This window comes from Lonchura striata, chromosome W (genome assembly GCF_050655825.1).
Source record: "Lonchura striata isolate lonStrDom1 chromosome W, ASM5065582v1, whole genome shotgun sequence".
Lineage (NCBI taxonomy): Eukaryota > Metazoa > Chordata > Aves > Passeriformes > Estrildidae > Lonchura > Lonchura striata.
The window spans coordinates 8,834,259-9,100,578 of record NC_140743.1 but is presented as its reverse complement, the minus strand read 5'-3'; the positions used below and the strand labels follow the sequence as shown (position 1 = coordinate 9,100,578).

Here is a 266,320-nt window from a genome sequence, read left to right as displayed (position 1 = left end):
TGGGGTGCAGTCCTCCAAGGACAGGCTGCTCCAGCCTGGAAGCAGGGGCTCCCTCTCTCCACCAGGTCTCCCACTGGATCACAGCCTCCTCCAAGCATCCACCCATTTTGGTGTGAGCACCACCCCCACAGGCTGTGGGTGGATATCTGCATCCCCTGTGGACCCATGGGCTGCAGGGGGACAACCTGTTTCACCATGGTCTTCACTATGGCCTGCAGAGGAATCCTGGCTCCAGCACCTGGAGCACCTCCTCCCACTCCTTCACCACTGACCTTGGTGTCACCATGTGATTTTCCCTCACATTTTCACCTCCTCCTCTAACTAGAAGAAAATAACTGTGTGACTTTGTTTTTATTTTCTTCTTAAATATGTAATCACAGAGGCATTACCAGCCTCTCTCACTGGTCCAGTTTTGGCCAGCAGCATGTCCATCTTCAGAACCATCAAGGATTGGCTTGGCTGGACATGGTGGAAGCTTCCAGCAGCTTCTCACAGAAGCCACCTCTGTGTCCCCCCTGATACCAAAAACCCGGCCATGCCAAACTAATACACCCTTCCCTGACCGGCTGGCAATGCTGTGCCTGATGTACCCCAGGACACCTCTCTTAGCTGTGGGGGCACACTGCTGACACATAATCAACTTTCCATTGACCAGGACTCCCTGGCAGTGCTTTCCAGCATCTCAGTCTCTATAGTCTGTCTGTACATCCAAGTTTGCCCTGTCCCAGGTGCATAGTCCAGCACTTCTCCTTGTTGAACTTCATATGGTTGGTGATTACCCAACTCTCTAAATTGTTGACGTCTCTCTGCAGAGCCTCCCAGACTTTGAGAGAGTTGACAGATCCTCATAGTTTTCTATAATCGGTGAACTTGCTTAGTATCCTTTCCAGTCCTGTGTCCAGGTCATTAATGAAGATGATGAAGAGCTCAGGGCCAAGGATAGAGCCCTGTGGAACCCCACTAGTGACAGGCCGCCAGTCTGATGTCACCCCATTCACTATAACCCCTTGTGCCCCACCAGTGAGCCAGTTGCTCACCCAACCGCATGATGTGTTTATCCAGCTGGGGGCTGGACATTTTGTCCAGAAGGATCCTGGGAGAGACAGTATCAAAAGCTTTACTGAAATCCAAAAAGATGACATCAACTCACTTTCCTTGATCAACTAGGTGGATTGCATTGTCATAAAAGGAAATCAGATTTGATAAGCAGGACTTTCCTCTCATGAAGCCATGCTGGCTGTGACCAATGACTGCGTTGTCCTTCAGGTGTTTTTCAATACCTCCCAGAATAATCTTCTCCATAACTTAAATAGGCACTGAAGTGAGACTAACAGGCCTGTAGTTTCCAGGGTGCTCTGTCTTGCCCTTCTTGAAAATCAGGACAACGTTCACCAACTTCCACTCAGCTGGGACCTCTCTGGATTCCCAAGAGTGCTCAAAAATCATTGAGAGAGGTTTTCTGATGACAGCAGACAGTTCCTTCAGGATTCTTAGATTAATCTTATCAGTCCTCATAGATTTGTAGGGATCCATCTGGAGCAGCAGATCCCACACAATTTCCAGGTGGACTGAAAGTTGAACATTCTCACAGTCATGGTCCTCCAGCTCAGGGCACTGAGACCCCCTTGGTCTGTCATCCATATTGAAGACAGAGGCAAAGAATGCATTAAACACCTCTGCCTTGTCTCTGTCCCTTTATCTGAGGTGACCATCCTCATCCTGTAATGGGCCCATGTTATTTTTACACTGTGTATTGCCATTAACATATTTTAAAAAACACTTTTTATTATCCCCCACAGTTCAGGCCACCTCCAACTCCAGTTGAACAATGGCCAAATGAATTTTGTCCCCACCACGGCAAGCAATATTTCTATTCTTCCCATGTCTCCTGACCTTGTTTCCACTGGGCACACACCTCCCTTTTTTGCCTTATTTCTAAGAGAAGATTCCTGTTCAGCCAAGCGGACTTTTTATGCTGCCTGTTTGACTTCTGATATTTAGGAATTGCCTGCTATTGTGCCCTTAGAAAGTGAGGTTTAAAAAGTGACCAGCACTGATGGACCTCAGCACCTGCAAAAACATTTCCCATTGGGACCTAACTCACTAGTTCCCTGAGAAGCCTGAAGTCTGCTCTCCTCATGTCCAGAGTTAAGGTTTTGCTGGCACTTTTCCTCCTGCAAACAGAGATTTTAAACTCAGTTGCTTCATGTTCACTGTGGCCAAGACAGCCACCAATCTCCACTTTCCTCACGAGATCCAGTCTGCTGACAAGCAGTAGATCAAGGAGGGCATCTTTCTGGGTTGGGTCCCTTAGGACCTGTTCCATAAAGTTGTCAGCCAGGTTTTTTAGGAATCTTCTGGTCTGGGTTGTAGCAATTTTGTGATGCTCCCAGTTAATTTCTAGCAAGTTGGAAGCCCCTCATAAGGACAAAGGGAGATGACTTGGAAGCATCCCTTAGTTCCTCAAAGAATAATTCGTTGTCATTCTCATCATCCTGGCTAGGCGGTCAATAGCAGATTTCTATGATAACATCTGCATTATTTCTTTGCCTCTTGATTCTTATCCAGAGGGTCTCAACTGCACCACTGACAACTGTGAGTTCCATATATTCTAACCCTTCTATTACATTCAGTGCCACCCGTCTGCCTCTTCTGCCCTGCCAATCCCTCCTGAAGAGCCTGTAACCCTCCAACAGGGCTCTTCAGTTGCAAGACTCATCCTGTTATGAACAAAACAGCCTGGCTGGGACACTTGGCTCGAACTAAGTACTGACACTGAAATGTTAATTAGCTAATCACTCCTGGGAATCACCTACACCCCCACCCAAACTAGGACTAGGATGCAAAATAAGCCAGTGGAATCATGGGAGGGGGTTTTGGGGATGAAAAACACCCCAAAATGAAAAAGAGGGGCACAGTGGAGGGGGCTAGATGGGTGTGCAGGTTGGGGAAAAGGGAACCCCATCCCTAGTCTGTGTTTGACCTGTCACCATAACCTGCAGAGGACCAGACTGGACTGGGCTGTGGGAAGCAGGCCCAAGGAAAACAGACACTCCTCCTGGTGTTACCAGGAGGGAAGGAGAGGGATAGCTGCTGCTGGATCTCGGCAACAGACTCTGCACATCCCCTCCCACCCTGCAGCTACCAGTGTGCCAGGAGGAAAGGAGAGAAGACGGTCTGCTGATCGGGACTTCAGATACAGACTGGACACCTCTTCACCTCCGGCTACCAGTGTGCCATGGAGACTCCAGGGACAGACTCTGCACGCCTTCTCACCCTTCAGCTACCAGAAGAAGCTACAACACCCCCCCTGCCGAGCTGACTTTTTAATAAGAGCTGAACACTAATAAAGACATAAAACCTGTTCATTTCAATCCCACCAGGTTTCACTTACGGCAATGATGTCAAATCTCTTTGACTGGGTGTAGTGGTTTTGGTTCGCCAGTTTGAGATTTCCTGGCCAACACACCAAAGAGTGTGGCGGGTTCAGTGCTGGCCAATCACCAATGCACTCACTTCCTGCTGTGAGATAGGATTAGGAGAAAGGCAAAGCAGGCTCAAAACTTTAAAAAGGTATAAAGAAAAATTTATTAACAGTAACTAAAAGAAAGAGTGATAAGAATCAGAACAAAACCTTCAGAACACTACTCCTCCACAATCTTTTCTTTCCCACTGACAATGTAAAGAAACAAAACCTAAAATTTCAGTCAGTTTACCACCTCTAGAATAGTCTTTCTTCAGTTCACTTAGGAGAGAAGTCCCTCTTGTTAATGTTATGGAGACTTCTCCATGAGGAAAAAAATAGTTTTCTTGTGGCTCTCAATTTGTCACTAATAGCAACTGCCCAGGGAAATCTGCAATCATGAAGTCCCTCCCATTTTCAACATGCTTTTCCCACAGCTGTGTTTATGGGCCATGTCAACTTATGGTGTATTGTTTTAAAGATGAGCTGTTCAAAGCCAGAAGTTCTCATTATCTATCTCTAAAGTCATCTTAATCTCTGGGAACAGAGGCCTTCTTTTCCTGGGGGCACAGGACCACTTTTGTCTCCTCTGTTCAAACTTCTCATAGGATCACAGCTACTTTAACATCTGCTTACTTTGGCATGGAGGCCTTTGCTCGATATTGTTATAGGTAAAAATTAATCAAGCCAAATTTAATATTTAATAAAAATAAATTTTTATGTATGCAGACGTAAGATGGTCTGAATTAGCCACAATCCAATCAAAAAGGACAGAGCCGAGCCCGGAATCGGCGCTGGGTGAGACACGAGTCTGACCACTACAGCATAGGGTCCCCTATGTTCACACCGACCGTCCTGTATGAACAATTTTTGTACAGTTTATTTAGCCCGGGGCCAAGTCCCTTTTCTTCCTTTCAGAGTTTCACATATTCATGTAGACTCCTTTCTTTGAGATGAACTGAACAAAACCATGTCTGGGGATTGATGTTCATCTATGATCGAGTTCCGGCATTGAGATGTATCTCTCAATCTCTCCGGTGGCTCTGTCTATCTCAGTCTTAGATATTTATCATGTATTCACCGTCCAGGTGTTCCCCAGATCACCTTGAGGAACGACCCATCTCCTGGGGCCACGTTCATTCATTTGCAAATGAGAGTCTCCTCCCTTTTTTGCAGGTGGTTTCGACACTGTGATGCAGTCCCCAACATTAGCTTGTGCACTTAAAAATACTTTATAAGAATGTTTTTCACCAGCAAAATATATATAAGACATTGTCCTGGTTTGTAAGATAAGCTTGTATTCTATTTACCATCTGTTGGAGGTTGGGCAGGTTTGTTATCTTTTCCAACAACAATGGTTTGCTCTGAAGAGGTAATGGTTTGTTAATGGGCCATTGACTGATTCAATGCAGGGCTGGTAACGTAACACCATCCCATTGTGAGATGCTCCACCCAGAGGGGGAAGCCAAGCACACTTTTATTGTATAAAGTGGTACCTATTGCGAGACAGACCAGCTGGCTCTTTTTGCGGGATTCCCAGAGAAGCAGCTCCTTCGGCAGGACTCCTGAGAGAAGCAGCCGGAGCGCGGTGAGGCGGCGGGGGAGCTCAGAGGCGGCCCCGGCGCAGAGGAAGACCGGCCCAACTGCCACCAGATCTTCAGAGAAAACTATACCCTTCTAAAGATCACCACTTCAGCTGCAATTCATCAGCCACTGCAAGAGGAGCAGCTATCATTTCAACCGGACTGCTACCAACACCCCGAATCCTCAGGTTGTGGACTTTATCACTACTTTTGTTTGTACCAATTGCATTTGCCTTTTTAAATTGTTATCTAGTTTTCTCCTAGTAAAGAATTGTTACTCCCATTCCCATATCTTTGCCTGAGAGCCTTTTAATTTAAAAATCCTGGTAATTCGGAGGGAGGGGGTTTACCTTCTCCATTGCACAGGAGGCTTTTGCCCTCCTTCACAGACTCCTGTCTTGTCAAACCAAAACACAGTCCAAAAGTGTGTCATGGTTTGACACTGGCACAATGCCAGTGCCCCCATGAAAATGTAACCTATCAATTGAATGCTGTGAAATGCGATTGAGAACAGAGCAAAGCAGGCGAAACTTGATAACGAGGGGAAAACTTTATTACACTACTACTACTACTGCTAGTACTACTACTACTATAAGGGGGGGGGGAACACACAAAATTCGAAATGAAAACCTTTCAAAACATTCCTCCTCCCCCCACCCAACTCCAATAAATCAGAGCGAGACACATTTGGACCTTTAATCCAGTCTTCACCCTTCCACATAATCAGTACTGAGACCATCAGGGGAGAGAGGTGTGGTGGTGTGTTTTTCTTTCATTTGATATTTGTTTAATATCTGTTTCCCCCCCCCATCTCCAAGTGGTCAATCCTCCCTTTCCCTGCCCCTTTCCCTAGAACCTTCCCTGTCATTCATTCTAGCCCCCTCCTCAGCTTCCAGATGTTAGTTCTGCCCTAAACTCCTCCCCTGCTATTCCCTCATTGGTTGCTGTTCCTACACCCCTCCTCCTGAGTTCTTGTATAAAACCTTTGCCCCCCCGCCCGCTGGGGTCTTGGGGCTCATGGAATAAAACCATCCCGTTCACCCCCAAGTCCTGTGTCGCCTTCGTCTGTCCCCGCGCGCCACGAACTGAACTGCATTGCTTGCAGGGGGAAGCAGCCGCCCGTTTCTCTTCCCTTACCGCCCAGCCCAGCACGGCTCGGAGTGCCGCGGCGAGGAGCGCGTGCCGCGCCACAACATATGGTAGCAGAGGATGGTTCCCTCCTTCGTCTTGTAAAAAAAACGGGCAAATTCGTGGGGGCGCCCGCCTCACAGAAGAAGAAGGAGGGAAGAGGAACATCTACGGCCGTAAAAGCTCTGCCTGATGCTAAGAGGAGCTGAGCGCCGAGCGAAAAACTGACGGTCCGGGACCCTCTTTGTTCTCGCCATCTTCCCGCCCGGGAGCAGCCGCGCTGCACGGGCAGCCGGGCTGCAGAGCTTTTTGGCGGGCAGACTTACCCGAGGACACAGAGAGAGCGGTTTTGGCAGCGGCTCAGGAGAGCCTGAAGAAAGGCTACCGAGAAGAGGTTCCTCGGTCAGCAGCTGCAGTGAGACCAACGGAGGCTGATAGTGGCTGAAACCAAGGCTTCGGGGACGAGTCTTGGTTTAACGGGAACACCCAGGCTTCCGGAAGGGCCAAAACCGGGAAGGAACATCCCCAGTTTTCAGCGCGACTTTTCCATCGAGTCGAGGAGAAGATTCAAGCCATCTCCGTCCGAGCCTGCAAGGTAAGGTAGGCTACACGGGGTGGGGATCGCCCCGACGGGTGGCTGGGTCTGCCACCTTTTTGTTTCTCGCGTTTTAACCCCCGTCTGCGCCCAGACTGGGGCTGTAGCCGTGCATGTCCCTGGCAAGCGGGTGGGTTTTCTTTTTCTGGGGGAAGCTAGCACTGAGTGCTATTCTTCGCCTAGTCTTCTGTGGGGACCTAGATTGGATCGCTTTTTCTTCTCCTCGAAAAAGTTGTCTTCTCTATCCTCCCCTCCCCATTCTGGGCTGGACAGAGGGGGTAGAAAAGACACCAGTAGGGAACAGCTAAGAGGGCGACACGTTAGCTATAGGAGAGTTGTTAAAACGGGGCCCTTTACACCCACGCATTGCGCCGACATCCAGCTGCGTCGGGCGCCCCCCCCCCCCCCCCCGCCTCCTATAAATTTCCCCTTTTTGCTTCTGTGAAGCTCCCTATGCTCCCATCCCCTCGGACTTTCCTAAAACCCTTTCCTATCCTCCCTTGGGGATTGCTGTGGCCGAGCTGCCCCAAGTGCCCTGCTGGACACTGCTCAGGCCAAGTGCAGTGTATCTGGCACCCCCTCCCAAGATGGCGCTGGCCACGCCGCTCGGGACCCGCTTTCCCGCCTTGACCCTTCTTTTCCGCCCCTGGTTTCCCGCCAGTCCCATTTCTCTCCCAATAGCCCTGCACCGTCCCTGCACGAGGCTAGTCCCTGTTGGGGGAGGCGGGGTTGGATATTCCCCCATCCTTCTTCGGGCTCGTCCTCCGGGGGGAAGTTCGGGAGGGATCTTCTCCCGAAGAAATAGAGCCGAAACCCGGGACTGAGGATCCGTCATTTTGTCTTCCCCCTGAAATGGCGGCGCCCCGGTCCACCCCTTACCGATACCCCCTGTTAATCATGGCAATCACTAATTAAGTGATTGTCTGATTCCCCTATCCTATTCCTTAATGTACCCTACCCAATATTCCTTTTTATTTAACTACGAATTCCTCTTTTTGCTTTTATTTTTTGAATAATCTATTTGTTGAGTTATATTTTATAGAAAGAAATATCATCCCAATTAATTAATACTCAAGATATTAAGCCCACCTCTCAAACAGACATTCAAATTGAACAAACCACATCGCTATCCGCTGACTCTGCTTTAAGACAAGCGCCGTTATCCGCTGACTCTGCTTTAAGAATTTAAGAAGCTGAACATTGCAAGCGCTGCGACGAAGCAAATTCTAAATCAGATGAAGTCACAAATCCTGCTGTGCTTTGTACCCTTAATTTGAACATTCATTTAGGACAATTTTATATATTCCAGATGAAGTTTTTATATGTTTCATATGTTATAATCACAATTAGTTTATCATTTTTTAATGTCTTTCAATTTATGTTTTTTTAATAATATATAATGTTACAATTTGATTTTATATTAAGTTGTTTTGTTGTAATTATAATTAATACAGTCTTTTCTGATATTTTTTGACTTAAAGGCTGTGTTTAACCATTACTGCTACAAGAATCACTCAGCTACTATATCGCTTCAGGCTTGCTGCATTGCTGCGAAATTTAAAAATTTATTAGTTATATTTAGTTGATCTTTTATTATATTTAATTCCAATAATTCCATTTAATTATTTTATTTAAATTAGATAGTTGTAATTTTAATCATTCTAATTAAATTTTTTAGTTTAATTTCTGTCAATTATTTCATTCTATTTCAATAGTTTCAATTATTTGCATTATTCTAGATTGTTACTCAGAGCAGCAAAACAGCAAGTTTTATACAGTCTTATGTCTAATTTAGGATATTACTACTCTTCCTGCCCTATAAATGCAATAATGTGTCTTTCATGTCCTTTAAATAATTTACAATGTTATCATATGATTTTATATTATTTGCATGTTTTATTAATTTGCTTAAACCACAAAATTCTCCTTCTTTTTGTAAAGGAAAAGAGGGAGATGCAGTGGTGTGTTTTTCTTTCATTTGATATTTGTTTAATATCTGTTTCCCCCCCCCCATCTCCAAGTGGTCAATCCTCCCTTTCCCTGCCCCTTTCCCTAGAACCTTCCCTGTCATTCATTCTAGCCCCCTCCTCAGCTTCCAGATGTTAGTTCTGCCCTAAACTCCTCCCCTGCTATTCCCTCATTGGTTGCTGTTCCTACACCCCTCCTCCTGAGTTCTTGTATAAAACCTTTGCCCCCCCGCCCGCCGGGGTCTTGGGGCTCATGGAATAAAACCATCCCGTTCACCCCCAAGTCCCGTGTCGCCTTCGTCTGTCCCCACGCGCCACGAACTGAACTGCAGAGCTTGCAGGGGGAAAGCGGCCGCCCATTTCTCTTCCCTTACCGCCCAGCCCAGCACGGCTCGGAGTGCCGCGGCGAGGAGCGCGTGCCGCGCCACAACAGAGAGGAGTCTCCCTTGCACCATAGACCTCCAGGAAATACAGCTGCCACCTCTTGTGTTTCCATGTCACCCGTGGCACCGCCCGGAGAGAATCTGCCAGTGTGACACTCTCCTCTCCATGTCACAGTGCTCTCACCACCATGCATGGACAGAGACTGCTTATAGGGCCCCTTCAAGGATGCTTTGCCAAGGACCAACAGGAACAACAGTCCAGTGTCTCATTTTGGGACTACAGTCCCCCCTATTTTCCCCTGGGGCCGAGGGTCCAAGAACAGAGATCTTCTTCCCTCCTTCTCTGAAGACAGAGGGCATCCTCACACCCTCCTCCGCTGACCTGTGTTCATTCCTGAACTGGTAGTTGCTGGAGGAGTTTCTTGGCTCACCATTGCATCCCCCTAAAATGCAGTCTCTCTTGGAGGAGAAATTGGTTCACTCTATGGCTAACCAGAAGAGTCCAGCCAACAGCCACTCCATCATCTCCCCCCAACCTTCTTTCCCTAACAACTGAGGTCCCCAGCTGTCTCTCTTTCCTTCAAATTGAGGAGGAGCAGTATTTCACAAAGCCTTCATTTCACAGGAAAGGGTTAAAATTCCCAGACTCCCCGGATGGCTGAAATCCCTCGGCCCAGGACGCTGTGCTGTCTCCCACGCTGGGCATCTTCCCCCCCTCCTCCTTCTCTTCTGCCGGCAAACTCCCAGGTGTCTGCAGGCTCTCTATCTCTTTTCCCTCTAGGTTGGGGGGCGGGGGGGCGGTAAACAAAGACATTTCAGACATTCTCCACCCTTCCATCCACAGGAACTGGCCCAGCTCGGTTCCCGATCCTTCACCCCCTGGCCTACCTCTGCAGGCCACATGGCTTTTCCCGTCCCCCACCCAGCTCATGGCTGGGCAGGGGAGGTCTGCACTCTCCGATGACCGGAACCAAACAGAGTGAGTTCTCCTGGGAATTCTGCTTTTAACCCCCTGTGTTCTCTGAGGTGTGTCCACCTTCAATTGGTCACCTCAAGTGTCAGTATCCAAACCTGACCCCTGACTGGACTGACCTCTTCCTTCCAAGAAAATTCTTTTCCCGTGTCAAACCACAACAAGTGGGAATCTATAATGAATAAAGGATGGTGGGAAGACTTTTTTGGAATATCCTGGTGGAAAAAAGTGGGGTTTATAATGCAATGTAGAATAACAATTTTTTTTCTTCCATGTTTAATTCCATGTCTTATTCGATGAATTGCTTATGTAGTTCAAAATATGCAGCTAATAACAATGTCCACCAATCACAAATCAGTGATTTACTAAAATATGAATATCGATCTAGTATCAATATCCAACTGAGATGGACAAAAACTCTCTAACAGTTTAAAGTTAGAAAGTGTATGTTTATTGCGACAGCCAGGCAGTACGTGGGATAATTCCCTAGTGAGCACTGCAAAAATCACAGGTATTACAAAGCCTTTTTATTTACAGAAGTCTTGAATACATGAAATATGAATGTATATTTGTTGCAGCATTTCTGAGAGACAGAGGTCATGATTTATGTTTGGAATGAGATTTGAGCTACTCCAGTCTAGGCCTCAGATTTGGGCCTTGCGAGGCCTTCCAGCCTCTGACGCAGTTAGAAATTATGAGCTTGTGGTGCAGTTAGAAATTGTATTAAGGTGTGATGGGGAGCACTGGGCTGTCTGGGTGTGAAGTAGCATAGGTTTACAGTTAAGGTTTGGGCCACCTTAAGACAAAGATAAGCAATGTTAGCTTGCCAATCAGATTGCCTTTGTACACTGTAAACTATGAAGAAGTGTATATAAACTGCCATCTTCTCTTGAATAAACGGAGAACGTTGCATTAATCATATTGGTTGGATGTGCATTCTGGCCTGTCCAGTTTTCCCCTTTTATGAGGTCCCTGGCTTTTTGTGGCGCCCGAACCAGAAACTCAGGATGCTCCGAAAAGTTCCCAAATTACTTTTAGGGTAATGAGGAGCTGAGTTTGAGTCGCACGACGAAAATCAGGTCCATATCACTTTATAGCAACGGGGCTGGGATCCTAAATTCGCTTTTGCGAACGAGAATCAGGTGAATGGAGAAAAAAATCCAGGATCTACAAGTCGTGCTGTTCACGACGGGAGAAAAAGGCTTTTCACATCGCTGTTTGGTTGTGGGAGCCCGCTGGAGCAGAGAAAATACCCTGGCGTTCACAAGAGGCCCAAACGGCGGGTGTGGACGGAGCCGGGGCCAGGGAGCTGGAGCAGGAGTGCTGCCGCGCCGAGTAAAGCGAACTGAGCGCCTTGGGGAGGTTGGAGGTAAGCCGCGAAGAGAGAGGGTGAAAGTTCACCATGGATGGTGATCTGCAGGCTTACGTGCGGCTTCTCTTTCATATTCGCTCAAAGAGAGCTGAAAAAGTTAAAGAAGCCGATTTAGAACAGTTGGTTCTGTGGGCAAGGAACAAAGGCAAGTTGCAAAAGCCTTCGCTGATTTTTAGCAAAGCTGAATGGCAAGAACTGGGGCAGTTGCTTTGGGACACAGTGATAGAGGGCAGAAAAGACAAGAAAATGGAATTGGAGTTCAGAGATGTTATGTGTAGTAAATATAATTCGCCCCATTCCTTGTATGAAATACATAATATTGGATACTTGTTAGATTATGCCCGTTTGTATTAGTTCCTCTCCCACCTTTGCAGGCGAGACTGGGTGTATATTGGAAACTGATTTACAAGTAAAAGGATGTGGCTCAGCCACGAGATGGGGCATGTCGAGACTCCATGGGACTCCAGGTGTTGATCATCAGGTGCTGATCATCACATAAACGGCCCAAGATGGATATCATGGAAATCCTCAAACAGATCCATGTGAATGCAGCGTTCCCGTAAATCTCATCAGGGATTCACCTACTCCAGACACTGAATTATTCCTCCTCATCACCAAAAAAAGAAAATCTTATTAACCTATGGACTCTGAATAGAAGAAAAGACTGATTGCTAAAATCTTGGCCTCAGGCGGAATTTTCCCTATAAAAACCACTCGGGCCAGGATGGAGGTGTGTGGGCATAGGGAAAAACCTCTGCTGAGGCTGACTCCTTGTGGAACACCCAGGGCCGACCCCGGGCTCGGCTCTGTTCTTTCCTTGTGGCTGGCTAGATAGAATTTGACCGCTAATAAAATTATTTTTATTTTTAATCTGGCTGAATAAATTCTCATTTATAACAATCTTGGTGACCCCTTACGTGATCTGGTTTGGGGGTATCCAGGGAGTTCCCTATCCTCAATCCGGGCGGCGCCCTGCTGATTTCAGCATCCGAACAGGACTGAGGAACTCCACGGAACCAACCAGATTTCGAAAACAGCCAAAAAGCCACGTTAAGGAAAGGATACAAACAGGCCCACAGCTCTTGGAACTCGGAGCTAAATCTCCGAGGCTGCAGCAGCAAACTTTCACTTGTAAAATCAACGTGCACGAAGAATCCACGCGGGAAAACGAGACCTAAGTATCGCATAGTTGAGTGGGGCATGAGTGGGTGTGTGTGTGAGATGTCACATAGTCACGGCGCGAGAGCAGACCCCAACGAACTGCAGATCCACTAGCCCGAGAGGGAGGTGGTCGGTCACGGGGGAAGCGAAAGGATTCCGGTATACTCACAACACACATACGACCTGAAACTCAGGGAGTTACAGGAATCCACTCACGGATGGGTAGGGGGAGGGAAGGTACGTTCTCGTGGACTCGAGAAAATGGTAAACCTCACTGGCTCCGGGCTCGGGGAGCCCGACAAAAAGGTAAAAGAGAGCTCACTGTTCTTCCAACTGAAAACTCACAGACCAGCTCGCCGTGAGGTAACTAGGTTGGCAAGGTTCGGTCGGGAACAGACCATTTTAAACACTTGGTAAGACTCGGTCCGGGACAGGACTGAAATACACATTTTAGCACGCGGGTTGCTGACTTCTTGGAACGGCTTACATGTTATAATTTGTGACACGACAATTTGAAGTGTCTTAATTCAATAAAGCAATTTTATTTAAAATAGCAAGCGAGTAAGGCAGGCAAAGCACAGCGCTGGGCGGCCGGGGAGTCTCCTGCTCCACCAACGGCGCGCAAAAATGTTCTGTCCCAACCTTCCTTTTATCCCCCCCCCTTCTCCTTGCAGGCGTGACTCTCCAGATGTAGTCTGAGTCTGGTCGTTGTGATAGCTTCTAGTCTCTTCTTTTGAGATACAGCAAGCAGACCAGATACACACACCCAGGACTTTAATCTCAACCTCCCTATCACCTTGTAAGCAAATAAGCATTTCAAAGACACACCAGTACATTCTTATGCAAACCAAGGTAAGCAAGCATACCACAGTGAACAAATGATCTTCTACTTATCTCAATTCCCCCATTTTCTTGTTCATCTTTATTTTGTTCACTGAATCTTTGTAACTCTTGGTGACTTAGTATTAGGGTCTCATCTACATCGTGTATGGGTTCATATTTTGCCCTAATGAGCATTAAATGTGCTGCCTCTAAGCGTCCCTTCACTATTTCTATTGCCTTATTGAAGATGCATGGCCCAAAGGTCAGTCCCAATATTATCAGTATCAGAGGTCCTGCAAGGGTGGATAACAAGGTAGTTAACCAAGGAGATTGATTGAACCATGATTCATACCAACTTTGCTGTGCCTCTCTTTCCCTCTTTCTCTGCTCTAATCTTCTCCTTAATTCTGCCATGGTGTCTGTAACAACTCCAGTATGATCAGCGTATGCACAGCATTCCTCCTTCAGGGCTACACACAATCCCACTTGTTGTAATAATAGCAAGTCTAAACCCCTTCTGTTCTGCAACACCACCTCAGACAGGGACCTTAATGATTTTACCAATCCATCGATGGCCTGCTCAATTTTACTCAGATCTTCATCTACTGAAATTCTTAATGCTTTAAATTCCTTTTGTTGATTTACTAGGGATGCCACCCCAGTTCCAGCTCCTTATAACTCGTGAATCCTCCCATCTTCCTAAGGTCCACTTGAAAGGTTCATGAGTTGTTACTTCTGCAGTATTACAAGATATACAAAGGAAAATCACAAGCAGTAAGCAAATGGCATGTGGGGTCTGGTTTCTCACACTGCAACAATTATACCCTTGTGACTTCTTTCCCTCTATTAGCTGGTTATCACCAAAATACCCTTGAGCCCAAAAACTATTTCTGCCTTTGTTACTCCCAGTCCCGGGGTAGTTCCGCAAATATTGCTTGCGTATTCCATCCTGAGGGCTCCTTCCTCCACAGCTGTTTACTCCTCTGCCTCGCCCGTCGACTCGGGTGCTTCGAGCCACAGGGTGTACCATCTTCTCGGCAGCAAGAGTATTCTTCAGGAGGGGATTTATGCTCTCTAGTGCCTTGCCACATGCAATAAGAATGCCAATTCTGATCTTTTACCTCCGGTGCGGTACAACTGAGCCCTTTTAGGTCTTTCCTACAAAGGCCTTCTATGATCTCTGCCACAAATGGGCTCGGCTCGTTTGTATGGTAGCAGTAATAGTCTGAGTGAATGCCCTTTGAGAAAATTTCCCACCACTCTTTAGATTCCAATCGGATTTCCCCTCTAGTCACTTTACAGGTCAGTACCCAAGCTGTAATCTCTCTTTGTACGTTCCAACAGGAATTGCAAGTTCCTCGTGGAGGATACCCTCTGTTGCAATGTGACCACCACCGTTCCCCACACACCTTACAGATATAGCATACAAAAGGATAGCAATTACAATTTTGATTTTTACACTTTACTCTAACACTTGAATTACTAATTAGTCCACTATCTAAGTAATATAAGTCTGATGTGTATTCAATCTGATAAGAGTCCATTAGTTTCTCTGTAACTTCAATTTCAGGTTCCCGGGAGGACTGGTTACTTGCCACACAGTGTTGTTAACTGGTCCTTTTACTCGACTGGCATGTGTCCATCCTCTTTCTGCAGTCCGAATTGCAGTTTCTGTAGTGAGTAACACAAGGACCTTCCCATTGTGGGGTTAGTGTAGATTCTTTCCAGGATTTTATTAACACATAGTCTCCTGGGTGTATTTTATGTATTTTTAAATCTAAAGGGGGTCTTTGCGTAATGATTCCTTTTTCCCAAAGTTCATTGCGGCGTTTCATTAAGGCAATAATATATGAGGTTATTTTATAGTCCTTCAACCGGAGGTGGTCTCGGGGTTCCTCCAAATCATATGGCATCCCGTATAGCATTTCAAAAAAGGAAATCCCAACATCTGCTCTGGGTCTTGTTCTTATGTACAATAGGGCTAAAGGGAGACACTTGACCCATGTCAATTTTGTTTCTATTATTAATTTGGTTAATTACTTTTTTTTAGTTCCCCATTCATTCTTTCCACTCTTCCCGAACTTTGGGGATGCCATGGGGTATGGTATTCCCACTTAATTCCCAGAGCATGTGAGATATCCTCAGTTATTTTGGACACAAAGTGGGGTCCCCTATCAGAATCTATTGTTTCTACTATCCCATATCTAGGGATTATTTCTTCTAATAATATTCTGACCACTGTCTGAGCAGTAGTCCGAGTAGTGGGGTAAGCTTCTACAAAATGGGCGAGATGATCTACTATTACTAACAAATATTTATATCTACCCACTTTAGGCAATTCAGTGAAGTCTACTTGTATTTTGGCAAAAGGCCTGTGAGCTAATTCCCTTCCTCCCATTCAAATGCAAAATAATCCCTACTTTTCTCATCCAGGGGGCATGCCCAAAAGGCATCCTTTAGATCAATAACACTATACCATCGATTTTAAGGTCCCAGACGGCTCAACAAAGTATATGGATTTGCAACTACTGGAAACCGGGCCAAAGTCCTCTTATTTATTTCTCTTAAATCGTGCACCAATCTGTAGGACCCATCTGACTTTTTTACAGGCAGGATGGGAGTATTGAAGGGAGACATACAGGGCTCTAAAAGCCCTTTTTCCAATAACCTATCTATTTCAGGTTTTAGTCCTAATTTTCCCTCCCTAGGGATAGGGTATTGTTTTATTCTTACGGGTTTGCCAGGATCACTTATTTCCACTGAGAAAGGCTTAATCTGCAATTTCCCCACCGTTTCTGGGGTATACCACACCTCAGGATTAATTTTCTTTTCATCCTCCACCCTTAAAGGGCAGAGCTTTATCTGTAATTCTTTATTTATAACTTCTAAATTAATACCCAATTCTATTATCAGATCTTTCCCTAATAAATTGTAATCTGCTTCAGGTACCAGTAGTAAAGAACCTATACGAAATTTGGAATCAGTTTCTACCATCACATCCTTGATAACAGATACCTCAAAGGGCTCTCCTTTTGCCCCAATTACATGTACAGTGTCAGATGACTTTTTACATCCAAGCGGCAAGGCTTGCACCGTGGATCTTTCAGCCCCGGTATCCACTAAAAATTCCATCTCTTGTTGTTGGGGTCCCACTTTAAGCTTTACCAAGGGCTCCTTATGATGTTTCTTCCCCAACAAATAGAGCCCTTGACACCCCTAATCTTCCTTAAAGGCTTTCTCATCCGCTATCCCTTGTCTGCATCCCCTCTTCATATGTCCCTTCTTTCCACAGTAGAAGCAGACAATTTCACGACTTCTTCCTTTTCCTTCCCTAGAAATATAACTCTGCTCCCGATTCTCCCTTTGTTCTACATTCCTTGCACGGGAATTAGGGTTAGGCCCTTCCCGCACAACTGCAGCCATAATCCTCCTCCCTTCTCACAAAAACCTTCTGCGCTTCCCTCAAGAGCTCCTATAATCCTCTAGTCTGCCATCCGTCCAACTTTTTTAGTTTCCTCCTAATATTTACCCATGCATTTGCCACAAACTGCATTTTCAACACCGCCTCTCCCTCCTGGGTATCAGAGTCTATCCCAGAATACAAGCGGAAGGCTTTCCTTAAGCGCTCTAACCATTCCGTGGGATCCTCATCTTTTTTTTTTTGTTGTAATCCAAAAGCCTTCTTCACATTCTGCCCCCGCGGAACTGATTGTTTTATTCCCTGAATGATGATGTTTCGCAAATCACCCATGTGAGTGCGATGCAAGGGATCCTGGTTATTCCACTGGGGATTTTGTAGGGGCCACTTTATATCTGCTAAGGGTCCTTGGTGGTGTTCATCATCCCATATCCTCATACCCGTTTCCCTTATCATCCTCCTTTCCTCTGCCGTGAACAAAATCCTTAGTATTGACTGTAACTCCTCCCATGTGGACACATTGGGCCCCAAAAATTGGTCCAACCGTTCTGCCACTCCTAGAGGATCGTCCAACAAATGTCCCATTTCCTTCTTAAAGTCCCTGACTTGCCCAGAGTCTAAAGGCACAGTTACATAGGCAACCCCTGCTATTTGGGGTGGCTGACCTTCCTGTCCCGCTTGGGGATTCGGGATCATACCAATGCTTTGTTCTCTTAGGGGAAACATCCCCAATTCCTGTTCCTTTTTCCTAGTCTGACTTCTAGTTACCCTACGATTGTTTTCCCTTCTTCCTCCACTCTCTGCCTCATCATCAGAGTCTGAAGGAGCCGTGGGGACCCCGGGGCCAACCGGGTCCACAGGCAGCTGGGGATATATATTTTGACTAGCAGGGGGTGGGAGTGGAGGAATATATGGAGGAGGAACGTAGGGGGGTATATTATCTTCCTCCTTGTTTTTCTTGTTCTTTTCCCTGGCTGATAAGGCAAATAGTTTTGTCCTTGTCTCCCCAACTGTCCACAGGGAAGCATATTCGCTCTCTTCTGAATCAAAGGCTTCCTTTGAGTTAACATATATATTTAGAGCCTGACAAATCCAATCCTCAAAGGACCCGAATACCGGCCAATACAAATGGTCTCCCCTAATTTGTTTCCCCCCCGCACACTTCCATACAATAATGTATCATTTTAACTTTGTCTTTCCCTTTTCTAGATGGGAAAGCATCCCAATTAATTATCATCAAACCCAAGCGGCTATCCCTGGGAATCTGGGGAAGCTTAGCATGGGTCCCCTCTCCCATGGGACCAGAGGGCTTGCTTTTCCTCTGTCCCATCTTCCGGAGTGCACTCAATTTCTCACACACATGCTCCCCTGGTTCGTGGCCCAGCCCCTCGCGGGGAATGGAAAACGCACTAATACAGAGTCCGCACTCACTTGGTCTCCACGAGACCTCTCACACACAGCACTCCGGGAAAACCACCCCAAACCGAGCGGGAAACCGGCCTATACTCACGCGTCCTGCGTCTTCGCTCGGTTCTTCGTGCACAAAGTTTACAGGGGTAACCGGCTCTCCTTTGCCCGTTACTCAATTTAGGTTTGTCGGTGGAGAGTGATCAGAAAGCCTGGGGCAGCCGGGCCGCCATAAGGGCGGGGCGCCTCCCGATCGTCCCGTAGCGACTGATCTACTTCTCCATCCGAGTCACGGCACCAAATTGTTATAAATTGTGACACGACAATTTGAAGTGTCTTAATTCAATAAAGCAATTTTATTTAAAATAGCAAGCGAGTAAGGCAGGCAAAGCACAGCGCTGGGCGGCCGGGGAGTCTCCTGCTCCACCAACGGCGCGCAAAAATGTTCTGTCCCAACCTTCCTTTTATCCCCCCCCCTTCTCCTTGCAGGTGTGACTCTCCAGATGTAGTCTGAGTCTGGTCGTTGTGATAGCTTCTAGTCTCTTCTTTTGAGATACAGCAAGCAGACCAGATACACACACCCAGGACTTTAATCTCAACCTCCTTATCACCTTGTAAGCAAATAAGCATTTCAAAGACACACCAGTACATTCTTATGCAAACCAAGGTAAGCAAGCATACCACAGTGAACAAATGATCTTCTACTTATCTCATTACAGACACTGACTTGGAATACGGTAAGGAAAACTTTTAAATATGGGACAGGGGAGCAGTAAAATGCCCCTTAAGTTAATGTTTTAAAAAGGGTGCTCAGCCCCGTGCAGCCGCAGGCAGCGTGGCTCTGCAGTTTTTAGAACCTGCGCGGCAGCGGCAGATGCGGCGGTGCCGGATCGGAGGGAGCGGGGGGGCTCTGCCTTCCCCTGCCCTTTGCAGCGGTGCGGAGAAGCTTTGGTTTCCCTGCGGCGGGAGGGGGAGAGGGCTCCAACCTACCCCGATAGCGACGGGAGGCGGCGGCAGCTCCCGGAGGTGGCGGGGAGCGCGGGCGGCGGGGGGAGCCCGGATCGGGCTTCCCTGACACTCGCGGGCGGCAGGGGAGCACGGCTCGGCCACGTGGCATGAGAAGTCCCCGTTCCTGCAGGCAGCAGTTTTAAAAGCAGCACAAGCTCCTGCTGCTGCTCTGCAGGGTTGAAATCTAAGTGCTTTTCCCTTCTCAACCACAGTTTTTAGAAATCGGTAGTGAATTTGTTTTGTTGCTAGTCAGTATAAAATTGTGCTGTGCATTTTACGCCTAAAATGGGAATGATACAATGAGGAGCTGGATTATGCCAAGGTATGGGAATATGCCAGTACACGGCTGTTCCCTATTAAGACCTCTGGCAACAGGGTAAGCTCGGAAAAAAATTGGGAACCCCTAGAAAACCTGCCCCCCCCCCCATACCAGCTTCTCCCAGCTCAAGCACGGGTCCCGGCAGCCCCCACATCAGCACCCCCGGCTCAGCCTGCACCGCCACCTAATGTAGAAGTCCCTGATGCAGGCGCCCCGGGACCTTCTCAGCCCCCAACCCCCCCTTCCACACAGCACGGGGAGGCACACACACGCACACCACACTGGGGAAAGCACATCTCCTGCCAGTAGAACCCGGCAGAAAATGAGGAGAAAAAACACGGGAGATAGCGATGATGAAAAGGACAGACCTAATCTATATCCTTTAAGGGAAGACCCCACAGCTCCCAGAATCAACGGGCTTGTAAATGTTCCCATCAACACCGGGGATGTAAAGGCTTTCAAAAAAGAAAATGGGGAAATTAATGGATGACCCTTTGGGTGTGGCAGAGAGGTTGGATGAATTTCTGGGAAATAGTATATATTCATATGATGATATCTCAGCTATATTAAGATCTTTGTTTAATGCTGAAGAACAAGATATAATAAGGCAGGCTGCCATAAAGGATTGGGAATTCAGGAACCCCCAGGGCTGGAGCGGGGTGGAAAAGTGGCCAGAACAAAGACCATCATAGAACGCGGAGGCGGACCGAGCAAAAATAATCGGGTTGAGGAACATGGTAATACAAGGTATTCGGGGAGCGGTCCCCAAGGGACAAAACATTAGTAAAGCATTGGGAGAATGCCAGGGGAAGAATGAAACTCCCACCAAGTAGTTAGAGAGACTCAGAAAAAGCCTTCAAATGTATTCTGGTATGGACCCTGAATCCCCCGTGGGGGCGGTCCTTTTAAAACCACAATTCGTAGCTAAATCATGGGAAGACATTAAAAAAAAATCAGAGAAAATAGATAATTGGCAAGAAAAAAGTTTACAGGAACTATTGAGTGAAGCACAAAAGGTATATATGAGGAGGGATGAAGAAAAACAAAAGACACAAGCCAGGGTGTTAGTGGCAGCAGTAAGGGAAGCACAAGCACAAACGGCTGGGACATCAGCTCCAGCCAGGGGGCCCCAGGGAAAGCCGGCGCACACACAAAAGACAAACAAACGGGTAAGCGCCCCTGAAAGTTTTTACTGTAAAAAGAAAAGACACCTCAAGAGGGATTGTAAGAAACTAATAAAGGATGAAATAGTCTTTCAAGAGGAACAGAGGTGTCAAGGGCTTTACAATTTAGGGTCAAAGACATCTAGAGAGCCCTTGATAAAATTAAAGGTAAGACCCCAAAAACAAGAGTTTAGTTGATTCTAGAGCAGAAAAAACCACAGTCAAACAACTACCTCTTGGGTGTATCAAAGGTAAAGATTTTATGACTGTAATTGGGGCAAAAGGAGAACCCTTTCAGATCCCTGTCCTAAAAAATGTAGAAATAAAATCTAATAATAAAATCTCTGTTGGAGATATTTTAATAGTAGGAGAAACAGAATACAATTTACTGGGGAGGGATTTAATAGTAATATTAAGTATAATTGCAAAGAACTCACAACTCATGGTAAATTTATACAACCTAACTACTGAGAATAAAAATAAAATTGATCCCAGGGTCTGGCACACTCCAGGGGAAGCTGGAAAATTAAACATAAAACCAATTCACATTGAAATTAAAAGACCAAAAGACCCCATAAAGGTGAAGCAATATCCCATCCCTCTAGAGGGAAGAAAAGGATTAAAACCAATAATCGAAGATTTCATAAAAAGGGGCACCTTAGAGCCTTGCATGTCAAGACATAATACACCTATCTTGGCAGTTCAAAAATCAGATGGTAATTATCGGCTAGTACAAGACTTAAGAGCAGTAAATCAAAGAACAAAAACCCTATTTTCCCACAGTCTCTAATCCATATACTTTGCTGAACAATGTGTCCCCAGATAATAAATGGTATAGTGTAATCGACCTAAAAGATGCCTTCTGGACTTGTCCTCTAGCTGAGGAAAGCCGTAATTATTTTGCCTTCCAATGAGAGGATCCAGACACCCACAATAAACAACAACTAAGATAGACTTCCCTCCCTCAACGGTTTGTAGACTCACCAAATCTTTTTGGTCAGGCAGTTGAAAGGGTGCTCAGCGAATTTGTGCCAGTCCCTGGGACCAAACTATTACAATATGTAGATGACTTATTGGTAGCTGGCTCTAAAGAGGAAGAAGTCAGAGCTGGAACCATAGCTTTATTAAACTTCCTGGGAGGACAAGGGTTGAAAGTTTCAAAGTCTAAATTACAATTCACCGAACCTGAAGTAAAATATTTGGGGCACTAGTTGACAAAAGAGAAAAAGAAACTAGATCCAGACCGGGTGACAAGAATAATTGCATTGCCCTCTCCTAAGACAAAAAAGAAAAATCAGACAATTGCTGAGACTTTTGGGCTTTTGCAGACAATAGATCGAAGGAAACAGTGAAAAAGTAAGGTTTTTATATAACAAACTTACCAGAGACAGACTTAAGTGGACTGAAAAAGATGAAAAGAGTTACTGAGGACACACGCACCAAGGATAAAGAAAGTCAAACTCCAAGATCAGGCACCAGAGTAGAAAATCACCTCCCACCCCGGAAATATGAAGATAACCCTGCATCAGCAAAGTAAATGACTGAAAACATCTCAATCAAACTTTCTATGCCTGAGTGTAACTATTATCCTTTGTATGTTTCCCCTACGAATACTCTTGTAAAGTTTAGACTGCTCAAACTAAGTAGGTTTTGTAAGAGTGCTTTGAGCAGGAGTTAGACCTGACTAACCATTTTCTGGTAATAGCCACAAGGCTGAGATTGTTTCAATTAGATTCAATAATCTGGTGTTTTCCCATATTAGAACGGATTAAGGGAGAAATTACTTGCAAAACTAAAATTATTATTGTTGAGTGTCATAAGTTGAACAACGCGCAGACTCTGCTGAACTACACCAGGGAGGCATTTTTAAACAGGTATGCAGCTCAGCCTGAGCATGAAACCACAGACGAAGATTCCTGCTGCCAAGAAGATGGTTTGCCCTGCCGCTGGAGGCACCCCAGTGGGCGCTGGGAACGGCAGAGAGATCCTAGCAGTGAGAGTAATCCTAGTAAGCCTAAGCCTAGCCACATGCCTCAAGGGGGAACTTGGGGGCAGATACACAGAGAAGTTACCCTTCACCTCATAAAACTGCAGCAGGGGTAAGCCTAATAAACCGTGTCTTGAGCTGTCCTGGGTTGTAAGATAAGCTTGTATTCCATTTGCCATCTGTCGAAGGCGAACCGGTTGGACAGGTTTTTGTTATCTCTCTCAGAGACAATGGTTTGTCCTGTAGAGGCAATGGTTTGTTTATACACCATTGACTGATTCAATGAAGAGCTGAAAAAATGTAACACCGTGAGGGGTCCCACCCAGAGGGGGGAAGCAGCTCTCTCTCTTCTTCGCGGGACTCCGAGAGAAGCAGCTCTCTCTCTCTCTTCGCGGGATTCCCAGAAAAGCAGCTCTCGCTCTCTCTCTCTTGGGCGGCACTCGCAGCGAAGCAGCCGGCGCGCGCTGAGCCGACGGCGGGGGAGCTCGGAGGCAACCTCGGCGCAGAGGAAGACCGGCCCCCACTGCCACCAGATCTTCAGAGGAAAATTATACCCTTCTAAAGATCACCACTTCAGCTGCAACTCATCAACTATTGCAAGGGAAAGCAATTGTCCCAGCAAAACTGATACTGGCATTCCTCAGGTTCTAGACTTTTTTCTTTCACTGGTTTTGTTTGTACCGATTGCATTTGCCTTTTTAAATTGTTGTCTAGTTTTCTCCTAGTAAAGAATTGTTACTCCCACTCCCATATCTTTGCCTGAGAGCCTTTTAATTTAAAGATCCTGGTAATTCAGAGGGAGGGGGGTTTGCCGTTCTCCATTGCACAGGAGGCTTTGCCCTCTTTCACAGACTCCTGTCTTGTCGAACCAAGACATGAGCCAAACACTCAACAGGGGGTATACAAATTAAAGGAGAAATCAAAAACATACCGTGAAAACAGACAGTCAGTTCATCAACTGCATCGAAAGAACACAGGGGAAATCTCAATTCCAGTTTATAACGAATGTAACCATACTATATAGGTTGGAGGAAGGCAGGAGTCTATCTTTGTTGCTTATTTCCAAGCTAACCCAGTGTGTTACAATCCGAATAAAATTAGTATGTGTGTAATAGAGAAAAAAACCTACTGGGTGGGGAATAATCTGAAATATGAAAATAAGATACCTCTAAAAGCTAAGCCAATCATTCTAGATCTCTTAGAGGATCAAGATGACAGTCTATCTGCAGTATAATAAAATGTTTTGTTTCACCAAGAATAAAGAAGGAATAGATCCAGAAAATAAGATGAAACAAGTAATACAAAAAATAAAGCTAAGATGAGAAAAATATAATAGATCATGAAAGGCTAAAATCCCTAAGCGAACAGAAGCTGCCCTTAGAAAAACAAATCAGGTACCAAAAATAACACTGAGAGAAAAAAAATTCTCACAGCAGGGCAGCTGAGGCTCTAGCAAAATTTCAAAGACAAATAAAAGAAAAAAAAAAAAAACAAACAAAAAACCCCAAAAAAACTCAAAAACTACAAAATTTACCAAGAAATTCCAAATGTAGACTAGAAGCCAGTCTCAAGGCAGTCAATACACTACCTTGAGAGTCAGTAGAGGTAGAAATTAGGGCGCGAATTAATGGGTTAATATAAAAGGTGGGGGATTGTTATGTGTAGTAAATATAATTCGCCCCATTCCTTGTATGAAATATGTAATATTGGATACTTGTTAGATTATGCCCGATTGTATTAGTTCCTCCCCCCCCCCACCCCCCTTTGCAAGCGAGACTGGGTGTATATTGGAAACTGATTTACAAGTAAAAGGATGTGGCTCAGCCACGAGATGGGCCATGTCGAGACTCCATGGGACTCCAAGTGTTGATCATCAGGTGCTGATCATCACATAAACGGCCCAAGATGGATATCATGGAAATCCTCAGACAGATCCATGTGAATGCAGCGTTCCCGTAAATCTCATCAGGGATTCACCTACTCCAGACACTGAATTATTCCTCCTCATCACCAAAAAAGAAAATCTTATTAACCTATGGACTCTGAATAGAAGAAAAGACTGATTGCTAAAATCTTGGCCTCAGGCGGAATTTTCCCTATAAAAACCACTCGGGCCAGGATGGAGGTGTGTGGGCATAGGGGAAGACCTCTGCTGAGGCTGACTCCTTGTTACACACCCAGGGCCGATCCCGGGCTCGGCTCTGTTCTTTCCTTGTGGCTGGTGAAATAAGAGATTTTCCAGAGATCACTTGAGCTAACAAAATGAATGTATCAAAAATGAATGTATCAAAAATGAATGTATCATGTTTGTAGAATCATTTGTTGAATTTTAAGAAACCTCTGCCATGGCGCAAAAGACATAGAGAAAAAAAAAAAATTATTTAAAGCTTCTTGCAAAAAGACAAATACCAGAGAAGACCAGGAATGCAAAGAACTCAGATAAGGAGGCCCCTCTGTCAAGGATGATAGACTTACCCAGATAACAGAGCAGAAAGCCAAAAGCGCATGCGCAGAGGAGAAGAGTTCAAAAGTTCAATGCAGAAGAAGGCTATGGTTTCAGCCTCAGAAGAACACCAGCGACCCCTGTAAAGACCACCACAAAAAACCACGCATGCCCAGAAGAGCGTGGACCTATTTAGCATGAGAGGCGAAGACAGGCGGGGCCAGGGGTTGAATATGCATAGAAAAGTTGTGTAATGTATTGCATATGGAACACCTTTGTGAATAAAATTGTGGGACAAACTCCAGCTCGGGGCACAAGACTTTGGAGAGCTATCTCACTTGTGCCGGGCGCTGGCATACATACCCACTTCATAACTACATTGAGTTGTGGAGTCTATTTATTTATTCCGCGTACCGCTTCACTGGCTAGATAGAATTTGACCGCTAATAAAATTATTTTTATTTTTAATCTGGCTGAATAAATTCTCATTTATAACAGAGGCATTTGGAAAAATGTTTTACATACCCTGTAAAGCATGGCCGCCGAGAAAAAAGCCGCAGAAACCGCGATTCAGGTGTTTGAGCGAGCCACATCAGAACAGACAGGAGTCCAGAAGCCATCTCGGGTTGAAAAATTCTTTAGTGTTTGTAACATGCGGCCAGTGCGAGGGCAGCAGGCTCCAGTCAGTCCCTCTGTAAAGGATTTTGTCGCTCATATAGAGGCGAGCGCGGGGCCGACCGGCACGGGGACGGCCGGCGCGAGACCGAGGGAAGCGCTGGCGCGGCAGGGCCGGAAGTGTGCCCGCAGACAGCGGATGTTAACAGCTTGCCGGTTCCGCGGAGTGAGGCGAACCCGGAAGTGTCCCTGCCGGGTCCCTCGGGAGGCGGGGTGACACCTGAGGAGACAGGCGGAGTTGGTGACGAAACGGGGCTGAGTCAAGGCTGTCAGTTCCCTGGCTTGTCCTGTCATAGTGTCTAATGAGAATGCCGTGTGGGAGCCCCATGAGTGGAAGATTCTACAATCAGCTAAGCAGACAGTCACTACTTATGGGATCAGGTCAGAGGCAGCCAGAAACATCATTCAATATATATTTACAGCAGATGTGCTTTGTCCCGCTGATTCATCTAATATTGCCTCTCTGCTGCTGGCACCCTCGCAGTTCCTCATGTTTGAAAGGGAATGGAGACGTTTAGCAGTTGATGAGGCCAACAGACATACAGTTGTTGGAGATCCTTTCCATGGAGTCCAGGCAGATATGCTGACTGGGCATGGACAATATGCAACTAACAAAGTGCAACCTACCTATCCCACTGAAATACATAAATTGTCACAGCAGCTGGCCCTTCAAGCTTTGCTTTGGGTACCAGATAATAAAAAATCAGCATCCTATGCGACCATAAAGCAAGAAGCCACCGAACCATATGGGCAATTTATTGATAGGCTGGCAGCTGCTTTGAAAGATAATCCTGATGTGCCACCAGACATTCAGGAACATTTATTCCGCTCACTTGCTTCTGAGAATGCTAACTCACACACAAAAACCGTCTTAGCTACCCTTCCTCAAGGCTGTCCAGTTGACAAAATGCTTGTCAGAGCCACACATGCTGAACAGAACGGCCAAACTGCAGTGTTCCCAGTCACAAACCAAGATGCAATGCAACAGTAAGGACACATCATTGCAGCTGCTTCATTAAGTAACGACACAAGGAGACAGAAAACGTAACGGAAGGTACAGCAGTACCCAGTGTTCTCCAAGATACAAAGAAGGATGAACATTATGTGAATCAATGTTATTTCAAACATGATATAAATGAAAATCACTGTATAAAGATAGAAGTATTAGTAATGATTTAATTACCAAAAATGTCTTTGAAAACAAAGATTTGAGAAATATCAATCAGATGGAATGTTGGTATTGAGTTTATGAATTTTTTTTTATTTTTTATAGATAATAATACAAATAATGATGATTTTTAAGTTTTATAGATAATAAGATAGTGATTATTGTTAAGTTTTTGTAGGTAATGATAAGTAGTGATTGTTACTAATGTTATATGAATGCTTTAAAAGGATTGTCTTAAACTATTTTAAACATTTCTTGTTGATAAGCTGATCATATAATGTGAGTTGTCTGATTTTTGTGATAATAATTATTATTAAGGTATTAAGGTATTGAGGTATTGTTATGGTATTTGCAGTCAGTTTTCATATGTTTTATTGTCTCCTTAGGTGATTGATTACAAGATGTTTTTTCAGGATCCTGTGTTTTTGATTTTTTAACTTCTCATGTGTTTTCTTTATCCAATCTTTTATGCAGCTGCAGTTCATCTTCTTTTACAAATTCATTGTCCAGATTTTGGTCCAAGATTTCAGACTTCAAATTTTCAGATTTCTGAAGAAAGGGTTTGTTGTATTTAGAGAATTTTTGTTTTGAAGGCAATTTTAGACAGGTTCAATTATTTGATGGTTTGATAAATTTTTAATCATAGGGTTTTTACTCATAACTGTTATTTTTAAGACTTTTGTTTTATAATGTGTTAAAACATACCCTCCAATTAGAGTTCGAGCTCTGGCCAAGCTCTGGCTCTACTTGGATGGTGTGATTGACCCAGGTGTTTTCTGCATCAAAAAGTATTCAAGTCCTTTTGGCTTGACAATTAGACCGTATAGGACAGCTGAGCCTCAAAGGGAGTTTTGGAAGGACATGATCCGGACATGTTTTATCCAAATCTCTGTTGTTTTAAGGATTGTCAGCTGCTGCAGACTCTGGGATGACAATTTGATAGTGTAGCACTTGATAACTGTGATTTTATATGTAATATTAATTGTGTATTATCTGATTGATTTTTATTTGTTGTTAGTTTCTTTACTATATACATTGTTCTGTTCTTGATGTTTTTCATGTTTGTAACAAAGATGTTTGTATCTCCATTTGTTAATTCAATGTTAGATAACAGAATTGAGAAAGAACTCTCCAGTCCCTGTGGGGGGTGTTTGGTTTGTGTTTGAACACGTGCAGAATCTGGATGGATTTCAATGAAGAATGTGGAACTTATCAACTGCAAGAGAGCACTGATCTCTCCACAAGTGGAAGCAGAAGATGCACAGAAGATGTGAATTGTGCAAAGACTTGTGTTTCACCCACAAAAGATCTTGGATTTTGGGTTTCTTCATAGATGTGGGAATTAGGGATGTTATAGAATTTAGTTACTAAGTTTTAATTGGTTTTAGTAGGGCTTGTAATTCTTCTCTTCAATTTGCCATTGTTTTTCAATGGCAAAAGAAAAAGAGGGAAAATAAGTTAGATAATCATAAACATAACATTAAGTTTATCATAAGTTATAGTTTATGTTTAGAATTAAGTTTGTTTCTTTCATGTTAAACAGGGCATTCAAGAACCTGAGAAATATGTGGTGGGTCTCAATGTTTCTATTAAGTAATGTTTTAGTTATTGAAGTATCTGGAATCCTTGACATTGACAAGAGAGAAAATATGTGGATCACTTGGCCCAAACAAACTAGGCAAGATTCATTCTGCCTGTCGTTAGCCACACCATCTAACCCTTTTTGTACTTGTTTAATTGGAGTCTTGTTGGGTCCCATGGCAGAGTTCAAAACTTGGACCTGATCTCAAATAAATCCAAATAGCACCCTGGGAGCGCAAGCTGTTGCATTTGTGCAAAACTTTAAATTTATTGATGCCAATCTTAAAAAATTTGATCTTTTGGGTTCTGTCCCAGGAAATTACTGTTTGATATTTGGACCTTATGCTACCAAACCAACTCAAGAAAAAAGACAGTTAACAGATGACAACACTTGGTTGTCTCCCAGATCACCATTGTATTATAATTATTCAGAATATTGTAACAATTAGACTCAATCTGTGACACCGTCAAGAGGTGGTGCAGGAAAACTGCCCCCAGGAACCTTCCTTATCTGTGGGGACTAAGCCTGGTCGGCAGTCCCTCAGAATGCTAGGAGGAGGCCCATGTTATATCGGTAGGTTAACGCTTTTTTGCTCCCACCATACATCAAGTTCTCGAATTGCCATAGAAGACTCAACGAGTCAAACGCAGTGTTCTCCAAATGGACCCCAATTGTAAAGATCTAGTGTCATTATGGGAGCATGCTTCTGTAGTACTAGCTTCACTTTTCGCCCCAGGAGTCGCCTCATTGAAAGCTCTCCCACAATTGAGAGCTCTAGCCTGCTGGACAGGAAAACAAATTAATATTACATCTAAAATGTTAAGTGAGCTTGCCACTGATATAGGTAGTACCTGTCATGCAGTTCTTCAAAACAGAGCTGCCATCGATTTCCTTCTTTTAGCACAAGGACATGGGTGCGAAGAATTTGAAGGCATGTGCTGCATGAATTTGTCTGACCATTCTCAATCAATTTATAAACAATTAACATTATTGAAAGACAACATGAAAAAAATTACAGTAATAGACACTCCATCTGATAACTGGCTCAATTCTTTAGGTTTTGCTGGCTGGATCAAAGACTTAATTAGTTTTGGTATTGTACTTCTTCTTATCTTTATAATTATTTTGATTTTTATACCGTGTTTATTACAGTGTATGCAAAAAATAGTTCATCGCGCCTTCATGTCAGCCTGGGTAGCTCAAAAAGAAAAAGAGGGAATTGTTGCAGCATTTCTGAGAGACAGAGGTCATGATTTATGTTTGGAATGAGATTTGAGCTACTCCAGTCTAGGCCTCAGATTTGGGCCTTGCGAGGCCTTCCAGCCTCTGACACAGTTAGAAATTAAGACCTTGTGGCACAGTTAGAAATTGTATTAAGGTGTGATGGGGAGCACTGGGCTCTCTGGTGTGAAGTAGTATAGGTTTATAGTGTAAGGTTTGAGCCACCTTAAGACAAAGATAAACAATGTTAGCTTGCCAATCAGAGTGCCTTTGTAAACTGTAAACTATGTAGAAGTGTATATAAACTGCCATCTTCTCTCGAATAAACGGAGAACGTTGCATTAATCATATTGGTTGGATGTGCGTTCTGGCCTGTCCAGTTTTCCCGTTTTATGAGGTCCCTGGCTTTTTATATTCATATCCCTGTCATTTCCTCTGCTCAGCTTTGTATGCTAATTGGCAAAAAGGCTATTAAGCATGCGTAGTTCTGTTCCCTGAAATGAGTCAGGGGTCCATTTTAGGGAGGGGTCTCCAAAATGAAGAAGTAAAATAAGTCTTCCTCGTTCTGACCTTTCTACCTTTTCCATGCATACGTGACAAATGAATCCTGTAGTTTTCTGCTATACAATAGATTCTTCAAGTATGGGAAGTCTGCAACTGTTTTGTGTCCCTGAAATCTGTTTATCACATTCTGTTTCTCATTATAAGCACAGATACCCAAACATAAAGTTGACAAGCAATGAGTTAATGGATCCGGCTACTGTTAACTATGAACAAAGCCTATTTATCTACTTCCGCTAACTCAGCAACATGTAATTTAACTTTCATCTTAACTTTCCTAAAATTCTTAATTCTTCAAAATTAATGTCTTATCAGGAACCTCATAAGAAATGCAGAAAATTATGGTGTTAAAGAAATCAAAAGATGACAAGAACCTAAAGAAGGCACTTAAGATCTATGAAAGGTATCAGTGTGCTGAGAGCACAAAGGTTCAAAAACTGTAGCTCAAGTCAAATGAAGTAAGAAAAGAAGAGGGGGAAAATTGTGAAAAATGACAGTTTAATATTGGCTTTCACATTAATATACTAACTTTTGCATGTTGTTAATAGTCACAAGTATTTTTGATATGGTACAATTTATACTTACTTTTTAACAGCTTTTGGGTATAGTATAATCTGTTTATGTATGCACCATATAGTTTATATAAATAATAGTGTGATAAAAATACTATATTCTAGACTTTAGCAAAATATTAAAATAAAGACTATGTAATGTTAAAAATGCTTTTATGTAACTAACTCAGAGAATGGTGTAAAACAATTATGCTGTTTCTCACATCTGCAGACTGGCCTCTCCAAGAGATAAAATAACAGTGAGAGCCCTAGAGAGGACTTATTAACTACTTGTTATCAGAGAGTGTGAAACAACAGGAAGGAACTTCGGGAAGAAATAAAATATATAGACATAATTTACAGAATGTTATGCAGACAAGTCAGAGGTTGAAAACAAACAAAAGAGTTCTTGGAACATCAAAAACTCGAAGTAATGTTTGAATAACGTATAAGCTAATTTATATGCATGTAACCCCAGCAATGGAAATGCATATAGAGAACATGATTTTAAGCTACCAGTGTGCTCTTTGACCGTTCACGAAAAGAACCCCAGTGCTGGATTAATTATTTGTCCTTCTTTTATCCTTTATTAAACTTTAAAAAATTCTAAAGAGTGAACTCTGTTTTTCAGAGAAACCTGGAATGGCGGGGTGACACCCCTCTCTTCCTGAAGATGGTGTCTGCCACGGGAAATCTTGTGTAGGGAGACAAAGGGAAAATGGCATCATACACCTTTCCCGTTTATCTCTCCGGCAGCAGCTCCGTCGAGAAGGGTGACTGGTATTCTCCGGCTCAAGTCTTATGGAGTGTCTCTCCCTTCCTCATGGCACAAGGTGGCAGGGTAGTCGGCTGGAGCGTTTTGGACTCCATGCTTTCATGCTCCGTCCGGACACTGGTAGCAGGCTGGAGCGCCTTGGACTATAGTGGGGCTGCTCTGTTACTTAGTGCCTTCTGAAATGAACAAGGTCTATGCCTTTATTAGTGTTCAGCTCTTTATTAAAAAGTCAGCTCAGCGGGGGGGGGGTGTAGCTTCTTCCAGTAGCTGAAGGGTGAGAAGGCGTGCAGAGTCTGTCCCTGGAGTCTCCGTGGCACGCTGGTAGCCGGAGGTGAAGAGGTGTCCAGTCTGTATCTGAAGTCCCAGCAGACCGTCCTCTCTCCTTTCCTCCTGGCACACTGGTAGCCGAAGGGTGGGGGGGGATGTGCAGAGCCTGCTGCTGAGATCCGGCAGCAGCTATCCCTCTCCTGCCCTCCTGGTAACACCAGGTAAAGTGTCTGTTCTCCTTGTGCCTGCTTCCCACAGCCCAATCCAATCTGGTCCTCTGCAGGTTATGGTGACAGGTCAAACACAGACTAGGGATGGGGTTCCCTTTTCCCCAACCTGCACACCCATCTAGCCCCCTCCACTGTGCCCCTCTTTTTCATTTTGGGGTGTTTTTCATCCCCAAAACCCCCTCCCATGATTCCACTGGCTTATTTTGCATCCTAGTCCTAGTTTGGGTGGGGGTGTAGGTGATTCCCAGGAGTGATTAGCTAATTAACATTTCAGTGTCCGTACTTATCTTAAGCCAAAGTGTCTCAGCCAGGCTGTTTTGTTCATAACAAATCCCTCCTCTATTTCTTTGATTGGGCTTAATCCCACATCAATTTACAGTCTCCGGATCAACTTACAGTCTCCGGCTTTTTTTTTTGGGTTAGCTTCTTTGGGTAATCCTCCTAATTCCTAGGAACAAAGTTGGACTTAATAATAGTCTAATTAAAAATTCCTTTAGTGGATTTCCTTGGCTAAAGGATACTTATTAAACAATTACAAAATACTTAAACTTTTACTATGGTACTTTAACTCAAATGGTTATTACCACCTTACTGTGTATTAGCTTCTAGCAAGTCTTCTTTAAAGTTAATTTTAAGTCTTCTGGTCCCTTAATTACTGTCCATGCACAAGAGGAGGTGGGTGACTCTGTTGGGTCTGGTCTGGCCTCTGTGGGTGGCACTGGTCCTTTTACTCTGGTGATATGGGTCCAGCCTTTTTCTTGGGTTCGCACCGCAGTGTGTGTGGTGAGTAACACCTGAAAAGGTCCTTCAAATTTGAGGGTTAGTGGAGTGGTGTTCCAGGATTTTATTAACACCCAGTCCCTGGGACTGATGTTGTGGGCATTGGTATCCAGAGGGGAGGTCTGGGAAAGATACCCCTTCTTTCTGAGGCCTTCTAGGGATTTTCCTATGATTTTTAAATATTTTTGAGTTGTTGCCTCCCCTTCTAAATAATCTGCAGTACTGAAAGGGGTGATTAGAAAAGGGAGTCTAAAGATCATTTCATAAGGAGAAACCCCTATGTCGGACCAAGGTCTTGTTCTGATGCGTAAGAGAGCGAGAGGTAAACACTTGAGCCAATTCATTTTTGTCTCTTCAATTAATTTGGTTATTCTATTTTTAAGAGTTTTATTCATCCTTTCTACTCTTCCTGAGCTTTGAGGATGCCATGGGGTGTGCAATCTCCACCTTATCCCCAGGGCTTCTGTTACTTGATGCAAAGTTTGAGCAACAAAATGTGGACCCCGGTCCGAGTCGATGTTATTGACTAGCCCGTATCGAGGTATGATATTTTCGAAGATTATTCTTGCAACTTCTTGAGCGGTTTCCTTTTTGGTTGGGAAAGCCTCCACCCAGTGAGTGAGATGATCTACGATCATTAGTAAATGCTTGTACTTCTGCACAGAAGGCATTTCAGTGAAATCTACTTGTATGTTCTGGAAAGGTCTTAAAGCAAGTTTTCCTTCCCCATGTGCTGTTTTTCTCATTACTTTTTGGTCAGTTTTCAAACAAATTGCACACCCTCTTGTGACTGCTTTTGCCAGATCATATACTCTAATACATAAATTTTCCCGTAAAAAGTGGTCACACAAACCTTGGATTCCCCAGTGTGTCAGTTCATGTAACTCTACTAGCACTCTTCGAGCTAGGGCTTTATTCAGGAATTTACACCCATCTGGAGTTAACCATACTCCCTGTTCCCCTTGATGTAATCTTAATTCTTTTATTAATTTTAGTTCTTTCTCACTGAACCTTGGCTCTTCTCCATCTCTACTTAGTCCTACTTCCATTCTAAAAGCTTTTACTGGGCTTGTTGTGTCTGAGGCTGCTTCTTTAGCTATCTGATCTGCTAATCTGTTTCCCTCCTCTTCATGGGTATGTCCTTTCTGATGTCCCTTTATGTGCACCACAGCTATCTCTGTGGGCTTTTGTAAGGATTCTAATACTAGTTTTATCAGCCTCTCATGCACCAAATTCTTCCCTTTCGAGTTTAGGTAGCCCCGTTCTTCCCAAATTTTTCTGAAGGTATGTATGATCCCAAACACATATTGCGAGTCTGTGTAAATAGTTCCTTGGTCTCCCTCTAATAGGTCTAGTCCTCTTTTCAAGGCATAGACTTTGCAACACTGGGCTGACCAATTTGAGTGTAGTTTCCCTTTTATTTCGACTTTCATGCTTTCCCCATCTATGACAGCATACCCTGAGGCTCTTTTCCCTCCTACTATTCTTGAGGACCCATCTATAAAAAGAGATCTCCCATATGGTAGGGGTACATCTTCTAAATCTTCTCTCACTTTGGTCTGTAGATTTATGAGTTCAATACAGTCATGTTCTAGATCAGCCAGGGGTTCTCCAGCAAGAAACTGTACAGGGTTTAGACATTTGGAGGTGACTAACTCTAGGTCACCTGTGTTCATTAAGATGATTTCATACCTCAATATTCTAGAATCAGTCAACCACTGCTGAGCTTTTTGGCCTAGTACCGTTTTTAGGTCATGGGGTGTATGGACTTTAATTTTTCCTTGCAGGGTTAACTTTTGAGCTTCTTCTATTAGGATGGCTGCTGCTGTAATTGCTTGCAGACAAGTTGGCCATCCTCTGGCTACTGGGTCTAGTAGCTTTGAGAGGGAGGCTATTGGCTTTTTATGCCTTCCCCACTCCTGAGTTAATACCCCATATGCAATTCCTCCTTCTGTGCTCACAAAGAGGTTAAACTCTTTCTTAAGGTCAGGCAGGCTTAGAACAGGTGCTGAGGATAGTTTAGTTTTCAAATTTTGTAGTTTTTCTTCATCTTTTTTTGTCCATTTCATAGGCTCAGAGTCTACTAATTTATCATAAAGGAACCTCACACTTTTAGTGTATTGATCTAACCACAGCTTACAATAACCAAACAATCCTAGTAGCTTCCTTACATCTATCTTCGTCTTGGGAGCTGGGATAGACAGGATACCTGAGATTCTTTCAGGACTTAATTTCTTATATCCTTCTCCAATTATATGACCTAGGTAGATCACCTGAGATTCTACAAATTGTAGTTTTTCTTGGGATACTTTTAGGCCATTTTCTCCTAGGAAATTTAGGAGTCGAACACTAGTGGCTTTGACCCAGCCTCGCTCTTCTCCAGATACTAATAAGTCGTCTACATACTGTAAGATCTGAACATTTTCCTCAGGGGTGAACTGCCCCAATAATTCCTCTAGTGCTTGCCCAAAGAGGTTTGGGGATTCTGTAAACCCCTGTGGGAGATGTGTCCATCTTAGCTGCTGCTTCCTCCTTCTGTCAGGATCTTCCCACTCAAATGCAAACCAGTCACGACATTCCTCTGCTAGCGGGTATGCCCAGAAGGCATCTTTCAAATCTACAACTGTGAACCAGGCATGCTCTCTTGGAATTTGGCTTAACAGGGTATAGGGGTTGGATACCACGGGGTGTCTGGTAATAGTTTTCTTGTTTACTTCCCTTAAGTCCTGAACTAGCCTGTATTTCCCTTCTGCTTTTCTTACAGCTAGTATAGGGGTGTTATGGGGGGACATACATGATTCTAGAATATCTTGCTCTAGTAGTCGTTCGATCACTGGGGCTAATCCTCTCCTGCCCTCAGGGGATATTTGGTATTGCTTGACTCGGATAGGGGGTGTATCTCTTTGCATTTTTATTTTTATTGGTGTGATGTTTAAATATCCACGCTTATTTTCTTCCGCCAATACTTTGGGGTCTATTTCTTCTATGTCTCTCTGGGTCAGTCTCATGACCTGGACTACCATACTTGCATCTCGTGGGATGATCCCTACCCCCAATTGGACTTGCAAGTCCCTTCCCAAGAGATTACTTCCTAAATTTGGCAGATAGATAAAGTCTGCCAAACATTGTCTAGAATTCCCCTTGATTTCTATATTTTCAGCTATAGATGCTTTAAATGGCCTTTCTTCTGCCCCTAAAACCTCACAGACCTTCTTTCCAATGGTGACTCCTACTGGTAACTTGTTTATACTGGACTTATCTGCCCCTGTGTCAACTAAGAACTCAAAATCTTCATAATGGGGACCTACTTCAAAGTTTACCAAGGGCTCTTCTTGATGGTTCATTGGATCTCCTAACTTATAGAGCCCCTGACACCCCTAGTTGTCTCCTCTTGAAATCTCTTCTAAGACTTCTTGTTCTTTCTGAATTGCTTCATCAAGGTGAAATTTCTTACAATTCTTCTTAAGGTGTCCTATCTCACCACAGTAATAGCACCTCCTGTTGCTTTGTGAGGCCTCAGGTTTCCTGAACTTGTTAAAACTCTCATTTGTTTCATATGATGGTGCTGGTTGGTCTCTACCCCTTTTTGATAATGGCCCTGGTCTATTCCAACCTGGCTTAGACATCAGTGCTGGTGATTTCTCTACTCTTACACTTTCTCGAGCAACTGCAACCATAATTCTGGCTTTGGTTTTGGCCTTTTCTTCCTCCCTCCTTAAATATATTCTTAGGGCTTCTTTGAGCAACTCATTCATGTTCTTTTCTTGCCAGTCATCCATTTTTTTGAGCTTCCGTCTGATATCCTGCCAGGATTTAGTGACAAACTGGACCTTTAAGAGGACTTGACCCTCTGGACTATCTGGGTCTATATTTGAATATAACTGGAAATTTCGTTTTAGTCGGTTAAGCCAAATTGCTGGAGTCTCATCTTTCTCCTGAGTACTATCAATGGCCAATTTTGTGTTGCTTCCCCTAGGGATAGACTCTTTGATTCCACTCATCATGAGGGATCTATAGTCTCTCATGTTTTGCCTTCCTTCTTCCTGGTTAGGATTCCAACTGGGGTCTACTAAGAGTATCTTTTGGTCCCCTGGGGGTCCCAGTCTATTTTCTCTTTCTCATATCTTCACCCCTGCTGTTTGGATCATCCAGACCTCTTCTGGAGAGAACAGGATACTTAGAATAGAGTTCAGCTCTCCCCAGGTATAGATATTTGGCCCTAAGAATTGGTCTAACTGATTAGATATTCCAACAGGGTCTTCTACCAAATTTCCTAGCTCTTTCTTAAATCCCCAAACTTCAGAAGCGGTCAAAGGTGCATCTACAAACCCAACTCCTCCAGCTGCCCCACCCATAGGAACTTCTCTAAGGGGAAAGAGCTTTTCTACCCTTGGTATTTTGGATCGGGTGTTACAATATGGCCTTCTCCCAAGGCACCAGGTGGGGAAATAGTAGTGGAGATAGATGCTTGTTGGAGGCTATGGGGCATGCTAGGTGGTGAACAATTACTAGGGAAGGGTGGCCTCAGCTCCCAAGTGGGAGGAGGCAAGGAAACTCTCATTGGAGAAGGGGAGGAGGGAGTTGGGGAGATGGTTGGGGAAATTTGGGGAAGGGATGATGGGATAGGAGGGGCCGAAGGATTAGCTGGGGAAATGGTTGGGGAGGGAGCAGGAGTAGAGTGGGGTAGGTATTCAAGGGGGTCCCATTTTTTTCTTTTTTCTAGTCTCTTTTTCTCCATCCTCTTCTTTTTTTATTTGTAACTTGCATATTCTCACAGTCCCATCATTTCTAGAGTTCTCCAGCCAGCAAGCTGCATAAGATAGTTGTTCTACATCGAGGTCTTCTTGGGCTTCTAGGTGTTGGTTTAACTGATTACACATCCACTGATCTCGGGTTCCATACCATGGCCACTCTCCCTGTAATTTTAACTTTGGCTATACTTCTGTACTGTAATTTATCATTTTACGCTTGTCCAGACACTTTGTGGTTTCTCAAGAATCCCATTGGTCTAACAATTGCCCCAAGGGGCTGTTAGGAGGAATTCTGTTTGCTTTCTCTTCTGAAGGATCCACTCCTTTGCTATAACCTCTTCCCATTTTCAGGCCTCAAAAAAAAAAAAAAATATATATATATAAACCGTAAATTATGTCTCTCTCAAAAAAGGAATATATATATATGCAACTATAATTCATTTGGCTCCTTCCCACAACCTAGGATTTTAAATCTCCTGACTGATCTTAATCTCTTCGAGCTAACCTCCCACTCTTGGCATTTATCTCTGTCCCTTGACCAGGATAACCACTAATCACACTCACATATATTGTCTTCTGCTTTCCTGTTCTTTTTTTTTTGACTTCTTGATGGACTTTCTAAGCTTGGACCCTGGGGAGGTCTCGCCCCAATTCTTACTTGGCATTTTGCCCAACGTCCTTACTAGGCTTAGGAAGCTTGGTCTCCCTGCCGAGGTAAGGTCGAATGTCCTGCCGAGCCTTACACTCGAACTCCGGCCAAGTCCCCTCGCCTGACTCTCCTACTAGGCTTAACCTGCTTGCCTTTTTACTTGCTTCTTTACTTGCTTGCTTACTCTGCCTGCTAGGACATGCCTCCTGCCTGCCATAACACCTACCCGGCCTGCCACGACCTTCTCCCTGCCAGCCAGGTCATGCCCCTGCATGCCAGGGCCTGCCTGCCGGCCAGGACATGCACTCTTTCTCCCAGGACATGCCCCTGCCTGCCAGGTCATGCCCCTTTCCTGTTAGGACATGCCCCCCTGCCTTTAGGACACTGCCCCCTGCCTGCCAGGACATGCCCCTTGCCTGTTAGGACATGCACCCTGCCTGTCGGGACATGCCCCTGCCTGCCAGGACATGCCCCCTTCTTTCCAGGACCTATGCCCTCTCTGCTAGGACATGCCCCCTGCCTGCCAGAACATGCCCCCTGGCTGCCAGGACATGACTCCTGCCTGCCAGGACCTGCTCTCTGCCTGACAGGACATGCCCCTGCCTGTTAGGACATGCCCTGCCTGCCAGGACATGCCCCCTGTCTGCTAGGATATGACCCCTGTCTGCGAGGACATGACTTCTGCCTGCCTGCCAGGACATGCACCCTTCCTCCCAGGACATGCCCCTGCCTGCCAGGGACATGACTCCTGCCTGCCTGCCAGGACATGCCTTCTTCCTCCCAGGACATGCCCCTGCCTGCCAGGTCATGCCCCTTGCCTGTTAGGACATGCCCCTTGTCTACCAGAACATGTCCCCTTCCTGCCAGGACCTGCCTCCTGCCTGCCAGGACCTGCCACCTGCCTGCCAGGACATGCCCCCTGTCTGCCAGGATATGACTCCTGCCTCCCAGGACATCCTTCCCCACCTGCCAGGCACATCCCACTTGCCCGGCTGTGGACAACCCCCTCGCCCTGATTGCCAGGGACTTTATCACTAGAGAATCTCCACATGCCCAGAGGAGGGCCTTTACCTCTAAGGAGACACCACAGTCACTCCTCTATTCCACTCACTTCCCCCCATTCCCGGCCAGCCCCTTTGCAGGAGTCCGGAAACGCGGTACTAGCGGGTCCCTCTCACTTCGGGGGTCCGAGCTGCTGGCCCCCGTCTCACTCACTCACTCGCTCGTCTCCCGGTTTTTCTCACCAATCCGTCGTCCCTTCGTGTTGCTCTTCCACGTGGCTCGTCCGCGTTGTTCCTGTGCGTGGCTCGTCTCATGCTGATCCTAAGGTCCAGTAGCCAGCAAATCCCGAGGGTCCCTCGACGCCGGTGGTCGAGCTGTCCAGCTGTCGAGGGTTCCTCTTTGGGTGTGGCTATCCCGGATGAGCCCCCAAATTGAAATGAACAAGTTCTATGCCTTTATTAATGTTCAGCTCTTTATTAAAAAGTCAGCTCAGCAGGGGGGTGGTATAGCTTCTTCCAGTAGCTGAAGGGTGAGAAGGCGTGCAGAGTCTGTCCCTGGAGTCTCCGTGGCACGCTGGTAGCCGGAGGTGAAGAGGTGTCCAGTCTGTATCTGAAGTCCCAGCAGACCGTCCTCTCTCCTTTCCTCCTGGCACACTGGTAGCCGCAGAGTGGGGGGGGGGATGTGCAGAGCCTGCTGCCGAGATCCGGCAGCAGCTATCCCTCTCCTGCCCTCCTGGTAACACCAGGTAAAGTGTCTGTTCTCCTTGTGCCTGCTTCCCACAGCCCAATCCAATCTGGTCCTCTGCAGGTTATGGTGACAGGTCAAACACAGACTAGGGATGGGGTTCCCTTTTCCCCAACCAGCACACCCATCCAGCCCCCTCCACTGTGCCCCTCTTTTTCATTTTGGGGTGTTTTTCATCCCCAAAACCCCCTCCCATGATTCCACTGGCTTATTTTGCATCCTAGTCCTAGTTTGGGTGGGGGTGTAGGTGATTCCCAGGAGTGATTAGCTAATTAACATTTCAGTGTCCGTACTTATCTTAAGCCAAAGTGTCTCAGCCAGGCTGTTTTGTTCATAACACCTTCTCTCCTCAGCCGGGTGCTGCTGGCAATCTGAGGGCGACCCAAACCAGAGCAGGGCTGCTTTGTTCCTTTCTAGTGCGGTGCCGCGACTGCAGGCAGGCACTTGCGGAATTCACCTTGAGGCAGACTAAGATGTAAAAGAGGAACAAAAGTGTGAAAAACAAGTTTCAATATTTGTGAAAAACGCATATTTTATGATTGGCTCTTTGCAAATATTAAATTGAATACTATATGTATTATGTTATATTGATTAGAAGTGCTGTATTAACATTTTAATAGTATGGTAAATGTAGTTTTGTAGTTAAAATAGGAACTATGTATGTGGGTTTTTTTTTAAAAAGAATTAGTTAATCGCTTCAAGATAACAGTGACAGAACACCTAAATATTCCAGAGAAGAGGAATTTATGGGTTTCTTATCAGAAGAAGCTAATTTCTTCAGGCCTTGCTCAGACTTGAAGATGCCGTGGGGATTAAAAGGAGTTGACATATTCCAGACAGAGTTTCTTGTTTAAATAGAATGTATGCATAACTGTGAAAAATGCATATTTTATGATTGGCTTTTTGTAAATGTTACAATGAATATTATATATGTAATGTTAGAAAGTTATGCTGTATTAATTCTCTTAAGTAGTGTGTTAAATATGGTTTTAGGTTACAACATAATGTTGAAATAGAAACTCTGCAATGTAGAATTTTTTTACTAGCTCAAGCAAGAGATGAGATAATCAAGAAACTCTTCACACAGAGATGGCAGTGACTTGGGGCCCATAAAGAGTTACTGCCACCTTATCAGAAAAGACAAACATTCTTCCACCTTCTCTTCATCTTTTTGGAACCACCAGGATTAAGGGGAAGAAGTTGACAAAAACCAGAAAAGTTCTTAATTTGCAAGGAATTTATGCATCATGTATGAGATATATGAATATGCAACAGGCTATTGCTTTTAAGGTTATTCCTTTGTTCAGAAGGTATGCTTTTCATGACTTAGTGTCCGAGAGCATCTGGACGTCCGTAATTCTTTGCTTTTTGTTGTCTTTTAATTGTCCTAACTCTAAATTTTATTGCTCTAATTGTATTACTATTTTTATAACCATTTTATTATTATTAAACTTTTAAAATTTTAAAAACCAAGTGATTGGCATTTTTCACAATAACCATGAAGTATGTATGAATATGCAACAGTGTATGGTTTTTAAGGGTTATTCCTTTGTTCACAAAATAGAGCTAAAATAAAGCAGAAACACCCTAATTTGAAAGGAATGTTTCAATCATGTATGAGATATATGAATATGCAATAGGCTATTCCTTTTAAGACGTAATCCTCTGCTAGCAAGGTGTGCTTTTAGGCAGAGTGCCAGGCAACCAGAAGTCTGTAATTCTTTGCTTTTTATTGTCTCTTATTGTCCTAATTTTTATTGTACTTTCATTACTATTAAACTTCTACAATTTTAACAAAATTGAATGGCATTTTTCACAGTTTTTATCTACAAAATTGCATGAAGACAAGTCAAAGGTTAAAACCAACCAAAAGAACATCTAAACTCAAAGGAATGTTTGAATATGTATAAACCCTTAGGAATGTGCATATACCCCCTTTAATGCAACAGTATATAAAGAACACGGTCTTAAGTTAACAGTGTGCTTTTGGCAAATAGCCAAGCACCCCAGCACTGGATTTTATCCCTTTTATCCCTTAACAAACTTTTATTAAAATTTCAAATAGTGAGCCATGTTTCTCACACAGCTTAAAACAATTTGCTTATATACTTTTCATTACAGTGGTTAAATGCATATTAATGAGGTTTATGCATATTCAAACATTTTTGTGGGTTTACATGTCTTGGGAACTTTTTTGCTTGGTTTTAACCTTTGACTTGTCTGCATGCCATCCTGTAGATTAAATTAATATATTTTACTTCTTCTTGAGTCTCCATTTTGTTGTTTTGACACTTCTTAATTACTAGAGTCATTAGCAAATTTTTCTCTTGATGTTCTGGTTTTGTCACTGTTATCATTCAAATAAGATAGTACACAAATGTGAGAAGAAACATGGCTATTTCACACCATTTTTTGAGTTAGTTACACAAATAAAAGCATTTTAACTTCATATAGTTTCTATTTTAATATTGTGCTAAGGCTTAAAATATATATTTATCACACTACTTATATAAGATATACTGTGCATGTATAAACTGGCAGATTATACTATACCAAAAAGCAGTTAAAGGGAATTACAAATTGTACTATATCAGAATCTTTGTGATCAGTAATAACTTGTGAAAGCCAGTAACTATAATTGTTATTTTTAACAAAAGAGAAGGGAAAAAAAACCAAACAAAGCACAGTCTCTGTCTTGGGCAAAGACCAGGAGACAAGAGCAGTTTCAAGGTCCAGTGCTCTGACCTTTAAAAGCGACTGAAGTAACTTCTGACTGCCCTGAGATTCCGGTTCTCGCGATGCCACTGGGCCTCAAAGAGACAGTAACAACTTTTGGGTACAGATAAATATGAAAACAACAACATTTTGGGTTACCCACGACAGTGATGAATCAGCTCATGGATAGGAGACAGGGACTTTCAGTTTGTGTAATATTCTTGCTGGTGCATTGTCATTATAGCATTTGGCACCTGCTGTTCCTTAACCCGCAACAACCCCATGACAGAAGGATCCTCTGAAAGATCAGGCAAACTAGACAGATGTTTAATCTTTTCTGTACTCAAGGCAACTATACTGAAAGCCCATTGGTACCCTTTTGGGTCTTTCAAGTACCCTCTCCAGAGGTAGCCTATGCCAAGAGTACATGGAGCCTTGTCTCAGTGAGGTGTTTTTGCCACTCACTCCCAGTTAGGCTTAACCTTCCCCCCAGCACAGACAGCTGTTGGGATCCCATCACTCCAGAAATGCAGATGGATTCTATCTCTTTGTAGTCCAATGGTATTAGAGTACACTCTGCACCAGTGTCTAGCAGAGCTTTATGCTCCTATGGGGCTGATGTTCTTAATTGTCTTGGTTTCAGCTTATACAGACTTTGTTTTCTTCTTAGTAGTTTGTGCAGCGCTGTGTTTTGGATTCAGTATGATGATAATGTTGAAAACACATTGATGTTTTAGTTGTTCCTTAGTAGTGCTTATTCTAAAACAAGGAATTTTTAGTTTCCCATGCTCTACCAGTGAGCAGGTTCACAAGAAGCTGGGTGGGAGCATAGCAGGACAGCCTATTTGAACTAACCAAAGGGATATTCCATACCACAGAATGTCATACTCAGTGTTTAAACTGGGAGGAGTTGCTGATTGCTACTTGGGGAGTGGCTGGGCATTGGTCAGCGGGTGGTGAGCAATTGTACTGTGCATTACTTAATTTCTCTTGGGTTTTATCTCTTTCTCCCTCTCCTTTTTATTACTATTATTACTGGTATTATTATCATTTGTATTATTAGCATGTACTGGATTTGTATGGCCTAGTTTTTTGGTAGCTGGGGCGGGTCACCTCTGTGGCCCCCATGAGAAGCTGCTGTAAGCTTCCACCATGTCCAGCAGAGCCAATCTCTCATGGCTCTGAAGATGGACATGCCACTGGCCAAAACTGGGCCACTGAGAGAGGTTGGTAACGCCTCTGTTATGACATATTGAAGAAGAAATTCCAAAAAAAGTCACACAGTTTTTCTCCTAGCTAGAGAAGAGGAGGAGGTGAGAATATGTGAGGGAAAACAACATGGTGCCACCAAGGTCACTGAAGAAGGTGCTCCAGGCGCCAGAGCTGAGATTCCTCTGCAGGTTGTGGTGAAGACCATGGTGAAACAGCTTGTTCCCCTGCAGCCCATGGGTCCACGGGGGATGCAGAGATCCACCCGTAGGCCATGGGGGAGGTGTCCACACTGGAGTGGGTGGATGCCTGGAGGAGGCTGTGATCCAGTGGAAGACCTGGTTGTGAAAAATGACCACTCACCTTTAAAATTTTAAAGGTTTATTAAACCTTAACAAAAATTACAACAAAGGACTCAATAAGGAAAATCACAGTGCTGTGAGCTCCCTCCATGGCTACTAGCCACGTGCCTCCTTCACAAAATAGTTGCTGCCCTTTTTATCCCTTTTGGTGTTGCATCAGGTAACCCAAGCCCCCCCCCCCCCCCCCCAAAGTCTGTCAGTTAACTCTTTGTCACCATCCATTGGTGGAGACTGCTTTTTTGCAACTTGATTGAAGGTCAGGTTGGTGCCATACCGTGCCTCTTAGTAACAAGTCTGGTCTCCCCCCAAATGCCCTGACTACTAAGGCTATTACAAGGGGAGGGGAAAGAGGACTATGGGGGACATATTACAATAACTTCACTACACATCTTAACATACACATAATATCTATTTCTTAATTGTGAGAGCCAACTTTTACATTACTTATCTATAACAAACCCTCCTTTTCTGTTGCAGAATTTCTGAGAGAGACAGGGCATGATTTATATTTAGAGTAAGAATTGAACTAACCCTCAGACTAGGCCCCTGATAAGCAGCCTTGGTGGGGCCTGGAAGCCTTTGACGCAGTAAGAAATTAAGAGCTTGTGGCGCAGTTAGAAATTATGTTAAGGTAACCACAAAGTAATGAGCTATCTGAGTGTGAATTAGGGTAGAGCTGCAGTGTGAAAAGCCTGACCACCTTAAGACAAAGGTAAACAATGTTAGCTTGCCAATGAGAGTGCCTTTGTAAACTGTAAACTATATGGAAGTGTATATAAACTGCCATCTTCTCACTAATAAACAGAGAACGTAGCTTTAACCATATTGGCTTGACCTACGTTTGTCCTGTCCAGCACCCCCTCATATTATAAGAAGTCCCTGCTTTTCTTTTCCTTTTCTACAAGTTGTTTGGCTTGAACAAATAACTCTCATTTTGGATTCTGATAATCTACTCGTACTTTTCAAAAAAGAGAAAAAAGAAATTTACTAGCATCTGTTGGTGTGGGTGAGGACAGTGGGAACAGGAAAAAAAACTTAGGTTTCTTAGTGGTGAGTACAGAGGCTAACTTGGTCTTGCCATTTAGTGTCTGTTGTATTAAGAGACAACTGAGGAATGACAGAGGTCTGGTAATGCTTTTTCTCTTTTCAAGCCTGGTCTTATAAGCTCTCAGTGATAAGCATTATACCCTTGATAGCTCAGCTACCTCAGGTGGCATAAAAGAAGCAGGATGGCTCCTGTGAAAGTGTTGGAAACAAAAAGTTTTAATAAATGGCAAAAATTAAAAAGTTCTTTACAGAGAAAAGCTGAGCCAGGGCAAAAGGTTCTTGCTCCTGCTAAACCACTTCACAAAAGCAGTTAACTTCTTTTGTTCTCTTCTTTTCTAGGGAATTGCTTAGGCAGGACTTTTTGGCTCCTGTCCAATTAGCTATCCTTAAGTTTGAGGTGAAGTGCCCAAGGTCCTATGAGGTGTCTTTTAATCAAATTGAGGAGAGAAACTTCTGGGCTTTTTTCCTTTTTAAGGGAACGAAGGGTAACTTGCTTACTTCGTCAACAGGGGGCACATTCCCACAGTCTGGTATGGCTTTCTTGCCCCCACCTTACTATGCCTACGGGGTTGCTGCCCACAGCAGGGTTACAGTCTTCTCGGTGGCAGGCACAGGAGCCAATCTTGCTCTCTAGTTTCATTCTTACTAGTCAATTCTTAAGTGAACTATCCCAGTACCTGTCACTGTTCCCTGTGTATTTCCCTCAACAGATACTTCTAATTTAATTCAATTTAAATTGTCTGCTCATAATATTACTTAAACAGTCATCTACAGTATGTGGACTAGCCCTGTGATGCCTTCACCTGTCTTTCACAAAGCACAGCAACAGGAGGACAATGTTAGTCCAACAATCTAAAAGAATGAGTTCACATATTTGCAAGTTCTAACAAGTCTACAGCATAATTAAGGCACAAGGTAAGAATATAAATAACAGCAGTTTGAGTGGGTTGGTTTGCAGGCATTTCAGTCTTCTCAGAATGGCTTAGTGGAAGCAATCTATCTTCTTTATGATGTGTCAATGTACCCAGTCTTTGGGGTTTTGCAGAACATCTAGGATTTCTGCTTCTTTCAAGCTCTCTGGTGGGTTGTGCATGTACTCTCACTTTGCAGTTAGTGGTAGAGACATAAGAATGCTTTTGATCTTGGTGTCAGGAGGCCACACTTTGTACTTCTGTCATAAACTAAGTTGAACTCTACATATTGTAACAGAGTGTACACAGGGAGCTAGGGGATACTCTGGTCAGCAGAGCTGAGTAATGATACATACACAGACACATGTACACACACGTCTGTTTTCTCAGGTGGGACAGCAACTGAATGCACAGAGCTGTGCATCCAGAGCTGTGGCTCTGGCTGTACCCAGCCCATGTGTGCACCCAGGGGTATGTGCAGAGCTAGTACACACACAGGTACTTGTTTAATGGCACAGAGCCCTGGTGTACAGCGGTACCTGTCAGCAGCACACACCTGCACACACACATGGAGCTGCACACGTTCAACTTGCATACACTAGCACATGTGTGCCGCAGAGATACTCACTTATGTACAGTCTCTACTAATGCACACATGCTCACAAACACAAGACTTGCTCAACACACATATCTTACACAGGGCCATGCTCACACTTGCAGAGCCTGTGTATACTCACAAACAGAGCTGTGCACAGTCACACCTGAGAGGGGGCAATTTAACACACGTGCACACAGTAGTGCACTCAAAACAAGTACACCTTGGCACCTGTGTGTGCACCCAGAGCTGTGCACACTGGCCCACACATGTATTGCATATGCACACTCACACACCTTGGCACACATGTGCACATAGACACACACTGGCACATACATGTAAAGCACTCCCCAGAGCTCTTCTGGAAAGACAGTAGTAGTATGTGGCATTCACATTCTCTGGCCAGAGAGACATAATTCTGTCTCTCAGGAGAAGCACAGAGAGAAGAGAAAACAATCTTTATCTCTGCTCCTTTGTTTTCCCCATGTGGAATTTGGTATGGAGATTGCTTACCTGAAGTGATTGCTTGATTGGATTCTGGTGAAGGTTGTTTGGGTTCAATGACCAATCGGATCCAGATGTGTCTCGGACTCTCAGCAGGCAGTCACCAGTCATGAGTCTGATGGTTGTTGATAGGTAAGTAAGAAATATGTATGTAGAATACGATAGTCTCTCTTTAAATAGTATGTTAATGTCATATAGTATAGTTTTAATAAAGCAGATCATTCAGCCTTCTGATCTGGAGCCAGACATCATCATGTCTTCCCAGTTGGGGTTGCCCTTTTTTATTATAGTAGCACATCTACTGCTTGCTACTTCTCCCCCCCCCCACCCCACCCCACCCCCTCACTGAAAGACTGTGCTGGATTCTTGTCTCTTGTTTCTTACCCTACAATGGCAGGAGGGCACTGTTCTGGTTTGAAAGCAAAACCAGTGAAAGACTCCAAGTCAAAAATACAATTTATTAGGAAAAGGGAAAAAGAAAACAAAATACATGCAATAATACAAAAGAAAAACCACTGACAGAGTCAGAATACAACCTGACACCCTTTTGGTCAGGGTGTTGGTAGCAGTCCAAATTGGAATGGCTACAGTCCTCCTGGAGTGGCAGATGTGGTTCTGTCAGAGCAGTGATCCTGTAGAAGGGTGTAGCCTTCCTTTGAAGAACCAGTGGAAAAACCTAGCTGTTCCTCTTGGGAATCCAGCAGAAAAGTCTGAGTCTGGTATCCAAAAACTCAGATTATATCCAGTTAGGAATGCTTGGCTCCTCCCTCTGGGCGGAGCGTCTCACAATGGGATGCTGTAACTTTTATCAGTCATTTGGTGACATTCAATAGGCCATTAACAGCAGATGTCTCTCCTGGAGGAGGACTGGATTGTGGAAGAGATAAAGAAAATCTGCTTAATTAACAGAAGATAACTGCCACACCTCTAACAGATGGCAAATAGAATACATCTTGCCTTGCAATCTAGGACAGGAACAAAACTGAGCACTTTTTGCTGTTCTGTCTGTCCTTGGGGCTTGATCACCTCTTACCCTTTAACTAAAGGGGGAGTACTTGTGGTCCCTATCTGTCCTAGGTTGACTGTATGATGCCTTTATCCCCAATCGTCTGCCCTGTTTATGTTAAATAATAAGTTCTACACCTTTAAGACTTGTTCCAGGAGTGAAGGGGGGGGGGGGAAAGAAGTGCGGAGTTTGTTTTCAAGAACTGCACTCCCTCCTCCACATTCCTGCTCCTGGACTGAGTTGTCTGCGGACAGATGGACAATGAGACAGAGCTCTCCTTTGTTTTTTTCCTAGTCTAGTTAGTTTTAGCTAGCTGAGGCAAAGAAGTTCCCTGGAATGTGGTTTTTTTCCCCTTTCTCTGGACCTGCTCTGGACTGAACACCAGAAGAGCAGCAGCAGCTCGCACCTGTGGCCCAGTGGGCCGGGCCTGGGCCGTGGCATTTCCAGCACCGGAGGGACTGATCAGAGACTGAGTGAGCCCAGCTGCAACCCAGGGGATTTTTCTGAGTTTGTCTCTCTCTTGGAGTGGCAAGAAGTTTTATTGCTTAATACTGTTTAAGTTTGCTTGTTTAATAAACAGGTTTTTTCCACTTTTTCTCCAAGAGGTATCTTTCCCAAACTGGTTGGGGGGAGGGGCCAATTGAATTTGCTTTCCTGAAGGAACCCTTTTGGGGCTCTTTCCCCAAATTTGCCCTGAACCAGGACACTGTCATTGTGGAGGGCATCTCAGAGTTCCCCGGGGATAAGATACACATGGTAAGGAAAGCTCCAGGCTTCTTGGCAGGGGTGGGAAAATTTCTCTTTGTTTTTAATGACTGCAGATTTTCATTTTTTTAAGCTCAAATCTTTTTGACACACAACGTAAAATATAGAAACACTTTAGTTCAAAACCTGAAATGTTTGTCTTTTGGGAATTATATTTCTACATAAAGTGTGTCTGGATTAACACTACTGAAGCAAAGAAATACTCTTACAAACTGAAGAAATTACTGAAAATTCTCTCCTACTGGCAGTAAGAGTAAACATGTCTAAAGGTGTCTTTGTAAGGAGAGCAGCTACAACGTATGGTTTTGAAGTGACTGACAGAACCTGGGCTAGCTGTCAGAACTCCAGTGCCATGCCACGAGTGGGGAACTGCCTCCATATGGGGATTTACCAGAGGCAGAACATTTAGAGCCACTTTCTCTACAGTGCCAGACACAAGCCATGACAGGGACCAGGCAGAGGAGAAAGGAGGAGGGTCTCCATCTTGAGGTTCCACAAGGAAGGGTTTATTCCCGGTGAAGGGAACAGGATGAAAAGCCCCTTGCTCTATTGTGCAAGAAGTCTTATACAGATACAAGTCAGGGGGTGGATACAAGCAGCTAACCAATAGGGAATCCTCAGGGAAGGAATGAGGGGAATACATCAACTGTCTGGGGCCAATTGGGATAGGAGGGTGGAGAGGATGGGTCACATGGGCCAATGGGGCTTTGAGGAGTAGGGGAATTCCGAAGGGGTATTGCAGACAGGGATTGGCCCAAGGTTTAAGTGGCAGAGAAGGTTTGGGAATAAAGGGCTGTGTTGCCTTGACAGGCAGGGAAAGAGCTGGAACAAGAGGCAGGGAATGGCATGAGACCCAGCTTTGAGGGAGGGTAAAACCCAGGGGTAAACCAACTCAGGGAGTGTTGTATTGTATTTTTATATTTCTGTAACAGTTCTGTAATGGTTTGCCCCTCCAACCCCCATTTTCTCCCAATGGTTCCACCCCGAGTTTTCCTGCCGTTCCCTTAATGTCAATCTCTCTGAAAATGCTTAGTCACTTCCCCCTCCCCTCCCTGGTACCCATTCGGCTCCCCATCTCATTCTTCCTGAATCTTCTACCCTGGGCGTCGAGGGATTGGATGAAGGCCTGGGGTCCCTCCCTTAAGTTTCCCCCATTGGTTTTTGTATCTGTCTATCCTTTCACCTTCCACTCCCCCAAATTCCCCCATTGGTCAGTGGGCGTTCCCTTCCCCTTGCTACTGCCCCGGTATTTAAGATGTTGCAAAAGCCTTGAGGCCACTTTTGGCTGCTGGATTCTCTGTAGCTCTGAGCTCCCCAGAGCCTGGATTAAAACTGAAACTGTTTTCCCAGCCTTGAGTCGACTCTCTTATTACCTCCTCGGACGCTGCCTCTCCTCCAAACAAGGCAGACAGGGTAACTTTCTGCCTTAGATGCTCCCTGACTCTCCTTGAGATCCAGGGGAGTGACCCCTGCAGCTGACTGTGCTTCTGCCGGGCAGCAGAAGCCAGGGGGTTTCAGATTAGCACAGAGGCAGGGGAGAAAATGGGGGTACAACAGAATGAACGACTTAACAAGAAATCAGTAAAATAAATTCAAACCACAACATGGTTTTAACTGGAAAACAACAATTTGAGGTTAAGTGTTTAAGGTTTACCAAGGGCTCTTCTTGATGGTTGATTGGATCTCTTCGCTTATAGAACCCCTAACACCTCTAGTCATCCCCCCTTGAAATCTTTTCTAAGACTTCTTGTTCTTTATGCATTGCTTTATCAAACTGAAATATAAGACACATCCCACTACAGTAATAGCACCTCCTGTTGCTTTGTGAAGCTTCAGGTTTCTTAAACTCATTGAAGTTCTTATTTGTCTCATATAATGTTGTTGGCTTGTCTCTACTCTTACACTTTCTCAAGCAACTGCAACCATAATTCTGGCTTTGGTTTTGGCCTTTTCTTCCTCCCTCTGTAAATATATTCTTAGGGTTTCTAGGTGTTGGTTTAGCTGATTATACATCTACTGATATTGGGTTCCATACCATGGCCACTCTCCCTGTAATTTTAACTCTGGACATACTTCTGTACTCTTGTCTAAACCATTTGTGATCTCTCAAGAATCCCATTGGTCAAACTATTGCCCTAATGGCCTGTTAAGGGGAAATTCTCTTTGCTTTCTCTTTTGAAGGATCAGCTCCTTTTGCTATAACCTGTTCCCATTTCCAGGCCTCAAAAAGAAAAGAAAAAAATACCTCAAATGGTGCCCCCCTCTAAAATGGAATATACAGATATGCAACTATTATTCATTTTGCTCTTTCCCACACTTTAGTATTTTAAATCTCTTGACTGAACTTAATCTCTTCGAGCTAACCTCCCACTCTTGGCATTTATATCTGTCCCTTGCCCAGGATAACCACTAATCACACTCACATATATTGTCTTCTGCTTTCCTGTTCTTTTTTTTTTGACTTCTTGATGGACTTTCTAAGCTTGGACCCTGGGGAGGTCTCGCCCCAATTCTTACTTGGCATTTTGCCCAACATCCTTACTAGGCTTAGGAAGCTTAGTCTCCCTGCCGAGGTAAGGTCGAACGTCCTGCCGAGCCTTACACTCAAACTCCGGCCAAGTCCCTTCGCCTAAGTCTCTTAATAGGCTTAGCCTGCTTGCCTTTTTACTTGCTTCTTTACTTGCTAGCTTACTCTGCCTGCTAGGACATGCCTTCTGCCTGCCATAACACCTATCCGGCCTGCCACGACCTGCTCCCTGCCTGCCAGGACATGCCCCCTTCTTTCCAGGACCTATTCCCTCTCTGCTAGGACATGCCTCTGTCTGCCAGGACACTCCCCCTTTCTTGCCATGACCTGTCCCTTGCCTGTTAGTACATGCCCTACCTGCCAGGACATGACTCCTGCCTGCCTGTCAGGACATGCCCCCTGCCTGCCAGGTCATGCCCCTTGCCTGCCAGGTCATGCCCCTTGTCTACAAGAACATGTCCCCTTCCTGCCAGGACCTGCCTCCTGCCTGCCAGGACTGCCTCCTGCCAGGACCTGCCTCCTGCCTGACAGGACCTGCCTCCTGCCTGCCAGGACCTGTCTCCTGACAGGACATGCCCCTGCCTGTTAGGACATGCCCCTGCCTGCCTGCCAAGAAATGCCCCTGCCTGCCAGGACATCCTTCCCCACCTGCCAGGGACATCCCACCTGCCCGGCTGTGGACAGCCCCCTTGTCCTGATTGCCAGAGACTTTATCACTACAGAATCTCCACATGCCCAGAGGAGGGCCTTTACCTCTAAGGAGACACCACAGTCACTCCTCTATTCCACTCACTTCCCCCCATTCCCGGCCGGCCCCTTCGCAGGAGTCCGGAAACGTGGTACTAGCGGGTCCCTCTCACTTCGGGGGTCCGAGCTGCTGGCCCCCGTCTCACTCACTCACTCGCTCGTCTCCCGGTTTTTCTCACCAATTCGTCATCCCTTCGCATTGCTCCTCTGCGTGGCTCGTCCGCATTGCTCCTCTGTGTGGCTCTTCTCACGCTGATCCTACGGTCCAGTAGCCAGGAAATCACGAGGGTCCCTCGAAGACGGTGGTTGAGCTGCCCAGCAGTCCAGGGTTCCTCTTCGGTGTGGCTATCCCGGATGAGCCCCCAAATCGAAATCAACAGGTTTTATGCCTTTATTAGTGTTCAGCTCTTTATTAAAAAGTCAGCTCGGCAGGGGGGGTGGTGTAGCTTCTTCCGGTAGCCGAAGGGTGAGAAGGCTGCAGAGTCTCTCCCTGGAGTCTCCGTGGCACGCAGGTAGCTGGAGGTGAAGAGGTGTCCAGTCTGTATCTGAAGTCCCGATCAGCAGACCGTCCTCTCTCCTTTCCTCCTGGCACACTGGTAGCCGCAGAGTGGGGGGATGTGCAGAGCCTGCTGCCGAGGTCCAGCAGCAGCTATCCCTCTCCTGCCCTCCTGGTAACACCAGGTCGAGTGTCTGATTCCTTGTGCCTGCTTCCCACAGCCCAATCCAATCTGGTCCTCTGCAGGTTATGGTGACAGGTCAAACACGGACTAGGGATGGGGTTCCCTTTTCCCCAACCAGCACACCCATCCAGCCCCCTCCACTGTGCCCCTCTTTTTCATTTTGGGGTGTTTTTCATCCCCAAAACCCCCTCCCATGATTCCACTGGCTTATTTTGCATCCTAGTCCTAGTTTGGGTGGGGCTGTAGGTGATTCCCAGGAGCAATTAGGTAATTAACATTTCAATGTCTGTACTTAGTTCCAGCCAAGTGTCCCAGCCAGGCTGTTTTGTTCATAACAAGATAAGTTTAGGGTTATCTTTTCTAGTACTTATTTGGAATTGGAGAATGCGATAGTGAGTGGATAGTGAGTGGTAGTGTTAACCTCCTTGTCAAATGTACATGGTAAAGCATTGAGGGATACATATTATCATAGAGATTTGCATTAAGTAAAATAAGTTACTCATTTTCTAGAAAAGGGGGGGAATGAGACATGGGGTTAGAAATTAACTTGGGGTAGAAATAAATTTCACATAGATGAAGTATATTGTTTTAACTTGTTTATTCTGTTAACTTGCTGTGCTTGCAAAAGTCGGTAGACAAGAGAATGCAAAACTGCCCCAAAAAAAAGGTGAAAGGAATGTGTGCTTCCAAGTTGGAGTGAGATAAGAGGGGCTCCTTGGACCTTGAAACGAGAAGCAAACAAAAACTGAGGCTGCCAAGATATCGGGAAAACAGATGGACGAAAACATTCTTCTCAGTGGAAACTATGCCCTCAGTACTCTTGCAGTTTCCCAAGAACCTCTCTACCACATCTTCTCTTGCTGACCCCTTGCTATAATGTGTTTCCACACTCGCTGAAACAAATCGTGCCCCCTTTGACCTAACAGAAGGGAAATCAGAGCTAGTTTTTGGATTCAACATAGAGTACGCAGCACGACCCTTTGCCCTCTTTTTCCTAGCTGAATATGCCAGCATTATACTTATAAACACACTAACCACTATTCTATTCTTTAACCCAAGCCTCTTTAATCTCTCTCAAGAACTATTCCTCGTAGTACTAACCACAAAAGTCTTACTTCTATAATCAGGATTCTTATGAATCTGTGCCTCCTACCCACAATTCTGATACGACAAATTAATGCATCTACTATGAAAAATCTTCCTCCCACTTACACTAGCCCTATGTCTGTGACACGCAAGCATACCAGTTGGCTACGCGGGCCTACCCTCCTATCTAAAACCCCAAGGAAATGTGCCTGAACACTAAGGGTCACTATGATAAAGTGAACATGAAGGTATACCAGCCCTCTCATTTCCTAACACTAAGAAAAGAAGGAATTTAAATTAAACTAGAGGGATCAAAACCCTCCATACTTCTGTTATAAATGAAAATTTGTCCAGCCAAATTAATATGAAAAAATAAAATATTTATTTTGCAATCAAATTCTATCTAGCCAGCCACAAGGAAAGAACAGAGCCGAGCCCGGGGTCGGCCCTGGGTGTGCTACAAGGAGTCTGACTCGGCAGAGGTTTTCCCCCATGCCCACACACCTCCATCCTGTCACATGCAGTTTTCATAGGGAAAATTCCGCCTGAGGCCAAGATTTCAGCAATCAGTCTTTTCTTCTATTCAGAGTCAATATGTTAATATGATTCTTTTTTTTTGGTGATGAGGGAGAATAATTCAGTGTCTGGAGTTTGTTGAATCCCTTGATGAAATTTACAGGAAGGCTGCATTCACATGTATCTGTCTGAGGATTTCCATTATATCCATCTCGGGTCGTTTATGCGATGATCAGCACCTGGGGTTTCTGTATCTCCCCAGACATGGCCCATCTCCTGGGGAGCTGTACCTTCTTACTTGTAAATTAGTTCTAATATACACCCAGTCTCGCCTGCGAGGGTGGGGGGGGGGGGGGGGAAATCCTAATACAAACGTGTATACTTTAACAAATATTCAATATCACATATATAATATTAGAAATGGTGCGAATTATATCTACCACACATAACACTTCCCTTATATTATTTTCTAGTAGGGTCAGCTAAACAAGCTATCAAGCCCATACCCTGAAAATGATGGTTCAACTCCTTCCCCTGCTAGTGAACCCCCAGGCAAAACTAGTCTTTACTACCAGTCTCCTCTTAGGAATCACCATTACAACAGACAGATGACCAGAGACCTCTCTGGGCAAAGACTAATGGTAATGCAAAGCGGGGCTGGTAAATGAATATGCATAGACCTATTTCGAAACTTAATGCATATGCAACATGTTAGGGGACAAAGGGAGGTCTGGACTCTTGGAGGGGGGGAGTGGGGGTGGGTGCACATGTTCTTTGAGGAGCGATCCTGCATGCCTCCAGTGCTGAATAAATATACATACCTACTTAACAATTTTTACAAGTTGTGGAGTTTTTTTTCTGCAAATCAGAATGAAACTGAACAAAATTGGGAAACAATCAAAAACCACCTCCAAGGAGCCTTTGATAAAACCCTAAGACTCACTTCACACTCAATTAAAAGATCAGCTCAGAGATTTGCAAACTCTGGAGAAACAAAAGATGCTGACAGACTTTAAAATTATCTTGGTTGAATCAAAATAACAATTTTTCAGGAAAAAAAAATATTAGTTTGGGTTTTTACTGGATTAGGCTGTTTGGTAGTGATATATTTTTTTAATTTTCTGTCTTGTCCTTTTCAACATGATCAGAGCCGTTAAAGGCATACAAAAACATCTGTGGTTGCACTTGCTTTGTCCATGACCCCAAAAAATAGAAAGAGGGGAAGTGTTTGGGTAACAGGTGGTGGTGTAAGGAAAGAGTTAAACAAAGACCAGTGTCGGCAGCAGCAGGAGCACCTCCCTCTGGGCAGTTCTGAGACAGAACTGGACTAACCAACAAGTTTCTAGTTCAACATAGAACGGTACACTCTTCATGCTCTATTGGCTATGGCTTTGGAGAGAACAACAAAAGATGTCAAGAGGACAGATGTATTGTAGAACTGTGATTAAGCCTGTAAGCTGTAACAAAAAAAAAAAAAAAAAAAAAAAAGCTCTTTAGGTTTAGAGATCTATATACATAGCACTTCTAAATAAATTTCAGATTCACTCCCATTTCTGCTGGTGTCTCACATTCCTTCATATATCACATTCAGGTGCATCAGCATCCATCCCTGCTGCATTCCCTGTCACCACAGAATTCAATCAGATGCAGCCAGTGACTTTCTACAGCTCACAGTAGGTCAAGTCCCTTAAAAATAGGGAGACACTAGAAGCAGCCTTGCTGTATTGCAGCTTGTTATGGCAGTGACACTGTTATGAACAAAACAGCCTGGCTGGGACACTTGGCTGGAACTAAGTACAGACATTGAAATGTTAATTACCTAATTGCTCCTGGGAATCACCTACACCCCCACCCAAACTAGGACTAGGATGCAAAATAAGCCAGTGGAATCATGGGAGGGGGTTTTGGGGATGAAAAACACCCCAAAATGAAAAAGAGGGGCACAGTGGAGGGGGCTGGATGGGTGTGCTGGTTGGGGAAAAGGGAACCCCATCCCTAGTCTGTGTTTAACCTGTCACTATAACCTGCAGAGGACCAGATTGGATTGGGCTGTGGGAAGCAGGCACAAGGAATCAGACACTTTACCTGGTGTTACCAGGAGGGCAGGAGAGGGATAGCTGCTGCTGGACCTCGGCAGCAGGCTCTGCACATCCCCCCACCCTGCGGCTACCAGTGTGCCAGGAGGAAAGGAGAGAGGACGGTCTGCTGATCGGGACTTCAGATACAGACTGGACACCTCTTCACCTCCGGCTACCAGTGTGCCACGGAGACTCCAGGGACAGACTCTGCACGCCTTCTCACCCTTCGGCTACTGGAAGAAGCTACACCACCCCCCTGCTGAGCTGACTTTTTAATAAAGAGCTGAACACTAATAAAGGCATAGACCTTGTACATTTCAACAGTGTTGTCACATTGTGCTTTACCACAGGGTCTGATAAGTGTTTCCATTGTTAACATGCATCTGTCTAGTCTTATAGCTATAAAACTCATGTCACAAACTCACTTTAAAAAGAAAGGAGGAGGTCATTTGTTATCACAATGTTTGTCTTTTGGAGCAACCAATACACTTTCTGAAGCTCTACTTCCTGGGATGTGGCTGGACATTGCCTGCTGATAAGAAGTAGAGAATAAATCTTTTGTTTTCCATTGTTTCCCTGCACAGCCTTTGCTTTTCTTTATTAAACTGCCTTTATCTCAACCCAGGCTTCATCTGAGGAAAACACAAACAGGGAAACAGAGGATGATACCCTGGGGGTTTCATGCTGGCCTAGACTTGTCATGTCTGAGGGAGGTGGAGGTAGGGACCACAGCAGTAGGTGATGGTCAGAAACTGTTCACTGACTGAGGGGCACAGGTAATGCTTATAGAGCAGAAGCACTGCATGTCCAGAGACACCTGCTAGGAAGCCAAGGTTTGCTGTTTGTTGTGGTTTGACCCTGGCTGGATGCCAGGTGCCCACCAAAGCAAATCTATCACTCCCGTACTCACTTGGACAGGGAGACAAAATATAATAAAAAGGCCCATGAGTTAAGGGTAGGGAGAGGTCACTCAGTGATTACCATCACAGCTAAAACAGACTGGAGTCCTTCACAGGCTGCAGGTGGATCTCTGCTCCCTCGTGGACCTCCATGGACTGCAGGACCACAACCTGCTTCACCATGGTCTTCACCACAGGTTGCAAGGGAATCTTTGCTCCTGCACCTGGAGCATCTCCTCCCCTTCCATCTTCACTGATGCTGGTATCTGCATAGTTGTTTCTCTCCTGTATTCTCACTCTTCTCTGTGTTAGCATTCTGTAACGCACATAATCACGGGATATGATTATATGCAGGTGCTTTTATTAAGAGCTCTGGGAATCAGGGGAACCAACCCAAATCTGACTCCAACATGGCTTTCGAGCTGAATGTATTTTATATTCCATTGTTATATAACTTACATGTTAATTATTAAACTTATATTGTTCTATTTTATACATTGACATGAGTTTCTCGTGATCTTTCTTAGGTCCCTGACCACAGTTTCTCATGATTATTCTTATCATTAAACAGTAGTTATATTTAATTACTAAACAATCATCACATCTAACAATTATATCATTTATCATGTACTAGCTACACAGGTGCAGTTAGAGTAAGGTACAAAGTCTTCCTGTACTCAGGGTATTTATTTTCTTTTCAGGGCCTACTAAGCTTAATTTTCCTTTTAACCCTAAATCCCCATGATTTTAAACCCTTTTACTATCATCTGCCTGCAATTACTTCTGCCCAATAACTGTTTCTTCTTCTTATGTGTCCTGGAGTGACTTTATGATGCTGAATTATATCCCTATTTGTCTATTTAGCCCAGAAATAAGTTTTGCACCTTTAAGACTGGTTCTGAGAGCGAAAGGGCGGGGAGAGAAGGAGGGCGAAGTTTGTTTTCAGAAACTGCACTCACTCCTCCACATTCCTGCTCCTGGACTCTGTTGTCTGCAGTGGACAGTGGGAGAGAGCTCTCCTTTGCTTTTTAGTTAGTTTTTAGCTAGCTGAGACAGAGAAGTTCCCTGGACTGTGGTTTTTCTTTTTCATGGAACTGTTTAAATCCGCTCTGGACTGAAAATCCAGAAGACCACCACGAGCTCACACCGAGGCCTGGCCTGGAATGTGGCATTTTCCAGCACCGGAGAGACTGATAACAGACTGAATGAGCCGAGCTACAGCCCACAAAAGGAAATTTCTGAGTTTGTCATCTCTTCAGGGCATTGAGAGGTTTTATTGTTTAATACTGTAAATTTTTTGTGCTGGTGAATGCTTTACCTGTTAAATAAACTGTTTTTTTTCCACTTTTCTCCAAGGAAATCTTTTCCTGAACCAGTTGGGGGAGGGGCCACTAGAATTTACTTTCTAGAGGAACCCCAATTTGGAAGTTTCCTCCAAAATTTGTCTTAAACCAGGACAGTATGTTATCACAGAGGTGTTACTACCATCACTGATTGGCCCAGCCTTGGCCAGCAGCACATCTGTCTTGGAGCTAGCTGGCATTGGCTCTGTTAGACATGGGAGAAGCTTCTAGCAGCTTCTCGCAGAAGTCACCCCTGTAGCCACCTGATGCAAATTAATTTTTGCCTATTTTTTCTTTTATATATTCTCTGTATTATTTACACATATATTTGGAGCTCTGTAGCTTATTATTGCATTTGTAGCTAGTTTTCCCAGTAATGTTCCATGCCCTTTCCCTAGGCAGAAAGACAAAACATATTCCAAAGCTCCTATCCCATCTTGGTTCTTGCTGGCTACCAAGGTTGAAAACAGCTTTCGACACACATTTTTATAAACAAAGTACATCTAGTACCAAGGGCAGGGCTCCAGAAAAGGGTTGAACCCGAAGGGGGAATTGCCTCAATACCTGTGCTTCTAATTGGGAAATCTTGTCAAACATGCTAATTTGTTAAACTTATAAAAACTGCATTCACCCTGTGTGGGTGGACTTTTGTGGACATTTTTCCATAATTGCCCCTGGAGGCTTCCAATAACGATCCACCTTTATATTACCTCCTATACTAATATCTTGAAAGTGTGTGTTGTTTCATTTCTAGGTTGAAAAAGGTATCATTCCTTGTTACCAAAACCTTGACATGCAAACACAATACAGCTGTAACTCTATGAACAAGATGGATCTATGAGGTATCACTATGGCTATTATTCAATAAATCTGTGGACACCTCTTTCAATCCCATCCTAGGAACCAGGAAAAGATCCAATTTCCTCCCAAACTGTCCTAGGTTGTAAGATAAGCTTGTATTCTATTTGCCATCTGTCGAAAGGTTGGGCAGGTTTTGATATCTCTCCCAAAGACAATGGTTTGCCCCGTAGAGGCAATGGTTTGTTTATACACTATTGACTGACTCACTGCCGGGCTGGTAAATGTAACACCGTGAGGGGTCCCACCCAGAGGGGGAAGCCAAGCACTCTATTATTGTTTAAAGGGGTAGCTTTTTGGGGAGACGAGGCAGCTCTCTGGGCGGGACTCCGAGAGAAGCAGCTCGCTCGCTGTCTTCGAGGGATTCCCAGAGAAGCAGCTCTCTCTCTCTTCTTCGCGGGATCTCGCAGCGAAACAGCCGGGGAGGCGGCGGCAGCGGAGCTCGGAGGCAGCCCCGGCGCAGAGGAAGACCGGCCCAACTGCCACCAGATCTTCAGAGGAAAACTATACCCTTCTAAAGATCACCACTGCAGCTGCAGTTCATCAACCACTGCAAGGGGAGCAATCGTCCCAGCAGGACTGCTACTGGCACCCCGAATCCTCAGGTTCTGGACTTTTTCACTGGTTTTGTTTGTACCGATTGCATTTGCCTTTTTAAATTGTTGTCTAGTTTTCTCCTAGTAAAGAATTGTTACTCCCATTCCCATATCTTTGCCTTAGAGCCTTTTGATTTAAAACTCCTAGTAATTCGGAGGGAGGGGGTTTACCTTCTCCATTGCACAGGAGGCTTTAGCCCTCCTTCACAGATTCCTGTCTTGTCGAACCTAGACAGATTTTGGCGCCCAATGTGCGGCTCGAGGGCATTGAGAGGGAAAAAGGATTAACAGTTCTTAAGTAATTTGGTTTTTTGTTGCATGTAGAAACATCTCCAGCATCACCATGTGGTCTAGTTTACCTTGGTTTGGGTGGCATGTGATCGTAGCTATACTTTTCCCATTTGCAGACCCTTATCTAAAAATGGGTCCTATAACTAAGGCTACGGTGTCTGTTATCAAGTTTGGCTTCTGGGTTAATTGGGTGAGGAATTCATGGATCTTTAATTTCCTCTGGAAGGCAGGTTCATGGATTCATAGCTATCACACATTAACTGTATGTTTTTGGGGTTACTTTAATAACGGTACCTACTGCGAGGAAATAGCGCCTGGGCAAACTTTCTCCCAACCTTTTAACCATCTTTTTGGGTCTGCTCCACCAGTTCTCAAAGGGTTAAGATCCTTTCTAAGTGCTAATGATACCATACAATGGGTGGTGTTGCTGATAGTCCTGTTATATTTAGCATTCAGAGATAAGGGAAGATTAACCTGGATAACTACCCTCACACCTACACCACAGACTCGAGATGCTGCTGCTCCAGAGCCTGACCCTGCCCCACAGCCCACCTCAGAAATGAACCGCCCAGATTGGGTGAGGGTTCTGGTTAAGGAGATACGAGAGATGCTGAAGGAGTGCATTTCCCCAGCTGGTGAGAAACCGGCCCTTTGCCTTGAGGAGGGACAGTCTAATAGTACAGCTGTGGAACCCACAGATGTTACAACTGTCCAGGTTCCAGCTGAACCACAAAGGCAGTCACGGTCAGCAGCAGTTGCCCCGGTAGAAACAAGGAAGTCTAAGGTGAAAGCAGAGCACCCTGCAGATAGGGACAGGAATGGAGGAACCTCACAACCCACAGGGGAGCCAGAGATTGCTATCATCACTGAGTCCCTGATGTACGAAAGTCTTCGTAATCTGCATAAAGACATTGTGCAACGAGGGCGTGAGGCTTATGCTACCTGGCTACTCCGGGTTTGGGATCTTATGGGTACAGGCGTGCAGCTGGACGGTGGTGAGGCAAGGAACTTGGGACCCTTGACCCAGGACTCGGGTATAAATCAGGTTTTTGTAAGGGAACCAGGGTCCCTTTCTCTCTGGGAGCGGCTCTTAATGAGTGTCAGGGAGAGGTTTGTCCACAGAGAGAGAATGCAAGAGCACCATCATAGAATGTGCTGGAAGACCCTCGAGGAAGGGATCCAACAGCTGAGGGAAGTGGCAGTATTGGAGGTACTCTTTGGGAGGGATGGACGACACAATAATGACCCCGACAAGGTCAGGTGTACGGGACAAATGCTGCGGAGTCTAGCAAATCTGGGGCCATCTCAATACACCACCTTCATTGCAACAATCAATGCTGACGCCCACCGGGAGACAGTGGGTTCTGTTGCCAACAAACTTAGGAATTATGAGAGTATGATTAATGGCCCAATGCAGGCTCATATCTCAGCCGTGATTAAGGAGTTTAAAGAGGAGATGAGGGAGGAGATAAGGAAGGTTAATACAGCACCCGTGAGAGTCACAGGCCCCAGAATCAGCGCCCAACAATCCCCAGCTAGAGAGAGAGGGTACACCCCAAGGGCTAATCTGTGGTTCTTCCTGCGTGACCATGGGGAAGACATGGGGAGGTGGGATGGGAAACCCACTTCTGTCCTGGCAGCAGGGGTCCGTCAACTTAAGGAGGGAAACTCTAACCGGGGGAGTTCCACCAAAGTGAAGGTAGCCTCAACCTCCCGTGACCAAGCTTGTGGGTACGATCTGTCAGACCCCCTTGAAGGGACCTCTAGTATGTATGCCCAGGAAAGGAATAATAACCAGTGTTAGAGGGGCCCTGTCTCTAGCCAGGGAGAGGCACGGGAAAACCGGATCTTCTGGACAGTGTGGATCCGATGGCCTGGCACATCAGAGCCACAAAAATATGATGCTTTAGTTGATACTGGTGCACAGTGTACTCTGATACCATCGGGACATGTGGGGGCAGAGCCTGTTTCCATTGCTGGTGTGACAGGGGGATCACAACAATTGACTCTGGTGGAAGCCGAAGTGAGCCTGACTGGGAAGGAGTGGAAGAAACATCCTATAGTGACTGGCCCAGATGCTCCGTGTATCCTAGGCATAGACTTCCTCCGGAACGGCTATTACAAAGACCCAAAGGGACTCAGGTGGGCTTTTGGAATAGCCGCTGTAGAGGCAGAAGACATTAAGCAATTGAACGCCTTGCCTGGACTGTCAGAAAACCCCTCTGCAGTAGGACTCCTAAGGGTGGAAGAGCAACGAGTGCCAATTGCGACCTCGACAGTGCACCGCCGGCAGTATCGGACGGATCGAGATGCCGTGATCCCCATCCACAAAATGATTCGGGAGCTGGAGAGCCAAGGGGTGGTCAGCAAAACCCACTCACCCTTCAACAGCCCCATCTGGCCTGTGTGCAAATCTGACAAAGAATGGAGATTGACTGTGGACTATCGTGGCTTAAATGAAGTGACTCCACCGCTGAGCTCTGCTGTACCGGATATGCTGGAACTCCAGTACGAGCTGGAGTCCAAGGCAGCAAAGTGGTATGCCACCATTGATATTGCTAATGCGTTTTTCTCCATTCCTCTGGCAGCAGAATGCAGGCCTCAGTTCGCTTTCACCTGGAGGGGCGTGCAGTACACCTGGAACCGACTGCCCCAGGGGTGGAAACACAGCCCCACCATCTGCCATGGACTGATCCAGGCTGCACTAGAAAAGGGTGAGGCTCCAGAACACCTGCAATGCATTGATGACATCATTGTGTGGGGGAGCACAGCGGCAGAAGTGTTTGAGAAAGGTGAGAGGATCATCCAGATACTACTAGAAGCTGGCTTCGCCATCAAGAAGAGCAAAGTCAAGGGACCTGCCTGAGAAATCCAGTTCCTGGGAGTGAAATGGCAAGATGGACGGCGCCAGATTCCCACTGAGGTCATCAACAAGATCACAGCTATGTCCCCACCAACCAGCAAAAAGGAAACACAAGCTTTCCTGGGTGCCATAGGTTTCTGGAGAATGCACATTCCTGAGTATAGCCAGATTGTGAGCCCTCTTTATCTGGTTACCCGAAAGAAGAATGATTTCCACTGGGGCCCTGAGCAGCAACAAGCCTTCACCCAGATCAAGCAGGAGATCGCTCATGCTGTAGCCCTTGGCCCAGTCAGAACGGGACCAGAGGTCAAGAATGTGCTCTACTCTGCAGCCGGGAACCATGGGTTGTCCTGGAGCCTTTGGCAGAAAGTGCCTGGGGAGACTCGAGGCCGACCACTGGGATTCTGGAGCCGAAGTTACAGAGGGTCTGAAGCCAACTACACTCCCACAGAGAAGGAAATCTTGGCTGCTTTTGAAGGAGTTCAAGCCGCCTCGGAGGTAATTGGCACAGAAACACAACTCCTCCTGGCACCCCGACTACCGGTGCTGGGGTGGATGTTTAAAGGAAAGGTTCCCTCTACCCACCATGCCACTGACGCCACATGGAGCAAATGGATTGCCCTCATCACTCAACGCGCCCGTATTGGAAACCTGAATCGCCCTGGGATTTTGGAGATAATTACAAACTGGCCAGAAGGTGAAAACTTTGGTCTCACTGATGATGAGGAGCAGGTACAAGTGGCAAGGGCTGAAGAAGCTCCACCATACAACCAACTACCAGCAGAGGAGACCTGCTACGCTCTTTTCACTGACGGTTCCTGTCACATTGTAGGGATGAACCGGAAGTGGAAAGCAGCCGTATGGAGCCCCACACGCCAAGTTGCACAAGCTACTGAAGGAGAAGGTGGATCAAGCCAACTCTCTGAGCTCAAGGCCGTTCAGCTGGCTCTGGACATTGCTGAAAGGGAGAAGTGGCCAAAGCTCTACTTTTATACTGATTCATGGATGGTAGCCAATGCTCTGTGGGGCTGGCTGGGAAGGTGGAGGAAGGCCAACTGGCAACGTAGAGGAAAGCCAATCTGGGCTGCTGATATATGGAAAGACATTGCCTCTCGGGTGGAAAAGCTGACGGTGAAAGTCCGTCATGTAGATGCCCATGTCCCCAAAAGTCGGGCTAATGAGGAGCACCGAAACAACGAGCAGGTAGATCAGGCAGCAAAAATAGAGGTGTCAAAGATAGACTTAGATTGGCACCATAAGGGGGAGTTGTTCCTGGCTCAATGGGCTCATGATGCCTCAGGTCATCAGGGCAGAGATGCCACCTACAAGTGGGCACGAGACAGAGGGGTGGATCTAACCATGGACAGTGTTTCCCAGGTTATCCATGACTGTGAGACGTGTGCTGCCATCAAACAGGCCAAGAGAGTGAAGCCCCTCTGGTATGGTGGGCGGTGGTCCAAGTACAAGTATGGGGAGGCCTGGCAGATTGACTACATCACACTGCCCCAGACACGCCAAGGCAAGCGCTACGTGTTGACCATGGTAGAAGCCACCACTGGATGGCTGGAAACTTTCCCTGTACCCCATGTCACTGCCCGGAACACCATCTTAGGCTTGGAAAAGCAAGTCCTGTGGAGACACGGCACCCCTGAGAGAATTGAGTCTGACAACGGCACCCATTTCAAGAACAGCCTTATCAACACCTGGGCCAGAGAACATGGTATCGAATGGATATATCATATTCCCTATCATGCTCCAGCTGCCGGCAAAGTTGAACGGTGCAACGGACTCCTTAAGACTGCCCTGAAGGCACTTGGTGGGGGAACATTTAGAAACTGGGAAATTAACCTGGCAAAAGCAACCTGGATGGTCAACACCCGAGGGTCTGTCAATCGAGCTGGCCCTGCCCAGTCAGAACCCTTACACACAGTAGATGGAGATAAGGTCCCTGTAGTACATATGAAAGGTATTTTAGGGAAAACTGTTTGGATTAATCCCACCTCAGGCAAAGACCAACCCATTCGTGGGATTGTCTTTGCTCAAGGACCTGGTTACACTTGGTGGGTAATGCAGAAAGATGGGGAGACCCGCTGTGTACCACAGGGAAACTTGGTCTTAAGAGAGAACTGGGTGTAAGATTTCATGGTGTGCAGATGGAAATAGAATAAGGGGTGGATAATGTCCTAGGTTGTAAGATAAGCTTGTATTCTATTTGCCATCTGTCGAAAGGTTGGGCAGGTTTTGATATCTCTCCCAGAGACAATGGTTTGCCCCGTAGAGGCAATGGTTTGTTTATACACTATTGACTGACTCACTGCCGGGCTGGTAAATGTAACACCGTGAGGGGTCCCACCCAGAGGGGGAAGCCAAGCACTCTATTATTGTTTAAAGGGGTAGCTTTTTGGGGAGACGAGGCAGCTCTCTGGGCGGGACTCCGAGAGAAGCAGCTCGCTCGCTGTCTTCGCGGGATTCCCAGAGAAGCAGCTCTCTCTCTCTTCTTCGCGGGATCTCGCAGCGAAACAGCCGGGGAGGCGGCGGCAGCGGAGCTCGGAGGCAACCCCGGCGCAGAGGAAGACCGGCCCAACTGCCACCAGATCTTCAGAGGAAAACTATACCCTTCTAAAGATCACCACTGCAGCTGCAGTTCATCAACTACTGCAAGGGGAGCAATCGTCCCAGCAGGACTGCTACTGGCACCCCGACTCCTCAGGTTCTGGACTTTTTCACTGGTTTTGTTTGTACCGATTGCATTTGCCTTTTTAAATTGTTGTCTAGTTTTCTCCTAGTAAAGAATTGTTACTCCCATTCCCATATCTTTGCCTGAGAGCCTTTTGATTTAAAACTCCTAGTAATTCGGAGGGAGGGGGTTTACCTTCTCCATTGCACAGGAGGCTTTAGCCCTCCTTCGCAGATTCCTGTCTTGTCGAACCTAGACACAAACATAAAATATTAGAAAACAATATTAAACAGCCTTTAGGTGTGGGATGCCACAAATTCAATCCCTAATTTTAGGTAGATCCAAGAGGGTAATTTTCCCATGCAATCTGAAATACTACACAAACAAATTGAATTTATTAACAACACTAGTGAAAATAAAATTTCTCCTCTTCAGCAGCTGTGTTGAGGAAAGAATCTTTTATTTGGCCTCTGGAAGCAGCAAGACAAGTCATAGAATCATTAAGGTTGAAAAAGAAAGACCTCTAAGATCATCAAGTCCTGCCATTAACCCAGCACTGCCAAGTCCAGCACTAAACCATGTCTTTAAGCACCACATCTATATGCTTTTTGAACATTTCCAGGGACTGTGGCTTCACCATTTCCCTGGGAAGCTTGCTCCAATGTTTTAAAACTCTTTCTGTGAAGCAATCTTTCCTAATATCCAATTTAAACCTCCCCTGGTGCAACTTGAGACCATTTCCTCTTGTCCTATAACTCACTACAGTCTCCTTTCAGGTAGTTTTAAAGAGCAAGAAGGTGTCCCCTTAGCCTCCTTTTCTCCAGGAAAAACAACCTGCCTTTCCTAAATCCATGTTGACTGGGCCTAATCCCCTGGCTGTCCTGTACATGCTGTGTGACGGCACTCAAGATGATCTGTTTCATAACCTTCGCCCCTGACATCAAGGTCACACTGACAGGCCTGTAGTTCTCTCGATCTTCCTTCTGGCAGTTGGAGATGGGTGTCACATTTCCTCATCTCCAGTCAACTATGACCTCCCTGGTTATCCAGGACTGCTGATAAATGAAAGTGGCTTGATAAGTGCTTCCTCCAGTGCCTTCAGTACCCTTGAGTGAACTCCATCTGGTTTCCATAGACTTGTGTGCATTCAAATGGTACAGCAGATCACTTACCATTTCCCCTTGGGTTATGGAGGTTTCATTCTACTCCCCATCTCTGTCTTCCAGCTCAGGGGGCTGGGTACCCTGTGAACAAGTGACCTTATTATTAAAGACTGAGGTAACAAACACATTAAGTACTTCAGCCTTTTCCTCATTGTTGAAGACATTTTTGACACTAAGCTCTCATCTCTATTAGATAGGTTTATTGGCACAGATCAATCCTGAAATCTGGCAGCTCAAGATGGGGCCTCAAAAGAGGGACCCAGAACAAAGAAACCCCTAAGCATTTATACCCATACAGTCTACGCACCTGTTCTTTACACACTCTTTATGCACCTAGCACACACCTCTTAGTCCAGTGGTGATTTTTGGTCTGGGGTCTTCTAACACCTTATTGAATCATTTCTCTGTTTCCTCTGTGTCCGTGCAAGCAGGCCATTTACAGTTCTTATATTGTCACATTACGTCTTCTGGTGATGACTGTAGCCTCTATCTTCTGGTTTGTACTTCTTGTGTATTAGCTCAGTTGGCAGAGCATGGGAAACTAAGAAGTCTTTGATTTTGAGTAAGCACTATTTAGAAACAATTAAAACATCAGTGTGTTATCAACATTATTCTCATTCTAAATCCAAACCACAGCACAGTGTAGAGTTGTGTTTGCACTGTATATCCCCTCATAATGGTTTGTCCCTCCATATCCCCTCTTTGTACCTGTTTGGTCCATCACAGCTTTCCCCTCCTCTGGTCACTCTGAGGCCTTGCCCCCAGAGAGCCACTCCCATGTCTTTCCTCCATTGGCTGTTCGGTTCCCCCCCCCCCCTATATCTGGCTGCTCTGGGCGGGGCCCTCTCTCTTTTTCTCTGGAGGTCCTTCGAAGCCAGATGTGGCCTGGGACCTCTCCAGGCCCTCATTAAACTTTGGAACTAATCCTGAGGGAGAGCGCCTCTTTCCTTTGCTTGTGGGACCAGCTCGTCTTTGGACTCACGAGGGAGCTTCTCCAAGCCCCCTGGGATCCAAGGAGAAGTTCCTTCCCTCTGCCCACCTCGCCCCACTGCCCAGCTGGCCGGGCTCCACTGGGGTTCTATCCCTGTGGATTCGAGGGAGAGATGCAGCAGCACAGCACAACTACTAGGAAAATTACTTAGAAAATTAACTCTATTCCAGCTGAAAGCCTATCTAGGTGAAAGTTCACAACTTGGGGCCCAAGGCTTCAGCAAATCTAGCTACTCATGCCAAGCAAGTAAAGTTAAGCAAACAACATACTAAATCACACAGTATTATAACTTAATGTGACTTATTTTAAATTTACCTATTAAACCAAACAACTAATATCTCTTAACATTCATCCTTTGTCACTATGTTTCCTCACACATACAATAAATAATGGAGATTCTCCTTACCCCTCAATTTGTTGTGAATGTAGTTACAAAAACTTTTAAAATTGTCTTTTACAGCAGTAGATAATTAAGTTCTAGCTGGGCTTTGACCCTTCTAATTTTTTTCTTGCATAACCTCACGACATCTTTGTAAGTCCTCCTGAGTTGCCTTCCCCTTCTTCCAAGGGTCATAACTTCTCTTTTTCTTGTGTTCCAACCAAAGCTCTCTGTTCAGCCAGGCTGGTCTTCTTCACCATAAGCTCATATTTCAGCACTTGGGGACACCTGCTCATGCACCTTTAAGATTTCCTGCTTGACGACTGTCCGGCATCCCTGGACTCCTTTGTCCTTCAGGACAGCCTCCCAAGTGACTCTGTCAACCAGGACCCTAAACAAGCCAAAGTCTGCCCTTCAGAAGTCCAAAGTAGCAGTTCTACTAACCATCCTCTAATTCTTTGAGAATTGAAAACTCTTAAAATTTCATGATTGCTGTGCCCAACACAGCCTCTGACAACCATATCACACACAAGTCCTTCTGTGTTCACAAACAGCAGGTCCAGGGAGGCACCTTCCCTAGCTGTCTCACTCCCCAGCTTTGTCAGGAATCTCCTAGTCAGTTTTCTTTCTGCTGCATTGTGTTTCCAGCAGTCACCTGGTAAGTTGAAGTCCCCCAGGAGAACAGGGGCCAGTGATCACAAGACTACCCCAAGCTGCTTATAGAATATTTCCTCTGCCTCTTCATCCTGCTTGGGTGGATGCAGTGATTGAAAGAAATAGAGCATGCAGTGCAAGCAAAGCAAAGCCATTTTATTACACTGATTACCAGTATTTATAGTTCTCTAACTTCTGCACAAAATTTTCCACTCAGACCCCTTTGCCCCTGTTCCCTTAGTAATACAATCTTTTTGGTTATCAAGCCCCTGTTACATCTTCTTGAATCAGTGATGTCCTTGTCAACATCGTCTCTAATCAGAGAGGTCAGACATGATGTCTTCACTTCTTGTTCTTGCCTTGAGTTTATCTCTCCCATGGCTTCCACTGTACTAGGGCCAGGAGGTCTGCGGTGCTACCTAGCTCAGCTTCTGTAGCTGTCTGATCTTCCACGTGTCCCCCTTTTTGCTTTTTTAGCCTTCCCCCTGGTTCTTACTGTCCGAGATTGAGAAGCAAGATGTTTTCTATTGCCATCTGTGTAGCAGTTGTCCTCTGGGCAGTTTTCCTTATCTCCTGTTAATGGGCCCATCAATGTCTCACAACATGACTCAGAGATAACTCTCTCCAGGAGCCAGTTCTGTTTAACAGGTGATCAAGGACCCACTGTATGACTCAGAATGACATCAGCCCATTGTGAGATGCTCCGCCCAGGGGGGAGGAGCTAAGCATTCCCACCTAGATATATTCTGGGGTTTTTAGACAGAGAGGCAGCCTTCCCACAGGTTTCCAAGAGGACACAACTGGGGTTTTCCACTAGACCAACTACACCTTTTCTACAGGGCCACTGCTCCAACCGAAACCACATCTGCCACTCCAAGAGGGCTGCAGCCACTCCAATTTGGACTGCTACCAACACGCTGGCCAAAGGGGTGTCAGATTGTATTCTGATTTTGTTGGTGGTCTTCCTTTTGTATTATTGCATGTATTTTGTTTCTTTTCCCTTTTCCCAATAAATTGTATTTCTGACTTGGAGTGTCTCACTGGTTTTGCTTTCAAACCAGAACACTTACCCATAGATACTTGACATCACCATCAGTAAACTCTAGACAATCAAAACACTCCCTAACATATAGGGCTACCTCACAGCCTCTCCTTCCTTGCTTGTCCCTTCTGAAGAGTTTATAGCTATCTATTGCTACATTCCAGTTGTGTGAGTCATCCCAACATGTCTCCATGATTGTAACTTCATCATAGATTTCCAGCAGCACAACAGCTTCCAGCTTTTCCTGTTTGTTGCCCATTGCTGCATGCACTGGTGCATTGCCATATGGATCTCCATCCCCTACTTCCACTGAATTGGCAGACTAAAGGACCTCACTGGCACACTGTCCCTGAAACATTGGTATGCTGTCCCCAGTCTTATCTTTAGAATGTCTCGTTTTATCCCTTTCCCTCTTCAAATGTAGTTTAAAGCTTTTTCAATGACCCCTACTAACTCCTGTGAAAATATACTTTTCTCCTTTTGAGACAGGTGTGTCCAGCAGACTCAGTATTGTGAAGACTGGCCATGATGAAAAAACCCAAAATTCTGGCAGTGACACCAGGCTCGGAGCCAGCTATTGATCTGCTGGTCCTTCCTGTTTCTTACATCATCATTCCTTGCACCTGAAAGGATAGAGGAGAACACTTCTTGTGCTCCTGATGCCTTAAACAGTAGTCCCAAGGCCTGAGGTGTCTCTTGGTTGCCCTTAGACTTCTTGTTGCAACTTCATTGCTGCCTACCTGAAAAGTCAATAATGGAAAATAATATAAAGGCTGTACCAGGGTAGGAAGATTTCTCTTCACATAGAATCATAGGATGATTTGGGTTGGAATAAACCCTAAAGATCACCTAGTGCCAATCCCCCAGAACTGGGACACCTTCCACTAGAGCAGGTTGCTCAAAGCCCCATCCAGTCTACCCTTGAACACTTCCAAGGATGTGCTGATGTTTAGAGAGGACATAGCCTTCTGCCAGCTGGATACCATTGCTCCCTGATCAATCCAGCAGAACTAGAGCATCCTTTCTGACAGCCATGCTCCCTAGGGGCTTCTTTCATATAGGGGTCACGGTGGGGGAGTGGGGCTATGGTTGCTCCTGGCTGTGCCCAGGTCCCATCAGCTGCTATCTCAGCCTCCTGGTGGCTCTCTCAGCTCCCCCAAGTTTCCCTGATTAAGGAATTTCCCCTGTGGACTGCTTAGAGCAGTCTGTTGTGGATCATGCCAGCATGGGAGCTGCTTGCCTCAGCAATGTGGTTTTATATGGTGTCATGTCTGATACAGACCCTTGAATGTGCACTGTGTGAATCTGCACATACAGGTAACCAAGGCAACCACCAAACCACAGCTGAAATGCAAAGAGTAGATTTATTTCATTACCTTGCTAACAATGACTGGCAGCAGACATGGGGACACAGGCTCAGTTCATCCTGGCGAAGGGCAGGCAGGGGGAGGGGGGCCTGCTGCTTGCCCCAGTATATCAAAGGGATTTCCCCATCCACAGATTATTACAAGGCTGAGCTTTTATGATCTCTCTGTCTCTTCCAGCAGGAGGCTCAAAGCATGCATGTGAGAGTGTGTTGACTCTCCACAGGAATTCTACTTCTCAAAACAGGCAAAGGATGAAGAACACTGGGCATAATAAATTGAGTTTTCCCACACCAACATTCTTAGCATTTCCAGCTGCAAGGTCATTTTGAGTGAAAATATCCCCTCCTCTTCCAGTTTTAACTCTTTCTCTCAAACATGTACTTACTGAAAATTAGGTGTTTTTTCATGCTGCTGAAGGAATACAGAAATGAGAACAAAAAGAAGTCACATCATAGTACATCATAGTAATGTTTTTTATCACAAGGGATAAAATTAATTTTTAGATTTTATTTTTCAGTTTCTAAATAAAGAATAGTTCTTATCTAGCATTTAAATAGTCATTGAACTTTTGAGGAAAAGCCCATATAGTAGGTAATCATGACTGAAGGAAAGGGAAAACTTACAAGTACTTACACACACAAAGACAAGAAATGTCAGTAGTGCTATACTACTTTTGTATTTTTATTGTGGAACTGCGTTTTTTTCCTTTACATCAAATATGTTCAGTGGAAGAGGGGACACTGCACACAAATATGATAAAAACATTGCATATTACTTTCACTGGAAACTAATTTGCTACATTAGATATGACTGGATAGAAGTGATGCAGAATTATAATACATAATACCATACACAGCTGCAGACTGACACAAACACCATTCAGAACAAGAGAGGAGGTGTGTGAGGTGCTTCTCAGCCAGCAACAAGACTATTTCTTTCCATGGTTTGGAAGATGATGGCTGCATGCAAATGTGTGAAAGCATATTTCAGATTTCCTCTTTTACAGTTGTGATTTCAGCCCAGTCCTGCAGACTTAGCTCTGCCATCTGGATGCCATAGCTAGTCTAGAGCAGAGAAGCTGTGTTTTTTCTCCTTTTTTTTGTTTCGGAATTTTTATGCCATTGTTTTATCTATTTACTTTTTTTTTAGATTTTTTTTGTAAAGTCACAACAGACTATTTTTTTAAATTGAAACAAACTGACTATTTCTCTCAAAACATCATAGCAAGAACCTCTTTCAACAGATGAACAAAGAGAAGCATATGACAGAAATATCCTATATGCACAGTAAGTGTTCTTTGGAGATTACTTTCTTGTTGTAGGATGAAAATTCAAATTAAAAAATTGATTCAATCTTAGTAAGTGAGTACCAAAACTCCCCTAAAATGCATAAGATATTGTAGACAATTAAAAAAACCCATTCATATATGCAGTTAGCTACACTCACCAGATTATGCAAGATAATTAAAAAATAAAAAATTAATTTTATGAAAGATGGAATGAAAAGTAGAGGTCAATGAAATCAGACCCACCACAGGACATTGAAAAGGCATGAAAGAGAGGCCCTGTCTAAGTTCAGGAGTGGTGTGTGACCTCTAAAATAGTTCTAAATTGAATTTTATGAAGCAGTATAGTAATCGCATGAAGATCATGACTGGGGATGCTGTTATGGGTAATACCATCATTTAAATGGTGTGTCCTATTGAATCTTTATAATTAATCAATAAGAAACCATGCTTCTAGAAATCTATGCTGATCAACAGTACTCATCGTTAATGTACATGCAGCATTTGTTCTGACTGTTTCTAAACTGATTATGTAGTGATTAGTACAGTTAGATTAGTTCCACAGGCAGGAAAGGCATAAAGGCAAGAGGAGCTAATGGAGGCATTCATTGCTGTGCTACACCCAAGCATTATTAACATTTAAAAGGGAATGGATGGAACAGGCATTACAATACCTCAGAATAGTAAGACTGGGTTTTTAATATTATTGTAAAAGCAAAAGATAAATAAACATTTTAAGAACAGCTGTAACTGCCTAATTATTATTTTTAAAGTAAAATAAATGCTTCACCCATCACAAACTTACTTGGAGAGATTTAAGTCTTGATTCTTATTTCATTTACAGTAGGACTTAATGACTGTAACTTCCCTGATTGTAGTGAAATTGCTCTTGATTAACAAGAATAAGTGGCATAAGTGAGATTAGATTTAGGACCATTGCTGTACTTATATTTTCTACCAAAGCAGAGGTACAAACCATTTCAGATATTATCAGAAAATCAGTTTCTACCCACTTAAAAAGTTTGAAATCTGACCTATATAAGAATGTAGACAAAGCAGAATTGTAGAAATTGTACATTTATGTGGATGTGACAGTTTAGAGAGAGAAACAGCTTTTCCAGACATTGTCCTGGGGAAAGCTGTGAGAATGCTCAGAGAAAAAAATTAAAACAATTCTTATCTTAGTCTCCGCATCTGGTGTTTGTGAACATGTTGAATGCTTGTACGTGATGTTTATGGAAAGAAGGTGTTCCTAATTAACCAATGGTGTGAGGGGTGTTGTTAAGAACCGATCAGGTTCTGGGTGAACGATCCTGCCTATAAAATATGTGAAGTTCCTAATAAAGCTCACTTTATGCCTCTTGAGTATGGAGTCAATGTTGCTTTCCTTCAGCTGCTCCTAACTCAACAGTGACACAATTATTCTTCCAAACATTTTGCCTATAACTTGGAAGACTATGTATTACAAAAGCCATTTTAAGTGAATGAGCCCAGCAAACATGTTTTTTTTCACAATACATTTTCATCTGCTTTTTCTGCCATAGTCATTCTGAGTGAAGTTCTTCACAACTTAAAAGGTATATCAATAAATAAAACAGCATTGTTAGAGATACCTAAAATGAAGAAGACATTAAAAATTAATCAAAAACCTCTACAATGGACAAACAGTAATTCACAGCATTAAATAGGCCTCAGGAGCCCACATATACAGGGCCCTAAAGCAATACCAAAAAACCCCTCATAAAAATTAGGAGTGTAAACATATACCTATTAAACAAAAATATCCTAACAATGTAAAATTGAAACAAATTATAAGTAAAGAAAATAAAATTAGGTCATAGTTCACTACACTGCAAAGCTTCATACCAGCCATAATGGTGAATCATACAGACCAGCACATATTTTCATTTTGGATGCCTTTACAACTTCTATAAATTCAGATTTGCAAACATTCTACAGTGTAGCAAGACTTCTTAATTGAGATAAAACTTCTGAGACGAAAAAGTTCAAACTGTCTTAAATGACGTAACTGTTCTACATGCTGTTCTGCTGCAAGCAGTCTAAAGAAGGAAGGGAAGGGAGAAAGGAAGAGAGAAGGAGGAAAGGGACTTATTTTAGCTTATCATTTATTCTATCTTTTTTCAAATATTGGGGGGATTGAACACAATGGATTGCACTCTTGTAAATATTAGGCAATCAGCATTTCAAATCCCATTTTCTGTCATAATCAATAGGTTAATTTTTCCACCAGGGACCCCCTTCCCCCTTGAAACCAAAAAGGCAGTTGACTATTTTCAACAAATCTTACTTCAATATCCATTCTCACTAGAACTTTAAATAACATTAATTTATCTTACAAGACTACTAAAAATTGTCTTGGCCTGAAAAAAATTTACTTGAATTTTCCTTTAAATTAAAATTTTTATTAAAATCCTATTAAAAGTTCACACAGCACTTTAAAAAAGTTTTCTGTATGTTTGTACCCATATATGCTCTTAAATTAAACAAATAAGGTAAGACAGAGGAAGGTTGAATACTGTACAGACTTGGAGATAATCTTCTTCATAATCCTGAATATTTTACCAAGTTTTTAATTCTGATAGTGGAGACCACTTCAATCTTGCTTCCACAGTACAAAAGAACCTTTAAAAAAAAAAAATGCTCATCTTGCCTTGTTGAGCTGTCCTGGTGCATCAATGAATTGTTCACAGAACTAACATATGTACTTCATAGCACCAGGCTGTTTGACCAGTCAGATAGGTTTCTAGTATACACTTCATGCACACTCGCACTTCTTTACTAGCGCAACTATGATCCTACACAGATGTTTTATAAATTTGCTGTCTCAACATTAAAAAATAAGTGCATCAAGTTTCTTTGTACATTCAAGTCACTTCCTAAGGCAAATTGTCTACTTTATGTACTCCCAACTGCTTTGGTATTTTGTTTTAGTTAATTGACAGTGGACATGGGTGTTTAAGCATGTGTACTAGTCTGTTCTGACTGGAGTGAGTGGATTTTTACTGGGAGCATGCCTTAGATCAACAATTTTGCATGTTGAAATAAAGGGTTTAGAATGTTTTTTAGAAGTAAATGGTTTTAGAATTAGGTTCAGACTACATGTATATTTGGCCTGTGATTGCTATGGGATGTCAGTACGCAAGGTTCAAATTGAAGTGGAAAACTGCTAATGAGCATTAAGGTTATACTTCACTTCCTAGACACATTCTGCTTATTTTGCAGCTAATTTAATTCTGTAAAGTAAGGACCTCCTTTGCAGTAGCTCAGATTGATACACATTTCAAACTTCCTTTTCATGTGAGTTCATAAACTTCAGTAAGCAGTACAGCTGTTGCCATGAGATTACTGGAGATCAAATTATTTATTACTTTCTCCTCCTACCCCTTTCTCTCTTTTTGTCTCTGTAATTCTTTAGAGGGCAAATGCCTCTACCTGGCATAAGTCACTTGGAGTTGCTAGTACGTGGTTTTGAAACATTCAGTGAAGATGAAATTGGATCTGTATTTTCACAGTAATTTTGACCCTATTATGGGAATGATGTTATTTCCCTTAGCAATCAGCAAAGACTAAAAAATATTTGTGACTTACATCACTGTGATAGGGTATAGTATTTTGTGGGTGTACAGTTCAGCAGCTGAAATAGATGCGTTAAATTTTTAGAAAAGGCATTTTCAAACTGATGAATTTCTGGACAAAAAAAAATAAATCTTGCAGTGCACGGTCTGGTTCTTACAGTTCAATCTTGCATGCGGGAAAAGATTCATCTTGCATAACAACAGTGCTGGTGCTTGCCAAAACCGTAATGTTGAGGTCCTGCTGTTTCTCATGAGTGTCTTGGTACCATTCTCTCATCACTTCTGAGTCATGGGTTGGGATTAAGGTCACCTGCAACACAAAAGAGAATTCCTGAGGAAAGGACAACAGAAGAAACTGATAAGAAAAATGTCTTTTTAAGGAGTCCTAGCCAACAATTATGATTCCCTTTTGGAAAGAGTGGATAGGATAAAAGAAAAGAAATAAATATATAGATAACATAAAATGACTGAGAAGAAGCAGTTTATCAAAACAAAACCTTGGTTCTCTAAGGTACTGAGGTGCAACTTTCCAGAAAAGCAGCAGTCTGTAGACTGCACTGATAGCTCTTCAGATTATGGCCAAATGTTTTGTTTACTTATTTATCATGTTGGAAAGACACATGGAGTTTCCCTATGTACACGTTAATGGTATAAACCATGAAACATTCACTTTTCTTTACTACTTAAAACCTGCAAGGTTTCCAAACTTGGATCATATATGGTATAGCAACAAGATCAAATAGACAAATGGCCCTGTAAACCAGTTCCCAACTGTTTTATTCTCCAGAGACAGGTCAGAAGGGTCAGAAATAGAGAAGCATTGGAGCATGGTGCAGCTTTGTCCCTGACTTGGGTGTCCTTTTACATCACTTGTGAAACAAGGTGTCCAAGCTGAGAACTCCTGTCTCCAGCAGCTGCTGCCCACACCAGAGGCACTCTGGCTTCTTGTAGTTGCTTTCCAGAGTGTCGTGGTTTGACATGGGAAAAAAAATCTTCTTGGCAGGAAGAGGTCAATCCAGTCAGGGGTCAGGTTTGAATATTGACACTTGGAGTCACCAATTGGGGGTGGACATGCCTCTGAGAACACAGAGGGGTTAAAAGCAGAATTCCCAGGAGAACTCTCTCTCTTTGGTTCTGGTCAGGGTGCAGTGCAGGACTCTCCCCTGCCTGGCCCATGGCTGGGTGGGGGACGGGACCCATGCGGCCCAGCTTGAGGTAGGCCGAAGAGTGGAGGGACTGGAATCGGACTGGCCCCCTGCAGATGGAAGGGTGGAGAAATTTGGGATGTGTCCGTTCCCCCCCCCCCCCCCCCCCAGAGTCTCTCTCTCTCTCTCAAGATACAGCAGCAGTTTTGTCAGCAGTTCACCGCAGGGAAGAAGAGCGGGTGGGCCGCAAGGTGCCCAGCCGCCGTGGAAGCCAGAGCCTGGGCATCAAGCCATCCTTGGGAGTCGGGACTTTTAACCCTTCCTTGAGAAATGAAAGCTTTGTGAAATTTTTCTCCTCCTTGGCTTGAAAGCGAGGAAGAGAGACAGCCTGGAACCTGGGATGTTAGAAGGAGAAATTCTAGGTGGGAGGAGATGATGGAGTGGCTTTTGGCTGGACTTTTTCTTGTTGACCATAGACTGAACTGATTTTCTCCTCCAAGAGAGACTGTATTTTAGGAGGATGCCAGTGAGCCAAGAGACCTGCTTCAGCAGATGGGTAAAGACAGAAGTAGAGTGAACAGAGAAAAGTTAGGGAGGTTTGTGGTGGTGCCCCCTGTCTTCAGAGAAGAAGAAGAGAAGAAGATCTCTGTTCTTGGACCCTCGGCCCCGGAGGGAAATGGGGGAGACTGTGGTCCCAAAAAGTGAAAAAACTGAACTCTTGTTTTTTTTCCCCTCTTGGAAGAGCATCCTTGAAAGGAAAAATCCTAAAAGCAGTCTGTCCATCCATGCATTGGTGGTGAGAGCACTGTGCATGGAAAGAAGAGTGTTACACTGGCAGATTTTCACCAGGCGGTGCCATGTGTGACATGGAAACACAGGATGTGGCAGCTGTGTTTGTTGGGGGGGTCTGTGGCACGGGAGGGACTCCTCTCTCCCTTGCTGGACCGAGTATTGATTATCTGGAGGGTGGGAACCTGATCGGGATCCAGGTTGTGTCTCACTGTGGTTCGTTGGAGTTAGGTGGTGGGAGGAGGAATGTTTTGAAAGGTTTTAATTTTGAATTTTGTGTGTGTTTTTACTTTCTTTTTTTTTTTCTTTTATAGTAGTATAGTAGTAGTAGTAGCTTAATAAAGTTTTTTCCCTTGTTATTAAGCTTGGGCCTGCTTTGCTCTGTTTCCTAATCACATTTCACAGCATTCAGTTGAGGGGCTGCATTTTCATAGGGACACTGGCATTGTGCCACTCTCAAACCATGACACAGAGAAGATTACATTTCCAGGTAGAAATACTAGTGGAAGAGCCTACCTGTGTATTACTGTCCCACTGGGCCTTGCCCTCCAGCAGGGAGTCCAGAACAGCCCTGCTTGGCTCCTCAGCTGCAGAATCATTCCCGCTCACCACATAGTAGGATGATCGCACCCTCTTGAAAAACTCAACATCAACATTCTTTCTATTGCTATGGTTGGGAATGTACACCAGATCCAAATACATTGGAGGTCCTGGAGGCACCGCTGTAGATTTTGATGACTTATTATTCCCAGCTCCTTTGGAAATCAAACAACAAAATAACATATCACAGGCTAGTTAAAACATGCATTTGTTAATTACCACTATAACTGCCGAGATTATATTCTTAAAATTTCTTGTCTTAGTTAAACATTACATAGCTACGATTGTACTTCTGTGTCCCCTGAAACACTTATGGCATTACCCTCCTACATCTAACATGTTCCAACTTTGTTGTATGCAAATTGCAATTGCAATTGGACTGGGAGGAAAAAAATTGAATAAACATAACTAACTATATAATACAATAAAAACTCACTACCACATAATCAACATTTGACCAAACCTTTCCCAGTAATATACTATTATCCAACAATTACTATGCAGGGCTGTGATTACTGAATTACCATTCAATAAATGGCAGTATTATTTTCCGATTTAAGAAGTACAACATTTTGAAAGTTTCAGGTACATGGAGCAATGCAGAAGTGGTCCTGAGATTTAGGGTATCAGCACATACCAAGACATAGTAGCTGTTGATATGTTCAAACTGTCTTACAGGTGCATCAGGAAGATACTACATGTGAGCAGAAAGAGGGGCAAAGTGGAATGTGGGAGAAAAGAGAAACTTCTTAAATCAATTACTGCAGGAAACTGAGAACAAGTATTTACTTGCTGGTTCCTTATTTGCATGCACAAGCTAGCCACTTATGACAAAAAGTAGAGGGAAGCATGTTTTTCTGCTATATATAGCATAGTATCTGTTCTAAGAAGTCAAAAATAGCTGCTTTTGCTGAACACTGGATCATGGTGTGAACTGACAATCAGGATTGAACCAGTAATGATGATCACCATTTATGTTTGATTGTTCTCCTCATGATGTTACAGAGGATGAAGTTTGGTGTGCTGGTTTTGCATTAATTGATTTGTGGTGAAGAGGGAAAAAGTCAGTCACAGAAATGATTTTTTGTGAAGAGCTTCCTCCATGCCTGGCAAAACCAATCACTGGCTAGCTCTGAAAATTAGCACACTGCTAAGCCAATTAGAAAAAAGCTGATAATGCCTCTATGATAACATATTTAAGAACGAAAAACCACTGGAAGCTGTCTTGCTCCCTGCTTTCCAAAGAGGGGTGGGGGGGCAGTCTGGGGCCCCTTCCCAGAGGGGTCGCTGAACATCACCCCGGCATGGCTGCTGGGCCATGTTGCTGGGGGCCATCCCAGTGCCGCGAGCAACCATGCAGCTGGGGCGGCGCCACACAGCTGCGGTTGTCTTAGCATGGCTTGCAATTGACTTTATTTACTTAGCCACTTTTAACCAGCCATGCTGCGGACAGAAAGACAAAAGCGGTGGCAGCAGTTTTTCTTTTCTTGAAGTCTCTCATGAAGAAAAGACATGGAGTAGAGCCAGCAGCCAGCACGGCAGAGGCCACTTGACCAATAGAGACAGAAGCATGGCAAGCAATTCCCCAATTGCAGAGCCTGGACAAGATTAACCTTTCAGCGCTGCAGAACTCTATCAAAACAGTTTCAATTGATAGAACTTGAGAACAAATGAACCTACAAACACTGATTCTCTCCCAAGTCAGGGAAAAGGAAAAAATGAAGACACGTGAGAACAATATGGCGACACTAAGGTCGGTACAAAAGAGGGGGGAGGATGAAGTGCTCTGAGCATCGGAGCTGAGATTCTTCTGTAAGCTGTCGTGAGGATCATAATACAACAAACTGTTTGTCTGTAATTCATGAAGTGCATGGGGAGGATGCATCATTCACCCACAGCCCATGAAAAAAAGGCACTGGTGCTGGAACATGTAGATACTGAAAAGCTGTGATCAGGTGAGAGGTGTCTTGTTTTGAAAATACAGGAGTCTGTGAAGGAAGGCAAAAGCCTCCTGTGAAATGGAAAAGGTAAACTCCCTCTCTCTGAATTATTACAATTTTTAAAAAGGCTCTCAGGCAAAGATATGGGAATAGGAATAACAGTTCTTTACTAGGAAAAAAAAATAAATTTAAAAAAAATAATAATAAAAATGTAATTAGTACAAATGAAACTAGTTATGAAATCAGAAACCTGACACCCTGAGGAGTCAGGGTGTTGGTAGTAGTCCAGTTAAAATGATGGCTGCTCCTCCTGGAGTGGCAGATGAAATGCTGCTGAAGTGGTGATCTGTAGAAGGGTGTAGTTTTTTCTGAAGGTCTGGTAGTAGTTGGGCCTGGTCTTCCTCTGGGAATTTAGCAGTGAAGAAGCTGCTCTTCTGGGAATACAGCAAAGTGGCTGCCAGTGTCTCAAAAAGTGCTGATTTTATGCAGGTAAGAATGCTTGGCTCCTCCCTTCTGGGTGGAGCATCTCACAATGGGATGATGTAAATTTACCGGTCATGCAGTGAGTCATTCAATAGTCTATTAACAGAAGATATCTCCCTGGAGGGAGACATTGTTCTTGAAAGAGATAAAAAAACTGCCCAACCTCCAACAGATGGTAATAGAATACATGCTTATCTTACAAGCCAGGACAGAGGCTTGAACAGAGAGAAAGAAAACCCTTGCTTTCAGAAATAGAAGACCCTTGCTTTTATACTAGAACAACTCATCCTTAAAAACTACACCCCATAAGCTAAATGGCCCATGAAAAGCAATTGTGGGAAGACTGCAAGCAGTGGGAGGGACTTCACATTGCAAGCAGGTTCTGGACGAACTGTTAGCTGTGAAAATTAAAATCATGTTGGAAAAGTTCACAGAGAATTGTTTCCTGTAGGAAAGACCCTATGGCATAACAAAAGAGACTCCTCTCCCTAAGTAAACTGATGAAAAATTTTTAGAAGTGACAAACTAACTAAAAACCCCATGTCTTGTCTCCCTGCACTGTCGGTGAGAAAGAAAGGTCTGAGGGAAGGAAAATGGTATTCTAAGAGTTTATTTTTAGTTCTCATTATCCTCTTTTAATTCTGTTAATAATTTTTTCTTAATACCTTTTAAAGTTTTAAGTCTGTTTTGCCCTTAAAGTGTTTTTCTCCTAATCCTTATCTCATCCCATGAATTTTCTTTTCCCCACCTCTGCTTAAATATAGCAGAAGAAAATGAATAAATATTTTTCTTAGGTGCACTGATGTTTAGCCAGTGTTAATCCATTGCATTTAGTAAACTAAATTATCTGAACAATGTACTCTATTTAGGATTACATATTGAAAATACAGGAAAGTCCAATACAATTGTCTAGCGGGACTTGCCATTCATCACAGGGTAATATGTCAAATAAGCATCATGACATGATAAGATTTCCTGAAATAGAGAGTTTTTAACTATGGGGTATATTAAAAAAACTTTTATCATCTTTTATCATAAATCTGTGATACATCTTTCTGAATTGTATATGCTAACATTGCATAATTTATTAGACATTACACTTAAATGTCATTATCAAATAGACCCTTGTATTCAGTCCTAGAATATACCTTAGAAGCATGCCTCAAGGAAGAAGAATCTAATATAAAACTGAAGTGCTGGAGAAATGTACAGCATGAGGAACTGCACTGCTGCTTTGAAAAACGTCTGCTAGGAGCAACATGCAAATAATTATGTAAGAAAGGAATAGTGGACCACTTAAAATTATGAAGCTACAGAGACCGGAATGCTGGTTTGCTTGTACTGAATCCTACACTTGCTCCTTGCAAAAAGTTTTCAATAAAACATCAGTCCTGAAAACAGCAAAATCCAAGTATCCCCAAAACATTCTAACAAGATGTGCCAGAAACAAAATACTAGCACAATGTCTCCTTTGGTAATCTAATTTATATTTTATTACTACTTGGAATACACAACAGTAGTTCAAAATGACAGTTTTCTGTATATTTAGTCATCATGATGGCATAAAACTTTAACTGTGTATTGGTTCTGGTTGAGCTGGAGTTTGTTTTTTCATAGCAGACCTCACAGTGCTGTGCTTTGCATTTGTAGCTAGAAAGGTGTTGACAACATACCAGTGTTTTGGCTACTGCTGAGCAGCACTGGCACAATGTCAGTGCTAACATTCCCTCCCCCACATCAAGGAGCTGGAAGTGGGCAAGATCCTGGGAGGGGACAGCTGACCCAAACTGACCAAAGGGATATTCCATACCATCTGACAACAGCTCAGATAAAAAAAGCTAAGGGACAGAGGAGGAATGGGGGGGGGGGGGGGGGGGGGCATTGGTTATTCTACAATGTTTGCCTTCCAGAGCAACTGCTGCATGAGCTGAAGCCCTGCTTCCTGGAAAATGACTGAACATCGTTTGCTGATGGGAAATAGAAAATAAACTTTTTTTTTCTCTTTGCTTGTACGTGCGCAAATTTTCGCTTTTACTTTAGCAAACTGCATTATCTAAATGTACGAGTTGTTTTCCATCTGATTTTCTCTCCCCTGTCCAGCTGGGAACGGGAGTTGTAGAGCAGCTTGGTGAGCACCTGGTGTCCAGCCAAGGTCAATCGACCACAACTGGATTATGTGATGTACATGCTCAGCTCATTAAAAGTGCTCTTACTGCTGTTTATAACTTTTTTTAAATACTATTTTTAAAATTATTCAAGCAAAGTAATAAAAGCATCCAATGTCTGCACCTATGCCTCTCACAATACTGCATTGCATTACTTTATGTTAAGAACATTATGCCTATCTGATTCTTACTATGAATAAAGTAATTTAGTTCACTGCTGATTTAATTTCACCTACAGAAGTGGTACTTTTAATTCTAATAGTTGGTTAACAATTCAGACAGTATTAAGTTTTTAATATTTGATGTACCGTCTCTAATTCTTTGCATCTTAGCAAACTGACACACAAATTTATCAGATTGCAAAACTTAATTTAGTGAATTTCATTCTTCACTGCAACAACAAAGAAAATCTTAACATTAGGGAACTCCTGTCTTTACCTGTGGTTGCAGTCTTTGCTGACTTGTATGTTGTTGTATTTGCTGCATTCTTGGTGTCCTTATCTTTCTCTTCCACTCGAGACTTTACTTCTGGATTAGAGATATTTTTGGTTGCTTTTTCCACAGACTCCTTTTTTTGAGAAATTGTTTTGGAATTTTTGTCCAAAGATTCCTTTACAGCTGGTTTTGGTGAAGCCACTTGTTTTGATTTACCGTTGTTTCTTTTAAAAGGAGAAGACAACTTGGTCTTAGTACCCTGCTTTTTTGTCTTTGTCTTTTCTTTGAGGTCCTTCTTCAAAAGTTTACCCAAATTCTGATCAGTGGGCAAAATCTCTGGATCAACCATGGAGACGTCAGGGTGCCTAGGGGAAGGACTGTGATCCTGCATTGGGGCAGGTGGTGGGTCAATTTGTTTGTATGTAATTGTCTTGTCTGTCGGAATGGTTTCTAACTCATCTTCAGAATCAATGTTAGCATCTGCAGTGGTGGAAGGGCATTCCTCAGTCTCAGGGGGAACATCTGAATCAGTCTGAGATGGGGCAGACTCGCTCATGGATGTGGGAGGGGTTTCATCACACTGCCACCCTTGCTGCTTTCCCCCAGAAGGTGGCTGAGCTCTCACAGATTGAGTTAATGGTTTCTTTTGATATTGAGACTGTTCTTCACTTGCAAACCACTCAAGGGGATTTGGGTTGATAAATGACGGCGAAAGTTCAGTTTTAGGATGTTTATATTCACAGGACACAAGGCATAAGTCAACATCTTGATGGGATTCTACTAAAGATTTTTCTGGAGTAAAATGTACTCTTGCTTCATAGGAATAGCTAGTAGCTTTGGATGACCTGGTGGTTTTCCCAGTTGTCTCAAATGAGAAATCTGTGGCTTCAGGTGAGTTGGTGGCTTTCCCTGTTGTCTCATAGGAGTAATCCATAGCATCAGGTGATCTGGTAATGTTCCCAATTATCTCATAGGAATAATCTGTGACTCCTGGTGACCCCATGGTTTTCTCTATAATCTCATAGGAATAATCTGTGAACTGAGGTGATCTAGATGTTGAAACTGCCTCATAGGAGTAGCTAATATCCTCTGGTGACCTAAAAGTTTTCTCTGAGACCTTGTAAGAATAACTAGGTTCTTCTGGTGACCTGCTGCTTTTCTCTAAATCTTTTTTTTCTGGGTTGATTAAAGGTTGTGGACTGTGTTTTGTTAGGGGTTCTTGGTAACTAAATGCTTTGACCGAGGATGCTTGCAAAGATAATGAAGATGTGTGAGTAGATGGCACAGCTGTGATTGCAGGAGGTGAATCTGGAAAACTAGAAGAGTACAGAGAAGATTCCCTTGGAGTTAATGGAGACAGGTCAGACTTTGGTGAAAGCTTTTCTCCTAGGCTCTGCATCTTTTCTGAAGTGAAAGAAGAATGTAGTGACATATGTCTGGGTGGAACAGCACCAGAAAAGGTTTCTTCTGGCAGTGGTGAAGTTGACTGGGAATGTGTATGAGCTGATGAAGTCGAGGATGAAGCTTCAATTTGAGAAACTGAAATAATTTCTGAAATATCCTTCTCTTGAGAGTAAGATGACTGCGCCACAGGGGAAGTCTTCCATGCAAAAATAGGCTCCTGTATATCTAAAGGGCTATAATCTACTTCTGTCAGTCCATTTTCAGATATATGGTGTATACTAGTGCCTACAGTAGGATAGTCTGGAGATTGCCTACTAAAGTCCATTGTTAAAGACTGCTCAAGGGACTCATGGCCAAATTCTACTGACATAGTTGACTGCTCAGGAGATCTGTGATTGTGCACTGGGATTCTTGATTTTGTAGTTTTAGGTGAGAAATCTGGTGGAGAAATTGACATGGGTCTTGGGCATTCTTCTTTAGATGGAGACATGTCTGTTTCCTGAAACATTGTTGGTGTTTGTACAACTGACACTGAAAGGGAATCGTCAGCTTCAGTAGAGTGGGGGGATCCAACCTCGGCATGCAAAGGAGATACATCATCAGCAGTTGGTTCTGGAAATGAACTAGTAGCAACAGATGCTGTAGAGACAGAAGCTACTCCTCCTATATGGGAATAGGTATCTTCTGCCACAACTTCATCAACTGGAGTTGCAGATGTGTCAGAAACACTGCCTTCTGAATTTGACATTTTGGTGTCTTCTTTTAAGGAACCAAACTGAACAATATCTATTTGAGTTGGTGAGAGATCACCTGCTAACTTCCACTGATCCAAGACCAGTGAAGACTGAAAGCTGCTGGGTATTGTATCATACATTTTCCTTTCTAGGCTGAAACCTTCCTTAATTACCATAAACTCCATACTTTTTTCACCTTGTTTTTCTTGGAGAAGGCTCACAGAGCTGACTTCAGAAGCTGGGTTCATCTGAACAGGTGATTTTTTTTTTTGGGGTTTCCCCTCAGAAGGATGTCTATAATCTTTGGTAGGACACTTTACATAAGCACTCAAAAATGTATCATAAGTGGCCTCTGAACCTATCAGTGGTGGACTCCGTAGAGGCGAGAGAACCTTTTCAATAGGACATTCTGAATCTGGCACAGGCTCATCCATAGGGCTAATTCTGGGTTTGACAGACTCATCTTTGTCTTTACTGAGTTCAAAGATAACAGGAACTTCTGTTGACTTTTCACTGGTTTCAGAGGGAAGTTGACTGGATTTTTCATCAGTGGAAGATTGATAATAAGGCGTGTGGCCAGCACTACCAGCAGCAGACGGTGAGGGAGATGCTACTTCTAATGTTTTATCTTCAGGGCTTGCACAGTGCTCTTTGGCAACTTCTTGATGTACATCAGATGATGTAGCAATGGGGACAGGCTCAGCCAAGACTTTTATCTCATTGGGAGTAAGTGAAAAGTTCACACTGTGTTCACTCAGTGGTGTTTTGGCAACAGGTGATGGAGGGGACAAACTCTTAGCTGGGCTCTTGGCTGGACTGTGCTTTCCGCCATCTTCTGGATAGGGTTCTTTGATTTCTAATTTGTCAGTGCCTTGGATTTCACTTCCTTTTTGACAATATACATCTTGGAATGCAGATTTACAGAATTTGTCTTCCTGTAATGAAGGTGGTGAGATGGTAGAAGCTGAGGCATTATAATCTTTACCTTCTGTGGCCTCTGTTTTGGATCCCTTTGATAATCCATTAAAAGCATCTGGAAGTGGAGAAAGTTTAGGTCTAGCAAATTCTTGAGAGTACAGTGATGTCTCATACTTGGTAATGTACATATACTCTTGAGAAGGCGACTCACTTTCCTCATTGTTAGTTTTATAACTCATGACATCTCGGGGCATAGGCATTTCATCCATTGGAGTTGGTTTACTGGCTATTTCGATGGTAGACTGTGTATAACCTGAAGTAGCTGAGAATTCCTCAGGTGGATTTTCTTTATCTTCTTCATCAGAAACAGTGGCTTCACTTTCTGAGCCACTAGGTAATGTTTCATCATGGACAGAAGAAGCCAGTTCAACTGCTGGAGACTGAGGCTCTGAGTGTTTTGTTGGTGTAAGTATAAGTAGGCCATATTTATTTTCAACTTCACCATCTTCTGTGGCTTTGTCTACTACAGCCATCACACAGTCTTCTTCAGCTTCTATTTTTCCAGTCTCCTCTTCATCTCTAATGTCTTTTGCTTTGTCTTCCTTGTCTTCTTCAGTGTCTTCAGTTTCTGCCTTTTCTACTGCTTCTTCCCTGTCTTCCTCATCCTGTTCATCTGGTGCCTCATTATCTGCCTTTTCAATATGTTTTTCAGCTTTAATATCAGCCATTATTTCTTCTGAACTCTCTTGTATTTGTCTTGCTTTCTTCATATATGGTTTTGTAGTGACCAGTTGTGCCTTTACCTCCTCATCTTCACCTCGCTCTTCAGCTTTCTCTGTCTCTGCTTTTTCCTCATAATTTCCTCCTTCATATGATACTTCCAAGACAGTTCTCTCATCTTCAAACTTTGCATAGTCATCAACCCTGTGCTTTTCCACTGGTTCCAATTCCTCAGGTGTTTGTTCACACTCTGCCTCTGTGGTAGTTATGCCTTCATCAGAGGACTCATCAGGTCCTACATGATCTAATTTTTCTTTTTGGACTTCAAAGGTCTCTTTTTGTTCTATGCCAGTGAGTCTTAGTTCATCCTCTATGAGTGCAACTTGAAGTTTCCTTTCTTTTATTGTTTCATCTTCTTCAGCTTTTAATTCCTCAAAATATTTTGTTAAATCCTCTGGTGAAGACATAAGGGATCTCTCAACTTTAAGTTCTTTTCCACTAGCTGCAATTTCTGCAGCTGCTACAGTTGTGGTAGTGGCTCCAACTGTTTCAAGGACAGCTTGAGCTCCACTGACTTTAATCTCCTTCTTGACAGTCTTAATTTTTACTTTTTCCTTTGGCTTTTCAGCAGATATAGCTTCTTTTTTAGTAGGTTCCTCCTTTTGTGATTTAGGCTTTGCTGCTGGCTTTTTGACTTCAGTTGAAGCACCAGATATCATTGTTTCTTTAGGAACCTTATTGATGTCTTTTTTGATTCCTTTTTCTTCCTTCTTAATTTTCTTCTCTTCTTTTTTGCCTTCTTTTTTAACTTCCTTTGGTGGAGCTTCTTTCTTTACTTCCTTAGTTTCCTTCTTTTCCTTTTTCACCTCTTTTTTAACTTCTTGCTTGATCTCTTCTTTTTTGTGTTTTTCTTCTTTTTTGAGGAGTGTTTTCTCCTTTTTAGAAAACTCTTTCTTTGGTTTTTCTTTTTCTTTTTTCTTTTCTTCAGGTTTTGCTTTGACTTCCTTTTTCATTGGCTTGTCCTTTGCCACTTTTGCTTTTACATCTGTAGCTTGTTTTTCAGGAGTTTCAGATTTTTTCTCTTCTTTACTTTTAACATCTTTTTCTGCCACTTTAGGTTTGGTCTCCCCTTTTGCTGGTTTCTCTTTTTTAACTGAAACTTTTTCTTTGCTTTCCAATTTCTGGAGCTTTTCTGGTGCTGTACTAGGTTTTGCAGGCTCCAGTGTTTCTTCTTTAGATTCCTTTCTGACAGGCTTGCTTGGTGTCTTCGCAGCAGGCTTCAGACTCTCCTTGCTGTCTGTTCGCTGTTTCAACTTTGCTTGTTTCACAGCTGAACTAGCAATGTTTCCAGTTAGGTCTTTTTGTGTAACCATTGGTTGCTTAAGAAAGTCTAAGTGTTTGAGTTTTTCTAGTCCTTCTAGAATATTATATTGCGTGCTGTTTCCAGGAAACAGAACTCGGATTATTTTTTCTACAGGATTAGCTGGATGCCACACAATGAGGGATGAGACAGAGGTGAAACAGGATAATGGAATATCTAGTTCTTGGCCATTTGGTAGCAGGAATTCAGCTTTATCTTTGCTAGTACCACTCCATTGCTGCATAAAATATTGCATCTCTTTGCTGTTTTTGATAGGATTAAGCACATACATCTCAAGTTTGCCAACTCCCATTTTCTGAAATAAAATGATAGGGTCAGTGGCATTTCCTATGTTTCTGAAAAGAGGTTCTGGTTTCATAGACAATTTATTTAAATATTGGAGAGTAAACCAAGCTTCTTCTATACTCCTATTTACCCTAAAGTTAGGATTCAGGTTCTTCAGGTTCTCAGGTATATTAAGGAATACAACACCTAAATCAGGTGAGATCAAATTTTTCATCCAATCACTGTTGGTAGTAGACCCTTGGGACTGTTCCTCTTCTAATTCCGCTATCTTTCGCTGAAGCATGCTATTGATTCCTGGCAGGTTATCATCACCAATGTGAGTGAGTAGAATGGAATCTACCCTGTCCAAGTGCCGGATAAGTTTCCAAAAGCAAGATTTTCTTTCCGATCCTCCATTGATAAGCATGTTGAATCCATTCACTGCAAACAATGCAGAATCCCCTCTTCCACCTGGGAAAATATAACAGCAGGGTTTGGAGAGTTTCAAGAAGCCTCCTGAAGTTGGAGGTTCCAAAATGTCAAAGGGTGATGGCACTTCTACTGATTCTGACAGATACTCAGTGAATTCTGAGAGTCCTTCCATTTTGGGCAATATGGAAACTGAATTAAGCTTAATGTTAATAAAGTCTTGAAGATTGTGTCTATCAAGGTTGGAAATTTTCCATTCTCCTTCCTCAGGGCAGAAAATAGTTAAGCTGGCTTTGTTGGCAGGGTGTGTGGTGCTCAACAATTCACCAATCTAAGGTTGTAAAACAAAACCATAAGATGCATGTAAATTAATTTTTTAATCACAATTAATATCAGAACATAATAGTTCCTGATCAGTAAAACCTTTTTCACTCGCTTCTGCATTGTTGAGTACCCATCCTAGAAGCTAAAGTAATCAGTTATCACAAATAGTTTTCTACTGTATTTTTTAAAATACAAGGGATCAGCTTATGAGGAAAGGTCCCTTCCTCGCTATCTAAAGGGGTAAAGTATCCCAATGTTCTCTCCTCCTCTATTCTTTATAGGAGAACAGTACAAGTTTTAATTTAGAGGGGATGAGGACTATGAAGCTAATGTTGCCAGAGCTGCCACTATCTCTGCCATTGGCTGACGAGTCTACCTGCTGTCCTTGTCCATTCAGAAGAGCCAGACAAATATCTAAGGGAAACAGCACATCCTATTAACAGGCAGAAAGAATAACTGCAGCCCAAAGGAGGCTAGCATCATCCTGGAGCAGCTGCCTTCTGCACCTCTTCCTTACACAGCATGTATTTCACAACACTACAATTCTTTCTGCAGACTGGCTCCTGACTCCCAGACTGCAGGACAGTTTTCCAGAACACTAAGAAATTATTTATTCCATCAAAAATGCAAAAAGTTGCAAGTTTTGTATTTGTGAGATTGTGAGGCAAATATATTTATATATGTTCTATTGTTCTGGTTTTGGCTGGGATAGAGTTATTTTTTTCCATATTAGCTATTATAGGGCTGCATTTTGGATTTGTGCTTTAAAAAAGTGTTGATAACACAGGGATGTTTTAGCTGTTGCTTATCAGGACTTATATAGAATCAAGGCCTTTTCTTCTTCTCATATCACACTATCAATAAATAGTCTGTGGGTGCACAAGAAGTTGGGAGGAGACACAGCTGGGCCAGCTGACTCCAACTGACCAAAGGGGCATTCCATACCATATGTCATGCTCAGCATATAAAGCTAGGGAAGGAAAGAAGAATGGAAGGATGTTTGGAGCGATGGTGTGTGTCTTTCCAAATGACCATGATTCATGATAGATCCCTGCTTTCTTGGAAATGGCTGAACACCTGCCTGCCCATGGGAAGCAGTGAACTAATTCTTTATTTTGCTTTGCTTGCATGTGTGGTATTTGCTTTTCTTATTAAATTGTCTTTATCTTAACCCATGAGTTCTCGCATTTTTCCCCCTCTGACTGTCTCACCAATCCTACTGTGAGGGAAATAAGCAAGCTGCTATGTGCGGCTTAGTTGCCAGCTGGGGTTTAGCTATGACAAATATATATAAAAATGCATATATATTATGCAATAGATATTTATAATGCTTTATATATATAGTCTTAAAAATAAATATAAATTCAGTGATAAAGAAAGAGACAGAAAAAAGGTGTTATGGTTAAAAACAATCTTGTCATTATTTTTATTTTCAACTCATGGATCACAAAAGTGAAAATCTATAATAACTCCATTGATTTTGACAGTGTTTGAAAATATGTGTCCTAGTTTAGGCCAGAACAGGGCTAATTTTTTACAGTAGTCAGGACAGGGGCATGACCAGACCCTAGTGTTATTCAATACCACCTCATCTCATTGCTAGGGATGGAGGAAAGGGACTCTCTCTGGCGTCAGAGGAGAAGGGTGACATTTTTTCGGTCAGGAGAAAAATGTGGTCAGGAAGAGCCAGTCAGTATTTGTCAAAGTTTTCCATGTAAATAGTTTCTTCGTCTTATAGCTTTTATTATTAATATTCTTGCTGTTACTGTTAGTTTTCTTATCTCATTGCTGTTTCCAGTAAATTGTTCTTTTCTCAACACATGATCTTTGCGTTTTGTACTTTCAATGGGGGTGGAGGGGGAGAGAGTGGCACCTGTTTTGGGAGAGTCTTGGTGAGGGCACTAAATTGGGGAGCACCATTCCTAAATCACAACATGCTAGTATTAACATGATTTACTGAAATAAAGGCACAGAAAACAAAACGTTCTATGCCATAGAATGAAGAGCTATTGCTCTATTCCAGTCTGAACTAAAAAACAATATTTGGTGTTTCCACATCAGTACACAAACATGAAAAGGTATGATATATTTTTCATGTTCTTCCAATTCCACAGACACATTTGACTTTTGTTTTTAACAGGAAAATAGGTCAAATGTAGCCCATTTCTGTTTTATTTGCACTTAACAAAGAAACCACCAAATTATATAAACTTTATAGAATTAATTCAGACATAAATTTCAATGCAAAATATACCCACATGGTATCATGCAAAATACCACAAACTTCTTTGCAGACACTCAATTGCTAGTTCAAGCTATAGGAGTAACTTTCATGAAAATAACATAGATGAGACTGCAGCTGAATGATTTGAAAGTCTTGGACTACAAACTGAATCAACAGAAGAAATGGATTTATAAAAAAAAGATGCTTGATGGCAGCAGATCTCTGTGGTTATCTGTGTGTCTTGCTTCCTTTCTTTGTGTTACATAATTTATTTTCAACACTTAGCAATAATAAAATGCAACAAAGACAATGGCTATAATTGAAAGAAAAATTATCATACCAATAACTAAATAAAGCAGAAAATACATATTTTCTATCTTTGTTGTATTGAAACCATTTGATATGAGTATAAATCTCACTCCTATGTCAGACATGGCTTTTCTGTAAAAAAAAACAAAGCAAAAAAAATGAAGTGAAACTTATCTCAAACAGCATGCCCAAATCCCTTTCTGCAGGGCTGCTCTCCAGCCACTCATCTTACAATCTATACTCATGTCTGGCATTACTCCATCCCAGGTGCAGAATCCAACATTTGGACTTGTTAAATTTCATTGCCCAATTCTCTGATCTATGTAGATCCCTCTGCAAGGGCTCTTGTTCTTCAAGAGAGTCAACAGCACCTCCCAGTTTGGTAGCATCAGCAAATTCGCTAATGGTGCATTTTAACTCCTGCATTGAGATAATTGATAAATATATTGAACAGAATTGGCCCTAGAGTTGAGCCCTAAGGAACACCATTAGTGACCAGTCACCAGCCAGATATAGCCCCATTCACTACAACCCTTTGAGCCATGCTCTTCAGCCAGTTCTTCACCCAACTCACCATAAGCCCACTCATCCCATAGCTGGGCAACTTTTCCAGAAGGATGCTGTGAGGGACAGTATCAAAAGTCTTACTAAAATCCAGAAAAACTACATCTATCACCTTCCCATCATCCACTAGGTGGGTGACCTTATTGTAGGTCTACAACCTCTCTGGGAAACCTGTTTCAATGTTTCACCACTCTCATTGTAAAAAAAAATTATTTCTTATATCTAATCTAAATCAACCCTCTTTTAGTTTAAAAACATTATGTCTTGTCCTATTTCAACAGGTCCTGCTAGAAAGTCTGTCCCCAAATGGATACAACAAGGTCACACTGGAACTCATGCAAACTTTTCTTTGTCAGTGCTGAACTTTCAAAATTCACTCCACTGAAATGCTCCTATTTAATTTTGGGAAGTAAATACCTAGGGACAAATCCATACAGATTATTTAAATATATACTTTACACAGCAGCCAAATTAAGTGTGACAGCTTGTTTACTACAGGTTCCTGCCCTACAGGGCCTTTCAGACAATGCATTAAGCAAAACAGCAAAATAACAAGTCATGAAAGAAACAGCATTAAATATTGGTATGTTTCATTATTATATTTTTCTTCTGTAAATCCCACAAGATTTATATTTTACTATCAAAATGTTAAACACTACAGTAAAGAAGTCAAACAGGTAGGTGGTGCAAAAAACTACAGCCATTCCAACAGATAGTCTGTCTTATTTCATGTTACTTATTACTAACTGCCATCAGGCAAGAACCTGCTGTCAAATTCAACTGCTTTGTATGTGCACCTTAGATAAGCAAGCTGTATATTTTAAACACACTCTCCTTCCATTGTCAAAATGTTCCTTGGTTTTCTCTTTCTTGAAACTACAATTTAACTCCCCAAATTAAAATGTAATTCCTTTGTAAAGCAATTTACGACAAAACTGAAGTAAATTAAATGTCTTTAAAGAAAACCTATAATAAAGAGTGAAAAGCATCAGCATTAGTTAGCTAATGCTAATTCTAACAAGAGGGCAAATTTTAGTCTCTTAAAAACCTGTGCCACCACATGACAACATATGGAAAACGCTTTTCTGAACACACCTCTTGATCTGTGAAGATCTCAATGAAATTATTGAAGGAGAAGGTCCCTGGCTGAAGAATGAGTTCTCCTGTGTTTTCAAAGCACTGTCCAGTTAGTACAAGGAGCTTGTGTCTTGCAGCATCTGTGATCATTAAGCGCACCTAAAGAGGAGAGAAACACATCCATAATGGGAGTTATCATGTGTTTGTACATTCCTCTGAGAACATAAGGTTTACCTCATCTAATTTAAAGCATAGTTTGCACCAAAGCCTTCATAGGACTGTCAAAATATTTTCAAGTTATGGAGTATTTTTATTGTCTGGAGCTTGATGATGGCACAAATAGAGTTCAGTGTTTATGGGTAAGAACCAGGAGAAAGGCAAACAAGGCAGATATCCTGATGGTAGTCTGTTATAGATCACCCAACTGGGATGAAGAGGTAGATGAAATATTCTATATGCAACTGGGAGAAGTCTCACAACTGCTAGCCTTCATTCTCCTGGGGGACTTCAATTTACTAGATATCTGTTGGAAATACAATACAGAAGAAACAAAACAGCCTAGGAGATTCTTGGAGTGTGTGGAAGAAAACTTGCTGACACAGCTGGTGAGGGAGCCAGCTAGGGAAGGCACGTCCCTGGACTTGCTGTTTGTGAACAGAGAAGGACTGGTGGGTGATGTGATGGTTGGAGGCTGTCTTGGGTATAATGACCATGAAATGACTGAGTTTCCAATTCTTAGAGAAATAAGGAGGGGTGTCAGCAGAAGTGCCACCTGGGACTTCTGGAGGGCAGACTTTGGCCTGTTAAGGAGACTGGTTGAGAGAGTTCTTTGGGAAGCAGTCCTGGAGAGCAAAAGAGGCCAAGAAGGCTGGAAGTCTCTCTCACCTTTTTGCTACCATTATTCTTATTATATTATATTTTATTTGTTTCAATTATTAAATTGTTTTTATCTGAACCCATGACTATTTTTCTTTTTCTGATTTTCCTCCCCATCCCACCAGGGTGGGGGGGAAATGTACAAGCATCTGCATGGTACTTAGTGGTCAGTTGGGGTAAAACCATGGCAAACGAAAAAGAGAAAGGAAATAAAAGTAATGACAAAGTACTGCAAGCAGAGTGTGTTGGTTTTGCCTGGTCTGGTTCTTGGTAGTGGGGGGCAGCCACAGAGGTGGCTTCTGTGAGAAGCTACTAGAAGCTTCCACCATGTCTGGCAGAGCCAATCCCTGATGGCTCTGAGGATGGACATGCCACTGGCCAAGTCTGGGCCAATTAGAGATGGTGGTAACGCCTCTGTGATAACATATTTAAGAAGAAAGAAACACGAAAAATTGTTGTGCAGTTTTAATTCTAGCCAGAGAAGAGCAGCGTGAAAACACGTGAGAAGAACAACTATGCAGACACCAAGGTCAGTGAAAATGGAAGGGGAGGAGGTGCTCCAGGCACTGGAACCAGGATTCCTCTGCAGCCTATGGTGAAGACCATGGTGAAGCAGACAGTCTTCTTGTAGCCCATGGAGGAGGTGCCCATGCTGGAGCAGCTGGATGCCTGGAGAAGACTGTAATCCTGTGGGAGACCCATGGAGAGAGGGGCCCTGCACTCAGGCTGGAATAGCCTGTCCTTGAAGGACTGCACCCCGTGGAAGAGTGACCCATGCTACAGCAGTTTTGTGAGGACTGTTGCTCGTTAGACGGAGCCATGTTGGAGAAGTTCACAGAGAACTGTCTCCCATGGTAGGAACCCCACGGTGCAGCAGTGGAATGACTTGTCTCCCTGAGCAGCGAGAGGAACTACAGGTGATAAATTACCAAAATCCCCACTCCCTGTGTCCCTGCACTGTCAGTGGGAAGGAGGGAGAGGCTGGGGGGGGGGGGGGGGGCGGGGCGGGTAAAGGTGTTTTTAAGGGTTTATTTTACTTCTCATCATCCTGCTCTGATTTTGTTAGTAATAAATTCACTTTATATCTCTCAGTTGAGCTTGTTTTGCCCTTGAAGTGTTTTCTCCCCATTCTTATCACAACTCATGAAGCCTTCATTAAATTTTATCTCCTCTGTCCAGCTGTAGCAGAGGAGGGTGAGTGAGTGGATTTTGTGGGTGCCTGATATCTGGCAACTCTCAAATCACCACACAGAATAATTTCATTTCCCAAAAGAAATTTCACTATGTCAGTGCTTCTCAGCACTGGCTAGCAATGTAATTATCACTAATTTTTACAACCTTCAATATCAGTAGCTAAATTTGTCAGTTTTTTTCTTTGAACTACATCCTCAGTTATTTGGCTCTACTCTAGCAAGTTCATGAGGAATTGATAGAACTCTTCTGGTGCACTCTTCAGAGTCCATTGATCATGCCATACAATTTTTGAAGGACAGAGCACATAGATCAATCTAGCATCACCACCACGTAGATGGTCATTCTTCTTGAGGACCTAAATTTATCTCAAGGAACTGGATTTCTTTTCAGGCACTTTTTCATATACATAAAAGGCAGCCAGAGCTACCAAACAATGGAGGAACAGAAGAAAAACAGCTGTAGCTTCACCACAGCTGTCTTCATCAAGAAAAGAATTTGGTGTGTTATGAGGAAATGAGTGCTGGCTAAGTGGTATGTTTCTGTCCTATGTCTGAAGCTTTATCTGAAATCCAGGAAAACAAGAAAAAATCAAGGGGCTTTTTTAATGTTTTTTATTATATTTGCTCCTAACTTGTCCTCTTGTCTGCAGTTAGGAGCTTCCCTCAACCTGTCCACTTAATGGAGCTTTTATGAGACATCCAGTGAAATATTTCTGACTTACCTCAGTGCTAACTGCTTCATCTGAAGGATTGATTAGGACTACAGTTTCTAAGACATCACTCCTGTGGTGAAGAATCTTCTGACCTGGAAGCACAGATGGAAAAAAGAAGACATTAAATTCCACCAGCATGGTTTAAAAAAGTGCTTTCTCAGAGCTACTTACATGTTCCACTGTGGGACAGCCCTAAGGTTACCCAGGAGAGTGCACACTGACCACAGCAACTACTGTGCTGGCTCATGTCTTCAGGAATACCCATGGCATGGGGTCTTATGGGCCGGAAACACCACTCTAGAAAATTCATAGAATTGTAGAATGGTTTAAGTTAGGAGAAACCTTAAAGATGACCTCATTCCAGCCCCCTGACATTTACAGGGGCACCTTACACTAGACCAGTTGACTGAGGGCTCCATCCAACCTGGCTTTGAACAATTCCAGGAATGGGGCATCCACAGCTTCTCTGGACAACCTGTTGCAGTGCCTCACCACCCTCACACTAACGAAAGTCTTCCTAATATCTAATCTAATCCTACTCTCAGTTTGAAACCATTCCCACCTCATCCTATCACTACCGATGCCATGATGATTTTTTGCCTTTTCTTTTAATATACCTTTTATGTATTCTCAGTATTCTTAGCATACATACTTGTAATTTGTGAGGTGAGGGTCTGTAGTGACGTAGAGTCCCCAGGCAGGTGCAAAGGAGAGCTGCTTTATCCCAAAAACCCGGCCTTTTTAAGCAATTAGCTGGTTATCAGCTACAGTTTTAAATCATAACAAACATAATTCTACCAACCACCATACACCACAATGTGAACACGCAATGGTTACATAACTTGCTTTTCTACCTCTAATTCATCTGAGTCACTTTCCCACAGTCTTTTCTGCTTACCTGAAGTAGCAGGCCTGATCCATGATTTTACAAGGTCTTCTGTCATGGTTTGACACTGGCACAATGCCAATGCCCCCATGAAAATGAAACCTCTCAATTGAATGCTGTGAAATGCGATCGAGAACAGAGCAAAGCAGGCCCAAGCTTATTAACAAAGGAAAAAAAAAAAACTTTATAAGCTACTACTACTATACTACTATAAAAAAAAAAAAGAAAAAACCCCAAAAAATCCAAAATGAAAACCTTTCAAGCATTCCTCCTCCCACCACCCAACTCCAACGAACCACAGTGAGACATGACTTGGCCCCTTATCAAGTATTCACCCTTCAGTGTAATCAACACTAAGTCCAGCAGGGGAGAGAGGAGTCTCCCTTGCACCATAGACCCCCAGGAAACACAGCTGCCACTTCTTGTGTTTCCATGTCACACATGGCACCGCCCAGAGAGAATCTGTCAGTATGACACTCTCTTTTCCATGTCACAGTGCTCTCACCACCGTGCATGGACCAAGACTGCTCATAGGGCTCCTTTAAGGATGCTTTGCCAAGGACCAACAGGAACAACAGTCCAGTGTCTCATTTTGGGACCACAGTCCCCCCCATTTCCCCCTGGGGCCGAGGGTCCAAGAACAGAGATCTCTGAGGACAGAGGGCATCATCACACCCTCCTCAGCTTTTCTCTGTTCACTCTGTTCTTGTACTGGTAGTTGCTGAAGCAGGTCTTTTGGCTCACCATGCATCCCCCTAAAATGCAGTCTCTGTTGCAGGAGAAATTGGTTCAGTCTCCCCCCAACCTTCTTTCCCTAACATCTCAGGTCCCAGGTTGTCTCTCTTTCCTTCAAATTGAGGACGAGTAATATTTCACAAAGCCTTCATTTCCCAGAAAAGGGTTAAAAGTCCCAGACTCCTCGGACAAATCTCAGCCCAGGACTCCAACTCCCACACTGGGCACTCTTCCCCCCACCTTCTCCTCTGCCAGCAAACTTCCAAGTGCCTTCAGGCTCTTTATCTCTTCCCCTCTAGGTTTGGGGGGGGGGGGACGACGACAAAGACATCTCAGACATCCTCCATCCTTCTGTCCACAGGAGCTGGCTCGGTTCCAGATACTTCACCCCCTGGCCTACCTCCTCAGTCCGCATGGCTTCCCCTCCCCCACCCAGCCTGTGGGTATCTGATGACTGGGACCAAAGAGCGTGAGTTCTCCTGGGAATTCTGCTTTTAACCCCTCTGTGTTCTCAGAGGCGTGTCCACCCTCAATTGGTCACTCCAAGTGTCAATATCCAAACCAGACCCCTGACTGGATTGACCTCTTCCTTCCAAGAAGATTTTTTTCCCCGTGTGAAATCACGACACCTTCCCTTTCTAAGGTTTTACCTATATGCAACAGTAATTCTTTAGCCTGATATCTCAGCTTAGTCCTGGTATTCTACTAGGCAAAAGACCAAACATCCGAAAGGCGTCACAGTTGGAGCCTGGAAAGGCTTACACTATCTCGAGAATCCAAGACTCTCTCTAGAATATATTTTGTAAACTAGGTTCAAGCCCCATCTGGGGGAAATACTTTAGAATAGGGAGATGTCATGCCATTCATTTAAACTTTTCATTTGGAAATCTTTGTCAGATATGCTAATTTGAAAGGTCTATAAAACTGTATATGTGTGTCTTGGTTTAAAAAGACAGGTGTCTGCTAAAGAAGGCAGAAGCCTGCCCTGAAATGGAAAATGCCAACCACCTCCCGCCAAATTATTATAATTTTGAAATTAAAAGGCGCTCAGGCAAAGATATGGGAATAGGAATAAAAATTCTTTACTAGGAAAACTAAAAAATACAAAGGTAATAGTACAAATATCAAAAAAAAAAAAAAAAACCACTGACAGAGTCAGAACACAACCTGACATCCTGTGAGTTGGGGTGTTGGTAGGAGTCCGATTAGGTGCTGGCTGCAGTCCTCCTGCAGTGACAGGTGTGGTTCTGTTGGAGCAGTGAGCCTGTAGAAGGGTGGAGTTGGCCTCTGAAGGTCCGGTAGTAGTGTAGATGGGCCTGGTCTTCCTCTGGGAATCCAGTGGGACAAAGGCTGCTCTGGTGTCCCAAAATCTCAGATTATATCCAGGATGGAATGCTTGGCTCCTCCCCCTGGGTGGGGCATCTCACAATGGGATGATGTAATTTTACCAGTCATGCAGTGACACTCAATGACTCATTAACAGAAGATCTCTCCCCAGAGGGAGAATGGGATGTGGAAGAGATAAAAAAACCTGCCCAATTAACAGAAGACAACTGCCTCACCTCTAACAGATGGCAAATAGAATACACACATTATCTTGCAACCTAGGACAATATGGTATACCGGGGTGTGCATTTCGGCGTATTCCACCTCGATGAATTGTTGCACCATAGGGATCCTTATTAAATACCAAGGTAAAAACCCTTTTATCCCTTAACCATATCTGGCTCATAATTCTAGGATCAGAGAAAAAGGCATCACTACATGCCCTTGTAAAAAGTCCTTCTCCACTCCTCTTGTAGGCTCCCTTCAGGTACTAAAAGGCCACATGAAGGTCACTCCAGAGCCTTCTCTTCTCCAGACTGAATAGTACCAGTCTTTCATCAAAGGAGAGGTGCTCCATCCTTCTAATCATCTTTGTGGCCCTCCAGTCGACTTGCTCCAACAGATCAATGTCCTTACTGTGCTGGAGACCCTAGAGCTGGATGCAGTACTCCAGGTGGGGTGTCTCAAGAGCAGAGTATAAGGGCAAAATCACCTTCCTTAACATGCTGATCACACTTCTTTTGATACAGCCCAGAATATAATTGGCTTTCTGGGCTGGAAGCGCATATTGATGGGCCATGTCAAGCTTCTCATCCACCAACACCCCCAAAAGTCCTTCTCCTCAGAGCTGCTCTCAATCCATTCTCTGCCCAGGCTGTATCTGTGCTTGGAATCGCCCTGACCCAGGTGCAGGACCTTGCTCTTGGTCTTGCTGAATTTCATAAGGCTTGCAGAGGTCCATATCTCAAGCCTGTCAAGGTCCCTGTGGATGGCACCCCTTCCCTCCAGTGTGTTCACTGCACCACAGAAATTGGTGCCATCGGCAAACTTGCTGAGGGTGCATTCACTTCCACTGTCTATATTACTGACAAAGATGTTAAAGACCACCATTTCCCATACCAACCCCTGAGGAATGCCACTTGTCACTGACCTGCGCTTGGACATTGAACCGCTGACTACAACTCTTTGAGACTGACCATCCTATCAATTCCTTATCCACCACAAGAGTGTTCCATCTGTCAAATCCATGTCTCTCCAGTTTAGAGACAAGGATGTAATGAGTGACACTGTCAAATGCTTTGCACAAATTCAGAGGCAAGTGTAGCGGTCTTGACCATGTAAATGTGCCTATTTAGAGCTTCATATGTGACTTCCTCCTTCTTCCACTCTTTGGCATATTTAACTGATTAACTTACAGGGTGGGATGCTGGTAGTTGATTTTTTATCAAGCAGAAATGAAGTATAGTGTGGGAGTAGAAAGCAGCAACACCCTTTTACAAACTGGCAAGAGACCGAGACATTAAACTACAGATGAAGTGGGAGAATCTGAGAAATGCGCAGAAGATCTGGGGTTGCTTTAAAGTAACTCTACCAAGTTGTCGTGGTTTGACACGAAAAAAGAATTTTCTCGGAAGGCAGAGGTCAATTTGGATATTGACCAATTGAAGGTGGACATGCCTCTGAGAACACAGAGGGGTTAAAAGCAGAATTCCCAGGAGAACTCGCTCTCTTTGGTTCCGGTCAGCATGCAGTGCAGCCTCTCCTCTGCCCGGCCATGGCTGGGTGGGGGAGGGGAAGGCCCATGGCCTGACTGAAGTAGGTTGAAGGGTGGAGGGACTGGAACCAGGCTGGCCCCCTGCAGATGGAAGGGTGGAGAAATCTGGGATGTCTCCATTCCCCGCCCCCAGAGTCTCTCTCTCTCAAGAGAAAGAGAAAGAGGCAGCAGCGGCTTGTCAGCAGTTCACCGTGGGGAAGGAGAAGAGCGAGGGGGGACCTCAAGGTTCCCAGCTGCCTGTGGGAGTCAGAGAATCTGGTCATCGAGCCATCCCTGGGAGTCGGGATTTTTAACCCTTCCTGAGAAATGAAAGCTTTGTGAAATTTTTCTCCTCCTCGGTTTGAAAGAGAGGAAGAGAGACAGCCTGGACCCTGGGATGCTAGAAGGAGGAATTCTAGATGGGAGGGGATGAAGTAGTGGCTTTTGGCTGGACTTTCTCCTTGGTAGCCACAGACTGAATTAATCTTCTCCTCCAAGAGAGACTGTATTTTAGGAGGATGCCAGTGAGCCAAGAGACCTGCTTCAGCTGGGAAAAGACAGAAGTGGAGCGAACAGAGAAAAGTTAGGGGGTTTGTGGTGGTGCCCCCTGTCCTCAAAGAAGGAGAAGATCTCTGTTCTTGGACCCTTGGCCCCAGGGGGAAATGGGGGGGGGGACTGTGGTCCTAAAAAAAAGAAAAAACTGAACTGTTGTTTTTCTTCCCCTCTTGGCAGGGCATCCTTGAAAGGAAAAATCCTAAAAGCAGTCTGTCCATCCATGCATTGGTGGTGAGAGCACTGTGCATGGAAAGGAGAAGGGTCACCATGGCAAACTTTTTCTCCGGGCGAAGCACAGGATGTGGCAGCTGTGTTTCTTGGGGGGTCTGTGGCACAGGAGAGACTCCTCTCTCCCTTGATGGACTGAGTATCGATTGTCTGGAGGGTGGAAACCTGATCGGGGTCCAGATTGTGTCTCACTGTGGTTCGTTGGAGTTGGGTGGTGGGAGGAGGAATGCTTTGCAAGGTTTTCATTTTGATCTTTGTGTGGGTTTTTTTTTCTCCTTTCTTTTTTTCTTTTATAGTAGTAGCTTAATAAAGTTTTTTCCTGTTATTAAGCTTGGGCCTTCTTTGCTCTGTTCTCGATTGCATTTCACAGCATTCAATTGAGAGATTGCATTTTCATGGGGGCACTGGCATTGTGCCAGTGTCAAACCATGACACAAGTTTTTGCAGCTTATCTCTCCACATTGGACAAAATAATTTTGTGACACATCAAAGGAAGAAAGGAAGACATTTCCAGGTTGCACAGAAGTGATTGACTAGCTATATTGTATCTACCTCTAGTTTCTGTAAAGTATGTTAAAATCCTATCTAAAGACTTCTGGAAAAAATATTTATCTGTTTGTAAGTATTTCCTCATCTTTGATTTTATTAAGTAAAGCTTCAAATTAAAACCAGATAGGAATAAGGAGACTTGGCTGCTGCTTGATTCAGAATCAGTCCAATACAAAGAATTAAATATCATGTGACAGTTTCTTAAAGGATGATTTCCATGTGCATCATCCTAGTTCCCACAGCCATGAAATCCTATTGCTCACCTACGCAGCCAAATATTGATGACATTTATGGTAGAATTATTGAGATTGGGATGGTGTCTGTTACATTTTCTGGAGAAGTGACTGAAAAGTTTCCTAACTTTTGATCTTTTCAGGCTGATCAAGCATCATGATCATGGGGTCCACTTTTTATGGTGATTGTGTTGCAGCCAATTTTGTGCAAAACCAAAATGTAAATGAATAGCAAGGGAAAGAAAGCAAGTCCTACTTCAAGTCTTGTTTAACCAAGGATCACTACTGACAAATTTCTTACTGGCTATGCTGTTGCAACAGTAGCCCATGGGGACATATGCTGTAGGCAACAATCTGCTCAACAGAGGGCTTCCCACCAGTCCTTACTGCCATCCCGGAAGGACACCAGTGCTAACTTGCTCCCCATCAATGCCATTCCCACACAAATTAAATTCAGAATAACCTATATACAGCAGCAAATGATGTGGTGTGATGTGATGATTCTGGCAGAAAGGGCAAAGGGGCCAATATGTTCTCTCTGAAGACTGGAAGGGAAATTAAAGCAACCTGCACCATTTTTTAATAGAAGACTAGCATTTACCCATAAAAACACAGCTGAGGTCTGATGATAAATTTTCCACGTAAACACGCAGTTTACACATTTCAGAAATCCTATCTGCTTCTGAGATCTCAATCCTTATTTGCCAATGGGCCAGTCTAGGTGACTTGTCTAGGTCTCTCTCTACCAGACTGCCCTTCTTCTAGGCTGCATCTCAGGATGTGAGAGGAAAAAATACATGTCCCTTTAAGGCAGATTAGATCATAATTGTCTATTGTGAAGTGCTTTTTTGGTGGTGTTTGTTTTAGATCAGACCATTGTCTGAGATAACCTGTTGAGGCAAATGAGAACTCAGATAAACAGCAGAGGGCTCCATACATTTTTGAGTTCAATTCTTGTGTTGCAACATGATGCCATATTGAAGCCATAAAAATAAATCACAGAATCACAGATGTCTACAAATCACTGGTTGCCTACAATCCCACTCAGTCCACAAAAGGATAGCATGCATGACTTCAGTTCAATATTTATTACGCTGTAAACTTTTGACTGTTCTGATATGTGTTGTCATTGATGTGTCAATACTGGGCTCTGACAGTGTCTGACCTCATTGAGATCAACAAAGTGAAAGCAGTAGTCCTGTGGAAGTTCTGATCCTCCTCTGGATCCATCCAGCGGTGGTGGTGGTGTGTTGCAAGTCCCCAGACTTCAAGATTATATATGCTCAGATTCAGGCAGGCATGCTCAGTACCTCCCCCAGGGCAGGGAGTTTCACAATGGAATTATCTAATCCTGTCATAGGATATTTTTTGAGTCTTTGGTGGTCATTGCAGCTGCCTATTATATGCTGGTGCTGCTGAACCATTATGGCCCATTAGCAGAGATGACCCCCTCAGGATGGGTCTAACTGTGTGGGTGTATGGAGACCCTGAGGGGCATTTCCCTGGTTTAGGGAGACACAAGAAGCTTCCCTCAAAAAGCTGTTAGACCCCATTTGCTCCTTTCCCTGTTCCTATGTCCCTGAGCCACTCTCTCCCTATTTCCTGATTGGCCCTCATCTTTGTACTGCCTGGTTCACCCTCCAACTCCTCCAGACGGTGTAGTCAGAGCTGGTACATGTGTGTGCTGGGGGAACTCTGAACATCTCACCACGTAGTTGAATTAAACATCTGTGGATACCATGCAAAGACCCTTTCCACTTCTTTACCCTGGACTTTATTAGACACAGTTCAGGCTGCTACATTGGTGCTTCCCCAGATGGAGTGTCCTGGGTTGACTGCATGATGCTTTTATCCCCAATCATCTGTTCTGTTTATGCTGAATAATAAGTTCTGCACATTTAAGACTTGTTCCAGGAGTGAAGGAGAAGAAGTATGCAGTTTCTTTTCAGAAACTGCACTCACTCCACGTTCCTGCTCCTGGACTGTGTTATCTGCAGACGGACAGACAGCGAGACAGAGCTCTCCTTTGCTTTTAGTTAGTTTTAGCTAGCTGAGGCAAAGAAGTTCCCTGGACTGTGGCTTTTCCTTTTCTTTGGACCTGCTCAAACCTCTTCTGGACTGAACACCCAGAAGAGCACTGGCAGCTTGTACCTGTGGCCCACTGGGCCCAACATGGGCTGCGGCATTTCCAGCGCCAGAGGGATTGATGAGACTGAGTGAGCTGAGCTGCAGCCCAAGGGGGGGGGGGGGGGGGGGGCGGATTTTTCTGAGTTTGTCTCTCTTTTGGAGTGGCAAGAAGTTTTATTGTTTAATATTGTTTAGGTTTTCTTATTTAATAAATGTTTTTTTCCACTTTTCTCCAAAGAGGTATTTTTCCTGAACTGGTTGGGGGGAGGGGTCGATTGAATATGCTTCCTAGAGGAACCCCTTTGGGTGTTCTCTCCCAAATTTGACCTGAACCAGGACAGGGAGTTATCATATATATCATATATCTGAGTCATTTGTGAACACAGAGACACTACCCTGACTTGCAGAGTTTGCCTCTTCTCATTTAACACTCAGCTTGTAGCCTGAGGGGTCAGGTGGGCACTGGGCAGCTACTATGAAATGACCCATCATTAACAGTTTATCACAAATGATGTAGAGGGGAGTAGAATACAGTTTGGTTACACCCATATTGGCACTCTTCTCTTGTAACCATGACACATGCTTACCATGCAGAAATCCCTGACACTTCCCAACTGCTCCCTTCCACATGCTGCAAGACCCAGGAGGGATCCCTTCATCCATACCTGGAAAATGACATGAAATGGTATAGAATAACCCAAGTCCCAGCCATGCCCCTTCTGGCAACTGCAAAAATGAACCCTCTTCTGCCCTGAAGCAGGACAACCTTTCAGCAAGTTTCTTGATTTGATGTTGTCCTGGTTTGTAAGATAAGCTTGTATTCTATTTGCCATCTGTTGGAGGTTGGGCAGGTTTGTTATCTTTTCCAAGAACAATGGTTTGCTCCGAAGAGGTAATGGTTTGTTAACGGGCCATTGACTGACTCACTGCAGGCCTGGTAACATAACACCATCCCATTGTGAGATGCTCCACCCAGAGGGGGAAGCCAAGCACTCTTTTATTGTATAAAGGGGTACCTTTTGGGAGATAGAGCAGCTCTCTCTCTTTGTGGGATTCCCAGAGAAGCAGCTCTCTCTCTTTTTTGCGGGATTCCCAGAGAAGCAGCTCCTTCGGCGGGATTCCCAGAGAAACAGCCGGAGCGCAGTGAGGCGGCGGAAGCGGAGCTCGGAGTCGGCCCCGGCGCAGAGGAAGACCAGCCCAACTGCCACCAGATCTTCAGAGAAAACTATACCCTTCTAAAGATCACCACTTCAGCTGCAATTCATCAGCCACTGCAAGAGGAGCAGCTGTCATTTCAACCGGACTGCTACTAACACCCCGAATCCTCAGGGTGTCAGGTTGTGGACTTTATCACTAGTTTTGTTTGTACCAATTGCATTTGCCTTTTTAAATTGTTATCTAGTTTTCTCCTAGTAAAGAATTGTTACTCCCATTCCCATCTTTGCCTGAGAGCCTTTTAATTTAAAAATCCTGGTAATTCGGAGGGAGGGGGTTTACCTTCTCCATTGCACAGGAGGCTTTTGCCCTCCTTCACAGACTCCTGTCTTGTCAAACCAAGACAGATTTGAATTCAAGAGATTTGGCCATGTGACACAGATTTCCAATTCATTAGACCTGTTAATAGGCTCACACCAGGGAGTAAAAATTTCTAGAGAGCACATCCAGATGATTTCTTTTCCACCAAGTCACTCTGTGCATTTTCTCTTGTTTGTGCAGCCATCAGCAAGGTGGGAAGAGAAAAGTAAATGGACAGTTTGTTCTAGATGATATTTAATACCATGTAGCTGTCACATTCACTGTGTCCTCCTGCAGGCCATGAAAGAAAGATACAAAGCAAGCAAGTGTTGGGATACTCAAGGTCCTGGAGGCACTGCCTGGGGTTGGTGGGGGTACCTTTTTATGGACAGACTTCCCCACTCTGACACAGGTTTGTCACTTTGTCTGAAAATTAGTTCTCATGAGCAATCTGTTCTTTCAGACCTTTCTGGAAGTGGGTCCAAGGCTTTGAGGGTCTTGGGTGATCTCTATCCACTTACCAAATCAACCTTAGGTCAACAGTTCCTGCCCACTCCTGTGCTGGTTCTGTCTTTTGTTTTTGTGTCTCCAGGGAATGGAAGAAGGATGTTTGTGCCAGAAAAGTGCTGCCTTCCCCCTGCATGGACCCTTGTCCAGTAACATCTTGTTCTTGCCTTTTAACCAACAGTCCTTGGTGGGCTCCAGAGCCATCTAACTCTTGGTGTTTGAGATTTTCCCAGCAGCCCATTCTCTTCTGGGCTCCTCCACATGCCAACCAGAAGTTGCTCCTAAGTGATCTTGGTGTCAGTTAATAAACAGATCTTTGAAAATATTACTAATTTAGAAAGTAAACCCTGACACCTTTGTCTTCAGCAAAGATCTGAGGGAAGGGATGGTGCTGGTGAAAAGCAGTTTAGGGCTTAACATTGGATAACTTCACAAGTTCCTCTGCATCATCCCTGCCACCCTGGGATCCTTTGAAAAGTATTTCTCACTAAAAATGTAGCACAACATTAGTCTATATGACATCCTGCCCCCAAATGCATAACGGTAGATATTAATAATAAAAATACCCCCCTCCAACATTAAATAAAAGCTTATACCTATTTACTAAAAGCTTACATGGATCATGTCACCCAATTTTCTATCTGACAAGGGTTTGGGGGGGAGGGCTTCTGCTTGCTTTGTAAAGGGAACCCCTGGGGACTTGTTCCAGACCTGATTGATGGGGCTGCACTTTGTGTGTGTCAAGGCTTTGGTTGCATGGGGCCACAGTGAGTCATTGAGCTGGGGTGAGGATGATGGGTGGGGCTGGCTGTGATGAAGGAAAGGAAAGGAAAGGAAAGGAAAGGAAAGGAAAGGAAAGGAAAGGAAAGGAAAGGAAAGGAAAGGAAAGGAAAGGAAAGGAAAGGAAAGGAAAGGAAGGAAGGAAGGAAGGAAGGAAGGAAGGAAGGAAGGAAGGAAGGAAAGAAGGAAGGGGAACTATAGAAATACATCTAGAAAGCTGAGGTCGGAGCACTGTTCAACTCATGACAGAAGTAGATATGTTAGCATTAGTAGGCCACAAGCCTTGGCAATAGAAAGCAGAACCCTGAAGAAGGAATGCAGAAGTTAACAATGTGCTTTTTACAATGTGCTTGCAGGAATTATGTAAGAACATGCATACCTGCGCTAGTTTGTACAAGGCTTTGAATTAAGCAATGTTACCTAGTTACATAAATGTTATATTTGTGCTATTTTTAGCTATGGATGAAAAGGTGTATAAGCTCAGCTGTGTGTATCAATAAATGGCTTCATGTGTGCAAACCATGAAGAAACTATCTCAATATCAATCGCCATGTCTTGGTTTCAAAAGACAGGTGTCAGCTAAGGAAGGAAGGAACCTTCCTTGAAATGGAAAATATAAACTCCCTCCTTTCAAATTATTATAATTTTGAAATAAAGAGGCTCTCAGGGAAAGATATGGGAATAGGAAAATCAGTTCTTTACTAGGAAAATTAAAAATACAAATGCAATAGTACAAACAACAACAACAACAAAAACCCACTGACAGAGTCAGAATATGACCTGACACCCTGTAGATGAGGGTATAGTAGCAGTCCAATTGAATGGTGGCTGCAGTCCTCCTGGAGTGACAGGTGTGGTTGTGTTGAAGCAGTGATCCTGTAGAAGGGTGTAGTCTTCCTCTTGGAATCCAGTGGGGAAAGGCTGCTCTGGTGTTCCAAACCTCAGATTATAGCCAGGTAGGAATGCTTAGCTCCTCCCTCCTGGAAGGGACTGGGATCGCAGTTTTGCCCTGACAGCTTAGAAGAGCGGGTGGGGACTAATTCCCCAGCGCAGCGGACAGTCCATGCTTTTTCTGGGAGTTGGGTGCTGGTGTTTCCGCAATGGGAAGTCACGCTTCTAAAGAAGAAGGCGCGATTGTTACTGTGTGGAGGGACATGATTTCCTTCATGGGAGTCTCTGTGTTGAATGATTTGCTCTGCACTCTATTAATGCGGGCCAAATCTCATGACTTTCCGGTGGATGTGGACACTGCTTTTAGTCCACACTTGTGGGAGGCATTGGGCCACCGGCTCTTGGAAGAGTTTTCTAAAGGGGATTTTGCCTTGCCTCGACTTATGTTTGTATGGGGATGCCTGTTCGGTGCCTTCCCAGCCCTGGACAGTGGGTTGGAAATGGGGATTTTGGCAGGTGGAGATGGCCCTGACACCCCAGGAGGAAGATCGCCAGACTGGGCGGCTGCTGTCTTTTCTCCAGCTCCACGTAGGCTGATGAGAGGCATGGGAACTCCCTGCAGAACCTATCTCTCATCTGGAGATTATGTTCCACCAACAAGTCCTTGTCCCTACACCTCTGTGAGGTTGCCGTATCCTCCTCTCACAACATCAATGCCTCTGAGAGCGATGGATGCATCTTGGCCATGCTTGGGAGATGGCGCTTCCCCGCTTGCACCATTTTTGGCCCCTCTGTCACTGCTGGCAGTGCTGGAACTATTGCCACGGTGGCTGATGGGTCAGTTGTCCCCTTTCCTGTGAAGAACGGCTGGTGAGCCACTGCGGCAGCTGGCCCTGCCTTCGCCCCCCCTGCACGCTGGGGACCGACTCATTCACGACTGGCAGGAGCTGCAGTTCCCGGCTCAAGATCCCACATCGCAGGTGAGGGGGAGTCAGCCACGCTGTTGGCCGTTGCCATGACCACACTGGTCGCTCTGTCATCTTCCTTATCATCAGCCACGAAGCCTGCCACCCATGGCTATTGTCAATGTCTTCTGGCAAGTGTTTGTTCTAGCCAATGTCATGGCCCTGGCTGGCTTCCCCCTCCTTTTCCATGGTGCCTGCATGGACAACAGTGACCATGACCACTGCATCAGTGCTGTGTCTCCAAATGGTAAATCACACAGCAGGGGCTGTGTCTCCTTTCACTCCCCCATCTTTGGCTGTGGAACAACTGCCTTCTCCTCCTCCCAGTACAACGGCTGACTTGGTTGACTTAATGTCTTTTACATGCCGACAGGCATGATGTGATTGCCTGGTGAGTGATCCAAGTTTTGCAAGAAAAGGTTACAAAATATGGCCTTGGCTCCGTGCAAGTTATGCAGGCTCTCAGAGTGTTAAACTGAGACCTGCTTGCTCCATTTGATATTAGACATATTGCTCAGGCACAGTTTCAGCCTGTGCAATATGGGGTTTTTTTGGACAACTGGAGGCAGGCTGCTGAAAGGGTTGCAGCAAGCAACAGGCTTCTGCCTCAGGAAGACCCTAGGTATTGCGTGGGGTGGATGCTCTCTTCGGAGAGCAGGCCTTTTCCAATCCTGATTTTCAGGCTACCTGGGACTCTGCCGTTCTTGAGCAGGGTCAAAGGGTAGGATTTAATGCATTGTTGAAAACTATTGAGACGGCCTCCCCCAGGCCACAGTATACAACAATAACTCAAGGAGCAGGTGAACCTTTTTTGCCATTTGCAGAGAAGCTTGCAGCTTCCCTAGAGAAGCAGGTTGAGGATGATACCTTAAGGCAGATTTTATGCAAGCAGTTAGCTCGGGACAACTCAAACAGGGAGTGCCAGAAGATCATAAATGCTCTTCCAGGAGACCCAATGCTAAGAGACATGTTCAATGTATGTGCCAAGACACAATCTGTAGTCCACAAGATGTCTGCTCTGGTGATTGCTTAACAGCCAGGCCAGATACCCTTAGGGGGTGGACAACAGAAGAGCAAAAATAAGGGCAAGAAAAACCAAGGAACACGCAAACAGGGCTGGGTGACATCTTCCTGTGCTCTAAATGCCTAAGGGCAGGTCATTATTCAAAACAATGCAAATCTAAATTTCATGCCGATGGCCAGCCTTTGGCAGGCCCGGGAAACGGGAAGATGAGCACATGGGGGAATTGCGCTGTGACACAAGTGATTCCTCAGAGCATGGCACCTGCTCAGGTCTGCCCAGCCATCTCTGAGGCAACACCCACGGCTCCACTGGCATGGATGTATGTACCACCGCTGCAGTCATCTTAGAATCATGTAGTGAACATAAGATTTCTTTGGATGTGTTTGGACCTTTGGGACAAGGACTGGGCGTGCTGCTCATGGGGAAATCTAGTGTTACCCACCAGGGAATATTTGTTCATCCAGAAGTCATTGACTCTGACTTTTCAGGTCAGATTTGTCGTATGGTTTCCACGCCCACCCCCTCTGTCACTCTTCCGGCAGGGACTTGAATTGCTCAATTTGTGCTTTTTCAGTCATGTGTCCCCAGGACTGACCAGAATACTTGTGGGAGTGGTGGCTTTGGATCCACGGAACTGCCATAAGCCCTCTGGTCTGCGGACATTTCTGCTCAGTGACCCCAGATTGCGTGTACCCTGACCCTACCGGGTGCCCGCCCGCCGAAGATCGGACTTCAAGGTTTGATTGACACAGGGGCGGATGCGACAGTCATCTCACTCTCTGAGTGGCCTCCTATATGGCCTTTGGCTCCTGTGGGGTCACCTGTCGTAGGGGTGGGGGGTGCAGCACGTACCTTGGTGAGCCAACAGTTTGTGCTGATCAGTAATGTAAACGGGCAGACAGCTGCAGTTTGGCCCTATATCATTCCAGCTCTGATTAATCTCTGGGGTCGGGATGTATTGGCTGCCTGGGGAGTGTGAATTGGGACGTATTTTTAATTGGGACCACTGCGTTGAAGGGCGAAAGATATCCTACGCTGCCTTTATGGTGGCTGGTGGACAAACCCGTTTGGGTTCATCAGTGTCCCCTGACAGAAGAAAAATTGGTCACCCTTTGTGAATTGGTTCAGGAACAGCTTCAGCGGGGGACACTGAGCCTTCTACTAGTCCCTGGAATACTCCCATCTTTGTGATAAAGAAAAAATCAGGGAAATGGACGCTGTTACAGGACCTCCAGAAAATTAATGCGGTGATGGAAAGCATGGAGGCACTGCAGCCTGGTATGCCCTCACCCACTATGATCCCTGCGGGATGGGAGATCTTGATCATTGATTTGAAAGATTGTTTTTTCACAATTCTTTTGCATCCTGATGGCAAACCAAAGTTTGCCTTCACAGTGCCTTCAGTCAACAATGCCGAACCTGTGCAGAGATATCAATGGAAAGTTTTGCCACACGGCTGTGACAATATCCCGACTATCTGTCAGTGGTATGTGGCTCAGGCCTTGTCTGGAGTTCGCGATCAGTTTCCTGATGCGTGTTGTTATCATTATATGGATGACATCCTGGTGTCAGCACCCACGCAGGATGAGTTGCTGAGGATACAGCCTCAGCTGTTCGCTGCTCTGCATGCTTATGGGCTGCATGTACCCCTGGAGAAGTTTCAACAGAACCCTCCTTGGAAATATCTGTGGGTCAAAATTCTTGACCAAACTATTCAGCATCAGGAGGTGCAGTTCTCAGATTCTATTCAGACCTTGAATGACGCCCAGAAACTGATGGGTATCATCAGCTGGTTATGTCCCTACTTGGGACTAACCAGAAAGCAATTGCCCCCGTTGTAGGATACTCTAAAGGGGGACCCTGACCTGAGATCACCTCTGGAATTGACTCCTGTGGCACAACAAGCACTGGAGGAGGTCCAAAAAGCTGTTTCTGCTTGTCAGGTTCATCGAGTAGCTCTTTCCATTGATATCACTGTCTTCATTACCAATCCAGATTTTCATCCTACAGGTATCATTGCGCAATGGAGTGACAAGTGGTCTGATCCCTTGCACATTTTGGAATGGGTCTTCTTGCCCCATCAGCCAAAAAAGACAGTACCCTCATTGTTTGAGCTGATCGCTCAGTTCATAATCAAATGTCTCCAACAATGTTTGCAATTGATGGCAGCTGATCATGCAACAGTCATTCTTCCAGTAGAATGGGAAGACTTTGAATAGAGCTTTTCTAACAGTACTCCTTTGCAAAGTGTGCTGCAGAACTTTTCAGGGCAGATTGCCTATCATATGCCCAGTCACAAGTTACTGCAGTTGGCAAAAACAACCAATTTTTCCTTGTGGCCAAAAAGCAGCCGGGTGCCAGTGCAAGGACCCACTGTCTTCACTGACAGTTCTGGAAAAACGGGGAAGGCCATTGTTATTTGGAAGGATGAATCTGGATGGCAAATGCTGGAGGGCCATGAGTCAGGCTTGGCCCAACTGGTTGAGTTAAAGGCCGTTGCCATGGCATTCCAAAAATTTTCTCAGGTGCCTCTGAACTTGGTCACTGATTCTGCCTATGTTGCAGACATAACCAAGCATTTGGATTGTTCACTTCTGAAGGAAGTCAATAATGCAGTTTTGTTTCAGTTATTGAAAGCCTTGGGGAGTGCGATTCAAGCCTGAGTCCATCCGTATTACTTCTTGCACATTTGGAGTCACACCAATTTACCAGGTTTCATAGCAGAAGGTAATGCCAGGGCTGACAGGTTGGCTAACCCTGCATGGGTAGCGCCTCAGCCTGACAAGACTGAGCAAGCCAAAGTGTCACATGATTTTTTCCATCAAAGTGCACATAGTCTGCAAAAACAATTTCATTTGATGCCAACGGAAGCTCGTGACATTGTCAGTTCTTGTGCTGTCATGGACTTGCTGCACCTTTACCAGTGGAGGTGAACTCCAGAGGCCTAAAGGCCTTGCAGCTTTGACAAACAGATGTCACTCACATCACTGAATTTGGCCAATTTAAGTATGTGATCATGTCTATTGACACATTCTCCTCCCCTATGTGGGCATCTGCTCACACTGGAGAAGAGGGCTGTATCGTGATTGCTCATTGGAAGATGGCTTTTGCAGTCTTGGGAATACCTTCTTCTGTGAAAACTGACAATGGCCCTACCTATGTCTCACAGAAGATGCAGCAGTTTGTGCGCTTATGGGGAGTGTCACACAAACATGGTATTCCGCACTCTTCAATGGGCCAGGCCATTGTTGAATGCCCTCATGGTACCTTGAAGTGTGTTCTGGACAAACAAAAAAGGGGAATGCCTGGAGACACACCATACAGTCAATTGGGAAAAGCTCTATATACAATCAACCATCTTACAGTGCCACAGAATTCAGAGAATCCTGTAATTCTAAATAGTTTTCTCTCATTGCATTCTTCAGGTGAGACGCACCTGCCTTGAGCAAAAGTCCGGATATGGGACCTAACCACTAATAAGTGCGAGGGCCTGTATGACCTTATCACTTGGGGCCACGGGTATGCATGTGTTTCCACAGATAGTGTATTACAGGGGGTACCTGCGAGGTGTGTCCGCCCTGATTTGCGACACCAAAACCAGAACGTGGCCAACGGGCAACCTCCAAATGATGATTAAGATGACGACCATCAATCAGATGGCCCCTCCATGAGTGGGGAGTGAACATTCCATCCTTTCTTTGCTTCTGAAAAAGGATTGTTGAGAGGCTAAGACTGTCAGTTCTTTGAACAAATTAATGATAAGTTGCTACAATGTTAGACTTAGTATTGAGATTATATTAGAATAAGAAACTGATTTTCGGACTGATGGTGCATTTCTTGTAGAGAGAATCACAAGATCTGATCTCTCCGACTTTATCTCCATCCACTGTGTGCAAGGGTTCAGACTGGGCAGGACCAGCTCGATTGATGGACCCTCGGGTGTTGAACATCCAGGTGTCTTTTGCTAAGTTCATTTCCCAATTTCTAAAAGTTCCCCCTCAAAGTGCCTTCAGGGTAGTCTTAAGTAGCCCGTTGCACCCTTCAACTTTCCCGGCAGCTGGTGCATGATAAGGGATATGATATATCCATTCAATACCATGTTCTCTGGCCCAGGTGTTAATAAGGCCGTTCTTGAAATGGGTCCCATTGTCCAACTCAATTGTCTCAGGGGTGCCATGTTGGAAGAGACAGTCCGAAGTTTCCCCCATTTGCCTCACAACTGTCGCAAGGAGAGAGACTAAGACCCTGAAAACCCCGACAGGAGTTCTGGCCTGGTTGAGGTGGATGCTTGCCAAGTGATTGTTTGCAGGTGTGCTTGCTGTGCCACCACAGTACACTGCTTTGAGCAGGGCCTGTCAAGTAGCAGCTTGCTCTGTACGTTTACACCTGCTTGACGGAGCAACAGGTCTCATCACAATACCCTATAATTTTCCTCACCTCTTGGCCAGATGCCATTTGCTTTAGAGAAAGACTATTAAAAAGGTAACTTTTTGAGGTAACTTTGGTGATCCCCCATGGAATGAAGATGAATCTATTGGCTGGACCACGAGGATTAATCTCTCTATTGGTAGCTATACCCCCCCCCCCTCCCCCTTTGCTTTGTTTTATTTATATATCTTTCTCTCCTCTGTTGTGAGAACCCCAGCCTTGCTCTGGGGTCTCATGTGGTGGTGAAATTCCTCCTCCAACCTGTGCTTCCAAAGAAAAACTCCGCAGGCTTTAGCTGTTCGGTCTCAAGGCAGTTTATTGCTAGTTATCTAATAGATTATGTTCTTGGACTGCGGCTATTTGATCAGCGGCCTGGGTAGAGGCGCACACACACACACTGACATCCTCTCTATCTGCTGTCTTCTTCGTCTCTCCCCCCGCCCAGGGCTGCTGCTATCTTTTATAAGATATATTACGTATAACATGTTTACAATTATTCCCCAATACCTACTACCTACGTTGCCAAGTGTTTTTCTACTCTAAACCAATCTGTGAGTGCCAACATCACCAAGAACATGGAGGTAAGGAAAAAGAAGGAGGAAGAACAGGATCAGCCCACTTTCCTCCATCTTAGAACTTCTGACCCCCATGTACAAAGTGAAAACCCCCCTGTACATGTGTTAAAACCCCCCTGTACAATACTAAAAAAATATTTCTCCTCTACTTTGTAATTACTTTTACTATACTATCTAACCTTTTGTGACTGCTTGTTCCACCTCCAAAGTTGGCAATTCATTCCATGGCTCAAACTCAAAATCACAGCTGTTTTTCAGTTGTCTGCCAGGGTCTAGAATGCCTCTGACCAAGGCCTGGAACCTCTAAAAATGTCTGAGAGACATTTTGAGTTCCCACACTCTGTCGCATAATTGTTGTTGTTGGCACTCAATAAAAGTAAACTGCTATTATTAAACTGAAAGTCCCCCTTGCTGTGTGTCTTTTGCACTCTGAGATAGGTAAAACAAACCATCAAGACTCCTGCTTGTACTAGTGGATTATGACACGTCTCCACAGGACTTGCCTTTCCAGGTCCAAGATGGTGTTCTGGGCAATAGTATGGGACACAGGGTAGGTCTCCAACCATACAGTGGTGGCTTCCACCATGATCAGCACATAGGGCTTGCCTTGGCGTGTCTGGGGCAGTTCAATGTAGTCAATCTGACAGGCCTCCCCATACTTCTATTTGGATCATCGCCCACCATACCATAGGAGCTTCACTCTCTTGGCCTGCTTCATCGCAGTACACATCTCACAGTCATGGATAACCTGCAAAATACTGTCCATAGTTAAATCCACCCCTCAGTCTTGTGCCCACTTATAGGGAGCATCCCTGCCCTGATTACCTGAGGCATCATGGGCCTTTGAGCTAGGAACAAGTGCCCCTTATGTTGCCAATCTAAGTCTATCTTTGACACCTCTATTCTTGCTTCCTGATTTACCTGCTCGATGTTTTGGTGCTCCTCATTAGCCCGACTTTTGGGGACATGGGCATCTACATGACGGACTTTCACAGATAGCTTCTCTACCCAAGTGGCAATGTCTTTCCATTCATCAGCAGCCCAGATTGGCTTTCCTCCATGCTGCCAGTTGGCCTTTTTCCACCTTTCCAGCCAGCTCCACTGAGCACTGGCTTGTGGAGTTGCGGTTTTATATGTTTTATTACATCTTTATTCTGTCATGGTTTGTTCCAGTGTACCCCCATACTGTATTGGTTTCTTCCTGAGTTTTCCCGCCTTTCCCCAAGTGTCAGTTTCCCTAGAAAATGCCAAGCCAGTCCCCTGCCCCCTCCCAAGTGCCTTGTCTGTCACTCGGTGCTCCTTCCCCTACCTCTAGAAACTTCCATCCAAGGCACAGAGTGATTGGATGAGGTCCTGGGACCCCTACCCTGTTTCCTCCTCACTGGATCCCCCACATGTCAATCCCCACAAGAGTCACTCCTGTCTGTTCCCCCACTGGCTGATCGGCCCCCCTCCCTCTCCCTATGTAACATGTTGCCAGCACCCCCAAGTTGCTCTTGTTGGCTGGCCCCCTCCGGTGCTGTTGGATCCACAGGACCTCAATAAACATCGGATTTTTGCCCCCAACAAGTGCCTCTCCTAATTTCCTCGCCGTTGGAATCAGCAGCGACCTCAGGACCAACAAAGCACTCTCCAAAGCCCAGCCGGGTACAGCAGAGGGTGCTTCCACTTGCCCTACTTGCCCCGCAGGAGAGCTAGCCGGGGCTGAGGACAGTGATCTGGGGCAAGGACGCGGCAGTTTATTTAATGTTTGTTCTAGAAGTTCTTTGTTGCTTATTAAGAGTTAGGCACTATGATGTTAGTATTTGGACTCAGTTTCAAAAGTTCAGTGCAGAATTATTAACTGTCCTTGTCTTGTAGAAAAATATTGGTGCATTTTAAGTTTTATCTCTCAGAATGAATGGTATTTATGTCTGCTGTGTTTCACTTGGGATTAGTGACACTTTATGCTTCCTAAAATTGCTTCAGTCCCTGGGTGCTTAAGTGATTTCCCAATTTCAGTAGTATCACTTACTATTCATATTTTGCATGAAAACAGAGCCTCCCCTGTGGAAGGGAAATTCAAATTGTAACTGCTTGGCAGTGGTAGTTTGTGACCAAGAAATGATCTGGCAGGAAGAGAGAGCAAGAAGGCCCAACTGCGGAAGGGGTTAAACTGGCTGGAAACAGGGATGCCAGAGACAGGAGGACTCCCTGAAATGGAATGGAGTTATCCTTGGTGATGAGATAAGGAGGAGCCAAAGCATTGCTTGTAGTCATCCTGGAATGGGAGCACTCAGGGGCCCAAGCTCAGGTGCTATTGAGAAGGATGAAAGTTTGACAAGAAAGTTTAACAGACATGTATGCTTGGCAGAAAGATCTTTGAATATAGAATCTGAGAATCAAATAGAGATGGAAGCAAGTTTTGATATAGAAGAATAATAGATGTGTAAATTGTTGTTTGCTGACCCAGTCTTGCTGGACAACTAAGAAAGCAAAGGTTATGTCTAGTTGGAAAGAGGTTTTATGACTTAAAGCAAAGGATAAGCTGATCACAAACAAAAGGATGCTTTTTACCAAGCAGAAAGATACCACAGGCAAACAAGACATGTCAATGTGGCAAGTAGAATAAAGGTCTAAGAATTTTCCACTGCAAGAAAACTGAAAAACAACTTTAAGCTTAAACTGTAACATACTAACTCATGTGATTGGATAGTATTAACCATAATATGGTAATAGTAGTTATGATAGGCTGTAGGTAAAAGCTTCTGTCACCCATGATCCTGGACTGCTGTAATGTATTGGATACAATAAACTGCATTTTGAAGACCTGCCTGAAGTCCCACATCTCTCGTTACGGCTCTTACAAGGTGCCACCTTTGGGCAGCAGAGTTGGGACACAGGGTGCACCCACTGGTTAGACTGAAGTGCCTGTGCAACTGCTCAAAGGATTGGTTGCGGGAGTTTGTAATTTTCCCTTCTTCCCCCCATTTCCCCTCCCCCCTTCCCGCACATTCCCCCTCCCTCCCACGGTACCTTGTCTCATTCCTGCGTTCCCCTGTCCTTCCCCCTCACCACGCGGTCTGTCCCTGCCCCCCCACCTTTCCCATCACTGTCCCTGGGGTTTCCCTGCCCCTGTCCCCTGACTCCCGTCCCATTGGCTGCAGCTCAGGTTCCCCCCGCCCCGGCACGGGGTATAACCGACCCCCGGGTCGGTGTCCCGGGGTCTCGGGGACACGCTCCCACAATAAACACGTGTACCCGAGTCCCGTGTCGCCATTTTGTCTGTTCCCGCTCTAGAACTGAGCCTCACAGAGTCAAAGGGGAAAAAGCGGCGCCGCCTCTCTCCCCCTCCCACTGTGTCCCGCCGGCGCCCGCCCGGAGTCGGTAGCGAACAGCAACAAATAGTAGCAGAGGATGGTTCTTCCCATCGATTTGTGAAAGGGGGGAGAGAGAAAGGAACTCTGCCACCACAATAGCTCTGAAGACGCTAAGAGGAGTGGATTCGCCAGGCAGAAAACAAACCCGAAGCTCCAGGACCCTCTTCGTCCTCGCCGGTGTGCTCTCTAACCCACCCGGGAGCGGCCGCGCTGTGGGGGCAGCCAGACTGCAGGGCCCGGGAGCTGGGTAGACTTACCGGAGGACAAAGAGGAGAGTTTGGCAGAGGCTCGATGGACTGAGCTCAACGAGTGGCCTGTCAGGGGATGGCATTGGAATGGAGACCAGAGGCTGACAGTGGCCGAACCCAGAGATTCAGGGGATGAACTCTGGGTTAACGGGAACACCCAGGTCTCTGGGAGAGCCAAACTACGAAAGAATACGTCCTCAGTTTAGCGCGATTTTCCACCACCGAGGAGAGGGAGAGAGATTTCACCGCGTGAGCCCGGAGGGTAAGTTGGGTCAGAGCAGGGTGTGGGACCCTGGCGGGCGGCTGAGCTACCTTTTTTTCTTTTGAGTTTTAACCACCGTCCGCGTCCAGACGGGGGCTGTAGGCTTGCATGTCCCTGGCGGCCGGGAGGCTTTTTTCTTTTCCGAGGAGGACGCAACCTCATTCGGTCTTTTCTAGGGTAACTCATACTGGAAAGCTCTTTTTCTTTCTCGGAAAGCTTCCTTTTCTACCCTCTCCTCCCTATTCTGGGCTATGGGGGCAGGGGGGTTTGAAAGGACACCAATGGGACAGAATTGTAAACGGCGACACGTCAGCTATGGGAGAATTGTTAACATCCTAAGAGAGGCCCTTCACATCCACGCATTTCGTTGGCTTCCAGCCGCATCGGGCCCCTCTCCTGTAGTTTTCCCCCTCAGCTTCCGTGAAGCTCCCCCTTCCCTTTTCCCCGCGGACTTCCCCAAACCTCGTCCCCTGGGGATGGCAGCGGCCGAACTGCCCCAAGTGCCTTGCCAGACACTGTTATCCTCCCTTAGGGGTGGCATTGGCCATGCCTCCCCGGACGAGATGCAGTGCACCCGGCACCCCCTCCCAAGATGGTGCTTGCCACGCTACTTGGAACCCATTTTCCCGCCTTGACCATTCTTTTCCGCCCACGTTTTCCTGCCGACCCCACCCCTCCCCCAATGGCCCTGCACCATCCCTGCACGAGGCTAGTCCCTATTGTGGGGAGATGGGGTTGGATACTCTCCAATCCTTCTTCTGGCTCTTCCTCCGGGGGGAAGGATCGGGAGGGACCTTCTTCCGAGGAAATGGAGTCAAAACCCGGGACCGGGAATCTGTCATTTTGTTTTCCCCCTAAGATGGTGGTATCCTGGTCCACTCCTTACCGATTCCCCTTATTATTCATGACAATCACTAATTAAGTGATTGTCTGATGTTCCTATCCTATTCCTTAATGTACCCTACCCAATGTTCCCTTTTATTTTGCTACAAATTCTTCTTATTGCTTTTGATTATTTTTGGAATAATCTGTTTGTTGAGTTATATTTTATAGAAAGAAAGATCATCCTATTTAATTAATACCCAAGATATTATGCCTCCTTTGCAACCCAATAATCAAATTGGAGAAACCACATCGCTGTTCGCTGCCTGCTTCTGCTCTGCTAGAATTTGAAAAACACAAGCATCGCATCAGGAATCCTGCTTTCATCCTCAATACAGAATGTATTTATGATAATTTTGTACCCTTTATCTTCAGTTGTAATGTAAAAAAGATTTTTGCCCCGTTCATTGTAACTATGATTGGTGTATCACTTTCTGATGTCTTTTTGCAACCTTGCTAATTTATTTTTACCTCAGAACTCCCTTTCGTTTATGTTAATACAAAAGAGTGAGCTGCGGGGGTTTGTAATTTTCCCTTCTTCCCCCCATTCCCCCTCCCCCCTTCCCGCATGTTCCCCCTCCCTCCTGTGGTACCTTGTCTCATTCCTGCGTTCCCCTGTCCTTTCCGCTCGCCACGCGGTCCGGTTCCTGCCCCCCCCCCCCCCCCCCCCCCGCCTTCCCCCTTGCCACACTGTTCGGTCCCTGCCCCCCCCCCCCTGCCTCTCCCATCGCTGTCCCCGGGGTTTCCCTGCCCCTGTCCCCTGCCTCCCGTCCCATTGGCCGCAGCTCAGGTTCCCCCCGCCCCGGCACGGGGTATAACCGACCCCCGGTCGCTGCCCCGGTGTCTCGGGAACACGCTCCCACAATAAACACGTATTTGCACCCATGTCCCATGTCACCATTTCGTCTGTTCCCGCGCTAGAACTGAGCCTCGCAGAGTTGAAGGGGAAAAAGCGGCGCCGCCTCTTTCCCCCTCCCACTGTGTCCCGCCGGCGCCTGCCCGGAGTCGGTACCGAACAGCAACAATTGGTGCTGGAATAAGGTGATATAAGTGGTGCATTTGACACTGTCCTGCATGACATTCTTGTCTCTAAACTGGAGAGACATGGACTTGAGAGATGGATCACTTGGCAGATAAGGAATTGGCTGAATGCTCACACTCAAAGAATTGCAGTCAATGGCTCAACATCCAAGTGGAGACCAGTGACAAGTGGTGTCCTTTTGGGGTCAGTATTGGGACTGATGCTGCTTAACACATTTTCTGGCAACAATGTGATCAAATGCACCCTCAGCACGTTTGCAGATGACACCAAGCTGTATGGTGCAGTCAACATGCTGAGGGGAAGGGATGCCATCCACAAGGACCTCAACATGCTTGAGAAGTGGGCCTGTGCAAACCTCATGAGGTTCAATAAGGCCAAGTGCAAGGTCCCATACCTGAGTCAGGGCAATCCCAAGCACAAATACAGCCTGGGTGGAGAATAGATTGAGGAGAAGGACTTGGGGGTATTGATGGACATGAAGCCAAACGTGAGTTGGCAGTGTATGCTCAGAATCCAGAAAGCCAGCTGTATCCTGGACTTCATCAAAAGAAAGGGAGAATAGACAAAAGAAGGAGCAGAACATAAAGAAACAGAGGGTAGGAAGGCAACTGAGTTATTGCTGTCTTTAAAAATCAAGCAGCTGCAAAAACAATTACAGGAAGAAAAGTAAAAAACAAAAAAAAAATCATGAGAACAGGTCAAAATTATGCTTTTACAGATTACTCATTCCCCTAAGATCCTACAGATTAGGAAACTAGTGGTGTCCTCTAAAAATTGGGATGGAGATATCTGGGGTGATTCTGATGACAACAAACCAGAACTGGCACTCAGCCTGGGATTCTACACATCCTGAATTGAACTTTGCTTAAAACTGAGTGGGGGTAACCTCCTCAAACAACTACCAGAGACCCCCAAAGAGGCCTACACAGGTACAGTGATATGTATTACGTAAGATTGTGCACACTAAACGATTATGCACCAGTAGATGGTGACTATTTATTAGATAGGCAGGTTTATGTAGATTTCAATGTATTAATACTCTCACTACTTGCTGAAATTCTGGAAAACTTCTACTTTGCACCCTGTGCAGAATAAACAATATCTCCTTTCTAAACCTGACTCTGACCGTGTTAAGAGAGTTCCAAAAATTCAGTAACAATGGAAAACCTTGAATTGAGAAGTAAAGAGATCCCTAGTTTGGAGAAGCAAAGATTGACAATCATTGCTATATAAAGCCAGGAAAACACCTTTCAAGATGGGATGGGGAAAAGCTCATGAAAAGGATAATCAACCAGCTACAAAGTAGAATAAAAAGGCAAATGAGCTAACTAAAATTAGAAAAATCATCTTAAATCCTGAGTGATATTGATTGGGAGAATGGTTACATCAAAACCTAGGCCACACATGTAAAGAAGCACTTTATTTTTTTCCACAAACTACAGAAATAGAAACAAAATATAGAAATATAAAAGGAAACATAAACAGAAAGACCTTGTGAAACTATTCTTACAGAATGTTGAAACACGGATGAAAAATCAAAACCCCACAATCCCAATAAAGATTTGTAGGGAACAGTATGTTTATTACAGTCCTGGACACATGTGGGGACTCATTGCTCTTTAATAGACATGTGCAGCCCTGAGAACTCCCGATCCTTTTTATTACCCTTAACTAATTTTCATATGTATAGAATTTTACAATAGGTTCATGCATATTCATTATGCTGATTTTGTGTTACACTTAGAGTTAGTTACAATTGTACTCAGTTTTTGTCAGAAAGTACAGAAAGAACTCCTGGGTCACTCTGCACTGTCTGTTTCAAGGTCTGAAAAGTCTTTCTTATCTCTTATCTTTTTAGCTTGGAAATTTGCATTCTTTCTCCTTAGCTGGGGCAACTTTGATAGTGTTGTAGTTACTAGACTAAACAGCATATTTTACTTATGTTAGCAAGCTCTAAGTGGCACATTTCACCTAAATCCAAATGGATTTCTACCCTGTTAAATTTTGACTATGTCTCAATGTCCCCAGCATAGACTGAAATTAAGAGTAGATCACCCTGCTAAAGCACCACCTCTACATATCAACAAAGGGGAAATGTTATGATCTACATGACAAATTGATTATTAAATCCTCTGTGGGATATCAATACATCCTCATAGGAGTGGAAGTAGTCTCTGGCTTGCTTATGGTGACTAAGTGTCAGAAAGAAAATCAGTGAAATATAGTGCAAGGGTGTGGCAGCAGCTCTCTGGCCACAGAGAGCAGGCACAGACTTTTCCAGACATTTTCCTGGGGGAGGCTGTGAGAAGATCAGAGAAAAGAATGAGAAACAATCCTTATCTCCACTTGCTGCGCCAGTTGTTGTGCACATGTGGAATGTGTTATGGAGATTTGTTTACCAAAGGGTGATTTCTTAATTGGATACTGGATGGTGTTTGGATTGATTGACCACTTAGGTCAAGGCTGTATCGGACTGGCTGTAAAGGTTACTGCATTTCTTAAGAAGTATAGTATAATATAGTATAAGATGATATAATAAAGCAATTGATCAGCCTTCTGCAATCATGCTAATTATTACCCAGCTGGGGGCCTGAGGCAACACAAGGGCTATAATTTTTGTTCGCAAATTAATTACTCCTGATGTTATCCAAAGTGATAATGGCTCACATTTTTTGTGTAAGGAAGTGCAAGACTGGGGAAAACAAGAGGAAATTAAATGGGTATTCTATACCCCATACTACCCTCAATCAAATTGGATGGTAGAAAGCGCTAATGGCTTATTGAAAAGGAATCTCAAACCACACAAAGGTCAATGAGATATGAGACTTCCCAGAGTTCTCCATCAACTAAATAATCAATACAGGCCTATTGGAAGCCCTGTAAGCAGAGTATTCTCTGTAAAAAATGAGCTTAGCACTCTACTTACTGGGAAAAGATAATATACAACAACATTACAGACAGGAAAGCCTGTGATGTTCAATCTACTATGCATCAGTACTGTACCTATGAGTTTAACTAAACCTTGTGGACCACTTGCTAGTGAAGCTACCGATAGCACTGATGCAAAACAAAATTAGTGCTTGGTAGATTTTTCCTTTTTTTAATGGGCTAATTTGTTTGGACTCTCCCTACTGAAACAAGTTTATTCTGCTCTCACAAGACACTACCTGGAGTACTGCACCCAGCTCTGGGGTCCTCAGTGCAGGAAAGTTGTTCCTTGAGCTGAAGTTGTTACCGAACAAGTCATATTTCTTTAAGAAGAAGTCTATTCAGCAGTAGAAGATGTTGGAAAATTCTTTTAACTTTAGACAAGTATATGGTCCCTGTATTCATGGTTAATGCTTAGTTTTGTACCATCCAGTGCTTAGTACAAATGCCAGAGATTATTACAGCCTTATGTTAACTCCCTATATCTATGACTTAAAAGTCTTGTGCCAGCTAATGCTTCCTTGTTTATTTCAATTAGTGATCAATATGTACTAGTTGATATCTTAACTTTGAGAATGGGATTGTGTGTCAGAGCAAAGAATGATAAGAGAAGTACATTATGACCTGACCACATATTTGAGATAGTCTCAAGGAGAAAAATTCATCAGATTTGAAATCATATCAAAATAAGTCCACACAAATAATTAGCATACATGTATGTACTTAGGAAATGTGATGAATATGTATCAGCTTCAGAAATATAACCTGATCTGTTAGGTTACTCGGCATGTATGCTTTGAGGACAAATCCCCATGCATCCAGCACTGCTAATTAATGTTGGCTTTCTAACCTAGCAGATTGGTTGGAGAGTTTATTTCGTGGTTTTCAGTAAGAGTGAGTCCAGAGGAGGGCCATAAACATGATTAGAGGGATGGAACACCTCTCCTACTATGAGGAAAGGTGGAAAGAATTAGGTTTGTTTAGCCTCTGGAAGAGAAGGCTCTGAGGAGATCTTATTGCAGCCTTTCAGTATCTGAAGGGGGCTGTTGGGGGTCAGGATTTTTCCTTTTGTTTCTTTACCTCATGGAACTTTGTCCCATATGTTACTAGGAAACAATAACTACCAATAAATAACAAAAAAAATATGTAGCTGAGTGTCACAACATTCCATTCCCTTGGCTGGGGGAAGGTTGCAAATGCTAACACAGGAAAAAAGGTGAGTGGGCTACCCTGGAAGTTTTGGGGCTGGGTTTTTGGTCAGTCCAGTTTCTGGGTTCTGAAAACAAAGGAGCTGTTTGCCTTCTTCCCTGTTGCCTGGCTGCTCGGAGGTCAGAACCGGTGCATGTGGTGCTGAAACATTTGGATTGGCTCCTGCCAGACCCTCTGCCCGCAGCATGTTGCCATGGCCACTTCTGTGTGTTGGACTCTGAGATCCCAGTCTGCTGCGGTTTTCCTGCACTGCAAATCTGCTTAAGTTTTTTGTTTCCCAGATGTTTGAGGCGGGATCTGGAGCAGATGTGGGGGGTGTCCTGATACAAGCCACCTTTGCACAGTAGCTCGGCAACCGTGACCAGCTGCCACCTGTGACTTCCCATCTCAGCCAAGCCGCCATTAACCGCATGGTTTCTGAGCTCACACTGGAGCACCTCCTGCAGCTGCAGGGGAATCGTTGCACCTGCCCTTCCCACCAGAAGCCCGGCAGCACCCATGACGGCTGTGACCATAACAACACCAAAGGAAAAATTACTTAAAGAACAAGAAAGACTCTTTCTTGGGTTTTTTGTTTGTTTGTCATTGTTGCCATTGTAGTTTGTTTGCCTTGTTATACGCATACATACTACTAAAGAACTGTTATTCCTTTTCCCATATCTTTCACTGAAAACCACTGTCTTAGGTTGCAATGTAAGATGTAACCAAAAGTATGTATTCTATTGCCATCTGTCAAAACCAGGTGGAGCATGTTCTTTATCTCTTCCATGACCCATTCTCCCTCCAGGGGGATATCTTCTGTTAATGGGCCATTGAATCTCACTGCATGACTGATAAAATTACATCATCCCATTGTGAGATAGTCTACCCAGAGGGAGGAACCAAGCATTCCTACCTGGATATAATCTGAGAATTGGGACACCACAGTCAACCTTTTCCCCCTGGATTCCCAGAGGAAGACCAGACCGTTCTACACCACCACTGGACCTTCAAAGGAAAAATACACCCTTCTACAGGATCACTGCTTCGACAGAACCACATCTGTCACTCCAAGAGGACTGCAGCCACCATTTAATTTGACTGCTACCAATACCCTGACCCACAGGGTGTCAGGTTGTATTCTGACTCTGTCAGTGGTTTTGTACTATTGCATTTATTTTAATTTTCTATTAAATTGTATTTCTGACTTGGGATCTCCCACTGGTTTGCTTTCAAACTAGTACAACCCCTAATTTCAAAGTTGTAATAATTCAGAGAGAAGGGGGTCATATTCTGAATTCCAAGAGAAGTTCCCATCTTCCTTGTCAGACACCTGTCTTTGAAACTAAGACAGATCTTGGCACCCAACGTGAGACCTGAGGGCATTTAGAGGAAAGGGTGAAAAAGGAATAACAGCTCCTAGATAAACTAATTTTTTGTGTGCTGAATATACAAATCTTGTTGGGTGACACCATGTGGTCTAGCTTACCCTGGGTTCAGGTGGCACATGGTTGTGGCTATATTTTTCCCATTTGCAGCTCCTTATCTAAACATGGGTCCTATGACTAAGGCTACTGTCCTGGTTTGTAAGATAAGCTTGTATTCTATTTGCCATCTATTGGAGGTTGGGTAGGTTTATTATCTTTTCCAAGAACGATGGTTTGCTCCAAAGAGGTAATCGTTTGTTAATGGGCCATTGACTGACTCACTGCAGGCCTGGTAACATAACACCATCCCATTGTGAGATGCTCCACCCAGAGGGGGAAGCCAAGCACTCTTTTATTGTATAAAGTGGTACCTTTTGGGAGACAGAGCAGCTCTCTCTCTTTGCGGGATTCCCAGAGAAGCAGCTCCTTCGGCGGGACTCCCAGAGGAAGACCGGCCCAACTGCCACCAGATCTTCAGAGAAAACTATGCCCTTCTAAAGATCACCACTTCAGCTGCAATTCATCAGCCACTGCAAGAGGAGCAGCTGTCATTTCAACCGGACTGCTACCAACACCCCGACTCCTCAAGGTGTCAGGTTGTGGACTTTATCACTAGTTCTGTTTGTACCAATTGCATTTGCCTTTTTAAATTGTTATCTAGTTTTCTCCTAGTAAAGAATTGTTACTCCCATTCCCATATCTTTGCCTGAGAGCCTTTTAATTTAAAAATCCTGGTAATTCGGAGGGAGGGGGTTTACCTTCTCCATTGCACAGGAGGCTTTTGCCCTCCTTCACAGACTCCTGTCTTGTCAAACCAAGACAGCTACTGTGGCTGTTACCTAGTTTGCACTATGGGTCAATGAGGTGAGGAATTAATGGATTTTTAACTTCCTCTGGAAGGTGGGCACATGGATACATGGCAACCACACATTAAGTGTATGTTTTTGGGGTTACATTAATAACAGTACCAGGCTCTTGTGCTGCCCAAGGTGTATCCTTTTAAGGCCTTTCAATAAATACCTATTTTGATCATTTAGCTGACTAGTCTCTGTTCCAGATCAGCCTTTATAGGCATCAACCCCAGAATCTGATGCTGCCCCTGAGCCAGACAGTGCCCCACAGCCTGACCCTGTCCAACAGCCTGACCCTACCCAAAAGCCCACCTCGGAAACAAACCACCCAGATTAGATGGAGGTAATGGAGGAGAAAATATACCAGGTGCTGAAGGAATACACTACCCCAGCTGGTGGGAAACCCTCTCCCTTCCTCAAAGTGGGAGAGTCTGATGGTGCAGCAGTGGAACCCACAGACATTACCACCATCCAGGTCCCAGTGGAACTGCAAGAGCAGCCACAGCCAGCAGCAGTTGTCCCTGTGCAGTGGAGGAAGTATATGACCAAATCAGTGCACCCAGTTATTGATTATGGGGAACCAGGGCCCTCACAACCAGCAGGGGAGCTGGAGGCTGAAATCATCACTGCGTCCCTGTCGTATGACAGTCTCTGTAATATGCAAAAAGACATTGTGCGATGGGGGCACGAGGATTGCTTGACCTAGTTACTTCGGATTTGGGACCTTATGGGTACAGGCATGCAACTGGATAGTGGTGAAGCAAGGTATTTGGGATCCTTGACCCAGGACACAGGTGTGGATCAGGTATTTGTGAGGGAGACAGGGTCCCTTTCTCTCTGAGAGTGGCCTTTAATGAGTGTAAGAGAGAGGTTTGTTCGCAGAGACAGAATACAGGAACACCATCATAGAATGCACTGGAAGACACTTGAGGAAGGGATCCAGCAACTGAGAGAAGTGGCAGTATTAGAGGTGCTCTTTGGAAGGGATGGACAGCATGATAATGACCCTGACAAGGTCAGATGCACAGGGCAAATGTGGAACCTGACAAATCTAGGGCCATCCCAATACACCACCATCATTGCAATGATTAATTCCAAGGACAACCGAGAAACAGTGGGTTCTGTCGCCAACAGGCTCAGGTATTATGAGAGTATCGTCAATGGCCCAGTGCATGCCCATGTCTCTGCTGTGTTAAGGACCTCAAAGAATAGTTTAAAGAGGAGATTAGGGAAGTGAGGGAGGAGGTGAGGAAGAACAGTGTGGCATCAGTGTGTTACAGAATTTCTGAGAGAGAGAGGGCATGATTTATGTCTGGAGTGAGAATTGAGCTACCCACTCAGACTAGGCCCCTGATAAGCAGCCTTGATGAGGCCTAGAAGCCTTTGATGCAGTAAGAATTCAGTTGTGGCACAGTTAGAAATTATGTTAAGATAACTACAAAGTAATGAGCTATCCGAGTGTGAATTAGAGTAGAGCTTCAGTGTGAAAAGCCTGACCACCTTAAGGCAAAGGTAAACAATGTTAGCTTGCCAATCAGAGTGCCTTTGTAAACTGTAAACTATATGGAAGTGTATATAAACTGCCATCTTCTCACTAATAAAGGGGAGAACGTTGCATTAATCATATTGGTTGGATGTACGTTCTGTCCTGTCCAGCTTTCCAGTTATCTGAGGTCCCAGTGTGAGTCACAGACCCCAAAGTCAGAGCATGACATCCCCCAGCTGGAGAGAGGGGGTATACCCCACAAGCTGACCTGTGATTTTTCCCGTGTGATCATGGGGAAGACATGAGAAGATGGGATGGGAAACCCACTTTCATCCTGGCAGCACAGGTGCATCAACTCAAGGAAGAAAACACTAACTGAGGGAGTTCCGCTAAAGTGAATGTAGCCTTGGTCTCCCATGACCGAGCTGCCAGGTATAACAGAAGAGAGAATGATATGTTGGATCCCCTTGAAGGAACCTCTGAAATGTATGCCCAGGGAGGGAACGATAGCCACGGCTAGAGGGGCCTTGCCTCTAAGCAGGTAGAGGCATGGGAAAATCGTGTCTTTTCAATGGTGTGGATCCGATGGCCTGGCACATCAGAACCACAGAAATATGAAGCGTTGGTTGATACTGGTGGCAGTGTACTCTAATGCCATTGGGACATGTGGGGGCAGAATCCATTTCTGTTGCTAGGGTGACAGGGGGAAGGCATCAGTTGGCCCTGTTGGAAGCTAGGGTGAGCATGACTGGGAAGGAGTGACAGAAACATCCCGTTGTGACTGGCCCAGAGGCCCCATTGTATTCTGGGCATAGACTTCCTCTGGAATGTCTATTACAAAGACCCAAAAGGACTCAGGTAGGCTTTTGGAATAGCTGCTGTAGAGTCAGAGGGAATTAGGGAATTGAACACCTTGCCTGGACTATCAGAAAACCCATTTTCAGTAGGACTCCTGAAGGTGGAAGAGAAATATGTCCCAGTTGCCAGCTCAACGGTGCACTGCCGGCAGTATCAGATGAATCAAGATGCTGTAATCCCCATCCACAAGATGATCTGTGAGGTGGAGAGCCAAGGGGTGGTCAGCAAGGCCCATTTCCCTTCAACAGTCCCATTTGGCCTGTATGCAAGTCTGACAGAGAATGGAAACTGACTGTGGACTATCATGGCTTGAATGAAGTGACTCCACCACTGAGTACTGCTGTGCTGGACATGCTGGAACTCCACTATGAGCTGGAGTCCAAGGCAGCAAAGTAATATGCCACTATTGACACTGCTAATGCATTTTTTCCCATTTGTCTGGTAGCAGAGTGCAGGTTTTAGATTGCTTTCACCTAGAGGGGCATGCAGTACACTTGAAACTGACTTCCCCAGGGGTGGAAGCACAGTCCCACCATCTGCCATGGACTGATCCAGACTGAACTGGAAAAGGGTGAGGCTCCAGAACATCTGCAGTACATTGATGACATCATTGTGTGGGTAAACATGGCAGCAGAAGTATTTGAGAAAGGAGAAAAAAATCATCCAGATTCTCCTGGAAGCTGGCTTCACCATCAAAAAAGAGTAAAGTCAAGGTCCTTCCTGAGAGATCCAGTTCTTGGGAGTGAAGAGGCAAGATGGATGGCATCACATTCCTACCAAGGTCATCAATAAGATCACAGCTATGTCTCCACCGAACAACAAAGAGGAAATGCAAGCTTTCCTAGGTGCCATAGGCTTTTGGAGAGTGCACATTCCCGAGTACAGCCAGATGGTGAGCTCTGTCTACCTGGTTACTTGCAAAAAGAACAATTTCCACTGGGGCCTGAACAAAACCAAGCCTTTGCCCAGATCAAGCAGGAGATCGCTCATGCGGTAGCCCTTGACCCATTCAAGATGGGACCAGAGGTGAAGAACATGCTCAACTCTGCAACCAGGAGCAATGGTCTGTCCTGGAGCTTTTGGCAGAAGGTGCCTGGGGACACGAGGCCAACCACTGTGATTCTGGAGCTGAAGTTACAGAGGGCCCAAAGCCAACTACATTCCAACAGAGAAGGAAATCTTGGACACCTATGAAGGAGTTCAAGCCACCTCGGAGCTGATTGGCATGGAAACACAACTCCTGGCTGTGCTGAAGCATTCCCCCTTAACTCCTTTCCAGGCTGCAGTGTGATTTGAGAAAATGCTTGTTAGACCTCATCCTTGAAAACACCACCTGTGTGGGACTCAGATTCAGTCAAAGAAAGAAACTGAGAGTTTCTATCCAGGCAAAAAGCCTGGGAAAGTGCTGGGAAAGAATGTAAATAATTCTTTATCTCTCTTGTTTTTCACATTGTTTAAGTTAAGTTCTATCACTGTGCGTCAAACACTCTGCACCAATGGTGGTGGGTTGTTTTTACTTCAGAACCAATGTATTTGATCCTTGCGAAGCTCTATATAAAAGAGCAGTGTATTTTGAATAAATCGGAGTTTTACTCTCACAGCCTTCTGAGTCAGAGTCTCTTCATTCCTGTCCTGCTTCGACAGCGACAAAGGTCTAATGGAAGTCAGCTGATTTATAGCCAACTCCAGCACTAAACTAGCAAGGAAACCATCTGAGAGAATTGTTTGGATTTATTTTGTGTGGTGCCACAGCAACTGAGCAGTGCTGCATTTCATTTTATGTGGAACCCTGTTACAAACTAAAACCAGTTCCCTCAAACTACCTATAGATGGGATCTAGAAAACTGCAGCTTTTCAACAGCGCTCCAATGTTTGTCTAATATATAATGATGTATATCAAAAGCTTTTGCCCATACAGATGTAGGTAGGTGTTCAGTTTCATAAAACAGCCCTCACTTATTTTTTTACCTTTTTTTAAACACAACTCATAAATCTGAAGAAGTTCCACAAATGGTGAATGACTAATATCAGCTTTTCAACTTTTCTGTTATTTTCAAATCATAGAATCATGAAATGGCTTGGGTTTAATGGACCTTTAAAGGTCATCTAGTTCCAACCCCCTGCCATGGGCAGGGATGCCTTCCACTAGATCAGGTAGCTCAAAGCCCTATCCAACCTGACCTGAACACTTCAGGGATGTTTGGGAGGATGGATTGTGAGAGAATGGAGATAGTGCTGAAGGCAATCTTGCCCCTGAGGAGTTGCAGCTGTACTAGTTACCAAAGAGTAGGAACAGCCCTGCCCTTAATAGGGCACAGCTGTGTCCAATAAGGATAGTCCAATAAGGATGGGTGATATAAAAGAGTGGGCTAGCTAGTTGAGAGGAGAGTTAAAGTCAGCTGGCTGTGCTGCTGTAAGGAGCAAGGGTCAGGTGGTCATGCTAGGGACAGTAAGGGTTAGTATGTGCTGCTGGAGACAGAAAGGGTTAGGCGGTCGTGATAGGGACAGGAAGAAGTCAGCCAGCTGTGCGGAAGAAAGAGAAAAGGAGTCAGAGTTGTGAGAAGCTGCCTGTGAGAACTCACAGAGAGAAGGTAAGATAATAAACTAACAGTGACAGCCAGTTCCCATCCACCATTGATTGGTGCCAAGCACCAACACAAACAATTGGTGGCCTGTACGGGGATGAGTTCTGACAGGGATGGGGTATCCAAAACTTCTCTGGGAAACCTCTTCCATTTCCCTGCTACCCTCTGAGTAAAGAATTTCTTTCTAACATCTAATAAAATAATCTAATCAAGTTGGTTGATCCCTGTAGTGATTACTTTATAGCATCTGGCTGGTGGTTTATTTGAAGAGGATTGGTGGTCTCATTCTAAATTCTAATGAAATAAATCATTGACATTAGCTTCTCTACTAGCACACTTGGCAGAGTAGTCTTTGATGGGAAGCTGAAGCAAGAAAAAAAAAAGTTGTTAGGTCACTGCAACTGAATAATCCAGATCAAGGCTTGTCCACAACATTTGAGTTTTATAGTCACAGAACATCTTTATGCAATTGAGGGGCAAAGTTAAGAACTAAACTTCAGACGTCTTGATTTAGGATTTATCATGTGTTCTACAGTCACTTAGAAAGCCATGATTTTTTTTTTCCATCCTCTAAGAAACGCAACAGGCCACACTGCGATTTAACTTGTTTGAACCAGTATTTTTAGGTAAACAACACTGAAATGCTTTGTCAAACTATATGCTACTGTAGTCCTATATTCCAGTCAATCATAACACAGACTGAGACAGGAGAAAAGCTGAGATATACTAAACTTGACAAGTAAGTCAGTCTACTAGCTTAGGTGTCAGGGTGTAAAGTCTTTTATTTCATGCTGTGCTTTAAATTCATCAAGGGAGAAAAGGCATTACTATATGTCTTGGTGTAGTTATATTGCAATTTCAAAACAGGAAAAACATGTCTGTTAGAGGCATTCTGAGAAGACAGGGAATGCATTATCTGTAAGGCTGATTTAACAAGTATTTGTTCAGATAGATCTACATCATGCATTCATTTATGCACAAATATAGCCAGATGTATAATGTTCTTGCTTTTTTACCCACTGTCACTGCATAATTAATTATAGAATCATAGAATGGCTTGGGTTGGAAGGGACCTCATCTAGTCAAACCCCATTGCAATGAGCAGAGACACTTTCCACTAGGAGAAGTGTTCCAGAACTCTGATCCTCATTGTAGCCCTCCTCTGGACTCACTCCTACAGACCCACATCTTTCTTAGGGTGGAGGTCCCAAAGCTGGATGCAGTACTCCAGGTGGGATCTCACAAGAGTGGAGTGGAGGGGAAGAATCACCTCCCTCAACCTGCTGGTCACGCTTCTTTTGATGCAACCCTGGATAGAGTTGGCCTTCTGGGCTGCAAGCACACAAACAGTGTGGCCACCAGGGCTAGGGAACTGACTGTCCTTCTGTACTTGGCAAGGAGTAGTGTCCAGTTCTAGGCTCCTAACTTCAGGAAAGACATTGAGGTGTTGGAGTGTGTGCAGAGAAGGGCAACTAAGCTGGTGAAGGGCCTAGGGGGTAAGACCTATGAGAAGTGGCTGCGGTAACTGGGCTTGTTTAGTCTGGAGAAGAGGGGGCTCAGGGGAGACCGTATTGCTCCCTACAACTCCCTGAAAGGAGGTTGTGGCAAGGCAGGGATTGGCTTCTTCTCTCAGGCAACTAGTGACAGGAGAAGAGGACATAGCCTCAAGCTCTGCCAGGGGAGGTTCAGGTTTGATATCGGGAAGAATTTCTTCACTGAAAGGGTAGTTAAGCATTGGACCAGGCTACCTAAGGAGGTGGTGGAGTCACCATCCCTGAAGTGTTATGTGTAGAAAACATAATTCGCACCATTCCTTGTATGAAATGTGTAATATTGGATACTTGTTAGATTGTGCTCATTTGTATTTGCCCCCCTCCCCCCCCCCCCCCCCCCCCGCAGGGTATACTCACAACACGCATACGACCTGAAACTCAGGGAGTAACAGGAATCCACCTATGGACGGGTTGGGGGAGGGAAGGTACATTCTCGTGGACTTGAGAAATTGGTAAACCTCACCGACTCTGGGCTCGGGGAGCCCAGGAAAACAGGTAAAGGACAGCTCACTCATCTTCCAGCCTAAAACCTACGGGCTGGTTTGCTGTGCAGTTACTAGGTTGGTAAGTCTCGGTTGGAAACAGACCGCTTTAAACACTTGGTAAGACTCGGTCTGGGACAGGACTGAAATACACATTTTAGCACGTGGGTAACTGACTTCTCGGAACAACTTGTGGACACTGACTTGGAATACAGTAAGGAAAACCTTTAATATGGGACAAAAAACCAGTAAGGTGCGGGGGGGACCAAAAGGGAAAAATCCTAAGCCAGGAAAGGGTGAACACCTAGAAGCAAGAAAAGGTAAGCATTCAAAAACAAGAAAGGGGAAAAAGACGAATTCCCTGAGATTCCGAGGGAAAGTCCCCTGGGTTGGATGTTAGAACACTGGGAGGACTGATCTGTGAGACGGAAAAGGTCCAAAGAAAAAACGATACACTATTGTGTAGAAGTATGGGGAAATATGGAAATTGGAAAATACCAATACTGGCCTGCTTTTGGTACCTTCGAAAGTAAGCTCTGCCAAGCACTTTTGGATCACTTGTACGAGGAAGAGGCATGGGACGATGAGGAATTGGACTATGCCAGGCTATGGGAATATGCCAGTACACGGCTGTTCCCTATTAAGACCTCTGGCAGCAAGGTAAGCTCAGAAAAAACTTGGGAATCCCTAGAAAACCTGTCCCCCCCATACCAGGTTCCCCCAGCTCAAGCACGGGTCCTAGCAGCCCCCCCATCAACACCCCTGGCTCAGCCTGCACTGCCACCTAATGTACAAGTCCCTGATGCAGGTGCTCTGGGACCTTCTCAGCCTCCCCCTTCCACACAGCACGGGGACACACACACACATGCATACCACACCAGGGAAAATACATCTCCTCCTGCCAGTAGAACTCAGCAGAAAACGAGGAGAGAAAACAAGGAGATAGCGATAATGAAAGGGACAGACCTAATCTATACCCTTTAAGGGAAGTCCCCACAGCTCCCGGAATCATCAAGTTCGTAAATGTTCCATCAACACCGGTAATGTAAGGGCTTTCAAAAAAGAAATGGGAAAATTGATGGATGATCCGTTGGGTGTGGCGGAGAGGTTGGATGAATTTTTGGGAAATAACATATATTCATATGATGATATCTCGGCTATATTAAGATCCTTGTTTAATGCTGAAGAACGAGATGTGAAAAGGCAGGCTGCCATAAAGGATTGGGAATTCAGGAACCCCCAGAGCAGGAGTGGAGCGGAAATTGGCCGGAACAAAGACCATCATGGAATGCTCAGACGGAGGAGGACCGAGCAAAAATGTTCAAATTGAGGAACATGGTAATACAAGGTATTTGGGGAGCGGTCCCAAAGGAACAAAATACTAGCAAGGCATTGGGGGAATGCCAGGGGAAGGATGAAACTCCTACTGAGTGGCTGGAGAGGCTCAGAAAAAGTCTTCAAATGTATTCCAGTACCCACCCTGAATCCCCTGTGGGGGCAGTCCTTTTAAAAACACAATTTGTTGCTAAATCATGGGAGGACATTTGAAGGAAGTTAGAAAAAATAGATAACTGGCAAGAGAAGAGTTTACAGGAACTATTGAGAGAAGCACAGAAGGTGTATATGAGGAGGGATGAGGAGAAACAGAAGACACAGGCCAGGGTGTTGGTGGCAGCAGTAAGGGAAGCACAAGCACAAATGACTGGATCATCAGCTCCAGCCCGGGGGCCCCAGGGAAAGCCGGCGCACACACAAAAGACAAACAAACAGGTAAGTGCCTCTGAATGTTTTTCCTGTAAAAAGAAAGGACACCTCAAGAGGGATTGTAAGAAACTAATAAAGGATGAAATGGTCTTTCAAGAAGAATAGAGGTGTCAGGGGCTTTATAATTTTGGGTCACGGACATCTAGAGAGCCCTTGATAAAATTAAAGGTTGGACCCCAAAAACAGGAGCTGGTCTTTTTAGTTGATTCTGGAGCAGAAAAAAACACAGCTCAATGACTGCCACCTGGATGTATCAAAAGTAAGGATTTTATGACTGTAATTGGGGCTAAAGGGGAACCCTTTCAGGTCCCTGTCCTAAAAAATGTAGAAATAGAATCTGAGAAAATCTGTGTTGCAGATGTTTTATTAGTAGAAGAAAAAGAATACAATTTATTGGGAGGGATTTAATGGTAACATTAGGAATAAGTATAATTGCAAAGGACTCGCAACTCATGGTAAGTTTATACAACCTAACTACTGAGGTTGAAAAGAAAATTGATCCTAGGGTCTGGCACGGTCCGGGGGAAGCTGGAAAATTAGACATGGAACCAATTCACATTGAAATTGAGAGACCAGAAGACCGCATAAAGGTGAAACAATATCCCATCACTCTAGAGGGAAGGAAGGGATTGAAACCAATAATCGAGGATTTAATAAAAAGGGGCACCTTGGAGCTTTGCATGTCAAGACATAATACACCTATCTTGGCAGTTCAAAAATCAGATGGTAATTACTGCCTAGTACAAGACTTAAGAGCAGTAAATCAAAGAACAAAAACCCTATTTCCCACGGTCTCTAATCCATATACTTTGCTAAACAATGTGTCCCCGGATGACAAATGGTATAGTGTGATCGACCTAAAAGATGCCTTCTGGACTTGTCCTCTAGCTGAGGGAAGCCGTGATTATTTTGCCTTCCAATGGGAGGATCCGGACACCCACAGAAAACAACAACTAAGATGGATGGTAGAATTACAGACCAAAATATGACCCGATTTGGAAGAGGAGGAACTCGAGGAAGGAGAGAAATGGTTTGTGGACAGTACTGCAGGGGTGGTGGAAGGCAAAAGAAAGTTGGGATGTGCAGTCATAGATGGGAGGGGTGGTAGAATCTGGGCCCCTGAGTGCAGGGTGGTCGGCTTAGGCCTGCAAGCTGTATGCAGTATACAGGGCTTTGCTGGGACTTGAAGGGAAAAAGGGGACAATTTTCACTGATTCCAAATATGCATTTGGGGTAGTGCACACCTTTGGAAAAATCTGGGAGGAAAGGGGTCTGCTAAACACATGGGGAAAAGGACTGATTCATGAAGAAATAATTAGACAAATCCTAAAAGCCATCAGAGGGCCAGAAGCTATTGCTGTGGTCCATGTAAAAGGACACCAAACCAGGATGCAATTCAGGACTCGGGAAACAACTTAGCCGACAGACAAAAAGCGCTGCTTTGTTAAAGGTAAATACCTGTCGAGGTTTGACACGGAAAAAGAATTTTCTCGGAAGGTAGAGGTCAATTTCGATATTGACCAATTGAAGGTGGATACGCCTCTGAGACCACAGAGGGGTTAAAAGCAGAATTCCCAGGAGAACTCGCTCTCTTTGGTTCCTGTTAGGGTGCAGTGCAGCCTCTCCCCTGCCCGGCCGTGGCTGGGTGGGGAGGGGAAGGCCCATGGCCTGATTGAGGTAGGCCAAAGGGTGGAGGGATTAGAACTGGGCTGGCCCCCTGCAGATGGAATGGTGAAGAAATTTGGGATGTCTCCCTTCCCCCCCCCAGAGTCTCTCTCTCTCTCTCTCTCTCTCAAGACACAGCAGCAGTTTTGTCAGCAGTTCACCGCGAGGAAGGAGAAGAGCTTGTGGGCCACAAGGTGCCCAGCTGGCCGTGGGTGCCAGAGCCTGGGCATCGAGCCATCCCTGGGAGTTGGGACTATTAACCCTTCCTGCAAAATGAAAGCTTTGTGAAATTTTTCTCCTCCTTGGTTTGAAAGAGAGGAAGAGAGACAGCTCAGACCCTGGGATGTTAGAAGGAGAAATTCTAGATGGGAGGGGATGAAGTAGTGGCTTCTGGCTGGACTTTTTCCTTGGTAGCCACCGACTGAACCAATCTTTTCCTCCAAGAGAGACTGTATTTTAGGAGGATGCCAGTGAGCCAAAGAGACTATGCTTCAGCTGGGAAAAGACAGAAGTGGAACGATCAGAGAAAAGTTAGGGAGGTTCGTGGTGGTGCCCCCTGTCCTCAAAGAAGGAGAAGAGGAGAAGATCTCTGTTCTTGGACCGTCGGCCCCAGGGGAAAATGGGGGGGCCTTTGGTCCCAAAAAATGAAAAACTGAACTGTTGTTTTTCCCCTCTTGGCAGGGCATCCTTGAAAGGAAAAATCCTAAAAGCAGTCTGTCCATCCATGCATTGGTGGTGAGAGCACTGTGCATGGAAAGGAGAAGGGTCACCGTGGCAAACTTTTCCCCGGGCGGTGCCATGTGTGACATGGAAACGCAGGATGTGGAGCTGTGTTTTCTTGGGGGGTCTGTGGCACAGGAGAGACTCCTCTCTCCCTTGATGGACTGAGTATCGATTGTCTGGAGGGTGGGAACCTGATTGGGGTCCAGATTATGTCTCACTGTGGTTTGTTAGAGTTGGGTGGTGGGAGGAGGAATGCTTTGCAAGGTTTTCATTTTAATCTTTGTGTGTTTTTTTTTTCTCTCCTTTCTTTTTTTCTCTTTTGTAGTAGTAGCTTAATAAAGTTTTTTCCCTTGTTATTAAGCTTGGGCCTGCTTTGCTCTGTTCTCGATTGCATTTCACAGCATTCAATTGAGAGATTGCATTTTCATGGGGTCACTGGCATTGTGCCAGTGTCAAATCATGACAGTACCCCAGAGGTTGAAAAGTTGAAAAAGGAGAAGCTCAGGAATTCTGCCCCTCACCCCTCTGAAAAAGAGATAAAGGCTTATCCGGAGATTGAGGGACGGTTGGAAGAAGGTAAGTGGAAGTTACCAGATGTGAGGGAATTGTTGTCAAAGGAATACACCAGGAAGATTTAAAAAATATTACATCAACAAACACACTGGGGAGCCTGAGCTCTGGCAGAGCAATTCCTGAGATTCTTTGGCTGCAGAGGTATATATGAATTGGCTAAACAGGAGGTACAGGGGTGCATAACTTGCAAAAAAAAAAAAATTGGGCAAACTCCCGAAAGTTAACAATGGGGAGCCGTCCAGCAGCTTACTGGCCTTTTGAAAGGGTACAGGTAGATTTCACTGATCTAACCAAGGTCGGGAGATATAAGTTCTTATTAGTCATAGTGGACAAACTAACCCACTGGGTTGAAGCTTTCCCAAGCTCCCGGGCTACAGCCCAAACAGTATCAAGAATCTTATTGGAAGAAATTATACCATGATATGGGTTAGTAAGCTGCATTGATTCGGACCAGGGGACACATTTCACATCAAAAATTATTAAGCTATTGGCAGATGCTTTAGGCATTCAATGGGAACACCACACCCCATGGCACCCCCAAATCTCAGGGCAAGTTGAGAGAATGAATCAAACATTAAAAGCCCAATTAGCCAAATTGATGTTAGAAACAAGATGTCATGGACAAAAATGCCTCCCGTTAGCCTTATTAAATATAAGAACTATGCCTCATTCTGAAATGGGACTTTCACCTTTTGAAATGTTATATGGGATGCCTTATACCCACAGTATGCCTGTAGGGCATCCGAGATTAGAGGATAGACAAATACAACCATACCCCTAGTAGCATTAAATAAGAATCTCAAAGAATTGCGAAAGCAGGGGGTGATCATGCAGCACAGCCCTCTTGGCTTCTCAGTACATAAAATAGAACCTGGGGACAAAGTACTTGTGAAAGCATGGAGAGAAGCCACATTAATGTCTAATTGGGAGGGACCCTCCAATGTTCTTTTGACCACAGATACTGCTATACAAACTGCAGAAAAGGGGTGGAAACACGCATCAAGGGTAAAGAAAGTCCATCTCCAGGACTGGGCAGCAGAGTGGAAAATCACCTTCTCCCCTGGAGATATGAAGATAACCCTGCGCCAGCTGAAGTAAATGACTGAAAGCATCTCTATCAAGCGTTCTGTGCCAGAGTGTAATTATTATCCTCTTGTACATTTCCCTTGCAAATACTGTCAAAAAGTTTGGGCTGTTCTTTACTGAATTAGACCAAGTGGGTTGTGTGGGAAGTGCTTTGAGCAGGAGCAAGACCTGACTAGCCGTTTTCTGGTAATAGCTACAAGGCTGAGATTGTTTCAATTAGATTCAATAATCTGGGTTTTTTCTCATATCAGAAGGGATTATGGGGAAAATTGCAAGCAAAAGCTAAAATTATTATTGTTGAGTGTCATAGGTTGAACAACGTACCCTGCAGTGCAGAGCCTGTTGAGCTACACCAGTGAGGCATTTTTAAACAAAGGTATGGAGCTTGGCCTGGGTATGAAACCCCAGACAAAGATTCCTGCTGCCAAGAAGATGGATTGCCCTGCCGCTGGAGGCACCCCATGGGCGCTGGGAACGGCAGAGATATCCTAGCAATGGGAGTAGTCCTGGTGAGCCTGAGCCTAGCCACGTGCCTCAATAACCTCCCTAATCCTGGGAAGGTGGATCTTGGTGGCAAATACCCAGAGAAATTACCTCTTACCTCATGGAACTGCAGCAGGGGTAAGCCTAATAAACCGTGTCTTGAACCAAACACTCCACAGGGGGTATATAAATTAAAGGGGAAATCAAAAACATACTGTGAAAACGAACAGTGAGCTGCATCAAAGGAGCACAGGAGAAATCTCAATTCCGGTTTGTAACGAATGTAACTGTACTGTATGGGTTGGGGGAAAGCAGGAGTCTGTTGCGTATTTCCAAGCTAACCCAGTGTGTTATAATCCAAATAAAATTGGTATGTGTGTAATGGGGGGGGAAACCTACTGGGTGGGAAATAACCTAAAATATGAAAACAAGATACCTCTAGAAACTGAGCCAATCATCCTGGACCTCTTAGAGGACGAGGACGACAGGGTCTGTCTACAGCATATTAAAATGTTTTGTTTCACCAAGGATAAAGAAGGGATGGATCCGGAAAATAAGATGAAACAGGTAATGCAAGAGGTAAAAAGACAGGAAGCTGAGATGAGGAAAAAGAGAATAGAACAAGAAAGTCTGAAATCCCTAAGTGAACAGTATGACCAATTGGAAAAACAATATGCAAAGTGGGGATTGCCAGCCTCAGATCAAAATCTTTTTGTGGATCTAATGCAGGAAATTGACACAGAACTAAGGTTGTCTAATTGCTGGGTCTGTGGGGGGCTAAAATCCATGGAAAAATGGCCTTGGAGGGGTGAGGGTTTGACTCCTGAGCAACTAAAAAAATGGGAAACTGGTAAGACCCCCGAAATAATTCAGAGATGGGAGGGGTGGGTACTGGACCAACAAGTAATTAGAACATTCTGCCTTAGCAGAGAGGGAGGGTTACATTCAGAAATTGTAGGATACACTCCATGTGTTTCCACCCTATCCATAAATTACACCAGCCACATCAAAGTCTGGCAGCCTGAAAGCCCTACTGGGTACTGGAGCCAGGAGAAAAAGGATAACTGTGAATGGAGTGACAAAATTGGGCTTTGCTGGTACAAAAACCCCAGAGCTAACCCTTATCGGTCAATCGGGAACTAAGAAAGTATTGGGATGAGCCTGAGAGCATAACAATCAGATGGAAAGCACCTAATGGATTACACTGGATCTGTGCAAAAAAGGCCTACAGTGAATTACCTCCACGCTGGAAGGGATCCTGCACGGTAGGACTAATCAGACCTGTTTTCTTCACCCTACCCAGGTCAGAGAGTAGTTCACTAGGACCCCCCTTGTATGAATCCCTGAACCGAGGAAAAAGAGGCTTAAAGGAAAAATTCCCTCTCATCGGAGGGAAACAAACGTGGGGAGAGGATGAATGGCCTGCTGAAAGGATCATTGAATATTATGGTCCTGCCACATGGGCTCAGGATGGGTCGTGGGGATACCGGACCCCCATCTGTTTACTAAACCGATTAATAAGATTGCAGGCTGTGGTGGAGATTGTATCCAATCACACTTCAGATGCTCTTGAATTATTATCCCAGCAACATTCTCAAATGAGGGCTTTTGTGTATCAAAATAGGATAGCCCTTGATTACTTACTCGCTGGAGAAGGAGGTGTGTGTGGAAAATGTAATTAATCTGAGTGCTGTGTAGAAATAGATGATTATAGGAAAACTATTAGAAATCTGGCCACAGAAATTAAATGGGTAGCCCATGTTCCAGTACAAAAGTGGAACTCACTTCTCCAGGCATCGTGGTGGGACCATTTATTTGATGGGGCTTGGTGGTAGAAAATAATTTTCTTCATTTTATGTTCAGTAACAGGAGTCATATTCCTACCCTGTCTCATCCCCTGTTTTATAAGACTCATCCATTCGGTGGTACAGGGAATGCAAATAGCAGCTTTACCCACAGACCCAGAAGCTGCCCTTAGAAAAACAAATCAGGTACCAAAAATAATGACACTGGGAGAAGAAATTCCTCAAAGCAGGGCGGCTGAGGCTCTAGCAAAGTTTGAAGGATGAATAAAAGGAAAAGAACAAAACTACAAAATTTACCAAGATATTCCAGTTGTAGACTAGAATGGGGAAAATTAATAAAAGGGGAATAGAATGTTTTTCTCTCTAATAAAGAAATCTTGGGAGTCAGTAGGGGTAGAAATTAGGGTGTGAATTAATGGGTTAATATAGAAGGTGGTGGATTGTTATCTGTAGAAAACATAATTCATGCCATTCCTTGTATGAAATGTGTAATATTGGATACTTGTTAGATTATGCTCGTTTGTATTAGCCTCCCCTCCACCCTCGCAGGCGAGACCTGGTGTATATTAGAAACTGATTTACAAGTAAGAGGATACAGCTCGGCCAGGAGATGGGCCATGTCTGGAGAGATACGGGAACCCCAGGTGCTGATCATCGCATGAATGACCCGAGATGGATATCACTGACATCCTCGGGCAGATACATGTGAATGCAGCATTCCCGTAAATTTCATCAAGGGATTCAACAACTCCGGACACTGAATTGTTCTTCCTCATAACCAAAAAAGAAAATCTTATTAACCTATGGAATCTGAATAGTAGAAAAGACTGATTGCTAAAATCTTGGTCTCAGGCGAAATTTTCCCTATAAAAACGGCTTGGGTCAGGATGGAGGTGTGTGGGCATAGGGGAAGACCTCTCCTGAGGCTGACTCCTTGTTGCACACCCAGGGTCGATCCCTGGGCTTGGCACTGTGTTTTTTTTTTCTGTGGCTGGCTAGATGGAATTTGACCACTAATAAAACTATATTTATTTTTAATTTGTCTGAATAAATTTTCATTTATAACAGAAGTGTTCAAGAAATGGCTGGACATGGCACTTAGTGTATGATATACTTGGCATGGTGGTGTTTTTGGGAAAGACATTTCTGTGCTGTTCTTGTGAGCCAGAGAAGGCTTCCTGAAGATAAGGAAAGCCTCATATCTCTCTCAAGGAAGTTACCAAGGCTATCACCATGATGACACGAAGAAAGAGAGAAAAAAAGTGTAATTAAAATGTCTAGATTTTGGTTGGCTTACACAGTGGCATGGCTCCTTTCACCTATTGAAAGCTTTGTTTCTTCTTTATGACCAATGGGCAGTGTATGTGTTCATTAAGTAAATGTAACCATAATGTAAAACTATTAAAGCAACATGTTGCTTCAATAAATAAGTCTAAACAGCCTTCTGACAGAGCTCTGGTGCTTTGCGCCGTGTGGGGCTCTATAGCAACAGGCATTCAGTCAAAGGTTGGACTAGATGATCTTGGAGGTCTTTTCCAGCCTTAATGATTCTATAATTCTATGATTTCTGGGTCATTTCAAGCTTCTCATCCACTGGTACCCCCCAAGTCCTTCTCCTCAAGGCTGCTCTCAATCCATTCTCCCTCCAGATTAAATTTGTCCTTGTGATTGCTCTGACCCAGGTACAAGACCTTGCACTTCTTGTTGAAACTCATGAGGTTCCCATGAACCTGCTCCTCAAACTTTTCCAGATCCCTCTGGATGGCATCCAATCCTTCAGGCATGTCAACTGCCTGACACAGCTTGGTGTCATCAACCTAATGTTAAGTATTTTCATAGATGATCACTATCTGTGGTCTTCAAACTGAGAGCTCTCATCCTGGCTGAGCTACATTTTGCTTCTATGATAGATCTTTAAGTTTGCTGAGCTCATTTCACATTTAGGGATTTGTCCTTTAAAGTCAACAGATCTGAATTGTCTGAAATTTAAACTCCAAGCAAGATCAGAGCAAAACAGAAACATATGTATGACATTAAGTACCATGGCCTAAAAACAGTAGAAGTATTCATACTGATTTTAATATGTACTCATTTGCTGCACAGGAATGAATATAGGCACTGACAATGCCATCTACTGGCCAAAAAAAAAAAGCACCAAAAGTGTAATTCCATGGCAAGCTATTTCCAAAAAAAAAGGGAAAGGGTAATAAAATTGTGGGTTGTTAGTTTGTTAGATTTTGGTGGTTTTTTGTTTTTGCTTTTTTTTTTTTTAAGTTACTCATTTCACTCTTTCTTCTTAAAATAAGCAGTTCTAACTACAATACATGATGTTGCATTTTATGTAGAAACTTTGCTGGGAATGAGTTCTGAAAATTATTAAATGTTTTGAAAATTAATTTTGTACCAGAGAAGGTTAATAGTTGAAAATAGTAACAATTTAAAAGACAGAAGAGATAATGAGAAAATATTAATAGACCTGCAAGACTGAGATTCCTCTTACTTTCCTATGTTTCTTATTTCACAAAACCTTGAAAAATAACTCCTTTAACTTCTTTAAATATTTTGTGAGGATATTTAGTGTCTAAGACTTTCACACTGTCCTGGTTACAGGAGTAGGGTGCCAGTTTAGCACTATGTGGATGTAACCAAACTGTGTATTCTTACACCCCTCTACATAATTTCTGATAAACTGTTAATGATGGATCATTTGCAGTAGCTGCCCAGTGCACACCCAACACCTCAAGCTACAAACTGGGTGTTAAAGGAGAGAAGCATAAAAAGGCAAACCCTTCGAGGCAGGTTAGTGTTTCTTTTTCTTCACACAAATGACTCAGCTGTGATAACTCCCCTCCAGGGAAGCACCAGCACAGTCACACCCAGCGTGAGGGGTCATCTCTGCTAATGTGCCATAATGGACTAAATGGCACTAGCAGAATAGGCAGCTACAGGGACTTAGACCATCAAAAGTCCCAAAATAACCCATGACTCACAGTACTACATCATTACTACATCATTCCATTGGGACATTGGGAACCCTCCCTCTCCCCCCCCCCCCCCCCCGCACCCTGGGGCAGGTACTGAGAATTCCCACCCGAACCTATAATTTTAAGGCTTCAGGGCTTCAACCACCACCACTTGACAGATCTGGAGGAGGATCAGAATTTCAACAGGACTATGACCACCCCTCTGACCAACAGGGTGCCAAATTGTACTCTGACTTTGTGAGTTAAAAACAGTTTTCCCTGGTTCATCACTGTATTTGTTGTAATCTCTTTAATAAATTGTAAATCTGACCTGTAATCTCTCTTGAGGTAGTTGAATGGGGTTAATTTCTCCCACTAGTTTACTTTCAAACCACCACACACACTAAGAATCTGAAAAAGCATCAAAATCAGCAATGAAACTGTTATTGTGCTGTCAGCTATATCAACTCTGTTTCCAAACTTTACTCAGCCATTTCATGATTTTATGGCAAATAGTCACCTTGGTGGAGAATATGTGTCCTATTAACTTTGTTTACAAGGCAATAACTGTTGTCATAGCACTATGGAAAGGCAAACGTTTTATATTTTTTTTGCAATTACTGATGAGATTTTTTTACTGCGTCCAGTCCATACTTAGTCAATGAGAAAAGTGCTTATTAGATGGCTCTACACAGATATTTACTATATGTATTATGTTATATTGATTAGTAGTTCTCTATTAACATTTTAATAGTATGGTAAATGTAGTTTTGTAGTTACAATGGAGCTTTTGTAGTTAAAATAGAAACTATGTACGTGGGAAGAAAGAAATGAGGTACTTGCATCGAGATAGCAGCCACAGGACATCTACATCTTCCAGAGAAAAAGAATTTATGGCTCCCTTATCAGAAGAAACTAACTTCTTCCTGCCTTGCTCAGCCCTGAAGACGCCAGAGGATTAAGCGGAAGACCTTGACACTGGTCAGACAGAGTTCTTTATTTCAACAGAATTTATGCATCATGTATGAGATATATGAATATGCAGCAGACTATTGCTTTTAAGGGTTAATTCTTTGTTCACAAGGCATAGCATCTGGACGTCATAATTCTTTGCTTTATTGTCCTTTATGGTCCTAACTCTGATTGTCTAAATTCTTATTGCTCTAATTTTTATTACTGTTTTTATACTATTAAACTTTTAAAAATTTTAAAACAAGTGTGTCACCCTGATTCTTAAGACTTCCTAAAGCCTTCTGAGTTTACATTCCTTTGGAGAACTTTCCCACACAATTTCTGTAAACAACATATTGTTTACATTCTTTTATGGGGGTGGAGAACACTTGATGTACTGGTGGTTTGTCCAATGTCTTTGGAGAGGTGGCCCATTCACTCTCCAATCCAATGTCACCCTTGGGAAGGTATAAAAGACAGAGTCAGATAATAAACGTCCTTTTTTACCTTGCAAGCAGCAGGTGGTCTGCGTTGTGCTTTCACGTGTCCCACAGCGACATCTGGTGACTGCCGACGTGTATTGCAGCTTAGGCTGAAAGCATGCGGGTGAGGTTTTTTTTTCTCTCTCTGTCCAGCGCTCTGCCTGTCGCTATTGTTGGTAATGGAGAGTTTTGAGTGCATCAGGGAGGAGTCAGTGGCTTTGAGTGTTTGGAGGGAGGTGTTGAAGCGGAAACGCGTTCTTTTTTATTGGGATGATTTTGAGAGGCTGTTTTTATGGGCAAGGGAACAGGGATTCTTTCCCAGTCTTGCCGAGGCTCTGTCCTGGGAGAATTGGGCTCCTGTAGGAGAACGCCTCATGGATGCCCTGCTTGATAATCGTTTTGAAGGCATTGGGCCGCTGATGATTTTGTGGAAGAGATTGGATGCCATCTGGCAGGGCTCTGACACTGGTGGCTCTCGTGGTTCTCTGAGAAATTTTTCTACCTCTGATGTTGGGGAGGCCGAGTCCCTGGGGCGTGGCCCGGATTCCCCTTGTGCCCAGGAGAGTGAGTCGGAAAACGGCTTCTCCTCTGGGGAGCCCCGGGCTCCCAGCCCGCTGGCTCCGAGCGTCCGGTCGGTGGAGCGGGTCCGACCGCCCCGCCCTTCCCCGCGCCGCTGGCGTGGTGGGACGAAGGGGAAAGCACTTCCTCTTTGTGCCTTCCTGGCGCTCGGGGGCGAACGGGGGCTTGTGGACCAGCCCTCGCCTCGGGTTGCATCTGGCTCAGTGAAGGTGAATTGCCTGAATTGCGGGGTCACGTTCCCCCTGAAAGCGACCCAGGCGGATTCGCCCGGATCGGTTTCGGGTTCATCTTCCGAGGATGAGTCAGCTCCAATCCCTGAGCCTGCGCAGCCTGCTGGGCGTGCGCAGGCAGTGGGCGCCGCCAAGGACGGGGAGTTGGTCTCTGTTTCGTCGGGCTCCGCCCCAGCAGGCGGGCAGCCCGTCCGGTCCCGCCTGATGGGGGCGGTGCCCGCCGGGCGGTTGCTTGTCGCGGGTCCAAAACTCCTTGGGGGCGTGCCGGCCTCCGTTGTGTCGTCCCGCAGTGACATGTCTCCGCGCTCCGCGTCTCCCTCTACATCCCGCCTTTCCCCCGCCCCGGGGGACAGGAGTGCTGAGCTGGGGTTGCGGTCCGCGCCGCCGCCTGCGTCCGCCGCAGTGTCCTCTGCTGATAGTGCGGAGGGCACTGCTGGGACGCCGGCTGGGTCGGCTCTATCTTCCCCGCCTGCCGCGGGGGCCGGGACTGCTGACGCGGCTGGCGGGAGAGCGGTGACTCCCCGTGGCCGTGGATCCTCCCCATCATCCTTGTGGACCCTCCCCCCTTGCCAGGTGACCGTGCGCCCGAGAAACTACGGGCGGTTCTGGCAGGAGGTCCTCGATAAGGCTGAGGAGATGTGTGACCTTGGTCCCTCGCAGAGCCTGCCGGATCACGGGGAAGGCTCCTCTGGCTCTGCTGATGCTGCAGGGGGTGTGGTGTCCAGTGATGTCGCACTGCCTCGCAGCCCAGGAGCTTCCACTGTCCCAGAGTCCACGGGACATGAAACAGTGGACGATGCAGCCTTGCCAGGGGGTCTTCAGGCTTTCCCTGTGCTCAGGGGTGTTACTCACAACACTCATCAGCCCTTTTCGTTTAAGGTGTTGAAGGAAATCCAAGACACTGTGGCACAATATGGTCTTGGGTCTGATGAGGTTATGCACACGATTCGGCTACTTGTTACTGACCTGCTGACGCCTTTTGATATTCGCGCTGTGGCACAGGCTCTTTTTAACCCTGTGCAGTTTGACCTGTTTGAGGACAAATGGGTTAGTCTAGTGGCTAGTGCAGTGCGGAAGAATGCTACACGGGGGCAGCAGGATCCCAGGCGTGTTGTTAACGCTGACATGTTGATGGGCACAGGCAATTATGTTGATCCTCGGGGGCAGGCTGGATACGATCCTCTTGTGCTTGATCAATGCTGGACGTTAGGCTTGGCAGCTATAATCCAGGCCCTAGAAATGGCTGCTCCAATGGAGCCCTTTCTGACTGTTGTTCAAAGGGCTGACGAGCCTTTCATAGACTTTGCATCGAGGCTGACTGCCTCTGTAGAGCGGCAGGTGGTAGAACCTGAGCTGAGGCGAATGGTCCTTGCAAGATTTGCTAGGATCCATTGTAACGCAGAATGCAGAAGAGTCATACAGGCTCTTCCTGAAGGGGCTACCATTTCACAGATGGCAGCAGCCTGTGTAGACATAGGCCCGTCGGTTCAGAAGGTGGATTCTTGGGCTGCTGCCGCGCAGCCAGTCTGGAAGCAGCTGCAAGGGGCTGCTCAGACAAGCACCAAACGAGGGAAGAAAACACAGAAGGGAAAATTTCCCTTGTATGTGTGTGGCCGGTGCGGAAGGCCAGGCCATCTATCAGATGTTTGCAAGGCGACTGTTCATGCAAGTGGCCAGGCAATCCCGAGCTCGGGAAACGGGAAGCGGAGCGCGAAAGGGGGGCGCGCTCAGACACAAGTTCCTCTCCAGACCCCAGAGCCCATGGAGGTCTGCTCAGCCAGCTCGTAGCCAGCACCTGCGGGTCAGCAGGTGTGGATGTCTGCACAGCAGCAACAGTTGTTTTAGACTCTTGCAAGGTGCACAAGGTTCCCCTGGACACCTTTGGTCCTTTGGGTGAGGGCATGAGTGCCTTTCTTATGGGGAGGTCTAGTGCCACCCTTCAGGGCATCATTGTGCATCTGGGTCTTATAGATGCAGACTTCACAGGGCAGATCTGTGCAATGATCTCCACGCCCACCCCCCCTGTTACAATCCCAAAAGGGACACGGCTTGCTCAACTTGTGCCTTTTAAGTCTTCTGTTCACAGGACGGCTGACCAGTCACGAGGGGATGGCAGTTTTGGATCCACTGGACCGCCTCAAGTTCACTGGACCGCTGTCCTGACTAAAGACCGTCCCGAGATGCTGTGTACCCTGTCCATCCCTGGTGCGACGCCGTCAGAGATCCGCCTGCGCGGGCTCCTTGACAGCGGCGCTGATGTCACGGTTCTCTCTCTTGCCACCTGGCCTCCAGATTGGCCCCTGGATCCAGCAGAGACGTCTGTTGCGGGCCTGGGAGGAACAGCGCGATGTTATGTGAGCCAGCGGCCCGTGCTGGTCACAAACCCAGAGGGACAGACGGCTTGGATCAGGCCTCATGTTACTTCTTCTCCTGCTAACCTCTGGGGGAGGGATGTTTTGTCTGCATGGGGGGTGCGCATCGGGACGGGTTTTTGATGGGGGCCACTGCAGCAAAGGGCGAGGAGTGTCCTACGCCTCCTATACGGTGGCTGGTGGATACACCTGTTTGGGAAAACCAGTGGCCCCTCCCTCAAGATAAACTGACCGCCCTTCAAAATTTAGTGCAGGAACAGTTGGATCAGGGTCGTCTGGAGCCTTCCAGGAGCCCCTGGAACACCCCTGTTTTCTGCATCAAAAAGAAGTCTGGGAAATGGAGGTTGTTACAGGACCTCTGGAAGGTCAATGCTGTCATGGAAGGCATGGGAACATTACAGGCGGGCATGCCATCACCTACCATGCTTCCTGCAGGCTGGCCGATCTTCATCGTGGATTTGAAGGATTGCTTCTTTACAGTTCCTTTGCATCCCGATGACAGACCAAAATTTGCCTTCACAGTGCCAGCAGTTGACAATGATGAGCCCGCACAGCGATATCAATGGAGAGTTCTGCCACAGGGGATGTGCAATTCCCCAGTTATATGCCAATGGTATGTGGCTTGTGCCTTGTCTGGAGTTCGCAAGCAGTTCCCTGATGCACGTCTGTATCATTATATGGACGAGATCCTGGTGGCTGCGTCCACTCAGGAGGAGCTGCTGAGGATTCAGCCTCGGTTGCTCGATGCTTTGCATGCTCATGGGTTGCAGGTAGCTCCAGAAAAGGTTCAGCAACAACCTCCTTGGAAGTATTTGGGGGTCAAAATTCTGGAACGGACAATCCAACACCAGGAGGTGCAATTTGTGCATTCGGTGAAGACACTGAATGATGTTCAAAAACTGATGGGTGTCATCACCTGGTTACGTCCATACTTGGGACTAACCGACGCACAACTGTCTCCTGTGTATGATCTGTTGAAAGGAGACCCTGATTTAAAATCACCTCGCACATTGACCCCTGAGGCACGTCAGGTGCTGGAGGAGGTTCAGCAGGCTGTTTCTGCCCGTCAGGTTTATCGCATTGATCTTTCCGTTGATGTCACTTTGTTCGTTACCACTCCAGATTCGCATCCCACAGGTATCATTGGTCAATGGAGTGACAAATGGTCTGATCCCTTGCACATTTTGGAATGGGTTTTCCTGCCCCATCAGCCGCAGAAGACGGCAACGACATTGGCTGAGTTGATTGCTCGGTTGATAATCAAATGCCGGCAAAGGTGTTTGCAATTGATGGGTGCGGATCCTGCAAAGATCGTACTCCCAATATCCCGGGAGGACTTTGACTGGAGCTTTGCACACTGTGTGTCCATGCAATGTGCTCTGGAAAATTTTTCAGGGCAAATCACTTATCATTTGCCCAGCCACAAGCTACTGCAGGTGGCGAAATCTACGCAGATCTCTTTGCGGCCCAAAAATAGTCAGGAACCCGTGCAAGGACCCACCGTCTTTACTGATGGTTCAGGGAAAACAGGAAAGGCCATTGTTACTTGGAAGGACGGATCTGAGTGGCAGGTTCTGAAAGCTCATCAGGAGGGGTCGGCCCAATTGGTTGAGTTGAGGGCTGCTGTTATGGCATTTGAGAGATTTTCCCAGGAACCTTTCAATTTGCTCACGGATTCTGCCTATGTGGCTGACATCGCACAGCGGTTGGGTCATTCAGTTTTGAAGGAGGTCAGTAACCCTGCCTTGTTTCATTTACTGAAGACCTTGTGGTGTGCTATTCAGGCCCGGGTTCATCCGTTTTACGTTCTGCATGTGAGAAGTCACACCAATTTACCAGGGTTTGTGGCGGAAGGTAACGCGAGGGCTGACAGGTTGGCTAATCCAGCGTGGGTAGCACCTCAGCCTGATACACTCGCGCAGGCCAAGGCATCGCATGGGTTTTTCCATCAGAATGCACATACTCTGCAGAAGCAGTTTCAGCTGACACCGACAGAGGCTTGTGGCATTGTTGAGTCCTGGGACGACTGCCATGCACTTGCTCCACCTCTACCAGCAGGGGTAAACCCTAGAGGCCTTAGGGCCCTGGAGCCTTGGCAGACCGATGTCACCCAGATTGCTGAGTTTGGCCGGCTCAAGTATGTGCATGTCACGGTGGACACGTTCTCCTCTGCAATGTGGGCTTCCGCTCACACTGGAGAAAAGGCCCGTGATGTCATTGCCCACTGGAGGCAGGCCTTTGCCGTTCTAGGCATACCTTCTGCTGTGAAAACCGATAATGGTCCTGCTTACGCATCGCAGCAGGTGCGGCAGTTCCTGCAGTTGTGGGGGGTGTCACACAAGTTTGGTATCGCCCACTCTCCAACTGGCCAAGCTATTGTAGAACGTGCTCATGGTACTCTGAAGCGGGTTCTTCAAAAACAAAAACGGGGAATGCAGGGTGAGACCCCACACAGTCGGTTGGAGAAAGCATTGTACACCATCAATCATCTTACGGTGCAGCAGAATTCAAATAACCCTGTCATTTAAAATCATCATCTCTCGTTGCAGGCTTCAGACGAGGCACATCAGCCTCGAGCAAAAGTTCGAGTGCGGAATTTAGTCACCAAACAATGGGAAGGTCCCTATGACCTTATCGCTTCGGGGCGCGGGTATGCTTGTGTGTCGACAGATACTGGGGTGCGCTGGGTACCTTCGAAGTATGTTCGTCCTGATCTGCAACCGCAGAGACAGAACCCGATCAACGGGCAACATGGAAACCGTGACCAAACTGAAAGGCATCCAATGGCTGGATCGTCGAGTGATGACTCAGTTGAGGATGATGGCGGGTGATCACTCTGATGATTCCTCCGTGAATGGACATTGAACCTTATTTATTTATTTATTTATTTATTTTTCTTTCTTTTCTTTTAAACTAAAAAGGATGAGATGTCACCCTGATTCTTAAGACTTCCTAAAGCCTTCTGAGTTTACATTCCTTTGGAGAACTTTCCCACACAATTTCTGTAAACAACGTATTGTTTACATTCTTTTATGGGGGTGGAGAACACTTGATGTACTGGTGGTTTGTCCAATGTCTTTGGAGAGGTGGCCCATTCACTCTCCAATCCAATGTCACCCTTGGGAAGGTATAAAAGACAGAGTCAGATAATAAACGTCCTTTTTTACCTTGCAAGCAGCAGGTGGTCTGCGTTGTGCTTTCACGTGTCCCACAGCGACACAAGTGATTGGCATTTCTCACAGTCAAAAATCAGGTTACTTAGACTATCTAATGAAAACCAGTTGGTCATATATTGTACCAATATTATCTGAGAGTGTCCTATCTTTGCAAGTAATATCTATGAAGTAATATTTGATGGGGAGTACAATACTAATCTTTGGTGGGAGAATATTACAGGTGTGGGAACTCAAAATGTCTCTCAGACATTTTTAGAGGTTCCAGGCCATGGTCAGACGCAGTCTGGACCCCAGCAGGCAGCTGGATTTAGCTGTGATTTCGAGTTTGAACCATGGAATGAATTACCAACTTTGAAGGTGGAACAAGCAGTCACAAAATGCTAGATAGTATAGTAAATGCAGTCACAAAGTAGAGGGAAAAAATTTTTGGTAGTGTACAGGGGGGTTTTAGTGCATGTACAGGGGGGTTTTTACTTTGTCCATGGGGGTCAGAAGTTCTAAGATGGAGGAAAGTGGGCTGAACCCATCCTTCTTCTTTCTTCTCCCTTACCTCCATGTTCTTGGTGATGTTGGCACTCGCAGATTGGTTTAGAATAGAAAAACACTTGGCAACGTAGGTAATAGGTATTGGGGAATAATTGTAAACATGTTATACGTAATATATCTTATAAAAGATAGCAGCAGCCCTGGGCGGGGAGAGAGAAGAAGAAGACACCAGACAGTCAGGGTGTCAGGAGTGTGTGCCTTTCTGCCTGGGCCGCTGACCAAAGGGCCGCAGCCCGAGAACCTAATCTGTTAGATAACTAGCAATAAATCATCTTGAGACCGAACAAGAAGAAGCTGCGGAGTTTTTCTTTGGGAACACGGGTTGGAGGAGAAGCTTTACCACCACACGAGACCCCAAACCAAACCCGGGGTTCTCACATCTGGCGTCCCTGGGTGGGCACCAGCAAGAAGACCGAAAAGAAACATCAAACAACCTCCAACCTGCATCAGCGGAGAAGAAAAAAAAAAAAAGAGAAGAGCAGAGCACACACTCACCGTAAATTCCAAGAAGAGAGGGAGTGGACAGCTCGAGATAAGAATCTGACCTTCACCGAAACAACTCATCTCGGGGACTTTCCAGGGAGGAGACGACCCAGAAGCACGCCTGGGATCTCTCACCTGTGACCTGCTGGACAGTGATCAGTGCCATCTCCAGAGTGACCTCGGGCCGACACAGCTTTTGGTGAGAACGGTCAAAATTAAGAACATGGGGGGAGAATTCTCCCAAGAGGAAAAATAAATAGTATCTGCCTTCCAGGGCATCATCTCTGCCCATCCGGTGGAGATTGCTCAAAAGGAGCTGAAAGATTTATTATTATGGGTGAGGTGTAACTTCCCACACTCAGATCCAGATTTATTGTATGAGCCAAATTTTTGGCAGGAAATTAATAAGCAATTATATTATCAGGCTATAAAAAATAATAAGCTTGCCGGAAAACTTTTATCTTCAGCAAGAACAGTTTTAGAGTCACTCTCACAACGCGGCAGCTCAAGCCAGGCAGCTACGGCTCCTGGTGACAAACGGGGGGGGGACAGTCCGGCCAGCAGCTTGGGACAGCCCCTCTCAACACAGACACAGGACAGGCAGGATTGCTTCCTGTGGAAAATCAGGGAGATGATACCCCATCGTGTCCCGTGTCCCCGGGTTCTCACTGTTCCTCAGTTTCCCAAGAGTCCCTAAGCTCCTCTGATGCAGAAATTCCCCAGACGGAGGCGGGCGAGCCAGGCACAGCCACGACCCTCAGTGGGGGGAAGACATTGCCCGAGTCCAAACCCACGGCGGGGGGGGGCAGCGGCGGCGGCAGCAGCCCCAGTGGGGGAGGGTGCGAACGTGAGTGTAGAGCAGGGGGAGGAGGGAGAGGAAAGTGCCTCCACATCTGCGCAGGCTGGGAGTTCAAAACAGCCCGTGCAGAAGGCGAGGCCGGGGAGAGCGGTGGGGGCAGGACGGATCGGGGCGAAAGCGGGGGATGCGAGTGCGACGGTGGTACGCTCGGAGCGCCCGGTGATGCGTTCAATGTTGAGAATCCGTGAGGCCGCAGAAGCGGCCGCCCAAGGGACGCGGGAACTTAGCTCCCTGACCGCGGCAGCCAGGGCTGCTGAGGAAGCGGCAGAGGGACAGCGGGAGGCGTTCCTCGCTGCAGCTCAGGCGGCGGGCATGCGCGCGAAGGTTGAGCAGAACCCGACAGCAACGGGTGCAGGGGATTTCTCACATTTCGAACGCGCGGGACGGGCACACAGGGGGCGGAGCCGGCGCGCGCGGGCTGTGGGTGCTGGCACAGAGCCAGGAGACGGGCAAAGTGAGACGGAAACATCGGGCCTGGAATGGGAACAGGAGGGTGATTACGTCAGTCTTGGGGGAGATGGCAGTGTCTCTGATTCGGAGGTGGTGCGGGGCGGAGCGAGGCCAAAGCATAGCCTGGGTCGGAGCAGGAGCGTTCACTCCCCTGAGATGACGCAGGCAGGGATGGGGCATGGCCAGGAGGTAAACATTGCTCAGGGCACCGTTCCGTCACAGTTCCCATGGCAACAGATAGCCCAAGCCCACGGCCAATCCCTGTCGGCTTCTGACATGAGCAAATTAGAACAGTTGTTACAACAAGAGTCAGTTTCATCAACTGCAGGGATTGCAAACGTGAATCAGTTATTAGGAGAAATGCTCAAAGTTTTATCGGGAATTAGTGCGGGATTTGCAAATGTAAATCAGTTGACAGAAGAGATGCTAAAATGTTTGTCAGAAGTGCAGATTGAAGAGCAAAGTGCTGTTCCAACCTCAACTGGTCAGGCGGCAGCGCCATCTAGCGGCGGAGCCACAACATTGCAACAAGGCTTCGCAGAACTCGTCGGGTCGAGGCACTGCGCCACCCAGTGGTGGGACTGTAACATTGCAGGACTTTTTTCCAGTCTCTTATAAGAAAAAATCCAGGGTGAAAAAAGTCACATCTGCACAGCAGCAGGAACCTCCACTGACACCGGAACAGTGCGGGACTCAGAACACTTCTGCTGAGGCGCAGCAACAGGAGGAAACGATACGCATCACCGCTTCGGAGGGTGTCCCAGCTTGGACAATTCCAAAATCAAGGTCTGCCAAACTTTCGGGGCAGGGAGAGTCAATTTTAATATCAAAGGGGGTTGTTGAATTTCTTTTACGATATTTAAGCACAGCCTTGGAGTCACAGCCAGAACTGTTGGTTCATCTTCCAAAAATTTTCCAAATAATGCAGGGCAGTCGTGTGTTCTCCTCCACAGCAGATGCTTCACTTTTCTCCAGAGACTTCCAGCCTTCATCTTCACAGATGCTGCAGACGCCGATGGTATCGGTGAGTGCTGCTGCACCAGAACTGCAGCCACAGCAGATGACTCCACTCTACAGGCGAGTACCCACTGAATTTACAGCTTTGCAGAGCGCAAAAGTGGACTGGCAGGACATTCGAGCAGAGTTGGAGAAAGAGAAAGGTTTATTGCAGGGCTCGGGAAATATAACAATGCCGGTGAACTATGACGCTCAGGGCCAAAACCCAAGATGGGAACGCCTGGACCATGGAGCAATCAAAGATTTAGCTAAGGCCATTCGGGACAATGGGTTATCATCACCATATTTCAAGCAGATATTAAGAAGTATTTTTGGAATGTATGACTTAACACCATATGATCTTAAATATCTTGCGACATCAGTTCTTACAGACACCCAAGCTCTCGTGTGGCAGAAGGCATGGAGGAGATCCCTGGAGGAGCTGAGAGCCAGATACCAGGGCGGGCCGAATGCGAACCTTACCATGGTGCAGCTTGCCGGTGATCCTCCTGAGGACGATCCAACTCAACAGGCGGTGAGGCTCCCGCGTCACGTGCTCAGCGACATCAAAGAGGCAGCATGGAGGGCGATTCTTCAAATTGCTCCAGCGGGGGTCCAGGACACAATCTACACCGAGATCAAACAGGGTCCTGCAGAGCCGTTTTCTTCATTCGTGGATCGTCTTTCTCAGGCGGTGGAGCGGCAGGTGACCGAGGAGGGAGCGAAACCACACCTGGTCAAAAGTCTCGCATTCTCCAATGCCAATCCGGAGTGCAGACGGATCATCAGCATGATGCCGCACCAGGCCACCTTGGCAGACATGATCGAGGCTTGCAGCAAGGTGGGGACACCACAACATGTTGCTTCCATCATGGAGGAACACTTGGGGGATTCAATTGAAACACGTGTTAAGGAAGCTCTTGCAAATTATACAAAGGGCAACCCTAATGCAGAGAGACGGTGCTTTGGGTGTGGGGCACAAGGACATATTAAAAGGAACTGCCCACAACTTGCAAAGCCCAACAAGCCACCAGACCTTTGCCCTCGATGCAGGAGAGGGAAACATCTCGCAAGTGAGCGTCACTCACAGACAGATGTGGATGGGAAACTTCTTCCTATTCCGGGAAATGGGAAAAAGAGCGCGAATCAACGCCAGCGCGCTCAGACACAAATCCTGGCAGTGACACAGAACCAGCAGGAACAATCCTCGGGGAGCAACAAACAGAACCCCTCAGCAGAGCGATCTCCAAAATCCCCAGCGACCCAGACTTGGTACCACCCGGATTCCAATGCGTCTTGGCAACCTCCAAATTGACGTGTCTTTTGGACAATAGCCATGCAGTGATACCTACAGGTGTCACAGGGACTTCTTGGAAAAGGCAGGACTTTTTAATAATGGCCAGGGACAGGAGCAGTATCCTTAGACTTGTTGTTTATCCATCTTTGATTTCAGCAAACCATAATGAGGAGTTGATGGTCACGGCAAAAGCCTTGCGACCACCTCTGACAATTCCACAAAATACACCAATTGCTCGAGCTATGGCTTTGCCATCTCATCCAGAAAGGCAAGCCATGCCGGTGTTCAACAAACAGGACTCTTTTCCTGGTGATCAAGCAGAGGTGCATGCATCTTGGGTGAAACATTTGAGCCGGGATCGGCCCATTGTTACTTGTCAGTTGACTTGTAACGAAAAGACAATTGCTATTACAGGGATGCTCGACACAGGAGCGGATGTTACAGTTATTTCATATATTTTTTGGCCTCGGGAATGGGACTTGGTTGCACCTTTGGGTTCTCTCACAGGCATAGGGGAGAGTTCCCTGTGCATGCAGAGTGAGAACGCAATTGTTGTCACAGGTCCGGGAAAAAAGACAGCAGTCATCCATCCTTTCATCATGCAAAAGCCCATCACGGTATGGGGAAGGGACCTTTTGGCACAATGGGGACTGAAATTAGAATTGGATTTTTAACAGGGGTCACTGTGGCACTCGCCACTTTGAAACTGACCTGGAAAACAAATGATCCTGTTTGGGTGGATCAGTGGCCCCTGGAGCGGAAAAAATTGAGTGCATTGAAAAAGTTGGTCCAATAACAGCTGCAAAAGGGACACATCAAACCAACAGACAGCCCATGGAATTCCCCAGTGTTTGTCATTCGCAAGAAAACTTCAGGGTCTTGGAGACTGCTTCATGATCTCAGGAAAATCAACAAGGTCATCGAGGACATGGGGCCACTGCAGCTTGGGCTTCCATCTCTCTCGATGATCCCAAGGGACTGGTCGCTTGTGATCATTGATCTCAAGGACTGTTTTTTCAGCATTCCACTTCATCCAGATGATGCTCCACGCTTTGCATTTTCTGTCCCAAGCATCAACAGAGAAGAACCTTTGCAGAGATACCACTGGACGGTTCTTCCTCAGGGACTCAAAAATTCTCCAAGCATTTGCCAATGGTACGTGGCCCAAGCTTTGCATCCAGCACAAGAAAAACATCCAAAACCAAAAATTATCCATTATATGGATGATTTGCTCATTGCAGCACCAACAAAACAGGAGGTGCAAGAGGTTCGTGACTGTGTGATTGCGCAGGTGCAAAAAGCAGGACTGGAAATTAGTACACCAAAAATACAGGAAATTGCACCTTGGAAATACCTGGGGTGGAAGATCACGAAACAAATAATAAGGCCACAGAAACTGGAAATCAACACAAAGGTCACCAATCTCCAGGACTTGCAACAGCTTTTGGGGGAGATCAACTGGATGAGACCGATCCTGGGAATCACCAATGATGACATCTCGTCGTTGCTCGACCTTTTGAGAGGGGACAATAACATCAAATCTCCCAGAACTCTGACGCCTGAAGCAAAAAGGGACCTTGAAAAGATCACAGATATAATTCAGCAGAGACAAGCACATCGCTTTGTAGAATCATTGCCTTTTCATCTAGCAGTGTAGGGGGAAACAGCACAGTTATATGGGTTGATTTTTCAATGGGATTTGTCTCAAATGGACCCTGTTTTGTTGATAGAGTGGGTTTTCTTAGCTTACAGGCCCTCAAAAACAATTCTCACGGATCTAGAAATGGTAGCACAGATTATTATTAAGGCAAGAACCAGGTTGCTAACAATGTCAGGCAGAGATTTCTCAGTTATTCATGTTCTTTTGAAAAAAGTGTATTTTGAATGGGCGATGCAGAAATCACAGGATTTTGCAATTGCTTTGTTAGGTTATCCGGGAATTTGTACTGTTCATTTTCCAGCTCACAGGATGCTGAATGCGAAAGTAAGTTTCAGGGAAAAACCAAAAATAAGCCAGGAACCAGTGGATGGGGTGACAGTGTTTACCGATGGTTCGGGAAAAACTCACAAATCAGCAGTTACATGGCAAAATTCAAAAACAGGGGAGTGGGAATCAGACATAAAAATGGTACAGGGTTCACCACAAATTATGGAATTGGCAGCAGTTGTCAGGGTTTTTCAATTGTTTCAGGAACCTCTCAATCTGGTCACAGATTCAGCATATATTGCAAATGTGGTCAAACGGTTAGAGGGATCACTTTTGAAACACACTGACAATGAAATTTTATATTCATATTTGTCATGCATGAGGACAATTCTGGAAAATAGAGAACACGAATATTTTGTTACACATATCAGGGCACACTCATCACTCCCAGGGTTCTTAGCAGAGGGAAATGCTCAAGCAGACAGACTCACAATGACCATATCTCAGACATTGCCGGATATTTTTGAGCAGGCAAAATTGAGCCATGATTTTTCCATCAGAATGCACAGGCATTGATGGAATCGTTTCGCCTCTCCAAAAGTCAGGCGAGGGAGATCATCAATGCTTGTCCAGACTGTCAGCTTGTGCAGCCTCCTGCGTCTACAGGAGCTGTCAATCCAAGGGGATTGCAGAGTCTTCAGCTCTGGCAAGCTGATGTCACAAAATACCCATCTTTTGGGAGGCTCAAAAATATCCATGTCTCAGTTGATACATTTTCGGGGGCGATTTTTGCATCATTACATACAGGGGAAACCGCAGAACATGCCTGCAGACACTTTTTGCAAGCATTTGCATCACTCGGGGTGCCACAAGAAATAAAAACAGATAATGGTCCAACTTATACAGGCAAAGTGCTTGTCAAATTTCTGAAAAAATTGGGAGTGAAGCACATTTTTGGTATTCCTTATTCTCCCTCAGGTCAAGCAATCATTGAAAGAACACATCACACCCTGAAATCCCTTTTGGATAAACAGAAAAGGGGAGAGGCAGGCTCAACACCTTATATGCGGCTGAAGAAAGCTCTGTATGGAATTTTTTAAATGGTTGTTTCTCAGAGCCCACACCACCAATTGTCAGGCATTTTACAAACAGTGCACAAGCAAAGTTAAGGGAAAATCCTTTGGTTTTGATCAGAAATCCGGAATCAGGACAAATTGAAGGTCCATTTACATTAATAACTTGGGGCAAGGGTTTCGCTTGTGTTTCCACAGAGCGAGGACCGAAGTGGGTGTCGGCGAGGCACGTGAAACCTTTCCGGGTGCAGACGCAGGTGGACGCAGACCCGAGGAGCAAAGAAGAGAGCACGCAGATGGAGGCAGACAAGGACGCTGCAGACGTCTCATCAGACAACGATTGATTATTCAGAGACTTGGGGTTTTTTGGGAAAATTAAGTGTCATTTAAACATTGCTGCATTGCAGGGTTTTTCACAAAGGTTGGGGACATGGACATGGAGTTTAGACAGGTAGTGTTCATGTGTCTCATTCTCTTGTCTGTTGCTTTGAACAATGAGACAGACTTTCCCATGAAACAACCGAGGGAAAATGTGTGGGAAACTTTGGCAAAGGCAGCGGGTCTGGACAGTATTTGTCTGACTCATTCAAATCCAGGGAAACCATTTTCAACATGTTTGGTAGGTGTGCCAGTGAAGGAGTGGCCAATTCCAAAAAATATCCCTCCAAAGGTTTTGAAAACCTTTTCGGATCCTATGGAAGGGTGGCATGTTTGGACACAATACCTTCCTGTGGCTCACCTGGAACCCCCAGAGTTAGACGTTTTTGGGTCAACAAAAATGAAATACTGTATCAAGTTTAATCCAGTGGGAGTGGCAAAGACAGATGATCATACAATAGATGTCACTCCAAATCAGTCTTTTTAAAAAAATGCATCATCCTGGTGCAATTACACCAAGGTGACAAGCAAAGCATCCCTTCAACACCCAGCCACTTTACCGAAGGGAGTGTTTTTGATTTGCGGGGACAGAGTTTGGCCTGCTATCCCTGCAAAAGTCAAGGGCGGTCCATGCAGCATTGGGGAGCTCTCATTGATAACACCTGATTTGAAAACTTTAAAGGAACAGACAGGCAGGGGAAAAAAGATCCCTTGATCAATATAGTCCGAATTGTGATGATGATGTTTATACCTGGGACAAGGCTCGGAGAATTGCAGTTGCAATTTTCTCGCCCCAAACAGCATCGGGGGTGGCCTTGACACAATTGGACCACATAGCTTGCTGGTTGAGTAAACACAGTCGTGCCATTTCGTCTGCACTGAGTGACATGTTAACAGACATCAGCAGTGCAAGACAGGCAGTGCTTCAAAACAGGGCGGCAATTGATTATTTGCTGCTGTCACATGGGCACGGATGTGAAGAATTTGAGGGGATGTGCTGCATGAATTTGTCCGATCATTCAAAATCCATTCATGAAAATATAAAACAAATAGAAAGTAGTATCACCAAGTTGAAAAAAGTAACAGGGTCCTGGTGGGATGATTTCTTTAACCTTTTTGATCTCTCACCAGTGTGGAAAGAAATTTTGAAAGCAATATCTTACATTCTTATAGGGCTTGTAGTTCTTCTGCTTGTCATGCCATGCATTTTCATGTGTATTCAAAGGGCCTTGAACAAAGTGGCAAAGCAGGTGTTTTTGGTTCAAACAGGGAGGGGAGATGTGGGAACTCAAAATGTCTCTCAGACATTTTTAGAGGTTCCAGGCCTTGGTCAGAGGCATTCTAGACCCTGGCAGACAGCTGAAAAACAGCTGTGATTTTGAGTTTGAGCCATGGAATGAATTGCCAACTTTGAAGGTGGAACAAGCAGTCACAAAGTGCTAGATAGTATAGTAAATGCAGTCACAAAGTAGAGGGAAAAAATTTTTGGTAGTGTACAGGGGGGTTTTAGTGCATGTACAGGGGGGTTTTTACTTTGTCCATGGGGGTCAGAAGTTCTAAGATGGAGGAAAGTGGGCTGAACCCATCCTTCTTCTTTCTTCTCCCTTACCTCCATGTTCTTGGTGATGTTGGCACTCACAGATTGGTTTAGAATAGAAAAACACTTGGCAACGTAGGTAATAGGTATTGGGGAATAATTGTAAACATGTTATACGTAATATATCTTATAAAAGATAGAAGCAGCCCTGGGCAGGGAGAGAGAAGAAGAAGACACCAGACAGTCAGGGTGTCAGGAGTGTGTGCCTTTCTGCCTGGGCCGCTGACCAAAGGACCACAGCCCGAGAACCTAATCTGTTAGATAACTAGCAATAAATCATCTTGAGACCGAACAAGAAGAGGCTGCGGAGTTTTTCTTTGGGAACACGGGTTGGAGGAGAAGCTTTACCACCACACGAGACCCCAAACCAAACCCGGGGTTCTCACATACAGGGAGTAATATTTGGTGGGTTTCAGAAAGAACTTTTATCTAAATTTAAAACTATTACTGATAGAAAGACAGCAATTTGCTCAAAGAGAAGTCAAAAAAAAAAAAAAAAAAAAGAAAAAGTGGAAGTGTCCCTCCAATGTATTTAATAGAAGAGGGAAGCCAGGATTCATAGTAGACTACAAAGCATCACTTGTCAGCAAAGATATCCCTCACCACAGATTTTTCTAAACTCATTTCTTGAAGTTAAAATTCCTTGGTTGTTAGCTGAAGCATGGTTTAATGAAAAGGAGAAAGCCAGGAAGTGCCAGTACTGACAAGGTACCATTCACATTATATCACTAAATCACCTTGACTTACTGTGACATATAGGAAGACTGCAGGAGGAACAGCAACAGGGAAAGGAAGAAGTGTCATCTAGGATGAACACAAGCTTCTCTAAGTCTTGAAAACATCTGCTAATATCAGAATTCAGCATTTCACACACTTTAGGAAAGTAGAAGGAAATAGAATGCAATTTCTAAAATAATCTTGTTATAGATGAGTAATGTAATAATTAGCTCTCACAATTAAGAGATATTATGTGGATGTTAAAATGTATAGTAATATTATGGTAATATGTCTTCCCATAGTCCTCTTTGCCCTCCCCCTTTTAATAGCCTTAGTAGTCAGGACATTTGGAGAAGGCAAACTTGTTACCAAGAGGTGCAGTGTAACAACACCTAACCTCCAATCAAGAAAGTAATCTCTACCAATAGATGGCAGAGAAGGAGTCGACTGACAAAACTTTGGGAGAAGCTAAGGGTATAAAAGGCAGAGCATCCATTTTGTAAATGAGAACGTGGCTGATAGTCATGGGGGCTCCCAGTGCTGTAATTTTTCCTTATTTAGTCCTTTTGTTGTATTTTTTGTTAAGGTTTAATAAACCTTTAAATTTTTAAAAGTGAGTAGTCATTTCTCACAAGCTGAAGAAATAACAAATCAGGAAAATGAGAAAAATAGTTTCAGATGTCTGTCACAGAATAAAGTCTATGTTGCATGCTTTGTTTTTGCAAAAACTACCCTTGGAAGAGACACCAAAGCTGTCTCTGAAACATGGCAGTAGAGTCCTGCCAACACAGTGCTGTGGCAAAGTTAAATACTGATGTGATGAGGAATGGAAAATAATCCCTCCTGATGGTCTTCTGAGAGACCCAATCACCCATGTGATCATTCTGCTCCTAGGGACTGAAGTCTGAAGCTGCACTGTCCTGGGCAAATGTACCAGCTTATCTGGTGCTTGTAGGCTAGATCTACACTTGTAGGATGTCAGTCTCAGATTCAGTAAAAGAGAGAAACAGAAAGTTTCTAACCAGGTAGAAGTCTGAGAAAGTGTTGGAAAAGAATGTAAATAAGGTTCTTTATCTCTCTTGTTGTTCACATTGTTTATAGTTAAGTTCTACCACTGTGTGTCATACACTCTACATCAATGGTGTGGTTTGTTTTCACTTCAAGGCCAATAGAGTTGGTCTGCACGAAGCTCTGTATAAAGAGTGATGCATTTTAAAATAAATCAGTTATACTCTCACAGCCTTCTGACTCAGAGTCTCCTCATTCCCATCCTACCTCCATACCTCAACAGTGTCAGTAGGATAGATCTACATAGGCCTTCCTTCCTTCCTTCCTTCCTTCCTTCCTTCCTTCCTTCCTTCCTTCCTTCCTTCCTTCCTTCCTTCTTTCCTTCCTTCCGCCTCTCCTCTCCTCTCCTCTCCTCTCCTCTCCTCTCCTCTCCTCTCCTCTCCTCTCCTCTCCTCTCCTCTCCTCTCCTCTCCTCTCCTCTCCTCTCCTCTCCTCTCCTCTCCTCTCCTCTCCTCTCCTCTCCTCTCCTCTCCTCTCCTCTCCTCCTTATAACAATAAAAAGATTTTAGAGTGGGCCCTTCATTTAAAGTCATCCATGCTTTTTTTTGTGACTACAAGTCAAGACAAGAAGGCAGAAAGCATTACCATACCATGACCAAACATTGCCCTGGGCTGAATACACCACACAAACTACCATGTCCCTGGAAAGCAGCAGACACTGTGAAAATCTCTCTGTCTTGGTTTGACAAGACAGGAGTCTGTGAAGGAGGGCAAAAGCCTCCTGTGCAATGGAGAAGGTAAAACTCCTCCCTCCGAATTACCAGGATTTTTAAATTAAAAGGCTCTCAGGCAAAGATATGGGAATGGGAGTAACAATTCTTTACTAGGAGAAAACTAGATAACAATTTAAAAAGGCAAATGCAATCGGTACAAACAAAACTAGTGATAAAGTGCACAACCTGAGGATTCGGGGTGTTGGTAGCAGTCCGGTTGAAATGATAGCTGCTTCTCTTGCGGTGGCTGATGAATTGCAGCTGAAGTGGTGATCTTTAGAAGGGTATAGTTTTCTCTGAAGATCTGGTGGCAGTTGGGGCCGGTCTTCCTCTGCGCCGGGGCTGACTCCGAGCTCCGCCGCTGCCGCCTCACCGCGCTCCAGCCGCTTCTCTGGGAATCCCGCCGAAGGAGCTGCTTCTCTGGGAAATCCCGCAAAGAGAGAGCTGCTCTGTCGCCCAAAAGGTACCCCTTTTATCCAATAAAAGAGTGCTTGGCTTCCCCCTCTGGGTGGAGCATCTCACAATGGGATGGTGTTACGTTACCAGCCCTGCATTGAATCAGTCAATGGCCCATTAACAAACCATTACCTCTTCAGAGCAAACCATTGTTCTTGGAAAAGATAACAAACCTGCCCAACCTCCAACAGATGGCAAATAGAATACAAGCTTATCTTACAACCGAGGACACTCTCTAGACACTCAGAGTACTTAGGAAGACCTTAAAAGTACAGGAGGACACAGGTAATTTCATAGATGCCCAACTGTGTCTGACATCTTCAGGGGAAAAGGATCAAGTTTGGAATGGACTGAAAGTTAGAACAACAACTCTGCAAATCTATAGTATGCTGTGCAAAACTGAAAATAGTGGAGACTTGTAAAACAAAGTAAATATCTGTTTCTTCCATATTCTTTGCAAGAAACTGATTCCTTGGTCTGGAATTTTCTTTTAATTTAAATTATTTTAATTAAAGAGGGATCACACAGGCCATGAAACAATCCAGAGTTCAATTTGACATTATTTTTTGGTAAGTATGGCTCTAAAGCATGATTCTTTTATACTGTTCAATGCAATGGAGAGTAAGTCTACACTGTTTAAGGAAATTGAAATGCTTTGCATGTCCTTTTTCCTGTGATTATTGTTCTTTGTGCCTGACCTTGTAGGCTGCTTAGTGCAGGCTCTGACCTTGTGCTTTGCCTTCTTCTCTAAGCTGGTGTGCTGGTTTTAACTGGGGTAAGGTGAATTTTCTTCCCAGTGGCTGGTATGGGGCTGTGTTTTGGATTTGTGCTTAACACAGGGTTGATAATATAGAGATGGTTTTATCATTGCTCAGCAGGGCCTGCACGGAGCCAAGTTCTTTTCTGCTTTTCATACTGCCATGATGGAAAGGAGGCTGAGGGTGCAGGGGAAGTTGGGAGGTGTGTTGGTTTGCACAGCCTGTTTTTTTGATTCAGCGGGGGGGGAATGATGACACAGGGGTAGCTTCTGTGAGAAGCTGATAAAAGCTCCCACCATGTCCGACAGAGCCAATCTCTGATGGCTCTGAAGATGGACATGCTACTGGCCTAACTAGAGAGGTTGGTAATGCCTCTATGATGACATATTTAAGAAGAAAATCAAAACAGAGTATGCACCATTTTTTCCAGGGGTGGTGAAGCACCACGGCTGCCACTATCCCAGCATGGCCCACAGCAAGCCTTGCCTGCCTGGCTGCTCCTAGACAGCTGCGCCGTGGGTAGAAGGGCAGAGGCAGGGGCAGTTCCTCCTGGCACCCTGCATTAAGAGAGGCATTAAATAGCACCCACGCCGCGGCAGCAAAAGCATGGCAACAGATTCCCTGATGCAGAACCTTGATGAAATTGACCTCTTGGTGCTGCGGGATCCTATAGGAATCTTTGAATTGGTGGAACTTGTTGACAATGGCACCTATGAGCAACAATTTTTCTTCTAGTCAGAGAAGAAGAGGAAGTGAAGACATGTGAGGGAAAACAACATGGCAGCATCAAGGTCAGTAGGAAAAAAGAGAGAGGGAGGAGGTGCTCCAAGCATCAGAGCTGAGATTCCTCTGCAAGCCATAGTGAGGATTATGGTGAAACAAACTGTCCCCCTGTAATGCATGAAGTCCATGGGGGGATGCAGAGATCCACTCGCAGCCCGTAGGAAAAGTGCTCATGCTGGAACGAGTGGATGCCAAAGAAAGCTGTGATCCAGTGGGATACCCAAATAGAAAGAGAGGGTCCCTGCTTCCAGAGATAGAGAGCCCTTGCTTCCAAAGTAGAGCAGCCTATCCTTAAAAGACTGCACACCATGGACGAGTGACCCATGCCACAACAGTTTTGAGAAGACTGTTTGCCCGTGGGAGGGACCCCACAGTATAGCAAAGACTTCTCTCCCTGAGTGAACAGAAAAAGATCTCAAGTGACAAACTGACCAAAACCCCCACACCCTATCTCCCTGCTCTGTTGGTGGGAAGGAGGGAGGGGCTGGGGGAGGAAGCTGTTATAGATGAGTAATGAGATGGTTTGCTCTCACAATTAAGGGGGTGAACATTATATGTATGTTAAGAGAAGTTTTGTAGATGTATAGTTAGGTTACTATAATATGTCCTCCCCCTTGCACTGTTATCACAGGATGGCCTTGGTAGTCGGGGCATTTGGGGAGGGTTGGCTTGTTACTATAGTAATACCTGACCTCTAATCAGGATGTAAGAAAGTGATATCCACCACTAGATGGCAAGAAAGGAGTCGACTGACAAGACTTTAGGAGGGGCTAGAGGTATAAAAGGTGGAGCATCCATTTTGTAGATGAGCACATGGCTGATAGTCACAGGGGCTCCCAGCACCGTAATTTTTCCTTATTTAGTCCTTTTGCTGTATTTTTTGTTAAGGTTTAATAAACCTTTAAAATTTTAAAAGTGAGTAGTCTTTTCTCACAGAAACGGTGTTTTAAAAGCTTATTTTACTTCTCATTATCCTCCTCTGACTCTGTTAATAATAAATTTACATTATGCCTTTAAATTTGAACCTTTTTTGCCCTTAGAGTGTTTTCCTCCCAATCCTTATCTCAACTCATGAGCCTTTTTATTTTTTTTCCCCTTTCTTCTGCCCAGCTGTAGCAGGAGAGCGTAAGTGAACTAATTTTGTGGGTGCCTGGCATTTGCCAGTGCCAAACCATGACAGGAGGAGATGCAGCTGGGACATGTGACCCCAAGTGACCAAAAGAATGTTCCAGACCATATAACATCATGCTCAGTATATAAAGTGGGGGGAAGAAGGAGAAAGGGAGGACAGATGCTTTGAGTGATGGCAGTTGTCTTCCCAAGTCACTGTTATGCATGATGGGGCCCTGCTCTCCTGGAGATGGCTGAACACCTGCCTGCCCATGGGAAGCAGTGAATTCATTCCTTGTTGTGTTTTGCTTGTATACGCAGCTTTTGCTTTCCCTATTAAACTGTCTTTATCTCAACCCATTTGTTTTCAAACTTTTATTCTTCTAATTCTTTCCCTGATTTCAGTGATGGGGGGGGGGGGGGGGCAAGCAAGTTGCTGTGTGGTACTTGGTGGCTGGCTGGGGTCAAACCATGACAAAGACTTAGAAAACCTTATTTGTGACTCAAGACATGGGAGTTGAAGGTGGGATCAGTATTTTCACCAGAAGAGCTACAGAACTGACATAAAATTGGAAGAGCTTCCAAAGGCTGCCTAGCTCGGCAAAGGTAGTTGACTTCCATGTGAAAGTCTCCATAGCTCGAGTCATTCAGAGATTACACAGCCTAATATTAAAGTACTAAGAACTTGGTTACCTCCTTGAAAAGGTTTGTTGGTTTATTTGTTTGTTAAATAAAATCCTAATCATTCCACAGTTCTGATAGGCAGAATCTCACGCATACAGCTATGAAGGAGATGGGGACATAGGGACACAGGAGAGTCACTCATCTCACCATTATAGAAAAGCCCTCAAGTACCAAAATACATAGTTGCAAAATCAAAGTAATACTGAAATTCACACATTCGTTTCTGAATACATTGTTTAATTATTATTTTTATAATTTTAACTTGATTTTGTCTTATATCAGCAACTGGTTTTGAATCATAAACAGACTAATTTGAACCAGTAGAACATCCAAGAACCAGAAAAATAATGTCCTTACATTTATGAGTCTATGCTGCACACACAGATCCCACACAGACAGCATGCAAACCCAAGTCAACAGGAGCACTGGCTTTTCTTAACTCTAGGAACAGATTGCAACCAGCAACTACAAATCAAAAGTACCTATCATGTCTTTTTGGTGGGACCATCTGGGGGTTTGATGCAAAAGCATGTGTCTCTGTTATAGAACTATCCATCTTTCTATTTGTGACTATTACTGACTAAAGTACATATTGTCCTGTTTTCAGTTAGGGTAGAGTTCATTTCTTCTCAGTAGCCATTACAGTGCTGTGTTTTGGATTCAGACTGAGAAGGGTGTTGATAAAACACTGATGTTTTGGTTTCTGCTAATTCATGTTGTCCTAGTTTGAAAGACAGGTGTCTGCCAAGGAAGGCGGGAACCTCCTTTGGAATGGAAAATATGACCCCTCTTTCCTTTCAAATTATTATAACTTTGAAATTAAGGGGCTTTCAGGCAAAGATACGGGAAAAGGAATAACATTTCTGTACTAGTATAACATGGCAAACAAAAACAACAAAAACAGAGACCCAACAACAGCCTTCTCTCAGCTGTCAAGCACTTTCCCCTTGGGTGTAGTTACAGTGACAGCCGGCAGGGGCGCTGTTGGCTCCTGGCTGGGCAGGTGCAATGATTTTCCTGTGGCTGCAGGGGGCACTGTGGCACAAGCTCAGCCACATCTCTCCACACAGTAATGGTGGGTGTACTGGCAGGAGAGAGAAAGAGAAGGGGTTTTCCTTTGCAAACTCACAGGAAGCAGCCAGTCTCAATGCCACTCAAGAAACTGAACGAACTGTAGCAGAAAACCTCGGAAGCAGCAAGCTGAAACAGCAGAGGTGGCTACACCTGGGGATGACAAAATGTAGCAGAAACTCTGAGGCCCTGACTGAAGCCGTGGGATGTCTGGGTGTCAGGTTACAGTATAGCAAGAAGCCCTGAAGCAGTGGCAATAACAGGACTGAGTGGGGAATCACTCTCATAGATATCTCACCTGTAATGGCTGGTTCCAAGGTCCATCTGCGCAGAGGGTGCAGCCCTGGCAGGGGAGCGGTGGGCTCCCAGCACAGCACACACTGGCTCTGGTATCCTGAGCAAGCCAGTAAGCTCCAGTCACATTGCCAAAGAAAAAGAAAAAAGAGGGCAAAATGCACAAGACAACAATATCTCTAGTCAGACAGCATGCCACATGGCCAGAGAGACGATTGCTCCACTGGAAGGAAGCAGCTGCCCCTCACCCCCAACTTACATGAAATCCTGGGCTGGCTCTCACCTATCATGATACTCCCAGAGCCATCAGGGGAGGGGACACAGTGACTACCCCAGACACAAAACAAAAACAACACCGGATATGGGATTAAAAAAAACATCCCCAAGATACGTTTATTCTAAGTCAAAGACTTTTTTTTTCCTTGTCTCATGCTCTTCAAGCCAGGAGGTTTGCAGAAGAAACTGGGAGGGAGCATAGCTGGGACAAATTATCCAAACTGGCCAAAGAAATATTTCACATCATAGAATGTAATGCCCAGTATATAAACTGGGGGGAGTTACCCAGAAGGGCATCCAATCTGGATTCAGGAGGGGAGGTCTGGCATTGGTCAGTGGGTGGTGAGCAATTGCATTGTGCATCACTTGGGGTTTTTTTTAATTATCATTATTATTTTACATTATTATTGTATTTTACTTTATTTGCAATTATTAAACTATCCTTATCCCAACCTACAAGTTTTATTTCAATTCTTCTCCCCATTCCACTGGGATGGAGGCAAAGAGAGGGTGGGTTGAACAAGCAGGTGCATGGTGTTTTATTTCCAGCTGGGCTTAAAACCAGACAGTCCTTTTGGCACCCAATGTGAGGCCTGAAGGGTTGAGTTAAGGACAGATCCACCCAGAGTGTGTTAAAAGAAAACACCTATTCATGCAGACTAAGAGGTACTAAGGGATACTCCCAGCAGTCTATAGACAGGAGCACCTGGATCTGCAGCCAACACTAATGTATGGCTTGCAATGCTTTCTGCATTTGTCTCTTCAAGGTAGATGATGGCTGGAGCTCCTCATGATACTGTGAGACTGACTGCAGCAGATACAGTGGTACCTCTCATGCTACATTTGGTAACAAGGATAAACATGTACTCCTCATAACAAGCCTCCTTTTCTACAGGCTAAACAACCCCAGTTCCCTCATCCATTCCTCACAAGACGTGCTCCAGACTCTTCCATCAGCGTTACTGCCCTTCTTTGGACAGGCTCCAGCACCTTAATGTATTTCTTGTTGTAAGAGACCAATTAATTTTAGAATAAGAGTGCCTCAACATTGTTGGGATTTTATTTTGGACTGTTGGTTATAAATCTGTTCTTTTTAATGTTAATGTAAAGTACTAGAAAAGCTGTACGTGTCTTGGCAGTAGCAGCATGTGACAGCACATGCACAAAAACAGCTCTGTCTCTGGGGGAAATTTCTCCTGACAGCCTATCAGGGTGAAGAGAGCCTCTATCACTAGGGAGACTCTCCAGGTGACCTTCCTCAAATAATAGGACCATGGGAGGGCTTACACAGTATATAAGCATCTGCCTCCAAACCCTGACTAAACATCGACAGTGTGCCATGAACACCATAGCAATGCCGTAGCAGTAACACTATCTCTCACTCTTTTCTCTGACTTTTCTATCCCCCTGTTAGGGCCATTTATTTTCTTCTATCAATAAATGGTTCACAGGTGTAATATTGGCCTCATTTGTATCTAATTTAGCCCTAGGAATCCAGAATTCTCCTGGTCTCGCTCTGGGATGGGACATTTGTAGTGAGGGATTGTAAGGACTTAAAGATCACAGTTGCCTGCCTCAAACACTGTCAAGGCCACAGAAGGAATTTGCCATAAGCCACTGCAGTGGAAACTTGAGATAAGCACAGAAGGGAGGAATTTGTGACAGGAAGGCACTAATTCCAGGCCTGGCGGAGGCAAGATCTGGTTAGAACATCCTGGTTAATTCATCCACATAAAAATTCCCACTGTGGTGAACTGTGTGAAAGGAAGCAACTGCTTATATGCATATCACCAGTCAAATAAAGATCACCCCAAGCTATGGGACATACGGCATCTGCAGCCACCAACAACCACCAAAGCCCCCTGAAATCTTTGAGGAAGCATGTGCAGGACACATCCATCCTCGTTTAGCATGCAAATTCACATGTAAATTAGGAATATGCCTCTATGGATACCCAGAACATGGACTGCATAAAGGTGGTACCACCATAAGAATGACCTAGGGACCCCCACCACTGAGAAGCCCAGGGTGAAGAAGGACCAACAGGACACCAATGGATCCATGGGTAGTGACTATCTCCTGCTTGATATCTTTCTCTCTCCTCTTTTCTATTTCTTTCAATCTCTTTACCTTATGTTTATTTTTAAATAAAATCCGTATTGTTGACTTTGGCATATGCTCTCATTTTCACCTTAATTAAAACAGATTTTAATCTATACAAGGACTTGAATACAAACCAATAATAGAGTCGTCTCCCAAGTGGAAGCTGATGGACAAAATGGCAGGTGTGGAAGTCTTGCAGAGGGGCCCTCAATGGCTTCATTCACACACAGAATTCTTTTACTCCATCTTTTGTGAAGCAGGATATTCAGCTTTATGCAGCTAAAACTTTTTTAAAAATTAAGGCTCATAGCAACAGCTGCAGTTTTAACAGATGTCTTTCCAATACTCTCAACTTGCTCTCACTACCATATACACAATTCCTTTTACAGCATATATATGTTACAACTTGTTTGAATTTTTTGTCCTTGTGAAGTTAACATAAGATGAAAGCTATCATCAGTATATGACAGAGAAAACACAGGCAAGCAATGGAATGCCTATTTTAAGTCATGTTGCCTGTTGTCTTGGAAACCAATTAATAAATTCTGTTGCTCATTTTTCATCACCACCTGACAACATCTCTGCAAGATTTGGTATTATTAAGGAGTCTGCTAAGACCTGCTTTACAAAGTATCAGAAAATATCTGCTGGCATTTCCATTCTAAAGCCTATTTTTCAGGAAATCATAAATCATCTATAAGTTGCCCAGCAGCAGAATATATGATACACAAATACCACTGTGAAAATTCATTTTCATGATAAATGCACAAAAAGAGTGTTTGGATCTGGTCATGGTCCCTGCAATGTCAATATGTACATTGTTTTTCACTACACATGGCAAAGGATTAGACCTAAAATTCCTCAAGTGAAAACACGTGCATGCTTTGACAGAAATTCTCTTGCATGTATCTTCTTAGACAGTGTGTTCCATATTTTCTCAAGCTGCTTTGAGAAGCATACAAGCATGTACTGAATTGGCCCTGCAATTATCATAATAAACATTATAATCAAAGAAGTTTCATCCATTAGTCAGACCTCACTATATTAAGAGCTGTGCAGACATACTAAATGACTCTCAAGAGTAAACTGTACCTATGTTTGAGTTGAACAAAGAGTTTAGTCTCAGAAGACTGAAAAAAAGGCTGCTTAATTAAATCCCACAGACTATCCCATCATCTTGGATGAATACTTTCCTTGGGCAAGAGGTCACCTAGTTCTTCAAATTCCAGAGAATTTCTGAGTTTAAGAGAATACATGTTTACAATCTTCTTTATTATAAATATTGCCAGTTTCCCTAATTAAACACACAAAATTCAACATTTGTTGAACAAAAATAAAAAAATCTAAAATTTTATTGATGAATGGCAAGAAAAAAAAATCCCTCCTTCCCATCAAACAATACAGAAGACATAGAGGCACCTCATAAAGATTCTACATCAGACAACCACAGAGAGAATAGAGAAACTAAAATATTGTCCTCTGATCTGTGCAGTTGAATTCTGAAGTTATCAGTGGGTTTATCCACAAAATCTGAGAAATTAAATTGGTCAAGAGGGCTAGATTTATTCCTGGATGTTCCTTCTTCCCCAGTTTCAGGCTCCCTTAAAGCTCTTTCAACACAGATTTTTGGCAGCTTATTGTTTAAAGACTGAATAGTGCTGAAAATGAATGTTTTACTCTCTATAGATATGGAAAAATCTGATATAATCTATGCTTCAAGAGGAAGAATTAGTAACACAAGACATTTGGTACATTATTCAAGACCATCAGGTCAATGATATGCTATCAAGAGATCAAGACCTCTTTGTCAACAGTGTATAGCAACTGACCTTAGGAATGTGATGCAGTAGTATGATACATTTCATACCCCTTTTGACCTGTCTTGGTTTTGGCTGGGATAGAGTTCTTTTTTCTTTCTTTCTTAGTAGCTGCTACAATGCTGTTTTTGAGATTTGGTATGAGAATAATGTTGATAACACACTAATCTTTTGGTTGTTGCTAAGTAGCGCTTACCTGAAGTCAAGGACTTTTCAGTGTCTCATGCTCTGCCAGTGAAGAGATACACAAAAAAGCTGGGGGGCAGCACAGCAAGGACAGCCCAAACTGGCCAAAGAAATATTTCACATCATAGAATGTCATGCTCAGTATATAAACTGTGGGAGTTACCCAGAATGGATGTCAATAACAGTTCAGAGATGGGTTTGGCATCAGTCAGCAGGTGGTAAGCAATTGTTTTGTGCATCACTTGTTTTTCTTGGGTTTTATCTGTCTCCCTCTCCTTTTTATTAACAATATTATTATTATTATTAATATACTTTGTTTCAATTATTAAACTGTTCTTATGTCAACCTACAGGTTTTACTTTTTTTGTTCCTCATCATCCCACCAGGATGGGGGGTAAGTTAGAGAGTGGCCGTGTAGTACTTAATTGCTCCTTGGGGTTAAACCATGACAACACCATACTTAAAAGATGTTCCTGAAGTCTGAATTTATAACATTAATCAATACTAGATGGTACCAGTCAATGTGCACATGGCCACAATAATTACACCATTAAAAGCAACCTATAATTATTGGAGAAAGAGATATATTTTAATACAAAAACCAAGATTAATCTCTCATATACTCTCTAACCATTTGTGTTAAAGTAATGACATGTTAGAAAACTTACCAAATATATGGTTTCCATTCACTAAGAATAAAATGAAATTTTACACTTCACAAAATTGTTGGGTTTTTAAATTTATTTTATTAATCCGCTAAAGGAAGGACAGTCTTGAAGAAAACGCAGCAGAAGATGTAGCCTTTAAAATTCTAGCTTCTTCATACAAGCCAAAGAAAGTTCCTGGGAGTCAAGTTAGACCCTCTACCCCTCAGCTTTTTCATACCAAGAAAAAGAGTCTAAGCCCTTTAGGAACAAACACGGAATTTGAGCCATGCTCGTACAACAGCCATTATGCCATTTTTGGCTCTATCAAACTGTAGAGCTAACCTTTCAGTTATTTTCTGTATGTGCTCTACCTACCACAGTGAGGAACAGCTTCAGTCTCCAGGACTACTAGATTGATGCTACACAAACAAACTGTTCAGTCAAAAAGTGAGTTTCACTTAACTTTAAAAGTGGCCTAAAACTAACATCTACTGCCAAAATAATGGTGGTGAGATACATGAAGCTAACCTAAAAGGCTGATTATTTAAATATTTCAGACATTTCCTGTTGTCAGAAAGTTAAAATGAACTATAATTTTTAGGCTTTATTTTAAACAAAGAAAAAAAATTCATTGTAGAGAATCACAAATGAAAGAGGACCATCCAATACCTGAGTGTATTTGTTAATTCTGCTCATTAAAAAAAAACCATACAAAACTTTGACCAACATTTCCAAAAACTCACCTTGAATTTCAGGAGAGAATCGAGCTGAATGGCGAGACACAAAAAGTTTCAGTTCTTGATCCAAGTTGTATTCAATCAAGCTTGTATCCCATGACCGGATTCCTAAAATTTAAAATGCAAGACATGTCTACCTTGATATATGAGCACTGTTTTAATTGATTATTTCTCCATTTACACTAATGACATTTGCATATTTCTAAATTCCAAAACCAACCTCTACTGAAGCATGATTTCAAAAAGTTAAGATTTCAGCTGAGGGTTAGAAGCAATTCATATTGATCAGGATGTAAGTTAGATAGGTAGACAATAGGTTAATGATTATTAGATGTTTAAGCTAGAGCTGATTGTTATATTGTTTGCCATTATGAGCTTGTTTGTAGAAGGAAGTGGAGTAAGTGAACTGTTATAAGAACATATTGAAACCAGTAGAACAATGGTTAGCATCTGGGCTTTATGTCAATCACGAAGCAGGGGGCCTTGGATTGTGCCAGAGGGACACAGACACCTGATGAAGGCATTCCTGACTTCATTCATTAAGACCACTGACTCAATTCGAGACCACCGACCCAATTCAAGAGAAGTATTGTGCACACATGAAGAACTAATAACCTCATTTTAATACAGAGGGAGGATGGGAGGTGCTGGGGTTATGCATATGTATTGTATGTAAGATCTCGGGAAATACATACAGGACAAAGAACCTTGTACAGTGCAGTCACACCTTTCAGGGACGACTCCAGTGCTGCCCGCAGGTGTTAATAAACATACCACTTTCTAACTTTGACTAGTTAGAGAGTCTTTGTCTGTGATCTTCGGTTTTAACGACTCACTAGTCCTTTCAAGCCATGCAGCTATCCTTTGCAAAGTGCTGAGCACTCACGAAAAGCACTCTGGATGGGGATCAGTCACAAGCAGGAGGAAATCTGCCTTTCCAAAAGGTAACAATAATTCAAGGCCCCTGATTTATGACTGCTGATTCCAATATCCTAATAGCCACATTATGAGATGTCCTGGAATTTACTTTAAAATAGCGATACACTGTTTACAAAACAGAAAAGACTGAATCATTCAGGGGATACGTTAGCCCTATTGCAAAACAATTGTATGAGAAAAAAAAAAAAAAGACAACACGCAGCATGTTGCGAATTCATATTTAAATACAAAATATTAAATTGCTGATTTCTTCATTCAAAAGCTTTGAAGCATTCCATATTAAAATTAAAATTTAAGTGATTTTTTAATAAATGCAATATCAAAATCCTAGTTTTAAGACTTTAAAATGCTATGCTTGATCTTTTTTCTTAAAAAAAAAATAAATCTCATCTCTATTCACTACCACTTTCCCCCCAACTACTTAGAAAGTGAGACACTTGGCACTTATATAATCATATAATGTATTTTTCTGAAATGAATTTTTAAGGATTGAAATTTTAAACCTGGCCAAGGATATCAAGGGCAACAAGGAAAGCTTCTATAGGCACATTGATGATAAAAGGAAGACTAGAGAAAGGGTGGACCCTCTCTGTAAGGAAACAGGAGACCTGGTAAACCAACATATGGAGAAGGCTGAGGTACTGAATGACGGTTTTGCTTTAGTCTTCACTGACAAGTGCTTCAGCTACACTGCCTGAGTCACAGAAGGCAAAGGCAGGGACTGGGAGAATGAAGAACCAACTGCTGTAGGAGATTATCAAATTCAGGACCATCTAAGCAACCTGAAGGTGCACAAGTCTGTGGAACCTGATGATGAGATGCATCATCCATGGGTCCTGAGGGAATTTGTGGATGAAGTTGCTAAGCCACAACCCATCATATTTGAGAAGTCCAGTGAAGTTCACACTGACTGAATAAAGGGGAAACATAATCCCCAATTTTAAAAAGGGAAATAAGGAAGACCTGAGGAACTACAGGCCAGTCAGTCTCTTCTCAGTGCTCAGCAGGATCATGAAGATCCTCCTGGAAACTATGCTAAGGCACATGGAAAATAAGAAGATGACTGGTGACAGCCAAAATGGCTTCACAAAGGGCAAATAATGCCTGACAAATTTGGTGGCCTTCTGTGATGGGGTTACAGTGCTGATGGATAAGGGAAGAACAAATGACTTTACCTGGACTTGTGCAAAGCATTTGACACTATCTGATGCAACATCCTTGTCTCTAAACTGTAGAGACATGAATTTGACAGATGGACCACTTGGTGAATAAGGAATTGGCTGAATGGTTGCACTCAAAGAGTTGTGGTCAATGGCTCAATGTCCAGTGGAGACCAGTGACAAGTGGCATTCCCCAGGGGTTGGTACTGGGACCGGTGTTGTTTAACATCTTTGTCAGTGACGTGGACAGTGGGACAGAATGCACCCTCAGCAAGCTTGTCAATGACATGAAGTTGTGTGGTACAGTTGACACACTGGAGAAATGGGATGCCATCCAGAGGGACCTTAACAGGGTTGAAATGTGGTCCTGTGCAAAACTCATGAAATTCAAGAAGGCAAAGTACAAGGTCCTGCACATGGGTCAGGGTAATTCCAAGCAGAAATACAGGCTAGGTAGATAATGAGTTGAGAGCAGCCCTGAGGAGAAAGACTTGGGAATGTTGGTTAATGAGAAGCTCAGGACTTAGCAGGGCTGATTGATAGAGTTTTAAAATAGATTGGAAGGGGGGAAAGGGACAAAACCAGGCTTGCCAGTGATAAGCAATGGGACATGCCAAAATTTGAGGGACCGAGTACTAGTGAGATCCTTCATTCTGCTCCACGAGTTGTTGGCCACACTGAACTGCACTTGAAATGTTTCTACGCCACCATGAACAGCATGAGGAACAAGCAAGAGTGTGGGTTTCAGATTCAGTCAAAGAAAGAAATTGAGAATTTCTACCCAGGCAGAAGCCTGGGAAAGAGCTGGAGAAGAATGTAAATAATTCTTTATCTCTCTTGTTTTTCACATTGTTTATAGTTAAGTTCTATCACTGTGCGTCAAGGACTTTGCACCAATGGTGTAGTTTGTTTTCACTTCAGAACCAATAGAGTTGGTCCTCACGAAGCTCTGTATAAAAGAGCGGTGTATTTTGAATAAATCGGAGTTTTACTCTCAGCAGCCTTCTGAGCCAGTCTCTTCATTCCCATCCTGCCTCGACAGAGACATCTGGTGACCGCCAACGTGGAATTGCACCTTACCCTGAGGAACAGGGTCTGGTGTACCCCGACGTGGTACTACACCGTGCCCTGAAGGGACAGGGTCTGGTGACCTGAAGTGGAATTGCAGCCTTGGTAGCAGACTTGAACCTGGCGTCTTGCGGGGGGGGGGGGGGGGGGGGTGTCTCCTTCTGGCGGGGTTCCACGCCAACAGCCTGGAGGCTGTGCTCGGACACCTCTGCCTTCTTAAAGAAAGGTAACGCTGAAGCCGCATGCCTTCCGGAGAAGGCTGAGTCCTGTTTGGACTGCGGATCGGCTTTTAAAAGCCGGGACTGTGGGGGACGGGTTTTCCCTGGAATAGCAGACTGTCGGACTCTTGAAGTTCACATCTGCTAGGGAAAGGTTTCCTAACAATGGGAAACCAGCCATCTGCAGTCGAGCGAGCAGTCTTGACTGCCTGGTGAGCCAGCATCCCTCTTGTCGGAGCTTGGCTCTCTGAAGAAGACCTGATCAGGTTCTTGAGTTTGCCTCGGGACTGGGGATTTTCTGCGAATCCTAGGTGCCCCTTTGATTGTAAGGTCTGGTTCAACTTGGGACGCTGTCTCACTGTGCAAATGCGCAAAGGTGACACTACAGCGTCCGACTTGGCTGCAATCTGGGCGGGCATCGACAGAGCCTTGGACACAGGCAGGGATTCCGAACGGAACGTTTCGGGATCCCGGACGCGGACCGCGCCGTAGCCTGCGCGGCGGCTGGCTGCGCAGGCACACCCTACTCAGAGAGGCAGCCAGAGTGCCTTGGCCACAGCTATCAGCTTCAGCACACCCGGTGTTGCATGGACTGCACGGGGCGGCCCCGGACTGGCGGGAGCCGCCACCGCCCGCGGCTCCGCAGCCCTCCTCTTTCCAAACTGCATTTGCGGGGGGGCCGGTGCTGCCCACAGCGCCGGGCGCAGCGGGGCCGGTTGCTTCCCCCCCCCCGACTCCTTCGCTGATGGAGCCTGTGCAGACAGCGATGCGGTCTTTGGTCCCTCCCCTGGCACGCCCACCGCCACCCGCAGGGATTTCGATTGTGCCGGCTGTGAGGAACTGCATTGACTTGTTTGTTCATCAAAAGTATGAAATTAGGATAAAAGGGGGGGGAAGTCGGGACATGGAATTTGCAGGCTTGACTGGTAACCACAAACAAAGATTGTGAAAGATTTTGCAGGACTGGCTGGAACTGATACCCGCAGTGGAAACCCATTGTTGCTGAAAACTGATAACCGCAGTGGAAGGAGACACACCACCCCGCTTGTGAAACCCATTGTTCCTGGGACTGATAACCACGGTGGAACGAGACTCATCACCCCCACTTATGCAAGATAAAAAGGGACTGAAGAGAAGGAAAGGTTGTCAGCTTTTGGCGGAGCCAGGCTCCCAGCTGAACCCAGCGCTGTTTTGCTTGCTATCGCTTGCTGTAATTAATAAAATTACTAATTGATCTTAAAAGGCTGAATCAAATTATTCGCCTCAACTTATAACACCGGCAGGACAGGCTTTGCCTCCCGGTCCGCCCCTCTGCACGCCACGTGGACCGGCTGCTTTGATTTCATTTACGGTGCCGGTATCTGTTCTTCAACAGCACGTCTTGGGCGGGACAGCCATGTTGTTCTCTGCCCTTCCCACTATGGGATGTACTCCCGCGCCTGGGGTGGTGCCTGCCTGCCTCCCACGCCACTCCTGCCATGCCACCGCCCCTGCCGACTGCGGGCTTCACTGTCACGCCCACCACTGCTCCAGCAGCAGCAGCAGCCTCAACTCCGCCCACCCCGGGACCACCGGTGTCACTCCTGGGAGAAACCGCCGCAGCCGGAGCGCAGCCCGCTGCAGCTTCGGTGCCCGTGCTGCCTGCTGCGTTCCAGCTGCAAGCGCCAAGAGCGCCGCCATTGCTGCCAACCTCAGGATCGGTGAAAGTGCCACCGTCGCCGCTGCCGGTGCTTGGAGGTGCGGCCATGCCGCCCTCCCCGCCCATTGCGGGGGAGGGGCGTCCACAGGGCGCAGCGGCTCCCGCCGCCGCACCACCTGAAGCCGACTCATCAGCAGCGGCTCAGCCGTGCGATCCGGCGGCCGAGAGCCCCGTGTTGGACAATGTGTGGGAACTCAAAATGTCTCTCAGACATTTTTTGAGGTTCCAGGCCTTGGTCAGAGGCATTCTAGACCCTGGCAGACAGCTGAAAAACAGCTGTGATTTTGAGTTTGAGCCATGGAATGAATTACCAACTTTGAAGGTGGAACAAGCAGTCACAAAAGGTTAGATAGTATAGTAAAAGTAATTACAAAGTAGAGGGGAAAATTTTTTAGTATTGTACAGGGGGGTTTTTACTTTGTACATGGGGGTCAGAAGTTCTAAGATGGAGGAAAGTGGGCTGATCCTGTTCTTCCTCCTTTTTCCTTACCTCCATGTTCTTGGTGATGTTGGCACTCACAGATTGGTTTAGAGTAGTAAAGCACTTTGTAATATAGGTAGTAGGTATTGGGGGACAACTATAAACATGTAATACGTAATATATCATATAAAAGATAGCAGCAGCCCTGTGTTATGTGTAATAAATATAATTCGCGCCATTCCTCGTATGAAATATGTAATATTGGATATTTGTTAAATCATGCCCGTCGTATTAGTTCCCCCCCCCCCTTTACAGGCGAGACTGGATGTATAGTAGAAACTGATTTACAAGTAAACGGATGTGGCTCGCCGGGAGATGGGCCATCGTCTGTGCTGATCGTCTGTGCTGATCGTCCAAGATGGATATCATGGAAATACTCAGACAGATCCATGTGAATGAAGCCTTCCCATAAACGCTCAACATTGAATTTTTTCTCCTCATCACCAAAAAGAAATCCTTATTAACATATGGACTCCGAATAGAAGAAAGGACTGATTGCTAAAACTTTGGCCTCAGGCAGAATTTTCCCTATAAAAACCTCCTGTGCCAGGATGGAGGTGTGTGGGCATAGGAGAAAACCTCTGCTCAGGCTGACTCCTTGTTGCACACCCAGGGTCGACCCCGGGCTCGGCTCTGTCCTTTCCGTGTGGCTGACTAGATAGAATTTGACTGCAAATAAAATGATTTTTATTTTTAATCTGGCTGAATAAATTCTCATTTATAACACCTGGGTGGGGGGAGAGACTAAGAGGACAGCAGATAGAGAGGATGTCAGGGTGTGTGTGTGCCTCTACCCAGGCCGCTGATCAAACAGCTGCAGTCCAAGAACACAATCTGTTAGATAACTAGCAATAAATTGCCTTGAGACCGAACAGCAAAAGCCTGCGGAGTTTTTCTTTGGAAGCACGGGTTGGAGGAGGAATTTCACCACCATATGAGACCCCAGAGCAAGGCTGGGGTTCTCACAACAATGAATCCAGCCCCTCGTCCCCTCCAGACTGTACCGAGCTCTGTCCCTCCGAGGGAGAGGTGGCGGGAGGGGGCACCGGCTTGGCCAGCAGCAGCACCACTGCTGCTGGTCCCGGAGCTGGGAATGAGGGGGGTGGGGCCGTGGATCAAGGGGCTGTGCAACGTTCGGTTATATTCCGCAGCAGTGCAGACACTCTGGGACAGGAGAGCAGCCCCTTGCACTGGGCGGGTGTGGGTGGCGCAGGGAGCCTCGGAGCCCAGGTGAAATTTTACGTTCCCGGGGAAACAGCCCCTTCTCACACCCTGCGTGTCCTGCTCTTGTGGTTCGCAGAGCGGGATGCCGAGAAGCTGTGGAAAAAAAACATGGCTAGGCGGGGTGGGGGAAGGGCAGAAACTCGGAGGAATTGCCGGGTTTCTCACAGACTGTTGGGACCGCGCACTGAACTATAAGGTTGGGAGAGGTAGCTCACTTATCGGTGGTCTTGGAGTGTCCCAGGAACCCCAAATTCAGGGGCCCCAGGAAATACCAAAGAGAAGCTGGAGGCCGAGCTGGGTGAATCTTGGCTCAGCAGAGAGCCTGGGCTCCCCGCCCCCCTGGCCAGGTTTGGGACACTTGGCCCTGCCCGCGGGGCCAGGTCCCCCACCTTGCCAAGCATCGCTGGGTCCTAAAGCCCGCCGCTGGCTCTTAAAAAAAAAAAAAAAAAAAAAAAAAAAAAAGGCGGAAAGAGCTGTGTTTTCACCAACAGCTCAAAGTACTGGAAAGCCACAAATCAACCTAAGCCCAAGTGATTGAATTAAGGGCTGTGGCCATGGCATTTCAGAGATTTCTCAAGTGTTGTGAATTTGGTCCTTTCTGAATTGGGTCAATTTCATTCAATTGTTTTGAAAGCCTTGAGGATGTAATTTGGACCTAAGTTCAATTTCATCACTCAAGCTGTCCATTGAGGACATGATCGCATAGGCAAAGCCTTGCATGATTCTTTTATTAAGTGCACACACCTTGCAAAAGCAATTCTGATGAATGCCAATCAAGGCTTCACCTGCTGCACCTTACTGGCTGGGACAAATCCCAGAGGCTTAAAGGCTTTGCAGCTGTGGCAAACAGATGCTACTCATCTTTGCCAAATTCAAATTTGGCTGATTTGGGTATGTACACATGTTGTAAATACCTTCTTTTCTGTCATGTCATGCTCACACTGGGAAATGGGTTTTGACAAGTTGGACTGCCAGTCCTTTGACAGTCTGACAATGAGTTGTTACTATCTTAGAGTTGGTAACTTATTCCTTGTAAATTATAAGTTTGGAAGCTCTTTGATCGATCTGAGACAACATCCAATGAGATTTTGAATTATCAACTAGTGAACCTCGGAGTCATGTTTGTCCTCTTCTCTGCAAGGTGTCCTGACAAACACCGCCTCCTTCTTTAAACAAAAAGGGGGACATGTGGGTCTCAGATTCAGTCAAAGAAAGAAACTGAGAATTTCTACCCAGGCAGAAGCCTGGGAAAGATCTGGAGAAGAATGTAAATAATTCTTTATCTCTCTTGTTTTTCACATTGTTTATAGTTAAGTTCTATCACTGTGTGTCAAGGACTTTGCACCAATGGTGTAGGTTGTTTTCACTTCAGAACCAATGGAGTTGGTCCTCATGAAGCTCTGTATAAAAGAGCGGTGTATTTTGAATAAATCGGAGTTTTACTCTCAGCAGCCTTCTGAGTCAGTCTCTTCATTCCCGTCCTGCCTCAACAGCGACACAAGAGGAGCTTGAAGCCTCGGCCCAGTCCTAGAGATATGACACCATTGGCATAAGCAAAATCTGGTGGGATGGGTCTTGTGACTGGTGTGCCCTGATGGATGGTTACAGTATCTTCAGGAGGAATAGGCAGGGCAGGCAAGGTGGGGGAAGGGCATCGTATGTATTGGCTGGGCTGGAATGTATGGACGTTGGGAGGAATGGGTTAAAAGCAGAAGACTAGTAAGGCAGATTGTAAATAGCTCAAGTGACCTTGCAGCTGGGAATTTCTCTAGATAAGCCTATATGAAAAGCAGGCCAGTGATCCTCTAGCATGGACCAAGTTTAATGTTGCCTGCATCTGCACTTGAGTGCTTCTGCCTGGGTTTTGCTTTGGGGATCACCCAGTTAGTGAGATAACAGAAATAAATTGATTCTTTTTGTTCTAGCCATGAGTTTGTGGTTGTTCTGGCTGCCTGCCTGTGTCAACTCACACAACAGAGCTTGCAGTTGGTAATGGCATGGTTGAGAGCCTCTGGGTAAGGATTAAGGGACAAACAAATATAGTGGATGTCATCATGGGAGTCTACTATAGGCCACCCAGCCAGGACCACAAAACCAATGAATTAGTCTAGTCATTAGTGGGGTTTTGCAGGACTCTATCTTAGGCCAGTGCTCTTAATTGCCTTCATAAATACTAAGTTTGCCAATGACACTGAATTGGGAGGAGCTTCTGACTCCCTTGAAGGCAGAGAGGACCTGCAGAGGAACTGTAACAAATTAGATGGCTGGGCAATCCCCAGCATTTAACAAAGATGAGTGCCAGATTCTGCAGCTGGGATGGGACAACCCTGGATATCTGTACAGACTGGGGAACGAGAGGCTAGAGAGCAATCCTGCAGAAAGGCATCTGGGGGTCCTGGTTGATGGCAAGTTGACTATGATTCAACAGTGTGCCCTGACAGCCAGGAGAGCAAACCATATTCTGGGGTGTATCAAGCACAGCATTGCCAGACAGTCAAGGGAGGTGATGGTCCCATTCTACTCTGCTTTAGTGTGGCCTTACCTTGAATATTGTGTGCAGCTCTGGTGACTGCAGTATAAGAAAGATATTAAACTATTAGCATCCAAACCAGGGCAATAAAAATGGTGAAGGACCTTGAGGGGAAGCTGTATGAGGGGTGGCTCAGGTAACTTGGTCTGTTCAGCCTGGAGGAGACTGAGGGGAGTCATTGCAGTCTACAACTTCCTTATGAAGGGAAGAGAAGGGGCAGACACTGATCTCTTCTCAGTGGTGACCAGTGACAGGACCTGAGGGAATGGCCCGAAGTTGTGTCAGGAGAGGTTTAGGTTTGATATTAGAAAAAGATTCTTCGCCCAGAGGATGGTTGGGAACTGGAACACGCACCCCAGGGGAGTCGTCACAGCACCAAGCGTGACAGAGTTTGGACAACACTCTTGGGCACATGATGTGACTCTTGGGGATGATGCTGCATAGGGCTGGGAGTTGGACTTGATGATCCTTGTAGCTCACTTCCAATTCAGCTTATTCTGTGCTTCTGTGAGTCTTGTCATCCATGTGCTTAGAGATGGCTTCCAAAATGAGATGCTCCAACACCTTTCCAGGGATCGATGTGAGGCTGACTGGCCGGTAGTTCTGTGGGTACTCTTTCTTGCCCTTTTTGAAGACAGGGGTGACATTTGCTTTCTTTCAGTCCTCAGGTACCTCTCCTGATTGTCATCACCTTTCAAATATGATTGTGAATGTCCTAGCTATGGGATCCACCAGCTCTCTCAGCACTTGTAGATGCATCCTGTCAGGGCCCATGGAGTTGTGGATGACAAGCTTGCATAAGTGTTCTCTAATCAAATCTCCCTTGACCCAAGAGTCTTTCTTCCAAGATTTACAGAATCACAGAATGGTTTGGATTGGAAGGGACCTTAAAGATCATCTAGTTCTAAGCCCTCTGCAATGGGCAGGGACACCTTCCACTAGACCAGGTTGATCAGAGCTCCATCTAGCCTGGCCTCCAGGGATGTAGCATCCACAACTTCTTTGGGCAGCCTGTTCCAGTGCCTCATCACCCTCACAGTAAAGAATTTCTTCCTAATATCTAATCTAAACCTACCTTCTTTCAGTTTGAAGCCATTCCCCCTTGTCCTGTCACTCCATGCTCTTGTAAATAGTCTCTCTCCATCTTTCTTGTAGGTTCCCTTCAGGTACTGTAAGGGCACAATTAGGTCACCCTGAATCCTCCTCTTTTCCGGGCTGAACAGTCCAAATTCTCTCAGCCTTTCCTTGTAGGAAAGGTGTTCCATACCTCTTATCATCTTGGTGCCCGTCCTCTGGACTCACTCCAACAGGTCGATGTCCTTCCTGTACTGGGCACACCAGAGCTGGATGCAGTACTCCAGGTGGTGTCTTATAAGAGCAAAGGGGCAGAATCAAGTCCCTTAACCTGCTATCCATGCTGCTTTGGATGCAGCACAGGATACAATTTGCTTTCTGGGCTATGAGCACACACTGTTGGCTCATGTCCAGCCTCTCATCCACCAGCACCTCCCAAGTCCTCAGCAGGACTGCTCTCAATCTGTTCATCCCCCAGCCTGTATTAGTAGCAGGGGCTGCCCTGACCTGGGTACAGCACCTTGCACTTGGTCTTGTTAAACCTCACGAGATTCCCATGGGCCTGCTTCTCACGCTTGTCCAAGTCCCTCTGGATGACATCTTGTCCTTCAGGTGTCAACTGCACCACTCAGCTTGGTGTCATCAGGAAATTTGCTGAGGGTATACTTGATGCCTTTGTCTATGTCATTAAGGAAGATATTAAATAACACTGGTCCCAATACGGAACCCCAAGGCACAGCACTATGAGCCATTGACCACTACCATCTAGATTCCTTTACCCTGGTCTCCTGGGTCAGAGATCCCTGATATAATTCTAAGCTTAACATGGTCAAATAATGTGCGCTTGCAGCCCAGAAAACCAACTGTATCCTGGGCTGCATCAAAAGAAGCATGACCAAAAGGTCAAGGGAGGTGATTCTCCCCTTCTGCTCAGCTCTTATGAGACCTCCACCTGGTTTACTGTGTCCTGCTCTAGGGCCTCCAACATAAGAAGGTCCTGTTGGACTGGGTCCAGAGAAGGCCATGAAGATGATCAGAGGGCTGGAGCACCTCTCCTATGAGGAAAGACAGAGTTAGAGTTGTTCAGCCTGGAAAAGAGAAGGTTCTGATAAGACCTGGCTATAAGAGAGGCCAGTTTGGATGGAGCTCTGAGCAACCTGGTCTAGTAGAAGGTGTCCCTGTCCATGGCAGGGGGGGTTGGAACTAGATGATCTTTAAGATCCCTTCAAACCCAAACCATTCTATGATTCTATTATTTTTTTCTATATTTTTATTGCTTTGTTTTGAAAATAATGAGCAAACAGTTTCACTACTGGTAAATCCAAGCACTGCAGTAATTTTCAACACCAACATTATAGTGATTTTTTTCTTTTTCCCCTAGAGTAATGTTATTAAACATACACAAATTAGCTGGCAAATGCATAAGGGATTGCATGTGAGGAATTGTCTAGTGACTTCTCCCCACATTCCTGAGCATGTGTTTACATGAAAATTTTAGTTAAATCACTGAGTTTTGGTACCTTTGGGGTACAGAAATGCTTGAGGAGCTGTGTGTCAACCCCTTACCATAAGACTAGCACTAATATTTCTTCTCATAACTTGTCAGGATTTCAGGCTGCAAACCTTATTGTCAACACTGCCTCTCATGCAATATATTATCTTTCAAGGCAGCAGAAACGTCAAGTCTTGCACTGTCAGAAACCCTGTTGTAGGGCTGAAGGTAGAGAAGGAGAAAGAGGGGGAAGAGCAGAGAAGCCAGATTTGTGTTGATGGTTTCCCATTGCAGCTCTGCGTAAGTGAACCTTTGCATTTCAAGAGCCTGAAGACTCTTCAGAGGTAATTCATCCACGGCTTTCCCTTGTCAGCATCCCAGTCAAGGAAGGACCATGCTTCTTACTGTGACATGCTACCAGCTATTAAGCAGCTGTCATTTGAAACTAAATAATTTTGGAAATAAAGTATCACCTGTGTGTTTCATAACCACTCAAGAGAAAAATAACTGAACTATAACCAGCTACCTCCACTTCCTGAATATATGCATCATTGTTCACAGGCACAAGCAGTGAGAGTCTTCTGTAAATCTCCTTATCTTCATTTCTCAAAAATCTCTTGGCCATATGGTGCATTTTTGGAGTGTAGTCTTGTCAGACAAATAGAGCTCAGCAGGCTTTAACTTTTTCCAGGTCTTGGAAATTTCTGAGAGCAAGAAAGTAATGATGATATAATACCACACATGTAAAGTGCATATGAAAACTATGACTAGTAAACTGACATTGATCACAAAGCTGAAGTACATTGAAAAGAAGTTTGTGTGAATCGACACAGGCAGGTGTCCAGAAGAACAACCACAAATCCACAGCTGAAATGCAAAGAATAAATTTATTTAATTACCTGGCTAACTGGAGGATCTTGAAGCAATATCCAGGTAGAGACACACAAGTAGGAATGCAGACACCATTAGGCTCAGTCCATTCTGACAGGTGGCAAGCCTGCTGTTTGCACCAATTTATCAAGGGCCCATGCATGTGCTTTTTATAATCTCTGAGCATTGATCTCTCTCCTAAAACAGGGAGCTCAAGAACGTCCATGAGAATGCCTCCAAGTCTCTCCAAATACCTATGTTATTACTATAGAGAGGATAAACAGCAGTAGGCATAATATTTGGGGTTTGCCACACTTATTGTCCAGGCCTTGACATTCCCAGCTGCAAGGTGACTTGAGAGAATCTACCATCTCCTCACCATTCTTCCACTTTTAACCCTTTCCTCCCAACAAGGTGCTGAACTTCAAGAAACTAGAAGATAGCTCACTGGCCTCTGACAGCAGGCTTGTGTGGGGAGGCTACAAGCTTTCTAGACATCAATTAAGCAATATAGACTATGATTCAGCAGTGCTGTGTATTGGTTACTGGGTTATTGGGAGACTGAATGTTATAATTTATGCCTTAAGCATCTTCATGAAGGACCTTTGCCTATTATAACAAAACTGTACAAAAGCTGCAGAGAAGACTACTACACCCTGAATAGGCCTTCTGACTGAGGCCCTGGACTGCTCCCTGATAGAGATAATATAAAGTAAATTTAGGTATGAGGAGAGAAGACATACATTCACAGAGGGATCAAGCTTAGCACCTTTGGGGTGGAGATCATAGCCTCAGGGCTATCAGTTGCCAGGCTCAACAGACCCTCACACCAAAAGGTGTGGGGGGGGCGGGGAAGGAGGCTTTGGGTTTGTGGTGAAAAAGCCTCTGGTCAGAGGCAGGGAAAGCCCATCCTCCACTGTGCAGAGGAGACCAGCTGCAGGGGCTCCTTCACCCTGGGAAAAGCTTATCCACAGCAGAGGAGTGTCATGTCCCATCAAAGGCCCTCCCCCCAAAAGGGTCCCCAGACCCTGCACCCAATCACTGCAACATGATGCAACAGATTCACAGTGTTGCAAGGGACAGTGTCAAACTGCCCCCCTGCAAGGGAGAGACCTGGGCATTCCCACCTGGCCCAAACATTTATTAATTCACTGGATTCTATACATGGTGTGGCACAGCATGGCAGCAGAGGACCCTCACCACTAAGAAGACCAGATGGAGGGAAGCCATGAGATGTCATTGGGACTCCTTGGATGGGTGATGTTTCTACCTAACCCCTGTCACCCTCTCCCTGTCCCCCTACCCCCTACACACACTTCTTTTTCTATTTCCTTCTTTCTTTTCTCTTTCACTATTAAATAACATATATCAATTTTTTGGCACCAACATCTAACCTCATTTGGTTTTAATCATGGTTTTTTGTGTATATTTCAAACCTTTCTGAGTCCGATCCATTTTATTAATGGAAGCTTAGTTTCCTTTGGTCTTCTGTGTTAAACCAGTTCGTAACATGGGTTTGCATGTCAAGGTTTTGGTAGTGGGGGAGCTATGGGATGGCTTCTCCAAGAAACTGTCAGAAGCCTTTCCTATGTCCAGTGAAGCCAACACCAGCTGGCTCCAAGATGAACCAAGTCTGAGACCATCAGTGACAGTAATAACACCTCTGTGATAGCATATATAAGAAGGGGGGGAAAAGTTATTGTGCAGAAGCAGATTGCAGCCAGAAAGGAGTGAAAATATGTGAGAGAAACAATTATGCAGGCACCAAGGTTAGTGAAGGAGGTGCTCTAGCCACCACAGCAGAGATTGCCCTGCAGCTTATGGTGTAGATCATGGTGAAGCAGCTGTCCCCCTGCAGCCCATGGAGGTTGAGTGGAGCAGATATCCACATGCAGCCTTTGGACAACCGCACACCAGAGCAGGTGGATGTGCCCTGAAGGAGGCTGTGACCCCATGGGGAGACAGTGCTGGAGCAGGCCCCAGGTAGAATCTGTGCACCTGTGGAGAGAGATGCCCACGCTGGAGCAGGGGAAGGAGTCCTCACCCTGAGGACAGAGTGGCAGAAACAACCATTCCCCATCCCCTTGTGCCACCGGTGAGAAGGAGGTAGAAAATCGGGCATCAAGTTAAAACCCAGGAAGAATGGAGGGGTGGGGGGAAGGTGTTTTTTTAAGAATTGGGTTTACTTCTCATTATCCTACTCTGATTTGATTTGTAATAAATTCAATTAATTTTCCCAAGTCAGGTCTGTTTTACCTGTGACGGTAATTGGTGAGTGATCTCTCCCTGTCCTTATCTCAACCCACAAGCCTTTCATTATATTTTCACTTCCCTGTCCTCTTGAGGAGAGGAGTGGTAGAGTGGCTTAGATGGACACGGCGTCCAGATAAGGTCAAACCACTTCATGCTACTAATTATAGGATCTGTCTACCACCCATCCCTAGCTGCTTTTGTCATCAATCCTAATTTGCAGTAGGGATAAGATTCTTATTAGACATAGACTGATGAGCCAGGTAATTTCCAAAATGTCCAAAAAGAAAAAGCCTAGATATACTATGCACACAATAGTCCTAGAAGCTGAAGTTGGGATTTGAATAGAATATCCCAAATCTGCAGCTGTATGATTCAGCATTCTGGATGCAAAACAATCTGGACGTACATTATAATGTAGTATAATGTATTATATATCAAATCAGGTTTGGGTAGCACAGAGGCAATTCTGGAACTAAAATCCAAGATCAAGCCAATTATGTATATCATTAAAAGCATGGAAGTAACTACTGGAAGTATGACTGAACTGGAGCTATTTCTGCAGGCTTAGGAATGCAATGCCACTAGACACAGGACTTATCAGACAGCAGACAGAGCACACCCAGTGGCATCTGCCAAATGAGTGGAAAAATCTTGAAATTTTGTCTTTTCTCCCTCCTTTTTTGATGGACAATGGGTTGGAGGATTTCCCCCTTAGTAAAGTGACATCCTAAGTGTAATTACTTGAAATGCAGCTCACCATACCATCCCCTCTTCATGATATGTTGAGAAATGACTCTGCATTCCACCAGGTTGCATGGTATCACACCACTGATGTGTTATCAGCAGATGTTTTCTTTGATATGTACTGCAGTTCAGTGCATGAATACACACTTTTCAGTGATGGTACTTAGGAGATGCACCAGAGAAGACAGTGAGGCAGAGTTATCAAGAACCCTAAGGCTATCTTGAGAATAAAGGTTGAAAGAAGCAATTTTTTCCAGACTACAGCATATTTTTCCATAATAAATAGATTAGCCAATATTATATTGGCCTCACATAGAGCTTCAGACTCCTAGTATACTCATTCAGAACAATGCACCTCAAATTTTGATCAAGGTTTTTTCTTGGCAGGCAAAATTTCAATCAGATTGTCTGACACCAGGAACAGTGAGGTGACTTCTAACCCAAAATTATGAATAAAAAGGCAAAAGCATTCCCTCTGAAAATCTAAAACTGCAGGTGGCAAGAGGTAGACAGAGGCAACAGAGGGAAGAGGCAACAGAGTTATGAAGCAGCAACTGTACAATAGAAGAGACTAATAGAAGAGTGTCATGAAGAAACTGAAGAGCATTTTTTCAGAGAAGGATGGCATCAAATGTTTTGAGGGCATAAGTATTAAAATGTATAGAGCAAGTGGACAAAAATGTAAATAAATGCAGCCAATATACTTCTGGCACAACCAAAACTTAAGATAGCATTAGCCAAGTGCAGTGCTGAAGAGGCTCTGAATGACAAAGCATCTGACTCAGTAGTTGTCCCTAGAAGACAATGGTAGCAATAAAGATACACAGGTCACAGTGAAGCTGGTTAGCAGTGATGAGAGAGCCTTTTACGACAAACAGTTATGAAAAAAGAATCAAGAGAAATTGCCAACTAAAGCAACAATAGTTGAGAAAACAATAGAGACAAATCAAGTCCTAGCTGGACTGCTGAACCACACCTATAAGACAAGGCTGCTACCAAGTCCCCATTCCAAGGTCCCTCTTCTCCTAACAATGACAGGTTTCTGATATTTCTGTTTCCACCAGTCCAGAACAAAAATATGTTACAAAATCATTTATCAATTGAATTTAACAAACTACAGAGTCCAACAATAATTTTCTTTGTGCTTCATGCCACTATTATGGCAACAGGGCTTTGTTCCCCTCTCCATGTATACTACAATTTATTGTATCAGAAACCACATGGAGAAGTTATAATATTGTTATTTCACTAGCGATACCTTCCTGTATTGCTGTCTTAAGGACAAATAAACAGCGAGTCATAGCATCCTGTAGCTGGACAATAATGAGGCTTGAGATAAGTGGAAGATCATTTGTTCACTGTGATATGCTCGATTACCTTGGTTTGCATAAGAATGTACTGGTGTGTCTTTGAAATGCTTATTTGCTTACAAGGTGATAAGGAGGTTGAGATTAGAGTCCTGGGTATGTGTATCTGGTCTGCTTGCTGCATCTCAAAAGAAGAGACTTAGAAGCTATCACAACGACCAGACTCAGACTACATCTGGAGAGTCACGCCTGCAAGGAGAAGGGGGGGGATAAAAGGAAGGTTGGGACAGAACATTTTTGCGCGCCGTTGGTGGAGCAGGAGACTCCCCGGCCGCCCAGCGCTGTGCTTTGCCTGCCTTACTCGCTTGCTATTTTCAATAAAATTGCTTTATTGGATTAAGACACTTCAAATTGCCGTGTCACAATTTATAACAATTTGGTGCCGTGACTCGGATGGAGAAATAGATCAGTCGCTACGGGACGATCGGGAGGCGCCCCGCCCTTATGGCGGCCCGGCTGCCCCAGGCTTTCTGATCACTCTCCACCGACGAACCTAAATTGAGTAACGGGCAAAGGAGAACCGGTTACCCCTGTAATCTTTGTGCACGAAGAACCAGCGAAGACGCAGGACGCGTGAGTATAGGCCGGTTTCCCGCTCGGTTTGGGGTGGTTTTCCCGGAGTGCTGTGTGTGAGAGGTCTCGTAGAGACCAAGTGAGTGCGGACTCTGTATTAGTGTGTTTTCCATTCCCCGCGAGGGGCTGGGCCACGAACCAGGGGAGCACGTGTGTGAGAAACTGAGTGCACTCCGGAAGATGGGACAGAGGAAAAGCAAGCCCTCTGGTCCCATGGGAGAGGGGACCCATGCTAAGCTTCCCCAGATTCCCAAGCCCCTTGGGTTTGATGATAATTAATTGGGATGCTTTCCCATCTAGAAAAGGGAAAGACAAAGTTAAAATGATACATTATTGTATGGAAGTGTGCGGGAAAGGCCTAACCCTAATTCCCATGCAAGGAATGTAGAACAAAGGGAGAATCGGGAGCAGAGTTATATTTCTAGGGAAGGAAAAGGAAGAGGTCGTGAAATTGTCAGCTTCTACTGTGGAAAGAAGGGACATATGAAGAGGGGATGCAGACAACGGATAGTGGATGAGAAGGCCTTTAAGGAAGATTAGGGGTGTGAGGCCCCAGGCCAGCAGAGAAGCAGCAAGGTCCCTTCACTGCCAGCCCCAGAGGTGGCAGTGGGGTTGGAAATGTCAACCTGATGGAGCTTATGGTGTAAACCACCCTTGTTTGGACAGCTGCACTCTTGCATTACTCTCCAGTGCCAAAATTTCTGCTTCCACCCACACTGCAGTGTAGCTGCTCAGCCTTTTCAAGATTTTGGGACATGCTGTGGAGCCTGTATGGGGTGAGATGCTGGCAGTGCTTTTACTTGCTTTTTATAATGGACCACATTATCTTGCCCTCCTTAAGAAGCCTTTTGCTTCTGCAGCTTCAATTCTTAAATGCAAAAGTATTAATGTATTGTTATTGTCATTTAATTGTACAGTTGTCACATAACTTACTGTTCAAACATGGTCCTACCTCCACCCTTTCAGGACACTTCCCACACTGCTGCTGCTACTGTCTGGGGGAACAGAAATTGAGGTTGGGAAGCCGCTTTTTGAAGTTCTTAGATTAGTCAATTCATTCTGAGCTCTGCTTAACTTGTTTTCTTAGGTACACAGTGAAGTAAGTATTGAGGTAAGTCTCCCTAGCAGGGAGCATGGTCCAGGGAAGTGTACTATAGAAAGAGTTCCCTTTCAATAACCAGTACTTTGATATCATCACTGGAAATCACTGTCTGCTAATGACAGATGATGGGGTTTTGTGCCTAGAGACATTGTAAACAACTGTTAGTTACAGCACAAATAACTTCTTCTAAGCAGTTCTTCCTTATTACTTTCAAAATACTGAAATTGCTATCAGCCAGAGCATTATGTCTATTTTAAGTAGGTCTGAGATTCAGGGAAACAATGTGTGCAAGAATAGTTTTCACAAGTAATTGCAGACATTGTCAGAACTGCATGTGTTGAAGCCTTGGTGCCTGCACTGGTAAAATCAGCCGGAGTGCAAAACATGACCTGAGTAATTCAGCTCATTTGCTTCTGAAAGGCAAAAAGCCCTTTCCTTTCAATGCATTTTGGATGTAAACACAGTTAATGAGCTTGTAACAACTTCTTAGTAAGGCTGTTCATTTGTTTGATACTTATTTTCTGCATTTAAGGGAAGACACTAAAAAAAAAGTGTTCTTAATCAGAAACTGGTTGAACCTTTGTATGATCTTCAAATGCGGTCTCTGCTTTCCTGCTGTATGCTGTGAAACCTCGTGCATTTAAAAATGACAGCAGCCACATCAATGATGTTGTGGACTCCATCCTCTCCCCCTAAGCTGGAATAATGCCAGGACAATCTAAACTCAGAAGAGTGAATTCCTGCCTCAGCTTATACAAATTCAGCTTGGTGTGCAGTCATTTTATGAAATGTCTACTACAAAAACTATTCTTCCCCCTTGCATTTATGTGGAAGTAATTTGAAATCATTGTGTACACACTATTATTTAAGCTATGATATTTTAAAATAGGTGGGTTATTTACGTATGTAAAGAAACATCATAAGGAGCCCTTGGTAAAGCTTAAAGTGGGACCCCAACAACAAGAGATGGAATTTTTAGTGGATACCAGGGCTGAAAGATCCACAGTGCAAGCCTTGCCGCTTGGATGTAAAAAGTCATCTGACACTGTACATGTAATTGGGGCAAAAGGAGAGCCCTTTGAGGTATCTGTTATCAAGGATGTGATGGTAGAAACTGATTCCAAATGTGGTATAGGTTCTTTACTACTGGTACCTGAAGCAGATTACAATTTATTAGGGAGAGATCTGATAATAGAATTGGGTATTAATTTAGAAGTTGTAAATAAAGAATTACAGATAAAGCTCTGCCCTTTAAGGGTGGAGGATGAAAAGAAAATAAATCCTGAGGTGTGGTATACCCCAGAAACGGTGGGGAAATTGCAGATTAAGCCTTTCTCAGTGGAAATAAGTAATCCTGGCAAACCCGTAAGAATAAAACAATACCCTATCCCTAGGGAGGGAAAATTAAGACTAAAACCTGAAATAGATAGGTTATTGGAAAAAGGGCTTTTTAGAGCCCTGTATGTCTCCCTTCAATACTCCCATCCTGCCTGTAAAGAAGTCAGATGGGTCCTACAGATTGGTGCACGATTTAAGAGAAATAAATAAGAGGACTTTGGCCCGGTTTCCAGTAGTTGCAAATCCATAAAAAGATTTAAAGGTAATTGAATCCGGACCACTAAGTAACTCCTGGTCTGCACAAGCTTGTGAATTATATGCAGTACTCAGGGCTTTAAGGTTATTAAAAGGAAAAATTGGAACAATATACACAGACTCTAAATATGCATATGGGATAGTGCACACATTTGGAAAATGTGGGAAGAAAGGGGACTTATAAACTCACAGGGAAAAGATCTAATTCATCAAGAGCTAATTGTCCAAGTTTTAAATGCCTTAAGGGGCCCGGCTCAAATTGCTGTGGTCCACTTAAGGGGACACCAGAAAGGATTGGACTTTAGAAACAGGGGAAATAATTTAGCTGACCAAGAAGCCAAGAAAGCAGCCCTACGAACTCGGGGGGACATGGGGCAGAGCAACATTGTATCTGTGGACTCCCCCAAAGAAAAATGGCAAATATATAGTTTTACCACTCAAGAAAAGGAAAAATTACAAAAGATGGGAATTGAGGAGGGGTCTGAAGGGCAATGGAAGCTCCCAGATGGGAGAACTGTTTTACCTAAAAGCAAGGCCTCAGAAATTTTGCAAAGATTGCATGACCAGACTCATTGGGGAACTCAGGCATTAGTAGATCAATTTGCCACTAAATATATGAGTATTGGAATCTATGATTTGGCTAAAAGAGTAGTGGGAGATTGTCTGATCTGTCAAAAAGTAAACAGAAAACATCTTAGGGAAAGGCCCATGGGAGGAAGGGAATTAGCTCACAGGCCTTTTGCCAAAATAAAAATAGACTTCACTGAATTGTCTAAAGTGGGTAGATATAAATATTTGTTAGTAATAGTAGATCATCTCACCCATTTTGTAGAGGCTTACCCCACTACTCGGACTACTGCTCAGACAGTGGTCAGAATATTATTATAAGAAATAATCCCTAGATATGGGATAGTAAAAACAATAGATTCTGACAGGGGACCCCACATGCCATATGATTTGGAGGAACCCCGAGACCACCCCAGTTGAAGGACTATAAAATAACCTCATATATTATTGCCTTAATGAAACACCGCAATGAACTTTGGGAAAAAGGAATCATTACGCAAAGACCCCCTTTAGATTTAAAAATACATAAAATGCACCCAGGAGACTATGTGTTAATAAAATCCTGGAAAGAATCTACACTAACTCCACAATGAGAAGGTCCTTATCTTGTGTTACTCACTACAGAAACTGCAATTCGGACTGCAGAAAGAGGATGGACACATGCCAGTCGAGTAAAAGGACCAGTTAACAACACTGTGTGGCAAGTAACCAGTCCTCCCGGGAACCTGAAATTGAAGTTACAGAGAAACTAATGGACTCTTATCAGATTGAATACACATCAGATTTATATTACTTAGATAGTGGACTAAGTAGTAATTCAAGTGTTAAAGTGTAAAAATCAAAATTGTAATTGCTATCCTTTTGTATGCTATATCTGTAAGGTGTGTGGGGAACGGTGGTGGTCACATTGCAACAGAGGGTATCCTCCACGAGGAACTTGCAATTCCTGTTGGAACGTACAAAGAGAGATTACAGCTTGGGTACTGACCTGTAAAGTGACTAGAGGGGAAATCCGATTGGAATCTAAAGAGTGGTGGGAAATTTTCTCAAAGGGCATTCACCCAGACTATTACTGCTACCATACAAACGAGCCGAGCCCATTTGTGGCAGAGATCATAAAAGGCCTTTGTAAGAAAGACCTAAAAGGGGTCAGTTGTACCGCACCAGAGGTAAAAGATCAGAATTGGCGTTCTTATTGCATGCGGCAAGGCACTAGAGGGCATAAATCCCCTCCTGAAGAATACTCTTGCTGCCGAGAAGATGGTACACCCTGTGGCTCGAAGCACCCGAGTCGACGGGCGAGGCAGAGGAGTAAACAGCTGTGGAGGAAGGAGCCCTCAGGATGGAATACGCAAGCAATATTTGCGGAACTACCCCGGGACTGGGAGTAACAAAGGCAGAAATAGTTTTTGGGCTCAAGGGTATTTTGGTGACAACCAGCTAATAGAGGGAAAGAAGTCACAAGGGTATAATTGTTGCAGTGTGAGAAACCAGACCCCACATGCCATTTGCTTACTGCTTGTGATTTTCCTTTGTATATCTTGTAATACTGCGGAAATAACAACTCATGAACCTTTCAAGTGGACTTTAGGAAGATGGGAGGATTCACGAGTTATAAGGAGCAATACTACAGCTGGAGCTCCCACTTTCCAGTTACCTGTGGCATCCTTAGGTACTCGTTGGGGTTCCCATTGGGTTTCATCGTTTTATATGTGTCCTGCTTCGAATCCTGGTAAAGGGTATTGCAATAGTCCTGGACAATATTACTGTGCATATTGGGGTTGTGAAACAATAGCTGGTACATGGGACCCCCCCACTCCTGATCCATACATTAAGGTGGTCTGGAAGCCAGATGGTTGTATTCCTCCCGGCTACTGGACAGGTCATAAACCCCCAGAAAATATTTGCAGGAATATACAAATTACTGCATTAAGGCCAGAGGATAGTATATGGTTAATTGGAAAAACTTGGGGCGTTCATTTATATTCGGCTGATTTTGGCAATTTTGGTAGCTTAATATTTATAAAGAAGGAAATTGTGCCCCCTGATCCTGAACCTGTAGGGCCAAACCCAGTGTTATTAGAAAAGGAGGTTGTTTTAGCCAACCAAACAAAAGAAAGGGATCAGACCCAGAATAAAATTCAGAATGAAAACACTTCAGGAGACAAACAGGAAAAAACCCAGGAGGGTAATATACTCTGGAAGGTCATGAAAGCGAGTTATGGTGTCCTAAATAGAACCAACCCAAAACTGATGGAAGACTGTTGGCTGTGCTATAATTTAAGACCCCCATTTTATGAAGCCATAGGGGTCACTGCAAAGCCCAGAAGAGTGAATGGAACTAATCCGAATCAGTGTTTGTGGAAAAAGGGTAAAGAGACAACACCGGGGCTTACCTTGGCTCAGGTAACAGGGAAAGGGAGATGCATAGGAAAAATCCCAACACAAAGAGAATACCTTTGTGGAGTAATAGAAACAGGTGGAAAGAAACCGGCTGACTGGCTATTGCCAGCAGCTAACACTAAGTGGGTATGTAACACTCTGGGTGTCACACCTGCATCTCACTGAAACTGCTTAATCCAAGCCAAGACTACTGCATCCAGGTAACGATTATGCCCAGAATTACCTACCATACAAGTGACTACATATATGAACAACAAACTGTGCCAGAACACCATCTAATGAAAAGGGAACCCCTCACTGCCTTAACTATTGCAACTCTCCTTACCATCGGGGGAATAGGAGCTGGAACTGGGGTGGCATCCCTAGTAAATCAACAAAAGGAATTTAAAGCATTAAGAATTTCAGTAGATGAAGATCTGAGTAAAATTGAGCAGGCCATCGATGGATTGGTAAAATCATTAAGGTCCCTATCTGAGGTGGTGTTGCAGAACAGAAGGGGTTTAGACTTGCTATTATTACAACAAGGGGGATTGTGTGTAGCCCTGAAGGAGGAATGCTGTACATATGCTGATCATACTGGAGTTGTTACAGACACCATGGCAGAATTAAGGAGAAGATTAGAGCAGAGAAAGAAGGAAAGAGAGGCACAGCAAAGTTGGTATGAATCATGGTTCAATCAATCTCCTTGGTTAACTACCTTGTTATCCACCCTTGCAGGACCTCTGATACTGATAATATTGGGACTGACCTTTGGGCCATGCATCTTCAATAAGGCAATAAAAATAGTGAAGGGACGCTTAGAGGCAGCACATTTAATGCTCATTAGGGCAAAATATGAACCCATACACGATGTAGATGAGACCCTAATACTAAGTCACCAAGAGTAACAAAGATTCAGTGAACAAAATAAAGATGAACAAGAAAATGGGGGAATTGAGATAAGTGGAAGATCATTTGTTCACTGTGATATGCTCGATTACCTTGGTTTGCATAAGAATGTACTGGTGTGTCTTTGAAATGCTTATTTGCTTACAAGGTGATAAGGAGGTTGAGGTTAGAGTCCTGGGTATGTGTATCTGGTCTGCTTGCTGCATCTCAAAAGAAGAGACTTAGAAGCTATCACAACGACCAGACTCAGACTACATCTGGAGAGTCACGCCTGCAAGGAGAAGGGGGGGGATAAAAGGAAGGTTGGGACAGAACATTTTTGCGCGCCGTTGGTGGAGCAGGAGACTCCCCGGCCGCCCAGCGCTGTGCTTTGCCTGCCTTACTCGCTTGCTATTTTCAATAAAATTGCTTTATTGGATTAAGACACTTCAAATTGCCGTGTCACAATTTATAACAAGGCTGATCACCCAGGTATTAGCCCTATTACCCATATCTTTTTCCGTTTTGAAATATCTACGTGCATATAGAGCCTAGGTCCTGAAAAATTCTCCAGCCAGGAGAAAAGTCTGGTAGCCGAATGTTAGACACAATAGGCACAAACGCATTCCTGCTCAGGGATCTTTGCCACTGAGAAGGAAAACGCCCTGAATCCCGCTGATTTGGTTTCGCGGTGGGGAACAAGGGTTTGCTGAGGAAACAAAGGAAACGCCAATCGCGCCCCCCCCCCCGGTTCCAGCCCCGGTTTTTTTGGAGGCGCGGACGCCCTTTGTCAGCTCCGGGCTGCCATAGGGACCGCAGTGCGGACTGCGCCACGCCCACCCCGCCACTGTCTCCGGGCAGAAGGTCTCGGCGGCGCTAGGTCGCTGCCGCAGTCCCTCCACCCCAACAGTGGTGAGGAGGAGGCTTGCGCCTTTGCCCACGGCTCGCTAGACGCTCCTGGGAATGAACAGTGGGGCGCAGTACACGTTGAGCCGACTGCGGATCTTTGTGCGGGCGGAGGCAGGGAGCCGCTGCCGCCGCCGCCTCCAGACGCCGCAAAGGGACCGGCCCTCAGTCGCTGACCGCCGCGGGCGGCTTCCCGGCGCTCGCACCCAACGGAGGGGTTCCGAGTCCGGTAGGACGGGAGGGGTGTGCGCGCAGATGGGATGAAGAGCCCCTCGTGCCATAAAAAGAAGAAACAAGAGACCTAGACTTCGCAGCTTATGTGTCTGTGCCCAGCGTGTGTCGTTCCGATCATAAGCAAGGAGCGTCCAGGCCCCCCCACCCCACCGGCCAAACCCGGTCAGCACCCCCGCTGGTCCCGCGCGGAAGGGGAAGAAAACGGGGAGCGACTGCCTGCCCTCTGAGGGGAAGGTGTCTGCGGGGTGGGGGCTCCGGCGCTGCCTGCGTCGGCCCCGCTCCCCGTCGTCTCACCTCGCTCGATGTTGGCGATAGCCCGCCGCAGATGCTCTTCGGTCACCAGCTCGCCAATGACCACCAGCAGGTAAAATTTACTGTCCAGGAAGCGGTGCGAAAGGCTGGGCGAGAGGGAGGTGGGGTTGGGGATGCTACAGGAGGCTTCTGAATCCATTTCCACCACCACCACGGTGGCCATCGCGAGCGCCTCACTCCTCCGTCCCGCGGCTCCGGGGTGCTGGGAGGAGATAAGTCTCCGCAGCTGCTCCGCAGGAAGGAGAGAGTGAGGATGGACGGGGAGGCTGCGGCGCTTTTATATGGAGACGGTGTGGGGCAGGGACCTGGCGAGGAGGAGGAGAAGGAGCAGGAAAAGGGGCGGAGGGGGGGAAAGGGAGCCGGCGCATCCCCGCACAGCCACTTCTCCAGCATGCACAGCTGATGTCATCTGCAGCAAATGCTCCCCGCGGCGGCCAACGGAAGCAGGAAGAACGCAGGGGGGAGAACAATTTCCCGAGGGGCCGCCGTAAGGGTGGCCTTGAGTTGCAGCCCGACCTTCCACGTGACCGCTCCGCCTGTGCTCCCCTGGCCGGCGCAGGTCCGTCGTCCCTCATATATATGTTATAAATTTACGCCACAACGGATCATAATCCAATTAGAATTTTATTAATTACAGCAAGTAGGATATGAGCAAACAGCGCTGGACGGCCGGGGAGTCTCTGCTCCCTCTCTGCCGTGCCGTTTCGTTCAAACAGCCCTCCTTTTTATTCCGTTTCTTCAATGAATTCCCGAGGGGTCTCTTTTGTTTAAGCTTGCAGTTTCCTTTTGTTTACGTAAGCAGTCTGTGAGTAATGGGGGTTATCTTTATCTTGTATCGTCAGTCCCCAGGTGTAAGTGTTTGGTTTTCTTATCTTGCAAATGTTGTGTCCGCAGGCTATTTGCGTATCCTCGTTTCCTAAACAATACCTTAGTCTGTAAGCAGTCTGTATTTTCTCACCCTCCGTTTCCTATTCTTAGTCTGTGATTTCTCACAAATCTGTTTCCTAACTTTTATATATATCTTAATAAACAATACCTTAGTTTGTGGTTTCCCACATATACAACCTTCTCCTTTGCCCACCTGCTGTCTTACCCTGTCTTACCAGACCCTCACTGCTCTCTTGGCCATCTCCCACTCCCCGAGGCTCTCCCAGGATCTCAGCCTTGAAGCATCATGGCTGTGCCATGAGGCTCCAGCTGCAACCCTGATGCTGGATGAAAAAAGCAGCTCCACTGTGCAAGGCCAATGTGAAAAATGCATACTTTATGATTGGCTTTTCGCAAATATTACAATGAATATTATATGTGTAATGTTAGAAAATTATGCTGTATTAATTCTCTTAAGTAGTGTGTTAAATATCTTTTTAGGTTATAACACAATGTTAAAATAGAAACTATGCTATGTAAGATGCTTTTTAACTAGCTCAAGAAAGAGATGAGATAATCAAGAAATTCTTCGCACAGAGATAACAGCGAAAGGGCCCATAAAGAGTTACTGCCTCCTCATCAGAAAAGACATTCTTCCACCTTCTCTCTGTCTTTATGGAACCACCAGGATTAAGGGGAAGAAGTTGACAAGAACCAGAAAAGTTCTTAATTTGCAAGGAATTTATGCATCATGTATGAGATATATGAATATGCAACAGGCTATTGCATTTAAGAGTTATTCCTTTGTTCACAAGGCATGTTTTTGGCAGCTTAGTGCCCAAAAACATCCAGATGTCCGTAATTCTTTGCTTTTTATTGTCTTGTAATTGTCCTAACTCTAAATTTTATTACTCTAATTGTATTACTATTTTTAGAACCATTTTATTATTATTAAACTTTTAAAATTTTAAAAACCAAGTGACTGGTGTTTTTCACAGCCAGGAGTCCAGTCTCCTGCATCTTTCTTGTGGCAGTGCAGCAAAATTTTAGACCTATTTCCCTCCCTCCCTACTGGCAATCTAAATATTCTTTTTACCTTTTTTGTTTTGTTTTAAAGCAGTTCACTTAATAAGATACTGAAAACATAGGTTTTCTGCACATTCAGGTATACATATGACATGCCAAAAAAGTACTGTTTCTGGACAAGATGCTTATACTCATACTCTGAAGGCTCCAGAAGTTCAAAGGGTTTTGTGTAACTAATTTTGACTGTGCTCAAGCAATTCCAGGGAGAACTGGTATCAGAAAACATCTACAATTACCAAAACAAAAGCTTGATTCCTCTTGGTTACCATGTAAAAGTTAGATATCTGCTCCCCAATACTCAGAAACCCATTGAAGAGAAATTCAATCACCTCCTAAAAGTTTTTTATCCTCCTCTAAAATGGGATAGAGCAGTCTGAGATAAATCAGCCTTTCTAAGATGTTCTTCTCACTTTACTGACAGATGCCAGGCACTGGTTTACAGTAAGCATCTTGTTTATATTGATGCCTAAAGATTTTTAGCTTTTTCATATATTTGTAGCTTTGTAGATTTTTAATATATAGCTGTATAATTTCTAGCACTTTCTTACACTTTGGAACAGTAGTTACCCTTTCTCACATGTCACACTTGAAATTCTATTTACTCTTATTTCCAAGAAAAGAATTTCTAACAAGGACATCCTGTTTTGCATCAGCATTTGGGAGACATAACAAGATATAGGGCTAAGAACCCCTTGGAGGGATTCCAATGGGGCAGGTCCAAGGGTGGGTTACTAGGACAACTGGTCTCCTATTGGATATACCTGCTAGATATACTAATTGGTTAAACTTATAAAAATTGTAAAAATCCGATGCTGTGGGTAAGCATAGGTATAATTTGTGCACCTGAAAGCTTTCATTAAAGAAGTGCTCTTTATGTTACCACTTTTAATATTTTTTAGAAAGTTTGTTTTCTGATTTGACTTCTCAGGAAGTATTTAAGAGGGTTGCTAGGGCATGTAGGAAAAAAATTAGAGGCGCCAAAGCTCAGTTCGAACTTAATTTGGCAACTTTTGTAAAGGATAATAAAAAATGTTTTTGCAAATATATCAGTAATCAGGAAGGGTAAGACCAACCTTTGTTCTCTATTGGATGCAGGAGGGAACTTAGTAACTGCAGATGAGAAGGCGGAAGTGCTTAATGCCTTCTTTGCCTCAGTCTTTAGTGAGAAGACGGGTTGTCCTCAGGACAACTGTCCTCCTGGGTTGGTAGATGGTGTCAGGGAGCAGAATGGTCCCCCTGTTATCCAGGAGGAGGCAGTCAGAGAACTGCTGAGCTGCTTGGATGTTTATAAATCTATGGGCCCAGATGGGATCCATCCCAGGGTGATGAGGGAGATGGCAGATGAGCTTGCAAAGCTGCTCTCCCTCATGTACCAACAGTCCTGGCTCACTGGTGAGGTTCAAGATGACTGGAATCTGGCCAGTGTGATGCCCATTCACAAAAAGTGTGGGAAGGAGGATCCTGGTAATTACAGGCCAGTTAGCCTGACCTTAGTACCCAGTAATGGAACAGTTTATATTGCGTGTCACCACGCAGCACTTACAGGATGGTCAGAGTATCAGACCCAGCCAGCATAGGTTTGGGAGGGGTAGGTCATGTTTGAACAACGTGGTCTCCTTTTATGACCAGGTGTCCAACCTGGTGGATGCAGGAAAGGCTATGGATGTTGTCTATTTGGACTTCAGCAAGGCCTTTGACACTGTCTCCCACAGCATACTTCTGGAAAAGCTGACAGCCCATGACTTGGACAGGAGCACTCTTTGCTGGGTTAAGAACTGGCTGGATGGCCGGGCCAAGAGAGTGGTGGTGAACAGTGCTGCATCCAGCTGACAGCCAGGCACCAGTGGTGTCCCTCAGAGGTCTGTGCTGGGGCCGGTTCTGTTTAATATTTTTATTGATGACATGAATGAGGGTATTGAGTCTACCATTAGTAAATTTGAGGATGACACTAAGCTAGGATCATGTGTCGATCTGTTGGAAGGTAGGAGGGCACTGCAGAGAGACCTGGAACGGTTGGATAGATGGGCAGAGTCCAATAAGATGATGTTTAATAAGTCCAAGTGCCGAGTCCTGCATTTTGGCCACAATAAGCCCCTGCAATGTTATAGGCTGGGGACAGTGTGGCTGGACAGTGCCCAGGCAGAAAGGGACCTGGGGGTACTGGTCAACAGCCAGCTGAACATGAGCCCACAGTGTGCCCTGGTGGCCAAGAAGGCCAACGGCATCCTGGTCTGTATCAGGAATAGTGTGGCCAGCAGGAGCAGGGAGGTCATTCTTCCCCTGTACTTGGCACTGGTGAGGCCTCACCTTGAGTACTGTGTCCAGTTCTGGGCCCCTCAGTTTAGCAAGGACGTTGAGATGCTTGAGCACATCCAGAGGAGGGCAACGAGGCTGGTGAGGGGCTTGGAACACAAACCCTATGAAGAATGACTGAGGGAGCTGGGATTGTTTAGCCTGGAGAAAAGGAGACTCAGAGGTGACTTTATCACTCTCTACAACTTCCTGAAAGGTGGTTGTAGTCAGGTGAGGGTTGATCTCTTTCTGCAGGCAGCAACTGACAGAATGAGAGGACACAGTCTTAAGCTGTGCCAAGGGAAATATAGGTTAGATATTAGGAAAAAGTTTTTTACTGAAAAGGTGATAAAGTAATGGAATGGTCTGCCCGGGGAGTTGGTGGAGTCACCATCCCTGGATGTGTTTAAAAAAAGACTGGATGCGGCACTCAGTGCCATGGTCTAGTTAAGGTGTTAAGGCATGTGTTCGACCTGATGATCTTGAAGGTCTCTTCCAACCTAGTGATTCTGTGTGATTCTAGGCAACAGTATGGCTAAAGTGATGTGGGAGAAATCTTACTGCGACCTGTGAAAGGATATAAATTTTTATAGTCTGTTTTTTTTTTAAGATAACCTCTGGTCCCTGACTGAGAAGACACTTCCTCTGCGTACAGCTCCTTCCAGTACTGACTGCTCAAATTCTCTGCCTGCTCCTCAGAAACAGAGTACTTGCCTGGATGAACCAATTCATCAGTCCTGTTGCTTAGAATATATACTTTGTTTCAGGGTACATTGGACTCATTCAAAATAGCATGTCTTATTTGCCTAGCGGAATTTGCAAAGATTGAAACGTTGTAGGTTCTGGTTAATATTAATGTTATATCTGCCTATAGCACCTAGTGTTTTTAATATGAATAGTTCCTCTGCATAAATATAGCATTGAGAGCCTTGATTAATATGGTGTGATGTGTTTGGATGTTGCATCCAATGTAGATTATTTTTCTGAGCTACCATTGCATTGAAGGTTATAGACTGTGGACAAGCATTTTTACAGCCATCAGATGGCCATGATGATACGGTGATAAAGAGCAGTGATACTCATTCTTCACTAGAGCTGACACTGCTAATAGAACAAATGCAGTGGCATAGATGCAGAAGAACTAGTAGCAGTTCCAAAAGTATTAATGACAAGGTATTAATGATAACAGTGTTGCTCTATGGGTACTCCATTTGTCTGAGCCTAGATATGATTTGGTGTTTCTTTGATGAGCCTTGCAGTTTCCATGAGGTGGTATAGATGTCTACCTAGAAATAAGGTCTACTCCTCTGTGGCCATGTCCTATATGATCCCCACCCTAACACTCTGTATTCTAGTTATAGTGATATCAAAATTGATCAGATAGAAACTTTCTAATGCAGTTATGAGTATTAGAAAACAGGCATTCTTTATTGCAGCATGCTGGTCACTTAGAGGATCCTTCCTCTAATCAAGTGCCCTGAGCGTTGGTTAAGCAGAGTTTTTATCATACACACTAATTACATATTCATTAGCTATCCCTGCTTACTTGATGTATATGTATTACTTTATTTTACATAGTCACATCCCTTGTCAGAAGTCCTTATATGGTTCTTAGGGTCTGTCTTCAACATCCACTGGCCTTTTTAGGTGGCTGTTTCTCGACCCCTGCTCTTGAGTAAACACAATATCCTTGTTTTGCACAACTTCTACTTTGTCAGCCTTGCAAAGCTGAGCTGGCATCCTGCTTGCATTTTGCATTACTTTTTTTTTGCCCAAGTTACATCCTTTATCTACTTCTTCAAGCCTGTGCTGTTCTGTTCTACTGTCCTTTTCAGAGTAAAATGCTATTCTGTTCTACTGTCCTTATCGATAGACTCTTAAGACTTGCCACACGGTGCCCACTGGAGGAAGCCAGCTTCTGGCTTCTCCCACTGCAATGCATAGCTTTGGGATATGCCTTTATTTCAATCACCAACAAGAGCATCTGGCCTCTGGAGTGTGGAAGGGGCTTTCCAAGGGGACTTGCTAACTGGTTGCAGAATAGACTGGTAGTGGTTCCTGGACATAAAGGTAAAACAATTACTTGTCTCACGAGCAGAGCAGGTTAAATGCATGCCAGTATACAAAATTATTTATTTGTGCTTTTTAGCACTTGATTATTTTAAGAAAAAAATGATGCATACATAACTGAAAAATTGTTTGTGGATTTGAAAATGAAAAAGCGAAATGAATGTATTGTGTACAAAGAAAAAAACACACATACAAGTAGGTAATACAGGTATACTTGAAATACTCTGCTGAGATAGTTCTCTATTTTATATTGCTCTGTAAAAGAGTATGGAGCTAAAATTTCTTTGCCATACTTCCCCTGGAAAAGTTCGTCTGCCAATCACTCCTTGTTCTAGCCTGTTGTATTTGGATTGTTCTTTAAGTAAATGTCACATTGTGATGTTACTTCCTTAATGACTTCTACCAAACGTGGGCCTGCAACTCATGCTCTGAGATATTGGTAGAGGGGTCTACTCCCTAATGAGTTTTATCATGTTCAGATTTCACATAGTGTTTCAAAGCTCTTTCAGATATTATTAATTGGCCTGTTTCTAACTGTCCCCATCCATTCTCTAGAAGTTTCCCTTTATTATCTTGCATTCATTTGTAATCTGATGGCTGATAATTTACTGGTTGTACAGTATCTACTGCAGTGGGTATCAACGCAGCCACTACTGGCTCCTTTCTTTCAGCATCCATCCTAGCTTCATAATCTGCCAATCTGTTACCTTCTTCAGGGAGAGTGTAACCTTTAGAGTGTCCCCAGAAATGCATAATTGCCACCTGTGGTGGGAGTTTCACTGCTTCAAGAACTCTGAGGACATCGGTTGTATATTTGCCAACTTTCTTCTGAGCTGTTAAGAGTCTTCTTTCTCTCCAAATCATGCCATGAGCATGGACAATCTCATAAACATATTTGGAGTCTGTCCAAATATTGATGATTTTTCCTTTGGCTGGCTCCAACACTTGGGTTAGAGCTATCAGTTCAGCATTTTGCGATATAGTTCCTGCAGGTAGTGAATTTGACTTGATTACCTTAGAGACAGTGATCACAGCATACCCAGTCATCTGGGTCCCGTGTTTCATGAAACTGCTGCTGTCACGAAACTGGTTGTCGGCGTCTGGGACCAGTTCTTCTTTCAGATCTGAGTGGCTGGAGTACACAGTCTTGATGGTTTCCAGGAAATCGTGTACCACTGGTTCAGCTTCAGATTTTCCTTGCAGAAAAGAAGCAGGGTTAACAATGTTAGTTACTTGAATGTCAATGTCATCATATTCGGACAGAACCACTTGATATTTCAGAAATCTTGACGGAGATAACCAGTGATTTCCTTTCTGCCCTAGGATAGTTGACACTGTGTGTGACACTAGAACAGTCATCCTTTGTCTTAGTGTGAATTTTTTTGCTTCTTCAATGTTCATTAAAACTGCTGCAACTGCTCTTTTATAGGGACCCAATCACTGTGCTAAGACTCCCAGAGCTATTTCCTGCCTCTCATGTGGGAACAGCCAGAGGCTTACTCACGTCAGGAAGTCCAAGGGCTGGAGCTCTCATAAGTTCACACTTCAATTGTTTGAAGGCCTTGTCAGCTTTGTAAGTCCATACCACAGCATTTTTAGAGATTTTTCCCAGTTCATATAAAGGCCTCACAATCAATCCATAGTTATACAACCACAGTCATCACCAACCTGTCAATTCAAGGAAAGTTCAAAGTTTTCTTACAGTCTGTGGCCTAGGTGTTTGGCAGATTGCTTCTTTCTGTGCAGTTCCCAGAGATCGTTGTCCTCCAGAGATCTCGTATCTGAGGTAGGTCACCTGTTGTTGCATCAGTTGAGCTTTCTGTTGAGAAACTTGATAACCATTCAGTTCCAAAAAATTCAACAGGCTCACTGTTCACTCAAGGCACTCTTTAGAAGTTTTTGTAGCAACTAGTGAGTCATCTACATATTGTCGAAGTGTACTATCCCCAGGTGGAGACTGCCATTGCTCTAATTCTTTAGCCAATTGATTTCCAAAAAGTGTGTGACTGTTTTTGAACTATTGAGGTAACACTGTCCAGGTAAGGTGCTTTTCCTTCTTGTACTAGGATTTTCCTATTCAAATGCAAAAATTTGACTCATCTGTGATAGGTAGGCAGAAGAAGGCATCTATGACAGCAAACCAGATTAAATCCTCTTGTAATTTTGCTAGCAGTGTGTAAGGATTAGCAACTACAGGGTGGATACCTTTAGTAATTCCATTAACTGCTTGCAGATCTTGTACTAATCTGTAAATTTCATTAGGTTTCTTTACTAGGAATATGGAGGTATTAAATTCTCTTTCAATATTCTTGATGCTAAAACCTTATTAATTATGGGCTCTACTTATTTTCTATCCTTCAGTCTTATGGGATGTTGTTTCTTAGCTTCTGATCTGGCTTCAGTTTGTAATTCAATTTTAATAGGGTCAGCTAATTTTGATCTTCCCAGAGTATCTGTATCCCATACTACTTGGTACACCTGATTCAATATTTGTTTGAGTAAATCCCTGCCTAACAAAGATTTAGGTGAATTTGGTAAATAGAGGAATTGATGTATTCCCATACTTTTCCCAATTTTGTATTCAAGTGGTTTTAAAAAGAATGCATTTTCTGGTTGGCCCATGGCTCCCTTGACTCTAATGTATTTTTCACTTTTAGGCACCAAAGCTTGATTCAAAACTGAAAATGTGGCTCCAGTATGTTGCCACAAGCCCCCAGACAGGGAATACTTAGCATTGACTCCATTATTGCAGAAGGCTAATCAATTGCTTTATTATATCATCTTATACTATATTATACTATACATCTTAAGAAACTCAGTAACCCTTACAGCCAGTCCAATACAGCTTTGACCTAATTGGTCAATCCATCCAAAACACCATCCAGTGTCCAATTAAGAAATCACCCTTTGATAAAAACAAATCTCCATGACACATTCCATATGCACACAACAGCAGGTGCAACAAGTGGAGATAAGAATTGTTTCTCATTCTTTTCTCTGATTTTCTCACAGCCTTCCCCAGGAAAATGCCTGGGAAAGTCTGTGCTTGCTCTCTGTGGCCAGAGACCTGCTGCCACACCAGTATCAATTAAAAATTAAACTTCTTTATCATTCCCTAGCTGCATTTTAACCAGTGGGTCTGCTAAAGTCAGATCTGCCAGTCCCCATCACTTACTTTTACCTATGGCTGTGGTGGCAACCTCTTGCACTTGATTTGCCAAGTCAGGGCACTGGTGCTTCCACAGTGTCCTTCTCTTTTATAAAATGCAAATTGATTGGTCCCAATCTGGGTTGCGATTTATTTGATCCCCTTCTGCTGCTTCCACTTCTGCCTCTGCTCTGTCCTCGACTGTGGGGAAAGATAGAATGAAGTTAAGCTGCAGGCTATGGGATGCCCTTGCAGAAGCACATGGCAGCACAGAGAAGCACATGGAAGCACAGAGCAGCTTGTCTCTGCCTGACCTTGGGGGGAAGAGGTGCCACACAGCAGACCCCTATGGGATAGGAGCCTGCTGGAAGCTGACAGACGGGTGAATAGCACATGATCACCCCATAGAAGGACATTAAGAAGACGTGTTGCTGACGTGGCAACGTGGCATAGGTCACATAGTGAGAATTACCATATAAAGAACTACTGTGCCTTGAAAAAGTGTATAAAGCCAGCTTCTTTCTTTAAAGAAACAATTCAGATTCCCTGCCAGTCTGGGTCAGTGTCTCAGTCGTTACACTCGACCACGCCCACCATTCTGGTGCTGATCCAGTGCAGCCACTATAGTTCTGGTCAGCTTTTTCTGTTTTTGCTTGTCCCTGTTATTATATACTATCCAAGCTTCTGCCATTAATGCTTCCAGGTCCTTGCTTGCAGGCTCTCTCATTTTCTGAAGTTTAAATCTGATGTCTGGGCTTGATTGCCCTAACATTAGAGAATCTAACTGCTGCTTTCCCATGTCTGATGACTGGTCTAGAGTTGTATATTTCTGCAAGGCTGCACGGAGACTGTCCACAAAAGCAGTAGGAAACTCCTGCCATACTTGTTTAACTTGGAATATCATTGACCAATTCACTGCCTTTAGAATAGCATTTTCCAATCCGATTTTAATTAAATTTCGGGACCTAACCAACAACGCATAATCTCCTTCATCATTTGGGTTCCATCGGGGATTGGAAGTGGGAAACACCTGTTCCACTGTACCCTGCAGGTCTCTGCTAGCAATTTGTCCCTCTACATGTGCTCTAGCTTTTTAAATTATCAGTTCTTTTTCTCTTTCTGTAAGCTCTGACATTAAATCAATATCACATCAATCAGGGTCCTGGTTCCTTACAACCAACTCAAACCTTTTTGCAACTTTCCCAGGATCTTCTCTGTAATTTCTAACTTCTTTTCTCAAGCAATTCAGGTCACTAGTGGAAAAGGGAACCTTCACTTGCATTGTTTCTCCCTCGGGACCTATTAGTTCCCTCAGAGGGGCTATCAGAGGCAAAGCCTTTTTTGCTTTACTTCTCGTATGTGCTGTTATTGGAGTCCCTGAACTTGTTCCCTCTTGAGGATCATCTATCTCATCCTCACTACTGCTCAGGCTTGATTGGGGGGGAGCAGTTGGAGGAGAGTGTGTAGCTGGCCTTGAATAGTTCAGCTGTAAATCCTGAACATCTATAACACTGTCTCCTTCATGCTTGCCTGCTAACTTCAAACACCTCTTCCCTATACTGCATGCAGAACAATATTATCTTCTGCTTGTTATCCTTTTCTAATGCTAACATAAAATAATCCTGCAGAGCAAAGTGTATGCCACATTTCTTCTGCCACTTGGGCTTATTTCTCAGAGTAAAAAATTATCTGAGTACATTGCCTCATTCCACTTTGATTCCCTCCTTAAAAACAGCATTAACTGCAACAAAGTATTGTAATTTAAAGTACCATTCACTGTGGTGTTGCATTTTAATTAAATGATATGCTCTGTCTCACCCCTCGAAACTGTATGGCTTATTCCAAGCCTGTAATCTTCCCCTGAAGTATCATGTGTCTGTAATCCCATTGGCCCAAATCTTATCCTGCGCTCACTTGGAATCTCCCTGTTAAGTGTGCTGGTGGGATGAGGCTCTCTTTCTTGGCTGGCTCTCCTAGCCAGTGCTCTCTCGGCCCCTCTCTCCCCCTCCCCTTTCCCCCTCCCTCCCCCTTCCCTCCTTGAGAAACCATGCTGCTCCCGGGGGTAGGACCCCCAATAAACCCTCATCTAATTAGCACCCTCAGAAGCCGTGTGGAGTCTCCTTGCCTGCCTGCTGCTACCAGCAAACTCACAGCTTGGGGGGCCCCCCAGGGACACCCCGGGAGTCCCCCCAAACGCACCACAACAATTCACAGACTATTTTTCCCTGCTGTCCAATCGATAAAGGGGTCACCATGGATTGCAATATTTTAATAAATCACTTTTCTTTAGGTTACCTCCTGGAATGCCTTTTAACTCCCTCCAACGGGCCAAAACACACCTCAAAGGGGTTTTTTTTTTACTATTTCTTTACTTCTGGAGCTACCCATTTCAATGTAATCTCAATTGTACATGATTGCACTTTATAGCAAGAATGCGAATCCTACTTTTGTCACCTCTCAGCCACTGTGCGCAACACCGTGCACACAACAGATATCAGAGGTGTGACAGACTCCAATATTTTCTTTTACAATTAAAACACTCAATATGCACCCAAGGGTCATACAACCACAGGACACCGAACTGACATGGTATTCCACACACAAAACAAGGAATTGGTGTCATATAAATGGAAGGAATGAAACAGGGTATTGGAGCACAATGAGACATGGATTAAAACTGTTAGCAAAGCAAACTGTAAAAACTTTTGACAAACACCCAAACAGTAACAGCTGTAAAGGCACCAACACAGACAGCAAAAACTTTTGGCAGACATACAGCAGCCAGTAACAGCTGTTATCACACACATGGAAAAGAAACTAATTTTGTACAAAATACACAAAACAACATATACAAGAATAAAACTCAAACTTCCAAGACTGAAACCAATAGTAAAAGTCATCAGACATCTTTCAGGGACTCTAACCCCTTGTATCTCTTTTGGGGACGCTAACGCCTTGTCCTAGTTTCGGGCAAATTTGGGGAAAACTCTCTGGAAGGAGCCCCCAGAAAACAAACCCCCACGGCCCCTCACCACCCACCTCGTTCGGGAAAAAATTTTATCTGAGAGAAGTGGAAAAGAACCTGCTTATTTAACAAACAAAACACTCCCCAGCACCAAAAAAAATTAACAACACCAGATGAAAACAAAACTCTTTCACCACTCTGAAGAGATGAACAAATCCAGAAAGACTTTCCTGGGAGTGGTCGCCCAAGTCTGGACACTGGGGATTGCTCTGGGCACTGGGGATGGCTGCTGCAGATCACAAAGCGCAGGCTCTGGGTGTTCCTCAGTGTTTCCAGGTCCCAGTCTGGAGCAGGTTGGATGGTATTCAGTGTCGCTGTCGAGGCAGAACGGGAATGAGAAGACTCTGACTCAAAAAGCTGTTGAGAGTAAAACTCCGTTTTATTCAAAATACACCGCTCTTTTATACAGAGCTTCGTGAGGACCAACTCTATTGGTTCTGAAGTGAAAACAAACTACACCATTGGTGCAAAGTCCTTGACGCACAGTGATAGAACTTAACTATAAACAATGTGAAAAACAAGAGAGATAAAGAATTATTTACATTCTTTCCCAGGATTTTGCCTGGCTAGAAACTCTCAGTTTCTTTCTTTGACTGAATCTGAGACCCACAATTCAGGAAGAGGAAAGGAAAAGAAACAGTCCAGGGAAAGAATTGGACTGCTTAGCTAAACTAACTAGGAAGCAAAGGAAAAAGCAGAAGCAAGCAAAGCAAGCAAGCCAAGCAAGCAAGCAAGCCAGCACCAGCCTTTTCTAGACAGAAGACCATGGGGGGAGGTGAAACAGCTGATAACAAGGCAAAACAAACCTTCACTTTCAGAGTCAGTTCTGAAAGCACAGAACATAATATCAAACATAAACAGAACACATGATTGGAGATACAAACACCATAACGTCACCCTAGGACACCCCTTTCTTGAGGGACTCTAACCTATTTGTCTCAACTTCAGGAATTCCTCTGTGATACTGCGCCCTGCGAGGGATGTCTCCCCGGTCTTACAGGAGTTTCCTAAGTAAAAAAACAAGAATATTTTAAAATACAATTACCTAAAATTTTCTGCAGTTGATCAGTCCTTGTCTACCTCTGAAGAGAGCCATTGAAACGTGGAGTCCCTGAGGGAAAATCCTGGAGCATGCCAAGGGAGTCCCCAACTGTTGCCACAGTCCCCCAGACAGGGAATACTTAGCATTGACTCCATGATTGCAGAAGGCTGATCAATTGCTTTATTATATCATCTTATACTACATTATACTATACGTCTTAAGAAACTCAGTAACCCTTACAGCCAGTCCAATACAGCTTTGACCTAATTGGTCAATCCATCCAAAACACCATCCAGTGTCCAATTAAGAAATCACCCTTTGGTAAACAAATCTCCATGACACATTCCATATGCACACAACAGCAGGTGCAACAAGTGGAGATAAGAATTGTTTCTCATTCTTTTCTCTGATTTTCTGTCCTGGTTTGTAAGATAAGTTTGTATTCTATTTGCCATCTATTGGAGGTTGGGCAGGTTTGTTATCTTTTCCAAGAACAATGGTTTCCTCTGAAGAGGTAATGGTTTGTTAATGGGCCATTGACTGACTCACTGCAGGGCTGGTAACGTAACACCATCCTATTGTGAGATGCTCCACCCAGAGGGGGAAGCCAAGCACTCTTATTGTAAAAAGGGGTACCTTTTGGGAGACAGAGCAGCTGGCTCTTTTTGCGGGATTCCCAGAGAAGCAGCTCCTTCGGCAGGACTCCCGAGAGAAGCGGCCGGAGCGCGGTGAGGCGGCAGCGGTGGAGCTCGGAGGCGGCCCTGGCGCAGAGGAAGACCGTCCCAACTGCCACCAGACCTTCAGAGAAAACTATACCCTTCTAAAGATCACCATTTCAGCTTCAATTCATCAGCCACTGCAAGAGGAGCAGCTATCATTTCAACCGGACTGCTACCAACACCCCGAATCCTCAGGTTGTGGACTTTATCACTAGTTTTGTTTGGACCAATTGCATTTGCCTTTTTAAATTGTTATCTAGTTTTCTCCTAGTAAAGAATTGTTACTCCCATACCCATATCTTTGCCTGAGAGCCTTTTAATTTAAGATTCGTGGTAATTTGGAGGGAGGGGGTTTACCTTCTCCATTGCACAGGAGGCTTTTGCCCTCCTTCACAGACTCCTGTCTTGTCAAACCAAGACAGATTTTGGCGCATCAATGTGGGGCTCGAGGGCATTGAGAGGGAAAAAGGATTAACAGTTCTTAAGTAATTTGTTTTTTTGTTGTGTGTAGAAACATCTTAAGCATCACCATGTGGTCTAGTTTACCTTGGTTTGGGTGGCATGTGATCGTAGCTATACTTTTCCCATTTGCAGACCCTTATCTAAAAATGGGTGCTATAACTAAGGCTACTGTGTCTGTTATCAAGTTTGGCTTCTGGGTTAATTGGGTGAGGAATTCATGGATCTTTAATTTCCTCTGGAAGGCAGGTACATGGATTCATAGCTATCACACACTAACTGTATGTTTTTGGGGTTACTTTAATAACGGTACCTACTGCGAGGAAATAGCACCTTAGGAAACTTTCTCCCAACCTTTTAACCATCTTTTTGGGTCTGCTCCACCAGTTCTCAAAGGGTTAAGATCCTTTCTAAGTGCTAATGATACAATACAATGGGTGGTGTTGCTGATAGTCCTGTTATATTTAGCACTCAGAGATAAGGGAAGATTAACCTGGATAACTACCCTCACACCTACACCACAGACTCGAGATGCTGCTGCTCCAGAGCCTGACCCTGCCCCACAGCCGACCTCAGAAATGAACCGCCCAGATTGGGTGAGGGTTCTGGTTAAGGAGATATGAGAGATGCTGAAGGAGTGCATTTCCCCAGCTGGTGAGAAACCGGCCCTTTGCCTTAAGGAGAGACAGTCTAATAGTGCAGCTGTGGAACCCACAGATGTTACAACTGCCCAGTTTCCAGCTGAACCACAAAGGCAGTCACGGTCAGCAGCAGTTGCCCCGGTAGAAACAAGGAAGTCTAAGGTGAAAGAAGAGCACCCTGCAGATAGGGACAGGAATGGAGGAACCTCACAACCCACAGGGGAGCCAGAGATTGCTATCATCACTGAGTCCCTGACGTAAGAAAGTCTTCGTAATCTGCATAAAGACATTGTGCGACGAGGGCGTGAGGCTTATGCTACCTGGTTACTCCGGGTTTGGGATCTTATGGGTACAGGCGTGCAGCTGGACGGTGGTGAGGCAAGGAACTTGGGACCCTTGACCCAGGACTCGGGTATAAATCAGGTTTTTGTAAGGGAACCAGGGTCCCTTTCTCTCTGGGAGCGGCTCTTAATGAGTGTCAGGGAGAGGTTTGTCCACAGAGAGAGAATGCAAGAGCACCATCATAGAATGCGCTGGAAGACCCTCAAGGAAGGGATCCAACAGCTGAGGGAAGTGGCAGTATTGGAGGTACTCTTTGGGAGGGATGGACGACACAATAATGACCCCAACAAGGTCAGGTGTACAGGACAAATGCTGTGGAGTCTAGCAAATCTTGGGCCATCTCAATACACCACCTTCATTGCAACAATCAATGCTGACGCTCACCGGGAGACAGTGGGTTCTGTTGCCAACAAACTTAGGAATTATGAGAGTATGATTAATGGCCCAATGCAGGCTCATATCTCAGCTGTGATTAAGGAGTTTAAAGAGGAGATGAGGGAGGAGATGAGCAAGGTTAATACAGCACCCGTGAGAGTCACAGGCTCCAGAATCAGCGCCCAACAATCCCCAGCTAGAGAGAGAGGGTACACCCCAAGGGCTAATCTGTGGTTCTTCCTGCGTGACCATGGGGAAGACATGGGGAGGTGGGATGGGAAACCCACTTCTGTCCTGGCAGCACGGGTCCGTCAACTCAAGGAGGGAAACTCTAACCGGGGGAGTTCCACCAAAGTGAAGGTAGCCTCAACCTCCCGTGACCAAGCTTGTGGGTACGATCTGTCAGATCCCCTTGAAGGGACCTCTAGTAGGTATGCCCAGGAAAGGAATAATAACCAGTGGTAGAGGGGCCGGCCCTGTCTCTAGCCAGGGAGAGGCACGGGAAAACCGGATCTTCTGGACAGTGTGGATCCGATGGCCCGGCACATCAGAGCCACAAAAATATGATGCTTTAGGTTGATACTGGTGCACAGTGTACTCTGATACCATCGGGACATGTGGGGGCAGAGCCTGTTTCCATTGCTGGTGTGACAGGGGGATCACAACAATTGACTCTGGTGGAAGCCGAGGTGAGCCTGACTGGGAAGGAGTGGAAGAAACATCCTATAGTGACTGGCCCAGATGCTCCATGTATCCTAGGCATAGACTTCCTCCGGAACGGCTATTACAAAGACCCAAAAGGACTCAGGTGGGCTTTTGGAATAGCCGCTGTAGAGGCAGAAGACATTAAGCAATTGAACACCTTGCCTGGACTGTCAGAAAACCCCTCTGCAGTAGGACTCCTAAGGGTGGAAGAACAATGCGTGCCAATTGCGACCTCGACAGTGCACCGCCGGCAGTATCGGACGGATCGAGATGCCGTGATCCCCATCCACAAAATGATTCGGGAGCTGGAGAGCCAAGGGGTGGTCAGCAAAACCCACTCACCCTTCAACAGCCCCATCTGGCCTGTGCGCAAATCTGACAAAGAATGGAGATTGACTGTGGACTATCGTGGCTTAAATGAAGTGACTCCACCGCTGAGCGCTGCTGTGCCGGATATGCTGGAACTCCAGTACGAGTTGGAGTCCAAGGCAGCAAAGTGGTATGCCACCATTAATATTGCTAATGCATATTTCTCCATTCCTCTGGCAGCAGAATGCAGGCCTCAGTTCGCTTTCACCTGGAGGGGCGTGCAGTACACCTGGAACCGACTGCCCCAGGGGTGGAAACACAGCCCCACCATCTGCCATGGACTGATCCAGACTGCACTAGAAAAGGGTGAGGCTCCAGAACACCTGCAGTACATTGATGACATCATTGTGTGGGGGAGCACAGCGGCAGAAGTGTTTGAGAAAGGTGAGAGGATCATCCAGATACTACTAGAAGCTGGCTTCGCCATCAAGAAGAGCAAAGTCAAGGGACCTGCCCGAGAGATCCAGTTCCTGGGAGTGAAATGGCAAGACGGACGGCGCCAGATTTCCACTGAGGTCATAACAAGATCACAGCTATGTCCCCACCAACCAGCAAAAAGGAAACACAAGCCTTCCTAGGTGCCATAGGTTTCTGGAGAATGCACATTCCCGAGTATAGTCAGATTGTGAGCCCTCTTTATCTGGTTACCCGAAAGAAGAATGATTTCCACTGGGGCCCTGAGCAGCAACAAGCCTTCACCCAGATCAAGCAGGAGATCGCTCATGCTCTAGCCCTTGGCCCAGTCAGGACGGGACCAGAGGTCAAGAATGTGCTCTACTCTGCAGCCGGGAACCATGGGTTGTCCTGGAGCCTTTGGCAGAAAGTGCCTGGGGAGACTCGAGGCCGACCACTGGGATTCTGGAGTCGAAGTTACAGAGGGTCTGAAGCCAACTACACTCCCACAGAGAAGGAAATCTTGGCTGCCTTTGAAGGAGTTCAAGCCGCCTCGGAGGTAATTGGCACAGAAGCACAACTCCTCCTGGCACCCCGACTACCGGTGCTGGGGTGGATGTTTAAAGGAAAGGTTCCTACTACCCACCATGCCACTGATGCCACATGGAGCAAATGGATTGCCCTCATCACTCAACGCGCCCGTATTGGAAACCTGAATCGCCCTGGGATTTTGGAGATAATTACGAACTGGCCAGAAGGTGAAAACTTTGGTCTCACTGATGATGAGGAGCAGGTACAAGTGACAAGGGCTGAAGATGCTCCACCATACAACCAACTACCAGCAGAGGAGACCTGCTATGCTCTTTTCACTGACGGTTCCTGTCGCATTGTAGAGATGAACCGGAAGTGGAAAGCAGCCGTATGGAGCCCCACACGCCAAGTTGCACAAGCTACCGAAGGAGAAGGTGGATCAAGCCAACTCGCTGAACTCAAGGCCATTCAGCTGGCTCTGGACATTGCTGAAAGGGAGAAGTGGCCAAAGCTCTACCTTTATACTGATTTGTGGATGGTAGCCAATGCTCTGTGGGGCTGGCTGGGAAGGTGGAGGAAGGCCAACTGGCAATGTAGAGGAAAGCCAATCTGGGCTGCTGGTATATAAAAAGACATTGCCTCTCGGGTGGAAAAGCTAACGGTGAAAGTCCGTCATGTAGATGCCCATGTCCCCAAAAGTCGGGCTAATGAGGAGCACCAAAAAAACGAGCAGGTAGATCAGGCAGCAAAAATAGAGGTGTCAAAGATAGACTTAGATTGGCACCATAAGGGGGAGTTGTTCCTGGCTCGATGGGCTCATGATGCCTCAGGTCATCAGGGCAGAGATGCCACCTACAAGTGGGCACGAGACCGAGGGGTGGATCTAACCATGGACAGTGTTTCTCAGGTTATCCATGACTGTGAGACGTGTGCTGCCATCAAACAGGCCAAGCGGGTGAAGCCCCTCTGGTATAGTGGGCGGAGGTCCAAGTACAAGTATGGGGAGGCCTGGCAGATTGACTACATCACACTGCCCCAGACACGCCAAGGCAAGCGCTACATGCTGATCATGGTGGAAGCCACCACTGGATGGCTGGAGACTTTCCCTGTACCTCATGCCACTGCCCGGAACACCATCTTAGGCTTGGAAAAGCAAGTCCTGTGGAGACACGGCACACCTGAGAGAATTGAGTCTAACAACGGCACCCATTTCAAGAACAGCCTTATCAACACCTGGGCCAGAGAACATGGTATCGAATGGATATATCATATTCCCTATCATGCTCCAGCTGCCGGCAAAGTTGAACGGTGCAACGGACTCCTTAAGACTGCCCTGAAGGCACTTGGTGGGGGAACATTTAGAAACTGGGAAATTAACCTGGCAAAAGCAACCTGGATGGTCAACACCCGAGGATCTGTCAATCGAGCTGGGCCTGCCCAGTCAGAACCCTTACACACAGTAGATGGAGATAAGGTCCCTGTAGTACATATGAAAGGTATTGTAGGGAAAACTGTTTGGATTAATCCCACCTCAGGCAAAGACCAACCCATTTGTGGGATTGTCTTTGCTCAAGGACCTGGTTACACTTGGTGGGTAATGCAGAAAGATGGGGAGACCCGCTGTGTACCACAGGGAAACTTGGTCTTAAGTGAGAAGTGGGTGTAAGATTTCATTGTGTGCAGATGGAAATAGAATAAGGGGTGGATAATGTCCTGGTTTGTAAGGTAAGCTTGTATTCTATTTGCCATCTGTTGGAGATTGGGCAGGTTTGTTATCTTTTCCAAGAACAATGGTTTCCTCCGAAGAGGTAATGGTTTGTTAATGGGCCATTGACTGACTCACTGCAGGGCTGGTAACGTAACACCATCCCATTGTGAGATGCTCCACCCAGAGGGGGAAGCCAAGCACTCTTTTATTGTAAAAAGGGGTACCTTTTGGGAGACAGAGCAGCTGGCTCTTTTTGCGGGATTCCCAGAGTAGCAGCTCCTTCAGCAGGACTCCCGAGAGAAGCGGCCGGAGCGCGGTGAGGCGGCGGCAGCGGAGCTCGGAGGCGGCCCCGGCGCAGAGGAAGACCGGCCCCAACTGCCGTCAGATCTTCAGAGAAAACTGTACCCTTCTAAAGATCACCATTTCAGCTGCAATTCATCAGCCACTGCAAGAGGAGCAGTATCATTTCAACCGGACTGCTACCAACACCCTGAATCCTCAGGTTGTGGACTTTATCACTAGTTCTGTTTGTACCGATTGCATTTGCCTTTTTAAGTTGTTATCTAGTTTTCTCCTAGTAAAGAATTGCTACTCCCATTCCCATATCTTTGCCTGAGAGCCTTTTAATTTAAAAATCCTGGTAATTCAGAGGGAGGGGGTTTACCTTCTCCATTGCACAGGAGGCTTTTGCCCTCCTTCACAGACTCCTGTCTTGTCAAACCAAGACATTTTCTTACAGCCTTCCCCAAGAAAATGCCTGAGAAAGTCTGTGCCTGCTCTTTGTGGCCAGAGATCTGCTGCCACACCCAACTCCAATGGATCTTGCCGCCAGGCAGAGAGGTCCTGCTATGCTAGGTCACCAAAGCTGATGCCCAAAAGATAGGCTGGAAAGAAAGCCCCATAGACTGGTGTCTATAGCGCAGGTATTTGTTTATTGCAGTGCTGGTGGTGAGGGGGATTTCTCCTCCTAACTCACCCACCTTTGTCAAGTGCTGTGTTATATTTTTACAGTAAGTATTGCTTAGTGTTTCTATGTCATTAACACATCATCATATACACTCCTGGACTAATTTACATAGTATGATCTCATGATTATTAGATTGTTCTTTTTCACTGCACTTGTGCCTCCCAAATTTGGGGGTCATCGGGGGTCTTTGATGAAGACTTCCAAAGTCTTCTTCTCATCTGAACTTTTCAACTTTGTCTTCAGAGCACGTATAGTTAGTGTTCCTTGGTCTGCCTGATCTTAACTGGCCTCAATTCTTTATTTTGTAGCTAATTGGCTTTACATTTGCCAATTTCTCATAAGTACTATACTTATCTATCTCTGAAGCTATCCACCTGGTAAGGTTTTTTGTCTTCTTTTTTGTCTATTCATCATCAAGCAACTAGTTAACCATATACCAGCCATTACCTTGTATAGAAAGTTATTTATATCAGATTATATAGGCATAAAAAGCTATGATTCAGGTTATACTGATATCAGGTGTCGTGGTTTGACATGGGAAAAAGAATCTTCTCAGAAGGAAGAGGTCAATTTGGATATTGACACTTGGAGTGACAAATTGAGGGTGGACACGCCTCTGAGAACACAGAGGGGTTAAAAGCAGAACTCCCTCTCTTTGGTTCAGGTCAGGGTGCAATGCTGGACTCTCTCCTACCCGGCCTGTGGATGGGTGGGGGAGGGGACCCATTAGGCCCAGGTTGAGGTAGGCCGAAGGGTGGAGGGACTGGAATCAGGCTGGCCCCCTGAAGATGGAAGGGTGGAGAAATCTGGGCTGTCTGTGTTCCTTCCCCCAGAGTCTCTCTCTCTTGAGAGAGAAAGAGACAGTGACGGTCTGCCAGCAGTACACCGTGGGGAAGGAGAAGAGTGGGGCAGAGGCGAAGGAAGGTGCCCAGATGTGGGAGCCGGAGATCTGGGCATAAAGCCATCCAGGGAGTCGGGACTTTTAACCCTTCCCTGAGAAATGAAAGCTTTGTGAAATGTTACTCCTCCTCGGTTTGAAAGAGAGGAAGAGAGACAGCCTGGAACCTGGGATGTTAGAAGGAGAAATTCTAGGTGGGAGGAGATGATGGAGTGGCTTTTGGCTGGACTTTTTCTTGTTAACCATAGACTGAACCAATTTTTTCCTTCAAGAGAGACTGTATTTTAGGAGGATGCCAGTGAGCCAAGAGACCTGCTTCAGCAGATGGGAAAAGACAGAAGTAGAGTGAACAGAGAAAAGTTAGGGAGGTTTGTGGTGGTGCCCCCTGTCTTCAGAGAAGAAGAAGAGAAGATCTCTGTTCTTGGACCCTCGGCCCTAGGGGGAAATGGGGGGGACTGTGGTCCCAAAAACCTGAAAAAATGAACTGTTGTTTTTTCCCTTCTTGGAAGAGCATCCTTGAAAGGAAAAATCCTAAAAGCAGTCTGTCCATCCATGCATTTGTGGTGAGAGCACTGTGCATGAGCATGGAAAGGAGAGTGTTACCATGGAAAACTTTTTCTCCGGGTGGTGCCATGTGTGACATGGAAGCACAAGAAGTGGCAGTTGTGTTTCTTGGGGGGTCTGTGGCACAGGAGAGACTCCTCTCTCCCTCGATTGACTGAATATTAATTATCTGTAGGGTGGGAACCTGATTGGGGTCCAAGTTTTGCAAGTTGTGTCTCATTGTGATTTGTTGGAATTGGGGGGCGGAGGAATGTTTTGAAAGGTTTTCATTTTCAATTTAGTGTGTGGTTTTCTTTCTTTTTTTTAAGTACAAAATATTATGGTATATTATGAGTATTACTTGCTAGAATATTGGTGGCATATTCTTGGCGTATCATGCATCATTGCCGCAGTGTCTGTCCTGCAAAATGCTTGCCTGGCTCGGCTGGACACCGAGGTCAGCACTGGCCACCTTCCCAATCCTCGGGAGGTAAGGACGGCAGCTTTGGGTTCTGAATTCCTGAGCCCCAGGGAGACCTTGGCAACGATGATAAAGGCAAGGAGTCGTCTCTTGCAGGGGTTTGTAATCCAACTTTATTTGTCAGCTCAGAAGAGATACCTGGGTTGGAGGGTAAACTGCCTGCAAACGTCTCAAGCAGCCTTTTGCACAGGCTTATAACAGTGGGTGGTAACCAGGCAATGGCCCTACAGTGGGCCAATGAGATCAAACAGGGGTGTGGAAATCAGGGTGACATACATGAAGGAACACCAATGGGGAAAGAGGGTAGGAGGAGACCTGGCTCTCCGGCCTATCACTCAATGTCCCGGGTAGAACCTTCCAGAAAGAAAGGAAGGGCTGCCGAGTGATGGACGAGTCTAGGGGTGAGGTCCTTAGAAGGGCTACATTTCAGGGGAGAAGGGAAAGGAGGATTGACATAGGGATGGGAGGAGGCAAGGGAGGGCAGGACCACTTACATGGGGGTGAAGGACTAAACCACTTAACAAACTGAACAAGCTCAATAACACAATGCAACACATCATTAAACACTTTTTCACTGTGAGGGTACCTGAGCACTGGTAGGGGTTGCCCAGAGAGGTTGTGGAGTCTCCATCCTTGAAGATATTCAAAAGCTGTCTGAACATTGTCCTGGGCAACTTGCTAGAAGTGGCCCTGCTTGAGCAGGAGGGTTGGACAAGACGACATATAGATGTCCCTTCCAACCTCAGCCATTCTGTGATTCTGTCATCACTGGTGTAAGATGGTGTCCTAGGGTGATGTTATGATGCTTGTATCCCCAGTCATCTGTTCTGTTTATGTTGGATATTATGTTCTGTGCCTTCAAGATTGGCTCTAAAAAGCAAAGTTTTGGTTTTTTATCAGCCTGCTCACTCCCCCATGGTCTGCTGGACAGATGTCGCAGTACATAGTGCTGCTTTTGCTTTTGCTCTTGTTCCTGCTCCTTCTTTTGCTCTTGCTTTTGCTCTTGCTCCCGCTTTTGCTCTTGATTTTGCTTGTTAGTTTAGCTAGGCAGTCCGAATTTTCCCTGGACTGTTTTTCTCTCCCTTTTCTTGGAACCATTCAAACCTGCTCCGGACTGCGACCTGGGAAACACTGAGAGCTTGCACTTTGTGGCCTGCAGCAGCCATTCCCAGCACCAGAGGGACCTATAACAGAGCGACCACTCCCATGAGAGACTTTCTGAATTTGTCATCTCTTCAGAGTGGTGAAAGAGTTTTGTCATCTGGTGTTGTTCGTTTTTTGGGGTTTTTTTGGGGTTTTTTTTTTGGGTTTTTTGTTGGGTTTTTTTTGTGCTGGGGAGTGCTTTGCCTGTTAGATAGACAGGTTTTTTTTCCACTTCTTTCTGAGGAAATTCTTCCTGAACCATGCGGGGGGAGGGGCTGTGGGGGTTTGCTTTCTGGGGGGCTCCTTCTGGAGGTTTTCTCACAAATTTGCCCTAAACCAAGACAGATTGCAAAGCTTAATCCCTAAAATATGTTTTATTGCCTCTCCTTATGACAATCTACCTACATCATGACTCATTATGCAGTCTTCAGGTTAATAATTCACTCAGTGAAGACAGACTATGTAAGAACCTTCTGAAACACTTCACTTTGATTAAAGTTCTTAAATTGATCTGAAGCAATGCACATGGATATGTATTTCTTTTATGCTAGGAGTGACATCATGCCTTGGTGTTCTGGTTTGAAAGCAAAACCAGTGAGACACTCCAAGTCAGAAAAACAATTTATTAAGAAAAGGAAAATAAAAAACAAGAGAACAACCAAAAAAAAAAAAAACTCAACAAAATACATGCAATAATACAAAATAAAAACTACTGACAGAGTCAGAATACAACCTGACACCCTGCTAGTTAGGGTGGTCGTAGCAGTCCAGATGAAATGGTCTTGTTGAAGTGGTGATCCCGTAGAAAAGATCTGGTAGCTCTTGTCCTCTGGAAACCAGTGGGTTAAGGGCTGCTTGTTCTGTCCCAAACTCCAGATTATATCCAGGTGGGGATGCTTAGCTCCTCCCCCCGGGCAGAGCATCTCACAATGGGCTGATATCATTCTATGAGTCATGTGTGGATCCTTGATTGCCCATTAAACAGAAATGGCTCCCAGAGGGAGTTATCTCTGAGTCATGGGGCAAGGCACTGATGGGTCCATTAACAGGAGATAAGGAATAAACAACGCCCCTCCTGGTTTCAACAACTCTTGAAGATGGGGATAGAATACATCTTTATATTGTAACCTAGGACACTCGGACAAAGGTCCAGTCTAAGGGTTTGTGCATCATTGAAAGCTCATTCAAAACTTGAAGAGAATAGGACTTAAACAAAACCTGAATATTAGTGGGCAACAAATGGCATGCACCATCAGGAAGTATGTTCTAGTTTTAGATTTCAAGTGCATTATTTAAAATTGCTTGTTTGCTCTAAAAAAAATACCAGATTTGGAAGAAAAATACAGCTTTAGGTGTAACATTTGTCAATATCAAATTATGGGATACTGATTTGGTATTAAATATACTAAAGGAACAAAAGCAAACCAAAATAAAGCAAACAAAAAAAAAAGACAGCTGTGGGTATCAATCATTGTCTCTTTAAAAGAGCAGGACATATTCCATAATCCACATGTGCTTTGCTGTTTTTTCTATGTAAGTGGCATAACTATTGCAATTTAGTTGCAGCTAAGAAACTGGTCTCTCTTCCAAAGATATTATTCTACACATCTATGCGTATATACAACATTAAAGCAGAATAAAAGCAAGAAAGAAAGCACTAAACAGCTTACAATTAATAACAACCATAATTTGGAATTGTTACTCATTCTTCTGTGTTACCTCTGGAAAATAAAACAGAAAAATTGTTATGAATAGTTATCCTAATTGTCCAATACATGCATACCCATTGAATCTTTGATTAAATTAAGGATCTAATAGACTGCATCTTCACCTATTTCAGACAATTTATTATCTTATATTCTTAAACAGTTGCTTACCAATTCTTCATCATAATTGTTTCAGTTGGTTCCATCTTATCTCTATAACAAAAGAACTATATCATGTAATTTAAACGAGCATATTTCAACAGACCTTAACATCACTTAAATGTAACAGAAACATGCCTAACAGAACTTAAAGTTAACATTACTGAAACTGAACATAAATTGATCTTAATAGAATTTAACAGTACTTAAAATAACAGAATTTAAACTGAAAAACACTTAAACTTGACAGAAATTAAACTTAACAGAACCTAAACTTAGCAAAACTTAAATGTAACAGAACTTCAAATTAACAGGACTTAAACCTAAAATCACTTAAACTTAACAATGCTTAACATCACTTAAACTTTACCGAACTTAACAGAACAGAACCATAACATCACTTAAACTGTACAGAACTAAAATATAACAACTGAAAATTAACATAAATTTAACAAAACTAAAGTCAGAGTTGAGAGTGTTCCTTTAAAAGTTTCAGATACAACAGAATTTAACTCATTTTGACTTCAGTGTTACAAGAAAGCTACTGAAAATTTGTCATGCAACTGTTGAACATCAATGAACTATATGCAGGCAAACAACTGATTCATAAATGAAATACTAGCAACATGTATTTACTGGCGATATTATAAAGGTGTGGCAAATATGTTGTGATTTTATGTAATTTAGTTTTGGAAACAGCTCATGGTAAGTGCAAATAGTATTAAAAATATTCGTTCATAGCCAGGACTTTTCTGGTGTACACATAACTTTGCCAGGGTATTTTAAAGTGCAGCTTTACTCTGAAAAATTACAACAGTCTATATCTTGACAAATTGTCCTTCAAACCTGTTCAATTTGCAGATGATAAGACAGCTTTTTGAGATTGCCTGTACAATAGATTTGAGCTTGGACTATTAAAGGCAATAGAATATAAATATTTAAGGCTAAATCTTCAAAGACCTAGTTATATAATACTGCCATGAGTTTTGCACATGTAACTTGGTTAGATCAGTGGGTGTGTAAGACTGACATTTGTATATAAACAGCTACAAAGTCATGGTGTCAGATTATTCTTATGATCTACTGTTTACTGCACTTGTGGTCCATCAAGATACACTGTTTTGATATCAGGTCCAATTTCAATTTATACATGGCAAGGAAGTATAACTACACTTGAATCACTAAATAGCTGTACCTATCCAAAATGCTGTCACTTGTGTCTTCATGGCAAAAGATTCACAATAAAATTACCTTATTAAAGCTGGAGGATAAAAAGCAAGTGAACAGGCAAAGCCAGCACAGTTCTGCCTGCCTTTACAGTGGAGAGTCATAAGCTATTTATATCTAATTCTCAAATCGCTGCTGCAGATAAAGCTCAAGGTTTGTCTTCAAGTGAGCAAACGAATGCCTGATTTATGAGTGGCATGGGCCTCCCCTAGCTAATTGCTCCCTGCAGGTAAATCATGCAATGTTTTGACATCAGTCTTGAAAGTTAACTGCTGTGGTGTAACATTTTGTTCTGTTAATATCCACCCAAAATATTTTCAAGGAGGGGTCTACCAAATTTTCTAAGGGGGCACCGTATCTTACTAATATGAATCTTCCTGTCCACAAACAAACATTATCCACATAGTGATAAATGGTGCTTTCAGGGTACCGAATTGCAAACATTCTACCAGGTATACAAGTTTCTAATTTTCATGGTAGCAGCTAACATCATTATAACGGAGAAAGAATTAGTATTAATCCAGAGCAATCAGACTTCCAAATCAAGATTACTGAAAAGGGAGTATACATCCCACATGGCAAGTTTTACTAATCATGCAATATATCGGGCTTTCTGTTAAAGGATTTAGACCTTGCTATACTACTGGTATGCAGGAAGACACTACATTCACACAGACAGCTTTGAATGTCTCCAGTAAACAATCCTGTCAAGCTAACATTGTCTGTCTTTGTCTTAAGGTGGACTAAACTCTACCCTATAAACCTATACTACTTCACACCCAGAAAGCCCAGTGCTTCACATCACACCTTAATATAATTTCTAACTGTGCCACAAGCTCTTAATTTCTAATTGCGCCACAGGCTTGAAGGCCTCACAAGGCCCGTATCTCAGGCCTAGGCTGGAGTAGCTCAAATCTCATTCCAGACATAAATCATGCCATCTGTCTCTCAGAAATGCTGCAACAATTCCCTCTTTTTCTTTTTGAGCTACCCAGGCTGACGTGAAGGCGCGGTGCACTATCTTCTGCATACACTGTAATAAACACGGTATAAAAAATAAATAATTATAAAGAGAAGAAAAAACACAATGACAAAATGAATTAAATCTTTGATTCAACCAGCAAAACCTAGAGAATTGAGCCAGTTATCAAACAGAGTATCTACTACGACAAGTTTCTTCATGTTGTCCCTCAATTGCGTTAACTGTTTGTAAATCGATTGAGAATGGTCAGACAAATTCATGTAGCACATGCCTTCAAATTCTTCACACCCATGTCCTTGTGCTAGAAGAAGGAAATCAATGGCAGCTCTGTTTTGAAGAACTGCATGATGGGTACTATCTACATCTGCAGGAAGCTCACTTAAAAGATAGATGTGATATTAATTTGCTTTCCTGTCCAGGCTAGGGTTTTCAACTGTGTGAGAACTTGTGCTGAAGCAACTCCTGGGATGAAAAATGAGGCTAGTACTACAGAAATGCGCCCCCATAAGGACACTTGATCTTTACAATTGGGGTCTAGTTGGAGAACACTGCGTTTGGCTCATTGAGTCTTCTGAGGCAATCCAAGAACTTGATGAATGGTGGGAGCGAAAAGTGTTAATTTACCAATGTAACATGGGCCTCCCCTAGCATTTTGAGGTACTGCAGACCAGGCTTGGTCCCCACAAATGAGGAAGGTTCCTGGGGGCAGTTTTCTTGCACCACCTTTGACAGTATCACAGACTGAGTCCAATTGTTACAATACTCTGAATAATTATAATACAATGGTGATCTGGGAGACAACCAAGTGTTGTCATCTGTTAACTATCTTTTTTCTTGAGTTGGTTTTAAAGCATAAGGTCCAAATATCAAACAGTAATTTCCTGGGACAGAACCCAAAAGATCAAATTCTTGAAGACTGACATCAATAAATTTAAGATTTTGCACAAATGCAACAGCTTGCGCTCCCAGTGTGCTTTTTGGATTTATTTGAGCTCAGGTCCACGTTTTGAAGTTTGCCATGGAACCCAATGGGTCTCCAATTAAGCAAGTACGAAAAGGATTAGATGTTGTAGCTAATGACAGGCAGATAGAATCTTGCCTAGTTTGTTTGGCCCAAGTGATCCACATGTTTTCTCTCTTGTCAATGTCAAGGATTCCAAATACTTCAATTACTAAAATATTACTTAATAGAAACATTGCGACCCAGCACATATTTCTTATGTTCTTGAATGCCTTGTTTAACATAAAAGGAGCAAGCTTAATTCTAAACGTAAACTATAACTTATAATAAACTAACTTCTGATAAATCTAATTTCACACTTATGATAATCTAACTTATTTCTCTGTACTCTACAAAGTTAATTTTCATCAGAACTGGATTTATCACGGGATGTTCCAGGCAAATTGTTGGCGTCGACATTAATATCATTGCGGGTTGGTATCTTTGCCTATGGACATGCACAGGTGAATCTGCTTGGCACCCAAACTGGACCAGTACCTGTTGAAACACACATATAACCTCTACCATTAAACGACACCGGACTTGGCCCTTGCCATTCGCCCGTCCACATGTCTTTGTGATAAACGTAAAGTCCTGGAATTGCTTGCGGACTTCCTTCTTTCACTGCTTGGTGGTATATTACAACCGCAAGTTCTTCTCTGCCTTCTGCTAAACACAAATAGTTTAGAGTAAACAATACTTTTGACAATTGATTAAATACATTGGTTTCATCACTTTGCTTTTGTTTTGCTAGGTATTCTTTCAGGGTATGGTTGTCCCTCTCTACAATGGCTTGACCTGTAGATGAGTGAGGGATCCTGTTGCAGAAGATAGATAAATATGATTGTTCATAAATAATACATCGGGATGAGAACAGTCCTCCCAGCTGGCCGGATGACACCCCTGCCTTTGGATGGGTCCTGGGGTGAAATGGACTGTTCCATCCCAACCCCCAAAAGATGTATGGTTCACCCTGCACCTCTATCCCTCCCTTAAAACATCAAGTGTCTGTAACCCCATTGGCCATGCCTTATTCCAACCCACCTTGAAGCCCCTTTATAAGAAGGCTTCGAGGGGCCACGTGGTCTCTTGGAACTTCCCCTCTCTTGGAACTTCCTCCACCTTTGAAGCCTTCTCCCTCCTTTTGTCTCTCCCCTCCCCCACCCTCTCAGGCCTGGCCACGTGCTGCGCCTGGGAGCACGAGGCAGAACCTTCTGCACCCCCAATAAACCTCTTTCCCCAAGAGCAAACTTCAGAGATCTCTGCCTCCATTCATCTACACCGTGCTGGAGCCTGATATTTTCTACAGGATCCCTGTGGTATGTTTCACCCCCCACCTCTGCATGAATGTAGCAATTTGTTGACTAACATAAGATGGAGCATTATCAGTTTTGATTTCTACAGGTACACCCATTACTGCAAAGCAGACAAATAAGTGCCTTTTCACATGCAGAGCCTTTTCCCCTTTATGCTGTGGCCCAAATAAATCTAAAATAAGTGTCTACAGTGACATGGACATATTTCAGCCTACCAAACTCGGGAACATGAGTTACATCCATCTGCCACACCTCTAAAGCTCTCAGACCCATTGGATTTGAGCCAAGTCTGAGGCCAGGCCCATAATGACTACATTGAGGGCAGGCTCGAACAATCCTTTGCGCATCATTTATGGGGATCTGAAATTGTCGGTGCATGGCTCTCGCATTTTGGTGGAATGTCTCTTGACTGTTGCGAGCTCTCTCAAAGCTATTCTGTGGGGGAACATGGACAGCATAACTGACCGCAGCATCCGCCAATGTGTTCCCTTCTCCTAAACCACTGTTACATTGATGACTTTGCATGTGCATGATACAAAAGACATGCTGGCGTTATTTCAACATGCTCCGCAACTGCAGGAAGAGTTCTCCAAGACGTTGGTTTTGGGTTCTTCTGAGGAGTGCATCCTCAATTCTCTGCACAACTCCAACCACATATAATGAGTCAGAAACTACGTTGAGTGGTTCTTTGTTCCAGGTGTGGAAAGCCCAACACACGGCCTTCAACTCAAGGGTTTGTAGACTATCTTTCACATCACGTCTGATTAGATGTTTCAGTCATTTCCCTCATTGTTGCCAAATGCACACAGCTCTTTTTGTTTTTCAGCTGACATCAGTAAAAACTGTTTTTCCTTCAACTGGTTTCAATGAACACAAGGGTCTTTTCAACCGCTGATAATGACTGATGAAATGCCACATCAGGCCTTTTGGTTGTTTGTTGTGCACCACTTCTGTGAAACCTAACAATGCTTCCTGCAATGCAGCAGAGTGTCTGAGCAGCCATTCTAGATCTTCATTCTTCACAGGAAAACAGGTGTCTGCTGGTTCTTTTCAATCCATTTCTAAAATTCTGTCTCTGCCTTTTCGTATCAATGCAGCGAGAACATCTGTCCTACCCATCACACGACTTCTTGGTTGAACAGGTAAAAACACCCACTCAAGCAGGATTGCTGTTGATCCACATTGGGACTCCCTCTTTTTCTTTTGCCTTTGAAAAACAATGGCAAGTGGGGAAGCGTCAGCGTTGGAGAGGAACCATGACAACGGCAAATGTTCAATGTGACGAGCACTCCAACCACGTTGTAATTTTTCTGAAACCCGAATTAAAGCTTTTTGTTGTTCAGGGGTGCAGACTCGAGGGCTGTTGGCATCACTGCCATGGAGCCATGGCAAAAAATGGTTGTAGATCATTTTTGGTGATTCCTACAATGATACAAACCCACTGCAGGTCTCCAAAGAGTCTCTGGACATCATGTAAAGTAGAAATGTTAACATGTAACGTAAGTTTCTGGGGTCGAATTTGTGCATCTGTGATCAGCCAGCCTAAGTATTTCCAGGGGGGTTGATCACTGTATTTTTTCTGGGGACACTGTCAATCCATGCTGCCTCAGTTGTGAAAAGAGCCAATTTAAGTCTGCATTTGCCAATGGCTGTTTGGTGGTAATGAGAACGTCATCCATATAGTGATAAATCATTGTGTTGGAGAAATGTCAACAAATTGGTCGCAGGGCCCAGTCAACAAACAGCTGACACATGGTCAGAGAATTGCACATTCCTTGAGAGAGAGAAACCCACTCATACCGTTCAGCTGGTGCTGCTCTGTTGATAGATGGCACGGTGAAAGCGAATCGCTGGGTATCTTGTGGACGAAGTGGAATGGTAAAGAAACAGTCCTTTAGATTGATGACAACAATGCTCCACCCTTGTGGAATCATATTTGGTGCTGGCAGCCCACATTTCAAAGCACCCATTGCCTGCATTTGTTCATTCACCTTTCGTAAATCATGCACCAATCTCCATTTTCCTGATTTCTTGGGGACAATGAAAATCAGGGTGTTCCATAGACTGACAGAGGACTGAACGTGTCCAACTTCAAGTTGCTCCTGTACTAATTGGTCAGCAATTTGCAGCTGTTCTTCTGACATTAGGCACTGTTCAATCCACACAGGTGTTTCAGTCAACCAGGTAATTTTGAGGATGGGCAGCTGCTCCGCAGTGGCCATCACGGAAAATACTGATCTGTGGTCAGAACCATCTCAAGCTAGGAAAGCACATCTCTGCCTATCAGTCCTGGAAGCAGTTTGGGTAAAGGCATGACATATAGTTGAGCCACGATAACTTGATTGTCTTCAAAAATGATGCTGATGGGGTCTCTGCTTACTGAAGGAATCTTCATTCCACCCACTCCTACAATGTGGGAACTTGGGGCTTGCAGAGGCCAGTTGGATGGCCAGTACATCTGATTGATAATTGATACATCTGCTCCTGTATCAAGCATTGGTTCCAATCGAACGCAGTGTGAACCATGTTGTAGTTGTACTTTCTTGTATGGACGATCTTTCATGTCAATTGTAAAGAAGACATCATGGCCAGTTGATCCAAAGCCACTGTCTTGTCTTTCAGATTCAGTTGGTTCGTTTGGACGCTGGCGATGTGGCAGGAAATTTTCAATTGCTACAATTTGGGCAATCTTGCTTCCTTTTGGAATTGTCACAGGTGGTTGCAAGACATGAACGATTATTTTCACTTGACCGGTGAAGTCTGCATCAATGACACCTGGAATCACGATCACACCTTGTTTACTTGTGGAAGATCTCCCAAGCAACAAACCCCCAACTAGAGAAGTTGTGTTGTACATTGGATCATACACATTAGTAGGAATTAGGGTTACCTTTGTGTCATTCAGAGTGACTTCTGTTGCTGTGGCCACATCGACTCCAAGGCTTCCCCAGGTGGCAGGTTGATTATTCAACAGGAAGACATTCTTGGAATCTGTGGGGTCGGGGCATTTGATTTATTTCCTCAATGCGCTGCGCTGGCCATTCCCTGCCCTACGACAAGCTTCTGTAGGATGATTGTCAGTGTTGCACCTGTGACACCACACAATCTTCTGGCAGTCTCGCTGGAGATGACCTGTTCCACCACATCGAAAGCAGTTGGTTTTAGATGATCTAAGGTTAGGTTGACTTTTGCTGCGACGAAGAGAGTTGTTACCATTGCTGCTTGACAAGACACCTGCAATCATGTGTCCTTCTTGTTGCATAGCATCCTGGATAGTTGCTGTCAATGCCGCAGCTTGGTTGCTTTGTTCTGCACGTGTGGCTCTAACAAGCATCTCGTCGACAGGACAGCCTTGAGGAAGGGTGGCTAAGATGGTTCTTGTATGTGAGTTAGCATTTTCAAAAGCAAGTGAGCGGAATAAATGATCTTGAACATATGGTGGTGTTAGGAAAATAAGGCCTTTTTGTTCATAATATAGAGTCTCTCATATTCACAGAATAGAGTTTTAATTAGAGTTTTTACTTGTCTGAACATGTTCTCATTTTGCCAGGCATTCCAGTGACTATCTCAGGCATTCCAGTGACTATCTCTCAAGGACGACTTCGTTACAAACTTTTTAGGGAGTTAAAACTGTTTTGAGAAAGCTGCTGCTAGGCACCCAAACACCTAAGCGAATAGATATGTTTCAAGGATAGTTCCGTTACAGACTTGGCAAAACATGTAAACGTGCCTAGAGATAACATTTCTTGTTTTTGAGGGAATTTCCAGGTCGCAGAGACAACCTTAAAGAAGACCACTGGCGCCACCAAGAGGCAGAGAACGACCACCTAACAACAGGGTGCGCCTGCGCAGAAGAGACACCAGAGCGTCACCAGAACGTCACACATCCGGAAGAGACAACCCAATAAGTGGGGGGGAAACTGAGAACTAGGCGCGGTAGTTGAAACAACTGCCGCCCAGCGCGCGCTGGTTTGCTTTCGCTTTCCGCTATTAATAAATCCTTTTAATTGGATTTAACAGGCTATTGTGCTCGTTTATAACAATTTGGTGCCGTGACTCGGATCGGGATCTGGGGAACCTCTCTCTGAGAGGGGCGCCACGATTCCGCTCCTTTGAGCGGACTCAGACCGGGGTTTTTACCCTCATCCCGACCGACGAACCTAAAAGCCTAGAGAGCGAAAGCAAAGAAAGGGAAGCGGGCCCAGGGTACCCCGTAATTTTTGTGCACAAAGTCCGGACGAAGGCGCAGGACGCGTGAGTATAAAGGGGATCCGTTCGGGTGGGGTTCGGGATCCCGGAGTACGGCGAGTGTGTGTGTGTATGAGAGGAGGACTGGCAGCCGGATTCTCCAAGCGAGTGTGGACCCTCAGTAGTGCGTTTTCCAGAGCCCGCGAGGGCCTGGGCCACGAACCAGGGGAAGCGATTGTGCTGTCGTGAGTGATTGAAGGTACTCCGGAGGACATGGGGCAGGGGAGAAGCAAGGATAAATCCCCCTCCCCGGTGGGGGTAAAACTTCCCCCAATTCCTAAGGAGAGTCCCTTAGGGTTTATGCTGACAAATTGGGAGCACTTTCCAGGGGCACCTGGGAAGGATAAGGCAAAGATGATACACTATTGCATAGAAGTATGGGGAGGACAAGAGATTTCTAAAGGTGTGTTTTGGCCCATCTTTGGGTCCTCAGAGGACTGGGTAAAGCAACTGTTGAATGGTTGGGTACACGCTAAACAACCTTCTAACCCTGAGGAGAGTGCCTATGCCCGAGTCTGGATAGAAAAGCCGGAGGTGCTCGTGTTTAAACTCTCGGAGGTTTCAGGGGGAAAGAAAAAGAAGGGGCGAGCGGAAGAAGTAATTATTGCACCCCCGCCCTACATTCCCCCTGCGCCAAATGCACCCCCTCCTCCTCCACAATCGGATGAGGAAGAATCAGACTCAGACTCTGATCAACCCTCAGGCTCGCGTGGTCCTCTTACCCGAAGTAAGACGCAAGGCAAACTATTTCCTTTAAGGGAAATGCCGATGGGGGGACCACAGCCGGGGATTGGATTTATTTCGGTGCCCTTAAGTTCGGGGGATGTTAGAGACTTTAAGAAGGAGATGGGAAATTTGCTAGAAGACCCCCTGGGTGTGGCAGAGTGGGTGGATCAATTTTTAGGTCCTAATATATACACTTGGGAGGAATTACAAGCTATACTTAACATTTTATTCACGGCCAAGGAAAATAATATGATAAGAATTGCTGGAATGCGGGCCTGGGATGCCCTACCCGCGCATGCCCAGCAGCCAGCCGACACCAAATGGCCTCTCCAGAATCCTAATTGGAATAACCAGGATGCGACCCATAGAGCTAACATGCAGGACTTTCGGACCATATTAATTGATGGCATAAGAGAGTCCGTTCCTAGGGGCCAGAATATAAATAAAGCATTTAACGACAGACAAAAGAAGGATGAAACCCCCACTGAATGGTTAGAGAGGTTAAGGAAAAGTTTTCAGCTGTACTCGGGGTTAGACCCGAATAACCCAATGGGACAGGCAATTCTTAAAGTCCAGTTTGTCTCTAAATCCTGGGATGATATTAGGAGGAAGATACAGAAAATGGATGATTGGCAGGATAGGGATTTAGCAGAATTATTGCGAGAGGCGCAGAAGGTTTATGTCCGCAGAGAGGATGAAAGTCAGAAGAGACAGGTGAAAATGATGGTTGCTGCAGTAAGGGAAAGCAGGCGGATAGAGGAAGAACAAAAGAGAGTCACTCGGAAGAGGGGGGGTGACAAGGGAAAGGTAGGAGAAAAGGTATGCTATTATTGCGGTAAGAAGGGACATTTCAAGAGGGAGTGCAGGAGGAGGCTAAGGGACGAGGAGGAGTTCAAAATCGAATAGGGGAGTCAGGGGCTCTATTTTATGGGGACCAGGAAACATCAAAAAGAGCCCTTGATAAAATTGAAGGTGGGTCCCCAGGGCCAGGAAATAGATTTCTTGGTCGATACAGGGGCAGAAAGATCTACTATTCAATTTCTGCCTCAGGGCTGTAATTTGTCAAAACAGACAGCCACGGTAATAGGGGCTAAGGGGGAACCTTTTGAAGTACAAATTATTAAAGGGGTGGTGGTAGAATCGGGAACTAAAGTGGGGATGGGTGACTTCCTATTAGTTCCTGAAGCAGATTACAGTTTGTTAGGGAGAGACTTGATTGTTGAATTGGGAGTTCAAATTGAGGTGGTAGAGAAGGAATTAAAGATCAGACTTTGTTCCCTCCGCTTAGAAGATGAAGAGAAAATAAACCCCGAAGTGTGGTATAATCCAGGGACTGTGGGCAAATTAAATATAACCCCATTTACAGTAAAAATCAGAAATCCCGAAATCCCGGTAAGAATAAAACAGTATCCAATTTCACTAGAAGGGAGGAGAGGGTTAAAACCTGAGGTTGAAAGGCTGTTAAACCAAGGACTGCTAGAACCTTGTATGTCGCCTTTTAACACCCCTATACTCCCGGTAAAAAAGGCAGACGGATCCTATCGGCTGGTGCACGACCTTAGGGAAATTAATAAGCGAACTGTAGCCCGATTCCCAGTAGTGGCAAATCCCTATACTCTTTTAAGCAAACTGGGACCTGAAAATGAGTGGTATAGTGTAATAGACCTGAAGGATGCCTTTTGGGCCTGCCCTCTGGACGAATCCAGTCGAGATTATTTTGCCTTTGAATGGGAGGACCCTGACACGGGGAGGCGACAGCAACTCAGGTGGGCGGTACTTCCACAAGGCTTTACGGAATCACCCAATTTATTCGGACAAGCCCTGGAACAAATTTTGCAAGACTATAAAACAGACCCAGAGGTAAAGCTAGTTCAGTATGTGGATGATTTGTTAATAGCAGGGAAAGAAGAAGACAAAGTCCGGAAGGAAAGTATCAAACTATTGAATTTCCTGGGACTGAAAGGATTAAAAGTCTCTAAAGCAAAACTACAATTTGTGGAAGAAGAAGTTAGGTACCTGGGACATTATTTGAAAAAGGGAGAAAAGAGAATTGATCCAGATAGAGTACAAGCAATCCTATCTCTGCCTCTACCGCAAAGTAAGCGACAAATTCGTCAGGTATTAGGACTTACAGGATATTGTAGGCAGTGGATTGAGAACTATAGCGGGAAGGCAAGATTTCTGTATCAAAAACTTACCCAAGACGGGCACCTCAAGTGGACAGAGGAGGAAAAATCTAAATTCCAAGAATTAAAAGAAACTCTGGACCATGCTCCAGTCCTAAGCCTCCCAGATTTAAAGAGGCCCTTCTTTTTATTTGTTAATATCATAGATGGAGTAACTTATGGAGTACTTACCCAGGACTGGGCGGGGAAAAAGAAACCTATTGCATATCTGTCTAAAATTTTAGACCCTGTAAGCAGGGGATGGCCGGGCTGTTTACAAATAATTGCAGGCTGTGCGGAGTTAGTAGAAGAAGCAAGGAAGATCACCTTTAATGCCACTCTGAAGGTGTTAACTCCACATAACATACGGAGTGTAATGCAGCAAAAAGCAGACAAATGGATCTCTGATGCCAGGCTCCTAAAATATGAGGGGATTCTATTAGAAACCCCTAATTTCACTTTAGAAACCACCTCATTGCAAAATCCAGCCTCCTTCCTCTTCGGAGAGCCCGAAACTGAATCACTGATACATGACTGTGTAATTACTATAGAAGAACAAACCAAAATTAGACCTGACCTGGAGGAAGAGGAATTAGAGACTGGGGAAAAATTGTTTGTTGATGGATCATCCAGAGTAGTTGAGGGTCAAAGGAGATCAGGATATGCCATAGTGGGGGGGCCTGATTTAAAGGTAATCGAATCTGGACCCCTAGACAAAACATGGTCAGCCCAAGCCTGCGAGATATACGCTATCCTAAGAGCCTTGGAACTATTAGAAGGAAAAGAGGGGACCATCTATACAGATTCTAAATATGGATACGGGGTGGTGCACACCTTTGGGAAGTTATGGGAAGAGAGAGGCCTCGTGAATTCACAGGGAAAGGACTTAATCCATCAGAAACTAATAATAGCCCTCCTGAGGGCTTTGAGAGGCCCTACCAGGATAGCAGTGGTCCACTTAAAAGGGCATCAACGGGGAATGGATTACCGGAGTAGGGGTAACAATGCGGCAGACTATGAGGCAAAGAAAGCTGCAATTATTAAAACATTAACTTTAAGTGAGGGAATTAGGAAGGACCTTGTGGATTCCCCAAAGGACCCTGAGTCGACTACTCAGGATAAGCTTATATTTACAATAGAAGAACAGGAGAAGCTTACAAAATTGGGAATAAAAGAGGAATCAGGGAAATGGATGTTAAAGGATGGGAGGGAAGTTCTACCTAGAGCCATAGCCCAGCGGATGCTCAGTAAATTACACCAGAGAACACACTGGGGCGCTCAAGGGCTGGTAGATCACTTTGCCACCCATTATATGACGGTGGGCCTACATGACTTAGCGAAAGGGATTACTAGAAGTTGTCCAACCTGTCTACGGGTAAACAGGAGAAACCTAAGAAAACTACCCCTGGGTGGGAGGCCAGTGGCAAAGAGGCCCTTTTCAAATCTGCAAGTAGACTTTACTGAGCTCCCCAAGATAGGGAGACTAAAATATCTTTTGGTTATAGTGGATCATTTAACACATTATGTAGAAGTAATCCCCACTGCCAGAGAAACAGCTCGGACAGTAACAAAAGCCTTGCTGGAAGAAATAATACCTAGATATGGGGTCCCAGAGACGATAGACTCTGATAAAGGCCCCCATTTCACTTCAAAAATAACACAGATGCTAGCAGAAGCTCTGGGCATAAAATGGGAACAACATACTCCCTGGCATCCACAGAGTTCGGGAAGGGTAGAAAGAATGAATGGGGAAATTAAGAAACAACTCACCAAATTAGTACTAGAAACTAAATTATCCTGGATAAAATGTTTGCCGTTGGCATTATTAAATGTTCGAACTCAGCCACGAGCTGATATAGGACTGTCCCCATTTGAAATGCTGTATGGGATGCCCTATTCCCTAGAAAAAGTTCAAACCAATCCTAACATTACTGATCAAAGTATTAATAAATACTTAACCATTTTAATGAAATATAAAAAACAGTTATGGGAAAAAGGGATGTGGGCCCAAAGACCACCCCTAGATCTTGTGTTACATCAGGTACAACCCGGCGACTGGGTCCTCATCCGGAGCTGGAAAGAAGATTCAATCACCCCAAAGTGGGACGGACCATACCTGGTTTTAATCACCACTGACTCCGCAGTCCGCACAGCAGAGAAGGGATGGACTCATGCTAGCAGAATAAAGGGGCCGGTGGATCCAACTCGATTTCATACAGCTTCCAAAGAAACGAGCTGGAAAATTGACGGGAAGCCGGGGGATTTAAAGCTAACAGTAAAAAGGACTTACAAATAATTTTCATGAACTCTATCAGCTCTAGAGACATTTGGGTTGGAGATAACTGGGGACTGAAAGTACAACTAGTTGGAGAAACAAAGCCCCCAGGATACTGTAAACGTCTAGAGGATTCAGCCCAGCAGCCCTTCTATCGGTTCATCCGACTTGAAAAAGAACAGAGACCTTGGGAAGGGGAGGGCCACGCTGAACATCAAAGTATTAGAGTAAGGTGTAGCTGGTTAGATTGTCATTGTTACCCTTTTGCCTGTTTTTCCTGCAAAATCTGTAAAGGATTGTGGTGGGCTCACTGCAGAAAGGGGAGAGCTCCAAGAAGTGTATGTCAACGCTGCTGGCTGGAGCAGCGCAAATTGACATCTGAAGTACTAAATTACAAGGTTGCCACTCGGGAATTGACTAAAGGATCCCCTGAGTGGTGGGAGGTTTTCATAAAGGGAATAAACCCTGAATTCCACTGTTACCATTCCAATGAACCCCTGGGTCCGTTCCTCACGGATATAGTCCAGGTCAAGTGTCGCAAATTAGTTAAAAAACTCAGGTGCGACACCCCACAGTTGAATACGAAAAATTGGATCTCCCGGAGATCAAAGTGGGAAAGAGGGAACGATCCCACCCCTGAAGAATATCTCTGCTGTCGGGAAGATGGCTTGCCCTGTAACTTGTAGCAACCAAGTTGACAGGCGAGACAGAGAGGTAGATAGTGGGGATGAGGGGCCCTCCCAAACCTTGAAAGAGAACGTAAATCATCATGAGTATGAGAATGGTGACAACGGAATGGGGGAAAATGGGAATGTAAAACTGAGCATGATAAGTAACATCCTCCCCTGCAGTGCGTATCACTCAATTCTATGGGTTTTTATGTTTGTATGGTTTCCCCTTCAGAGTGCTACAGTTAATATACATGAACCCTTTAAATGGACCTTAAGCAGATGGGAGGATCACGATACCCGTCATATTTTACAAACAATAACGGGACCTGGAGCACCAAGCTTCAAAGTTGGGATCTGTGATCTAACTCGGAATTTAAAATGCGGGCGACTGTTAAACTTAACAAGCTTCTATATGTGCCCCGCTTCAAACCCAGGGAAGCAATACTGTAATTACCCCAAACATTATTACTGTGCCTATTGGGGCTGTGAAACAATAGCATCAGCGTGGGCTCCGGGTGGGGGATTAGATAAATATTTAAAAGTAGGACATGGACCAGCAGGATGTAAACGACCACGAGAGTGGCCTTGGACTGGGAAAAACTTACTTGGGAACTGCACCTTTCTTTACCTAAATGTCACTCAACCAAGCGATTCTGGATGGTTAATAGGCAAAACATGGGGGGTTAGGCATTGGATAGAAGGACATGATCCGGGAAATCTGATTCAAATAAAAAAGGAAGTAGCGCCACATGACCCTAGCCCTATAGGCCCAAATCCAGTAATAAGCAATGACTTAAAAGAGAGTAATAAAACCAGAGATAATGTTATAGACAAAGGTAATCAAGAACCTCAGTTATTAGTGCAGAGGTATACAACTTTATGGAAAATCATGCAAGCTACCTTTGGAGTTTTGAATCATACCCATCCTAACCTAACTAAAGGATGTTGGCTTTGCTATATGATTAATCCACCCTTTTATGAAGCTATTGGGATTACATCTGAGGCAAGGGAAATAAATGGTACAAATCCAAAAGAGTGTCTCTGGAAAAAAGAAGGAGATAATGTTCCAGGCATTACCTTGTCCCAGGTTAGTGGGCAAGGAAGATGTGTAGGAGAAGTTCCAGCAAATATGCGACACCTCTGTAACACAACAATGAGCATTAGCAGAACAGACAAGCCTTTTGATTGGCTTATGCCAGCAGTCAATACTAAATGGGTATGTCAACAACTTGGAGTTACACCCTGCCTATCGGTAAGAGCCTTTAATAATTCAGACTTCTGCATTCAAGTTCTAATAATCCCCAGAATCGTATACCACCCAAAAGAATACGTGTTAGAACATCAGAAGACCCCTGAACACTACCTGGTTAAAAGGGAACCACTTACAGCACTAACGGTAGCAATCTTGCTCAGCATAGGAGGAGCAGGAGTAGGAACAGGGGTCGCCTCCCTAGTAAGTCAAACCCAAGGTATGAAAGCTCTGCGCACATCTGTAGATGAAGATCTGAGTAGAATAGATAAGGCCATAAGTGAACTAGTTAAATCAGTAAAATCCCTTTCTGAGGTAGTCCTCCAAAACCGAAGGGGATTAGATTTGTTATTCTTACAGCAAGGGGGACTATGTGTCGCTTTGCAAGAAGAATGTTGCGCTTATGTAGATCACACAGGTATTGTAAAAGACACGATGGCTGAGTTACGCAAACAAATAGAACAACGAAAAAGAGAAAGAGAATCCCAGCAGAGTTGGTATGAATCCTGGTTCACATATTCTCCCTGGCTGACCACTCTATTATCCACCCTTGCAGGACCAGTAATTTTACTAATTCTAATACTTACTTTTGGGCCATGCATTCTTAGCAAACTTATTACACTAGTGAAAAATAGGTTAGAAGCTGCACATTTAATGATAGTAAGGCCAAAGTATGAGCCACTTAGCAAAGTAGAGACTGAAGAGTATTTAGAATTGAGCAAAAGGGAATTAGAGCGCTTTAATGAACAAAAAGGAGGTTAAAATAAAAAGGGGGGATATTGTTAGGAAAATAAGGCCTTTTTGTTCATAATATAGAGTCTCTCATATTCACAGAATAGAGTTTTAATTAGAGTTTTTACTTGTCTGAACATGTTCTCATTTTGCCAGGCATTCCAGTGACTATCTCAGGCATTCCAGTGACTATCTCTCAAGGACGACTTCGTTACAAACTTTTTAGGGAGTTAAAACTGTTTTGAGAAAGCTGCTGCTAGGCACCCAAACACCTAAGCGAATAGATATGTTTCAAGGATAGTTCCGTTACAGACTTGGCAAAACATGTAAACGTGCCTAGAGATAACATTTCTTGTTTTTGAGGGAATTTCCAGGTCGCAGAGACAACCTTAAAGAAGACCACTGGCGCCACCAAGAGGCAGAGAACGACCACCTAACAACAGGGTGCGCCTGCGCAGAAGAGACACCAGAGCGTCACCAGAACGTCACACATCCGGAAGAGGGGGGGAAACGGAGAACTAGGCGCGGTAGTTGAAACGACTGCCGCCCAGCGCGCGCTGGTTTGCTTTCGCTTTCCGCTATTAATAAATCCTTTTAATTGGATTTAACAGCCTATTGTGCTCGTTTATAACAGTGGTACGTCAGGAGCATCTTTCAAGGCAGCTGACAGCCTATCAATAAATTGTCCATATGGTTCGGTGGGTCCTTGCTTTATGGTTGCATAGGATGCTGATTTCTTCTTATCTGGTACTAAAAGCAAAGCCTGGTGGGCCATCTGCTGTGACAATTGATGCATTTCAATGGGCTAGGTAAGTTGCACTCTGTTGGTTGCATATGGTCCATGCTCAGTCAGCATATCTGGCTGGACTCCATAGAAAGGATCTCCCACCACTGTATGGTTGTTGGCCTCCTCAAGTGCCAAACATCTCCATTCCCTTTCAAACATGAGGAACTGCGAGGGTGTCAGCAGCAGAGAGGCAATATTAGATTAATCAGCGGGACAAAGCACATCTGCTGTAAATATATATTGAATGATGTTCCTTGCTGCTTCTCACCTGATCCCATAAGTTGTGACTGTCTGCTTAGCTGATTGGAGGATTTTCCACTCATGGGGCTCCCACACGGCATTCCCATTTGTTGCTATGACAGGATAGGCCAGAGAGCTGACAGCTTCCCAGTCTCCATCTAAAATAGCATCTTTTACTACTGAAGCCCATCGCGACTGTGATGGATTTTTAAAAACAGCTGGCAATGCCAATTGCTGCTCAGTGGAAGGTTCCACTGATTGAACCTGATGATTTGAAAGGGTGGCAAGTTGGGCTATTTTTTGCTGTAATATATATGGTCTTTGTATCCTATTTCGTGATCACTTCTTCCTCCAACAATTGACATCAGCGGAGTCTGACTCTGAGTCATCGGAATCGGAGCCTGGTGGGAATGGGCAGCGCAGGTCTACTGTCGTGGGGAGGGGGCTGACTGCGGCGGGGGTCTGCACTGCTGTTGTCTGAGTAGCTACTTCTGTCATCTCGCAAGCACGACTGCGTTCAGCCCCCCTGCCCCGCGCCGGTCTGTTCGCTGCTGCTGGGTACCGCCAAGCTGCGTTGCTGCTCACGCGCGCAGCTGCCGCGTCTGCGGGGGGGGTGAGGGGCCGGCGCCACTTCGGTCCCCTCTCCGCCCTGGTCTCTGCCTTGATCTTCGCCCCTGTTTTCTGCCTCCTGATTCAGCCCTGTTTTGTCACCAACTCCGCCTGCCTTCTCCGGTGTCCCCCTGCCTCCCGAAAGACACGGCAGGGCTACGTCCAGGTTTGCCTCACTCCACAAGATCGGCGATCTGTTAACATCCAATGTCTGCAGGCGAACTTCCGCCGCTGCTGTGACTACACGTCCCGGCCCGCTCGGCCCAGGGCCGCCTGGCCCTGCGCCGCCTGGCTCTGCACCCGTGTCTATACGAGCGACAAATTCCTTAACAGAGGAACTGACTGGAGCCTTCTGCCCTCGCACTGGCCGCATATTATAAGCACTAAAGAATTTTTCAGCCCGCGATGGCTTCTGGACCTCTATCTGTTCTGGTGTGGACCATTCAAATGCCTCAAAGACGCTCTCATTGACAAGCTAACATTGTCTGTCTTTGTCTTAAGGTGGAATAAACTCTACCCTATAAACCTATACTACTTCACACCCAGAAAGCCCAATGCTTCACATCACACCTTAATATAATTTCTAACTGCACCACAGGCTTGAAGGCCTCACAAGGCCCATATCTGAGGCCTAGGCTGGAGTAGCTCAAATCTCATTCCAGCCATAAATCATGCCCCCTCTCTCTCAGAAATACTGCAACATATAGTTTTAGAAGATGTTTTCATTTACTTAACAAACACATACACTGCCCATTGGTCATAAAGAAAAAACAAAACTTTCAATAGGTGAAAGAAGCCATGCCACTGTGTAAGCCAACCAAAGTCCAGATTTTCTTGCTTACACTTTGTCCTGGGTTGTAAGATAAGCTTGTATTCCATTTGCCATCTGTCGAAGGCGAACCGGTTGGACAGGTTTTTGTTAACTCTCTCAGAGACAATGGTTTGTCCTGTAGAGGCAATGGTTTGTTTATACACCATTGACTGATTTAATGAAGGGCTGAAAAAATGTAACACCGTGAGGGGTCCCACCCAGAGGGGGGAAGCAGCTCTCTCTCTCTTCTTCGCGGGACTCCGAGAGAAGCAGCTCTCTCTCTCTGCGCGGGATCCCCGGGGAAAGCAGCTCTCTCTCGCTCTCTCTTCGGCGGCACTCGCAGCGAAGCAGCCGGCGCGCAGAGGCGACGGCAGCGGAGCTCAGAGGCAACCCCGGCGCAGAGGAAGACCGGCCCCCACTGCCACCAGATCTTCAGAGGAAAATTATACCCTTCTAAAGATCACCACTTCAGCTGCAACTCATCAACTATTGCAAGGGAAAGCAATTGTCCCAGCAAACCTGATACTGGCATTCCTCAGGTTCTAGACTTTTTCTTTCACTGATTTTGTTTGTACCGATTGCATTTGCCTTTTTTAAATTGTTGTCCAGTTTTCTCCTAGTAAAGAATTGTTACTCCCACTCCCATATCTTTGCCTGAGAGCCTTTTAATTTAAAGATCCTGGTAATTCAGAGGGAGGGGGGTTTGCCGTTCTCCATTGCACAGGAGGCTTTGCCCTCTTTCACAGACTCCTGTCTTGTCTAACCAAGACAGACTTTTTTCTCTTTCTTTCTTCATGTTGTATTGGTGATAGCTGCGAAACACTGCATTGCCTTGTTTGTTCATCAAGAGTGTGAAATTAGGGTAGAGGAAAAGTGTGGGGGTCAGGGCATGGAACTTGTAGGATTAAGCAAGGCTGGTAACCGCAAGCAAATACTGTGAAACAATGTGATAACTATATATGGAAAGAAGATCTTGCAGGACTGGCTGGAACTGATAACCGCAGTGGAGGAGACCCATCACCCCTCTTGTGAAATCAACTGTTGCCAGCACAATGCAGAGAAGATACGAAAAACAAAAGTATAAAAAGGGACTGAAGAGAGGGAGGGGTGTCAGCCCTTGGCAGAGCGCAGACTCCCCGGCTGCACCCAGCGCTGTTTGCTTGCTATCACTTGCTGTAATTAATAAAATTATTAATTGATCTTAAAAGGCTGAATCATATTATTCGCCTCAATTTATAACAAATTTGGTGCCATACTCTGATCGGAACACCCAGAGAGGGAGCCTCGCTAAGGAGGCGCCCCACTGGCATTGCTTTAACAATGGCCTTGTGGGAACACTCGTCTCCGGACTCTGACCAACGAACCTAAAATCCCATAGCAAGCAAAGAACTGCCGGTGACCCCCTTAATCTTTGTGCACAAAGCCCCGGGCGAAGACACTGGATGGTGTAAGTATTTTCTGAAGGACTTGGTGTCCGGAGGAGGCCTGTTCTGGGAGAACGGGACCGCCTGCTTGGGGGTTGGGGATCCTGGAGTGTGACGAGTGTGGTGTATGAGAGGGGGTCCGGCAGCTCGGACTCCCCAAGCCAGTGCGGACCTCATAGTAGTGCGGTTCCCATATCCAGCGACGGACTGGGCCACGAATTGAGGGAAGCAAGTGTGTGTGTGTTAGAAGGCACTCCAGAAGATGGGTCAGAGGAAAAGCAAGCCTGCTGAACCCATGGGTGGGGGAATCCCTGTAAAACTTCCCCATATTCCAGAGGAGAGTCCATTAGGCTTAATGATTAAATATTGGAATACCTTTCCTTCTAGGAAGGGAAAAGATAAAGTAAAAATGGCTCATTACTGCATGGAAGTTTGGGGGGGGAAACAAATAAGAGGGGATCAGTTATATTGGCCGGTATTTGGGTCTTTTGAGGATTGGATCTGTCAGGCCTTAAATATTTACGTTAATTCAAAAGAACCCTTTAATTTAGAAGAAAGTGAATATGCAGCCCTCTGGATAAGAGACAAGGGCAAAATTATTTGCTCTCAATATCGAGAGGAAAAAAAAGAAGCCAAAAGAAATTAAATTACCCCCAGGTATCCCCCCCTCCCTATATACCGCCACCACCACCACCTCTTCCATTGCCACCTCCATTGCCACAACCTTTATACCCACCCCCCCTCCCGGAACCTTTGCTAGTAGACCACCCGGGTCCCTCGGCACCCACTCAAGAATTATCAGAGGATGAGGGACCGGAAGGTAAAAGGTTGGAGGAAAGTATCCCTGAGGGTTCTCGGCGAGTAACCTGAAGCCAGACCTGAAAAAAGGGAAAGCAAGAATTGGGTATATTTCCCCTTAGACAGCATGGAATGGGAATGGTGCCTAACCCAAATGCAGCACAACCAGGACAACCTGCCCAGATTCTAAGAATAGGGAACATATCCGTCCCATTAAACTCGGGGAATGATAGGGAATTTAAAAAGGAAATGGGACATTTGTTAGAAGATCCTTTAAGGGTGGCGGAGAGGTTGGATCAATTTTTGGGACCTAATATTTATACTTGGGAGGAGATGCAATCCATGTTAGGGATTTTGTTTTCTGCAGAAGAAAGGAGAATGATTAGGGAAACGGGCATGAGAATCTGGGATGATGAACATCAGCAGGGACCATTAGCAGATACTAAATGGCCCCTACAGAATCCCCAGTGGAATAATCATGACCTGTTACACCATACCCATATGGGCGATTTGCGAAATATAATAATACAGGGAATAAGGAAGGCTGTCCCTCGTGGACAGAATGTACAAAAGGCATTCAAGGAACAACAGAAAAAGGATGAAGATCCAACTGAGTGTTTGGAGAGGCTGAGAAAAGCCTTTCAGTTATATTCAGGAGTGAACCCTAACACTCCTGAAGGGGAGACACTGTTGAAAGTTCATTTTGTGGTAAACTCGTGGATGGATATTCAAAAGAAGTTGGAAAAGTTAGAAGGGTGGCAAGCGAGGGGGCTAGATGAGTTACTGCGGGAGGCTCAGAAGGTTTATGTTAGGAGGGAGGATGAGAACGACAAGAAGCAGTCTAAGATTATGTTAGCAGCTGTAAGGGAAGGACAGAGGAAATCTCCCCAAGGAAGGGGTAGTAGCCACCCAGGAGGTTTGAGGGGAGCTGGTCGACAGGTGCATGAAGGAAGACAAGGTAGAGGAGATAGGATTGTTTGCTTCTACTGTGGGAAAAAGGGACATATGAAGCGGGAATGCCAACAAAGGATGGCTGATGAAGAGCAGTTTAAGGAAGATTAGGGGTGTCAGGGGCTCTATCTGCTGGGGACAAGAGAAAGAACAGAACCCCTGGTAAAATTAAAAATAGGTCCCCAGCAGCAAGAATATGAGTTCCTTGTGGACTCAGGGGCGGAAAAATCGACCATCCAGACCCTTCCCCAAGGGTGCAAGGTTTCATCTGAAATAATACAGGTAATCGGGGCTAAAGGGGAACCCTTTGGAGTACCTGTAACCAAGGATGTACTTTTAAAAAGTAACTCCAAATTAGGAATTGAGTCATTTTTATTAGTTCCAGAAGGAGATTAAAATTTACTGAGAAGAGATTTGAGAGTTAAATTTGGGATAGGGATAGAGATTAGAAAGGGAGAACTAACAGTATAATTGTGTCCTCTCTGGGCTGAGAATGAGAAAAAGATTAATCCAGAGGTTTGGTACTCCCCTAATAGTATAGGAAAATTAAATATTGAACCCTTTGAAGTAACTATTAGGAACCTGGAGATACCTGTCAGAATTAGGCAATATCCTATACCTAAGGAGGGGAGGCAAGGACTGAAACCGAAAAAAATTGAGATGGACAGTCCTTCCGCAGAGATTTACAAAATCCCCAAATCTGTTTGGACAAGTTTTAGAACAAATACTGGCAAGTTGTTCTTTAAGGGAAAGGACAGTGTTATTACAATATGTGGATGATTTATTAAGTGCAGAAAAAAAAAAAAAAAGGGGAAGAAAGTATAAAACTCCTAAATTATTTAAGCCTTAAAAGAATTAAAGTCTCTAAGTCGAAACTGCAGTTTGTAGAAGAAGAAGTCAAATATCTCAGGCATTGGTTAACGAGGGGAACCAAGAAATTGGACACTGATAGAATCCAGGGAATACTCTCCCTACAGGCCCCACAGAACAAAAGACAAGTCCTGCAGTTACTGGGACTCTTCAGGTATTGCAGACAATAGATCAAAAATTTTAGTGGAAAAGTTAAATTTTTATATAAGAAATTAACTAATGATAGGTTATTGAAATGGAGCACCAATGATGAAGACTAATTAGAAACCTTAAAAACTGAATTAGTCAATGCTCCAGTCCTTAGCCTTTCAGATTTAAAGAGATCATTTTACTTATTTATTAATGTAAATAAAGGGATAGCATATAGTATATTAGCTCAGGATTGGGCTGAGGAAAAAAAAAAAAAAAAACAAACCAGTAGCATATCTAGCATATCTCTCCAAACTCCTCGATCCCATTAGCTGGCCGCTGCTCTTCTGATAGAGGAAGCTGGGATGATAACCTTTGCAAGTGAGCTAAAAGTCTTATCTCCCCATAACATTCATGGAGTTTTGCAACAGAAGGCCGACAAATAGATAACGGATGCCAGACTCCTAAAGTATGAAGGCATCCTAGTCGCCTCTCCTAAGTTAAGAAACAACGGGCCTGCAAAACCCGGCCCAGTTTTTTTTATATAAAGAACCAATTACAGAACTAACACATGATTACCTCCAACAGATAAAGGAAAAAACAAAAATAAGGCCAGATCTTGAGGAAGAAAAACTAAAAGAAGGGGCTCAATTATATGTAGATAAGTTCTCTCAAGTTCTGAAAAAAAAAAAAATCCGGGTATGCTATAATAGATGAGAAAACATTTAAGACAGTAGAATCTAGTCCCCTTAGCCCCAGCTGGTCAGCCCAAGCATGCAAATTATATGCGGTGCTTAAGGCTCTAAATTTATTGAAAGGAAAAAGTGGGACTATTTTTACTAATTCTAAATATGCCTATGAAGTAGTTCATACTTTTAGTAAAATCTGAGAAGAAAGAAGACCACAAGAACTGCAATACGGATGGCCGAGAAAGAGTGGATGCATGCCAGTCGAGTTAAAAGTCCGGTCACCACGGATGACCAGTGGAAAGTAGACAGCCAGCCTAGGAATTTGAAGGTTGCCATTAAGAAAAATCTATGAACTCTGTGTGCATCATTTAACTCAATCACAAAGGAGAACAAAAAAGGATATAATTACCTACTTATTAGTAATTATTTAGTAGCTTATAATAAGGTAGATTATAATTATTATCCTTTTGTGTGTGTTAGTAATTATTTTAATGATTATTTGATAATTTGTAATAAGGTAGATTGTGTTGTTGTCCTTTTAGATGCTTTGCATGTAAAATTTGCCAAGAACGGTGGCAGGTCCATTGCCAAGGGGGGAGGCCGCCAACTGGGATCTGAACAGAAATTGTGTTAAAATCCAGGAAATTGAAAAATCAGTAGATTCGTTTTGAGTCTGAGGACTGGTAAAAAATATACACCAAAGGAGTGCATCAGGGAACTTTTGTTTCCATACTAATGAACCCACTCCATTTGTTGCCCAAATTCTAAAAAGGTATTGTCAGAGGGAACTATAGGGGGTCTCATGCAACCCACCCCCGGTCGAAGATAAAAATTGGGAACAGTACAAGGTTAGGCAGGAGCAAGGGAAGGGGCGCCCAGGTGAGTACCGCTGCTGCCGAGAAGATAATTTACCTCACGGCTCGAAGCACCCGAGTCGGCGAGCGAGGCAGAGGGGAAAAAGCCAGGTTCCCCCCCCCAGATAGAATAATGCTGAAATGCTCCAACTTTTGCCAACCGAGTACTAGGCTCCTCCAGATGACCGGTCTGATTGCCTTTGAAACACCAGAAAGGCAACAAACCCAAGAGGGGAAAACAAGATATTATGCAATAAAAACAAGGTCAGGACCCCACCCTTATTGGCAAATTATTAATATGTTAATGCTTTGTACTGTATACCAAGGGGAGGGTTCCCCAGCTTTGCACCAACCCTTTAAGTAGACAATAACTGGAGTAGATAGTAGAGTAATTCAGAGTCAGATAACATCCAGACCCCCTAGTTTTACCCCACGGTTATGCAAACTAGCCCCTGTAGAGCCCTGTTTTAATAATGTGGGATTTTATATATGTCCAGCATCAAACCCAGGGAAAGGGTATTGCAATTACCCTAGGGAATATTTCTGTAGGTACTGAGAGTGTAAAACAGTAGCCTCAGACTGGCAAGCAGCAGGAGATAAAATTAGAATAGTAAAAAGAAAATTGGAGGCAGCACACCTGATGCTGATCAAAGCCAAATATGAAACTCTCCCTAGAAATCCTGAAGTAGGAGAGACTTTGATTCTAGCCCACGAAGAAACAAAATGGTTTGATTAACAAAATGGTAAAAAAAAAAAACGGGGGAATGTGAAAAACTGCATTGACTTGTTTGTTCATCAAGAGTGTTAAATTAGGGTAGAGGAAAAGTGTGGGGGTCGGGGCATGGAACTTGCAGGATTAAGCAAGGCTGGTAACTGCAAGCAAATACTGTGAAACAATGTGATAACTATATATGGAAAAAAGATCTTTCAGGACTGGCTGGAACTGATAACCGCAGCGGAGGAGACCCATCACCCCTCTTGTGAAATCAACTGTTGCCAGCACAATGCAGAGGAGATACGAAAAAGAAAAGTATAAAAAGGGACTGAAGAGAGGGAGGGGTGTCAGCCCTTGGCAGAGCGCAGGCTCCCCGGCTGCACCCAGAGCTGTTTGCTTGCTATCGCTTGCTGTAATTAATAAAATTATTAATTGATCTTAAAAGGCTGAATCAAATTATTCACCTCAATTTATAACAATAGCTTTGGTAAATTCCTTGAGAGAGATATGAGGCTTTCCTTATCTTCAGCATGCCTTTGCTGGCTCACAAGAACAGCACAGAAATGTATTTCCCACAAAGACCCTCTTTTTGTATTTGACCTGCAAACACAACTGCTAAGGACTTCTGCAGGGCCCTTGCAAAAATCCAAGCAGACAGAGGATCCATTCTTCATTCACTTACAAATAATCCCCTTCTATCAAATCCACAACACACACCCTCACAATCTTAACATTCATATACAAACAAGGCACATAGAAAATTGATCTTCAAATACTGCTATAGACCTCGCAATTTCCAGATGACACGTTTGTAGCAGAATGACACCTTCATGTCTAGTCAAATAAATTTCTCCGGCACAGAGTCAGACACCAAGTCATCTGCCTAGTCACCACTTAGAAAAAAGTAGCATCCACTTACCTTTACAACTAGTTGATGCTATTCTAATGGGCAACCAAACTAGTTGCTCAAAGTGTGGACTTTAGCTACTAATTCAACCCCTATGCAAAGGCAACACTTCTTCCTTAGGTACATGAAATTCCCCTATTTTGGGACCATAGGTGCCCTGCAAAAGGAAATGTTACAAGACACATTTCTCAGTACTACCAACCTCTCTGTAATTCAAAGAACAGAAGCAAAAATAACATCCACTAACTTAAATTTAGATTTTCTGTGTAAGTCAATAACTCCCTTTACTCTGCCTTGAATTACCATCTTTACCACACATTCGTTGAGGGTCCACGCTTCCATCCACCTAATAACCAATGCAATTCCTTACTCGTTTTGCTTCAGCTGTGGAACCACTCATCCTGTCCCTTTCTGCATGCTCCAAATCAGGTTTAACACAACAGGCAGAGACCCAACGAAGGCCATTCTCTGTTAAAACACATGCATATCCTGTTCCCCATGTTACTAATTACACTGGGCCAGTCCACCTTTCCGTGATTAAGTCTTTTACCCATACCTTAATACCTTTCCAAAAATTTGGCTGTTTTGAATTCAAAGATGAAAAATGATAGACTATAGGAGACATTTGCAAGTCACGTAAAGGACGCAAAAAGTTTAACACATAAACAGCTTTATCTAATCTCACTTGAGGCAACTCCCTCTGCATTCCCCCTTTTTATTTTTGTACCTGACGCTTCAACATAGCATGAGCATGTTCAATAATTGCTTGGCCTGTTGAGGCATGAGGAATACTAGTGGAATCATCAACACCTTGTCATGATCCGCTCGGAGGAGCAGGGTGTCATGATGGTTTGTTTACCGATCCCAAAAATGCAAAAAGGCAAACAGCAGGGGACCATCAGTTTAATCCTGACAAATGCACCTTTATTATAGAGTGCCAACAGCAAATGCATTAGAGGGATCAGAAAAGGAGATAAAAGATAGAAAGAAAAAGGGGGGAAACGGGATTATAACTACCAATGCAGACTAAATACTCACTGGTCTGGACAACGGAGATCCATCTTGTCGCGTCCGGAAGAATGTCAGAGTCCTAGTTATCTCATGGGACTTTTATAGCCCTCCATCAAAGGGGGGGAACAGGCAAAAGACAATGAAAGTCTATTGAAATCGTTGAGGGGGAACAGGTACAATGAAGAAATAAGTCCATTGAAGCCACTGAGGGGGAACAGGACATGTTATCAGCAGTAAGTGAGAGCCATTGTCTTCTTGGTCCAACAACGACACCTGGGCAAACATCTCGCATTGATCAGGCCAGCCCTCCTCCCTGTGGTAGGAGCCTCTGTCTCAGTCCTTGGGAGGGGGCTTCAATCTCTGTCTGCCATGGTGGTCAGGAGGCAGATGAGGGGTCTTCCATAGGAAATCAACAGAGTCACTCCAGAAAGTTTATTTGCCCAAGAGGTGGGAAAATTAGTGGGTTGAGTAGGCATTGGGAAGCTGGTGTAAGCATGTAGAACAAGCCGCTCCTTGCCAGGTCTTTGCCAAGCCCTGCTCTAAGCAGTGGTCAGTGATGGCACAGCAAATACACCTGCAAAAATAATCATCCACCTCTCCAAGCCAGAACTCCAATAGGAGTCTCCAGGATCTCAGTCTCTGCCATTGCAGCAAACGTGAGGCAAAAATAAGGGGAACTTGGGACTGTCTCTTACACACCCCAGGCATGAAAAAACACCTGCAATTTCTTTGAAACATATGCTGGGACATTATCCATCTTTACATGTGATGGAACGCCTAAGATGGAAAAGGCGTGGCAAAAGTGACAAATAACATCCTGAGCTGTTTCACCTGCCAACGCTGAGACAACCATGCCATGAGAAATAGTGTCAATCGTAACATGAACATACTTTAGATGGCCAAATTCAGGCATTTTTGTAACATCTGTTTTCCATTCTTGCAAAGGGAGTAAGCCTCAATCATTAATACTGTAATATTTCAAAACATGAGACATATGACAATCAAGAAGAAATAATTGACTTTGCTTTGCTGTGTGATAATTTAAATTGCTGCTGTAGTGCCTGAGCACCTTGATAAAAAAATTGATGAGATAGAACAGTTTGCTGTACCACATTATGCACCGTTTTTACCTCTGAGGCAGCCACAAGGGAATCCACATAGGCATTACCTTCAACAAAAATCCAGGTAGTGATGTATGGCTACGAATATGCATAATAAAATAAGAATAACTTTGATTATTGTTATAAATGAAAATTAGGCCAGCCAAATTAAAAATGAAATAATAAAAAATTTATTTAGGATCGAATTCTCTCTGATCCAGCCACAAGGAAAAGGACAGTGCTGAACCCAGGATCGGCACTGGGTGCATGACAGGAAGGGCACCTCTCGGCAGAAGTTCCCCTGGACACACACACCACCCTCCTGGACCCTGCAGTTCTTATAGGAAATTTTCTGCTGGAAGCCAGGATTTTGGCAATCCACCTTTTCTTTCTATTCAGAGTCCCACATATTCATAAAGTTATTTTCTCCGAGCCGGGGTTGAACAATCTAGGTCCAGGTGTGGACGGTTTTTCCTGATGGTTACAGGAACCACAGCATTCAGATGTATCAGCCCGGAGGACTCCAGTGATCCCAATCTTGGGTCATTACCAGGATGATCAGCTCCCAGGTGTTCCAGTATCACCTCTTGGGACAGTCCATCTCTGGACTAGCCACATGTATTAGATTGTAAATGAGGCATTGTCCAAGAAAACCCAGCTCTTGGGTAACCTAATATGTGGGGGGGGCAGCTCACAGTGCTGGTGTGTGTATTTTGTAATAACTAAATATTCTACATGCCAAATAATTTTTCCCTTGATTCAATACAACAATATTTCATTGGCGCAAATTATAATCATACATAACATTATGAATAACAGTCCACAATTTCAACAACATAACAAATAATGGTTTTATCTTTACATTATACAACACAGCTTGATCCAACTGTTTTACCAAATTAGCAACATAAACAGAATCAGTAACTATATTTACAGAACTAGGAAACAAGGTAAAAGCCAAAAGTATGGCACAAAGTTCAACAAAATGAGGAGACCCTTGTTGAACCATTACTTCATATTCCCAGCGGTCATCCTTCTTCCAGGCTACAGCAGCTTTTCCATTTTCCCTGATCCATCTGTAAAAACTGTTGCACCTTCCACCGGAACAGAAGAACTAAGTTGTTTCCCCTGAAAGGCAATCTCCTTAGTGAAATTCAAAATAGGATGAGAAGGTAAATGATATGCTATTTGACCCGTAAAAGAAAATAAGGCAAATTGCAACTCATGATTGTTTTAAAAGCGCCACTCAAAAGATCATTGTTGTACAGGTATGACAATAGTTACAGGATCACAGCCTAAAATTTCATGGCAGCATCTGCGACCTTTGATAATGATGTCTGCAAAAACTCATAAAGACCTGGAGCTGTTTTTCAGGACCTGAAAGATAGAAATATCCATTCTAAAATATGCAATTTGTCTTCCCATTTATCATTCCATTGACATAACAATCTGCATGATATTTCATCATCTCTCAAAATAAGTAATTGTGTATCAACAGAAACATCTATCCTGGTAACAAATTTAGATGTCCAGGCCAATTCAACTTCTACAGCCTTTTTTACTGCAGTAGTCAAATGTCTCTCTTCAGTAAAGGAAGTAATCCTTGACAATAAGTCAAACAAAGGTTGCATTTGATCATTAGTCATCGCCATGTATGGTCTAAGCCAACCTATTGCACCAACCAATTTCTGTACATCAGCAACAGTTTTACCTTCGATGTCCAATTTTACAGGTTGAGGTACAATTTGCATATTGGTGACTATCAACCCCAAATATTTCCAAGTCATCTGCTTCTGAACTTTCTCTGAGGCAATAACAAAACCAAAGTCTTCTAAATTTGTCATTGTTGAAGAGCAAATAATTGTTTATTTTCGGATGTCAACAAGATATCATCCATATAATGACAGCAATAAAAATTACTAAATATCTCTCGGACCTTAGATAAGGCCTGTGCCACAAACCATTGACAAATACTCTGAGAATTTCTCATTCTTTGAGGCAGAACCATCCACTGATATCTTTGGCCCGGTTCATCATGATTTAAAGAAGGCACAGTAAAGGCGAATTTTTCCTTATCCTGATCAGACAATGGAATTGTAAAAAATACATCTTTCAAATCAATGATAATTATTTCCCATTCTTGTGGAATCATTGTGGGTGTTGGAAGACCTGATTGTAAAGTACCCGTTACGGCCATCACAGAGTTTATCCGCCGCAAATCATGCAAAAGTCTCCATTTACCTAATTTCTTTTTTATTACAAACACAGGAGTATTCCATGGGCTAAATGATTTTTCAATGTGTCCAGCTTGCAATTGTTCAGCTATGAAGGCTTGCAGGGCAATATGCTTTTCAGTAGACAGGGGCCACTGATCAATCCAGACAGGATTATCTGTCAACTATGCCAAGGATACAACTGAATGTTTAAGGCCCTGCATCCCAGTGGCCCCCACTAAAAATCCGTGGTGATTTTAACACCCCATTGGGTTAAGCAATCGCGTCCCCATAAATTAGATTGAGCATTTGTCTTGGTTTGGAAAGAGAGGTGTCTGCTAAGGAAGGCAGGAGCCTCCCCTGAAATGGAAAAAAAAAATGTAGAGCCTCTCCCTCCGAATTGTTATAAATTTGAGATTAAGGGGGGCCCTCAGGAAAAATTATGGGAGCAGGAATAGTTCTTTATTAGGGAAGAAAATAAAAAGATAAAATAAGCAAGGCAGTGAACTAAAACAACAGTGACAGAGTCAGAATACAACCTGACACCCTGTTAGTCAGGATGTTGGCAGCAGTCTAATTGGGAATTATGGCTGCAGTCTTCCTGGAGTGTCAGGTGTGGTTCTGTTGGAGCAGTGATCTTGTAGAAAAGGGTGTAGTCTTCTTCTGAAGATGCAGTGGAAGAGGCAGCTGTTCCTCTGGGAAATCTAGTGCAGAAAAAGCCGTGCTGGTGTTCCAGAAATTTGAGATTATATTCAGGTAGAAATGCTTGGCTCCTCCCTCTGGGCGGAGCATCTCACAATGGGATGCTGAAACTTTTATCAGTTATGCAGTGACATTCAATAGGCCATTAACAGTAGATGTCTCCCCTGGGGAGAGGATTGGATCGTGCAAGAGATAAAGAAAACTGCCTAATTAAGAGAAGATAACTGCCACACCTCTAACAGATGGCAATTGAATATATTTTGCCTTGCAATCTAGTACAGCATTAGTAACATAAGGTCTGATGTTAGCTTGTTGGCCTTCAGGATGTGTTACAGTGATCTCAATAGCAGATAAAGCACCAACAGTTGACCCACCTAACCCAAGAACTCCAAAGGCTGATTGAGTAAGGGGCCATGTTGGAGGCCAAAAAACCGCTGAAATTATAGTTACATATGCTCCTGTGTCAAGTAAACCTGATATTGTTGTGGTTTGTGGATGACATCCCTTAGCAGTGACCAAACATTGTATTTCCGGATGCTCATCTGTCACCTTTTGAGTCCAAAAACCCTGAGGTGGTCGTGTAAATCCAAAACAGCTAGTGCCACGACTCCGGTCCACTACAGTTGGAACAGAACTCATAAAAGGAACAAGTTGAGAAATACGAATGCCTATTTGAATAACAACAGGAGGTTCACTAACAGACACCATAGCATGAATTTCTCTCACATTATCAGAATCAATGTGTCATGGTTTGATACTGGCACAATGCCAGTGCCCCCGTGAAAATGTGATCCCTCCCTTGAATGCTGTGAAGTGGAATCTAGAACAGAGCAAAGCAGGCTTAAGCTTAATAACAGGGAAAAAAACTTTATTAAGCTACTACTATAAAAGGAAAAAAAGAAAGGAAAAAAAGGGAAAAAAACTACAAAGATCAAATGAAAACCTTGTAAAGCATTCCTCCCCCCACTACCTAACTTTAATAAACTACAGTGAGACACAATTTGGACCTTAATCAGGTTTCTACTTTCTAGACAATCGATACTCAGGCCTTCGAGGGAACAGAGTCTCTCCTGTGCCACAGACCCCCTAAGAAAACACAGCTCTACATCCTGTGTTTTTATGTCATACATGGCACCACCCGGAGAAAAGTTTGCTATGGTGACCCCTCTCCTTTCTATGCACAGTGCTCTCACCACTAATGCATGGATGGACAGACTGCTTTTAGGATTTTTCCTTTTAAGGATGTCCTGCTAAGAGGGAAGAAAACAACAGTTCAGTTTTTCATTGTTTGGGACCACAGTCCCCCCCATTTTCCCCTGGGTCCAAGGGCTCAAGAACAGAGATCTTCTTCTCTTCTCTTTCTTTTCCAGGACAGGGGGCGCCACCATAAACCCCCTAACCTTTTCTCTGTTCACTCTACTTTTGTCTTTTTCCCAGCTGAAGCAGGTCTCTTGACTCACTGGCATCCTCCCAAAACACAGTCTCTCTCTTGGAGGAGAAGATTGGTTCAGGTTGTGGCTAACACGGAAAAGTTTAGCCAAAAGCTACTCCTTGTCCCCCTCCTATCTAGAATTCTTCTTTTTAACATCTCTAGGGTCTAAGGTGTCCCTCTTCTTCTCTTTTAAACTGAGGAGGGGAAGGAAAAATTCACAAGCTTTTATTTCTCAAGGAAGGGTTAAAAGTCCGAACTCCCAGGATGGCTCGATGCCTGGACATCCAGCAACTCCCAAGCACTGGGCACCTTGCATCTCCCCCCGCTCCTCCTTCCTCGCGGTGGAATTGCTGACAGAACTGCTACTGTCTCTTTCTCTCTCCCTCTCGGGAGAGAAACTCTGGGGGGGGAATGGAGACATCCCAGATTTCTTTTACCCTTCCATCTGCAGGGGCTAGCCCGGTTCCAGTCCCTCTACTTTTGGGCTTACTTTTGTCAGGCCATGGGGCTTCCCCTCCCCCACCCAGCTCGTTGCTGGGCAGGGGAGGCTGCACTGCGCGCTGACCGGAATCAAAGAGAGCGAGTTCCCCTGGGAATTCTGCTTTCAATCCCTCTGTGTTCTCAGAGGCGTGTCTACCTTTAATTGGTCAATATCTAAATTGACTTCTTCCTTCTGGAAAAAATTTTCTTTCCATGTCAAACCACAATAATAAGACCTAAATGCACATTAGTACCTTGAATAGTGCTACTAGATCTTCCCACTAGAAAAACACTCAAAACTCAGCCTATAGGACCACGGGCATTGTGGATATTCTCAGTTCAGTCAGAGAGAAAAGGAGAGATTTCTGCCAGCCTGAGCCTGGGAAAGAGTTCAAAAGGAATGTAAACAATTCATTATCTCTCTTGTTCACATTGTTTATAGATATGTTCTTCACCATTTGCCATTCACAGTGCACCAATGGTGTGCGACGTTTTTACTTTAAGACCAATGAAATTGGTCTGCACACTGTGGTCTATAAAAAGACCGGTGTATTTGAAATAAATCAGTTCTCTTCTTGCCTTCTGACTTGGAGTCTTCATTATTCCCATCCTGCCTCAACAGTGACAGGGCATCAAGAGGCACTTTACATATACCTCTTGTTAAAATAGTTACTGTGTCAGTGTCCTAGTCTAGGACAAATTTTTGAGAAAAACCTCTGGAAGGAGCCCTCAGAAAACAAACCCCCAAAACCCCTCCCCACCCAGGAGAGGTTTTTTTCAGGAAAAATTTTCTTTGAGAGAAGTGGAAAAGAACCTGTTTATTTAACAAACAAAGCACTCCCCAGCACCAGAAAAAAAAAAAAAATTAACAACACCAGATGACAACAAAACTCTTTCACCACTCTGAAGAGATGAACAAATCCAGAAAGTCTTTCCTGGGAGTGGTCGCCCGGGTCTGGGTGCTGGGGATTGTTCTCCGGAACTGGGGATGGCAGCTACAGATCACAAAGCGCAGACTCTCGGTGTTCCTCAGTGTTTCCCAGGTCCCAGTCCGGAGCAGGTTGGAATGGTATTCAGGAAAAGGAAAGGAAAAAAAACAGTCCAGGGAAAGAATTGGACTGCTTAGCTAAACCAACTAAAAAGCAAAGGCAAAAGCATAAGCAGGCAAAGCAAAGCAAGTGAAAGCCAGCAAGCAAAGCAAAAGCAAGCCAGCCAGCGCTAGCCTCTTCTAGACAACAGACCATGGGGGGAGGTGAACCAGCTGATAACAAGCCAAAACAAACCTTCACTTTCAGAGTCAGTTCGGAAAGCACAGAACATAATATCAAACATAAACAGAATACACAATTGGGGATACCAGCATCATAACGTCACCCCATGACAGTCAGCTGTAGGTATATCAATCCCTGTGGAGCCTCTTGTGCCCCCTGTATATCACTCACAAATGGAGAGCTTTACAGTGCTGGCAGGGCTCGTGATTGTCGTCAGGGTATTTGTGTCTCCACGCGTCCCTTCGCGTTCTTCCAGTTTCCCTGCACTTGTCGACCACCTGAAAAAGATTGTGATTTACAAAATTTAGCAAAATGTCCAAAGTTACCACAACGATAAAAAGGCACTTTATTGGTCCAAATTACCATAGAGTGTAAAAAAACCTTCCAGCAGTTTGAGGGCATTGTGCCTTCACATGCCCTGATTCTCCAAAAGAAGAACATCTGGGTGAAGACTTCAAGACTGTTGCCAGAGCAGCCATTTTATGCTCATCTGAACCAACCTTCGAGCAACCAACTGCAATATCAGACAGCAAGGAATCCCCCAGTAAAGAAGCAATAATTCTCTTGCAATCTTCATTCGCGTTGTCCTGGGCTGTCTGCATAAAATTTGCCTCAACTTATCATCTACTTGCTTCTCAAGGGCTGCAGCAACCCTTTCCACAAACTGTAAAAAAGGTTGCTTTACCCCTTCCTGGATGGTAATATACCTTGGTTTAGGAGCTGCCATTTCCATTGTTTTAAATAAAGTACTCATACCCAGCTGCTGAGCCTGTGCCAGAACCAGAGGGTCCCATCTCACCTGTAAATCTCAGTTAGAGAAAGGTCCATTGCCTAGCAAGGCATCAACTCCCACACCATGACGTGGATCATGCTCAGGTAACTGCATATTTTCCAAAGCTACTCTTTCAACCATTTGTTTCCAGGTAGCTTGAAATACACCATACTGCACTGGCTGAAACAGAATTGTAGCAAGATAAACAATATCATAAAGGAGCAAGCACATCAGCATTAAGAATGCAAATCAATTACATTACCTGTGAAGAATTAACACCATACTAATCTACTTTTGCCTGGTGATTTTGCACAACCCTCCATGAAAAAACCTGATGGCTATCTTGTTGTCCCGAATTAGGAGCAGCTTTGAAAACAGGAAAAAACAGGAAAAGCCACAGGCCCACCAGAAGCAGCAGCAATCTCCATCCTTTTAGGTGGACCTATTTTCTCAAATAAATTCCAATCCCCCACTTCAGCTGCTTTCATTCTCACATGCTCCCAAAATTGCAAAGGGTGTCGAGGAGTCACAGCCACCTGGCAAGGAGGTAAAGTCCAAGAAAGAGCAGGCCTGGATCTGCTACGAGGTCTAACAGAAACAGATCTCTGCATCATTTTAGATGTACTTATCACTGACAGTTAATCTTCAGAACTATTGCTAGGCAAAGAAGGACACAATGTTAAAGATTGTGTTTGTTTAGCCAGTTCAGAAGGGAGAGGGGGAGCAGACAGCTCAATGGGGGGTGGAGCAGAGGCAGATGACTCGAAGGGCAGTGAAGAAGGGGTGGACAGCTCAAGGGGAAATGGGGGGGGCGGGGGGGACAACCAAACCACAGGAGGGTGGGGGAAGAACATCCGATCCACAGGAGAGTGGGGAGGAGCGGCCAACCCACAGGAGGGTAAGGGGTGAGCAGCCAACCCAGGGGGAGATAGAAGGGCTGATGACCCAGCCTGTTCTTAACTTTGTTTCTTCTGTAACTTCATTTTGGCTAATTGCTCTGCAGGCGTAAGGTACTTTGATTTAGTGCTCAGTTCAACTAACTGCTGAGCAGGTAAAATACACACAGGTTTAATATAGTCTTTTGAAGATTAATACCGAGGAGCAGCCTCAGCCTTCCATTATATTCTCATTATAGCAAACCCTGGGGAAATCTCCAAAGCAACTGCAGCAGACTCTTCAGGGGGAGATACAGCAACAGGCTCAGCCCCACCTTCCTCCTGTTCCTCTACTTCAGTTTCTTGCTCTAATTCCTCTTCCTCCAGTTCCTTCCCTGTATCTTGTTCTGCTTTCCATTCCTTCAACACATCATACAACAGTCTCCAGGTAGTAGCCGAATTCATAACCATCTTATCCCCCTTAGATATCACATGCCATAATCTCTTCCCAACATTTTTCCATGCCCTGACACTGAAGGCAGTGTCAGCATCAGCTTCAAAGTCCTGTGATTTACACCATATCAGTAAACTACGAAGGACATAATCAGAAGCTCAAACATTTTTCCTTTGCAATAAGGCTTTCCACGTCTTTTCCTCACTTGACAAATTATTTTCCATTACTTTTCCGCAGTTGCTCACCTCAAATCAGATGTCTGAATTAGGTCCGGATCTCTGCACCCTCCTTGCTGTTTTCACCCATTAGGGTACCCTTCAACTTTTTTCTATCTTTTTTTTCTCCCTTTTTTTTTACAGCCCAGTTGTAATCATGGCAGATGGTCACCAGATGTCGCTATAGAGCCCCACACGGTGCAAAGCACCAGGGCTCAGTCAGAAGGCTGTTTAGACTTATTTATTAAAGCAACATGTTGCTTTTATAGTTTTACAAGATGCTTACATTTACTTAACAAACACATACAATGCCCATTGGTCATAAAGAAGAAATAAAACTTTCAATAGGTGAAAGGAGCCATGCCACTGTGTAAGCCAACCA

General features: G+C 44.5%; 1 protein-coding gene, 1 long non-coding RNA gene and 3 pseudogenes across 4 annotated transcripts; 2 read left to right on the top strand and 3 right to left on the bottom strand.

The window, feature by feature from the left end:
- Positions 1-28,228: 28,228 nt before the first annotated feature.
- On the top strand, positions 28,229-38,989 carry LOC146763041 (syncytin-A-like; annotated as a pseudogene).
- A 36,716-nt stretch (positions 38,990-75,705) lies between these two features.
- Positions 75,706-203,808, bottom strand: LOC146763040 (microtubule-associated protein 1B-like). Of its 2 annotated transcripts, XM_085571190.1 has the most exons (8): positions 203,352-203,782; positions 177,700-177,801; positions 97,759-97,884; positions 97,597-97,679; positions 94,824-94,964; positions 84,461-90,638; positions 79,351-79,589; positions 75,706-77,210 (listed from the first exon to the last, which is right to left on the bottom strand). In XM_085571190.1, the coding sequence occupies exons 1-8, from the start codon at positions 203,530-203,532 to the stop codon at positions 77,055-77,057; spliced, it is 7,206 nt and encodes a 2,401-aa protein (XP_085427316.1). In that variant the 5' UTR covers positions 203,533-203,782; the 3' UTR covers positions 75,706-77,054. The 2 variants fall into 2 exon arrangements, with proteins under 2 accessions (XP_085427316.1, XP_085427317.1); XM_085571191.1 differs by lacking the exon at positions 97,759-97,884 and having other exon boundaries at positions 203,352-203,808.
- On the top strand, positions 202,729-237,575 carry LOC146763038 (uncharacterized). Its single transcript, XR_014952631.1, has 2 exons — positions 202,729-203,421; positions 237,332-237,575. It is a non-coding gene; the product is annotated as an uncharacterized LOC146763038 (long non-coding RNA).
- LOC146763039 (syncytin-A-like) lies at positions 227,983-232,267 on the bottom strand (annotated as a pseudogene). The gene has a single exon (XR_014952630.1). The product of XR_014952630.1 is annotated as a syncytin-A-like (transcript).
- Positions 237,576-263,835: 26,260 nt separating the features above from the next.
- On the bottom strand, positions 263,836-264,653 carry LOC146763037 (endogenous retrovirus group K member 8 Gag polyprotein-like; annotated as a pseudogene).
- Between the last annotated feature and the right edge of the window lie 1,667 nt (positions 264,654-266,320).

What these genes read in the sequence shown, in the direction of transcription:
- LOC146763040 (XM_085571190.1), bottom strand. Translation starts at nt 203,532, where the DNA reads ATGGCCACCGTGGTGGTGGTGGAAATGGATTCAGAAGCCTCCTGTAGC. An exon ending in TATCGCCAACATCGAGCGAG is followed by an intron (nt 177,802 to 203,351) that starts GTGAGACGACGG and finishes TTTAAATTTTAG; the next exon opens with GAATCCGGTCATGGGATACA. An exon ending in ATGAAGCAGTTAGCACTGAG is followed by an intron (nt 94,965 to 97,596) that starts GTAAGTCAGAAA and finishes TCTCCTCTTTAG; the next exon opens with GTGCGCTTAATGATCACAGA.